Raw genomic sequence first — 288358 nt, forward strand, 5'->3', positions numbered from 1 at the left:
GATTGCAACACCGCCCCCTTGAGTGGAGTCGGGCCGGTCTCTTCTTACGATATTGTAATTAATATTTGTCAGTTTATGTTTCTGGTTTAGCTTAGTTTCGCTAGCCATAAACACATCGGGACATAGATCTTTCAACAATTGGAAAAGGTTAGCTCTACGTTCGACCCTAATCAGTGAATTTACATTCACAGCTAGGATCCTAAGGGGCCTGTCTGACAGCGCGCCCATTACGACCTAAGTTGCGTTAAGCTAGGCAGTTGAGTGTAGATATGATCTACCCTCACTGTCTGCTTCCTTATCTGGCTTTGAAGCCCTGTTAACTGTGCTTGAATGCTCAGTAACAAGGTCAAAACCTCTGATTCTGCCGCCGGTGATTTAGGCACGGAGGCCTGTTGGACAACCTTTGGTGGCTTTTGTGTCGCCTTTGGTATTGCTCTTTGCGCCATTTGGGCGAAAGAGATACTTGGGTTGACAATCGGAGCACGCCCTACTGGACGTTTTTCAACGACAGCCTGCTTCGCCGTTTTCTGCTGCTTCATTTGCTGAAACCTCGGACAGCCCCGATAATTAGCAGGGTGCCCGACGCTTCCGCAGACTGCGCATTTTAGCTGGGTCTTATCTTCGACCCGTTCCTCCCCGAGTTTACACTCCCCCTTATTGTGGTTCTCTCCACACTTTACACAGCGCGACTGCATTTCGCAGTTGGCTGCGGCATGGCCGAATCTTTGGCAGCGCACGCATTGAAGCATGTCACCGCGCCTTTTTAATTTGTCCCAAGTGACAACCTGGTAGTTGAGGACGGTGATACTCCTCAAACTATCCAGTTTGCTGTTGGGTGAGAGCTGTACTAAAAATATCGGCAGCTTCCGTTTCTCCCGCCTGGACAAAGCCGTTTGGAATGGCTTGACGCTGATGATCTCGAGATCATCACTCGCTTTGCGGCAGAGCTCATCATAGAGCGTCTGGGGTTCCGTGCAGGAATCTATGCCCTTTAGAAGGACCGTTTGGATTTTCTCCAACTTAGGGGTAAAACTGAAGTACTCAGTGGTGGCTTCTTTTAATAAAAATCTAATTTTCTTATGCTCTTCCACTGTGTTGCAGTGGATAGCATGTCTATTATTACTAAGTCTTTTAATAAAAAAATGGTCGCCTATGGCCGACTTACATAGCTTTATAGTGTCCTCTAGGTCCATCCTGAACACATTAATGGGTGGCACATTTTCCTTCCTTACTTTGGCTATCTGTGGCTGCTGCTGGTGTACTTTCCCTCGCTGCTGCTCCTGGGCCTGCGGCTGTTGGGTCTGCACCTGCTGCTTGCTTCCATTTGGCTTATTTGACTCTGATGGTTGTTGTTGTGTACTTTGCTGTACTGACTGATGTTGTTGTTGTTGTTGCTGTTGTGGCTGTTCTTGGTGCTGCTCTGGCACTTGTGCCGGCAGCTGTTGTTGTTGTTGTGCAACTTGAGCAAGCAATTGTTGTTGCCGTGTTGCTGCTGTTGTTGTTGTCGCTGGGGTTGTGGGACTTGCTTTTGCTGTTGTAGAAGCTGCTCTTGTTGTTGTTGTTCCGCTGCTTTGGCTGCTTTAGCGGCTTGTTTATTTGCGAGCTCTTGCTATTCTTTGGCTCTGCGGGCTTCTTGTTTCACTTTCATGCGCTCGAGCAGGGGCGCAACTTCTTGTCTGAGAGCATTCATTTTCCTCTCAAACTCATTTATTTGTATTTGGAGGGACTGCTCCTCCTCTTCATCTTCGTCTGATGACGGCTCTGGCGATGATAGACCAACGAACTTGTTGCTGTCACCCGAAACGTAATGCCCTTCTCCCTCCTCGGACATATAGTTAACATCATCATCTTTTGGCTTCTGATGTTTTTTAGCTGCCGCTTCAATATTTGACGTGCGCGCCGTTTCCTCCCCTTCAGCTGGCAGCTCCGCTGAAGGTTTTGTGGAACGACGCTTCACCAGGTTCGGCTTTGGTTTTAGCGGTTGCCGTCTCCTCTTCCCTCTTCCCATATCGGCTGTCGTTGCCGTTGGCTTGATTGCCGTTGGCTTCTTCTCCGGAGCTGGGGCACCTTTCGATGTCCCCGCTATATCATCCGATTGCATACGCTCTATGTCAAACGAATTTTATGCAATTTTTTTCGATTTAAAAAAAACTTCCAAATATACTCGCGGCCCAGCTGGGAATCGAACGCCGTTCCTTCAGATCTCGGGTCCGACGTCACTACCACAGAGCTATCGATGACTTGTTAGCCTTACTGGCTATTTTACTTGTTGTTTACTAACACACTTTCCGCTTGCGAATTAAAACACTGTGAAAGCCGATTTGCGCGTGCACACTCTTTCACAGTACAAGATCGACTGAGAAAAAGAACCACGCTTTTACCACTTGAACCGCGGACGCTTTAATTATTTTAAAAACAAATTCTAATAAGAAACTAAAAAAATGGGTTTAAAAATATTAAAACAAACAAAAAAAAAGTGAGCTATAAACTAATAAACGGAATTAATAAATGAGGGGAAGTGCTAATGTATAAGAAAAATACACTGACACATGTAAATAAAGAAAAAAAAAAACACTCAAACTGAGGGAAACTTTTTTTTATTTTTAATAATTACCGGAGACTATTTTCTATAAAGTAAAACATTTAACATTCAACCAAATCTAGTGCTAATGGAATAGGAATGTTAGTGAACAATGATACAACATCAAATGAAACAAGAATATTATCTTGTTCTAAAATAACTGGTGATACTGTTGATATAAACGATGAAGCGTTTTTAACATTGTATTTAGAGTTAATAGAGTCCTTCAACAACTGGGCTACAAGCTGTGGCCTAGGAGTTAATCAAAGTAAAACGGAACTGATGCTTTTTACAACTAAAACCAAAATCCCTGTCTTCCCTCTACCTCAGCTCAACGGCCAAATCTTATCACTTTCTTCTAGCGCCAAATATTTAGGTGTAATTTTGGACACTAAACTGAGCTGGAAGCTTAATATAGAAGAGCGGGTTAGAAAGGCGAGCATTGCTTTCTATGCCTGCAGTAAAACCTTTGGGAAAAAATGGGGTCTTAAATCAAAAATGATTCTATGGACTTACACAGCGGTTGTACGACCCATTCTTACCTACGGCGCCATTGTTTGGTGGCCTGCACTCAGTAAAGCTTATAACATCAACAAACTTAAGAAAATCCAGAGAACAGCAAGCGTAGGGACGACTGGAGCCCTCCGGTCGTGCCCCACGGAGGCTCTAAACGTTCTCTTGCACCTCTTACCCATAGACCTTCATATCAAATACCAGGTCTCTTGTAGCGTTTTAAGGCTAAAAGAAACAGGTAGTTGGAAGGCAAAATCTTTTGGTCACAGTGACACAACAAATTTAATACCATCGGATATGCTTCTGACACCCACGGACTACTGCACCCCTATTTTGAATACTGTAATGAATTGCAAGGTCAGCTTCCCGTCGAGATCAGACTGGGAAGAGGGCATTGTGACGAGAGGCTTCGACACCTGCATTTTCACTGATGGCTCAAAAATGGACTGTGGGGTCGGTTCGGGTGTCTACTATGAATCCCTCAATATCTCAAAATCCTTTCGACTACCAAACTTTGCCAGTGTATTCCAAGCGGAATTGCTGGCAATTAAAGAAGCTTGCAAATTAATTAGAGTATATCCAAATCAAAACCAAAATATAGCTATACTAACAGATAGTCAGGCAGCTATAAAAGCAATTGCTTCGGTCACGACATCCTCCAAATTGGTTCAGCAGTGCAGAGAGGAACTCTCATTGCTGAGTGAAAGCCTCACAATCACTCTCATCTGGATCCCAGGTCACAGTGGTTTTGAAGGCAATGAAAAGGCGGATGAACTGGCCAGGCAAGGATCAGCCCTTCATGAGTCACTAGCAGAAATAGTTAACATTCCCATAGGAGTCATGAAGGGCGATATCTTCTTAAAATACCTAACAAAAGCTAACAATAGGTGGCACAACTTGACTAGCTGCGTCATATCCAGAAAAATCTGGCCCACCTATAATAAATCCAAAACATATGACCTAATCTCTAGACCTAGAAAAGATATTAGCAGAATCGTTGCGGTGTGCACAGGACATTGGCCGATAGGGGAACATGCAGCAAAGTTGGGTATACCGCACAATACCTACTGTCGCAGCTGCTTGGACCAGCAAGAAAAAGAAACGGTCTACCATTTCCTATGTCAATGTCCCGCCCTTGCTAGGAATAGAGCACTCTCTCTGGGGAGCGAATTCTTTAATGTCATAGATAACATCTCAGAATCAAAGATCAAAGACTTGATCTCGTTCCTAAATGCAACAAAGTGGATTTAGGACTGCCTAACACTTGTTTTTCCCTTTTTTTTTAAAACCAATTAAAAATGTATTTCAAATAAATCCAATTATCACTCACAGGTTTCATAAGTTTTGGTATCAAAACGGCGCATCCTGCGCTAATTGGGTCAAGCAAACATAGTTTGCCTTGACCGCCATCTCTACCTACCTACCTAGAGTTAATAGTTACATTTTTTAAAATTTTAACCATATATTTGGATAACTCATAACATGGAACTTTTAAAGAAGAACAGATTGGCCTTAGAGGTACATTTGGTTTATGTATTTTAGGCAGACCATAAATTTTTGGACTATTGGCGACATAAGTCGTCATACATTTTTTCTCTGATTCATTTATAAAATTTTGTATAAATAAGTCTTTAACAAGTTTGTTACTACGACTTTGAATTTTGTTTGTTGGGTCATTCCTTAAAATAGAATAAGTATTCCCATCAGCCATCATTGTATTCATTTTATTAAAATAATCTGTTTTTAAGATAGCCACAGTTACATTACCCTTGTCAGCCGGAACAATATAAATTTCTGGATGTCTTCTCAAAAATTTTTTCGTATCAGTAAATATTTTATTCAAATATTTATCAAAAGGGGAAATAGATACACCTCGAAGATAATTTTGAAGTATTTGTGTAAAACATGACCGTGCAGGTTCTTGTTCACTTTGTTCCTTACTTTTAATTATTTCTTCCCCATCTGCAATAATTTTAAATAATGGAAAATTTTCTTTAGAAACTGGCAATGCAAATTTAGGTCCTAATGACAGAAGCCATTTTATATCCACAGGAAAATCTATTTGAGTTTTGTTCACAAACCAATTTTCGTGGAAATGTACTCGCATTTCTTGTCTAAGTTTACACTTGAGCAATTCAAGGTTTCTTTTTTGTGACAATTTTGTACTGTTATTAATTTTATTTTTTGTTTGCTCCTGACTACTAAAGAAATCAGTATATTCATTTATTAATAACTTAGCTGGCCATTATTTAAAAAACTCAAAATATTACCATTAAGGCATCTGTATATTTTCAAGGTTTTAAGAGAATTCTTCAAGCAAAGTGGTAACGCGCCTAGTCGAAATAACTCAACGTATAATCTTAGAGTTAATAATATGGCTTATGTTAATACTCCAATTGCACGTACAGCTCATTTTACTCATTTCTACACATTTACTGCCTCAAATTATTTTAACAAACTTCCATATTCAACCCGATTAATAAATAACAATAACATGTTTACTAAACATATTAGAGATTGGTTGTTTTCTTTCAACCACACAAATATTTTACCAATATTCAGAATCATAACATAAAAGGCGTCATAATAGGAATATTCTTTGTTTTTGTTTATACAAAGTTAGTTGTCTTTATATCCCTTTAGATCTTGCATTTTCTCCTTATTTTTCTTTTTATACAAATTTTATATACATACTTTAAATAATTATATTACCTACTATTCATATTAATTGAAATAAAAAATGTTTCTTATATTTTAACATATTATTCACTGATGTCACCCCACATCAGAATTCTTAAAACTTATACAAATTATATTGATGTGTCGTTCATCACTAATTTTGAACTTTCATGTTCACAAAACTACAGAACGATTACTAATTTAATTCACTTTATTTTTGAAATATATATTAATACTATGATTGATGTATACTCTTATTAAATTGAATTATTAAATAAATAAAAAAAAAAAAAAAAAAAAAAAACCTATCTTTAATTTTACTCTCTAAAACTATCAATAATCTCTGCTGGGATTTAATTTGCGATTGTTTCAACGAAATTTATATGTTAAGTAATTTTAAATGATATTTCTTTGAAGTTGAAGAAAGTTTCTTTTTTAAACCTTGTTCAAAATTTTCATTTTCAAAACCAAATATCGTTGAAACATTTTTTGTAGAGTTTTGGAGGAATTCCGGAATCAACCCAAATTCTCTACACTTAAGTAAGAAAATCAATGTATTTTTATTTTTAATATGACTCACCCCAACTCTGCTATATGTTTTTAAAATCATACATACTTCTAATCCATATTTAAATGATATGTAATTGTAGAAACTCATCTTTGAAAAATTGATTGTACGGCGTGCCTTCCGTAGTAATAAACTGTTATTCCTTTTTTCGTGACCTTTGTTAAATAACTTAACTTGTTTTTCTGTGTAGGCTATAGGTCGTTTTTGATAACTAATTATTTTTCGTCGACGTTTCAAGTGTGAATACACCACGGTTAACTATTTTTTTTTTTTTTCTTTTTACTTGAAAACGATTGCCACTGTACCACTATTTGCTTCTTTGAAATGCAATTTAAGTTTAACTTGAAGATTGCACTTTTTTTGATGGTCATTACTCTTTTGCCCTAGTTTGTCTTTCCTCTTTCTGGTTTTCTTTGCAGTTTGCAGATCAAAATTTAAATTTAAATTTCCCCTATTCTCTCTTTTCACAAAAATTATCTCTCTCTTCAAACATATGTGTGAGTGTGCAGACATAAACTTACTCCGAATGTTGCGAAGCGAATTCAAGTTAAGTGAGTTCTACAGGTTAAATTTTGTAATATTAACTTCATAAAATCTTATAAAAGTGAATATATCCTATTCTAAATACCTTAAACTAAATTTATTGCATCTTTCCCAAACTTTCATAAAAAAATTTCGACTCATTCAAACCCAACGGACAACAAAACTTAATCGTTTCCGGGGCGAATCTAGATCGACGCCATTACTTTTTCTTCTCTTCTTTCTTTTCTTCTATTTTTATACTTTTTCTCCTCGAAATCTGCAAACTGTCACTGATTCGCAGAATTTGACATTTCTCGAGTAATAAAAGTAAACAAAACCACATTTCGTGTTGTGATTTGGTTCCTTTTTTTAAAAAATTTAGTTTTCGTGTGTAAAATAAATAAAAAAAATTAATAAAAACATATATTAACCATTCTATAAACATAAACAACAAAATATATACATGGGAATAAGTGAATTGCTGTTATTACCCCTTAAAACAATTAGTGCAATCGGCATTGCATTACTCCCCAGTTGGTAAGTTCTATATTTTTCTAAAACATATTCTACCTAATAATTCTAACTAATTTTTATCTTCTCTATTTTCAGATACACATCACACACTCAGTATTAACCATCTTCCTACTTGGGTCAAAAAAAAAAGATAAGTGATTTTTTTGTCACTAGAGGATGTCCGTGAAGCTAACCTTTTTAAGGGTAGTTCCAAGACAGACTCTAGTGGCATATTTTCTCTAAAAAAAAATCAATTTTTAACCATTTCTTTTTCTTTCTTTTCAGGTGATCGCGCATAAGGATGTTCTTTCTGCTCGTAATGAAAATAAACCACAAAGATATAAGAATATAAGATATAAGAATTTAATTTTTTTTTTCTAAATCGATTGATCGCCTACGCAACAACCCGTAACAATATCTCTCGCAAAAGAAATCAGAAAGTATTCTCTTCTGGCTTCGAGACTCATTAAATCAATGAGAGTACACCGATCTTTATAAGGAGGCAAAGGCAAATTCCATTCTAGCTGCCGAGGCGAATATCTTGTGAATCTTTTTTGGATTTTTTTAATTCGATTCGAAGCGTTTTTATAATACGGGCACCAAGCAACACTACAATATTCCAGAACAGGACGAACGAAATTAACATAGAGAGATTTAAAGGTGTATGGACATTTAAAATCTTTAGAGTTTCTAGTGATAAATCCCAGAAGAGAGTTGCCTCTAGAAACAATATAGTCTACATGCATTTTGAACTCTAACTTAGAATCAAATATGACACCTAAATCCTTATGATTTTATACTCTCTGAAGCTCGTTGTCTGACAATTCATAATTAAAAATCAACGTAGAGAAGGATCTTGAAAAAGAGAGTATACTACATTTTTCGACATATAAGGAAAGGTCATTTAAAATACACCAATTATAAAAATTATTTAAGTCACTCTGTAATTGAGAAAAATCTACAAGAGATTTAATAACTTTATATATTTTTACGTCATCAGCAAAAATTAGACATGAAGAAAACGAAATATGGCTAGGCAAATCGTTAATATACAGTAAGAACAACAATGGGCCCAAATGACTGCCTTGGGGAACTCCCGAGACATTTAAAACCATCTTTGATACTTCTGGACCAATTTTCACATATTGAGCGCGATTAGTTAAATAACTCTCTATCCATTTCAATAATTTAGCATGAAAACCTAATGAATTAAGTTTTCGTAAGAGTATTGTGTGGTTGACTCTATCGAACGCTTTCGAAAAGTCAGTGTAGACAACATCTACTTGACTTCCATTTTCAACTGCATTCACACAGAAATTCGTTAATAACGTCAGATTTGTTGCAGTAGATTTCCCACTGACAAACCCATGTTGAAAAGGCGATATAAAATCTTTAACGGCTTCATATATTCTCTTTTTAACTAAAGATTCAAAAACTTTTGGAGTTAATTGAAGCTTAGCAATGGGCCTATAGTTTGCTACAGATTGCTTAGACCCCGATTTAAAAATCGGAGTTATATACGAGCTTTTCCAATAGTCAAGAAAGACACCTTCGCTTAGAGATAAATTGAAAATATAAACAAGAGGCTTGGATAGATTTGATTTGCAATTTTTCAAAAATAATGCAGGAATATTATCTGGGGGCAAACTAATACTGCTATCAAGACTACCTAGTTCTAAGAGAACTTCGTTCTCTGTTAGTTCTATGTGCCCCATATTTGTTATAGCGTTAATATTATCCATGACATTTTCAGAATTTAATGAACTGATCTTAAAATTTGATTGAAAAAATGATGCGAATAAATCACAAATTGTCTTTAAATCACAACTTTCAGTTTCATTATATTTCATACAAGTTGGAATACCATAAGTTTTTCGTTTAGAATTTATATATTGCCAAAAACACCTCGAATTCGTTTTTATCTTTGATTCAAGTGACCATAGATATTGACTATGTAAAAATTTTTTTAAAAATTCATACTCTCGACGCATACGGCAATAATCGATTCGACAACTAGAATTAAGTTTCCTTTTTTTTGCATATTCATCATTGCATTCTTTAAACGCGATAAACTCTTGCTATACCAAGGAGGTTTACAATTCTTCTTTATTCGTTTGACAGGTACATAACTAGAAATTATATATTTTAAAACTCCAAAAAAATTTTCATAGTTCTGAGTAACATTATGATTACATAAGAACGAACTCCAATTAATATTACTCAAATAATTATTAATGCTGCCATAATCAGCCTTATTGAAATCAAATCTGTAAATACTTAAATCTTTACTTTTACAATTAATCCTATAAAAAGAAATAAAATTAATAGAAAATTTTAAGGCACTATGGTGAACATCATTTTTTTCATTATTTAATAATGGAAATTCTTCTTTATATAAACGAACATCAAGTTCTTCATGAACAAAGACTAAATCTAAAATTCTATCAAGAGTGTTCACAACATTATTAATTTGAAAACAATTTAAAGCTGACATTGTGTCTAATACAACAATTTCGCTTTCACTTATTACATTAAACGGAAGTAATGCTTTATCATCGTCTGAATAAATCCACTTAATTCTTTTCAAATTAAAATCTCCTTAAACAACTATGTATGTTAGAATTTGAATTTAATTGACTTACTATTGTTTGAACATTATTTGCATGAGCAGTATAAATATCTAAGTCTGAATTTGGAGGAATATAAGACAGAAAAAAATATACATCAGTACAACAATTATTATTAGCATTTGAATATGGAAAATTGATTTGTATACATAATTGTTCGATCAAACTCTCTTACTTGAACTGCGGTTGGCCAAATTGAAGCTAGCATTAATAGATCGATGTAATTTTCCGGAACTGCAACTTTGAAGCTTATATTAGAAAGTTGCGATATGTCCTGATCTTTCTTAGTGAGCATAATACACTTAATCACATTTGGGGCAATTTTAAGTAAATCGGCTATAAATGAATGATTGATTCCACTGATGTTTTAATGTCTAGGTGAGACAAGTGCAACCACTTAATAATGGGGACAGAAACACCTTGTAGTAACGTTGAAGAGTTATTTCCAATTATACGTTTGCGAGAAAGCATCGTTATGCCATGATAAGGTTCAGGGGCCTGGGGAGGGATAATGACTTGCTCAGTAGCTGGATTTTTACTCGCATAGGTAGAATTGTTGCTTTTATTTTGCTCTTCAGAACTACTTTGAGTAATATTCAACGGTGGATTTGAAGAGCTTTGGGGACACTGACCTAATACAAAATTGGAATTATCTTTTTTTGCATTTTTTTTCGATTTATTTTTCTTTGCACCATTCACTGATTCTTTTGATAGCTCATATCTTTTTGATTCACTTAGATTAAATTGATCTTTAAGGTCTTTTAAATCAGAAGATATTTTATCGAGTTTATCAAACAGAACATTCGCTATTTGTGGTGAAACAATACAAGAGTTACATCGCCACATTATATTAGGATCTGCGACCAAAACTTTAAAGCTATTTTCAGATATCCCGGCACATTTTTTATGGTATTTATTTTTGCAATAATATTCGCATTGGATAAAGTTTGAATCCACAAACTCTAAACTACATAAATTACACACATTAGATGACATGTTTGGCAAAAGGCAAGGGAAATTTATAGCAAAATAATTTTAATACAAGAGCTAGACAAAAAGACGTCCGATCGAAGCGAAAGCTCACACAATTATTAAGAAAAATTTTCTCAACAAACCCTTTAATGCCCAGTGCCTTGAAAACAAATAACGGGGCCTGGACCATCTCCTGTGAAGAATCGCTCAATTTGCTACTAGATATTCACTTTCCAAGTAGCTCAAACATTATAAACAGAGTCGACCGATTAGGGCCAGCCACAAATTCGCCATACAAGAGAGAAGCTAAAGTGGGCCATCAACGCCTTCAAACCATACAAATCCGCTGGACCAGATGGTAAATTACCAGCCGAACTTCAAATGGCATCAGATATTCTAATTCCCATCTTAGAGATAATTCTGAATGGATGTGTATACTTGAAACACATCCCTGCCCTATGAAGAGAAGTTAAAGTTGTATTCATACCCAAAGCAGGCAAATTCTCTCATGTCAATCCCAAAGGCCTCCGACCTATCAGTTTATCATCATTCCTTTTTAAAACTCTAGAACGAATGATTTGTATCCACTTGCGTAATGTCATAGATCCCAATCTTGTATCTACAGCACAACACGCTTATTGTAAAGGGAAATCGGTTGAAACAGCACTACATACTGTAGTGCGCACTATTGAATATTCCATCCATCACAAAGAGTTCACCTTAGTTGCATTTCTTGATATCGAAGGCGCGTCCAACAACGTCAGCAACAAAGCAATTACAAATGCACTGGAGAACCTTAAAGTAGACAGCTCCCTGAGCGAGCTAATAGACCTTATGTTGAAAAGCAGAATCATAAACTCCACTCTAGGAGACTTCTCAGCAAGAAGATCTGTTACTAGAGGAGCACCACAAGTAGGGGTACTTTCCCCACTCCTGTGCAACTTAGTAGTCAACGGACTACTAGTCATTCTAGAACAAGATGGATTCAAAGTGATTGCATATGCTGACGGCGCGTTGTATGGAGAGCGTGATCAAAATGCAAAATTGAGAATAACGGTTTCTGCATTTTTGTTGTTGTTGTTGCAGAGTTGACATGATTGTCTATCAACCTGCAAGACTTTCAAGGTCGGAGAGGCAGTAGGCTACTAGAAAACTAGTGGTAAATGTTGTCTATTGGTAAATATAAAGAACTGTTGTGTTTTAATCGGTCAGTTAAAAGTTAAAAAAAAATAATATTCAGTGGGTTAATAAGAAGAAGAAAAAATGTCATCTATTAATCAAGGTTATTAGATAATGAAAAAGTTTTTTCATAAACAAAAATAATAAAACTCGCGGAAAAAAATAATAAAAAGTGCAAATAGCCATATAAAAAGTTTAAAACTGTTTTTTTTTTCTAATTTGCAACAGAGGCTTTTGAAACTGAGTACGTAGACTTATAGTATAGATATTCTTTTAGTAGAAACAAAAGCTAGAAGTGAAAGCTTTTGTTGCAGTTTGAAGTTTTTTAATTAATTCTATAAAGAAACGAGGTTTTGTAGGTTGAAAAAAAAATTGTTTTTTACAGATTCTTCAACAGAAATTGTTATTAAAAAAAAAGTTTTAGTGGATAAATATTTTAGTAGTAATGCCAAAGATTTCGAACAAAAATTACAAATTACGAAACCAAAAACTAGCATTAAAAAAAAATTGCACCAATTTTTTTAATATACCTATGTATGTGTTGTAAATAAAATACGTAAAAGTCTATTTCAAGAGCTTTAAATCCATGGGCTCATTAATTTGGAAACAAATACGAACACAATAGTTTCTTAAATAAAATTGTAAAAATAAATTCAGGGCAAATAAAGCTATGGTCTGCCAAATGATACGAGTTTTCCTGATTTTCTTATTTCTTTTTCTTATTATGTATTATTATTATTTATTTTATTTCTATTATAATTTGGTTTAACAATTTTGGTAGATATAAAAAAGTAATGACATGGCTTGGTTGCCGTCTGCAATATTGAACGTTTCTTAGTTAAATTTTAATTTTTAAAACGTAGATAAGTGGTTATTTCTAAGTATTTTCATAAAATAATATTAGTTTAATTTATTCCTTATTTCTATCTGCTCTGAGATTTTTTTCTCCTAAAAGCCCCTCTGCAAAAGCTCCAGCTGACATCAATTTTAATTTTCAAAAAAGTATGTACATACATAGGTTACTAACAACGAAGAAAAAATAACGAAAAAAAAAAAATAAAAAAAATAATAAAAAAATATTAACATTATTTTTATTATTTAACTCATAAATTGAATAGGTTACTTACTATCAAAATAGATTTTTAAAAATTGAAATTTGGCACAAGCCTACTTAAAAGTAGTAGTAATAGTAGTGCCTACTTATATGTTTTATACATAGTGCTTTTTTTATTTATTACGACCGCGACCGGGCTAAACTGGGCAAAAAAACGTTATCGGGGCTAAGCAATTTGCATGTTAAATGCAACAACACCTCGGGCTTAGCTAAATCGAGGGGCTAAGGTGTTCTTGCATTAAACTGCTTAGCCCCAACTGCAATTTTTTTTCCAACTAAGCCCAGTCCTAACATAAAAACACACATATTTAAAGAAAATTATGGACGAAACTGCTTATAAATTTAATTTTTAGCCCTTTTTACGAAAAAAAAATACGTACAACATTATTAAAACTTGTATAGTGAAAATCATTAGGGGGGCTTCAGCCCCCCAAGCCCCCCTCTGGCTACGTGCCTGGGTTTTATATAAATTGTATTTCGTTTTTGTTTATTATACACACATAAAGACCTTTGAGCACGCTCTCCATACAACCGGCCCCAGTGTGCGACGTCGCCATTGCTGTATCAGGAAAACATCTCCATACTATAAGAGAACTAATACAAACAGCTCTCAATAAGCTACTAGAATGGGCATCAAACTGTGGATTGGGGGTAAATCCTCAAAAAACAGAACTTGTCCTCTTTAAAAAGAAATATAAAATTCCACAACTAGACCCCCCTCTATTAATGGTGTTCCACTTACTTTCTCAAGCGAAGCCAAATATCTGGATCTTATTTTGGATAACAAATTGAACTGGAAAACCAACATAAAATAAAGAATAAGAAAAGCAACAGTGGCACTCTTCTCTTGCAAAAAAGCTATAGGGAACAAATGGGGACTGTCCCCTAAAATAACTCACTGGCTATACACTGCGGTCATCAGACCTATTCTCACTTACGGGGTAGCAGTTTGGAGGACTGCTATGGAAAAAGTAACATATCGCGATCGCAACAAGCTAAGAAAAGTCCAACGTTCAGCACTGCTATTCGTCTCGAAGCCATCTCTCAATGGACCAATAACTCTATTGGCCACACAAACATTCTGAATTCATTCGGATCAATCCACAATCGCTCCGACTACACCACCCCACAATTGGTTTTTGGCAATAATTATGAAGTCACCATCCCAAATAGATCAGAATGGGACAATGCCGAGTTTCTGAGAGATGATTCAATTCATTTCTACACAGACGGTTCTAAAACCAACGAAGGAATAGGTGGCGGGGTTTACTCAGAAAGACTTAATCTTATTCTCTCCTTCTGTCTCCCTAATCACTGCAGCGTGTTCCGAGCGGAAATAATGGCGATTAAAGAGGTATTGACTTGGCTCAAAGAAAACGTGATATCTACATCGGATATCCGCATCTTCTCCGACAGCCAGGCCGCCCTTAAATCGTTAGCTTCTGTTATCACAAACTCCGTAACTGCCCGCGACTGTCGATCATCTCTTATAGAGATGTCAGAACAGTTTAACATTCACCTCTTTTGGGTGCCGGGTCACAGAGATATTTTGGGAAACTGCGAAGCAGATGAACTCGCCAAAAATGGAACTCTAAAGGCCCCAACCCATAGAATCCGTTGCGTCCGTTCCGTCAATCCATCCGTTGAAGTTAAAGTTTGGGACAGAAAGGGGTGACCCATAGAATACGTCGTACGACGGATTGCTTTTTGAATGAATGTGCACTAAGGAAGTTCTGATACAAGAAATTTTTAACTATTATTGTTGTTTTTTTTTTTTAATAAAATAAAATGCGCGACTAGATTTCATGTAAGTACTTGCTCTTCAGTTAAAAACAATTTTTAATAACAGTGTTGAATTATCTAGTTAAGATTATTCATATGCGCAGGTAGCTTTCATTGAGTAGGGATAGATAGACTATGTGTGCCGTGCTGATCCTTTGTATACCACAATAAAAGAATGCATAGATTGGGTTTATGACTCACATCTGGAAGCAGCATGTTGTGTCTACAAGGGATGCGGCGCGTCATACAGTCGATATCCCTATTCAAATAGAGATAAGATAGGTTAAGAAATATTTGTATTAGATATAAGAAATAGCTGTAATGTAGATTAGTTTTACTTAAATAAAATAGTTCAGTTTTAGACACGACACAGAGCAGTCGTTTTCATTGTATTGAAATGGTGTTGGTTTCTTCATGGTGACCACAAAGTGATTAATTTGAATACGTGTATCGTGCTAAAGTAAATTCTTTTTAGTTGCTGTACTGTGGAATTTATATGGGAGGATATTCATAAGGAATATTCAATTGGTAAGTTCCAGACAGTTAAAAATTTAAAATTATTTACTTACCCTTCATTTGAAATCCAACTGAGGCAGAGATGGATGAAATTAGAAGTTTACAATCAAGACTTCAGTCATTCAAAGCTGCCTTAGAGGACTTCAAAGCTGGAGTCAAGACACCCGACTCACTCAAGGTGCCTAAAACCTTGGCCCAACAATCGTTTGTAGCTTACTACAAAAATTTTGGCGATGAGGGCGAACTCACAAAAGTCTATGTATCTTTATGTATACAACATAGCAATTTAATGAACAACACTTCAAATGGAGACTGTTCATTTAAAAATTTTAGAATTGGAAGAATTGATGAGAAATTTTCATTTGAAAAACCTTCCGTCACTTCTCCGCCTAAATTTTGTTTTGGTACACCAGAGGTGAACCTTTCGAATGTTCGAGAGGAAGGCTCCTCTTGGAACCGAACTGAAAAATGTTTCACTCAAAGTTCATACGCTTCTGACTATGACTTGGGGAATCGTAAATTTAAATTTGAAAAGGAAAAGACTCCTTTAATAAAAAACTCTTCCATTGACATTAGTTCTACTAAAGATTCGTGGCATGTAAACTTTACGTTTGGTAATCCAAAAGTTAGCCTATCGGAAGAAGTTCGAGAGGAATCTACCATAACGAATTCTATTAATGATAATGACTTTAACCTGAGAAGATGTAATAAGCTTCAAAATGAAGCAGAAAACAGGAGATTTTCATTCGAAACTCCATGTGCTAATAATCTACATATTGTAGAAGAGCACACAAAACGGATTCCCTTAGAGGAAACTCCAATTAAAAGGCCAGTTATAACGGGTCATAATTTTAAGAAGCCTATTATAAAGGCATCTGTAAATTCAATTTTGAATTGCATTATGGGATGTAAATCCTTTCATTCCGCACATCAATGCCCTAAATTTAATAATTTGAGTATGAGGGAAAAATGGAGAACAATTCTGATCTACAAATTGTGCTTTAAATGTTTAAAAGGTAAACATTCAAGTAAGGATTGTCACGAGCGTGGCTGTGAAATTTGTCTCGGCAATCACAGCACCTTACTCCATAAAAATAAGCTGATTTCTGAAAACACTAAAGTTGATGTGATCCTGAGTGATCATACGGTGAAAGAAAAAGCATTATATTTGGATGAGGTAAGTTCTTATGAAGGAGAACTTGACGTGAGTGGACTAGCAGTTACAAAAGATCCAACTCACAACAAATTATCTGACAAAAAGGTACATGATGTGATCCATGGTGGTTCAATGGTGGATGACAATACAATTATCAAAGAAGAAAGTGGAAGTGGGGTTCTTAGCAGCTCTAGAGTTATAGAAAACTCAATATTGTATAAAAAAATTGATTCTCATGAAGAGAAACGCGATGTGATCCTGAGTGATCAAAGGGTACAAAACTTAACACTTCGCAATGAATTAAGTTCTGGTAAAACAGAACTTGACATGACTTCTATTCCTTTACATTCCAATTTAGAAAATGATAGGATAGTAAGTGGTCCAGTAGTTTTTGAACCTGACATAAGAAGCAGAGAATTTAATGAAACACGTGGTGATTCTGCGGTAGTAGAAGATGAACCGAGCTTCAATACTAGTTCAAACAAAGGACTAAAATCAATTCGTAGTGATTCTGAAACGGCATTACATTTAAATATGACAAGTTCTAAATTAGAACAAAGAAAGATCCTGAGTGGTTCAGAATTCTACGAATATGTTCTAAACTGCAAATTTCTTAACAATAAGCAAGGAATCCTTTATGAATCGAAACAATTGGAGAAATCAAATTTAACAAAGATTAATCTCTATTTAAAAAGATATTTTAATAAATTTCTCTTTCCAGGTCCTATGAATCTAATGAATCAAAGCAGACATTTGGAATTTGTTTCGAAATTTAAAAGAAACAGATATTTCCAAACTTATTTAAAATTTAAAAGAACAAAATTCAATTGTCTTAAAAAGAGCATTTCATCCAGAATAAACTGCACTTTGTTGTTTATTTTTTATAAAAATTCACAAATTCCAAAATGGAAAATATATACCTATGCGTTGGGAAAGTGGCAGGGTATCAAAAAAGATCTTTGGCAAAATTGGCCGTTATCAAGAACTAGACGCAAGGACAAGCAATGGGATTTCGACAAATTCGATTTACGTTGTTCGTCCTTTTCCTAGAGAATACTTCCTATTAATTGTAGAAATCGTTAATTAAAATATTTTGTAACTATTGAACAAATTAATTATGCAAAATCTACTTTTTTTGTAAGTTTATAAAGAAAAGCATATCAATGACAAGAGTAGGTAATCAAACCTTTTATAACATAAGTACATTCTCACATTGTAATGTTCATTTATTGAGTCTAAATACAATTTAAATTTAAATCTATTAATTTTTCAATATGTACCTATGTCGTAACAAAAATTAATGTAAGAATTCAGATTAATTCACTTTAACCTTCAGTAAATTGGTTTTAAATATTTAAAAAGAAAACAGATTGGTTACATAATTATTCTTAAACTTCAAATAATTCGTATTAGTTTTGTTTTACTTCTTTAACCATTATTATAACAATATAAATGTATTCTTGTATGTAAATAATTGTAAGTTTCTCGAGTACCTACCTCATAAGCATATTCAAAACCAAAGGCAATGGCGTATTCAGAAGGCATCTACAAGGACAACGGACTTGGACAAAAAAAAATGGTTCGTGGTCGATTCGATTAATTTTGTGCATGATGGGAAACTGGAAGATACCTGCGATTACAAGGAAAGGAAGAATAACCACTCAAGTAATTCATGACCTTCGATCTTGCACCATAAAACTATTCTTGAACAACCGTATTCGGTATATATCAAGGTTTTGACGAAGCTCTAATCGAATGTTTAAATCCTACAACAAAATCTTCAACATGAAGCAAGCAACCTGGAGTTCATTAGTTAGCTGTTTACTAGTTTAGTGAAGTCAGAAAGAGAAACTGCTGAGACACACGGAGTCTAAATTTCTCGTAAGACAGCATCTGAAGACATCAAAATGCCCCCTTGAAATTAAATTATAATGGAATAGCAGAACGTCTCATATGCAGCTTGAAGATACTGGTAAACGCTTGACAAAACAAGATTGTTTGGAGGTTTAATTGTTTTGAATTTCACACGCTGAGATACCTTTGAGAAAGTAATGAAGCAATATCCAACATCATCAAAATAATTCGAATCCTACCAAAACACCACTGCCGAGTCCCCACAACGATATTGCTACAGGCCTGCACTCATCACTTAAATCGACACATTTGCAATGATGTCAATGGCGGGAGTATGTTGAATTATCTAGTTAAGATTATTCATATGCGCAGGTAGCTTTCATTGAGTAGGGATAGATAGACTATGTGTGCCGTGCTGATCCTTTGTATACCACAATAAAAGAATGCATAGATTGGGTTTATGACTCACATCTGGAAGCAGCATGTTGTGTCTACAAGGGATGCGGCGCGTCATACAGTCGATATCCCTATTCAAATAGAGATAAGATAGGTTAAGAAATATTTGTATTAGATATAAGAAATAGCTGTAATGTAGTTTAGTTTTACTTAAATAAAATAGTTCAGTTTTAGACACGACACAGAGCAGTCGTTTTCATTGTATTGAAATGGTGTTGGTTTCTTCAAACAGATTATCATTTGTAGATATGACTTTGGCATAGTAAAATTGAACTCTACAACAGAATTTTAGTATTTAATTGATATAATTTATTAGATATATCATTAAATGTTACTTTTATTACAATTAATTCACTAATGAATACTGAAAGTTCACAACTCATAAAATCGGAGAAGAAAAGAGCGCTGTTCATTTAGTTCTGAAATTCCCCGGTGTGCACTCTAAAACAGAAAATTGAACAGATCTATTGTTGACAACCATATGTCAAACCATACGACGGATGAAAAAGTAGAAAGTTGTGCAACTTCTTCCGTCGAAACCGTCCGTCTCCGTCCGATCCGTCGCTTATGGGTCGCTTCCCATAAGAACGTGTGTATTTTATCGGGCTGTCAGTCAAAAACTTCGACGGAACGGACGCAACGGATTCTATGGGTTGGGCCCTTTAGGCAGACGTTTATGAAAACACCCATACATTTAAGGCCTTAACCCATAGAATCCGTTGCGTCCGTTCCGTCAATCCATCCGTTGAAGTTGAAGTTTGGGACAGAAAGGGGTGACCCATAGAATACGTCGTACGACGGATTGCTTTTTGACAGCTCACTTCAAATTCTGAGGTGTGTTCGATATTTTATCGCTGAATGTGCACTAAGGAAGTTCTGATACAAGAAATTTTTAACTATTATTGTTGTTTTTTTTTTTTTAATAAAATAAAATGCGCGACTAGATTTCATGTAGGTACTTGCTCTTCAGTTAAAAACAATTTTTAATAACAGATTATCATTTGTAGATATGACTTTGGCATAGTAAAATTGAACTCTACAACAGAATTTTAGTATTTAATTGATATAATTTATTAGATATATCATTAAATGTTACTTTTATTACAATTAATTCACTAATGAATACTGAAAGTTCACAACTCATAAAATCGGAGAAGAAAAGAGCGCTGTTCATTTAGTTCTGAAATTCCCCGGTGTGCACTCTAAAACAGAAAATTGAACAGATCTATTGTTGACAACCATATGTCAAACCATACGACGGATGAAAAAGTAGAAAGTTGGGCAACTTCTTCCGTCGAAACCGTCCGTCTCCGTCCGATCCGTCGCTTATGGGTCGCTTCCCATAAGAACGTGTGTATTTTATCGGGCTGTCAGTCAAAAACTTCGACGGAACGGACGCAACGGATTCTATGGGTTGGGCCCTTTAGGCAGACGTTTATGAAAACACCCATACATTTAAGGCCCCAACCCATAGAATCCGTTGCGTCCGTTCCGTCAATCCATCCGTTGAAGTTGAAGTTTGGGACAGAAAGGGGTGACCCATAGAATACGTCGTACGACGGATTGCTTTTTGACAGCTCACTTCAAATTCCGAGGTGTGTTCGATATTTTATCGCTGAATGTGCACTAAGGAAGTTCTGATGCAAGAAATTTTTAACTATTATTGTTGTTCTTTTTTTTAATAAAATAAAATGTGCGACTAGATTTCATGTAGGTACTTGCTCTTCAGTTAAAAACAATTTTTAATAACAGATTATCATTTGTAGATATGACTTTGGCATAGTAAAATTGAACTCTTCAACAGAATTTTAGTATTTAATTGAAATAATTTATTAGATATATCATTAAATGTTACTTTTATTACAATTAATTCACTAATGAATACTAAAAGTTCACTACTCATAAAATCGGAGAAGAAAAGAGCGCAGTTCATTTAGTTCTGAAATTTCCCGGTGTGCACTCTAAAACAGAAAATTGAACAGATCTATTGTTGACAACCAATGTCAAACCATACGACGGATGAAAAAGTAGAAAGTTGGGCAACTTCTTCCGTCGAAACCGTCCGTCTCCGTCCGATCCGTCGCTTATGGGTCGCTTCCCATAAGAACTTGTGTATTTTATCGAGCTGTCAGTCAAAAACTTCGACGGAACGGACGCAACAGATTCTATGGGTTGGGCCCTTAATACCAATTTTACCCAACAAGGCAAGTATTGGTATACCAATCGCAACGTGCAAACTCATGCTGAAACAAGAAGCTATAGAGGCAACAAATACAAGATAGTCAAACATTATAACACGCCAAACGACCAAGCAGATCTGGCCTAGGCTAGATCCAAAACGTTCAAAAAATTAATTGCCTCTAAGCAGATTGCATATCAGCTCTGTAATAGGTGTCCTAACAGAACACTGCCTCATAGGTAAAAACGATATAAGACTTGGCGTAGTCTTTGCGACTTCTGTAGAAGTTGCCTTGATGAGGAAGAAGAAGAAACAAACCAACATCTTCTCTGCTCATGTCCTGCCCTTTCCAGTAGAATTAATTAATACGCTTTGCTCTGAAGGGTCTACCTTGGACAGATCCTTACAACTTACCACCTTACGATCAGCGGATTCAACTTTTAAACATGCAAACTTTGCAACAAAGGCGTGTCAATAGCGATATTATATTCTTTCATCAATTAATTAATGGCCAACTTGACGCTCCTGACTTATTAGGATGCCTTAGCTTTAACTATCCGGGAGGATCTCACCACCTACGAAGATTTGAACTCTTACATATTGACTTTCATAGAACAAACTATGGTATAAACGAGCCTCTTAACCGAATAAGCAAACTTTATAATTTAAACGATATTGACTTTAATATGAGCAAGATGATGATTAAAAACTTTATTTCGACCCAGTGCTCCACAGACGTGATTGTCAGCTAATGTTTTAATTAGATATTTAAACTGTAAATATGTTAGTATATCATTTTTAGCTAATATACTGTGATAGTTCTTAGAACTTTTTTTTTTGTAACAGAGCGGAGACACATCGATTCTATTTAATTCGAGTGTGCTGAATTCAGTGGTGGCAACCGTTTTAAAAAATTGGCTCAGGTTTTCGAGATATTTCGAAAATAAAATCTTAGGTCGGGACTATTAAAATACTGATAAATTCGAATAATTAAGTTTTTTTAAGCAGTTTTTAGTTTAGAGAAAAGCTATTCCTGTACCTATAAGCTATATGTTTAACACTATTCTAACCTAGATTGTTATGTTTCGGTCGCTTACAAAGCATTTTTTAAACAAAAACTTCACTTTTTCATGTTTTTTTTATTTTTTGGACTTTCAAAGCCTTTAATATGGATGCAATTTGAGTTTAACATTGATTCGGGATATTTTATATTATTTACATAGTATATAATTCCAAAAATGAATAAAATACTGCAAACCTGAAAAAGTCCACTAGTGAAAATCAGCCTATTAAGCTATGGAAATGTATTAAATAACACTGGTAAGCAAAATTAAACTTTTTTTTTTGCCACAAGAACCAAAATATACTTTTCTGAAAATGATAGGGGTGCTGAAATCCAATCCGAAGCCATAAATATTTATTTGGCTGCCTTTTTTTAATATTACAGTTATAAAAGGCAAAAAACGTTATTTTGACTGCTTTTATCCCGGCATGATGTAAGTATATAAGAAGGTTTTTTTTTTCTTCCAAAAACTGTTTAATTTATTTATTATCTGAGCTTAAGCTAAAAATCCAAAAACTAACTTAAAAATTAACTTAATCTTAAGTTCAAGTTTTGATACATTTCCGTAGCCTAGTAGGCTGATTTTCACCACTGAACTTTTTGATATTTGCAGTATATTATTGGAACTATATGCTATGCCAATAATAAAAAATATACCGAATCAATGTTAAACTCAAATTGCATCCATATTAAAGGACACTCGAATTAACTAGAATCGATGTGTCTCCGCTCTGTTGCAAAATCGAACTATCACAGTGTATTAATTGTATATTGTGCATGTGGAAAGTATTTAATTGTTTTTGTCCTACTAACTACTAACACATGCACTAATGATGAACCCTCTGATAGTAGTATACAGCTTGCTCTAAGCTGACTACACCCAAGAATATGAAGTGAAAAAAAAAAAAAAAAAAAATGACATCTTCAACCTTCACCGCTTCATTAAAAGCTCCAACTGGTTTAATTAGTGAGGAGTTTCCTTGCAAAATCATGGTATCACAACGGACCAATAAGTGGTCTAAGCGTGTCAGTCGTTTTCCTGACAGCCATTTCCACCTAACCTAACCTATCTTATACTTACCTTATCAGAACCCTGAAAAAAAGAAATAAACAAATATACCTACTTACCTGGATTTTTATAGAATCATCGTCATCAGATGTAAATATTTACCTAACCTAGTGCAATTCATCCCCCATGTTCCCTTAATGACTCCCCTTATATGTTTTTATTCCCAATCCCAGTGTTATCAAGTGTTCGTTGTGTTTATTTGTGATTGATTAAATATTATAAATTATTATTAAGTGCATACAAAAACAAAAAATTAGAGAAATCATATAGTTAAAAGGCATAAATAATTACAAAAAAAATAAAATACACGACTGGGGTCGCACGTACTTGCTCCTATGCTTAAAGTAACTTTAATGTTAAAGCTTTTTATTCAAGAAAATCAGGAAAAATTTGATATTTTCAAGAAATTTCATAGGCAGAGTAAAAAAATAAAATCTGTTTTTTAAATTAATTGAAAACCGTTTTAAATGATGTTTAAAAAAAAAACCAATGATGCCATTTTATTACTTGTATAAAAATGTATTTTTAGAAAAAAATTTTCGAAAATCGTAGGAGCCGTTTTTTTAAAAAAATAATTTTTTATATATAAAAAATTTCTAACATTTTTCAAAAAAAAGTTGGTAGGTATGCCATTTTGAAGAAATAATTAATTTACACATAAAAACTTAATTTCAAAATTTTTCATACATCCGTTTTCAAAAAATTGAATTTTCAAAAAAAAAATTTTGAAATATTTTTTAAAAATCCAAAAATTCGTTTTTTCAAAATTTTTTAAAATTTTAATATTACCTTTACTTAAACACTTTTGTATAAAAATTTTCATTGAAATCGGGTAAATTTTGTACGAGATACGAAAAAAACCGTTCTATGACAGGTACCCTTAATAACGGTACAAAAAATATTTTTTTATTTCAAAAGTTGGGTCTTAAGTGTAATACTACACACAAAAATTTTAATCAAAATCGTTAGAGCCGTTTTTGAAAAAATTAACTTTTCTATTTCCGTTATATGGCAGGTACCGTTAGTTTTGGTCATACAAAAAAAATTTCAATTTCCCCTCTAGGGAATCCTCAAAAACTGCTAACTACCAAGTTTGAAGAAAATCACTTCACTCGTTTAGGCTGCAGCTCCAGATAGAGACAGACACACAGACAGACAGACAGAATTGCCGGACCCACTTTTTTGGCATTCTCCATCATCGTAATGTCATGTAAAATTGTTATCTCGAGTTAGATTTTTTTACGAATCCTAAACTTGCCCTATAGTACCTATGTATATCGCAAGTAAAAAATAAAAAGAGAGAAGCAAACAGAAATTATTTTTTTTTTTATTAAAGTTGTTATAGAATTAAAACTTAATGTAATTAGGCTTGCAACAAAAAAAAAGAATTTAAATTAAATAAGAAAATAAAATACATAAGTGAATATTCATCCCCTCCCCTTAAATAATTAAAACAAAAGTTATCAAAAATCAAAACAAACATTTTTAAACAAAAAAAAAAACATAAAATAATTCACAGGTACACATATTCCAAAGCGGTGCACCTCCTTGGATCATACATACATGTAAGTGCTATTTTTGTATTTGTGTTTAGAATTTTTTATCTTTTGAATGGTTCATCATTGACAGAATCATTTTCTTTGATGAATGGCAAACTGAAATAGCGGCAAGAAAACAACTTGAAGTTCTAGTTCAAACTCTTCAGCTGCAAGTGAAAAAACTCAAAGAGAAAGTTTCCTTGCTTGACAAGAAAAATTCAGAGCCCACGCTTCAGTTAAGTCCAAAATATATTGAACCTGAATATCAAACTGATGAAGAAGAACTCTTGTTTGAAACTGAGAAAAAGCAAAATAAGCGTTTCACAAAGAAACGTAAACCAAACGGGAGTCCTGAGATCAGAAATCAGAAAAGCTCTAAAGTCGGAAATTATAAAAAATTGATTACAGAAACTAAAGAAGCGAACAATATGGTAGCTGATACAAAATCAAAATCTCACGCTAAAGGCAGCAAAAAAATTACACCACCACCAATTATGATCTCAGGATTTTCAATTTTTGGAGATCTTAAGAAAATAATAGAAAAATGTACTAAAAAAGCTTGCGAATACACATCGTATAACAAAGACAACTGGAAAGTCACAGTTGAAGAAGCCGACGAGTATAGATCTGACACCGAAGAACTGAGCAAACACCAAATACAATGGCACTCATATGAGAACAAAGCTACAAGGCCAATAAAAGTAGTAGCCAGAGGTCTTCATTTCTCGTGCTCTCCCGTGGAAGTAGTGGAAGATCTAGTACAAAAAGGCTTCCAAGCTCTTGATGCAGTCAATCTATTTAAGAATGAGACAATAAAAAACTCCTCTGGAGAATCGACAACAAGTAAGAGGTTACTACCTTTATTCATGCTAACTTTTGACAATAAACAAAGTGTCGAGGAGATTTATAAAGTAAGATCAATCTTGGGCATAGCTGTTAAAATTGAACCACTCCGAAAATCTAAAGTTGTTCCGCAGTGCAAACGTTGCCAAGCTTTTGGTCATGCCCAAAAATACTGCAACCGCGAGTTTGCTTGTGTAAAGTGCGATGGAAAACATGCAACTAAAAATTGTCCGATGAGCAAAGATCAGAAAGCAAAATGTGTGAACTGCCAGGGTAATCACCCGGCAAGCTATAGAGGCTGCCCAGTTGCCAAAAAATTCCAAGAGTTCAAAAGCAAAAATACATCTGCTAGAGACAAACCCAGAAACACAGTAAATACCGATTTAACTGCTGAAAACAATACTAAGAATGAACCGCCTAAAAAAGCTGTTCAAATAGACCGAGAGCCAGCGACCTAAAGTTTGCAGGTAATTGCTTAGTATTCACCCCTATGAAATATGTTTAAGGACATCCCCAGGCATGTTACTGCAAAAAAAAAAGTCTCGTGAGACGTGGCAAAAACGGTCTGCCAAGCACTTGAATGTGAAAAAAATTTTAAATTAAGAACTCGACCTTAAATCAAAAAAAAAATATTTAAAGAGAACGGCAACACTTACAAAACTAAACGATACCTTTTTTTAAAGGTAAAAAGTTATACTACTTTTTGGTTTTTATATAAATGTTTTTTGATGAATAGTTTTTGAAACAAAAAATTTCAAACACAAAATTTTGAAAAAAAATTCAAAAAAAGTTCAAACAGTTTTTTTTTTCATAAAATTTACCCAATAAAGTATTATTTTTTTTTTGTTTTAATTTCTCTTATATATTTTGAGTCAAACACCGAAAACTAAAAGTTAAAATCTCTTTTACTTTTCGAGAAAACTGAAAATTACCAAACCTTCTATTTTTTCACCAACGCCAAAATTACGGCTATTAATTATGTCTTTCAGAAAGGAAGTAAGATGTTCACGGGTTTTATTGCAGGAATCGTTCAATGGGTTATAAAAAAGATAAAACCGTGGAGTGCTATTAAATGAGAGGGTGGGAACTGGAGATAGGGGTGCAAAAGCCCCCTTTTTGGTTTTTTCAATATATCTCGTAAACAAAGCATAATTTTGAGATATTGTTCTTAATAAACTTTGTAGAGAATAAAATTTCCTATAATAATAATGTTTTTTAAAAATTTATAAAAAAAATTTCCTTAACAAAACAGTCAAAACAAACAAAAAAAAAATCAAACAAAATCAATTTTTTTAGTTTTTTTACTTTTTTGGTTGTGTCTCTTATTTGGGCTGAGATAGACATTAACATTGCTCTAATAAAACATAGAAGATTAAATTTTCTTTGAAATGCTGGTCTCATCAAATTTTTTCATTGAAAATTAACCAAAATATGGCCATTTGAACCTATCTTTTTTTCGCAGATTCAGTTTTTCTCAAGTAAAAAAGAAAAATTTGAGGGGAAAGTACTATAACTTAGCAACCAAGAATTGATAGCGGTTTTTTGTAGAAGGGTTAAATACAATCATTTTTTACTATGGGAGGGGGTGTCTATCTTCCCCCGTTTAGGCGGAAGGGGTTATTAAAAAAAAGAAAAATACTTAAAATCAAAAAAATTTATTAAAAAACAATGGTAACACTTACAGTTATGAACGATACTTTTTTCGAATGCTAAAATTATACACTAAATTTAAATTTTTAAGTTAAGTTATTTAAACCGACTATTTCGAAATAAACGATTTCAAAGTCAAAATTTTAGAAAAAAAAAGTTTAAAAAACACGTTGATTACTATTTTAAGAATGACTTTGGATTTCAATACGAAGTTTATCCATAAAGTAAACAGCTTCAATTGATTTCTTATCAAAAACTGAAAATCATTATGTTCCTATGCCTTCTTGTTTTCCTTAAAAAATTAAAAAATGCAAAAACTACTTTCTTTACCAGACTCATTCATTTATTTTGAAAACAATTGATTTAAATAACTTAACTTAAAAATTTAAATTAAGTTTATAATTTTAGCTTTTGAAAAAAGTATCGTTCATAACTGTAAGTGTTACCGTTGTTTTTTAATAAATTTTTTTTGATTTTAAGTATTTTTCTTTTTTTTAATAACCCCTTCCGCCTAAACGGGGGAAGATAGACACCCCCTCCCATAGTAAAAAATGATTGTATTTAATCCTTCTACAAAAAACCGCTATCAATTCTTGGTTGCTAAGTTATAGTACTTTCCCCTCAAATTTTTCTTTTTTACTTGAGAAAAACTGAATCTGCGAAAAAAAGATAGGTTCAAATGGCCATATTTTGGTTAATTTTCAATGAAAAAATTTGATGAGACCAGCATTTCAAAGAAAATTTAATCTTCTATGTTTTATTAGAGCAATGTTAATGTCTATCTCAGCCCAAATAAGAGACACAACCAATAAAGTAAAAAAACTAAAAAAATTGATTTTGTTTGATTTTTTTTTTGTTTGTTTTGACTGTTTTGTAAAGGAAATTTTTTTTATAAATTTTTAAAAAACATTATTATTATAGGAAATTTTATTCTCTACAAAATTTATTAAGAACAATATCTCAAAATTATGCTTTGTTTACGAGATATATTGAAAAAAACCAAAAAGGGGGCTTTTGCACCCCTATCTCCAGTTCCCACCCTCTCATTTAATAGCACTCCACGGTTTTATCTTTTTTATAACCCATTGAACGATTCCTGCAATAAAACCCGTGAACATCTTACTTCCTTTCTGAAAGACATAATTAATAGCCGTAATTTTGGCGTTGGTGAAAAAATAGAAGGTTTGGTAATTTTCAGTTTTCTCGAAAAGTAAAAGAGATTTTGACTTTTAGTTTTCGGTGTTTGACTCAAAATATATAAGAGAAATTAAAACAAAAAAAAAAATAATACTTTATTGGGTAAATTTTATGAAAAAAAAAACTGTTTGAACTTTTTTTGAATTTTTTTTCAAAATTTTGTGTTTGAAATTTTTTGTTTCAAAAACTATTCATCAAAAAACATTTATATAAAAACCAAAAAGTAGTATAACTTTTTACCTTTAAAAAAAGGTATCGTTTAGTTTTGTAAGTGTTGCCGTTCTCTTTAAATATTTTTTTTTTGATTTAAGGTCGAGTTCTTAATTTAAAATTTTTTTCACATTCAAGTGCTTGGCAGACCGTTTTTGCCACGTCTCACGAGACTTTTTTTTTTGCAGTAACATGCCTGGGGATGTCCTTAAACATATTTCATAGGGGTGAATACTAAGCAATTACCTGCAAACTTTAGGTCGCTGGCTCTTAGACTAAAAGTAAAAGCGATGAAAATAAAGCCTATTCTCAGATTCTAAAAAATGTGCGGAAGAATGAAGAGACTTCCATAAAAGAAATGCTACACCTCATTCTTCAAAGAATTGATAAACAGGATTTGAATATCAAACACTTAAGCGAAAAAGTCGCTCTTAAAAAACAATGATGGACAGAACATTTAAAATCGCTACATGGAATGCAAACGGTCTTTTACAACACTTATCCGAATTAAAAATCTTTTTAGATCTAGAACATATAGATATTTGCTTGGTGTCCGAAACTCACTTCTCCAATGGGCAAAGTCTAGATAATGTAATAGAAAACTATTCATGTTACCACGCTCCACATCCAGCTGACAACGCAAGAGGTGGATCGGCGATTCTTATAAAAGAATGCTTAAAACATTATGAAGAAGCTTACTAATGAAAATATGCAAGTAACAACTATTAGTATTGGTATGAAAAAGAAAGAGTTTAAGAAAGCAGCTATATACTGCCCACCAAGGCGCTCCCCGACAGAAGATGACTATACAGATCTATTAAATCTTCTTGGGCATAACTTTCTTGTTGGTGGAGACTTCAATGCGAAACACACCCATTGGGGTTCAAGACTTATATCAACAAAAGGCAAAAGACTTTTCCAAGCAGGCCGTAAATACAATTGCGAATTCTATTCCTCCAGGTCGCCTACTTACTGGCCTTCCGATACTAACAAAATACCAGACCTTATTGACTTTTTCGTAGCTAAAGGAATCAAACGAAATCACATTAGTGTCGAAGGTAATTATGACTTGTCATCAGATCATACTCCAGTGATTCTAACACTAAGTGAATCGGAAGTAATAGAAAAAAGTAATCCAAAGCTTGTAAATAAGAAAACAAACTGGAGTTATTTTAGAGAAAGGCTTTTAAGTTTTATAAATTTAAGATCTCTCATGGATACAATCGAGCAAATTGACCATGAAGTGGAACAATTTATTGCTGATGTGCAACAGGCCGCTGAAGAAAGTACTCCAACATTTTCTAATAGAAGACAAAATGAAATAAAATATCCTTTAGAGATGAGAGAGTTGATAATAGAGAAAAGAAGAGCTCGAAGAAAATGGCAAAATACTAGATTTCGAGATGATAAAACAACGTTTAACAGTATAAGCAACAATCTTAAAAAACGAATTTATAAATTCAAAAATGATTCACTCAGTACATTCCTAAAGAATTTAACGACTGATGCTTCAACCGATTTTTCGCTATGGAAAGCAGCCAAGCGCCTGAAAAGACCGCAGTTACTAAACTCTCCCTTGAAATCTCAAGATGGGACATGGATCGGTAACCCAAAAGAAAAAGCTAACCTTTTCGCGGAGCATCTTGCGAATGTTTTTAAGCCATACCCAACAAACGCGGCTGAAAATAGCTTACAGCTTGTTGATAAGATAGATGAAAGCGAAATACCAATTGTAAGATTAAAAGAAATAAAAAATATGTGTTTACATCAACTATCAAATAAAAAATCACCAGGTTACGATCTTATTACTGCTCAGGTTATGAAAGAAATGCCTTTGAAAGCCTTCATAAAACTCCAATATATAATAAATGCATGCCTTAAGCAACGGTATGTCCCACACCATTGGAAAATTGCTGAAGTTATTGTCATACCCAAGCAAGGTAAGCCACCTACAGAAGTAACGTCTTACAGACCAATATCGCTTATACCAATTATGGCAAAAGTTTTTGAAAAACTGCTTCTGAAGAGACTTAGCAAAATTATAGAAGAAAGAAGGTTAATCCCAAATCATCAGTTTGGCTTTAGAAATAAACATTCCACGATAGACCAAGTTCATAGAATAACGGATGTAATAGAAAAAGCATTAGAAGAAAAACAAGTCTGTTCAGCTATTTTCTTAGATGTTGCTCAAGCCTTTGACAAGGTTTGGCATGAGGGACTTGAGTACAAACAGCAAAGGGATCTTCCCAGACAGTACTATGAAATATTAAAATCGTACATCTCAGACCGATTGTTTAGAGTAAGGTACGATCAAGAATATTCGGAATTGAAGAAAATAGAAGCCGGTGTACCACAAGGAAGTGTCCTAGGTCCTACCCTGTATTTACTATACACAAGGGATATCCCAGTTGGGAATCACACCATAATGGCTACTTTTGCAGATGATACCGCAATTTTGGTACCCGACAAATGTGTCTCTAGGGGAGCAGTAAAGCTGCAATATGCCGTCGACACAGTCAGAGATTGGACCGAAAAATGGCGTATCAAACTCAATGAAACAAAATCTTCACATATAAACTTTACAAATAAAAAGATAAACAATATTCCAATATTCATTAATAATCAAGCTGTTTCTTACGCCAATACGGCCAAATACCTTGGAATGACTTTGGATGCAAAGCTAAAGTGAAAAGAGCACATCAAAAAGAAAAGAGAAGAACTAAACTTGAAATATAGAAAAATGTACTGGTTACTTGATAACAACTCTGATTTATCAACCCAAAACAAAATAATGCTGTATAATCAAGTACTAAAGCCTGTTTGGACCTATGGTATCCAATTATGGGGCTGTACAAAGAAAACAAATACCGAAATCATCCAAAAATTCCAAAACAAAGTCCTTCGTGGAATAGTTAATGCACCTTGGTACATAAGAAATAGCGATCTACATCGTGACTTACAAATAGAAACGGTTACAGAAGTTGTTAAAAAATACGCTGTATCCCATAATCAGAGACTGCAATGTCATACCAATTCTGAAATGGTGCCCGTCTTGAATACTAGAAACCATGTTCGGAGATTAAGAAGAACCAAGCCTCATGAGCTTATGGTCTGAAAAAACATGGGAAAGTATTAAAAGTTTAAACTTCCCCCAAAGTGATTTTACAAAGTTAAGAAAGAAAAATCTGATGTCGATCTCTCAAGATTGGTCCTGATAAAGAGGTGGTTTTAGTGGTTAAGAGTCCCACACTACTTGGTGTCGAGTACTGCCAAGTGTCTTTTAAAGATTTCCTCCCGTCAAAAAAAAAAAAAATTTTCTTTTATAAAATTGTCCGTTCTACAAAAAAGCTCTTAATAATTTTTTTTGATTTACTCCCGCGTTTCGAAGTTATTCAACTTTAAAATATAAAAAGTTATTTTTTCTCATATTTTTACTATTTTTGAAGAAATTAGGAAGTGTATAGTGTAGTATAGGAATTTGGATAGGAAACGGAAATGATTAGGAAAAGGAAACGGAATCTAAAGCAAAAATGAAAGGAAAAACACAAACAAGGTATCTATGCCACTGTCTAAGTGAAGGGTTGAAGTTTTGAAGTGACGCGTCATGACGGTTTGAAAACTAAATCTTAAACTAAACCCTTACAACTATCTAACCATAAATATGTTTTATATTGTTTATATTCTTATAACCAAATATAAAAATTTAAGAAAATTATATCTGAATATAACAATATAAGAAAACTATATCTCAATATAAAAAAAGATATAACCAAATTTTATATCAAACTAAACTAATCTAAACTATCCTTAAAATTGAAGTCCACAAACCTTCCAAAACACAATGCTTCACCAAGACAGCGGTTTGCCAAATCACATAAGGCATTGACAGATGTTGGTGTCAAAAGTTGGCCTTCCCACCCTTGCATCTATGATACGACCTTTTTGTTACCTCCATGGCCGGAGTCTGGAAGGTAGCCCCTAATGCAACTTCCAGTCGCAATTAAAAGTTATTCGGCATCTAAAACGTCATCCCTATTGTGGTGTCCATCTCGTTCATTTAAGGGGGGGTTTCCATAGCATTTTAATGGAAGATGGTTGACTAATTGTTGTATTACTTTTGCAGTTTATAAGATAATCTTATGAAACTTACTTTTTTGAAAAGGTAATATACGTACGAATATTTTTGCATCAATTAAATTTTAGAAACATTTCTTGTGCGATTTTTATAAGGGTCGAAAATGATTTTTTTCCTGCAAATTTAGATTGAATCAGAATTTTGGTTGGGGCACCGTTGTTTATAAACTTTTTATTTATTTTTTTTTTTGTTTTATAATGATCAAATGTGTTTTCATGCAGTACGCGAAACAGATTTTTTTTTTTTTTTTTTATTAGAAAAAAAGCTTCGTTAATTTGTTGTAATTTCATGTTATTTTACTCACTCTTCTTAGAATAACTTTACCGTTTATTAGTGTTTTTAGATGAAACAAAAAGAAAACAATAAAGGGAAATTAGGAGAATCCAAATTTAATTTGAAGTTAGTTTGAACGGTTAATTTGAAGGAAAGGTGTCAAAATGCACTTTTTTAGCATTTTAGTCGTGGAGCAAAGCGTGATTATTTTTTAAAATGTTTCTGTATTTTTTAATGAGAACTTAATAAAGTTGTTCATGCAACCCGTTTGCCAAAAAAAAATATTTTTTTTATTTACACACTAAAAATTTGATTTTAATAAACCAATATTTGCATTCTGTTTTTGAGGAAGGGGCAGTCAAAGCATCCACAATTTATTTTTATTATTTTTTTTCATTATATTTAAAATCAGTTTCAAAAAAAAAATAAATATTTTTGCTCACAGTATTTTTAATATAAATTGTTGAAAAAGTGTCTATTTTAGCTTTTTTTACTTTGAAAATTCCATTGATCACGCACACATGCAAATTTAGTTCAAAAGAATGCCACGCATAAGCTGGCGCTGATGAACTCTTTTTTTCTGTTCTTTTCTATTTATTGAAAAAAACTTGCTCTTGCGCTCTCATTTTCTCGTTATATTTTGTTTTTGTTTTTTGTGTTTACATAATACTTTTTTTTTTTTTGTTTCCTATTTCCTCACTCAGGCAGGCAGAAATCATTCATGAAATTATGAAGATGCTGCAGAGAGTAGGTAGATAGTAGATATTTTTTGCAAGATCATTATCTTTTGTTTTCAAAAAGGGTTGTTTTGTTCTTGTTGACTCTTGGGTTTTTTTCTAACAATTCATTTCGTGTTTATAATATCGCACCCGCGGTTGCGAGTTGACACTTTTGGTTTTTTTTTTTGGTGTAAGCGAAATTCTTTGCATTGTGTAATATTCACATCGCTCGTGCGGGGATATAGGTAAAGGATTAGATATTTGGTATGCATTTGTTTGTGTATAAAAATGTGTATTGACATTTGACATGTGCTTGTGCACAATGATTGATTTCTATATTTAGGTTGATTTCTGGGTTGTATTGTTTATTATACTACACTCGCGCGTGCGTGCGGGGTTATATAATATAAATATGTAGTTTTGTTTTTCATTGTCTTGTTTATATGTTGCGGATTCGGTTTTTTTTTGTAGGTTTGTAGGTATAATAGTTATATTTTCGCGGGGGAATGGGTAAAGGGTTATATACCTAAGTGTATTTGTGGTTAGAATGCACTTGATGGTATTTATAGAAATAGTTTTGAATAGGTGAAGATGCTCAGTATGTTTCCTTAGCAAAAAAAAAGTTTTTAAAATTACACCTACTGAGGAAACAAGCAAAAAAGTAGCTAATGCCTATCTGAATTTATAAATAAAATATCAGTTTGAAAAAATAGATCATTTTTTTTTCAAAGTGTTGAGCTTGAAAATTATTTTTGAAAACTTCCCTAAACTTTGATTACATAATTGAAAAATTAATTTCAAGGTTTAAAAAAAAGTAACTTATAAGTTATTAATGCTGCCTTATTTTTGTTTCCTAATAATGTAGTAAATAAAAAACAAAATCGATTCAGTTACGAACTGAGTTCATTACATTGGTGACTTTAAAAAAAATCTTTATTAAAAAGGTTTTGAAAGTAAATTGGATTGATATCGAGTCCATCCTCAAACAACATACACATAAGAACCTAAACATTCTATATATTGTAAGTAAATACATTTCCATGTCAGCCGGCACGCGCGTGTGCGAGACAAAAAATTTCTCAACGAAGAACAACTCAAAAGTGAGCAAGAACCTGAAAATCAATCCTTCTGCGCATCTACCTACTCATATTTTTATACAAACTACACAAAGGATACTGTCAAGTATATTATATCAATGCACCCATATAACACATCCTCTACCTGCTTCTCCGCTGAACAACTATAATTATTATTATAATGCAAAAAATTTCTCTGATACACAAAAAACTCAAATGCCATCCACAACAGCAACATGGAAACAAGTTTCTTTTTCATTTCAAAAATAAATAGGTATACACTCCAGAAATCTTTCATGAAAATATTGAATTTCAAACCAGTTTTCGTCCACAAACACCATATCCATATAAAGATCTATGTAGTATACCTACATCCATTTGCATGTCACCCCGCACGCGTGAGTGCGATGGCGATCTCACAAAGAGACAATGAATGAAGACCATAACTCCATAACCAACATCCTGAGAGTAAAAAACCAGAGAATTCGATGGCGAGAGAGCGAAACACATTCACTAATACACATAAATGCTTTTACATGAGATTTGACTTTGCTGAAAAAGGGAACCCAGTCTTAATACGTGCGATGCCGATGGGAGGCAGATCGGCACTCTCAAAACTGGTTTTAAAACTAGGTTCTGTATATTTTTACAAAACTGTAGGGAATTTTTCACCGACGCACTTTTAATGGACACTTTTATTTTAACAAATTTTATTATTTGTATGGCTTAATTCTACCAGAACCCAACGCGTTCCAAAAATATTTAATAAATTAATTTTGGAATAGAAGTGTTTTGAAAGTCATGCATAGCAATAGTTTTGTTTTGAAACTTAGCAAAAGAATTATGTTGCTTCATATCAGGAATAGTGTTGTTTAGATTCTCAAAGAATGTGAAGAATGTGGAATACATTCGTTTTGATTCAAACTGTAATATTTCTATAAAGTATAACTCTGGAACAAGTTGACTTTGAAAGTGCTCAACCACACTCAAAGAAAGAGGTTGAAAAATTGAGATAAACTGCGTTTCTAACTCATTTTTCACAAAAAGTGGAATAGATTGTTTTTGATTTTAGGGGATAAATCATTCTAATTATATGAATAAATTCACTTTACATACATTTATGTTGCAAATAAAGTGTATTCACATGTGAAATTAAAGGTTCTCTAAATGGTTATAATAATATCTTTTGCACAATTTTACACAGCAAAACATTATTGTTTTTATTTGTTTTTTTTATTAACAAACACTTATTTTCTCACTATTTAATTCTATAAAAGTTTTTGCAATTGTGTTAAAGAATGATTTAAAAGGGTTTTCGAATTTGAATTACACTGGCTTTAATTCTATCACACACCAGAATGGCTCGAATGACAGCGTTGGATTTATTTTTGACAGTTTTTTTTCCACGCTATCTACACTATAAAAGTGATATACACCGTATGGTTGAACTTTTGGCAGTTGTCAAAATCGACGGCAAAGCGTGATTGTGTTTCTGCTTTTAGGCTCTGTAATAACTTGTCTATTACCCCGTTTGTATGACCGATTTAGACCGTGTGTGAATTGCGTTAAATAGTTAACACTGTTTAAAATTTTTGAACTATTAAGGTTAATAAAAAAAAATTCCAGCTGTATGGATTATTGATTCTGCCATGATACTCGTTTTTAATAAAAAAAAAAAAAAAAAAAAACAAAACAAAACCATATGCAATAAAAATTTAACTCAAATTTAACCAGATCCCAGAGCCCAATAAATTTTTAACAGCTGAAAATTTTGTATTCAATTCAATAGTGTCAAAAATTTTACACGGTGTTAACTATTTAATGCAATTCACACACGGTCTTACCCTCCAAGCAAGAAAACCGAGCTCAGAAAAGACACCCCGACCTCAAAACGCGAAAAACGAGGTTGCACTCACACACGTGCAATTTTTTGTGTATGAACACAAAGTCGAACGAGAAATACTGGTGAAAATACCAATACATATGCAATCGGCTCCGCGGCGATTATAATTTCCATACTAATTTGAGCCGCTTTTGGACCAGTTTCGTAGTCGAGGCCGGACTCACGTAGGAGCCGATTCGGACCGAGATCGGACTCGTTTGCTTGAAGGGTAAAGATCGAATTGAATCTGAATTGAAATTTGGATCCGTATATGACTATACCAGAGGAATCGAATCTAAATAGAATCGAAAACACAATTTTTCTTTTAAGTATATTTGCAGTAAAATAGAAAAATCTTACCAAAAACAAAGTGCAAGTAAAACTAGATTTCATAATACATACATACTGTGAATGAAATTGACAGTTTAAAAAAGCAAAATGCAGATCTTTCCCTAAAAGTGCAACGGTTCGAGGCCAGATGCAATGTATTGGAGGAGGAAATTGAACTTCAAAACCGGGAAATTAAAGGGAAAAACCTAATTCTCACAATGCCAGTTAATATCGCTGACCCTCAAGAAAAGATCGAAGGAGTCACAAGTCCGCTGCTAGGAGAAGCGCAGCAAATGATGGATGTCGTCAAATTAAGCGAAAATAATTCAGTTATGAAGTATAAAATTGACACTGGCTCCAACAAAATTGCATCAAATATGTTGCGGAACTCTGCAAAGCTCAAAGGTACAGGTGTCTTCGTTCAACGTGATCTTTCAAAGCAACAACAACACAAACGCAGAATCCTTCTTGGCTACAGAAAAGTGATTAAAACAAAACAACCAACGGAAGCAGTTCAATTAAAAAACAATTCTTTGATAATATCCAACAAATCTTTTTATTTAAATTATAATAATGAACTTAAATACGAAAATGAAGACGGGGAGAACAAACTTCGAGAAATGTTTGGCGAACTAGATTTCCGAGCTGTCAAACGAATGGCGATGTCAAATAGACCAGCTGATACTTCCCAACCAGGGATGTCTTCTCTACCAAATTCTAGTACTAGTACTTTTTTACGAAATTGAAATTGTGAAGCCGTCAGCTCTTTAACTACTATTAATAATTGTAATATTTTGTCTTATAATGTTTCAGGTTTAACAAATAAACTATTGTTCGTAGATTTTTTTAATTATGTTCAAGATTTTGATCTATTTTTTTTGTATGAAACTCATGTAACTGAAGATAACATAAGTAAATTTTCAAATTATTTTAGAAATTTTAAATTAGTATGGAAAGCAGCAATAAAATATAATGTTAAAGGTCGTGCAAGTGGAGGTAGCCTCTTTGGTATTAAAATATCGCTTTTAAAGAACTACAGTTTTGAAGAATGCGAAGGAGTGACCGTTGTAAAACTCTTACGCGAATGTACTTAATTCCATTTTATATTAACTGCAATCATTGGAATTTGGAATGAAGATCAAGAACATCTGAACAACACCATGCTTCATCTTGCAGGAAAAAGTATCTTATTGATTGGTGATTTCAATGCGAGAATCGGCAACCTACAAATAAGCACCTCACAAACTATAAGAAATTCCATAGTAAATTCCGAAAACATATTTTCAAAGGATGTTGTTCGCAATTCACACGACACACAGTTTTTGGAGATGTTACCGTTGTATGATTGCCTAATTCTTAAAGGGTGTACGGACGTACACTGTCATCGACTATTGCGCGGTAAACAACAATTGGGTGAATTTGATAAAAAAATTTGAAGTACAGCACAAAAACTTTTTTGATCACATGCCAATTACGGTCGTCTGGTCTAATCAAAATGTTTCGCAAGAAAAAATTCTAAAACTTATCCCTAGATTGAAATGGAAGCAGGAGGATGCACAAAAGTATCAACAAAAATTAGATCAAAACCTTGCCTTGTTTAATGAATCCTATGAGCCCACAGATATACATTCAGACCAATTATTGTGTTGCATCAGAAATTCATCGCCATCGTTGAACCCTAATGTATTTCCAAGGTTTAAGCAAAAATGGTTTGACAAAGAATGCATGAAAGCCCGAAAGAAATCATTCTCTCTCCTAAATGCTCTACGGAACTCTAACTGTGTTATCCTTAAAAGTTGGTATTTTGAAGCAAATATCGAATACAAAAAGTTGTGCTTGGTAAAAAAAACCGAGTATGAGAAAAATCAGGCATGTAGACTTGGCGAAACAAAAAACTCTAAGGAATTTTGGAAAATTACGAGAGAGATAAATGACTGCTGAAGACCTATCAGTTCACTTTCAAAATCTCCTTTGTGGCAAATCTATCCTAATGGCCAGTTGTACAAATTGAGGGTTAACTCACGGATCAGCTGAACTCGAGTTAACTCTTGAACCAAGTTCAACTTTGAGTGGGTTGTACAGTTGTGGATCAAGTGAGAGTCAGCTGAACCACAGTCACTGTCAGATGTTATTATTTTATAAAGCACAAAGTTCTTAAAAATGTATCGTCCATCTATTAATTGTGATTTTGAAGAAAATACACAAAAATAAAGCATTATTTTAGTGAAAATAGTTTTTTGCCACTTCTAATGGTGGCCGGACCTTCATCAAGTTATCTGATCAGGAAGAGGAGGATTCTTGGGTGGTTGTTTTATTTGTTTCTTGTTATGTTTTTTTTTCTTTTTTGTAGAAAATTGTGTATTTATATATGAAAATTAATAAAGTATTAAAAAATACACATACAAGTGATAAAAGCTGTGTTATTATTTTATTTATTATTTAGCATCACAAACACATCCAAAACAAATAAAAAAAAAACACCCCAATTATTTGGGAAAACCATATTAATTTCCACCAGCTTTTAGCTGAACTGTCAAAAAACTCGGATTAAAGTGAGAAAGCAACACTTTTTCCCTTAAAAATCACCTGATCCATGGCTGAACCACTGCTAACCCACCAATATCGGTGGGTAACTTCTGATCGTGGTTCAGCAGTGGGTTAAGACCTGAACCTCGATTGTACAACACTGCAAATGAGTTGAACCGAGTTCAACCGTTGATCCGAGGATGAACCACGTTTGTACAACTGGCCCTAAACTATCATTATGCGGAACCTATGACAACTAATGAAATCTTAGATCAAGAAATATCGATTGCAGAAATTTATGCTGTTATCCAAAAAGCAAAGGATGGAAAAGCCCCAGGTGAAGATGGAGTCCCATATGAATTTTTTTAAAACGCTACCCCCAGTTTTTTCGCCCAGCTTAAAATATTATTCAACAAAGTTTTTCAAAATGAGGACATCCCAAGTTCATTTAAGAGATCAGTTATCTTCCCAATTCACAAAAAAGGAGCTTTGGACAAAGTCGAAAACTATCGAGGAATTTCATTTATGAATGCTCTAGCGAAATTATTTTGTGGAATCCTTGCCAATAGATTGGAATCGTGGGTTGACGCCAACAATATCCTCACTGAATTTCAAGCTGGCTTTAGGAAGAATTATTCAACTATTGATCACATTTTTTCACTCACTTCAATTGTCAAAGCTTGTCAAGCTAGGAACAAGAAGGTTTATGCATTCTTCGTAGACTTCAAATCAGCCTTTAACTTGGTGAAAAGGAATGCTCTCTTTTATAAGCTCTCCCATTTGGGCATATCTAGTAAATACATTCACGTCTTAAAAGAAATGTATCTCGATTCGCAAGCAGCTGTCTGGGATGGATCTCATTACTCAAAATGGTTCGCAACAGATAATGGTGTTAAGCAAGGGTGTCTACTCAGTGCACTCTTGTTCTCACTATTCATCAATGACATAGTAGCTTACCTTCCTGGAGGAATTAGGATTGCTGGTATATCAATAAATGTGCTGCTATATGCCGATGATTTGGTGTTACTAGCGGAATCGCCCGATGTTCTCCAACTAATGATTAACCGTCTTTCGGATTATTGCTGTAAATGGGAACTTCTTATTAACACCAACAAATCCAGTCATGTTATTCTCAAGATCTGCCAGGAGTCAAAACCGATATAATTGGTTCTTTAATGGTACAAATCTAGAAGTGGTTACGGAATACAATTACTTAGGAGTGAAACTTAACCCTAAACTTGACTTTAATGAACACTTAGTTCCAAAAACAAATTCTTGTCAAAGTATGTTGAACCTATCGTGGAGTAATGTGTTCTCTAACAAACGGATACCAATTTCGGCAAAATACAAGATCTTTGACACTGTTGTCAAGACTACACTTTGCTATGCTGCTCAAGTATGGGGTATAGACGAGTATGAACCGATTGAAAAATTCCACAGGAATTTCTTAAAAAAAAACTTTTTAATTTCCCTTTACAAACCCCAAGCTATGCACTTTACCTCGAAACGGGACTTCCCAAACTTTTCACTGGTACCATGAAGTCTCAGGCGAATTTTATTTTGAAAAGTTTTCGTCACCCAGATCAACGGCTGTCTAAAAAATTGCTCCTCTGCGAAGTAAGAAATGAGGATTGGTGGATGGCGAAATGGAAAAATATGGCAAGCAGTTTCGATGAGGCGGTTTCGATGGATACGAGTAATTTAACAAATTTAAGGGAGCAGTTGTATCGTATTATTGGGAAACATGAAAACTCTGTGCGTGATGCCTTTAAAACCAGCGCCCGTAATTCTTTAAGTAGAATAGTGTACTCCCAACTCAATATATGTTTAAAAGAATCAAATTACTTCCAAGACTCCTTAAGTTATAATGAAATTTCATTAATATTTAAAGTAAGATGCGAAATTTTAGGACTTAACGGAACACCTTACAATGGAAGTTTTAATCAATTCTGCACCCTATGTAACCTTAAGTCCAAAGAAGACTCTTTTCATTTCATGAGCATATGTCCCATTTTTGCAACGCAGCGATGTTCATACTTTGGAAAAAGAACCCTATCAATGGAGGAAACAATAAAGCTGCTGAACGGACCTGATTGGAAACCTCTCGCCTTATTCTTGAAAGATATTTACAAGTATAGAATGTTAATTATCACAGAATTTGAATAGTTACATTTATTAATTATTTTATAAAGAAAAGATACATTTATATATAAATTTGCTAACCGAGCTGACGGCAATGCCATAGCTTTAAATTCTTTAAATTGTTAACATGTATCTAAGGAACAAATCAATAAAATGAATTAATTACTTACTTAATTACTTACTTACTGTGAATTTGCAAATAAGAAGACAACAAAGATAGCTGACAATCACGCACAATTTCCACCATAAATTATATCTCGAGTATTGTGCTTTTAAGCCAAACGTTAGTGTCGAAGAAAAAAAAAACAGACAAAAAAACTTTTGACATTTAAATTTTGAGGAAAAGTGGCGTGTTTTATGCATGTATGCTTTTGTTTTCCTCAAAATTGATTTGATTTGATTGGTTGGTTTTTTCTTGTTCTTCTTTAAGAAACAGTTATGACAGAAAGAAAAAGACAAAGACAGATTGCTTAAAAGCCCAATTCACTTTGTTAGGTATATATGCATATTTTCGATTCGATTCAGCTACCCGAGTTGGATCGGATCGACAAATCCGGATTCAATTTCATACAGGTATATATTACCCCGTTTGTATGACCGATTTAAAGATCGAATTGAAACTGAATCGAAATTTCGATCCAGGTATATGGAAGTACCAGATCGAGGAATCGAATTGAAATAGAATCGAAAACACAATTTTTCTTTTAAATATATTTACAGTAAAATAGAAAAATCTAACCAAAAACAACGTGCAAGTAAAACTAGATATCATAATACATACATACAGTGAATTTTCAAATAAGAAGATAATCACACACAATTTCCACCATAAATTATATCTCGAGTATTCAATTCGTTAGGTATATATATCATATTTTCGATTCGATTCAGCTCTCCGAGTCGGATCGGATCGACAAATCCGGATTCAATTCGATTCAGGTATATATAGACCTAAATCCTGATTCAATTCAGGTTCAAATCGCATATTATAGCGAACAGTGGCGATAGATTTTCATGAGTAGATATGTGTTGTATGACTTCATTTCGGCCGTATATTTGATTTCGGATTTTTAATTAGATAAATAAATATAAATATGTTTTTAATCTTGTGAATTGTTGACAAAGTTAAGAACTAACATTTTAAAATCTCGTATTATCAAATTGAATTACAAATGTTTAAAGAGAATATTAATGAATCAATTTAGGAAGTCGTGTGAAATCGTATTTTATTTTAAATACATTGGTTAACTCAATATTGTTGCTGTTGAAGCGAAGAAAATTGTTTAAGACAAGGTACGAAGATGCGGAGTAGTTTGTGTATAAATAAATTTTTTTTTTTTTAGTTTAATAAGAATTGTTTAATTATATCCTCGTAATATGAAAGAACAAAATGGCGGATTAACTACGTTTTTCAAGGAATGTTTTTGTATTAAATTGGATGGTTTTTTTTACCAAATTTTTCAGTAGAAACTTGTTTGGTTCAATATTTCTCTTAATTTAGGTTTTACAATTTTTTAAGTTTTTAATTGGCACGTAGACGAGCATCTTAAAAACAAATGTGTATATTTATTTTATGATGGCATTTTGCATTGATACCAATACGAAACTTCTATCGAATTCCTTTCACAGAGAAAATATTAAAATTTCATGTCGAATTCGAATTTTTAGAATCGCCTAAAAAAAAATTGAATTTTTGGTGTTAAAAAGGAATTTGAAAACAGACCGAATTTTTTTGAGATTGTGTGTGTGTCATTTGACTACGATTATTACTCGAATGTCAAGCTGAAATCAAAACAATTTCTGCAAAATAAAACCAGAGATTTCTTTGATCATTAATTTTTTTATTATCTTCTTTTCGGAGAGGCGACCGTCGAGTTACTTAGGTTAGAGTTTAAAATTGGTGTCAAATGAAAGAAGATAAGTTGAAACTGAAAATAATAAAATTGGGCTGCAACCTTTTTAAAGAAAAAATTGTCACAACTAATACATTCATATCTTTGTTGTTTGGCCATATAAAAAAAATTTTAAAGTGCCAGACGAAAGTCTAGTACAAAAAATAAAATAATATGTTGTAAGTAAGTAATTAATTCATTTTATTGATTTGTTCCTAGATACATGTTAACAATTTAAAGAATTTAAAGCTATGGCATTGCCGTCAGCTCGGTTAGCAAATTTATAAATGTATCTTTTCTTTATAAAATAATTATAATAAATGTAACTATTCAAATTCTGTGATAATTAACATTCTATACTTGTAAATATCTTTCAAGAATAAGGCGAGAGGATTCCAATCAGGTCCGTTCAACAGCTTTATTGTTTCCTCCATTGATAGGGTTCTTTTTCCAAAGTATGAACATCGCTGCGTTGCAAAAATGGGACATATGCTCATGAAATGAAAAGAGTCTTCTTTGGACTTAAGGTTACATAGGGTGCAGAATTGATTAAAACTTCCATTGTAAGGTGTTCCGTTAAGTCCTAAAATTTCGCATCTTACTTTAAATATTAATGAAATTTCATTATAACTTAAGGAGTCTAGGAAGTAATTTGATTCTTTTAAACATATATTGAGTTGGGAGTACAATATTCTACTTAAAGAATTACGGGCGCTGGTTTTAAAGGCATCACGCACAGAGTTTTCATGTTTCCCAATAATACGATACAACTGCTCCCTTAAATTTGTTAAATTACTCGTATCCATCGAAACCGCCTCATCGAAACTGCTTGCCATATTTTTCCATTTCGCCATCCACCAATCCTCATTTCTTACTTCGTAGAGGAGCAATTTTTTAGACAGCCGTTGATCTGGGTGACGAAAACTTTTCAAAATAAAATTCGCCTGAGACTTCATGGTACCAGTGAAAAGTTTGGGAAGTCCCGTTTCGAGGTAAAGTGCATAGCTTGGGGTTTGTAAACGGAAATTAAAAAGTTTTTTTTTAAGAAATTCCTGTGGAATTTTTCAATCGGTTCATACTCGTCTATACCCCATACTTGAGCAGCATAGCAAAGTGTAGTCTTGACAACAGTGTCAAAGATCTTGTATTTTGCCGAAATTGGTATCCGTTTGTTAGAGAACACATTACTCCACGATAGGTTCAACATACTTTGACAAGAATTTGTTTTTGGAACTAAGTGTTCATTAAAGTCAAGTTTAGGGTTAAGTTTCACTCCTAAGTAATTGTATTCCGTAACCACTTCTAGATTTGTACCATTAAAGAACCAATTATATCGGTTTTGACTCCTGGCAGATCTTGAGAATAACATGACTGGATTTGTTGGTGTTAATAAGAAGTTCCCATTTACAGCAATAATCCGAAAGACGGTTAATCATTAGTTGGAGAACATCGGGCGATTCCGCTAGTAACACCAAATCATCGGCATATAGCAGCACATTTATTGATATACCAGCAATCCTAATTCCTCCAGGAAGGTAAGCTACTATGTCATTGATGAATAGTGAGAACAAGAGTGCACTGAGTAGACACCCTTGCTTAACACCATTATCTGTTGCGAACCATTTTGAGTAATGAGATCCATCCCAGACAGCTGCTTGCGAATCGAGATACATTTCTTTTAAGACGTGAATGTATTTACTAGATATGCCCAAATGGGAGAGCTTATAAAAGAGAGCATTCCTATTCACCAAGTCAAAGGCTGATTTGAAGTCTACGAAGAATGCATAAACCTTCTTGTTCCTAGCTTGACAAGCTTTGACAATTGAAGTGAGTGAAAAAATGTGATCAATAGTTGAATAATTCTTCCTAAAGCCAGCTTGAAATTCAGTGAGGATATTGTTGGCGTCAACCCACGATTCCAATCTATTGGCAAGGATTCCACAAAATAATTTCGCTAGAGCATTCATAAATGAAATTCCTCGATAGTTTTCGACTTTGTCCAAAGCTCCTTTTTTGTGAATTGGGAAGATAACTGATCTCTTAAATGAACTTGGGATGTCCTCATTTTGAAAAACTTGAATAATATTTTAAGCTGGGCGAAAAAACTGGGGGTAGCGTTTTTAAAAAATTCATATGGGACTCCATCTTCACCTGGGGCTTTTCCATCCTTTGCTTTTTGGATAACAGCATAAATTTCTGCAATCGATATTTCTTGATCTAAGATTTCATTAGTTGTCATAGGTTCCGCATAATGATAGTTTAGGATAGATTTGCCACAAAGGAGATTTTGAAAGTGAACTGATAGGTCTTCAGCAGTCATTTATCTCTCTCGTAATTTTCCAAAATTCCTTAGAGTTTTTTGTTTCGCCAAGTCTACATGCCTGATTTTTCTCATACTCGGTTTTTTTCACCAAGCACAACTTTTTGTATTCCATATTTGCTTCAAAATACCAACTTTCAAGGATATCACAGTTAGAGTTCCGTAGAAAATTTAGGAGAGAGAATGATTTCTTTCGGGCTTTCATGCATTCTTTGTCAAACCATTTTTGCTTAAACCTTGGAAATACATTAGGGTTCAACGATGGCGATGAATTTCTGATGCAACACAATAATTGGTCTGAATGTATATCTATGGACTCATAGGATTCATTAAACAAGGCAAGGTTTTGATCTAATTTTTGTTGATACTTTTGTGCATCCTCCTGCTTCCATTTCAATCTAGGGATAAGTTTTAGAATTTTTTCTTGTGAAACATTTTGATTAGACCAATATGTTGTATAAAGAAAGTAAGCCTACATATGTGGCAACGCTATTCAAATGAAAACAACACTGACAAAAATCTTCTTTGAACAAAAGAGTATAACTTTTTAAGCACTAGAAAGCTAAACTATACACCATATTTTAGACAATACCCTCTTCTATATAAAAAATGTCGGGTGCCACCTCGCAAATGCATATAAGTAGTCGGCAACCCTACTCAAATGCTAAAAAAACTCTAAAATCACTTGTTTTTAGGACAGAGTGTATAATATTTGATAGAGTTATAGGCCATCACATACATCAGATCTGTTCGTTGTTTTCCCGTTGAGTCATGTCAATCAACTGTCAAGAAAATCAGAGTTTCTCGGGTTTTATTTTGAAGGCCCAACTATAATAGAGGGACGGGAACGGAAGTTAATGTCAAAACCGAACGAACCGTTTCTTTTCGATTGTCAAATGCATCCGTTTACCCATAATTGTTTTAACAGAACGGAAGCATTATTATGTCAAGTTGTTTTTGGTTTCGAGAATTCATGTTTCATTTTCTTTCTGACTTACAAAATTTATGTAGAAATAAATAGAAAAAACATATTTTTAATTGATTAAGATTTATTTTGTATAGTAACACTGTGCTTGAAAATGGAACTTTTTTTCCGACAGACGGCGCACATATGTATCTCCTAAAGATAATTCGGCCATGCTGAACACGATGGCGTTCTTAGTTGTTTTTCTAGATTAGGTCAAATAAGACAGACTTTCGATTTTAAAAATTTGTCCATCAAGTCAGAAATAAACGGTACAAAACAGGAGGCAAGAGTACGATAACTTATGCGGTGAAAAATAATAACGGAATTTTGTAGAACAGTCAAATACAAGCATTTTTCACTATGGGAGGGGGGTCTATCTCCCCCCATTCAGGTGGGAGGGGCAATTTTCTAAAATATGACGAAAAATAAAAAAAAAATATTAAAAAACAACAGCAACACTTACAGTTATAAATGATACCTTTTCAAAAGCCAGAATTGCACACTTAATTCTAATTTTTAAATCAAGTTATTTCAATCAATGGTTTTTGAAATTTGTGAAAACAAAGTTTGGAAAAACACATTTAATACAATTTTTATCATGACTGTGACATTAAATATGAAATTAATAGATGAAATAAGCTGCCTTAATTAATTTCTAATCAAATACTGAAAACCATATGCTTCTATGCCTTCTAGTTTTTGATAAAATTAAATATAAGACAATTACCTTTTCATCAGATTTTCATTTCTTGGCTATTTTTGCCAATATCAATAATAACAGCTTTTTTACTTTAAAGTATCACGCCTGGCCCGCTTTGAAGGCTCTCAAGATTTTAACTCCAACAACTTTTCGCTAAGGCCATTAAATTGGTTCTAAGAATCTCGCGATATTTTTATAAAGAATACTTAAAAATAAATAAAAATGGTAGAAGTATGAAATTCAAGGCGTATCAAAGTGAGATGCCTAAGGGGGGCATGCTGCCCCCCTGCAACCCCCCTGCTTGGGCACACTATAAGATTTGGGGTGATGTCAAGGTTGGGTATGTACAAAATTTCTTTTCAATTCGAAAAAAACTTTTAAATTCTGAGAAAATTTGCCTACACCCAAACTCGCACCCACCTCAAACCCTTAAATAGTGAGCCCAAGCAGGGGGGTTGCAAGGGGGCATACTGCTTGTAAGCATTATGTTTATGAAAACACGAAAAAAAACTAAAAAAATACACATTTGATGAGAAGGAAGTTTTTTAATTTTCAGTTTTCTCAAAAACTAGAAGGCATAGAAGCATATGATTTTCAGAATTTGGTAAGAAATTAATTGAGGCAGATTATTTCATCGATTAATTTCATATTTAAATTCATAGTCTTGGTAAAAATAGTATTAAATGTGTTTTTTCAAACTTTTTTTTCACAAATTTTGATTTTGAAATCGATTATTTCGAAAACCATTGATTGAAATAACTTGATTTATAAATTAGAATTGGCTTTTGAAAAAGGTATCATTTATAACTGTAAGTGTTGCCGTTGTTTTTTAATATTTTTTTTTTATTTTTCGTCATATTTTAGAAAATTGCCCCTCCCGCCTAAACGAGGGGGGGATAGACCCCCCCCCCTCCCATAGTGAAAAAGGCTGGTATTTGACTGTTCTAAAAAAATCCGTTATTATTTTTTACTGCCTTAGTTATCGTACTCTTGCCTCTTGTTTTTTATCGTTTATTTCTGACTTGATGGAAAAATTTTTAAAATCGAAAATCTTTCTTATTTGACCTAATCTAGAAAAACTAAGAACGCCATCGTGTTCAGCATGGCCGAATTATCTTTAGCAGATATGTGCGCCATCTGTCAGTTTTTTGAACTAGCACAGTGTAATTTATTTTGGTGTACCAGAGAATTGAGCAATGATAAACAAAATCGTTATCCTATTTAGAGGCTTCGTTTCCAGCAATTTCACATTCTTGGCGGTGTTAGGCAGAAATTTACCTCACTAATCTTCAAGCGGACGTAAATTGAGAAAGGAAAGTGAGTTTACGTCCGAAAACAAAACTGAACGAAACCGAGCAATCCGCTATTATGGCTGTAACATGTGATTTGCATGTATTTGGGAATTTTCGTACGTCAAGGTACGCACTCTTCCGACTATTATAGTTGGGCCTTTACATCGAACACCTCAGAGCTTTAGTTTCTTCAGCTGTTTCTGTTTTGACATTTTTTTCTTTATTTAGTTTCTTATTTCATGAATTTCGTGAAAAATCTCATATTTACCACACAAATTTTGTATCCACAAACGAAAAATCACTTTTCGCACTCCAAACATTTTTTTTTTAATGACAACAGCTGATTATTTTGATAACTCTGAATTCCGCGCTCTGACAAAATACCCAGAGTTGTTAAGGGTGCGTTCAGAGCGAAAATCGAACACAGAAGAAATAACTCTGGTTGAAAAAGGAGCTACAAAAAACGCTTGACGACGAATTCGGAGCGACCCAGAGTGCCCTAGAGCTCACAACGAACAAACCTATCATGTTTTAGCTAAGACTATCTTCTATCTTAAAAATGTCGAGGACCACCTCGCAAATGCAGATAAGTAGTCGGCAACCCTACACAAATTCTAAAAAATACTAAAAGCACTTGTTTTTAGGCCAAAGTGTATAATATTTGGTATAGTTAAAGGCCATAACATACATAATGTTTTAGTTAAGACTCTCTTGTATTTAAAAAATGTCGGGTGCCACCTCGCAAATGCAGATAAGTACTCGGCAACACTACTCAAATGCTAAAAAACACTACAATTACTTGTTTTTAGGACAGAGTTTATAATATTTGATAGAGTTAAAGGCCATAACATACATCATGTTTTAGCCAAGACTCTCTTCTATCTAAAAAAATGTCGGGTGCCACCTCGCAAATGCAGATAAATAATCGGCAGCGCTGCTCAAATGCTAAGAAAACACTAAAATCACTTGTTTTAAGGCCAAAGTGTATAATATTTTAATAGAGTTAAAGGCCATAACATACATCATGTTTTAGCCAAGACTCTCTTCTATCTAAAAAATGTCGGGTGCCACCTCAAAAATGGAGATAAGTAGTCGGCAACCCTACACAAATGCTAAAAAACACTAAAATCACTTGTTTTTAGGCCAAAGTGTATAATTTTTGATAGAGTTATAAGAAAATGGTGGAAAGTGCCTGACGTTAAATAATACGTGTTGCAACATTATTCAAATATTTTCCTTAATTTCACTAACCAAATTTTTCTGAAAAGTAACTTGTAAATACACTTAGTTTGTGCGCTTTCAATTAAGTATAAAGTTTTTGTCAAGATACGCTATTTAAATTGAAAATCTTATTTAATCAATTCGGTGCAAAAACTCTTCACACAATACCTAAAAGCAAAATGTCAGGTGTCAATAAAGCTTCGCCACAAGATCGTGCCCTGAGATCAACAACTGTACAACAAAAATTGGCTTCTCCAGTGCAAACTACCACCGTAAATAAGTTGATTAAATCTCTTGAAACTAGACTTAATAAACAAATAAGTTATTCCACCTCAGAACTTAAATCACTTATAAAAAATGTAACCAATAATTGTACTTGAACTCAATGGCCGTATAGAAGAAGTCACTAAAAACTTATCCGCGCTGGCAGCCAGAGTTGACTCACTTGAAATTCAACTCGAAAATCAAAAATCTACAAAAATAATTGAAACTAATCAAAAGAACGTGGAAGTAGCCGAATTGCAGGTAGCTCTTGATCGAATGCACCGTGAACACATTGCTGCTGATGCTCTATTATATGGAGTACCACACTTTGCAAATGAAAATGTTAATGACATTTTTAACAGACTGTGAACTTCTATAAATTGTCCTGACCAAATTACTCCTAAACAGATTTTCCGGATAAAGCCAAAAAACAACACAAACGACACAGCAATAATAATTAAATTTAAAACAATTGGAGATAAAATTTCTTTATTTAAATCTATAAATGAATTATACAAAACATCAAAACAAACAATTTGTCTCCGTCACGTGGGAATGGATTCTGACAGCCGAATATACTTAAGACTGGGTTCCCTTTTTCTGCGAAGTCAGATCTCATGTAAAAGCATTTGTATGTATTAGTGAATATTTTTTGATCCCTCGCCATCGAATTCTCTGGTTTTTTCCTTTCAGGATGTTGGTTTTAAATTTTTCATTCATTGTCTCTTTATGAGATCGCCATCGCACTCACGCGTGCGGGGTGACATGCAAATGGATGTAGGTATACATGGATCTTTATATGGATATGGTGTTTGTGGACGAAAACTGGTTTGAAATTCTATATTTTCATGAAAGATTTCTAAAGTGTAAACCTATTTATTTTTGAAATGAAAAAGAAACTTGTTTTCATGTTGCTGTTGTGGATGGCAATTGAGTTTTCTGTGTATCAGAGAAATTTTTTGCATTATAATAATAATTATAATTATAATAATTATAGTTGTTCAGCGGAGAAGCAGGTAGAGGATATGTTATGTGGGTTAGGGTGGAGTGAAACTGCACTTTTTTTTTCAAAATTTATGTAAATAAGTACTATTTAAGTTTTTAAAGTTCGATGCTATTATTTGTTTTTAAAGAAAACCAGAAAACAGCATCCAAAAACATCTTGTCATTTTCGAGAAATTAACAAAAAACCAAAACTATTTTTGTCTAAGAAATTTCTTTATTTTTTGTTTTTACGTGCCTGGATCATGGGGGTTGGGAGTGCTCGCTGCCCATGGATTCTTGCAGTAAGGGCCTTACGTCAATAAAATCGCAATTTTTTAATGAAAATTGAACAACAAACAATAATGTACATGTTTTTCGAATCAAAAAAACTGAGTAAAACAGTAAAAATTCAAAAAACTCCATAAATTAACCTCTATGGTGTTTTCATTTTTTTCAAGTGACTTGTGAACCCTCTAAAACTTCTTTGATCGATCTGAAACTTTTTTAACGTTATTTAAGTTCCAAATGGCACCCATCCTGGCTATGTAGAACAAAAAGTAAGACAACTTTTTTTTTCACTCCACTCTAATGTGGGTGCTTTGATATAATATCCTTGACAGTATCCTTTGTGTAGTGTGTATAAAAATATGAGTAGATACGCAGAAGGATTGATTTTCAGGTTCTTGCTCACTTTTGAGTTGTTCTTCGTTGAGAAATTTTTTGTCTAGCACTCGCGCGTGCCGGCTGACATGAAAATGTATTTACACACAATATATAGAATGTTTAAGTTCTTATGTGTATGTTGTTTGAGGATGGACTCGAGATAAATCTTGTATGACAATATGATCATGGAGAATGCCGCAAAAAGTTTCTCCTGAACTTATTTTTTGAAACTTAGGCCGCATTCGGATTAGACTAAATATTTAGCCGAGAATAAATTTTGATAGCTTCTTCTTCATTCAAAAACAAAGAAGATACTGAATTGAAAATCCATTCCAAAACTATTTCTATAAAAATTCTCTGTGGTAACCTACAAAAAAAAAAAAAAAACCGAATCCACAACATATAACAAAAGGACATATTTATATTATATATAACCCCGTACGGGTGACGTGAAATAACGCCAAATGAAATAAAGCCAAATTCCAAAAATTTGGCAATATTTCGTTTTTGAAAACGAAATAAGACCAAATTCTTAATTTGGGTTTATTTCGTTTTAGAAAACGAAATAATACCAATTTGGCCTTATTTCAATTTAAATTTTTACGAATTAAAACAAAAAAAAAAAAAAAAAAAAAACAAATAATAAAATCTCTGGATAAAACCTGATATTTATTAAGAAGACAATCGAGAAATTAAAAAAAATTCCTTTTGTTCACCAACTCCCATTTTGTGGACATATATCGTTGTCGATGTTATATATGTATATAGTTAAAGTTAATGTTTTGTTCATTACATTATTATTATTTGTTCCCATTTATTCCAATAATTTAAATTCTGATTTAAAGAATGTTGATTTTTTTTAAATTTTAGTTCCAAGGTAGTTCAGAGTCTAAATTCTGTTATTAAAGGATATTTGTAAACTAAAACGAAATCCAAGTTGTCGATTTTAGATGTTGGGAACTGGGGATTGAACCCAACCCTCTGGCGTCAAAGTCCCAAGCCTTTCCATTGCCCCATGAGGTGGTACAATAAATAGATATATGTAAACTAAAACGAAATCCAAGTTGACGATCAGATATGGAGACTGAAAAAAAATTTTAAGGCATTACGAAGGGGTCAATTTGGGGAATCGAAAAATTCGCGCGAATTTTTCGATTCCCCAAATTGACCCCTTCGTAATGCCTTAAAATTTTTTTTCAGTCTCCATATCTGATCGTCAACTTGGATTTCGTTTTAGTTTACATATATCTATTTATTGTAGGTACTACCTCATGGGGCAATGGTTAGTGCTTGGGACTTTTACGCCAGAATTCTGGGTTTGATTCCCAGTTCCCACCATCTGTACTGTCTTTTACGGGGAATTGACAAAGCCTATAAAATTTCATTGTCATGAAAAATTGCATCTCTGTTTAGTTGTATGGACTAGGCGGTAAATTGTAATTCCTTTTCATTCTTACAAATTAATTACACAAGGCCTTGCTCTTTCATGGGATTTGGCATGTATGAAATTTCGTGAAAAAAAAATTTTTTTTTTATCCTTTTATTACCTTCTTCGTACAACTTATCCTTTTATTAAATTGAAATCTTAGTTTATAATTTATCCTTCCAGTACGATTTTTAACTCTGAACTATACCATACAACTCAAATGGAACTATTCGGGGTTATTTCCATTATTTTTTTGGTCTTATTTCTTTTTTAAATCGAAATAAAGCCAAATTGGTCTTCTTTCGTTTTGAAAACCGAAATAAGGCCAAATTTGAAATTTGGTGTTATTTCATTTGGCACTATTTCACGTCACCCCCCGTACGCACGCGCGAGTGTAGTATAATTAACAATACAACCCAGAAATCAACCTAAATATGGAAATCAATCACTGTGTACATGTCAAATGTCAATACACTTTTAAACACAAACAAGTGCATACTTACAAATGTACCCACATATCTAATCCTTTACCTATATCCCCGCACGAGCGATGTGAATATTACACAATGCAAAGAATTTCGCTGACACAAAAAAACCCAAAAATGTCATCTCTCACGCGCGAGTGCGATATTAGGTGTGTTTTTTATTACCACCGGTCTTAACTGGACAAAAAAAACGCAGTCGGGGCTAAGCAATTTACATGCTAAATGCAACAACACTTTCGCCCCTTGGGCTTAGTTGTTTAGCCCGGAGAATTCTCTGTGCTTAACTTTTTCAACAGATTTAAATCTGTGCTACCAAATTAACTTCTTCGTAAATTGTTTAGAATTTGTTTAAAAACTTCAAAATTGATGTTTGGAATGACAATTATTATTTTAAATATTTATTTAATAGTTAGTTAAACTTTTTTTCTTCAAAAACACAGAAGAAACCCCAAAAGCGAAAAATATGACAACTTATTTTTTTGTGTCAGCTGATTTCGGAACATTTAGTATGCAGTGCTGCCAATTTTTCTCGCTAAGCCCCGAGGCGTTTTTTTTAACCAGTTAAGACCGGTGGTAATAAAAAACACACCTATTATAAACACGAAATGAATTGTTAGGAAATACCCAAGAGTCAACAAGAACAAAACAACCCTTTTTGAAAAACAAAGATAATGGTCTTGCAAAAAATATCTACTATCTACCTACTCTCTGCAGCATCTTCATAATTTCATGAATGATTTCTGCCTGCCTGAGTGAGAAAACAGGAAACAAAAAATAGTATTATGTAAACACAAAAAAAAAAAAAAAAAAACAAAATATAACGGGAAAATCAGAGCGCAAGAGCAAGTTTTTTTTTTTCAATAAATAGAAAAGAACAGAAAGAAAGAGTTCATCAGCGCCAGCTTCCGCAGTGGCATTCTTCTGAACTAGGTTTGTATGTGTGCGTGATTAATGGAATTTTCAAAGTAAAAAAAGCTAAAGTAGACACTTTTTCAACAATTTATATTAAAAATACTGTGATCAAAAATATATACATATATATTTTTTGAAACTGATTTGAAATATAATGAAAAGAAAAATAATAAAAATAAATTGTAGATGCTATGACTGCCCCTCAAAAAAAGAAAGCAAATATTGGTTTATTAAAATCAAATTTTTAGTGGGTAAATAAAAAAAAATATTTTTTTTTTTAAACTGGCTGCATGAAAAACTTTATTAACTTCTCATTAAAAAATACAAAAATATTTTAAAAAATAATCACGTTTTGCCCCACGACTAAAATGCTAAAAAAGTGCATTTTGACACTTTTCCTTCAAATTAACCGTTCAAACTAACTTCAAATAAAATTTTAGTAATTATTTTGCATTCTCCTTATTCCACTTTATTATTTTCTTTTTGTTTCATCTAAAAACAACAATAAATGGTAAAGTTATTCTAAAAAGAGTGAGTAAAAAAGAAATGAAATTACAACAAATTGACGAAGCTTTTTTTCTAATAACAAAAAAAAATCTGTTACGCCTACTGCATGAAAACACATTTGATCATTATAAAACAAAAACAAAAAAAATAAAAAGTTTATAAACAACGGTGCCCCAACCAAAATTCTGATTCAATATAAATTTTCAGGAAAAAAAAATCAATTTCGACTCTTATTAAAATCGCCAAAGAAATGTTTCTAAAATTTAAATTTAACGTTTATTGCCTTTTCAAAAGAGTACGTTTCATAAGATTATCTTATAAACTGCAAAAGTTATACAACAATTAGTCAACCATCTTCCATTAAAATGCTATGGAAACCACCGTTAAATGAAAGCCTTACATTGCATAATCGTATAATTCTTCGGAAAGCTCTTCACTTAAAAAACTAAACCCAAACAACATCCGTAAGGGATGTGTGTATGTGCGACTGTCACAAAGTGAACAAGCTTTTCGAATCAATTACTTAACTGACTTTGATCAGCTGGTTGCGACTGCATGTAATAATGAGGATGAAAACAACTTTCGATCTACTTAAACTCTCCTCTATCATCGCTTTGGACACTTTAAGCTTGTCCCATCACCTTGTACCTATTGCAATGATAATAATGTTTACTTATATTTTTTATTTCTATTATTTTAGTTATTTTAATTATTTTTATTATTATATTTTTTATATCTTTCTTTTAAATTCAAAATATGTGATCTTTTTTTCGTATATCTCTTTTTTGCCTTCTGCTTTTACCCGTAATGGATGTGTGTATGTGCGACTGTCACAAAGTGAACAAGCTTTTCGAATCAATTACTTAACTGACTTTGATCAGCTGTTGCGACTGCATGTAATAATGAGGATGAAAACAACTTTCGATCTACTTAAACTCTCCTCTATCATCGCTTTGGACACTTTAAGCTTGTCCCATTACCTTGTACCTATTCGATGATAATAATGTTTACTTATATTTTTTATTTCTATTATTTTAGTTATTTTAATTATTTTTATTATTATATTTTTTATATCTTTCTTTTTAATTCAAAATATGTGATCTTTTTTTCGTAAATCTCTTTTTTGCCTATTGTTTTTGACTGCCTGGTTTATATTGGATTTGCTTTCTTTTCTATCATTCAAAGTCAGTTGCCTTTTGCCTTAGAGGAAGTTTTTTTTGTTTATTTGGGACATTGTATTGCTCTAATGAGTCAAAGTTCTGCTGTTAGCGATATTGTGAATACAAGCTTGCGCATTTTACTTAATATCTTTTGTAAACAATGCAATGGATTACGCGTATGTCATTTGAATGCTCAGAGCTTGCTCTGTAAGATAGATGAATTTAGAAATATATTTGTTGGTTCAGATGTGGATGTTGTTTGCGTCTCAAAAACTTGGTTCAACCCAGCGTTGAGAAGGATATCTATGACATGAATGGCTTTAGATTATTTCGTGGTGACAGACATAATAAAATAGGTTCTGGTACAGCAATATATGTTCGTTCAAGTATAAAATGTAAACTTGTCTTATCGTCTCCTATAGACAGTGTAACGCAGTATTTTCTTATCACAATTTTGGGTGAAAGAAAAACACTACTTGGTGTGTATTATCGACCAAATAGTCAAATAAATATATCTCCCTTTTACTCACTACTTGAAAATATATCTGCAAACTATTCAGATATAATCGTTTGTGGTGATTTTAATTGTAATGTCTTAAAAAAACAAAGTTGTGTCTTATTTTTGAATAACATGAAATCTCTAGCTTTAAATCTTGTAAACTCATTGACTCCAACCCATTTTACTAATACTAGTACTAGTACTAATACTAGTATTAATAGACTTATTTTTTGCAATACGACTGGAGATGTTTTCTTTAATCAAGCTTCTGCTCCCATGTTTTCTAAAAATTATTTAATATTTGCTACCTTTCCAATTTCGTTCTCTGTAGCCCCAAGATCAGTCACATATAGAAATTTAAAATCTTTAAACCCTGTTTTACTCGAAGTTGATCTGGAAAGTCTAAATTGGCAAGATTTCTATAATGATCCATCCTGTAAAGAACAAATAACTATATTTAATCATGCAATTCTTAACTTGTTCAATGCTCACGTTCCCATTAAGACTCAAAAATTTGCATTTAACTTGGTTTACTCCGGAGATTATTGATCTTACTAAGAAACGGGATTTACTATTTAGAAGGTGGAAACGATTTAGATTACCTGAAATTTATAATGATTTTCGCAGAATAAGAAATGTTGTGAATTTTAAAATCCGCAAAGCTAAGCGCGATTATTATTCAAAGCACCTTAATAATAGTTTACCATCTAAAACACTTTGGAAAAACATTCGAGGTATTGGAATTGGGGGCAAAAATGATTTTGATTTTTCTGATATTAATTTAGATGATCTCAACAACAAATTTGTACAATGCCCTGCGACAACATCACAAAACTTTTCAATTTTACTTCCTAGGACAGATGGTTTTGAATTCCACTGAGTGGAGCAATAAGATGTTTATAAGGCGATGCTAAGTATTAAATACAAATCGTCAGGTCTTGATGATATACATCCGTTATTTATTAAAACTATCCTACCTTATATTCTTCAAGAGCTTACCCATTTAATACTGTTTTTATGACATCCTGTTTTCCTGCAGCTTGGAAAACCGCCAAGTTTATACCAATACCAAAAACTAAAGGAAATTCTGATACGCTCCCTGAGTTTCGTCCTATTGCGATTTTACCATTTCTGTCTTAAATTTTTGAGAAAATTGTCCATATTCAAATATCGTCCCATCTTCAACGTTATGGTCAGGCTTTCGTAAACAACACAGTTGTACATCTGCACTGCTCAAAGTAACGGATGATTTAAGACTATCTATGGACAAAGATCATGTATCTTTTTTAGCTTTGCTAGATTTTTCCAAAGCTTTTGATTTGGTAAACCATTCAATACTTGTTTCGAAACTTTTGACACAATTTAATTTCTCTACCTCAGCCACCAATTAAATAAGTTCTTATTTATCAGGTAGAAATCAAGCTATTATGGTAGGTAATCGTTTGTCTAATTACAAATATACATCCATGGGCGTCCCACAAGGATCAATTTTGGGCCCTCTCCTTTTTTCAATGTTCATTAATGATCTCCCTGATAGTATTTTGTACTCTTCTGTACATATGTATGCAGATGATGTGCAGATGTATTTGAGTTGCGAAATAGGTCTTATTGAGGATGCTATCTTTAAATTTAATAACGACCTTGAAAGCCTCCTTCAGTGGTCAAAAAGTAACGATCTCTCTTTGAACCCAAAAAAGTCAAAGTGCATGCTCATATCTAAAAATGGCTTAGACCCAAGTGGTTTTTCACAAGTTTATCTTGGAAACTCAAAAATAGATTTTGTTGATAAGGCTAAGAACCTTGGTATTTGGTTAAGTAATAACTTAAAATGGGATCTCCATGTTCGTATTACTGTTGGAAAAATCTACGGATGCTTACGAAGCTTATACTTATCGCAATATTATACTCCAATCAAAACTAGGTTACTGTTAGTCAAATCGCTTATAGTACCAATCATAACATTCGGATCTGAAGTTACAATGTATTGCGATGCTGACTCTAGAAGAAAACTTAATGTAGCCTTTAATAATGTTACTCGATATGTGTATGGTTTGAAGCGTCATGATCATATTTCGCCTTACAAAAGTAATATTCTGGGATTAACACTTGATCAACATTTGAACTATTGCGCGATAAAATATCTTCATAAAATTATGACTTCAGGAAAACCTGAGTATTTATATGATAAATTAACGTTTTCTAATTTATCTCGGACATTTATAATAATTTCACCGCGTGCTTATTGTGTAACAATTGTGCGACAATTTTTTGTTCACACTGTTCGCTTATGGAACTCTCTTCCTCTTGGGGTGAGAAGGCATTGTTTTGGTGGTGGTTTTGATTTGGCTCTTTTCAATTACTTGGCTGGCAACAATAATAGGCGTTAGGGCTACTTAAAACATAAATTAATGAGAAGGCTTTGTTTTGGTGGTGGTTTTGATTTGGCTCTTTTCAATTACTTGGCTGGCAACAATAATAGGCGTTAGGGCTACTTAAAACATTAATTAAATTAAAAAAAAAAAAAAAAAATAAAGGACCATGGGCATTTTGGACCCAATTTCAACATTGCTCAACATTGATGAAACGCATGTCAAATGAAAGGTCTTGAGGAGTACTTTAATTTATTATATTTTTTACGATTTTCTTACAAACTAGAAGAGATAAAGCTTTTTGGTTTTCAGTGTTTGATAAATTGATATTGCAGTGAATAAAAAGTCATTTTAGAGCTTTTTTTCACAAAAAGTGAAAACAAATTACATAGTACTAAATATTTAGATTTTACCTTATTTTTTTATATTTTTTTATTTATAAATCATTTTTTTCGAAAACTATTTATAGAAATAACATTGTTTTAATACTGAATTAAAGGTGGGATGTCTAACTTTTGAAAAAGGTGAAACACTTTATAGTAAGTGTTGCCACTTTTTTTAAATATATTTTTTTTCAAACACCACTTTTGCGCTCGATTTCGACTTCACCCCGAAATAATAAATTAAAGTACTCCTCAAGACCTTTCATTTGACATGCGTTTCATCACTGTTGAGCAATGTTGAAATTGGGCCCGAAGTCCATACAAAAGTGCCCATGGTCCTTTTTTTTTACTTTAGTTGTTTTTCTTAAATTACACCGGCACACATAATAAAAAAAAGTGTCATGTACCAGGAACCAGACCTATCTTTCTATATGTTTTTGGGCACGCTGAATCCAAACACTTTATAGTAAGTGTTGCCACTTTTTTTAAATATATTTTTTTTCAAACACCACTTTTGCGCTCGATTTCGACTTCACCCCGAAATAATAAATTAAAGTACTCCTCAAAACCTTTCATTTGACATGCGTTTCATCACTGTTGAGCAATGTTGAAATTGGGCCCGAAGTCCATACAAAAGTGCCCATGGTCCTTTTTTTTACTTTAGTTGTTTTTCTTAAATTACACCGGCACACAAAATAAAAAAAAGTGTCATGTACCAGAAACCAGACCTATCTTTCTATATGTTTTTGGGCACGCTGAATCCAAATTTCAAGTCCGTTTGGCCTTATCACACTCCAGTTTTGAGTAAAATGCAAAAAACTCAAAAAAAGGAAGTTTTTTGCCTTTTTTGGGGTCTTTTTTACATTTTTCTCAAAACTGGAGGGTGACCGGGCAAAACGGACTTGAAATTCGGATTCAGAGGGTCCAAAAACATATAGAAAGATAGGTCTTGTTCCTGGTACATACAACTTTTTTTTTGGTTTGCTAGCACTGTCGCGAAATGTCGCTTTCATCCCCGGACCACAAAAAAAAAAGTTCCATGTACCAGGAACCAGACCTATCTTTCTTTATGTTTTTGGACCCGCTGAATTCGAATTTCAAGTTTGTTTTGCCCGAACACCCTTCAGTTTTGAGAAAAATGCAAAAAACTCCAAAAAAGTCATAAAAATCCAAACAAAATGCAGTCACAGCTCAAAACTGGAGGGTGACCGGGCAAAACGGACTTGAAATTCGGATTCAGCGTGCCTAAAAACATATAGAAAGATAGGTCTGGTTCCTGGTACATGACACTTTTTTTTATTTTGTGTGCCCGTGTTATTAAACTCTTATACTGTAAATTAGATCAACCAAATTGTTTATTTATTTAAATCAATTAAATTTAACTGTAACTACTTGTAAATTCACATTTACGTTATTTAAGATACTATTTTATTGTAATCCTTATAAGTGTTAGTTAAATCGATTAATAAAATATCAAATATCAAAATATCAAAGACCATAACATACATCATGTTTTAGTTAAGACTCTCTTCTATCTAAAAAAAAAAGTCGGGTGCCACCTGGCAAATGCAGGTACATAAGTACTCGGCAACCCAACTCAATTGCTAAAAAAACACTAAAATCACTTGTTTTTAGGCCAAAGTGTATAATATTTGATAGAGTTAAAGCACATAACATACCATTGTGGGCAGGAAGCATCGATAGGTTGCACAAAAATGTCGACAAAAACTGCAAGTTGGGTTGTATTTGCTGATGATTATACGTGCAAAATCCGTTGGAATTGAAATCCTAGCTGCTCCTTTTCAAAAGTTATTCATATTTTTGTATTTCTAATCGGGACAATTTGGAATAAAAATCTTGGGGAGAGTACGATAACTTAGGCGACAAGAATTGATAACGGTATTTTGTAGAGGAGTTTAATACAATAATTTTTTTTGTTGGGAAGGGGGGTCCATCTCCCCCCGTTTAGACGGGAGGGGAAATTTTCTAAAATATCACGTTAAATACAAAAAAAAATTATTAAAAAACAACGGCAACACTTACAGTTATAAATGATACCTTTTTCAAAATCCAGAATTGTACACTTGATTTTAGTTTTTAAATCAAATTATTGCAATTAATTGTTCTCGAAATACCTTCAAAATCAAAATTTGGGAAAAATGTTGAAAAAAAAACACATTAAATACGATTTTTACCAAGACTGTAAATTTAAATATGAAATAAATCAATGAAATAAACTTTCTCAAGCAATTTCTTATCAAATACTGAAAAGCATATGCTTCTATGCCTTATAGTTTCCGCGAAAATTGAAAATAAGAAAATTACCTTTTTATCAGATTTTCATTTTCTTAACTATTTTCGCCAATACACAGCTTTTTAACTAGAGATGCCGCGAACATTCGGCCACTATTCGGTATTTGGCCTATTCGGCCTATTTTTCTGGTATTCGGCCGAATATTTTAACTATTCGGCCGAATACCGAATACCAAATGGAGAAGAAAAAAGACTTAAATTATTATACCAAAATGTGTGTTTTATTAAAACATTGCAATTTTAGTACTCATAATCTACTAAAGGCAACACCGAAAAAAAAACCAATATCAATTTAACATTTTTTAAATATCAAATTAACATTTCTTAAATATCAGCCAAAAATGCTCTATAAAATGTGTTTAATGATATTTAAAATGTTAAAACAACATTTTTATTATCAGGATGATATTTAAATGTCACATTTTGGAAATTTTTTTTGATATTTTATTATCATTTTTTCATATCAATTTCTCATTCCAAATTATTGAAAAATATTAAATACAAAATTCTTAAAGTGTACTAATTTAAAGGCGCGTTGTGTTTTTTCGAAGTAAAATGTATGATTTACTGATAAAATTTGATCGGCACTAAGATTTTACTTCACATAGTTTGGGAGAAAATAACAAAACAATTATATCATATATAATAGAAAAAATAATATGATCATTATTTTGTAAAGAATAAGTAATGTTTTGAAAGAAAAGAAAGAAAATTCTTTTAATAATAAAAATAATAAAAAAGAAAAGGAAAGAAATAGGTTTCATTATAATAAACTAAAACGTAAAATCTAGTCAACATTGATATTTTAATTGTCAAAGTGAAATTTTCACTATCCACTTAAACTTAAAAAAATGTCAAAATGATATTTTAATTGTCAAAGTGAAATTTTCATTATCCCATCTGAAATTAAAAAATGTGAAAATGATATGATAAAATATCAAAATTGATATTTTAATTGTTGGACGACTTTTGTCACTGAAAAATGTTAATTTGATAGCTGCTGAATGAAAACTATTTGTTCCGCATTTGTTGGTAGTAAACGATTACGTTTATCTTCGTAGACTATTGCTGCTTCGAAAAATAGTCTTTCGCTGTAAACACTTGTCCCAGGAGAAGAAAGGTAGACTTTAGCAAATGTTGTCAAAATATGAAATTTTGTAGTATGTGTTGACCGGGTCCGCCGTTCGATCTTGGCGAACAGTCCTCATATATAATTCGATTTTGGATGTCTACCTTTGCAGTAGTAGGTAGTGTGTTCAGACATTTACATATCTAAAAAATAATTCAGTTATTTATCGTTACAATACGATGTTGTTGGGAATTTTTGAAGCCACATCTATTCTTGAGACAAAGTATAAAATTTTTGAAACTACCAACGTTTTTTTCTGAGTGTCCTTGGCCGAATATTCGGTATTCGGCCGAGGAGCGTGGCCGAATATTCGGTATTTGGCCAAATTAATGTTCGCGGCATCTCTATTTTTAACTTAAAAGTATCATGCCTGGCTCACTTCGTGAGTTCTTAGGATTTAAATTCTCTTTTTGGGTCCTCTGTCCCGCTAAGACAACTTCGTTGCTTCGCTTAGGCCATTTGAAATTGGTCCTAAGAATCTCAAGATTTTTTTATAAAAATGGTAAAGATATGAAGTTCAAGGCGTATCAAAGTGAGAAGGGTAAGGGGGGAGGGCAGCAACCCCCCAGCTTGGGCACACTACAGGATTGATTTGGGGTATGGTCAAGGTTGGGTATGTTTGTACAAAGTTTCTTTTAAATTCGAAAAAACTTTTAAATTCTGAAGAAAATTTGCCTTCACCCAAACTCGTACCCACCCCAAATCCTATAAAAGTGAGCTCAATCAGGGGGTTGCAAGGGGGCATATTGCTTGCAAGCATTATGTTTATGTAAACACGAAAACAGCTAAAAAATACAAATCTGATTAAAAGGTAGTTTTTTTTAATTTTCAATTTTCTTAAAAACTAGAATGCATAGAAGCATATGGTTTTCAGAATTTGATTATAAATTTTTTTGATTAGGATTTCCTAATAATAACTGTAAAGTAGTTATGTAAAGTAGTTAAAAAATTATTCCAAATAATATAGTAACGAGAAGGTATAAATCAATATGTATTTTTTTTTTTCAACTTTTTTCCCAAAGGAGACTGGGCATTTTGGCCCATTGGTGTAACACATTGTGACATACATCAAATGAAAGGTCATTCAGACCTTTCATTTGAAGTATGTCTCAATGTGTTACACAAATGAGCCACGTGCCATACAAAAGTGTTCTAAAACTGAAAAATGCATTGCGTCATGGGCGAAAACTGGTGATGGAATAGACCAATTAAACTTCCAACACAGTTATGTATGTAATGTTTTTGAATCAATTTAATCGAGCATCTAGTCAGTCTTTTCTGAATTTTATTACACACATTTTTGAACATAAAATGCATCACTGCACTTTCCTTGCACGAGATACAGACTTTTGCCCATACAAAACAATAATACACTCATCGAGACCTTTCATTTGATGTACAGTCATCGACTAGCTCTCGTGCTATACGCATCTATTGTCAACTCGACTGCTCTCGTTTCGCTTATTTTCCTTTTTCTTCAATCACCATTTAACCCATATCAATCAACCTTTTCCATCTCCCTTTCTCTCACTCACTCATAACGAAGGTTAAATTTACCGCTTGTGTAGTGTTTTTCCATTAAAAACCACATGGCCCCAGGGGCCAAAATGAAACATGGTCACCGTTATGGCGGACAATCTGATGTCTTGCTATCGGAGCCAATGTTTAAAAAAACTAAACAAAGTTCTGTTGTTTTAATGATTTCCCCGACCTCCCACAAAAAACCAATCCAAAAACCCAAGATTTATCATTATTTCCCCTTCAAACGAAAATCAACCACTGACGTCAGTTAACATTTTCGCCCTCACAAAAGCTATCAACGCGATAAGCACGGAATATGAACAAATTTCCCAATTAAGAGATGGCAAAATCATAATATTGACCAATAATCAAAAAGTTGCAGATAAATTCATATGCGTAAAAAATCTTTCCGGGCTATGTCCTGTTTCGTCCTGTTTCTATCACCTTGAATACGCAGCTTAACGCGTCAAGAGGCATAGTATATGCACCATGTCTGATCAACGTGCCTGAATCAGTAATCGTTTCCGAAATGAAATGTTAAAACGTGACGGAGATACATAAATTTACCAAAACTATCGAATCAATTCCCAAACCAACTGGCCTAACGTTATTTACATTTGACTCATTCCAGCCCCCAGAGACAGTGCAAATAGGTTTTCACAAGGCCAAAGTGATCGAATACTTCCCTAACCCCATGAGGTGTCGGAATTGTCAAATTCTCGGCCACACCTTAAAAAGATGTACTAACCCAAATCCAGCATGTCATATATGCAACCTACCTCCACACGCAAATTCTGCTTGTACTAGACAAATGTGTGCTAACTGTCAATCCCCACATCCATCTGATTCTAAAGACTGCCCAAAATATATTCAAATGAAAGAAATATTAAAAATAAAAACAAAAAAAAAAGTGTACTATGGCTGACGCCAAACGTTTGTATAAAGAATATAATTCTATCCAATCAATTTCAATTCAAAATTCATTTTCAAATGTAGCTCATGAAGCTAATGCACAATCTGTAAATTCAAACCCACCTCAACCTTCCCAAAACAATAACACATCTAACGCATCTAAAAGTGCAAACTTGCCTCAACATTCCCAAAATAATAGTACATCTGTCACTCACAATCCCTCCCAAACAACCATATCGAACAAAAACAACAAAACCTCATTCCAAACGGAATCAAAACAAAATCAACCAAGTACATCCCCCACATCTTCTCCCGATCCCATAATTAATGAAAACCACCCACAATTAAATTTAAACGAAAATAAATTTCAACTTAACCCACTTTCCATAAACTCTCAATTAAATAACCAAAGTTCAAATTTCAATGCAGAAACAAATATGTCAATTGACCTGAAACCATCTTAACAAACTCACCTATTTCTGAAACAACACAAACACTTCTTCAAACAAGTAACTATTTTATTCAAAACTCCGACGATGATGATGAATCTATATAAACAACATAATTCTAACCAAATACCTGACTCCGCTGCCTTGGGGTTGAATCAATCAGGCTCCCCAGGGAGCCTCGGTGCTTCAACTTCTGGACAGCGGAGTCATATAACATACCACCCTCAAAACACAAACAATAATAATTTAGAAACTCCAAACTACTTTAAACCTCTCCAGTGGAATATGCAAGGGTATATTAATAACTTCGATGAGCTCAATTTGCTGATTAAAGAAAGATCGCCATGTGCTTTATCTCTCCAAGAGACACATTGTGCGTATCAATCTATTCCAATAATTCCGAAATCTTATTCGGGTTATTTTAGCAACTCTCCTCAAAATATAACCGGTAAACAGGGCATAGCTCTTCTTATTAAGAAGAACATTCCCCATTTGCAAATAAATATCAACTCAAGCATCTTAACTCTTGCTGTGCAAGTAAAACTAGCAATAAAATTCACTATCATTTCTATATACATTTTACCTAAACAAACATTTTCTCGATCGCATCTTGAAAATATTGTTAATCAGATACATACACCTATACTGTTGTGTGGGGATGTAAACTCTTGGAGTGTCCTTTGGGGCTCCCCTGTTTCTAACCACCGTGGTAATGTAATCGAAGAATTCCTAGCGAATTCCGATTTAATGCTTTTAAACGAAGGATCCCCAACCCTCTTTTACACTCACAACACCTTCACCCATATCGACATATCATGCTGTTCACCCATCCTATACCCCTTAACATCTTGGAACATTTTGGAAGACCTTCATAATAGTGACCACTTTCGTATTTTAATACATATACAAATAAGCCCAAACAAGACTAGAACTGCACCTATCTTAAAGTTTAAAACCGATTTGGCTAACTGGGATCGTTACAAAATCCTAACGAACAACTACTTAAAGGCCATAGTTCCCTCCACAAATACAAACAAAGAAGCCGCCATATTACAAAAATCTATTCGTTATGCAGCCAATATTTCCATTCCTCAAAGTTCTCCAATTCCCACAAAAAAAATGGTTCCCTGGTGGACACCAGCTCTAAAAAATCTGAGGGATGAAAAAATGGGACTGTGGAGACGCTTCAAAAAGCACCCTATGCTCTCTAACCTTTTAGCGTACAAGAAATCAAATGCTCAAATTAGAAGAGAAATGAAAATAAGCAAAACTAAATCTTTAGCTGAATTCACGGCAACGATTAATCCTAACTCTCCCATCTCCAAAATCTGGCATAATATCCGCTGCCTTACTGGAAACAACATCCCACGCACCATAAAATGTCTTGAAACACCCAATGGTCCAATTTCTTCGGCATTGGACATAGGTAATTTTTTTGCATTTTCTTGGTCAGACCTATCAAATGACAAGAACTTTACAACATCTTTCAATAACTTGAAAGTTATAAGTCTTGATAATATGCCACCACAAGCGCCCGGCAACACATTAGCGAAACAAATTGAAGTAAAAATAACGTATATGGAATTAGAATGTTGCTTAAGTGTTTTAAAAGGTAAAATGTCAATGTCAAATCTAGACTTCTTGCGTTATATAATGAAATACTAGACACCAGCATCATCCCACAAACTTGGAAAACTGCCCATATCATGCCATAACCAAAACCAAATAAGCCCATAGACTCTATACATATCGATCATTATGTATCAAATGCACTGTCTTCCCGCAACCACGTGTCGATACTCTCATTGGATTTCATGAAAGCTTTCGACAGAATAGGTTTTCATTTAATATTGAACAAACTACTTAGCTGGGGGATTGGTCCAAGAATATATGGATTCATTAAATCGTTTCTTTTGAACAGAAAAATATCTGTTAAAATCAATAACTCTTTTTCTTCAATACATCCGCTTAACAATGGCATACCACAAGGATCACCTTTGTCGGTAGTGTTATTTTTGATTGCCTTTAATGACATTAGCCTTATTATCGCCAAATAGAATTATGTAAACTCAATGATTTAGAGAAATCAAAAAATATCTTTTCAAAAGCTTTAAATGACATTGTTGAGTGGTGTGATAATTCTGGAGCAAAGCTCTCTCTTAACAAATGTAAACTCTTACATATATTTCGTAAACTATCCTGTCCTAAACTTGATTTATCGATTAATAATATAGCTATAGAAAATGTTGTAAATTTTGATATTTTAGGATTAAGATTTAATTGTAAATTTAATTGGAAACCATACTGTATTAATCTTAAAAAGAGTCTAGCACCAAGAAGCAATATTATTAACTATTTATCAAAAGCAAAATTGAACATTCATTTAAACAAAACACTTTATGTAATATTACTAGATAACTAGTTTTAAGTAAAATAGATTATGGTCTTTATATTTATGGCAAATGTCCAAAAACTACGTTAAATCTTATTAAATCTGCATACCATCAGTGGGCAAGAAGAAGCATCAACGCCTATCGTACAACCAAAATTGACAACATTATGGTGGAAGCTGGCCTTCCCACATTGGAACAGCGACAATCAGATAGTCTTCTTAAGATCATTCCAAAACTCCTGTTCTCGTAGAACTCCATCATTGATAGCGACATTGATTCAACTGTCAACACTAAAATGGATAAGCGCATTCCATCCACATTCAGCATAGCTTTATCAAACGCCAAACAAATTGGTCTACCCTTCAAACGCGTTAAAAGTCATTCACCGACGCTTCCACCCTGGCAACTATCGGATAAATCTTTCGAACTAAAACTTACAGAGTACAATAAGGACCACACTAATAGAAGAGTTTATCATTCTATTTTTGAAGAAATAGTCGAAAACTTTAAACATGAGGGTTGGACTTTGTTTACAGACGGGTCAAAATCCGAGTATAACACTTCATTTACTGTCACCGAAGAAAATGGAAATTTAATAAAAACAGGTATTTTATGGGAATACACGTCAATCTTTACTACTGAAGCGTTCGCCATCCACGAAGCCGCAAAAACGATTCCACAACTCAGTTCCAAGTTAGTCATTTGCACCGACAGCCTTTCGGTTGTTCGTGCCGTTTCTAACCCAAATCACAACAGCAAACTGATTAACAACATACGTAACCTTCTAATAAGGAACCCGAACAAAATAAAACTCCTGTGGGTCCCAAGTCATATCGGCATATTAGGCAACGAGTACGCCGACAATGCCGCAAAGGCTTTCGATAAGTCACCCATTTTCACATTCGACGTATTTTCAAAAAAAGACCTTCAAAGATTCATCGACCAAACCATAAAAAAAAAAACAAAATTCTAAAATGGAGTCACGAAAACCATTACTCAAAATCAATATCGAACGTCTCACTCCCATCTGCCCACTCCGACTTCGATTAGGTCACACTATCTCAACCCACCAGCACATTTTAAGGAAAGAGAATTCACCAGTATGTCCAGTCTGTAACAACATCTTAAACATTTCGCATATACTTGGCCTCTCCAATTGCAGTATTTCTCAACAAATCAACTCCATTTTGCCTAATGACCAAGACATTTTTTCATTTTTAAACACCATTAGTATTCAAAATATTGTAGAGATTGAAAAATATATTATTTTAAACAAAATAACTATATAAGTTCAAATATTTATCTAGAGTGGAAAGCTCTTGAAGCTAGTGCTCTTTATTATTAACATGTAATTTATAATTTTATGTTAATAAATAATAATAATAATAATAATAATAATAATAATAATAATAATAATAATAATAATAATAATAATAATAATAATTTCATTTGATGTATGTCACAATGTGTTACACCGATGGGCCACGTCCCAGACAAAAGTGCCCAGTCTCCTTTTGACTTTGAAGTTGATTATTTCGAGAACAATTAATTGCAATAGTTTGATTTAAAAATTAGATTCAAGTGTACAATTCTGGCTTTTAAAAAAGGTATCATCCATAACTGTAAGTGTTGCCGTTGTTTTTTAATAATTTTTTTTTTTTTGTATTTAACGTGATATTTTAGAAAATTGACCCTCCCGCCTAAACGAGGGGAGATGGCCACCCCTTCCCATAGAAAATTATTGCATTAAAATAGAAAATTATTGCACAACTTGCAGTTTTTGTCGACATTTTTGTGCAACCTATCGATGCTTCCTGCCCACCGTGATACATCATGTTTTAGCTAAGACTGTCTTTTTTTAAATGGAATTATTCTTTTCTTACCTATTATAATTTTTGATTTTGGGGCCGATTTTCTTCGATAAATGTGTTATAAACATAGTGTTTTATAAATTTATTCTTATGATGAAAACAATAATGAACAAAAAAGTTGTTCACAAGTTTGCCAGAAAACTTATAGATTTTGTGATATTTGGGAAAACCCGCACCAGGTAAAATCTCTAAAAAAATGTGTTTTTTTGCTTTAGTCAAAAATGGGTACGAATTAAAAATTTATTTTTTAGTTTAAGTTTATTTCTAGTAACAACAATTATTTAAAAAGTTCTTCTTGATTTTTTGTGCTTGATAGAGCCCGTTTTTTGGATTTGATTGCAAATATTAATTGATGGAGGTTCTCCAATATGATTTACCAGATACAATCCAGGATATTTCACTGATTTAATTAGCTACTTCATTTTACGAACAAGATGACACTCCAGCCCATTAAGGACACGAATTTTAAGATTATAATAATAGTAATAATAATAGTTTCCGCATACCATTCTGGCTAAAGCCAAGAGTACAAGATTGGGCTCTATTAGTCCCTAACACTAGAATGAAGTAATTGAAAACGAGATTAGTTAAAAAACTTTTAAATATACTATTAATTGTTAATATTTCATATACTTATGATCTTACGTGTATCATTTGTACTAGTTTATATCAATTTTAATAAATTCACACAATTTTTTTTTAATGTATTTAAATTATTTTCACACTTCACTCCATTTGGTAAGTTATTAAAATAGTTAATGCCATCATAGAAGATTGAACTTTGGTACTACTTAACCTACAACGCTCTAGTCTGATGTTGGTAGCATTTCTCAAACTATAAGGGTGGACTGCTGAACTTCCACTAAGCCATCCGATAAATAATCCGGTAACATACCAATTCTTATTTTAAAAATAAAAATCATAGCGTCAAATGTCAATTTCTGTTTCACATTCATCCAACACAAGCATTCAAGTAAAACACGGATTTGAGTATATACAGCTGCGAGCAAAAAAATAGCAGCGATTTGAAAAATATTTAAAATAAAGCATTAAACATTTAAAGAGCTTTGACTTTGGAAATTTTTTTAAGTAAAACTTCTTAATAACGGTTCGACGTTGAACGGCATGAAGTCCAATAAATTGTATTTTTATAATCTAATTACACCTTATTATGACTTCATTTGAGTCGATACACATTTGTTTAAATTTAATTTTACAAAAAACACTACATTTAACGCAAAACGATATAAACAAACACGTAACTAACCTGAATGCATTTCAGAGCGTATGCACTCCATCATCAGCAATCGGGACTAAGCTTAGTTGAGTTGCAAAAACATTGAAAGCGGTACTTTTCTCTTTTCTTTTAATTTTGTCTTTGGCACATTAGATTAAGTAGGCAAGACTCAATATTGCCGTTGTCTAAATTTAGTGCATTTGTGTCTTTTTGTATGTAAAACGATTCAAATGCATCCAATCGTCTGTGGTCATTTACTTGTTTGAGTAGGGTTAAATTTTCGATGTTTATGTTGTTATGTTCATCATTTAAAATGTGTGACGCAATCGCAGATTTTTGTGGCTGATTGAGACGGACACAATTCATATGTTCTTTAAATCTTGTCTCTATGCTTCGTTTTGTTTGGCCATAATATTTACGTTTGCAATCACCGCATTCAATCATGTAAATCCCTGACTTACTCAATGTTGTTGTTTTGTCTTTTGTAGAACCAAGTAAATTCACTAATTTTTTGTCATTTTTATAGACCACATCCATTTCATGGTTATTAAAAACTTGTTTTAATTTATTTGTTATGGAAGGTTCAAAGGGCAACGCTACTCTTTTATTTTTATTTTTAACTACATACGCGAAAAGTGAAAAACTTCAACATGACAACCTTTTTCTCACAAGTAGTTAAAAATAAAAATAAAAGAGTAGCGTTGCCCTTTGAACCTTCCATAAATAAATTAAAACAAGTTTTTAATAACCATGAAATGGATGTGGTCTATAAAAATGACAAAAAATTAGTGAATTTACTTGGTTCTACAAAAGACAAAACAACAACATTGAGTAAGTCAGGGATTTACATGATTGAATGCGGTGATTGCAAACGTAAATATTATGGCCAAACAAAACGAAGCATAGAGACAAGATTTAAAGAACATATGAATTGTGTCCGTCTCAATCAGCCACAAAAATCTGCGATTGCGTCACACATTTTAAATGATGAACATAACAACATAAACATCGAAAATTTAACCCTACTCAAACAAGTAAATGACCACAGACGATTGGATGCATTTGAATCGTTTTACATACAAAAAGACACAAATGCACTAAATTTAGACAACGGCAATATTGAGTCTTGCCTACTTAATCTAATGTGCCAAAGACAAAATTAAAAGAAAAGAGAAAAGTACCGCTTTCAATGTTTTTGCAACTCAACTAAGCTTAGTCGCGATTGCTGATGATGGAGTGCATACGCTCTGAAATGCATTCAGGTTAGTTACGTGTTTGTTTATATCGTTTTGCGTTAAATGTAGTGTTTTTTGTAAAATTAAATTTAAACAAATGTGTATCGACTCAAATGAAGTCATAATAAGGTGTAATTAGATTATAAAAATACAAAACTTCTTAAGTTTCATTTAAATTTAAATTTTAGTGAAAATGGAATTTAATTTATTTCTATTAAGCTAAGAAATAATCCAAAAACAATATAAGCCTCAAATTTAAGCGAGCAAAATAATAGCAGTGATTTTCTTTTTCTATTAAATTTAAATAAAACAAGGGCGAAAAAAGTTCAATTAAACGGTATTTTATTAGAGAAAATGTAGTATTCGCTCCCATGACCGTTATTTTTAACTACCGCTTAGCAACGACCTTCCATGAAGTCGTAAAGTCCATGAGATCTTTGAGGTGCTATAGATCACCAAACCTGCTCAACAACGGTTCATAGCTCCCGTTATTTTAAGTTTTGGCTTAAGACTAACATCTCCTTTTATATCCCCCTAAAGTTTCTAGAAGTAGGATACTTCTGCTACTATGGACTTGGCCTCATAACTTGTATCAAAAGTACAATTATACAGCTCTGGCACCTGAATACTTTGCAAAACATTATGTTGCTATTACTCCGACACCAAATGAAGCTTAAATGGGTCTTCCAACAGGATAATAACCCAAAAAACACTAGCAGAGCAGCCAGGCAATGGTTTCAAGATACTAAAATTGAGGTCATTAAGTGACCTGCTCAGTCTTTCAGACCTCTATCCCTTCTAGAAACTTTAGGGGGATATAAAAGGAGATGTGTCTTAAGCCAAAACTTAAAATAACGGGAGCTATGAACCGTTGTTGAGCAGGTTTGGTGATCTATAGCACCTCAAAGATCTCATGGACTTTACGACTTCATGGAAGGTCGTTGCTAAGCGGTAGTTAAAAATAACGGTCATGGGAGCGAATACTACATTTTCTCTAATAAAATACCGTTTAATTGAACTTTTTTCGCCCTTGTTTTATTTAAATTTAATAGAAAAAGAAAATCACTATTATTTTGCTCGCTTAAATTTGAGGCTTATATTGTTTTTGGATTATTTCTTAGCTTAATAGAAATAAATTAAATTCCATTTTTACTAAAATTTGAATTTAAATGAAACTTAAGAAGTTTTACTTAAAAAAATTTCCAAAATCAAAGCTCTTTAAATGTTTAATGCTTTATTTAAAATATTTTTCAAATCGCTGCTATTTTTTTGCTCGCCACTGTACATTCATTCTTAAAATTATTCTCATACCCTTATTTTGTAGTCTTTGAAGTCTTTGTTTCACGTCTACATTCGAGCCATATATAAATGAGAATCGCAGCATTGAATGTAAAGCTCTTACGTAGTCTGCTTAGAAAATAAATTTAATTTGAGATTTTTTCAAATACATGACTAGCATGTTCTTTAAGATTTAAATTTCTCTCAATGACACAACCCAAGTACTTAATGCTTTCAACACAAATTAAAGATTCACTATCCATTTTCACATCAATATCATCATTCTTTCCAAACTTCATATATTTAGTCTTAGTTACATTCACTTTAAGCTTGTCGATTTAAAATCCTTATACCATCTAAATACATTTGGCTATTTCAACGATCCGGAGGTCTTCAACTTGGCCGCATGCAGCTCTCAACATTCACAGAATCTAATTTAATCCAACCTGAAAAACCTCATACATATATCCAACAATAATCCTGATTCCAAAACGCCTAAATCTACTAAATCTCAAACACCTAAAAATAATACAGATCCCAACTGGTCATTCAAAACAGGAATTTTCCCTAAGTTTTCAAGACCTATTATGAACTCTTTAATCAAACGCCCTATTGCTCTTAAACGGAAGTCCCCTCCGTCCCCATTAAAACCTCCTTCAAAAAGAGTTTCTTTTAATCTTTCTCCTTCTGGCCCTGACGTCAGACCTACTGTGATTACCTCTACCTCCAATCCAGCTTCCTCTTCTGAATATCTACCTCACTTCGTCCACTCTCACACATTGAATCCCTCTTCTCCCACCTCTGTTCCAAGTAAACAAACTTCTGACATCACATCCCATCCCAATACTCTAAACTGCAAGATCCCCCAATCGAATGGTTTTCTCAATCCCCTCATTCCACCGGTAGTGAAACTAACAAAACACTTATCGGATACTAGTATAGAAGGACGCTATGTTATGTCTCGTCTTAGGGATCAAAGGATATATAATAATGTGCGTCTCTTTCTAGCCTATCTCCATGATAAACCGGATTCTGTTGTCTTTGAAGGCAAAACCAACACCAATTTAAAAGTCTTGATTTCCCAAGAAGGTCTCCCCATAGAACGAAATGAATTAATGCACATTTACGTTCAATTCCACGAAGGTCTTTCAATTTCACCGTCTCAAGTGGCAAATGATTTATCGTCATTTGCGTCATTTATTGCCTCGAAAAGAGTTTCTCACTTACAAAAATCGCGGTCTGATTTTAAGAACTATTATCGTTCCTAACCCCGTTTCGTGTAACTCGGTGCCTATCTCTCTTAGTCTATATTACCAAAACGTAAGGGGACTAAGATCCAACATGTCAACAGAATAGAATGTGTTCAAAGAAGATTTATGAGATTTTGTTTACGTTTTCTTCCCTGGTCTAGTAGGATTGATTTGCCACCTTATTCACATAGACTTCAACTAATAAATCTTCCATCTCTTTTAAGTCATCGAGAGTACTTGCAATTCTGTTTTATGGTGGGAAATGTTGGCGGAACAGTTACGGCTTCATCGATTCTGTGTAGATTGAGTTTTAGTGCTAGTCGTTCTAGCTTAAGAAGGCAAATGCCTCTTTGTAATATTTTTAGTAGATCTAATTATGGGGCCAATAGTCCTCTCAATATTTTGATAAATATCTTCAATAAAAACTATTTCTTAATTCAATCAATAAATGTTAATGTAAAATCGCAAAATTTTAAGAATATGTTCTTCATCCATTACAATTAAATTTAAAAAATAGATTTAAGTATTTATAAGTATATTTAATGTACATAATGTTATAGAATAAGAGATTGCTGCGTTAGTATTTAACGTGTTGAATAAATAAATAAATAAATAAGTCTTTCAATTGAATCCTAATGATTTAATATTAGTTTTGGGTGATTTTAATCTTCCAAACTTAACCTGGACTTCATCGGAAGATGAGTTATACTTCGTGCCTCAAAATGTATCCTCAGACATTGAAGAACTGTTATCGGACTGCATGCTTGATTGTGGTCTTTTCCAAATAAATGGAGTTCCAAATTACATGGGAAGATTTCTTGATCTTATTTATTCTTCTGATCCCAATAATTGTGTTGTTTCTGAAAGCTCCCACCTTCTCTCAACCTTAGATCGTTTTCACCCTCCAATAACTGTTTGTTTTTCTTATGAAAATATTAACACCTATGAAGAAGCAATAGGGTCCTATTACAACTTCCGTAAAGCAAATTTTGTCAAACTAAACGATCTTTTAAGCCAAATTGATTTTGATTTCATTTCGATGGGACTTAAAATCGATTTAGCCACAAAAATGTTTTATTCCCTTGTTTCTTGGTGTATTGCTGAATCCGTTCCCCTGTCTCGCAAGAAAAACTTTACTTCGTCTCCACCTTGGTATAATAAAGAATTGTGCCAAATACGTAATAAACGTAATAAACTTTGGAAAATCTACTTAAGTGACAAATCAGTTACAAATCACTCCAATTACATTGTTGCGTATGATCGTTTCTCGCAATTAAATGAACTCCTTTATAATCGCTACCTCATCAACGTAGAAAATAATCTGGTGTCTGACCCTAAATGCTTCTTTAATTTCATAAACACAAAAAGAAAATCTGATGGACTCCCTTCGAGCTTTGTTTTCTGCGATTCCTCTTCTTCCGACCCCACAACAATATCAAACTATTTAGCTTCATTTTTCTCACAATCATATAGCAAAAACCCGTCTGAACCTAACAACACCTATTTTAGCTATTTAAAAGATAGTCCGCAAACATCGTTTGTATCTGTCAAAATAACTAGAGATTTAGTTATTGATAAAATAAATAAGCTAACTGATAATTATAGTTCCGGTCCCGATGGCGTACCTTCCATTCTCCTAAAAAAATGTGTGCGTATTATATCAAAACCACTTTCAGACCTTTTCCATTTATCCCTCGCGCAGTGTGTTTTTCCTGATGTTTGGAAAGACTCCTTTATTTTCCCAATTCATAAAAAAGGTCCCAAAAACGCGGTCATAAACTACAGACCAATAGCTAAACTATCGTGTATTCCCAAGCTCTTTGAAAGCTTAGTGTATGACTCAGTGATTTCCACTGTAAGTCTGTATTCTCACCCGTCCAACACGGTTTTCTTAAAGGAAGATCAACAACAACAAACCTCGTTGAATTTGTCTCCAAAACACTAAGCCATTTTTTTCACTCGGAGTTGAACATAACTTGAGAATTTTCAATACAAATATGATAAATTCTCAAGTTATGTTCAACTCCGAGTGAAAAAAATGGCCCTAAATGTTCTTGAAAATGGAAACGAAGTTGACACAGTCTACACGGACTTTGCGAAAGCCTTTGATAAAGTGTCACATAAAATCATTTGTCTTAAACTTGAAGCATTAGGATTTCCACCAAACTTTATTTCTTGGGTAACCTCATACTTGGAGAACCGCGTATATAGAGTTTTGTTTCGTTGCACAATATCTAAACCAATTTTCGCCACATCTGGAGTTCCTCAAGGTAGTCACCTTGGACCTCTTCTTTTTGTTCTTACAGTGAATGATGTGACCGCTATCTTAAAAGACTCTTCCCTTTTAATGTTTGCAGATGATATGAAAATTTTCAAGGAAATTTCAACTCCATCTGACTCTAATCTTCTCCAAAACGACCTTAATCGCTTTTTCAATTGGTGCAAACATAATTTTTTAGATTTGAACATCTTTAAATGCCTTAAAGTTACATACTCCCGAAAACGTACATTAAATTCCTCAAGAATTTACTACTTTTTAAATGAACCCATCCAAATAGCAGAATCCATGTGTGATCTGGGCGTCTTATGTGATAGAATGTTAAATTTTAACTCTCACATTGATCAGATAATTAACAAAGCCAACCGGTCCCTTGGTTTTATTAAACGTTGGTCTAAGGAGTTCAATAATCCGTATGTTACAAAATCCCTTTACATGACATTCGTAAGACCCACTCTTGAATATGCTTCCCAAGTTTGGTCACCTTTTTACAAATATCATTCAAATAGAATTGAAAACGTTCAAAGAAGATTTATTCGTTTCGCTTTACGTGCCCTTCCATGGGAAGATAGATTCAACTTACCCCCATACCATGACCGTCTGAATCTAATTGAATTGCAACCCTTAGTCCAGCGTCGCCAAATAGCCGACATACTCTTTGTCCATCAATTGCTTACAGGAAACATTGACTCATCTTCTCTTCTATGTGAAATCAACCTAAACACAAATCCCCGAAGTCTCCGCTCTCCACCCTTATTTTACCTTTCCCGTCATCGAACCAATTATGGCCACTTTGAACCTATGTCCAGAATGTTAAGGCACTCGAACGAAGCAATGCCCTCCTTTGACTTCCATTTAAGTAAATCGTCACTTAGAAAAAATCTCCGGAATATCCTGCTGCACTAATCATTCCCATCTTATGCCCCCGATATGAACACCTCCGCCCAAATCCCCTTATTTTTTAAGCCTGGTGTTTAATGTTTAAGTCTTTGGTTTTTGTTTCGTTTTTGTTGTTTCCCATAAAACAACATTAAGGTGGGCCTTAGGGCCCGGTCTTAATACAATAAAAACAACACAAAACAAGAACCAAAAAAAAAAAAAAAAAAAAAAAAAAAAAAAAAAAATGTTAAATTAGTCTAAGGTAGTTTAAGTTAGTTTTTAATTAGTTTTAAGTCATAGCTTGTACTAAGCTTAAATAAATAAATATTTTTAAATAAATAAATATTTTAAGCTTGTTCATTTTCAGCCATACATCAATTCTTTTTGAGTCATCATTCAATTTCTCACAAAAATCTTCACGATTTTTGCCTCAAATGTAAATTATGTCGAATTCCTTTCAATTTTTTGAATCGCTTCAAAAAAATCGAATTTTTGGTGTTAAAAAGGAACATGAAAACAGACCGATTTTTTTTTTGTGATTGTGTGCATGTCATTTGACAACAATTTTTACACGAACGTCAAGCTGAAATCAAAACAATTCCTGCAAAATAAAACCAGAGATTCGTTTGATCAATAATTTTGTTTATTTTCTTCGGTAATGTAAATTTAATTTAATCAAAATCAATAAGATATTGGAGATATTATTAAGATCTGAGTGAAGATGAAGTAGAAGGTTAATTATTTAGGCCGTTTGCTGTGGTTTTACAGAAAAAAAATTTCCTGAAGACAATCACGGGGAGAAAAGTCACAGTAATTTGACTTTTTCACAAGAAGTATGCTAGGAAAAAATATATTTTGACTGCACATTGTTTTTTTTTTTATTTATTTCATATTTTTCCGCAATAAAAATACGATATATGATTATAATTTATTCTTTATTTGAAGTTGGAGTTCTCAAATAAACGAACAACACGAAGAAATCTTTCAGCTTGACGTTTGAGATATGTCAAGTGTGTGCAGATCCGTGTAAATCTCTCAAAAAAGAGAGATTAAAAAAAATTCGAATTCTGCTTCGTTTGAAGTGAATTTTTTTTCTATGGAACATGATTTTCAGAAAATATTCGCTTCAAGATCGCCGAAAATTTGATTTTTGCATTGAAAGGAATTCAACATTAGACTATCATCCGCAAAAAGTTTCATACTGCAATATTTCAAAAATTTTTTAAAGTCATTTATATACAAAAGAAACAAAACACTCCCAAAACAGAACCTTGAGGCACTCCCAAATTGTTTCCTTTTGCATCTGATGTTACACCATTCACACTAGTTCTTTGACTTCTATTGGTAAGATAAGATTCAAACCATTTCCATTCACGATGACACACACGCTCTTTTCAAATGAACATAGAATGTCCACAATCAATCTTCCTTTTCCAGTTCCACACAACACAATTAACCGCCGTTTCACATGAGTGTCTACTTCTAAATCCAGATTATTCCTGTATTCCTGTAACAGATTATTACATTCTAAATAATTTTGAAATTGTTCTGCAACAAATTTTCTAATATTTTTTCACACAATGGCAACATATTGATAGGTCTGAATTCTTCACACTTGTTCGTATTATTCACTTTTTCAACAGGGATAATCAATGATTCTTTCCAACTTTCAGGAAATGTACCAGTCGACAAGGATGTATTTATTATTTTCATAAGTACCGGACCGATAATTTCAATCGACTGGAGAATCATATCTTTGTTTTGCTTACACATTAGACTGATTAAAAAATTTTTTTTTTTTGTTCAAAGTATTACCGAAAATATTGTTGGAAATGACGAAAAAAAATACTGTAAAAGTTTCAGCCCTTAACCCTCTACTGCATGAATTAATATTAGCCGACGAAAAAATTAAAAAAATGCTTTACATGGGTTCTTTCGGTTGTTTCAAAATGGTTTACACTAAAAAAATTTATTTAAATTAATTTGTTTATAAGCCAAATTTGGTTTCGTATGCATTAAGGGGTAAGAAATTTTACTAATTTTATTTATTCAGATTATGTAAAGAATAAAATTAAAAATATCAAGAGATAAATATTTATCATTCAAAAACAAAATAAAGTAAAATAAATACATTGCATTACAAAAGGTTAAGAATTAATTAAAATTTGGCTCATTTTAAGCCATGGAACCAAGAAAAGCAATTTGTTTTTTTTTTCGTTATATATATTTTTTCTGGTTCACATTCTTTCCACTGTCAAAGTAAATCTTGCTCCAACATTTTCATTCACTCCCAGATCTTACAAAAACTAAAAAGTAATAAAATGATTGAAAAATATTATAGGTGAGCCTCCCTCCCCCTTAATTTTTTGTGGTTACGCCCCTGGAAATGGGGTTAACATAAAAAAAATATCTCTAAATGCGAAGGGGCTCCATTTCTAAAGTAAAACATAGCTTCCAAGCAAAATAAAAGTGTAAAGGAACAAAATTTTTCAATAAAAAAATTTAACAAATTGTGTAGATTTAAAACCCCTTAATGCATACGAAGCCGAATATGGCTTCCGTACTTTTTGCCAGGCCAATAATTTTTTTTCAATAAAAATTGGTTCATAGCATACATAATAAGACAATCGATCAAAAATAAATTTTTAATTCCACTTTTCTTTCCAAACAAACGCAGTAATTAACACTTAAAGTATGAATATATTCTACACTTTCGATTTCAATGCACAGGACTGATCGACTCACCTGTGATCATAAAATACACCTTTATTTTGTGTCGAACACACGAAAAAACTATCTCTATGGGTTCTCAGAAACACAAAGAAGAGGATTGTATTGAATCTTTACCATTTTTTTTGTGACAGAGAAGAGAAAAGTGTATACAAATAGAGAAAACCATATTTGGCTTCGTATGCAGTAGAGGGTTAATATTAGCATTAATGTCGTTTTCTTTCACTCCAATGAGAGTACCCTTTTAGTACTTATTTTTGCACTTTTGAAGGTTTTGTGTTCGTTGACGCCACAAAAGTGTAAAAAAAAAGTACTCCGGAGTAATTTTAGTACTACGGAGTACCCCGGATTTACTCCACATTTTTAGTCAGATTTACACCGATTTGTTTGAAAAGTGAAAAATGCGAAAAGTTTTTCTTTCAAACTCTTTTGTCATTAACAAAAACAACCATTATGAATATATTTTTTATTGTATTATATTCCGCCAGATATGTTTCTTCCATTTTTTTTCGTTAATTCTTCAGTTTTTCCAAAATGAAATTGAAAACCGAATAAAAAAAATTTTCAGCCAGAGCTCTTCATCAATAAAAAAAAATCCTGTGCCAGATAAAAAAAAATCCCATTTTTTTTCTGCGATGATGGGATATTTTTATTTTTCAATTATCAAACTAAGGCTGAAAAAACCGACCAGAAGTATAATGAAAAATATACCAAAAGTAAAACTAAGTCCGCTTCTACGCGAAGACGCAAAGCGCGAGACGCACATAAGAGCAAGGGAGAAATAAAGTTCGAAAAAAAGGGAAGGAAGATTTTTTACCGTGAGTCTCCGGTAAAAAATTTGGTTACTCTTTTTGACGTTTCTCTTTGATATTGTTCTTTTTTTTTTTTGCTGTTCTGTTTTATTTTATTTCGTCGGTCTGCTTCATCGGTTGTGTATTATTTGCGTGTATAGTAACGTTTTTAATTTATTAAATTTTCGTTGCACATGGACCCCAGTGGAGTTGTTTTTTTTGGTATATTTTGGTGTTTTTTTTTTTTTTTTGGAATTAAAATACATAGTCTGCTTCTACACGAAGACGTAGACGCACAAGATGCATATAAGAGCAAAGGAGAAATCGATCTTTCTCTCTCTCCCTTGCTCTTATGTGCATCTTGTGCGACTACGTCTTCCTGTAGAAGTCGTCATACGAAAACAAGAACAAAATAAAACCAAAGAAAATAGCTGTCAAATTGTCAACGAAAATCTAAAGGAAATTCGAACATAATTTCTGCGCCTTGCATCTTCGTGTAGAAGCAGACTTATCAACGAACGCTTATTATGCTTCATCTGCTATCAATTTTAATTTTTTTTTTTTCAATTCATAAAATTTTTCCCTAGGCCTGTTATCACTATTTTTTTCAAGGAAATTATCCATTTTTGCCTTGTCACACACACAATTACAAACAAAAAAATTACTCTCATTATGTTTTTTCACTCTAGTTAAAATTTAGAGTACTCCTTAATAGAGTGAAAGAAAACGACATAAGTACCGCCGCATCGCAAATTTCTATTTCCCATATGATTAACATGGCAAAGATTGTGTTTTTGAGGTTGGAATTTTATAACTTTTTAATGGTTCATCAAAAAGGCTAGATATAATCATTTTCTTGTATAAAATTGAACATTTTTACTTGCGATATAGGTACTATAGGGCAAGTTTAGGATTCGTAAAAAAAATCGAACTCGAGATAACAATTTTACATGACATTACGATGATGGAGAATGCCAAAAAAGTGGGTCCGGCAATTCTGTCTGTCTGTCTGTCTGTCTGTCTGTCTGTCTGTCTGTCTGTCCGTCTGTCTCTATCTGGAGCTGCAGCCTAAACGAGTGAAGTGATTTTCTTCAAACTTGGTAGTTAGCAGTTTTTGGTGATTCCCTAGAGGGGAAATTGAAGTTTTTTTTTTATGACCAAAACTAACGGTACCTGCCATATAACGGAAATAGAAAAGGTAATTTTTTTCAAAAACGGCTCTAACGATTTTGATTAAAATTTTTGTGTGTAGTACTACACATAAGGGCCAACTTTTTAAATAAAAAAAATATTTTTTGTAGCGTTATTAACGGTACCTGTCATAGAACGGTTTTTTTCGTTTCTGAATATCTCGTACAAAATTAACCCGATTTAAATGAAAATTTTTATACAAAAGTGTGTAAGTAAAGATAATATTAAAATTTTAGAAAATTTTCAAAAAACCCATTTTTGGTTTTTTAAAAAATATTTCAAAATTTTTTTTTGAAAAATCAATTTTTTGAAAACGGATCAATGAAAAATTTTGAAATTTAGTTTTTATGTGTAAATTAATTATTTCTTCAAAATGGCATACCAATTTTTTTTTTGAAAAATGTTAAAAAAATTTTATATATAAAAAACTATTTTTTTAAAAAACGGCTCCTACAATTTTCAAAATTTTTTTTCTAAAAATACCTTTTTATACGAGAAATAAAATGGCATATTTGTTTTTTTTTTTAAGATATTTTAAAACGGAGTTTTATTAATTATAAAAACAGATTTAATTTTTTTATACTACTTATGAAATTTCTTCAAAATATCAAATTTTAAATTTCTTGAATAAAAAGCTTTAACATTATAGTTACTTTAAGCATAAGAGCAAGTACGTGCGACCCCAGTCGTGCAATTTATTTTGTTTATGTTTTGACTTTGTTGTGTGCCCTCGTGGTTTTTACATCTTATAATTTAAAAAAAATTAATAATATTTTTCATGGTAAAAACACAAAAAAAAGAAAATTTAAGCGAGAAACGAAAACCCAAAAATTCACACAGTTTACAGTTTTTTTTAAATTTTGTTGACAACTGACGTTTAAATGACTGTTCTAACTTGTTCTGACGTCTCATACGAAACTGTGCTGTCCTGTGACAGCAGAAACTAAACAAGAAAAGTTTTCTCTTAGACAAATCATAATTTAATTCATTTAAAAAATTCATAATATTATTATTATTGTTATTATTTATTAACAGAATAATTACAAATTTAAATTACAAAGTTAATATCTATAAAGAGCACAAGCTGCAGGGACTAGCGGCTCTTACTTAAAAGCTTAATATAATTTTTAGAGAAAAAATAATGGAAAATTATAATACTTAGTTAAGTTATTCATAAAGTTATATAGGTATGTATTTAAATTATAAAGTTTTTTTTATTAATTTAACAAATTCATTAATAATAGAGATATTTTCAAAAGATGGAGATTTTAAAATTGATATAATGGAGTTGTTTTTAAATAAGTTGTTAATAGTCGATGGCGGCAGTGTGCATTGTCCTAGTCCAAGGAGGTGATTTATGTCGATGACGGCGTTGCATATTGGGCAGTATGGAGGGTTTTCTTTCCGGAGTAGATGTTGGTGAGTGGAAGCTGTATGGCCTAATCGAAGTCTTACAAAGTTAGTAATCGAGGTCTTGGATGTTTTGGTTGGGTAAATAGGTTGGGAGCAGTCTGGGTTGATGCTGACGTAGTGGTGTGTGTAGGTTTGCCAGATGCTTACTTTTTTTTTTTTTTTGTATTTTGTAAAGTTTTAGTAAGATCTTTTCTGGTTAATGAATTAAAGAGATATGTTGGTGTTTTGTGGGCTGTACCCGCCGCTTTGTCGGCATATTCATTGCCATTTATATCAGAATGGCCGGGGACCCACATTATTTTCAATTTTTTTGGTGAACAAATAAGAAGATTCCTTATTTGATTTACAATTGAGACGTTGTAGTTGATGTTTAGCACAGCGTTTATAACTGATATGCTATCAGTTGCTATTATGTATTTCCCATGATTTGTACATGCATTTTTAGCAGCTTCTAGTATTGCCACTGCTTCAGCTGTGAAGATCGACGCTTGTTCGCAGAGTAGGCCCGTGCTTACAAGTGATCCGTTCTCACGAACAACAGCAAAAGAGACGCTTTCACATGTTTTGGAGCCGTCGGTAAATAGAAGTGTCCATCCTTTAGCTTTGAAGTTTGTGGAGATGTCGTTATAAAGGGCACGGTAGATGTTGGTGTCAGTATTGCTTTTTTGATTTGAAGTCAAATCCATGATAAAAGATGATAGCTTTATGAACCATGGAGGATGTGAGGGTATGTACTTTTTGTGATGTCTAAGTGGGAGGTTCAGTTCAACTGCGACGCCAACGATTTTTTCGATTGCTGATGGTATTCTCCTGGTTGTGCTTCGGCGTATTGAGGTTTTAAAGTACTGTTCAGCAACAGACCAACTAGAAAAGGAGAGTTTAGCAAAACATTTACCTCTAGTTGTTGTGATTTGTTCTTCGATTGTAGGTAGGCCAGCTTCCGCCAGTATGTTCTTGATTGGAGTGGTAGGAAAAGCATTAATACTCCTCCTGGCAGCGTGATGATAGGTCGGTTTTATGATTTTGAGAGTGGACTTTGGACAACTGCCGTGTATGCTTAAACCATAATCAATTTTACTAAGTAGAAGAGCTCGAACTACATTGCATAAAGTATTGATATGTTCACTACTTTTCTTACAAGCTAAATAACTAACTACATTTAACCTGTCAGCTAGGCTCTTTTTAAGTTCTATAACATGATCATTCCAAGAATATTTTTTATTAAAAGTAAGTCCTAAAATATTTAATTTGTCAACAGAGTTAATAGTTTTCTTACTTTAAGTGTTATTAATTTTGGGCAAGATAGTTTTCGACAAAAGTGTAAAATTTTACATTTTTCTAGTGATAGTCTGGCACCAGATGTATCAGACCATTCTAGAATTTCATTTAATAGATTAGTGAAAAGTAGTTTAGTTTTATCTAAATCATTGCATTTGCTAAGTACATAAAGGTCGTCAGCATAAATGCAATGATCCAGAAATTTGTGTTTGCTTAAAATATTTGATATCTCGAAAAACGGCCTTTGATTTTTTATAACTTATTAGGTTATCTTGATTGCAGTTCTTTTTGAATTTTTTCCAAGCGGAGATTTTTATAAGTCCAAGTCTAGTTAGTTCTGATGTCCACCAAGGTACAGAGCGTTTTTGTAGCTTAGGTTGAGATTGGGGGATTGTCATATTCGCGGAGTACCTAATTGCACTCTGGAGAACTGCTGCTTCCTTGTTTGGGTCTAGTGTTATGGGCTTATTGGCAAGATATTCAGTTACATTAAAGCCGAATTTTGGCCAGTTTGCTTGATCTGTTTTGAATTTAGGAGTTTGGAGGTGTTGTGTATTGTGTGTTCCAAGATCTATAATCGTGAGTAGTGGAAAATGGTCACTACTGTGAAGTTCATCCAGGGTAAAACAAGATGTTTTAGAAAGCAAGGAGTTAGAACAGCAACTAATGTCGATATGAGTTAACGTGTTATGCGTTGAAAAATGCGTAGGGGCTCAGTCATTAAGGATTGAGAGGTTAGAGCAAAGAATAAAGTCTTCTATAATAGAGCCTCTGGTGTTAGTTTTGGGTGACCCCCATAAGACGTTCCATGCGTTTACATCGCCGACTAAAAGTACCGGAGTATTTATTTGGGACAAAATATCTGTAAGATCTTTTTTGTTGAAGTTTTGATCAGGCAGAATATATATAGAAACAATCGTAATTTTTATTTCGCATTGCACTTCAATAGCAATAACCAGAAGATTAGAATTAATTTGAATTTTTTTATGAGATATGTTGTTTTTTATAAGTACAGCAATTCCTTGTTTATTTGTAGTGTTATTGGGGGAGTTAAAGAAATAACCTATATACGTTTTTGGAACGATTTGCATCGTAGTGCCAAAAGCGCAGTGAGTTTCTTGTAGGGATATAAAACAAGGAGAACGTTCCTTTATAAGGATGTTAAGCTCGTCAAAGTTGTTAGTATATCCGTTAATATTCCATTGAAGGATTTTTAAAAGATTTTTGCGTATAAGAGAATTATTTACCATTGTATTGTTGTGTGTTAAAATTGTGGTAAGTGGTATTATGTTGATGTTGACATTTTGGCCCCGCTGACCGCGTGTCGAGGTCCTGGGACCATCATCGTGGTCCGAGCATCTCGACACACGGTCAGCGGGGTTAGCATTTGCGGGTTGTTGTTTTTTAATTGGGTTCATTTTCATGATTATTATTAGAGGGTTGGAAGAAAATATTTTTTTTGTTCCAATAGAGTTTTGGTAATTGAAGAAATAGGTGATGATATAGTAGCGTCATCTGAATCAGAGTCAGAGACGTTCATTTTTTCTGTTTAGTTGTTATTTTTAAGAGTAATTGAGTTTGTGTTTTCGTTGTTTTTATTTACGGTTGAAGCGGGTTTAGAGATATAGTTATTAGAGGTTTTGTGGATTAAATTATTTGTGCTGTGTTTATCAGAAAGGTTATTTTGAACATTCGTTGATGATTTTGGTGGCAAATTTGATGTACTAAGGAGAGAAGAGGAAGAATGAGTTTTAAGAGAAGATGAAGAGGAGGATTGTACGTTAGAGTGAGAGGTAGATACGATTGTTTTGCGCTTTTCAAGTGAAATGGCATTATCTAAAGCAGAGATGTTACCTGTTTTTGCTTTTTCATTGAAGGAGGTTATGTTGAAATTTTCTTGGTTTGGTTTGAGGTTATAATATAAGAGTCTGGCTTCAGCCATACTGCATTTATTTCTTGTCTTTATTGTTAGAATGTCTTTATTTTTAATGTATTTGGGGCATTTATTGGATGAAGATGGATGTGGTTCTTCCGTTTGGGGGCAGTTTGCACACATAACACGTGTGCAGCTCTCAGGGGCATTATCATGTGGTTGGAGATTGCAAGTAGCACAAACTTCTTCTCTGGTGCACCATTTAATTGTATGACCAAGTATTTGACATTTGCGACAACGCATCGGGTTAGGGATGTATTCCTTAACCTTTTCTCTATAAAAGCCCATTTCGACAGTTGGAGGTGGTTTATACAAATCAAAGGTGAAAAGCATCAGTCCCGTGGGACGCTGCTTACCTTCAATATTTTTGGTAAACTTGTATACTGCTGTAATTCCTTGTGTAGCCATTTCATCAACAATTTCTTTTTCTGGCACATTAATAAGTATCGGAGCGAACACGATTCCTTTACAGGAGTTAAGACGATCGTGATATTTCACTGTAACTGGGCAATTATCAGTTATTTTAGTAACCGCCTTAAATTTATCAGCAATTCTTTTGTTTTTAGTGAGAATTAGTATGCTTCCATCACGAAGCTGAGAAATACTTTCATATTCTTTACTTATCGAATCTATAGATTTTTTCAGTACAAAAACATTTATGCTTGAAAGAGGATTCTTTTCATCGTTCGAGGTCATTAAGACAAACTTAGGGTTTTTAGTTATGGTGCGGGTAGGGAGTTGAGGGAATTCTTCAAAAGGAGGTAATTGTTTAAATCGTTTATTTGGTGGAGAGGTGTGGGGGGTGAGTAAAGGGGTTCATCCGGAGATAACCCCTTATACCTGTTCCCATGCATTTTAGCCCGTTGGGAGGGGCTCGGTAGGCGAGGGGTAAACACTATTCAGATAAGTATAGGTGAAATCACTGGTGAAAAAGAGAAAGGTAGAAATTTTACAAAAGCTGTATAACCGGTTTAGAGGAAGGTGATAATGCACTAAAATTGAAAAGTCGCTAGCTAGAAAGATGTTTACGCAACGAGTGCTAGAAGGAGACTGAAATTCATAATAAAAAAGATAAATACTAAGACAAATTGCACTAAATAAGTGCAAGATCATTAAATGATCTTATTGACTTTCACCTTCAACCCTATTATCCCTATTGGGAATTGGGAAATTGCTTTCCACGCCCATGGTTTAAAAAGACAAGGTATGATCATTAGAGCCGCCATCTTACAAAATGGGGTAATAAGGTTTTGACGTTTGGCATTTGGCAAAGTCAAAAGCAACAACAATTTCCAAGACAAATTTGTTTACAACAACAATTTCAATGGGCTGGGCTGTCAAAACCTTAAGTAGCCATAAGTTTTGACAGTTCTCGATACTGAGTTTTTTCTAATGATCATACCTTCTCTTTTTATACCATGTTCCACGCCATCTCCCACTAAGAGCGGAACACTCAAAATGATATTGTTTTTTTTTTTCGATATGACGTTCAAAGTAGTTGCCATAAGAAAAAAAACCTCGAAAAACATTTATTTTACGAATTAATTTGATATGAACGAGTATCAATGTTATGATTGTAAAATGATAATATGTGTTTATATCTTAATCAAGTTTAAAATATATCAAAAAGTATACTAATTCATGTGTAATTTATCTTCAAAAAGTGTAGTAAATCGCAAGCAAACAACAACAAATACTATAGATAATAACGAAACTATTTTGGTCTAATTTTGTTCAAAATTGTTGCAAATAAAAAAAAGTGCTAATCAATTTATATAATTTATGTTCACAAGTAATACTTGTGAAAAATAAAAATAAATAAAAGAATAATTTAATATTTATATATTTTGTATAGTATTTTTTTGTTTCATGCGATTTGCCCACACTTTTTGAATTTTTAAAGCAAACGTTTTTGAAAAGAATCAGAAAAAATTGCACGGGAATTTTTAATTTATAGATTTTCAAAAAGGACATACAAATTAAATGTGGAATCTTGGAACGTGTTTATCATAATAACATTTTGTAACTAATTGTTATTATTATTTAAATTAGTCTTACTGATTGCATTTTTCAAACCCAAAGTGAAAAATTCGAGCAATTCAATGTCAAAGTCGAAACGCGAAGCGGAAAAAAAATTTGCCCACGGGAGAATCAATTTTGAGGTGTGAAAATAAAAAATTCGAGCGAATCTTTCGTTTATATTTCCTTTTTTTTGTGTTTTTTTCCGTGAAAAAATTACTAATTTTTTTTTTTTTTAAATGACAGTTTTGCTTTTTACAGTTCTCACGAATCTGTTCTAACGTGTTCTAAACTGTTCTAGACATCTTAAATGAACCGCAAACTAGAACAGTTGAGAACAGAAAAACATCAATGAGCAATTCAAAACTGTTCTTTTCTGTCCGGAACTGTCCAGAAAAGCTTCGTTGAACACACATTCTTTTTTCTCTATTCCGGATATTGTTGTAGTATCAGAAATTTGGATTTATGAACAACATATTTATGAGATATCCGGTTATAAATTTTATTTAAATTCAAATGAAAATTACGCTGCTGGTGGTGTTGGTATTCACTAAAAACATCCTCGTAAAATCTTGGAATAAATGCTAATATGCTAATTTTTGTTTTCTATCTTTGTTTGGGTATTTTAAATCAAAAATCTAAAGAAAATCTCATGTCCACAAGTCCTAATTTTCTTCGTTTAAAGATTAGGTGTAGATTTAAAAAAAATTGAAAAAAAAACAAGACTCAGATTTTTGTGTCAGATCAGCATGAATAAGGTGCATTACTTTTCAGAGACGGTCTCATTGACTTGTTTGTTGGTTTTTTTGGAATAAATGTTACCTTTAATACCTTTAAATCATTTGGCTTATGTTAGTATACATATAAAAATCTAAAGTTTTCTTATTAAATATTTAAAATCTGTACCTTAACCTGAAAAATTAGGACTTGCGGGCATGAGATTTTTTTAGATTGTTGATATATGTTAGAAAATATCCAAACAAAGATAGAAACCAAAAAATTTGTTTATTAGCACTTATTCCAAGATTTTACAAGGATAATTTTTAGTGCATATCCTAAGTTTCAACCTTTATCAAAAAATATCATTTTTAATAGATACATACATATGTTTTCTTAATTATGAAAGTGGACTTGGTCACTCCTAAAAAAACGATCAAATCCAGCATACAAATAACACAGCCACACAAAAAATTATAAAAGTTCTGACCTGGGGTTGCGACCAGGTTTTTCTTATAGTTTTGGGGTCGCTGAAATCGAATCCGAAGTCCGTTTTGCTCCATTACGTCAGGTTTTCGAGATAACATCAAAAAATGTCACGAAAACAAAAATTTTTTTTCTCTGATCTGGATGTGCTAATATGTTAATCATATAGTTTTTGGATCGCTGAATCCAGAATCGAAGTCAATTTTGCCCTATCACGTCAGGTTTCTGAGATATCCTCAAAAAATGTCAAAAGCAAAAACACAAAATTTCTTATCTGGAGTTGCGACTAGATTTTTCATATAGTTTTTGGGTTGCTTAAACCGAATCCGAAGTCTATTTTGCCGTATCACGTCAGGTTTTTGAAATATCCTCAAAAAATGTCTAAACTAAAAAAAAAGTTCTTATCTGACATTTTTTTAAGGATATCTCAAAAACCTGACGTGATATGGCAAAATAGACTTCGGATTCGGTTTTAGCAACTCAAAAACTATATGAAAAACCTAGTCGCAACTCCAGATAAGAAATTTTGTTTTGTTGGTTTTGACATTTTTTTGATGATATCTCAGAAACCTGACGTGATAGGGCAAAATTGACTTCGAATCTGGATTCAGCGATCCAAAAACTATATGATTAACATATTCGCACATCCAGATCAGAGAAAAAAAATTTTTGTTTTCGTGACATTTTTTGAGGTTATCTCGAAAACCTGACGTGATGGGGCAAAACGGACTTCGGATTCGATTTCAGCGACCCCAAAACTATGAGAAAAACCTGGTCGCAAACCCAGGTCAGAACTTTTATATTTTTTTGTGTGGCTGTGTAATTATTATTTAAGGGGTAAAGTTTATTTGAAAGCAAAATGGCAGTAAATTAACTTCTTTATTGCTCCTTCAGTGATTTCAAAAAAGAAATACAATTAAATCTTTATACGAAAATCATTAAGTAAGTTTTTCTTTAAACAATGCAAAAACTTTCATAATAATAATCATATTTTTTTATTGAATTGCTTTTATTCTTAATGATAATGAATATGACCATAGCTTTTAAAGGTTTTTCGGTAGTAAGTTAACAACTGTTACAATAATAAGGGTTGACAGATGAAAAAGAGGTATAACTTTTTTCAGAGACGTCAGCATTAAGCAGGGCCGGATTAAGGGAAGGCACTCTCTCTTTTTTTACCTTGTATTATAAACAATTGGTCATATCTCAGGCATTAATGAACCGATTTAAAAAATTCAAAGATTTTATTCTCTTGCTAGACATCAATTATAATATTTACTCATTTTGTTTAAAATGACACTTACCGATACTTGCATCTTAGGCCAATCGTTTACGAACTAATTTTTTTTCCTACATGCTTTTTCGTCAGTGATGGTGCTTTTAGCAGGCTCTAGGCTAGTAGTTTAGTTTAAAGCACAGGTTCTGTTAATACCATAGCGCTAACAGAAATTTTGTAGTGAATTTTTTGTTTATTGGAGCCTATTAAAAGATGACACTTTGCCAATAAGCTAATTTATCAATCAGTTCGCTAAGTCCTGATTCTTTTTAGATTACATGCTTCGAACTAATGTTACTTTTTTGGATGTTGATGTATTGCGCAGCATTTTAACGGGATATTCTACGATATCTCGGATGTACTGGTAAGTTTTTTCCTCTTAGTAAAGTTTGTTTTATTCAATTTCATGAATTTTTGGAACAATGCTTTCTGCGTCCCATTTTGACAACTTTTGACAGTGCCGATTTAGGCTTATAGAAGAGATAAGACGTGCAAGTAAAACGTCAGCAAAACGTCAAAATTGATTCTCCCGTGGGCATATTTTTTCCGCTTCGCGTTTGGACTTTGGGATTAAATAGAGTTTGTTATAGTAACCCTAGCTCAATTTATTTGGTAAATAAATTCTTGTTGTTACTTAGTTCTAAAGAGTAGGCATTATGAAAAAAGAGTAAAAAAATTTAAAACACTGTTATTTCTCATTTTTATTTGAAATTCGCAAAAAAGCAACTTTGGTAAGCCTCCTTCTTTCCGGAACAAGATTTAATGGACCGATGTAAGTTCTTTTGCACTCCATACATCACCAAAAGTGAATTTTGTTCGGAAGCTGTCTAGTAAACTTTGTTCCAGAAAGAAGGAGGCTTACCAACGTGCTTTTTTGCGAATTTCATAGTTTTCAACATGCTTTCAAGAGGTTAACTAGTGCTTTTCTTGCTGAATAAGTCCCAAAATTGTGTTTCCTAAGTCTCCTGGGAACCGTTGCTTTCTGGTGAGGAATTCTTCTCTAGAGATTTCATTTCCAGCTCCATGATATTATGGTTCAATCTGAGATTCAAAGTAAACTACGCAAAAAAAAAATTGTCTTTTTTTTTGTGTAATTTTTTGTTTTGTACAGATTCATGGCTGATTCTACTCAGTACTCGTACTCTTGTGTTTCTTTATTACCTAAGACATAATTTGACGCAAACAAATTAGTTCTAAATTGATTTGTTTAAGAGGTAACGGGAATTTTAACTTGTAACAATAAATGCCCTAATTTCAATATTTATTTGCGAAATGTTTCCAATTTTTTTTTTTTAATCTGAGCCTTAACATGTTCAACAGTTGGATACATGCTTAATTAAAAGTATTTCTTTAAACTGTAATCCTACCACCCATATTATATGTGTTGTTATCGGAAGGTTAAAATTTTGTTTGAAAAGTGAAAAATGCGAAAAGTGTTTTTTTTTTCAAATTCTTTTGTTATTAACAAAATCAACCATTATGAAATATATTTTCTATTATATTATATTCCACCAGATATATTTCTTCCATTAATCTCGTTAATTCTTTACTTTTTCCAAAATGAAATTGAAAACCGAATAACGGATTTTTTCAGCCAGTGTTCTCCATCAATAAAAAAAGCTGTACCAGATAAAAAAAATCCTTTTTTTTTCTGTGCTGATGGGATATTTTTATTTTACAATTATAAAATCAAACTAAGGTTGTGTGTCAATTAAGCTGAAAAAAAACCGATGAGAAGCATAATGAAAAATATACCAAAAGTAAAACTTATCAACGAACGCTTATCATTCTTCATATGTAAATTAAAAAAGTTTTTAAAAAACAAAAAATTATTATTATTTCTTCATTTTTTTTCTCCGTTAAAAAATGTATAGTTGGAAACGAATGTGTGGTTTTCTAACAGAATCTGCGCACAACTTGACTGAAATATAGACTTTTGAGATAGTTTTGTATGGGAGAGTATGGTAGGAGTTTCATGAATACCCCTTATGCTCGAAATCAAAATATACCATGAAATCAAAATATAAATAAAATAATAGCCCCCTTAGAAGTTAAAAAAAAAATATTAACTAGGTAGGTACTGCGAATTTTTTTTTTTTTCAGTTCATCCAAATTTTTCCCTACGCCTGTTATCACTATTTTTTTTTTCAAGGAAATGAGCCATTTTTGTCTCATCACACACACAATTACAAAAAAGAAATTACTTTCATTATGTTCCATCACTCCAGAAAAAGGAGTAAAATTTAGAGTACTCCTAAATCGAGTGAAGGAAAACGACATAAGTGTAAGTGATTTTAGATTACCTTTGTAAAAATTAATATTAAAGTATTGAAAAAAATTACGCAGCGTTATGTTCAGGGTTGCGAGTTTATGAATTAAAAAAACACTAAGCCATAAGCTACTCTTTAATTTGTGAATTAAAAAATGTTTAATACATAAGCTTTTTTAGATTTGAGAATTGAACAATATTCAATTCATAAGCTTTTTTTGAATCTGGAATTCAAGAAGTATTTAATTCAGAAGCCTTTAAGAATTCCTGAATTAAAAACAACCTAATTCATAAGCTAGTTTTGAATTATGAATTGAAAAATATTTAATTCATAAGCTATTTTGGAATTGTGAATTGGAATAATTTTCAATTCGTAAGCTATTAGTGACTTAAGAATTAGAATAATTTTCAATTCATAAGCTATTTGTGACTTGTGAATTGGAATAATTTTTAATTCACAAGCTCTTAGAAAATTGATTTGTGAATTAAACTATGTTGAAATTCATAAGCTCTCTCCGGAAAAACGAAAAGATGTGTTTGATGTATAAAAATATCGGCGAGTATAGTACGCTAGATCTCAAAAAGGAGATTTTGTCCCAAAGCCGATGAAAGTGGTTTTGTAGTAATGCAAGGAGTCTCAGGGCTTGGTGGTACAAGGATAGAATTAACAAGTAGTGTCTTAGATTGTATGGGCAAGCTACCACCGTTTATCGTTTTTAAAAGTGGCGCTGTTCAATCCCGATGGATGGCAACTGCTTTCTTTTCAGGAATTCTTTATTCAGCTTTAAAAAAAGGAAGGAATAAACAAGTAGTGTCTTAGATTATTATGGACGTTTCGCTGTATTGCATTAAGATTTTGCAATATTTACTACTGTTAATACATAGTGCAATGCATGAATAACAAATTGATCTATATTTTTATTTTAAATATGAAATATTATTCGATATCATTCTTTGACAGATTACAGAGCATCATATTTTGCAATTAAAATATTCACATTATAGTAATAAATCATTCCTGGGAGCCCTAAAGAATTCTGATTTAGTTATTTCATTTATGTAATTCATAAATAATTGATTGAATTTTTGTTTGTTAAATAAACTCAATAAAAACTTAAATAAAAACATAATTGTTTCATATTTTTTATAATACGATTCACTGCCGTTTCTACTAGTACCAGCTTTTTCATAGGATTTTACTTTTTATCTTTCTCCAAATTTTGCTAGGTACACTTCGTCTTACGTTCATATGAGTTATGGATGTGGCAAAATTTCTAGAATACTAAGAAAAGAAGTAGATCCGAAAAGAAAGGAAGGTACTGGTAAAAACAGCAGTGAATCGACTATGGTATGGTGGTCTCCCACCGTGTGGGTAACTTGGTCTTCATGGACGAAACAATGGATGGGTATACTTACATTTTATTGAACAACCCGCACCAGAGTGTCAAATAATTAGGCTAAAATAGATGGTTTATCTTCAATAAATGTAACGACCTAAGGTACATCTCGGTCTTTTGGAGTGAATTTTTGCTCGAAAGATTTCAAAACCAGATTCAAACGCAACCCAGTCACTTGATTTGGATGCTATTGGCATCAGTAAGACTATTTTGTGAGAAAAGTTAGGAAGCAGTCAAAGGATTAGCTGAAACGAGTCTTATAGAAAGACTGAATAAGATTCGGTTCAAATGTTGCAAAAAACCTAGTAGTGAAACAAAGTAATGGGTGTATACTTAGTATACTTACTTTTGTGACTGAGTGTATATGCATAAATAATTTACAATAATTGTATAATTTTTTGTAGATTTCTTATATTCTACAATAATTATTATTGTAGAGTATACAAAATCTACAAAAAGCATCATTAAAATTTTCGCACCTCGTCGGATAGCCGATTTATTGTCGAAAAACCTTCTTTGTGACTTTTTTTCAAATGACGAAAAACACTCATATGAAATCTTGGTCTAAAGCTTCAAGTTAAGATTTTCTAAGCACCCCTACGTCATATCAAAAATTTAGCTTTCTCGGTTCATTTGCATTTTCAAATGTATGTACAATACATTATATTGACTGGACTGGATGATTTATGAAACGGAAACTTACAATATGTTTGTAGCATACATTACTTATCTTTTAGTAAGAGCTTATGAATTGATTTTTCTACAATTCATAATTCAATCAAAGTCCCTAAGAGCTTATGAATTGAATCTTTTCACAATTCACAAGTCAGAAAGAGCTTATGAATTAAAATTTTGTCGAATTTACAAACACAAACTAGCTTGTGAATTAAATTTTTGTTTAATTCATAATTCAAAACTAGCTTGTGGAAAATTTGTTGAATTCATAATTCAAAGCTAGCTTATGAATTGAATTTTTGTTCAATTGCTAATTAAAAACTAGCTTACGAGTTAATTTTTTGTTTAATTCAAGATTCAAAACTAGCTTGAGAATTAGATTTTTGTTTAAATCATTGAGTTCTAAGAGCTTGGGAATTGTCCGTTGTTGACTCTTGAATTGAATCAGAGCTTAAGCTAGGAAATAGCTTAAGCTTTTGCAACCCTGGTTATGTTATATTGCTTATGAGTGAAAACTTGGTCAAAGAGTTTAATTAAAACTTTAACTATAACATGCCAATAGCTGAGTGAGTTTCTGTCCCAATCTCTTTTGGTCTGGCAGCAGGAATGAAACAGCATTTTCTTGATGGGCATAAGAAGCGGTTCTATTGTGTTGAATAGCATACGATGTTTATAGCTTTGCAAAAATTGAACTCGTAAAACCAGTTAAAACTGATTCTGGAATACGAAACACGCAGAGAATCTCTCCATTCAAAAACTTGGTTGCAATATCTGCAGTAGTTTCTCGTAGGCCCCTAAGATCAACAAATTTCGTTAGCTACTAATAATAAAAATGTTTCCGTTCTTAGATCGTGGATCGTGGTCCAAGAAAATCCATGTAAAGGTGTTAAAATGGGCGTTCGACCACGAAAGTTTTTCTCATGGGCTGTAATCGAACTTGGTTTGATGCTTTTGACGATTTACAGACCTCGAAACTACGAAGGATTTTACTCGAGATGCTATATTCGGCAAAATAAAACTGCTGTCGAAGCCTATGTAATGCTTTATGTAAACCTCCATGCGAAGCCTTAGGTGGCCGATAAGCCAAGGTAAAACTAACCTTCACCTGCAATGGAATCCATATCTTCCATCCAAGTTCATCCTCTAAAGGATTTCCTATGCTGTGTTAACCTCCGCACGAACGAACTGATGGAAATACGACAATCTCTGGCTATATAGCACTATTACAACTTTTCAATTTCTCAAACTAAAGATAAAGTCGATGACAGTCATATTGATACAGTAAAACCCGCTTAAGAGAAACGGTATAATGTATATATAATAAACGGTACCTCTTTCACATAAGCTTGGTTTTCACTTGAAAGAGCCCCCGTTTAAGTGAAAAAATTCAATTATGTGAAGATTATTGCTAGAAACAATTGTAAATATAAATAAACATTTGTGACATAATCAGAAACTCAAATGTCATTTTCGTGATGAGAATGTAGAGAAGGTGAAAAATAAAAAAAGAAATGGATGCGTTCAGCAAATTTATCAACTGTTCGATTATTTTGTTTTTACTTAGCTGAAATAGGTTTCAGGTATGCGGGTTATTAACTTGTATATAGTTGTAAGTGCGAAAAACGTGCTTTTTTGTCAATTTTATTGTGTAGGTACATAAAGCGAATTTAATGTATTTAAAGAATTCGCGATGTATTTACAAAAAAATATTGGGCTTCGTTAGAAACCACTTATGAAAAATATGGACTCTATGATAGGGACTAGGTGGGATATTTTCTCCTAGCTGAGTTACATGTGATCGGGAAGAGCTATCATTAAAATGTATGATTCATATCCTAGCTAAGAATTTATCGAATAGATTAGATTAGATTAGATTAGAATAAGCAACCCTAGATGCTGCCTCAGCTGTTCCAAACCAAATGAAGTTAAACAATCAAAAAATAACTATAAATCAAAATCTTAAATTAATCAAACATAAAAAAATGGAAAACAACAAAAAAAAAATAATGAACTAGTCCATAAAAAAAATATACTTACTTACTTAGGATGACCAGCGCCGTAAGGCGGCTACAATCCACTGTGTAATAAAAAAAAAAAAATAAAAAAAGATAATGCCGAAAAATAGTATTTGAGTCAAAAATAAATCTAAATCGTTTGGTAGAAAATGTTATCATGAAATTGTCTGCTGGATGTGACGACGCGAAAACGGAAATATTTATACTCACTCGAAATAGAATTGAGTTGTTGTTGCAACAGACTTAACAAGGAAAAGATTCAACCCATTTACTGGACGTCCGCTCACAACTTCAAACTCACAATTTAAGTGTAAGAAAGGTCTGTCTAGAAATGAAAAATGATTAATTAAAGTTACGTGTGCAGAAGAAGAGCCCAATAGTCCCACGGGTAAGGAGAGCGCTTGTGGGTGTCGGCTCTCTGATGCTTTTCACACCCACATATCACAAGTATTCGACCTTGGTTGTTATGTACTCCATTTTTATAAGAATCTTTAATTCGAAGTTTAAAAGATTAGGTTTTACAACATGTTTACAAAACATTTCTCACAATTGGATTATAAATCTAATTAGAAAAAAATTACAACTTACAACTCTTAGATAAACCTCGTCTTGATTTTTACCTCGTCTCATTGCATGAATCGCAAAAAAAAAACCATTAAATTAGAAAACAAATGTAATGTTCTTTATTTTGAATTTTTTAACTGTCTTTTTACAATAGCCTTTTGCTTTAGTTCATATTCTATAGACTGATTTTACTTTCTCTTACCATTTATGTTTAATTTTTTCATTTAAATACCAGAATACCTCAAATATCTCAGCACCCTGCTAAGACGGCTACATTGTTCAATTCATGTTTATTATAAGAAAAATGTTTTCAGGATAAACAAAAATCATGCGGGAATCGGCTCAGGAAATTGGCCAAGATGTTTGGCATCAATGGATTTTGGATGCCATTGCCAAAATTCGTTCACAGAAACAACGGCCAAGTGTTCAAAGAATATGCCAAGCAATTGGCAGTCACCATAAATTTCATGAAGACATTGTAGCTGAAAAGCTTGAAGAAGCTGTCAATTCTGGTGCTGTAATAAAAGTTTATAACAAAGGCTTGCATTCTTATAAGGCACCGATGGCAAAAAGAAAAATCACAATAGAAAAAAATACAAATCTTTTTAAGATCGTAGCAAAAGCTGTTCACGACTTGGGGGAGTGTGAAGGATCGACATTTAAAAGCATAGAGAACTATGTACAAAAATTTAACAATATTGAACTGGGAACAGATACGGACTTCAAGCTTGTTATAAAAAACTCTATCAAAAAAGCAATAGATGCAGGTTTTTTAATTCAAGATGGTAAGCTTTACAAAAAAGGACGATCATTGACTACACCCCGCAAATCTGCAGCCACTGCCGAAAGCGTAATAGAAAGAATAAATCAAGTGAGTTCTTGAAAAAAAAAACACTTTAATTTTGCTTTCATTATGTATCATATCTCATTTGCAGGGGGACTCAATGTGTTCTCAATGTTGTGGTACCTCAGAACGAAATGGCAGCGGTATTCCGGAGCCACTTAGCTCATGTGATAATTGTGGAATGTCTCTGCATACTACTTGTGCTAATATTGCCGGTAAATGTAAATCACAATCACAGGTTCTTCTTTATATCTTATCTACAAAAGGCAACAAATGGCATTGCTACAAGTGTAAAGCTTGCGATTCTTGCAATGATCGTCACAAAGGCCCTTGTTTGCTCGATTGCTACCTTTGCCAGAAAAGTTTTCATTTAACTTGCCTAAATCCTGCGTCAGATAAAAAACCCAAGTGTCCATGGAGGTAATTACAAGTAAATTTAAAGTCTCTTTCTTTATTTGGCGTTTTGTTTTCATGTCTTGTGCAGGTGTGATCATTGCTCGGAGCATCAAATGAATGTCAAAAAAAGACCTAACAAAACAAATTCAATTGAAACTACTCCTCGAAGAAGTTTCTCAAAAACTTCTGATAGAACTGCAAAGAAATGGTTAGCAAAAAAGCATATAGCGTTTTAGAAATATATTCAAAATTCTTTTCTGATATTCTCAGGGCTTCAAGAACATCTATGATGATTATAAAAAAAGATGAGATAGATGACTGTAAAGGCACGCAAACAAAAGACAATTATACGTCTGATTGTGGTAGTGAAGGTAATAAAAGGAGTAATTTGCAATCCAATGCAAAAAGAAAACATTTACAGACTGTGTTTGGAGATTTGAAAAGTAAACCATCAACCACAACATCATCGTTTCAATATCATGACATCAAGAAAAATGACAAAATGTCTAAAGAAAAACAGAAATTTTTCAGACATTCTGCTTTTAATAGCGATCGGATGGTAAAATCTGGATTTAGTTATCAGCATTCACCTAAATCGAAAAATGCCTATTTGAGCAATTCTTTGCAACAAGAATTAGATATTAAGTTGAATCCAACTCATGGTGAAAGACAGCGAAAGCTTTCAGAAACATCTTCAACTTGTTCGTCGAGTGACAACGACGATGATGAAAATGATGGAGACAGTACTTCATCAGACTCTTGCTCATCTAGCAGTTCGACGGACTCAAGTGGAAGTAGCTGCGAAAGTTCTTCTTCTGGTGACGACGATGAAGATGATGATGAAACAGAAAAAAGTGATAGATCAGAAATGACAATGTCCCGAAGCAGTAAGAAAAGTTCTTCAAACACAACTGAAAAGTTAGATGAACTTAAGTGTAGTATATTTCAAAGTGATGATTCTAATGTTAAAGATGAGAATGTTTGGGGTTTTGCAGCTGTTGCTAAAAACGAAGTTGATATATTTGCCAAAGCAAACAATGTATCACCATCAAAAGAAATCAAAAAGAAGAACATTCAGCTTAAAGGATTGTTTGATGGGTTGTCGCACATATTTACTACTTCTAACTTTTCTCGTACAAATATCAAAGTTAAAGATGGTGGTGCTAAGGAAGCAGAAGCCTTCAGTTCTGAGACTACAAAAAGTCCAAAAGAAACTAAGAAATCATTTAAAAATTTTGAAAATGATGACAGTCTTTCCGCAAGCGTTCAAGAGAAAAGGAATGTTTGTAAGCAAAATGCGATGCCTAATCAAAACTTACAACTAACATCTACAATCAACAGTGATTCAGAAGTCGCTTCCAAGAACTTGTTTTTGGGGAGCTCTTCATTATCTTCAAATACCAACGATTTGAGTCAGAATGTTTATCTGGACAAAATTACAGTAAAAAAACGTATTACTCCCCTTGTATCGATGCCATTAGAAAAAAAGAATGCTTTTGTAAAACAGCCATCCAACGAAGAAGTTCCTTATCTGACACAAAAAACTGTACTAAATGCTGTAGAATGTTGTAATGAAGATAATCTCGAATTAGGCAAAGGATTTTTCGAAGTTAAAAATCAACTCGACTTTGCACAGTTAAGAGAAAAGAGTCAACAATTTAATATATTTGAAAATGACGAATCGAGTGAATTAAGTAATTCATATTGTCTTCCACATTTGGGTAAGAAACAGTTATAAACATTCATTTTATTATATTAAAAAATTGTTTTAAAAAATACAAGGTTAAAGTATAGCCTACATTGATTATTATATTACATTTACTGATTAAATTTATGAAGTAGTCATCGGCCTTCCTCAACTGGGAGCATCGTTTTCCCAGTTTATTTTTCTGGGGTACTCCGTTGGTGCTTTTTCTATAGCATTTTTTTTGACTAAAATTACTTTAAGTAAAAAAAACATCAAATAATGTAGTCATCGCTAAATAATAATGACATTGGTCCACGCGCTCCATAGAGTACAAGGTTTTATATTCTAGACGAAAAAATGGAATCGAAAATTAATTAAAATGTGGCATTCCCACAAGTATTTTCAAATAACCCCAAATTCATAGTGATTACTCTAGCTTGTGCTACTAAACCTCTGACCTAATTTTTTAAGTAGTCAAAGAACGTTTTTTAGCATTTTCTAACGGTAATATTTCAAGAACGAGAGTTGATCAATTGTTTCTTTCGGATTCAAGTTCAGCATACCGAAAACATTTGGAGAAGTATAATTTGTTTTTCGTTTTTTTTTTAAATTTATATACAAATGTATGCATATTAGAGTGTCCGTTATTTCCCAAAGTGATGTTTTCGGGGGAGTCACCTCCCAGATCGAAAGCTTAGGACCTAAATAAGGGGAATTTAGCAAAAAAAAAATGTTTGGAGGTCATTAATCTTGCCTCTAGGGTTATACTTTCCCCATAAGATTTGTATGGGAAATTTTTAACATTTTACACAAATTTTTTTTTCTCTCGAGTTAAGTCATCTATTTTTAAAATGTTTGTGGATTCTGGTTGGAAAATAGTTCCTTTAAAAGATCACATTCAAAATTTCCCGTTAAAAACTTTTTTCATAATTATTTCGGTTTTTGAAATTATTGGCTGTTTTCGTAGTTTTTGGTTTTACGTTTTATTTTATTCTTCTTAAAGTACACCACCTATCACAAAATTTTAAATGCAGTTTTATTGGTTTTTAATTCTTTTCAAATATTGTTTTTATATTTTTTATTTTTTTTTCGAACTACAAAAGATTTGTTTACAATATTTTAATTAAACTTTGTTTAACAATTATCCACCTAAAAAATGACATAAAAAAATTGCAAACAAAAAGGATAAAGTATTTAATAATATTTATTTATTATTTTTCATTTCTTCCTTTTTGATTCTTTTTATTATTTTAAATAATGTTTCTAACAATATGTTTGTGGTAGGTGATATCTGGTCCACAAATCATATATTTATTTATCTGAACACATTCATTCGGAAATAAAAGCTTTTAAAGTCGTTATAACTGTTTCTTCTACTCCAAGAATGGCCTTCCTTATACTTTTACACTCCTTTTCATCAGAATAGGTACACAACTTTTCAAAAGTTCATTAATCGTTTGTCCCCAATAGTGGTGCGTGATCTAACAAGGTTTTATTGTTTTTTGATAGTTTAAGATGTTAGGAAAAGCAACGGCTAAAATTATTTCAAAATGGACCATAACTTTCCCATTGTTTTTCTTGTAAAGTATATTTTGAGGAAAAATTAACTTATTTTTTTCGTCATCAGAATAGGTACACCCTTTTTATCTCTAATGTTTTTTGTGGATTTCGGTCAAATTTACCATTAAAACAAATAACTGGAATTTCCTAAGTGTAATTTAATAATAATACTACCATTTTGAAAAAAAATCGGTTGATTAAAATCGCTAAATTTTGGCGAAAACATCTTGAGAAATAAAACAAACAATGAAGATTATTTACAATTGACTTAAAATTAACTTATGTCTAAGATTCATTGATAGATACAAAATTTTGTTGGCACAAAGGGGGCCTAACCTTATACAATGACTAAGTTATAAAATATAAATAAATATTATACATGGATAAACTTAATTTAAAGTCTGCTGACTAGGTTGTCCTCGGGGTGTTCAGACCCGGATGTCCAGTTGTGGGGTTGTTTGAGTTGGGTTGGTGCGTTAGCCACGGTAGTAAGCCGACTGGGTGTCGGCGTAAAAGTTAACTTCTTCGCTGTCCATTGAAATTATGTTCTCAGCCAGTATATCCAAAGCGCAAAGGTACCTAGGTTCCGGATGTCGTTGTTGGGACGTTAAGAATGGTAACAATTATTTGCAAATGAATATTCAAGAAACTTTTCCTTAATTCTCTAGTATTTGTGAACCAGCATACTGATTTTTTCAATAGGACCACGGCTCCTACCACAAAAAATGCTCTGTTAAATATTGGGAAGAAGTGCAAATTAAGGAAGTTTCTCAGTATCTGCCATAGAAAACAACCCTTAACCTTGAAGAAATGAAAATAATAAATAAATATTATTAAATACTTTACCCTTTTTGTTTGCAATTTTTTTGATGTCATTTTTTAGGTGGATAATTGTTTAACAAAATTCAATTAAAATATTGTAAACAAATCTTTTGTAGATCGAGAAAAATAAATTTAAACATATAAAAATAGCAAAAATTTCAAATAAAAATTTAAATTTTTGATTTATACACACATTTTTTAATTCAATATTTGAAAAAAATTAAAAACCAATAGAACTGCATTTAAAATTGTGTGATAGGTTGTGTACTTTAAGAAGAATTAAATAAAACTTAAAAGCAAAAACTACGAAAACAGCTAATAATTTCAAAAACCGAAATAATATATGAAAAAAGTTTTTAACGGGAAATTTTGAATGTGATCTTTTAAAGGAACTATTTTCCAACCAGAATCCACAAACATTTTAAAAATAGATCACGGTGGGCAGGAAGCATCGATAGTTTTGACAAAAATGTCGACAAAAACTGCAAACTGGGTTGAATTTGTTGATGATAATAGGTGCAAAATCCGTTGGAATTGAAATCCTAACTGCTCCTTTTCAAAAAATATTCATATTTTTATATTTCAAATCGGGACAACTTGGAATAAAAATCAAAAGTTCTTTTCTAAGAAGATATGTATTTAATAGTTTTTTATACTCAATACATTGTAAATTATATGTACATACATATGTGCCCTTAATTATTAAAGTAGACTAAGTCACTCCTAAAAATGGCCTCAAATCTAGCCTTAAAATAATTATAATTTAAGGGGTAAAGTTTATTTGAAAGCGAAATTGCAGTAAATAAATTTCTTTATTGCTCCTCTAGTGATTTCATAAAAGAAATATAATTAAATCGTTATAAGAAAATTGTTTTTTAAGTTTTTCTTTAAACAATGTCGATGCTTCCTGCCCACCGTGAGATGATTTAACTTGAGAGAAAAAAAATTTTATGTAAAAGTTAAAAATTTCCCATACAAATTTGTATGGGGAAAGTATGACCTAGAGGCACGGGTTAATGACCTCCAAAAAAATTTGTTTTGCTAAATTCCCCTTATTTAGGTCCTAAACTAAATGTATATGTACATATGTGTTTTGGAATGTCAATTTTCCATTATGTTTTAGGGTGCGCCTTATATTGGGTAAAAAAAATTTTTGTTAATTTTAACCGTCCCAACCCGCCATTTTGTTCTTTGTCTTGGAAAAAAAATTGTCAATCTTATATATAATTCTCCTGTGCTTTTGTTTGTGACCCTACTCCTTCTAAACGACTTGATAGATTTTTCTGAAATTTGGTGGGTGTGATAAGGTCCATCCGAGACAGGTTTTGTTTTATAATTGGACCCGGTAGGTGGCGCTATTGTCAAGGTACAGTACATTCTCGATTAACGCAACTAATTAAAACAAGGGTGGTTGCAATGACCGAGGTTGTTGCAATGACCGAGTAAATAATTTTTAGGTTCAATATGAGATGAAAAGCGAAAATATCAGAAACGCAACACTAACAAATATATTTAATGCAACAAATTTCTGTCCAATAAAATATAATTGATATGAAACGAAACGAATGGAAGTTAATTCATTACGATAAGTACGTAATTATGAATGTTTAGTTCTTTATCCAAATTTAATTATTTTATTTCGAAAAAATGGGATATTTTTGTTTGGATTTTTTAGTTTGTTAGATTTTAAAAATTGACATATCTAGCAATTTTTGAACAATCAACATTTTTTCAATAAGGGTTAAATTTTGGTCAGTTCATTGTATTTTTGTATTGAAAGTTGCACTTATCGAGTCAATTTTTGTACAAGAGTTGCGATTACTGCGTCAACAATGATAAAAATTGGGGTGTTGCGAAAATCGAGGAGTTGCGTGAATCGAGAGTTGCGTTAATCGAGAACGTACTGTATATGCAAATTCCGTATTTGGGGTCAAATGACTGAACAGATTTTTGTGTATGCGATAAGGTCTATCCGAGACAGGTTTTGTGCTATAATTGGACCCGGTAGGTGGCGCTGTTGTCAAGTTTAATTCAAATTCCGTATTTGGAGTCGAATGACTGGATATTTTTTGTGAAATTTTGTGTGTGTGATAAGGTTTGCCCCAGACAGGTTTTGTGTTATAATTGGACCCTGTAGGTTGCGCTGTAGTCAAGTTATAGGCAAATTCCATGTTTGGGGAATGATTGGACAGATTTTTGTGAAATTGTTTGTGAATGATAAGGTTCATTCGAGTCAGATTTTGTTTAATAATTGGACCCAGTAGGTGCCGCTGTTGTTAAGTTATAGGAAAATTGCATATTTTGAACGATCGACTTGTGAAATTTTGTGTGTGTGATAAGGTTCATTGTACACATCGTCGCCCTAGTATTGAAGTGCCGTATACGCCATTTTTACATTTTTGGGAAATCGCACTTAAATGTTCGGAAGATAATTGCGAAAGAACTAACAGCTGGTATTTTTTGATATTTTAGTATGATATATAATTAAAATTTGTCTTTTATATATGTACATGTTATTGGACATCTGCAATTCGTTTAGTTTTCAAAATATTTAAATTTTTGTCCAAAATGAGTTTGCCGTATACGCCATGAAAATCAGAAGTTTCTTTTATTCATATACACGTACGTCAAAAAAATACATAACGTACGTCAAAACAATTCTCAAAATTTTCTTGCATTGCATGAAAAATTTGACGTAAATGCCAAAATTTCTTGTTTTTGTCAAAACAATAGTGAATATCTCGGCAACGAAAAAAGATAGAAAAAAACGGATAGCAGATTTGAAAAGAGCAACTTCGAAAACATACGACTGCATACCTAGTTCAAAAAATGCAATTTGGCGTATACGGCACTCCAATACTAGGGCGACAACATGTTTTGTTTCATAATTGGACCCGGTAGGTTGCGCTGTTGTAAAATCTTAAGAAAATTGCATATTTTAAACGAACGACTTGACAAATCTTTGTAAAATTTTATGTGTGTGATATGGACCCGGTAAGTATCGCTGTTATCAAGTTATAGTGAAATTCCATATTTGGAGTTTGAAAGACTGTATAGATTTTTGTGAATTTTTGTGTATGTGATAAGGTTCATTCGAGACAATTTTTTTTTCATAAATGGACCCGGAAGGTGACGCTGATGTCAAGATATAAGCAAATTCAATATTTGGGGTTTAAAATCATTCAACTGTCTTAAGTTGGACTTGACTTTATGTTATTTGGCTTTTAAGATGAAATTATAATCTAAAGCACACTGGTAACGGGCAATGAAACGGGAGAATGTGTCATAATTGTCGTGTATGCAGCTGGATTTCATCGATTTATTAGGTAGGTGTTATCATATCAAAAAAAAAAAAAAACACCAAAACCAATTTTGACTGCCCAATTCATCAGTTTTATTGTTAAAATTTAACATAGGAACACATTATTAAAAAGACCCCGCGCATTTTGTATGGGAAGTGGCCCTCGGTGAAATTGTCTGAAATTTTAGTGTGTTGTTCTCTTGAAGCTCCTGATCAAAATATAGGCAGAAAGTCGAAAAATGGACAGTTTTTAAGATAACGGTTTTTTTTCCGATGACTATTTCAAACCTTTTATTATGATAGTAACTCTCTATATGTGTTTGCGTTATTTTTTAGTGGAATTCATAGGTTTAGGCTCGCTGAAACCGAATCCGAAGTCTATTTTGCCCCATCACTTCGGGTTTTCATAATAACGGGCTTCAAGAGAACAACATACTAAAATTTCAGATAATTTCACCGAGGGCCACTTCCCATACAAAATGTGCGGGGTCCTTTGTAAAGAGTCGTATTTTTTAAGTGTATGGAGTCGTTAAATTAAATAAAAAGATTCTAACTTTCATTTCAAAATAATCCAACTTAATAAAATTTAAACTTACTAAGTATACAAATTTTGATTGTAGCCACGAGGCGTAGATGATTATCAAGAAAAAAGATTTTGGGTTAAGCCTTCTATTTTTACATTTTACATTTTGATAGAAAAAGGAAATAAAAGAAATTAGAAGAAATTAATGAAATTTGAAAAAATGTGTGACGTAACGTAATGTCAAATAAATTGAAAATTCAGAAAATTCGTATTTTCTAAAAGCCCAATTTTTGAAGTGCCGAATTTTTCGGATGCCTTTTTGAAATATTTATGGAAAAAAGTTTGGAAGAGTTGAAAACGAATTGTGCTACTTTTTGTGGTGCACTTCAGAAGTGAGCATTTTGCAATCTTACTTACATAAGTTCTAAAGTGAAAGTTTAAAAGTAAACTAATTTTTCTAACTAAAATACCACTGAAAACTTACAAAAATGTGTTAAGAACCTTACATATTTCGAATTCCAAACAAACAAAAATTCAATCTGCAGTCGAATCAATCTGCATTGAAAAAAATTTGCTATTTTTCCGGAGGATTCCGGAAGACTCTATCTGAAACTCTTTTTGAGACGGATTCACATACATTTTCACACACACTACAATATACAATTGCAAAACGTCAAACCCAACTATAATTTGGGACAAAACAAAATTTAATAAACCAGAGCCTTTAAGCCTGAACTACATAGAAACACAAAGTGAAAAAAGTAAAAATAATACAGTAAAATAAGGAGAAAAAAGGGGTAAATCTCGGAATGAATGTTAGTAGAAATTTTTTTTGCTCAATATCTTCCTTTTACCATTCTATAACATATCTCAAAAGTCTAGAAAAATCTCATGTCCGCTTGTCCTTGTCCGATTTCAAGGTCAAATCGCGAAATGGAGATTTTCAAAATTAGCAAAAATAGGCTATGGTATTATATACACATATGATACATGATTTCAAGGTATTTTTTAATACTGATTCCAAAAAACCTAAAATCAAGACAATCTGACGTCTCTGGAAAAAGTTATACCTGTTTTTCATCTGTCAACTCATATTATTATAACAGTTGCAAACTTACTGCCGAAAAACCCTTAAAAGTTATGGTGGATGAACCAAATTTTGCATGAAGATTTTAGAATCCATCATTATTAAAAATCAAAACAATCCATTACAAAAAATATATATACCTACGAAATAATGGTATTTTTTGATGGAGCGGCAAATTTTAGGATATGCACTAAAGAAGATTCTTGTTCATCTAAGGAATAATTGCTAATGGGCTAATTTTTTCATTTTGATCTTTGTTTGGATATTCTATAACTACCCTCCAAAATCTAAAAAAATCTCATGTCCGCAAGTCTTAATTTTCTTGGTTTGAAAATAAGGTGCAGATTTTAAAAGATTGAAAAACTTCACTTCAGATATTTGTGTCAGATCAACATGAATAAGGTGCATTACTTTTCAGGGATGGTCAGGTTGACTTGTTTGTGAGTTTTGTTGGAATAAGTGTTAAAAAATACCTTTAAATCATGTCGCTTATGTTGGTATACATATACAAATTTAAACTTTTCTTATTAATTTTTTAAAATCTGCACCTTATTTTCAAACCAAGAAAATTAGGATTTGGGGACATGAGATTTTTTTAGATTTTTGAGGGTAGTTAAAGAATATCCAAACAAAGATTAAAATGAAAAAATTAGCCCATTAGCAATTTTTCCTTAGATGAACAAGAATCTTCTTTAGTGCATATCCTAAAATTTGCCGCTCCATCAAAAAATACCATTATTTCGTAGGTATATATATTTTTTGTAATGGATTGTTTTGATTTTTAATAATGATGGATTCTAAAATCTTCATGCAAAATTTGGTTCATCTACCATAACTTTTAAGGGTTTTTCGGCAGTAAGTTTGCAACTGTTATAATAATATGAGTTGACAGATGAAAAACAGGTATAACTTTTTCCAGAGACGTCAGATTGTCTTGATTTTAGGTTTTTTGGAATCAGTAAAAAATACCTTGAAATCATGTATCATATGTGTATATAATACCCATAGCCGTAGCTAGGATTTCATTTCGGGGGGGGTTAGCTCAGACCAAACAAAATTTTTTTTTAGAAATCACAATACTTTGTATCAACTATATGTAGCTGCAGTCGATTCTAAATCCCGCTAAATCAAATAGTCATTTGAACTGTGCAGAAGCGAAACATTTGCCAATATCCTTTTTAAGTATTTTTTTGGAGAGGAATTCGTAGTTAAAAGTTTAAAAAAGCCCTGCTTACGGTAAACGAATTTAAAAATGGCCGAATATTCAGCGGCATCTCTAGTTTTTTAGGTACAAAGAGTGATAAGTTGGTTGATATAAATTGCGAGCGTAAGCGAGCAAGAAAATTTTTTTTAAGAAACAAATTTTAACCATTCTAAGGCTTTATAAAAAAATTATTTCGTACAATTTAATACATAAAACATTGAAAAATTGAATTTTTCTTGCACTGAAATTTTGTAGCAGAAAATTGACAGGTACATTCTATCTATTGAGTTCTAAATGAAATTAGCAATACTTAAAAACCAAAATTTTAAATAATCCAAGTTGTTTCACATGAGCTAATTACACTGGTCAACAAGGTTTTTGTTACAGAAACCAGGGTATACTTTTCTATAAGCTGAGCTCGAATCCGAAATCAGAAAAATTCTATCACATCACGTTTTGGAGATATTCCCGTTAGAAAATCGAAAATGCCGATTTTTACCAGTTTTCAAAGTTATTTTTTAACGTTAACTTATTTTTTTTAAATTAAATTTATAACAGTTTCTAAAAGAATTGTGTCCAAATTTGAAAGTGATTGGTACAGAACTTTTCGATATTTGCTATTAAAAGCAAATAAATATGAGATGCCCCACACTTTGATTTCAAGTTATGATTTCTCGAGGAAGAAAATAGATATTTAAAAGATTTAAACGGATTTAGAGAGACAAAACTTAATTCTTTTAGAAACTGTTACAAATTCAATTTAAAAAAAATAAGTAAACGCTAAAAAATAACCCTGAAAACTGGTAAAAAGCGGTATTTTCGATTTTCTAACGGGAATATCTCAAAAACGTGATGTGATCGAATTTTTCTGACTTCGGTTTCGAATCACACAAAAAACCTATAGAAGAGTATACCCTGGTTTCTGTAACAAAAAAGAAGTTTAATTTTGTTGACCAGTGTTATACTTCACTTTGAAATTTAACAATAAACTGAAATTGTTTAATTTTATAATTTGAAACAAAAGAATAATGAAATGTTGTAAATACAGTGCTTTGCAAAAGTATAATCGCACCATATAAAAATGCTATTTATATAAAACCGAGTATTGCAGCGACACCCTACTATTTTTTTATCAAAAAACAAGAATATTGAGAAGAACAAAATGTCCCGTTTCTTTCTCTTATAATTTTTAGAAATAAAAACAAGTTTTTCTTCCATTGCAAAAGTATAATCGCATTTTTTTTATTTTGAGTATGGCCAACAAGGTTTTTGTTACAGAAACCAAGATATACTTTTCTAAAGGTTTTTTATGTGCTGAGCTCGAATCCGAACTCAGAAAAATTCTATCACATTGCGTTTTTGAGATATTCCCGTTAGAAAATCGAAAATCCCGCTTTTTACCAGTTTTCGAGGTTATTTCCTAGCGTTGGTAGGTACCACAGTCTCTGAATAAACCGATACATTTATTTTCGCTTACATACTGGATTTAAGGTTATCATAGAACAAAAGTGGGTAATAAGCAACTGAAGATATCTCGGACAGTAGAAAAGATGTCTGAAAGATTTAAATAGATTTAAGGGTAATATTTCAAAAACGAGATGTGATCGAATAAGTCCGTCTTTGGATTCGAGTTCGGCCACCGAAACCTTTTGAAAAAGCATAGTTTAGTCTCGGCACCAAAAACCCTGCATAAGTACTTGTGGTATTTAAAGGGTTCTTAAAAGAGCATTTTAAGGTGTTAACATAGTGCTTAAAGAAATGGTCAAAGAGATAAAAACTCTTTGTAATGGACCAAAAAATTTTTGTTTTCCTTTTTACAAACTTCATCGACAGCTTCTGCAACGATGCAAAATTGGTAGTGATTTTAAAGGAGATTTTCATATAGGTAATCAAATCACTAAAATACAAAAACAAATCATTTAGTGCTGCACATATTAGACTTGAATATGTTTATAATATAGGTATCTTTTGATTTTCTGAAAAAAAATTTCGGGGGGGGTTAAACACCCAAAACCCCCCCCTAAATACGGCTATGATAATACCATAGCCTATTTTTGCTAATTTTGAAAATCTCCATTTCGCGATTTGACCTTGAAATCGCGACAAGCGGACATGAGATTTTTCTAGACTTTTGAGATATGTTATAGAATGGCAAAAGGAAGATATTGAGCAAAAAAAATTTCTACTAACGTTCATTCCGAGGTTAAACCCTTATTTGACTGGATTAAAAAAGTTTCTAATTTTTCAAATAATTTAAATTTTTAAATGTCACATCAATAACATTGTTTTTGTTATTTTGTACTTTAATTTACTTTCTATACTCTGTTTGACTTTGTGTTTCGATGCAGTTCTAGCTTTATTGGATAAAAATAAAGAAATGTAAAACATGAAATCTTTTCAAAATAGTAAAAAATATTTTGTTTGATCTGTCACTAGGACACACATAAATTTACAAAAAAAAATTCCTACTAATTGAATTTCCTAAAAAGCCAAAATATTTGTGCTACACATATCAACCGAACCGAGTGAACCGTTTTTTTTTTTTTGTGTAGGAAAAGTTTTACACATTACAGTGCTAAAATTTGAAAACAAATACTTGGAAAGGCGGAACGAAGTCCGCCTCTAAGTGGATCGACTAGTACAAAATTCCGGTCATGGGGTGATTTTTTTTTTTTTTTTTAGTTTATTGTACGAATTTTTTTTTTTGGATTGCACAGTCATAATCCACAAGTTTTTTTTTATCAAAATGTTTTGGTTCCCAAGATACAGAGGGTCAAGTGGGGACTATTTCACAAGAAAAAAAAATGATGGTTTTCTTAGTAATTTTCATACTCTTATATCTAGCTCATTTTTTAAGATATCTTCTCGAAATAAATTTTTTCCATAAGATAATGATATCTAAAATATATTTTTAGGACAAAAATTACAAAATTATATTTCTAAATAATTCTAAAACCCGTTTTTCTATAACCCTTTTTAAAAATTTCACTTAACTTTGAAAAAGGCTTTTAAAAAAATGCTTACATATGCAAGCTTTCTAAGTAGTCTAGAATGAAAGCTTAATATTTTGTGTGTAATATTTTTAAGCTTTTGGATCCGACCGAATCCGACCCCGTTTTTTGGAGCACCATCTTTGTAAATTTAACCCTTAAGGTAGTATTTTTTCTAATCTGCAAGGGGGAGGCTTGGTGTTATTTGGCTAGCTAAAAGTGGCATGGGGTAGTTAAAAGCAAAAATGTAACTACTGGATGGATACATAATGTAAATCAGATTGATATAAAATTAAAGAAAGAATGAGTAAAAACAATTCATTTTTAAGTTTTTTTTAGGAGTAAAGCAGTTTCAGATCGATCAACAAATGAAAGAACATATGAAATATTATATACATACATATGTATTTTTTAACAAAAACTTGATTATAAAGTAGCAATCTTACTTAAGTTTAATTTAAAAAAAAATATTAAATTTCAATTTATAAAGTCCAGTATCCTGCTGAAGCGAAACGAAAATTTGTATACAAAAACAGCAGAAAGAAAAATTTTGTTATGCTTTTCGTTTCAGAGCACAACAGCTTGGCAAATGACATTCTTACCTGTACTTGAATACTTGGAGAGTTTTCAATAATTTTTTACTAATATTTCTGACTAGTATATTACAAGACTGTAGTAACTCAAAAAAAAAAAAATTCTCGCTGAATCAGCGAAAAACTGGGGGGTCATTCCGTAATTTTGAAAACGATAATCGAATCGATGATAATCGTTTTATAGTTTGAGAATCTTTAAAGCTATTTTAAGTCAATTCTGATTCAATATTTCCTAAATAGTTTATATAAACAAAAGTTTTCGTATCCTAAGAAGTCGTATTAGTCTAGGAGATTTAGTAGTTGACTCTTGCTCGAGTGTCACAGGTTCGATTCCGGAAATTGAAATTGTTTTTTTTTTTTTATTTTCTCAATAATCGTCAATAAATAAACGATAGCTAAAATGGTCTCGTTTTTGGAGAATTTATTCGTTTTTGGATGCAATATTTGATTTTTTTTAAAGTGTTAATTGATTTATTCCAATCACCGATTAATTTGCAAACTCCACAACCAAAAAAAAATATTAATGATTAATTTCTACAAATAACCATAATGTTAGAGTAAATTATTTTAATATGTGCATCGAAAAACTATTCGTTTTTTAATACAAGATATAGGCGGAATGTACATATGTTGAACGGCGGCGGCCGTTGTTTAAATTAAAAGTTTCTTATACTAAAACGAACTCTTCTTTGGATAGGCGAAAGTTTTGAAAAAATCTGTGAGAATTATTATCAAAATGGTCATGTACACTTACATATGCGTTGGAAGAGACAAAGGATTTGATTTGTCTCTAATTTGCCTTCTTTATCGTATCGTACCTATATAATTTTTGAAAATTCATTTTCCAAAATTAGTGCGTTTAAACGTCGAAAAATTTTGCTATAGCTGGATCAATATGAATTTTTTTAATGACCCAAAAGTCAAAACTTACATACATATGTTACACATATTAAAATAATTTACTCTAACATTATGGTTATTTGTAGAAATTAATCATAAATGTTTTTTTTTTGGTTGTGGAATTTGCAAATTAACCGGTGATTGGAATAAATCAATAAACACTTTAAAAAAATCAAATATTGCATCCAAAAACGAATAAATTCTCCAAAAACGAGACCATTTTAGCTATCGTTTATTTATTGACGATTATTGAGAAAATAAAAAAAAAAAAACAATTTCAACTTCTGGATTCGAACCTCGGACACAAGAGTAAGAGGCAACTACTAAATCACCTAGACTAATACGACTTCTCAGGATAAGAAAACTTTTGTTTATATAAACTATTTAGGAAATATTGAATCAGAATTGACTTAAAATAGCTTTAAAGATTCTCAAACTATAAAACGATTATCATCGATTCGATTATCGTTTTCAAAATTACGGAATGACCCCCCTGTTTAATTTACAAACTGTTCAAAATTATGAAAAAATAATTTTTGTATCAAGTTCCTTTATATAATTTTGAGTTAACCAGTGCGATTTGTTCAGGTCAAATTTCTTGGTCCAAAAAAAATTTGCGCCTTTTGAATTTTTATTTCAAGTTTTTTGTCTTCAAAATTATTTTCTAGTTTTAATTTACTGACTTTATTTAATTTTGACTTTCGCTATTGACTTTGTAGACTTAGAAACATTTTCGTTTCGCTTTAGCAGCGTAATAAGTAAGCTTAAAATAAGAAAAAAACAAATTGGTGGTTTCGAACTAAAATTTGCCTTACAAAAAAATTGATATTTTAATTATTTCTCGTTTCATTAAATAAAATGTATTTTTTTTCGGTTGTTTGAAAAATTTAGACTTATGTAGGTTAGATTACTACTAATCCAGTTTTTATGTTTAAAAAATTGCTTTAAAAAATAGGTACGTAATACAATTTCATTCATTTTTAATCTATTTTTTTTATTCATAAGACTTTTTTTTACAAGTTATCAGTATTTTAAAAGACTGTTAAACAAAGTAAACGCTTTTTTTAAATTAATAAATGAGACAACAATGTAAATTAATAATTTTCTGCGTAGTAAAATAAGGATTTGGTAATTTTTGCATGCTAACTGATATTTTAGGTAAAAAAAATTAAAGAACTTAAAAGTTTTTGTAATTTGTTTACTGAATTCAATTCTGTAAATTTCAAGATGCAATATAGCGAAAACTGTTTTAAAATCCGTTCATTAGATCAGAAGTTACAGCCCCATAACCACTTTTTCACAGTTTCGATCCACTGTGCGCCGGGTCAGCTGGTAAATTTATAAAAATTGAATAATATTTAGAAACCGCTACCGGCAATTAAATATTCAGGATGCTCCATTTTGTAGTGAATTTGTGGAACTTATTACAAAAACATGACTTATATTTTGTTTAAACATTTTTTATTATTTATACAAGGTAATTCACCAGCAATTAGCCAAAAAGCCATAGCGTGTAGATTTGGTTGAGATAAGACAACCGTTTTGGAGGGTAGGGGCGTAGTTTATTCCTCTCTGTTTAGCCTGGAGGGCAAATTTTCTAGGAACTTGACTAAGATTGGAAAAAAAAATATTTAAAATCGACAGTTATATTTACAATAACGTCCTATACCTTTTTGGAGAGCCAATAAATTTTTCTTTTTTTATGTTTTCAAATAAAGCTCTTTTAAGGAATAGTTTTTGAAAAATTAATTTTCAAACTCAAAATTTTGAAAAAAAAAATTTAAACAAAATTTTCAAACTGATTTTTCTCAAAATTTTTTGTAATTAAGTATTTATTTAATTTTCAAGATTCAATACTTTTATTAATTTTAAATCAAAAAGAGAAAATCGGAAGCGTGAACTTTTTGTTGTTCTCTAGTACAGGAAAAATAGGCATTTAAAAGAAAAAAAAATTGCTACACTCATGAAACTTGGCAAAAAGTTTGCTTTTGGGATAAGAACCAAGTACAAAAGTCTATAAAAAAAAGTTGGGTGGAAGGGTGTTTTTTCGCGGACAAGAGGGAGGGGGTGAAGGTCAAAAATATACTGAAAAAAATTGTTTGTCGAATATCATCATATGACACATGTTTTCAAGGTATTTTTTGATGCTGATTCAAAACTGTTCTATAAAGTCAATTTTTTTTTAAATTGCTCCTCCCGTTGACGAAGGGAATAGAACCCCCCTCCCATACGATGTTTTTTTTTGTCTTGACCTAACCTACACGCTTTAGCTTTTTGGTACATTACTCCTGAATCACCCTTTATATCATGTGTTTTCCACTTCAGTTTCTCATAAACTATGCAAGAAAAAAGTTGTTTTGGACTATTTTGCAAAAACTGTTACTGAAATATTAAAATAAGGTATGAACAAAATTAAAAAAAAAAAAAAGGTGCCTAGACCATATTTAAGATTAAGGGGTTATATCTAGTTGTAAGTGCAAAAAAACCTTCTTTTTTGTAGATTTTTTGTGAAGAGGCATTTAATTATATAAATATAAAGAATACATATCCATATAGAAAATTTAATGTATTAAAATAATTCGCTGTGTATTTAAAAAAATATTGGGTTCCGTTATTTTTGTAGTAGATCTCCTAGACGACCTCAAAAAAAAGATATCTGGCGGTGAGCAAGATATCTTTGATCCAAGTCACTTAAAATTAAAAAAACCAAAAGATTCATTTTCAGGATAGACCAATGCAGGTAATGAACGAAGGAATAGTCAAAATTTTGATTTTTGACAAAATGGTGGCTTCTCAAAGAAAAAAATCGTTGTTTTTCACGAAAATTTACACTTTAAAGTGGCTTAAAAAATTGAATTATTGTCAAAAACCTTTTTCCTTCGTTCATTACCTGAAAAAAGTATCTAAGAAAATTGTGTAAAAATTTCAAGCCGATTACTTCAGCCGTTTCGGAGAAATTTTGCTCACCGCCAGACACATTTTTTTTGGAGGTCTTCTAGGAGATCTACTACAAAAATAACGGAACCCAATATTTTTTTAAATTAACAGAATTATTTTAATACATTAAATTTGCTATATGGATATCAGTGGCGAGGCGTGAATGATTTCAAATGGTAAGTCGAATAAAAATTAGTGACCAAGAAATTCAATTCCAAATTTTTAATATATTTCTGCGTTTCAAGCCATGAAATTAAGCAATTCAAACCAATTGTCAAAAACATAAGATATATGTATATATATTTTTTTAAATAAAGTTTCCATTAAAAAGTGTGCAAAGTTCTACGTTTTTCTTTCATAAAACTCTGCAAGAACTTTTTCTTAAAAGTCAAGTCTACTTTTAGTAATTCGAATTTAGAAGAAGTTTTTTTCTACCTATAAATATAAGTGCTAGATCAATGCTAGATCTTCTATGCATGAAATCGCCTTAGATATATAAAGATCTCTCGACGCCGCCGACAGAAGCAACAATTATCTAGGTGTATACAAAACTTTAAGTAAGAGCGTCCTTTAACTACAATTTTGTTATCTTCATAAAACTAAACTGATTAAAATTATTTGAATCCTCTAAGAAAAAATAATACCTATAAAGTTACAAAATAGAGCTTGAACAAAACCATACTTTTCTAAAGGATTTTCCCGAAGTGAAAATTGCATTGGACCGATACGTTTTTGAAATACTTGAATATTAACTGGTAGAAAACGTTATTTTTCGGTACTTTTTTAGAAAACTAATTCTTGAATGTCAAAAAGTCATACTCGTATTTTATTGTATAAAATATATTTACTATATCTTTTCAAAGATTATTGCAAATAAAAACTAATATTTCAAAATCTTAGAGGTTAGCAAATGACAATTTGTAACTTCTGAATTCAGAACACTAAATTAAAAAAAATCGCATAGCAAAGTTCTTGCTCTCGACTTTTTTGTTAGTCGAACAATCATATTAAATTCATAATCAAAACAACAATTCTTACTATCTAAAAACTTTTCACAATTTTTGCATCATCTAAATTTTTATTATTTTCAAAATTTCACTGCGTTCTGCTTGGGACTTGCTGAATTCAATTGGGGCAGTTGTGCCACTTTATGGAAATTGCATTTATTTTATGCACTTTCTGCCAACAAAAATGCCTTATGACATTAAATATAACATCCACGCATATTTCTTATCATAGTGGAAACCTTTGACACAGCAGCCCAGTGGAGAGATACATAAAAATTCAGATAATAAGTCGAAAAGGAGCGTGTTATTTTCTTGTTCTATACCTTTTATATGTTCCTAACTGATTTTCTTCAAATAAAACTTACCTCACCCACAACCTGCGCAACATAATTTGGCTCATCAGCTCAGCGATTGCAAGATACACACAAATTCCCCAAATAAGTCGGAGGAAACCGTCTTATTCTACCTTTTTTTTCTTCCTATGAAAAATGAAACTTACCTCAAGCAGACACTGAGACTGACATGCGCACTGAGCATTCATTAACCCAGAGCGAAAATTATGAGAGATACATAAAACTTCACCAAAAAGTAAGACGAAGAATATCGTCTTATTTTCTTCCATAAGAAAGCGTGTATTAAACAGAGAGGTCACAAGGGCAGTAATAAGTAAATGAAAAAAGAGGAAAAAAAAAACAAATTTGTTCTATTGTTTATAAGACGGCATTTTTCGGGTTACCTTTTTTTTGCTCTAGTTTTGTGTTTGTTTATGGAATGAGTTGAAAAGCAGATAGGTGTGTAGAGTAGAACTGAAAGAAGAGTATTTGAAATAATGTTGACAGCGTGTGCAGATGTTGATTGAAATTATATTCATGTTGCCAGAAGTTAATGTTGTTGAGTTTGAGAATTTCAAAAGGTAAGACGGAAATAATCGAGTTATATGAACCCTTCGCCACTGATGGATATGTATTCTTTATGTTTATATAATTAAATGCCTCTTCACAAAAAATCCACAAAAAAGAAGGTTTTTTTGCACTTACAACTAGATATAACCCCTTAAATGTCAATCTTTCATTAGCAAATTAGTTTTTTGCAATAAGTGTTCTGTGGACTTCACAAACTGTGCAGAAACTTTCCAAATTTCTCGTTTTTCTCAAAATTTTGTCCGGAAGACTCTTAAAAACATTAAAAAATGAGAAAAATAAGGCCTGGTTGAAATATAGTCTTTCGAAAAGTGATGAGACACTTAGAGTGTACCAAGAACTGCAAATGAACCTTGTGACCTATTCAGACTTTCTGTACTCAGAATCTATTTCAAAAACTGAATGCGAGTTTAAAATTAACCCCCTTATTTTTTGGAGATACGTTAATAATAAACGAAAATCATTCCCAAGTAGATTGCATCTTCACAGATTTTCGATCATTTTGTTATTTGGATTTCGTCTTACCTTAAAGATAGATATTACAGTGTTATGTTTAGAAGAAACCGTTCTTGTCAATTTAAAGTTAATTCTGGAGTTCCCCAAGGGAGTCACCTTGGCCCTTTACTGTTAATTTTATTTATAAATGATATTAAAACACTCAAAGACATTAATTTATGCTGATGATGTAAAAATATTTAGAAAAATTAATTCCATTACGGATTGTGAACAACTACAATATGATCTAAATACATTTTGGGAATGGTGCAACAAAAATCGGTTGATTTTAAATATAGACAAGTGTAAGACAATGGGCCGTATTCATAGTTGTCTAAGCTATCTAAGCTCCTCCTAAGCTATTACTTTAAAAGTCCAGAGTTTAACCTATTCATATAAAAATTTAGACCAATGTTTAGGACTAAACCTGTGGTCTAACTTTAAACACAAGAAATGCTGTGTTTAAGCAGTTACTTATTAGAGCAAACCTCAAAAAAGATTATTTTCTGCAGTGAAAAGTCAACAAATATAAATAAATTTAATTCTCATCAAATAAAAAGCAATGGATATAGCAATACAAGAAGGATGTTGAAACATTTGCCCTTCGAGCTAAGCGATAAGGACTTTTACCAAAGATATCGTTTGGACAAAGAAATAAATTTACTAAATATTGATGAACTTCATAGTATGCGAGGATTGCCTGTTTCTGGAAGCTTACAAGCCTTAACAGCTTTGAGATTCTTTGGCAAAAATGTTCACAAGAGTGATATAGGTAAGAAAGACAGATTTCTTTGCAGAGATGCATATGAACATCTTATTTTTTTTAGCTGATCTTCACTCTCTTTTCTTTTTTGGTACCTACTAAATATTTATACTCCTCTTTTTTTATTGCTTTAACAATTTAAATTTATTTATTTTTCTGTTTAATAATTTTGTGTATGATTTTGTTTCTGGGGAAAGTGATAGTTAAAATAAAATAAATTATAGTTAATCATCTTTTTAACAAATAATATTTTAATATTTTAAACTCAATCCCCCCTATTATGTCTGGCAAACTTCACAAGTCACAAAAACTTCACAAGGTGATCATAACTCGATTTTGTGAGGATTTGTTTATCACAAACTTCTCACTAGCAAAAATCCAACTTGTGAGTTTTGTGACCTCCTTAATAGCCCAGTCATTTTAGTCATTTTTAAGCCCAATCTGCGGAAAAATTCCTACTGGGCTGAATTTTGGTATACAGCTTAATGACGGCTTTGTTATGAAGATGTGAAAAATCGACATTGATATCGTGTCCGCGTTAAGAGTTATAGGGGTCAAAAAGTCACAAAAACTGGTTTTTCACAATTTTCAGCAAAACGGTAAGTCTTATCAAAAAATTTTCAATGCAAGAATTGTAGACCAGATTATTACTTTTTTTCCTAAGACCCACCGTTTCTTAGGTATAACGATTCAAAAAGTTGAAGTTTAGTTGTAATCGTCATAATCCTATTCCTGAAAAAAAAACTCCTAACTGAAAAGTTCCTGAAATTTCATTATTTTTTTAGCTTGAATTTCGTTCCTCAACTGTTAAGAATATGGGGAAACCAAAAAAAAAAATGGAAATTTTCGCAATTTTTCCGATTGGGGCCCTTCTCCCGAAACTATTTCTCTGGGAATTTTTGTTTAGAATATGTCTGAAAATATACAGGGTGTGCAATAGAGAATGGACAACCCTAAAACGGCTTATAGCTACACTTATGATTGTTCTAAAAACAGATAGAAAAAAGTTCTATCGCAACCAGTTCATAAAATATGGACTTTTTTTCGTTCAGTGTATTTTAAATTTTATCATCTTATGTTTTCGTTCACTACAACCACGAATGAATGAATTTTATTTATTTCTTTTTTTTTATAATTTTCTACAATAATTGGATGAGTACATAAATACTTTAAAAATTTCATAGCTATTGCACATTTTCGTAAAAAAAAATTTTGAAATCTGTTTTTTGATGCAAAATGTAAAAAAAGTGTTTTATGAAAAATTTTAAACACCTGTGGTATAAAATAAATCTATAGAAACCTAGGTGGCCATCTTTCTTAAAAATATTCTTCTTATACCAGAATATTTTTAAGAAAGTTGGCCACCTAGGTTTCTATAGATTTATTTTATACCACGGGTGTTTAAAATTTTTCATAAAACACTTTTTTTACATTTTGCATCAAAAAACAGATTTCAAAATTTTTTTTACGAAAATGTGCAATAGCTATGAAATTTTTAAAGTGTTTATGTACTCATCCAATTATTGTAGAAAATTATAAAAAAAAAGAAATAAATAAAATTCATTCATTCGTGGTTGTAGTGAACGAAAACATAAGATGATAAAATTTAAAATACACTGAACGAAAAAAAGTCCATATTTTATGAACTGGTTGCGATAGAACTTTTTTCTATCTGTTTTTAGAACAATCATAAGTGTAGCTATAAGCCGTTTTAGGGTTGTCCATTCTCTATTGCACACCCTGTATATTTTCAGACATATTCTAAACAAAAATTCCCAGAGAAATGGTTTCGGGAGAAGGGCCCCAATCGGAAAAATGGCGAAAATTTCCATTTTTTTTTTGGTTTCCCCATATTCTTAACAGTTGAGGAACGAAATTCAAGCTAAAAAAATAATGAAATTTCAGGAACTTTTCAGTTAGGAGTTTTTTTTCAGGAATAGGATTATGACGATTACAACTAAACTTCAACTTTTTGAATCGTTATACCTAAGAAACGGTGGGTCTTAGGAAAAAAAGTGTCATGACACTTTTTATATATAATAATCTGGTCTACAATTCTTGCATTGAAAATTTTTTGATAAGACTTACCGTTTTGCTGAAAATTGTGAAAAACCAGTTTTTGTGACCTTTTGACCCCTATAACTCTTAACGCGGACACGATATCAATGTCGATTTTTCACATCTTCATAACAAAGCCGTCATTAAGCTGTATACCAAAATTCAGCCCAGTAGGAATTTTTCCGCAGATAAAACCTAAAATTACTGGACTATTAACCCCTTGTAACCCAACATCGTAAATTTTAAAATTAATAATGTAAATCGAAAGTGCTTTAGCTATAATAAAACACGTATTTTTTTAAAAATTCAATAAATTCATTATTTGCTTGGTTATTTCGAAATTTACGCATTAAAAAAAAGTTTATATAATTAATTTTTGTATATAAATGCAAAAATTCAAACAAAAAGCTATCTAATATTTATTTTTAGGCGCATTCCTAACATCAAAAAATAAAACCCGGTTAGTTTATGCACGAAAAAAATTTTTTCTGAATTTCGTAGTTTTTACATAAATTTGATTGTTTTCCAAAAAAGCCGAACTTTCAACATTAACTGCCAACTAAAAACTATTGGTGCTATTTATTAGAAATATTTATTATTTCGATAAAGCAATTCTTAAAGATTATGTAAGAAGCCTTAAAAGAATAAAAATATGTTTTTTACAGCTTTTGGGCAATCCTTTTCGGTTTGTTACAGAAATGTCACATGTGGCTACAAGGTGTTAAGAGCAGGGGTGGAATCGTGTAAGATGATTTTTGATAGTTGACTGTCAAATTCAAGAAAATTCGTCTGTGTAAGATGATAGTCAAAAGTGACTATCATATTTTTTTGACTTTTTCAGCTGACACCTATTTAGGTGTCAATTTGATACAATTCAACATTTGTAGCATATTTTTTTCATGATTTTCGTGGTGCTTTTACTTTGTTTGGGAAAAATGAATATTTTTGTGCCTGTGCAATTATTTTAAGACTACAAAATTAAAATAAAGTAACTGAATATGAAATAGAAAATAGAAGAGTTAGACTTGAGGAACAAATTAAATTATATTTTACATCCCCGACTCAAAGTATTGTGATATCACACCTTTTTACACAAAAAAAATAATTTGAAATAATATTTAGTGCTTTTTATAGACTCGTACAAAATTTTCGAATAACATAAGATACTTTTTATGAGTATAATACACATTTTGGATCTGCCATCTGAATTCAAAGTTTATACAATATTTTGTGGGATTCTTTGTAAGCGATCCTTTTCGAGTTGTGTTTGCTGGATAGATATTAAAGTTATAAATTATTATTTTAAGCGTTTTAAAAAATATTAACTTACGTTTTTAATAATTGTCTTCTCAATTATTGTAGCTATGGAAGTGAAAAACTGAAACTCTGCATTTTTTTTTTTTTTAATTTAATGACGTTTGACAGATGTCAAACCGAAGTGATATCAACTAAACCAAAATTAAAAATGATCTAAAGACGATCACCTTACACAGATAAAAAATAGTTGACTATCAAATTTGATAGTAAAAAATATGATAGTCAAATATCATTTTAGCCGATTCCACCCCAGGTCACAAATTCGAAAGTTTATGTTATACAAAAACCTCACAAAATCAATTTCAGCTCACCTTTTGGGGTTCTTGTGACTTGTGAGGCTTGCCAGAATAGAGGGGAATTTCATTACAATCAATGTTTGTTTCTTTTTACTTGCTCAATAGGGCAAGTATTGGTTTCGTGTCAAAAAAATAATTCCAGGTTTTAATCAAAACTAACATTACGATGATGGAGAAGTGGTTTTTTTTTTGTTTTTTAATATCTCGCTTAGAACGTATACCTCCCATAGAAAATTGTCGAGTTATTGCAATTTTCTCGAAAACGGCTGTAACGATTTTGATTGAATTTAACACACGTAATGCTGTACGTAGTTCTAACATAACAGCGTTTTTAGTTTTTCTCAAAAAATGAGGATAGTGAAAATATGACATTAACTTTTTTTGAATCGTGGATGTCGGCTCCTCCCGTACATCTTAATTAGTTATTGCAATTTTCTCGTAAATGGCTCAAACCACAGATAATATAGTTACATAGATATCGCACGCAGAGGAAAAAAAATGACCATTTTTCAATTCCATGGGACGTACCACTACAACCCAGTTCGATCAAACTAGAGTGAATCATACTTAGACTTTATGTTGCTTCTTATTTGTATTGTATTGTCAAGTTGCTTGTTGTGTTTTCTTTTTTTTTTAACTTCTTGGTCTGTTCGTCTTTTTTGTTGTTTTTTCTTTAAATTGTGTGGATTTTTTTTTATTTCTTTAGTGGAGTAACTAAAGCTCAAAAAATGGCAATATTAGGGAACCCGGCCGAACAGCTTAGATTTTGATGATCTTTTTTTTCAAACGTCGCACATAAGGGTATTTACCAATTTTAGGCGGACAAAATTATTTTTCCGGTTTATCTTCATCAACAAGGTATTTAGTACTGGTACTGGAATAAAGTGTTTTAAGTGTTGATTTCAATGAAAACATTTTTCTTCCTAAACCACTTTTTGATCAAACAAAAAAGTGTCAAGAATGGATCCCAATGGTTTGTTAAAACGCTTATAAATGGAGTTCTATCAATGGTATCGCCAAGATAAAGGTCTTAAAATTTAAGAAAAATCATAAGGATTCAGGTTCTGTAATTCAAAAAGTTGAATCTTTAAAAAAACTTAAAATATGGATGCTGAATACAAGGTAACCATTTTTCAAAACCTAAAACCTTTAAGAAGGGCAAATATGTCGAAGTTGCACTTAGTTGCACCTATTTTTTACAGATTCAATTAGATAAAAGTTTAACCTTTAGAAAACATAAAATTTTATCACACAATAATGTGAAATTGTATAACTTATCTCCTTACCAACACAGAAATTTACTTTTTTTACGATTAATTTATATTAAGATTCAACATATCACTTTTTTATTTATAAAGTAATACAACATTTAGATACAACATCTAGTAGACAGTTTCGTATCTCCTTATCAATATTCCATAAAAACTTTTTTCTAAATCCACTTAAAAAAAAAGTACTTACTTAAGCACAGACGGTAAATTACAAAAAAAAATAATTTTTTCTTTGGGCTGAAAACTTTGAACTCTAGACCGGTGCTGTTAGTCACCTGAAGTGATAATCAATTTTAAAACTATAAGAAAACGCTAAGCAAGTTATCTACTTTTAGTAGGATGTTGATTTTTTACGTTTGGATCAGTTTAAAATTTCGTGTTTTGTCCGCCTAAATTGACTAAATACCCCTATGTGCGTCGGTAATTAACAATACTTTAAAGTCTATAGATTAAAAATTGCCGGTGTTGCCGTTTTGATTTTTTAAATTTAATTGAAGATTTTTGTGAACAAAATTAAATTTCATAAATTAAGTGATGCCAAAAGATTGTCTAAGAAAGTGGGCAATTTTCTTATTGATTGACTTCAAGCACAAAAAAAAAATATTCGAACACAACGGCAACACCTACAATATTTAAATATACATTTTAAGAAAGCTAGAAGCTCTTTCATATTTGTAAAATTAAAATTAAGTAAATTGAATGAGGGGCTTTTGAAAGAATGGTAATTGAACTCAAATTTTTGAAAAAAAAAAATTATTGGAAAAATCTTAACATGTCGTTTTTAAAACTTTTTCGTAATATAAAATGCATTTATTTTTCAATTTTTTTTGGTCACATTTCTTATGATTTGAAATTATAAAAGGAAATGTCAATATGTATTACAGTTTATGAAAAAAAATTAAAAAGTATTTCATTTTCGAAGAACTTTTTTTAATAGAAATTTGGAAAAAAAAAATTTAACTTATTTTTTTTTTTTAAGTTCAACATTTAAATATAAAGTTAGTTTTTTTTTCATGCAATAGCCCTTATTGTTGAAATTTAAATAGCAAAAGTTTAAAGTTCGTATTTGCCATAGTCTTTGAGATAATCAATTATTTCAATGCAAAAATTCGAATCCGTAACAAAAGTGTGAAAACAAAAAGTATTCACGACTTTTAGTATTAGGTAGGAAAGTATGCGCGACATAACTTCTAAAAATGGAAAACTATTATTTTGACCGGGTTTTGAGCTGGCAACAGTAACAAAGAGAAATGAGAATTTATGAATATAAAGATGGGGGATGTTTATTTCTGATTGGTCAAGAAAGAATACATAGATGAACTATTTATTCGATGAGGTTGGGGTCTCAGAAAAAAAAGAGAATACATATAGAATATCTATATATTCTCTTTTTTTCTGCTATTTTTTTTTTTAATTGTAGATTATTCAAAGGACTACAACAGTATTTTATTTTGTTGGAATCATCTGATAAATTTTTTTTGCATAGTTTTGCCTGAGATCTAGTGGGACATGTTTTTTTTGTTGGTACCGCAAATCTCCGCACATTGTTCGATTCAAATCAAATACGATAGTGGTGTCATACGCTTTATAAGTGCTGCAAAGAAAAATAGAAAAAAAAAGTGTGTGTAGCCCCCCTTTTTTTTGAAATTGTTATTTTTGAAAGTTGTTCCAGGTTGTTCCCGATTTGTTCCGGATTGTTCCAAATTTTTTTTGAAAAATTTTCAAAAATGGAGGTTTTAGAGCCAAAAAACCGTTTTTGACCTAGCCCTTCTTTTTTCGAAAATTGAAATTTTGAAAGTTGTTCCGGGTTTAAAAAGTTGTTCCGAAAATTGTTCCAAATTTTTGGACCTCTAAGTTCAATATTTCGAAAGTTAGGGGCCAAAAACCAAAAAATTCTAGCCCCCTTTTTTCGATTTTTTAGGTTTTTATATTTTTTTAGCTTTAAAAAAGTGTTCTAAACATTGTTCCAAGAAATTGAGGTCCTAAGGTTTGTATTTTTAAAGATATCGCTTTGGAAACTTTTTTTCAAAAAACTAAAAAAACAACTTTTCCAACTATTATTTTCCAAATTTTTTTTCTGAAATCCAATATTTAACCATACATACATATTTGGAGTGAGTTTCAGTGTTCTACAGTAAGAGTATCAACTCGAAAATGCACTTTCAAAATAAATCGTGATGTTTTCACATTTTCAAAAATTTCCATAGGCCGCTCTTTTTCGAAAAATAAAATTTCAAAAGTTGTTCCAAGTTGAACATTAATATTTCTTAAGCCAAACCAAAAATCGTTAAGAAAAACAAACAACTAGGCATTTAAACTAAAAAAAAAAACGATTTTAGTAAACTCTTGCCCCAATTTTGCTCCCCTTTTGAAAATTTTAAGATCCAAAAATTAAAACAAATAAGTCTTCTGATTTTCTTTAACGTATTAAAATATAATATGTTTCAAAGATATATCAACCCTCCAAAATTATTAAAAAAAACCCCACCACCCCCCAAATTCAAAAACCGAAAATCTAAAAACACACACACATGTATTATTATGAAAACCAAAATGTTCCCAACTTTTATCAAAAAATAATGAAAAATATAGATTTTAGAGCAAAAAAACTATTTTTACGATATTAGAAAAAAGTTCTTATTGCGAACCCTAAAAATTTTCAAAAATTAAAATTAAAATAAAACAATACTGTTACAATATGGTCCTTTCAAATTAATTCCAGTTAAAACATAAGAAAAAAAAATGTATATAAGTTTCTTTCGAAAACGTGCTCCCCAGACCCCCTTTTGACCAAAACTGAGAATATCAAATGGAATACTTATAAAAAACCCCACGTTAAAAAAACACTATGCGAGTTTCATACCATAAAACTTAAAATTAGATACTTTAAAAAATAAAAAAAATTTGTACGATATAACAAAAAAAAATTCTGGCTCCCCCCTTTTCGAATTTAAAAAATCCAAAACTTGTTCCAGGTTGTTCTAGGGCTCTTCTAAATTATTCCAGACTTTCGCTTCTTAATATTGATTTTTAGTATGAAAAATTTCAAAAAAATGCTCCCCCATCCCCCCTTTTGACAAATCCAAAATCTAAAAGTTGTTCCAAGTGCACAATCACTCAAATCCAATTGTTCCAAAGTTTCATTCAAAAATATTCAAAACTGAGCATTTTAAGCAAAAATTTCATTTAATATGGGAAAATAATGTTAAACTTGTTCTGGCTCCCCTTTTTCGAATTTCAAAAATCCAAAACTTGTTCCAGGTTGTTCTAGGGCTCTTCTAAATTGTTCCAGACTTTCGCTTCTTAATATCGATTTTTAGTATGAAAAATTTCAAAAAATGCTCCCCCATCCCCCTTTTGACAAATACAAAATCTAAAAGTTGTTCCAAGTGCACAATCACTCAAATCCAATTGTTCCAAAGTTTCATTCAAAAATATTCAAAACTGAGCATTTTAAGCAAAAATTTCATTTAATATGGGAAAAACATGTTAAACTTGTTCTGGCTCCCCTTTTCGAATTTCAAAAATCCAAAACTTGTTCCAGGTTGTTCTAGGGCTCTTCTAAATTGTTCCAGACTTTCGCTTCTTAATATTGATTTTTAGTATGAAAAATTTCAAAAATTTGGCGGCCTCTTTGGTATAAAAAAGTACGTATACGCCACACTTTTTTTAGCATTTTTTTTTTGAAATTTTTGATACTAAAAATCAATATTAAGAAGCGAAAGTCTGGAACAATTTAGAAGAGCCCTAGCACAACCTGGAACAAGTTTTGGTTTTTTGAAATTCGAAAAAGGGGAGCCAGAACAAGTTTAACATGATTTTCCCATATCATCGAGATATTTTAACGCTAAAAATCATTTTCCTTTTCTAAGGCACACAAAAACAATTAAAAATAAAATAATGAAGATTAAATTAAAAGTGGTGGGTTTGACAAGAAATGTTTTTTTATAGAATTTAGTAAAAAAAAATAACGTGCTTATAATGGGGCCGCCGATAATTATCGGCGGCCCCATTATAAAGCACGTTAGTGCTGGGCCGCCCTACATTTTTATTGATGCAGTTTTTTTTTGTCTGTTCTGGCCCAACTCGTCCTCACCCACTGAATCCCAACTCGTCCTCGCCCAACCCAATGACAACGGGCAGCAAAATAGTCAGGTTTTTAACGAGGACCAACGAGAATGGATCCTTGTAAAAATACAGGAATATGACCCCAACCGCCCAAAAATTTGGGGTTCCGCCACCTGAAAAAGAAACTAAGAAGAAAAACAAGTAACAGTGAGTGCAAGAAAATAAGAATGAGACCAAAACTAAACTACATATAGAAGACAAAGCTGAAATTAAAACAAAGAAACAGAAAATGAAACTATGTGATTGTCCGTTATTTATTAAACCATATTTTTTTTGTGCGTCAATGTTAAATTACTTTATAAATTAATACTCATTTTTTTTAATTAATTTTCTAATATAATTATAAAGTGTGAGTGAGAAAGATCGGGTTCCTTAAGGGTCAGCGCGGAAAAAATTTTTTTGTTATTTTGTTTTCCTATAAAGAGCTCTCTAGGGGTAGGGAATCCTGGAACGTGTTGAGGGTAACCTAACTAAAAGTACCGAAAGGGTTTTTTATGTGAAACCAAAATCCTTAAGTTTACACATAATCGTTTGCACGAACTTAAAATTGTGTCATAAATTCCTCTAAGTTTAACAAAACTTAGGGGCAAGAAATAGTAGAACATAAGGATTTTATGTTCTACATAAGAAATTTTAATTGAGCAAAAAGCCATAACATCCCTTAAAAAATTATTTTTTCTATAAAATTAACATCGATTATTAATTTAACCCCTTGTAACCCAACATCGTACATTTGAAAATTAATAATGTCAATCGATTGGCCTTTACCTATAATAAAACACGTATTTTTTAAAAATTCAATAAATTCATTATTTACTCAGTTATTTCGATTTTAAGGGAGTAAAAAAATAATTTTAACAAATTTTTTTTCATATACAAATTCAAAAATTCAAACAAAAAACTATCTAATATTTATTTTTAGGTACTTTCCTCAATTCAAAAATTAAAATCCAGTTGGTTTATCCAGAAAAACTATTTTTTCTGAACTTGGTAGTTTTTACACAAATTTGCTCATTTTCAAAAAAAGCCCAAATTTCAATATTAACTTCCAATTAAAAATTATTGGTTCCATTTATTAGAAATATGGCGTACTATTTCGATAGAGCATTACTAAAAGATTATGTTAGAAGCTTCAAACGGAAAAAATATAGTTTTTACAGCTTTTGTACGATCTTTTTCGGTTTGTTACAGAAATGTCACATGGGGCTTCAAGGGGTTAAGAACGGTTAAATCACTTTTAAACATGTTTACGATGGTAAAATTCGCTGCATAAACCCTTATAGAAGTATTTATCAATTTTCAGTCACTTATTGTCACACACAAACACTTTTATAATAAAAAATCCTTCACATGAATAAATTTTGTTTATAAAATCAAACACACATTTTTTACCACTTTCACTTTATTTAACTATTTTCAGCGATAAAAAACCACAAAATACCAAAATTGTTTAAAAGTTTCAGCTTAATTGCTCAAAAAAAATTAAAACTAACTGACGTTTGTATCGATTTGACATTTGAATTTGAAGTTCTCAGCTATTTCTCGCATGAAAGTAAAACATTACTAGGTTGAGCATAAATATTTTTAGAAGCTTAGAATAAAATAAGTAAAAGATAAACGCTATGTTCGACCTAGCTAAGATTCAAATTTATGATCCGTATGAGCAAATGGGCCTTATTTATTTTGTTATTTTTTTCTTAAAATTGTTTAATCTTTCAATTCATTATTCAATTTTCATCACGCTAATTGCCGATAAAAATCAATTTGTTTGGTGTTTTGTTTTTAGTTTCGCGTCAATGAAACTATGACTTTTTGAAGAGAATTTCCAGAGGTGCCAATGGTAGCTGAGTTGTGGTAAGGGGGGTATGATCTGAAACCGATCATCCAACATCTTGGGGGAATCCAAACATGGCCTCGGATTTCCATGGTTGGGAGGGAATAGGCCACACTGCACCAACATCCGCAGTGCCCTTGAGATGATGATAGTCCGTCTGCTGTCACATCTGTCAAAAATGGCCGAGAACAAAAATCGAAAAAAGCGATTTTTGTTCTCGGCCTGATTTATGTTTTTGTTTGCAGGTGAGGTTAAGTTTCGGGGGCAAGATCCCCCCCATTCGGCAAACTTATGCCTTGCATCGCGAGCAGGCCACGTCCCTTGAAACTAAACATTCCTTCCTTCCCTTTCCAAAAACTTCCTTTCCTAACCGACCTACCTACACCTCCTCCGCTCCTCTTGCCTCGCAACAGAAACTATAAATGAAACTCTCAATATAGTTATATGACAATTTAAATGTATTTTGGTGTTTTTATATAAAAATATCGGAAAATATACCAACTTATCGATATATCGCTATATTTTGTACATCTCTATTAAAATCTTGAATCTGACGCATGTCAAATTATTGCGATGCGGTGCGTCGTCGCATTTGTCTAGATACCTCGAATGCAATTTGAACCTCCGACGAATGCGGAAAATCTCCGCTCCGAAGGAATACCTCGCTAGGGCAGAATATTTTTTTTAATTGCTCAGATATTAATTTTTAAATGTATTCATTTTTTCTTAATGATAATTTTTAATGTATTAAAACATTTTTAAAAAATCGATTTTTTAAAGGAAATTTTTGAAAAAAAAACTTTATTACTGAAAGAAAAAAATCAAAATATTTCGAATCCTCATAGTTTTAAATTTTGTATGTATACAACTGTCGGAAAAAGTATTTTGACAAAATGAACATTTTTCTAACTGATGAGAATAATCTGTAACGGTTAAACATAAAATAAGGAAGTTGACGGTTATTTATTAAGTATATTATGCTGAATCTTACGATGGTCAATGTCAGTCATATAGTTGGTATTATGCTTCGTGGCTGCATTTTTTGTATAAAAAGTATTTATTTTTGAGGGAAAAAAGTATTTTGACAAACGTTCTTTTCCAACGTTGGTAAGGTAAGGCAATGCATTTTACGTGTTTCAAGCACGTATACAACTGACATACTTGTTAAGGCCCCGATTCTTCTGTTGTAAGTCATAACTTCTGTGTGTCTGTTAAAAAATCTGTGGAGAACTGAATTTATCGGGACACTAAAAATTACCAAATATACAAACACAAAAATATAATTAAGTTAAGTTCTGCCGTTTTGCCCAATTTTTTATAAATCGGGGCCTTAACAAGTCTGTCAGTTGTATACGTGCTTGAGCACGTAAAATGCGTTGCCTTACCTTACCAACGTTGGAAAAGAACGTTTGTCAAAATACTTTTTTCCCTCAAAAATTAATACTTTTTATACAAAAAATGCAGCCACGAAGCATAATACCAACTATATGACTGACATTGACCATCGTGAGATTCACCATAATATACTTACAGCCCTATTTATAAACTCAGGCTACCAAGCCTAAACTTTTCCTTCAATTAGCGGAACATTCCATCAAATCATTCTATCGTTTTTTGGAGACAAGTGGAACTAAAGATAAGAGAGGCTTCAAATAACCAGTTTTACTGTATTCCGATTTCGATAGTTATAAATAAAGTCAAAAAAGTGGCTTAGTGAAAAAAAACATTTGTTTTAATAGGTAAATGTGCAATGCAGGTTTCATTAACACAAACTCCTGATCCCAACAGCGACTAAATTGGGAAAAACTTTAAAATTGTGGGTTTAAATTTTTTTTTGCAATCTTATCAAAATTTTTGGGTTGTTTCGCAAAACGGACTTCACATTCAGATTCAGCATACCAAAATACATTTAGAAAGATTTGTCTGCCGAAAATAGCTGCTTATTTTTTTTTGCCTTATTTTTTTTTTGTTTGTTTTTTTGAATGACTTTTTCAGATTGAAATTGCTATAAAAATCGAATACGGACGTCTTCGGGTGAGATTTTTTTTGAAAACTATTGCTGAGATTTAACACTATCTAACGAAACCTATCCGCCAACAGAGGCAAACAGAGGAAGTAATTAAAACTTTATGTGAACATAAAAAGTCACTAAAATGGAATGTTTTTTGTCAAAAAAATCGTATTCAATTCTTTTTCGCTAAACTAATGTACCATATTGTTTGTCAATTTATTTTAAGCCTATTTACAAAAAAAGTTGGTTCAAAACTTGAAATTATACGGTAAATAGATCATTTTGAAACTACGTGTATTTTTATCAGTTTTCACTATTTTTCAAGTTTGAGCGATTATTTCCAGGCCCACAATTTTTTTTTTTGAAAAACAGTTTTCATTTTCTGATTCTTCAACTAATTTACTGTTAGAAACACGTGCAGTATCAAAATAAATCGTACTTCCGAAAGTTGGGTTTTTTCCGCCTTTTCCCCACTGTGCAACGCTGTGGTCTGATGTTGGTAGCATTTCTCAAACTATAAGGCTGAACTGCGGACACTTCCACTAATCCGTCCGATAAATCATCCGGTAACATACCATTTCGTATTTTAAAAATAAAAATCATAGCGTCAAACGTCAATTTCTGCTTCACATTCATCCAACACAAGCATTCAAGTAAAACACGAATTGGAGTATATACATTCATTCTTAGGATTATTATCATACCTTTATTTTGCAGTCTTTGAAGTCTTAGTTTCACGTCTGCATTCGAACCATATAATAAGGTTGAACAATAATTAAAGTGTGGCAAAATTATCGCGTTATAAATGAGAATCGCAGCATTGAATGTTAAGTGTTTACGTATTCTGCTTAAAAAATAAATTTTCTTTGAGATTTTTGCACATACATGACTAGCATGTTCTTTTAGATTCAACTTTCTATCTATGACACAACCCAAATACTTAATGCTTTCAACACAAATTAAAGACTCACTATCCATTTTCACATCAATATTTTCATTCATTCCAAACTTCATATATTTAGTTTTCATTACATTCACTTTAAGCTTGTTCATTTTCAGCCATACATCAATTCTTTTTAAGTCATCATTCAATTTCTCACACATATCTTCACTATTTTTACCACAAATATAAATCAGACTATCATCCGCAAAAAGTTTCATGCTGCAATATTTCAAACATTTTTTGAAGTCATTTATATACAAAAGAAACAAGAACACTCCCAAAACAGAACCTTGCGGCACTCCCAATTTGTTTACTTTTGCATCCGATGTCACATCATTCTCACTAGTTCTTTGACTTCTATTGGTAAGATAAGATTCAAACCATTTCCATTCACGATGACATACACCATATAAACGTAATTTGCTCAGTAATATTTGCCTATCAATCGTTTCAAACGCTCTTTTCAAATCAAGAAACACAGCCACTATCGAATGTCCACAGTCAATCTTCCTCTTCCAGTTCCACACAACACAATTAATCGCTGTTTCACATGAGTGTCCACTTCTAAATCCAGATTGTTCCTGTATAAACAGATTATTACATTCTAAAATAATTTTGAAACTGTTCTGCAACAAATTTTTCTAATATTTTTTCACACAATGGCAACATATTTATTGGTCTGAATTCTTCACACTTGTTCGTATTATTCACTTTTTCAACAGGGATAATCAATGATTCTTTCCAACTTTCAGGAAATGTACCAGTCAACAGGGATGTATTTATTATTTTCATAAGTACCGGACCGATAATTTCAATCGACTGAAGAATCATATCTTTTTTTAGTCTACACATATCTTTCTTGTTATTTAATTTATTTATTAAAGTGTAAAGAGATCTTTCATTATAAAAACTGAAAGTAATAAGAGAATTTATATTTATATCAGGTGGGACAAAGGGAATATATGGTATCGAGGCATTTATTTCAAGAATACTATCAACAAAGTAATAATTAAACTTGTTCGCTATTTCATTGGATTGCATTGCAATTTCATCACCAAAACGTACAAAATCAATGTTGTTTGATTTTTTATTCTGCAAAACCATATTTTTCAAAATTTTCCACATTTCAATTTGATTACCCTCCTTAGCAGGAAATGATGTAGTCACTCTTTGCACTTCGAATTTCATTTTTATATTTATTACGTAGATTCTTGTACCTCAACCAATTTTCACTTGTTTTGTTTAAAACCGCTATTTTATAAGCTCTAATTTTTTTCACTTTTTAATCTCTGTAGTTCTAAATTAAACCATTCACTGTCTTCAGATTGGGGACTTAGCTTTGTAACCGTTAACATTTCACAACATTTTTTAAGTTTTTCACTGAAAGTATATGACAAATCATTCAAGTCATTTTTTAAAAATACATTCTGAAAACATTCTTCGTTAAGACATGAATCAAAACGTTCTTTTGTGTATCGTAAAACCTTATACTCGCTTCTTTTAATTTCCGGTTTCTTTTTAATTTGCAGTTCAATAGTTATAGTTTCATGATCCGTAATTTTATCAACTGCATGTATCGCATATTTAACTCTTGACTACAGATCATTATTTGTAATAACGTAGTCTATTAAAGTAGAGGCCTTGAACAGTTAGAATTTCTAACATTTTTTCTCCGTAACGATCTTTCGTCAGAAGGTCAATATTGAAATCACCCACCATTAAAACATTATCATCACTCTTAATTGAACGTAAACACCAATCCGAAAAAAATGTAAGAAAGTCTGTTTTTGAAGTACTAGGGGATCTATAAAACACTGCTACCATCCATTTCTCATCATTTATCCACATCAACATTTGTATACACCACACACTTGAAAAGTTTAAAATGTCTATAACTTGTGAACGAAGTCCTTTTTTAATATAAATAAGCACACCTCCTGTGTATCTTGAGTGTGAATAACAAGCCACTTTTTTGTACCCAACAATACCAATTTCCGATTCATCAATTTCACTAGTTATGATAACTGTGTACTAAAAGTTCCAATTCACTTTTATTCGCCAGTAAACTTTGAATATTCAAATAATAAAATGTTAAATTTTTTGTTGAAATTGGTTTTGTTTGCTACAAAGATCTACTCTGCAACACTTTAAGCTTACGCTTATATACTTCACACTCATTATCAAACGCACTGTGATTTGTTTTCAAATTTAATTTAAGTTCTTCATTCATTCGTACGCAATTCACACATTTCAAACATTCAGCCTTGCAATCAGAAAAGATATGACATCCACCACAATTAGCACACAACTTACTCTCAGCTTTGCAATCCTTACTGTTATGATTAAATCCTTAACAAAAAATGATTCTTTCACTAAACATTTATCCCATCCAACACTTAGTTTACCAGCTTTCATTACTTCATTAAAACTCTTGCTATCCAATTCAATCACTGCTGTATAAGAATTTTTATTTGGTTTTTTCAACATGGCTTTACACACTAAGTTAACATCTTTCAAAATTTCATTCCCGACACTTGTATTGAAGATGTTCCTGGGTTAACACTAGATTTCACTTCCGATTTGGTTTTCTCTGCATTCTGGTGCTCCTTTGGTTTTATAATTATGGTACTCTTATTTACAGCACTAGCATATGATTTTTTATCACTGTTTAAATTTTCATTAATTGTTTTTTTAATTGTTGATATAATTTTATTCTCACTGTTATCTTTTGAGTCACTGTTCAATACTTTTTCAAATTTGACACCAAGTTGATCGAAATTAGCTTTTATTTTTTTTATGTGTTCTTCAATGTGTCTAAGAGAGACAAGCTTATCGCGGCACAATTCACACAATATTACCAAATATGGTTTGGGTTCAATTGTTTTGGCAATATCATATTCGGCTAAGTTTATGCATTTGGGATGGTACATAGATCCACACCCCCCTCTGCATGAAACTAACACTGCCTCTGTTTTATTGCCCCTGTTAGTTTTTTTGCATTCTGCACACACACCACTTGAATTCATGTTTATTTATTTTCTTTGTTTTGATGATTTTTTTTTTCTTTGTTCAATTGTCACTCAAACTAGGTTCGATGTTTGATTAAAAATTCGGCAATTTTAATAATTTATGAAATTTATTTTATTAATATTTTCACAATTTAATTCAAATACATAACACATTCACATTGGGTTTATCTTATGCAGAATCAAAAAATCTACAGATAAAACCCAATGTATTGTATATTTTCACTGTACTTTTCTTTAAATTTGCTTTATTTTAAGCACACAAAATATACACGTCCGTTCGCGATTGATTACACGATTGATATTGTCGAACCAATTTCGCATTTTGTTTGGTCTGGAATACGTAAACTCCTGTTGACATTTTGATTGTAGGTGACTTTTACCTACCAAACCTTGATTGGGTTAAAATTGATGACGATAAATGCTTCGAGTTCAACTAAAATTTCATTAATTGATGGTATGTCGCGACATACCATGTCGACATGTCGTCATGTGGACTATCCAGTTTAACGGAGTGACTAATAGTTTAGGAAGAACACTAGACTTAGTATTTTTCTGTGATACCGTTAGCGCCGAAATTCAGTCATTGCCTCGACTGTGAAGCTAACTGACGAAGATCGACATCATCCCGCATTAGATATTGCGCTTATTCTAAACTTATCTTCTCCTCACCATAACTCTATAAACGAACTCGAATTTAATTTTAGTAAACGTAATTATATAGAACTTTTTAATTTATTATGTACCATTGACTGGAATCAATTATTTTCTAATTGCAATATTAATGATATGTGTAACCTTTTTTATGTTCCACCATGGTTTGATTTGCATCTTAAAAATTTAAAAAATAAAAGAAACAAAGCCTGGGTAAAATATAATAGGGTAATTCCATGAAAAAGTGGACAAGAATTTTGAACAAATTATGCAGTTTTTTTTACTTTTTGTAATAGCAAATTACTATTTACAAACGCTAACACTTTATGCAAGTTGCAAGAAAAGATTCTTTGTTGTATTGTCTTGTGGATAAAAAATAAATTCAAGGAGAATAAATAATCTTAAAGCATTTTTAAAGCATAAGCTGCCAACTACGGAAGAATTTCACTTGAAAATGACGGAAAAACAAGCCCACAGAAAATTGGATGAATCTAACAGTGACCATGACAATATGCCCTTGTGATTGCTAAAATAAATTAACATTTAAGCAAGCTTCGTTACACAATATTCGATTTAAAAAAAACTTGAGTGAAAATGCATCTTTTCTTTACTTTTGGATCCACAAATCGCAGGTAACATGAGTTACCAAAATAATGTAGCGTGAGTTACCTAAACATTTTAAAATTTTTCCTCGAAATATCGAATAAATGTTTGGTTTTGTCACTAATATTAAAAGTTTGTAATTTTTTTATGTATGGAATCTCATTTAAAACAAATTAAGATTCTTAATTTCGCAGAAAAACTTCATACTGTGGGACTCTTAAATCTCGTGTCCGATTTTTGTAACGTGAGTTACCATCATACTTTTATTTATCCCAAGCAAATACTAAAATTAAAGAAAATTTTTTTTGTTAATTATGAAAGTAATGGTTATGCTCCGTTCATGGATAGTAAATTCGTATCAATTTATATTAAAATTAACAAAAAAAAAAAATATTTATGTATCGGAAATTTTTGTGAATGTAACGTGAGTTACCATGGAATTGCCCAATAGTACAAGAACCGATGAAGATATTGAAACATTCTTAATTATAAAGCAATTATTTGCAGAACACTCAAATTCTTTATACGAAAATACATCTCTAAAATTGAACGTGATCTAAAATCAAATCCTGATAATTTTTGGAAATTTGTTAATTGTAAGAAAAAAACTAGCGGCTACCCAAACTCTATGAAAAATTCATCGTCAACTAGTCATGAACCCGAGGTTATCTCAAATATGTTTGCAAGCTTCTCTAAAGAAACTTTCAAAAATTCAAATTCAGAGAACTCTTCTTACTTTTCTTCGGCTGAGGTGAATTTCCCTCACTTAAATTCTATTAATTTTGATATAAACGAAGATACCGTTGCACAAAGTATAATAAAACTGGATGAGTGTTTCAGTCCAGGCCCTGATGGTGTGCCATCCTCTATTTAAAAAAAATGTGTTTCTTATTTGTCAAATCCGTTATGTGTTCTCTTTAATAAGTCTTTAGAAAGTTCTCTTTGAAAAGTGCATTCATTATTCCTGTGCACAAGAAAGGTCCTAAAAACGAAATAATGAACTACCGATCTATAGCTAAATTATCTGCGATACCAAAACTGTTTGAGTCAATTGTATGTAATGTACTTACCTTTCACTGTACGTCAATTATTTGTGATCACTGATCAAGAACATGGATTCGTCATAAAAAGTCTACCGTTACTTATTTATTTAACTTCACGTCCTTTTGTTTAGATGTTTTTGAAAAACGTGGGCAAGTCGATTGTGTATTCACTGACTTTAGTAAAGCCTTTGACAGGCTATGTCATAAAACATTAATCTTAAAATTAAGCAATCTTGGATTTAATAATAGTTTTTTTTTTTTAATTGGATAGCCTCGTATCTAAAAAATAAGCTTTATAGGGTAGTATTTCGTTATATGTATGTGTTCCAACCAGTTTATTGTCAATTCATATGTGCCTCAGGGCAGGCATTTAGGTCCAATTTTACTGTTACAAGAAGACTTAATTTTACTTAGGGAATGGTGCAGTAAAAATCGTCTTGTTCTTAATGTCCACAAGTGTAAAACTATGAGTTTTACACGCAAAAAAGTCCTGTTTGTTTTTAATTATTCGTTTGATTCATGTCACTTAAGTAAAGTCCCCGTGTTTTCAGACTTAGGAGTTATTCTTGATCCTGAACTAACATTTATAGATCATTTAAACTACATTATCAAAAAAGGTAATAAAATACTAGGATTTATAAAGAGATTTGGTCGCGATTTTCGCGACCCTTAAGTGCTAAAATTGCTCTTTATTTCTTTTTTAAGACCAATACTTGAATATAGCTGTGTAGTGTGGTCACCTTACTATACCACTCATATAACAAGACTTGAAGCAATTCAGAGAAGGTTTTCGCGTTTCTGTCTTCGTTTTCTTACTTGGTCACATGATAATTTACTTCCCCCTTACTCTCAAAGACTCAGATTAATTAATCTTCCTTCACTTACTGACCATAGAAAGTATTTGCAGTTTTGTTTATTATTGGGTCAATATCATCCCCATCGGTTAAACTTCAGTTACAGTCGAACAAGTATAAGGTTACGCCAACCATTGTACCATTAGTAGATCGAACTATGGTGCAAATAGCCCCTTCAATCAATTGATAATAATATTCAATAAACTTTACTTTTGTATCGAGTCTGTAAATGACAATTTTAAATGCATTAAGTTAAAACTATGTTTTTCAATAGCTTAGGCTACGGCCACGTCTTGAGCGGCTGAGCGTCAATCCTAAGCGACGAGGTGGCCACGTCGCACGTGGGAGTCCCAGGCTTGATTCCCAGAAGTGCCTATTTTAGTAAATGGTGAAAATTATGGTTTCTTTTGAAGAAAATAATATAAAATATTAATTTTTTTCGTTAAAATAAAAAAAAAAAAAAAAAAAATAGGCCCCGACAGGAATCGAACCTGGGACTCGAATCTTTGTCTGTCTAAGAAGCTATAGCCTAAACGAATGGATCAGTTCTCTTCAAACTAGTTATGTAGCAGTTTTTGGAGATTGTGCAGATGATTGTATGAAATTAATTTTTTTAGAACCTTATCTAACCATACCTGTGATGCACCAATCCTGGAAAAGTATAGTTTTCTCAAAAACTCTTTTAACGATTAAAATAAAAAAAACTAAGTGTGGGTTTTTGGACAAGGCCTATCTTTTAACAATAAAAGATTTTTTCGAAAGTCATTATTAACGGTACCTGTCATAGAACCGTTTTTTTAAACTCTGAATTTCTCTCAAACGACTTATTAAATTTTATTTAATTTTTTTACTCAAAAGCATTTATATAGTCTAAGTATAAATAAAAAATAAAATTTTGAAGAAATGCATTTTTGCATTTTTGAAAAAATGTTGAATTCAAATTTTCCAAAACAGGTCATTAGATTCTTTTGAAATTTAGGCTTTAGACTTTGAACTATATTAACTAAAATATGGCATACCAACTTTATTTATTTAGAATTATAAAATAAAAAAAATAGGCACTTCTGGGAATCGAACCTGGGACTTCCGCGTGCGAGCCGAATACTCATCGACAGTTTTGCACTTGTAGGGTTTTGAAATTGCCGCTCAGGACGTGGCCACCTCGTCGCTCAGGATTGACGCTCAGCCGCTCAGGACGTGGCCGTAGTCTTAGAGTTATTAATTTTGATTTAAGTATTATGTATATATGTATAATAGGGTGGGTCAAAAAAATCGAAATTTTTTTTTTTTTGATTTGGTACTCCGAAAAATCGATTGCTAGACCCCTCTAGAATATACACACCAAATATGAACTCTTTATATTAATGGGAAGGTCCTCCGCTTTGCAATTTTCCATTTTTACATCAAGCTTCTACTAAAAAAAAATTACTTTTTTATTAATTGACTTTTTAGCAAATTTCTTTTCATATTCTTGTAGGAAATTGAATGCTCTACAAAAAAGGCCTTATACACTTTTTTCGTTTATCTAACCGTTGAATAGATATTTGAGGTCCAAAAATCGAGAAAATCTTTAAAAATTCGTTTTTTGTTCTTAATTTTGTAACAAATTGAAAAATTATAATGATCAAACGCGCAAGACATATTCTTGTTGGAAATTGATTGCTCCACAAAAAAGGTCTTAATAACTTTTTTCATTAATCTAACCATTCTAAAGATATTCGAGGTCAAAGTTAAAAAAAAATATAAAAACATTTTATATTTTAAAAAAAATTCTAATTCACTAAAACTTCATTATTTTCAAATATTTTCAAATTATCTTCTAAACGGTTAAAGCAATCAATTTCATTCCAAGAAATTTTTTGTAGAACGTTTAAGCTCCTACAAGAATATATCTTGCTAATTTGAAAATAATGAAGTTTCAGTGAATTAGAATTTTTTTTAAATATAAAATGTTTTTATATTTTTTTTTTAACTTTGACCTCGAATATCTTTAGAATGGTTAGATTAATGAAAAAAGTTATTAAGACCTTTTTTGTGGAGCAATCAATTTCCAACAAGAATATGTCTTGCGCGTTTGATCATTATAATTTTTCAATTTGTTACAAAATGAAGAACAAAAAACGAATTTTTAAAGATTTTCTCGATTTTTGGACCTCAAATATCTATACAACGGTTAGATAAACGAAAAAAGTGTATAATACCTTTTTTGTAGAGAGGTTCAATTTCCTACAAGAATATGAAAAGAAATTTGCTAAAAAGTCAATTAATAAAAAAATAATTTTTTTTTAGTAGAAGCTTGATGTAAAAATGGAAAATTGCAAAGCGGAGGACCTTCCCATTAATATAAAGAGCTCATATTTGGTGTGTATATTCTAGAGGGGTCTAGCAATCGATTTTTCGGAGTACCAATTCAAAAAAAAGAATTTCGATTTTTTTTGACCCACCCTAATGTATAAGTATATTCACGTTAGTATTTAACGAATTGAAATAAATAAAATAACAAGTGTAATACTTACAAGTTATGAATAATACCCTTTTCAAGTAAATCGATTTCAAAGCCAACATTTGGAAAAAAAAGTTTTAATACTATTTTTGTCAAGACTGCTGAATTCAGTACAAAATTGACTGATAAATTAAACTTGATCCCTTATCAAAGACTGAAAAACATTATGTTCTTATGCCTTCTAAATTTTGAGAAATTGAAAAATTTAGTCAGATGACTAAAATGATAGTTTCCAAGAAATATAATGTTTATATGTTAATTTTAAGCTATTTCTATAATTTTAAGCTATACTTAATGAATACATGATATGTTTAAAAAAATCACAAAAATAAAAAAAAATACTTTTTCCTCGTTATTACGCTCACTTCACTTATATTAACTTTAAAAATTGACACTTAAACGTTGTTAATTAAAATGCCAGTTATTCTTAAATCTTAAACTTCTTACTTTAACACCAAATTTTGAAACACCATGTAAAGTATTTTTACCTGCTCTTATCGCACTTGGATAAAAGCTTCCACGTCACCTAGCACTTGGCGCGGAACCCTCAAAATGTTATAGATTTTTTGGGTTTAAAGTTCAATGTAATTTTCATGAGAAAAAAAATACATCTAAAAACATTATTAAGTTTAAATCGTATATTTCATCAAAGGATAAATAAGCAAAAGTTATTCAAAATTTACTGAGTAAAAAATGTAATGAAATAAAGTGTAATCAAATTTTCAAACAAACATTTTTTGAAAAAAAAAAAAAAATAAATATTTATTTATTTTTTAACTTCGATTTTTTGTTATATTTTTCTTTTGCAATTTTTTAAGATTATTAAGAGCCGTTTGCTGATTCGAAACTTATAGTACAGGTAAAATAGTACATAAAATCAAGAAATAAAAAAAAAAAATGTTACAATCATGAAACTTGGCAAAAAGTTTGCTTTTGGGATAAGAACCAAGTACAAAAAAAGTTGGGTGGAAGGGTGCTTTTTCGTGGACAAGAGGGAGGTGATGGTCAAAAATATACTGAAAAAAATTGTTTGTCGAATATCATCATATGACACATGTGTTCAAGGTATTTTTTGATGTCGAATCTAATGACATAAAAATAAAGTCAATACGATTGCTCTAAGAAAAGTAATTGCCGATTAAAAACAAGGGTGCTTGTTTTTTGACTTCAAGAAGTAAAATATTACCGAAACCCATGCGAAAAACATGCTGTGTTTTTTTAATGGGTTAAGTTGTGTGTGAGGAAGGTATCATAACAGCTGACTTAAATTTTATTAATTTTTAAAACTTGGTGTAAATGTTTTGGTTGGTATAAGAATTAAAGTGTAAAAAAATATCTTGAGTGAAAGAGTGTTTTTTTAAAGAAATGATGAAATTCGGAATTGGTACCACAAAAACTAGGAAAAAATTGTTACACCAATGAAAATTGGTAAAAATGTTTCCTTTACAACAGAAACCAAGAACCCCAACAGTCTTTACAAATGTTTTAGGTCAAAGGGTGTTTTTTTGGGAAATAGGGAAAAATCCGCGATAAGTCCGATAAAATCAATGGTATAAATAATGGTACCCTTAAAAAAATCATTAAATATGTTCTCTTTCCCATGGGAATTACGAATAATGTAAGTCTATAAATTTTTTTTATGTGAAAGGGTTTTTTTTAGAAGTAAAGAAAATATTGGTATATTTGAAAAATTGTGTAATACTTGAGTAATATTAGTGGTACCCTATTGAAATTTAGTAATTATATTACTTTTAAGATAAGAAACAAGAATCTAAAGTGTCTATAAAAATATCATGGTTGCCAGGGTGTTTTTTTTTTTTGAGTGAAAACAAAAATGATGGGTCAACCTAATGAAATTTGGTAAGAACATTGATTTTGGGAGATAAAGCAAGAATAAAGAGTTTTCATAAAAAAAAAATTTGTTGAAAGGGTGTTTTTTTTTCAAAGAGACAGTAAAATCTGTAATTGGTTACGAAAAGCCAATGATTCCTGTAAAACGTCTAAGAACTTTAATTTGACATCAAAACCAAAAATAAAATGAATCATTGGCTTTTTGGGACCAATTACAGATTTTACTGTCTCTTCGAAAAAACACCCTTTCACCTAATTTTTTTTTTATGAAAACTCTTCATTCTTGCTTTCTATCCCAAATTCAATGTTTTCACCAAATTTCATTAGGGTGACCCATCTTTTTTGTTTCCACTCAAAAAAAACACCCTTTTAACCATGATGTTTTTATAGACACTTTAGATTCTTGTTTCTTATCTCAAAAGTAACATAATTGCTGAATTTCAATAGGGTACCACTTATATTTCTCTAGTAATACACACTTTTTCAAATATACCCATATTTTCTCTGAACCTAAAAAAAACACCCTTTCACACGAAAAAAATTTATAGATTTGTTTTATTCGTAATTCCTATGGGAAAGAGAACATATTTAATGAATTTCGTAAGGGTACCTTTTATACCATTGATTTTATCGGACTTATCGTGGATTTTTCCTTTTTCCAAAAGAAAACTATTTGTATAGACTTTTTGGGTTCTTGGTTTCTGTTATAAATGAAACATTTTTGCCAATTTTCATTGGTGTAACAATTTTTTCCCAGTTTTTTTGGTACTAATTCCGAATTTCATCATTTCTTAAAAAAAACACCCTTTCATTTAAGATAATTTTTTACACTTTATAGATTCTTAGTTCTTATACCAACCAAAACATTTACACCAAGTTTTAAAAATTAATAAAATTTAAGTCAGCTGTTATGATACCTTCCTTACACACAACTTAACCCAAAATCAAAATCAAAAAAACACCCTTTCGCCAAAAATAATTTTAAGAACTTTATGAATCCGTTGTCCCTGCTTTATCTAAAACGTTCATCCCCGATTTCATCAGTGTAGCATGTTTTTCACATGGCTTTCGGTTATATTTTACTTGTTGAAGTCAAAAAACAATCACCCTTGTTTTTAATCGGCAATAACTTTTCTTAGAGCAATCGTATTGACTTTATTTTTATGTCATTAGATTCGGCATCAAAAAATAACTTGAAAACATGTCGTCGCACAATGGGACGAAAGGGGGTTGAGCGTCTCAAAAATGGTTTTCACGAATTTCGCAATTCCAAAAATCTAATGATGGGGTTATTATATAGAAATAGAGCTCTTTGCGATACAGTAATATTTTCCACATAATATTTATTCTAGGTACTTAAAACAACCTTCAAACACCGCATTTTGTTATTTTATATTTTGCTATTTTTAAAAAGAGACATTTTGAACTCAGATATTTCGTTAGTTTTTTAATAAACTTTATTAATGTTATACATTTTAGAAAAGCTTGTAATCTCTTCTTTCCAAAACTATAAGATTTTTTTTTATTTAATGGAACAATTAATTTAAAAAAAAAAATTGAGTGTGGTGAACTTTTTTTTCATTATTTCGTTTTCAACTAGAGTTTTCTATGTTGGCTCCGGCTGCCTCCGCTGAGTTAATGACTGTTTTGCATTCTATTTTTGTTGTAGATTAAGAAACCAAAATAAAAACTTTCCCATTGTCATCCTTTTTCGTTTTACAAGCGAAATTGAATAATGAGAGAATTTATTTTTTATTTATTTTAAGCTTTAAAAATCTATTACTTTTGCAATTTTCAATTTAAAAAGTTCAAATTTGGCACAATAAAAATTCATATTCTTGGCTTTTTAAATAAATATAATTTTGTGTTAAAAATTAAAAAATAACGGTATAATTAATTGAAGAAACTTATGGACGTATACGCACCAAATTCACTCGTTTTCATTCATTGATTTGATATATTTCATTTAGCAGACCAAACGGTAAACAAATCGTAAGATCCTGATTCTGATTTTCAAAGTGATTGAGAGAAATAAAAAAAAAAAAACTAAAAATAATTCTTCTTTGGTATTTTTTCGTTAATTATTATTATTGTCTGGTCATGGTCAAAAGTTGTTGTTGTTTTGAATTTTTTTAAGGTATTGTTTCTTAGAAACTCTAGTTTTTTGGTCATTAATTTTTCTATAGTTATTTATTTTTTTTTTATTATGAATTACATTTTTTATTTGTATTTTATGAACTCAATTTTCAAAACATCAACAACAACACGATTAAACTATTATTTATGTCATCTTACTCACAATACTTTATTAGTATTTAATATTTTTTTGCAAAAAACTCAACTGATTTATGACAACAAGAATTTTTTTAGATTATAAGTTTCATGGAAAATGTTTTATTTCATTTTCAGATTTAAGAAGTAAAAAGTAACAATGGCAACCGTGCCGTACGAGTTTTTATCTTTTTCGATTGCTTCATTGAAAAAAAAAAAATTAATTTAAATAATATTACAGTACGTTCTCGATTAACGCAACTCTCGATTCACGCAACTCCTCGATTTTCGCAACACCCCAATTTTTATCATTGTTGACGCAGTAATCGCAACTCTTGTACAAAAATTGACTCGATAAGTGCAACTTTCAATACAAAAATACAATGAACTGACCAAAATTTAACCCTTATTGAAAAAATGTTGATTGTTCAATTTTTAAAATCTAACAAACTAAAAAATCCAAACAAAAATATCCCATTTTTTCGAAATAAAATAATTAAATTTGGATAAAGAACTAAACATTCATAATTACGTACTTATCGTAATGAATTAACTTCCATTTGTTTCGTTTCATATCAATTATATTTTATTGGACAGAAATTTGTTGCATTAAATATATTTGTTAGTGTTGCGTTTCTGATATTTTCGCTTTTCATCTCATATTGAACCTAAAAATTATTTACTCGGTCATTGCAACAACCTCGGTCATTACAACCACCCTTGTTTTAATTAGTTGCGTTAATCGAGAATGTACCGTATTATATAATAATATAATAATAATATTTTTTTTAACTTTGAACACATTTTCTTATCTATAAAATTTATGAACCGTAAACAAAAATTATATACATTAATTCCTTACATATTCAAGATTATATGTCCCAAATTTCATTAAAATATTCAAAGAAACAAAAAAGTTAGAGATTTTTGAGACGTTCAACTATGTTTCGTCCCATAGTGCGTCGCCCTAGTATTGAAGTGCCGTATACGCCATTTTCACATTTGTAGGAAATCGCATTTAAATGTTCGGAAGATAATTGCAAAAGAACTAACCGCTGGTATTTTTTAATATTTTAGTATGATATATAATTAAAATGTGTCTTTTATACACATGTTATTGGACATCTGCAATTCATTTAGTTTTCAAAATATTTAAATTTTTGTCCAAAATGAGTTTGCCGTACACGCCATGAAAATCAGAAGTTTCTTTTATTCATATACACGTACGTCAAAGAAAACATAACGAACGTCAAAACAATTCTCAAAATGTTCTTACATTGCATGAAAAATTTGACGTAAATGCCAAAATTTCTTGTTTTTGTCAAAACAATAGTGAATATCTCGGCAACAAAAAAAGATAGAAAAAAACGGATAGCAGATTTGAAAAGAGCAACTTCGAAAACATACGACTGCATACCTAGTTCAAAAAATGCAATTTGGCGTATACGGCACTCCAATAATAGGGCGACGATGTGTCTTATGATGATATTCGACAAACAATTTTGTTCAGTATATTTTTGACCTTCAACCCTCTTGTCCGCGAAAAAACACCCTTCCACCCAACTTTTTTTATAGACTTTTTTTGTACTTGGTTCTTATCCCAAAAGCAAACTTTTTGCCAAGTTTCATGAGTGTAACAATTTTTTTTTTTAATGCCTATTTTACCTGTAGTATTAAGCATTTAAGTTCAACATAAATCCTTATGTGACAGTGACGCATAGTTGAAAGTAGAGAAAAAAAGTTTATGTTCAACATAAATTATTTAAGTTTCGTTTTAGCAAATGGCCCTAAGATACTTTACACTACAAGAGCAAGTACGTACGATCTAGTCGCTCATTTTATAAACACCATTTGGGGTGTATTTGTTTCAAAAATAAAAAAAATCTAAAATTACCATTTCAGAAACTCAAATGCCTCCAGGTATTACAGAAAATGATGTCAAAATGTATAGTCTTATTAGAGAAAAGTCAGCAAAAGCCGTAGCTGAAACAGTCAATCAAACTGGACGTATTAATTTAGCTATCCCTGACTTAAATCCAATATCATTAAGTCCACCTTCTTTTGCTTTGGCAGCGCAAGAACGTTGTCCAGCAGCAATTGAATTCGGAAAATGGGAAATACAAACATGGTACTCCAGTCGATTTCCTCAAGAATATGCAAGGTAATATCAACAACTATCTAACTATCTAAATAATATGTTACAAATAACACGGTGTAACACTCAAAATATACGCAGGCGGAGACCTATCAGGTTTTGTAGAGCTAAACGCACTGAATACGAAACGGTATTTGAAAATCCCCTAACACCCCCAAAATCTGGAGTTACGGGCAAAAAACGGTTTTTTGGACCTTCACCCATTGAAAAAATTCTAGCTTCGACAATTTTTTACCCATTTTCGATTTTCTTACAGTTTCTGTTATAAGATAAATATACCTTTTTAACAATGTATAAAACATGTAACTCGGTTAAACCACTTAGAATTTATAAGATGTCAAAGTTCAAAAATTCAATTTTTTTTTGTTATTTGCCCAACTTCGGCATCAATTTAAAGTATATGTTTTCAAAACAACATGCTATTTAAAAAATATATTCTAAAACTATATCTATTTCCCAATTGATCGAGGTATTTTTTATGAAAATCACTTCAAAATTGGCTTAGAAAAAAAAAAAAATTTTCGATTTCAACCCAGATACAGAAATTCGAACTTTTAGGTATAGAACAAAAATGTTGTTTCGGCACGTAGTAGGATAAGTTGGGCGCCAGGATTTGATGAAAGATTTTTGTAGAGGAGCTCAATACAAACATTTTTTTCTTTGGGAGGGGGGTCTATCTCCCCCCGTTTAGGTGGGAGGGGCATTTTTCTAAAAAAAATTATCAAAATAAAAAAAAATTATTAAAAAACAACGGCAACACTTACAGTAATAAATGATACCATTTCCAAAAGGCAAAATTGTGCATTTGATTCTAATTTTTAAATCAATATAATATTACCAATAGTTTTTGAAATAATCGATTTCAAAGTTAAAAATAGGGGAAAAAAAAGTTTTTAAACTCATTTTATACTATTTTTGTCCAGACTGTGAATTTTAGTAAATAAAATACTTAGACAGAAAACTGCCTCAATTAATTCCTTATCGAACAGTGAAAACTATATGTTTCTATGTCTTCTAGTTTTTGAGAAAATTGAAAAATAAAAACAAAAAATATTTTGAAAAAAGAAAAATCTGATAAAATAATTTTTCAATTTTCTCAAAAACTATAAGACATAGAAACATATAGTTTTCACTGTTCTTTAAGGAATCAATTGAGGTAGTTTTCTGTGGGAGAAATTTTTTTACTAAAATTCACAGTCTGGACAAAAATAGTATAAAATGAGTTTAAAAGTTTTTTTTCAACTATTTTTAACTTTGAAATCGATTATTTCAAAAACTATTGGTAATATTATATTGATTTAAAAATTAGAATCAAATGCACAATTTTGCCTTTTGGAAATGGTATCATTTATTACTGTAAGTGTTGCCGTTGTTTTTTAATAATTTTTTTTTTATTTTGATAATTTTTTTTAGAAAAATGCCCCCCCCCCCACCTAAACGGGGGGAGATAGACCCCCCTCCCAAAGAAAAAAATGTTTGTATTGAGCTCCTCTACAAAAATCTTTCATCAAATCCTGGCGCCCAACTTATCCTACTACGTGCCGAAACAAAATTTTTGTTCTATACCTAAAATTTCGAATTTCTGTATCTGGGTTGAAATCGAAAAATTTTTTTTTCTAAGCCAATTTTGAAGTGATTTTCATAAAAAATACCTCGATCAATTGGGAAATAGATATAGTTTTAGAATATATTTTTTAAATAGCATGTTGTTTTGAAAACATATACTTTAAATTGATGCCGAAGTTGGGCAAATGACAAAAAAAATTGAATTTTTGAACTTTGACATCTTATAAATTCTAAGTGGTTTAACCGAGTTACATGTTTTATGCATTGTTGAAAAGGTATATTTATCATGTATATTGGTTTTTGATCATATATATTTAACTTTTGATAATTTATAATTGGGCTTGATGATCGATATGAAAAAATGCAATCAATTAAAAAATTAATTCATTCTTTTTCCCAACGTTTCTCCGGGTGAACCTTGTGTTCATTCTTCTTTCTCTATCTAATATTTTGACGTTTTCAAAATCTGCATTGTGTTGATGATCTAGCATATGTTGTGAGATTGCTGTAGCTGTCTTCTTTTTCCTTATGTCAGCTTCATGTTCTGACAATCTCACTCCCAATGCGCGTTTTGTTGTTTGTTATATTGGAACAACATAACATCATGGATGGATCATCAACACAATGCAGATTTTGAAAACGTCAAAATATTAGATAGAGAAAGAAGAATGAAAACAAGGTTCACCCTAGAAAGTCTTCGTATCCAACAAAAAATGAGTGTAACGATGAACCACAAAGAGGACATTGATGACATAAGCGCTGTCTACAGTGTTGCCATATCATAACCAAATCTTAATTTATATTCTTTAAGTTTGCATTTGCCAATAAGAAGTGTTTTATTTTCTGTAAAGTTTTAAAAGTTTATTTTTAATTTTATTTTATATAAATTGTTCTTCAATGTAATTTATTAACAACAAAAGTAAGTGCAAAAGTAATCAAATTGTTTAAATTATTTAAATGTACAAATTATTATTAGTTTTTCATTCATCAAACATTTCATTGTTAATTGTTTCTTTAAGAACTAATAAATCCAAACCCCCTGATGAAGCCGGAAAAAACCGGAGAAACGTTGGGAAAAAGAATGAATTAGTTTTTTAATTGATTGCATTTTTTCATATCGATCATCAAGCCCAATTATAAATTATCAACAGGTATATTTATCTTCTATCAGAAACTGTAAAAAAATCGAAAATGGGTCAAAAATTGTCGAAGCTAGAATTTTTTCAATGGGTGAAGGCCCAAAAAACCGTTTTTTTGCCCGTAACTCCAGATTTTGGGGGTGTTAGAGGATTTTCAAATACCGTTTCATATTCAGTGCGACTAGCTCTACAAAACCTGATAGGTCTCTGCCCGCGTATAATTTAAAACCTCATTTTTGTAACACCGTGTAATTAAAATAAATATTTCTTCTTGCAGGCTTCCCAAACTATTTCTTTGTGAATTTTGTTTAAAATATACAAAAAGTAAGGCAGTGTTAGCACGTCACCAGGACAAATGCTACTGGAGACATCCACCTGGAACAGAAATTTATCGGAATGATGATATTTCTGTATTTGAAGTTGATGGAAATATAAACAAAATTTACTGCCAAAACCTTTGTTTACTGGCAAAATTGTTTTTGGACCATAAAACGTTGTATTACGATGTAGAACCATTTTTATTTTACATCCTTACCAAAAATGACAAAAAGGGTTGTCATTTGATTGGATATTTTTCCAAAGAAAAACACTGCATGCAAAAATACAATATTTCATGCATTATGACCATGCCGCAATATCAAAGACAAGGCTTTGGAAGATTTCTGATCGACTTTAGTTATCTTTTAAGTCGCGAAGAAGGCCAACTCGGTACACCAGAAAAACCCCTATCCGATTTAGGTCGACTGTCTTATCATGCGTATTGGAAGTCTGTGGTTTTGGAGTACCTTTATAATTATCGTCATAAAGAGAAAATCACTTTTAGACATCTTGCAAATAAAACCGGTTTGTTTTTACCAGACATTGCATTAGCTTTTCAACTTCTTAACTTTGTTAAGCTAGGCCGTAAAAAAGGTGATATTCGTTATAAAATATACATTCAAATAAATTGGGCTAAAGTAATACAGCATAACGAAAAAGTAATGAAATCAACAACAAGAATACCAATCGAACCCGAATGTTTGCGATGGACCCCATTACTATCAAATGTACCAACTTCGATAGCAATGAAAAAGTTTAGTTGTTCAGGTTCTGACAATGATAATGATGAGGTATGTATGTCAGGCATAGCGAAAAAAAAATTGCCAGCCGCAAAAGAGACAAGCCCTTTGCCAAAATCAATATTAAATTGTACCAAGGGAATGAAAGTCACCACCAAGCAATTGGATGAAAAGAATACAATTGAAGCTATCTCGCCGATTTCAAGTTTGAATGACCAGAATCAAAACTCCAATAAACGTAAAAAACTTCTGGTAAAAAATGAAACACCAAGAGCAGGTTCCGACTTCATAGAAATAATCGAAATGACATCTTCTGGTAGGCGACGAGCACGACCTTTGAAATATTTTGAAACAACATTTGGTAGTGGAGCCAGAAATCAATCTGGAATTGACACTGAAAAAAAGACTAATTTCAAAAACACCTTTCTCAATGGCAATCTTAAGGAAAAAAACAGCTTTAAACGCAAAAGAAGTAAGACTCCTGATTATCCAGCTTCGTCGGCAGCAGTGGAACACAAAAAAAGTCGCTTTAGTTTAAGAACTAGATCTGAAACTGACAAAAAACGGAAATATATTTCGACATTATTACGAAAACGTCACGAAAGATTAGTTTCTACACGTAAAAAAAGGTGGAGGGGTTTGATTAATCAAAGTGAAGAATCTAGGTCAAGTAGATCATTGCGTATGGCAAATCGCAAACCACCTACATTTTTCACAAAGAGTTTGTCTGAATCAAACACCAATGAAGGCGAACAAATTGATTATGATGTTAATAAAAAAACAAAAAGCTCAATTAAACGCGAGGCTGAAGTCAGCCAAGAAATTGGTGCAATTGCGGAGAGCAAGAAGCGGTTTAATAAAAATAAAAAAATGTGTAGCTCTTCGGTCAATTTAGACGGAGCGTGTTCCAGCGATGAACATATTAAGACAGTCCAGATTCCGAACCCAGATAACATTTCGAATGAAGCAGGAAATTGTGGTATGTTTTCAAAGACAATCGCACCAGAATTTAATATAAAATTATCTACAAAACATGAAAAAGAAAGAAAAGTAGCGGATTCAAACGAAAATTTATTGCAAGAGGAAAAAAAGATGATAAATGTTGCGCCCAAACTACGAGGCAAACGAACTGTAACACAGCAACATGGAGACGTTTCGATTTGTTCCGACAGTTGTACAACTGATGATAGTAAAAGTGAGGATTTTAAGTTTATACTTGAAGATGCATATAAATCAGAGCAACAAAATGTTGAACCGATTGTAAATGAATCATCAACTGAAAAATTGTCTCCAGAAAAACAACACTTGGAAATTAAAGAAGACAATGATAAGGTTTTAGATGCAGTAGCGAAAAAAACAAAGAAAAATCTGCTGTGCGAAAATTTTTGCGATAGTTCATCGGTTGAATTAGCAGTTTTACAAGTTGAACAAAGAAAAGAAAATTCAATTCCCCAAAGTAATATTTTAATTGAAGAAAATAAAAATATTAGTGAAAAAATAGACAGTTGCATTCGTCCTATACAAACCGTACTTACAGGTATTGCACATGAACGCGCTGCTGGGACACAGAATAAAGATGAGAACGTAACTGCAAACTTGCCTGAAAAGATGGACATTATAAAAACCAAAGTACAGCCAAGCGAGTGTGAAAAACTCGAAAGACCAAGAATTATTATTGATAATAAAGCGGAAATAAGCGATAAGAAGGTAAAAAGTGTGGACATTTCCCTAAATAGTTGCACCATCCCAAAAAACTTGGAAGGCCAAACACAACTTTACTTGCCGGATAGCGATAAATCCCTCATCAATAATTCAGGAGAAATTAAAGAAAAAGCTGAAAATAATTCAGAGGAACAAGCTCAAACCCATTTACCTCCATCATCGGTCATATTAAGAACATTAGATAAAGATAGCTATGATAATAAACAGAATCAAATTTTGATTGAGAGTAAATCAAACCGAAAATCACAATCAAAAAGTAATGAAAGTGATCAGTTGCAAACCGGTTCAATAATTCGTGATGAATCGCACCAAAAAGAAACGTGTGCAAATCAGAACCATAAACAACAACAAACACAACAACAAACACAACAACAACAAACACAACAAATACAACATCAAATACAACAACAACAACAACAACAAACACAACAGCAACAAACAAAGCAACAACAAACACAGCAACAACAAACACAACAACAACAAACACAACAACAACAAACACAACAACATCAAACACAGCAACAACAAACACAACAACAGCCAACACAACAAACTCAACAACAACAAACTCAGCAACAACAAACACAACAACAACAAACACAACAACAACAAACTCAACAACAACAAACCCAGCAACAACAACAAACAAATCATCAACAAGCTCAACAGCAACAAACCAAACAACAACAAACACAACAACAAATACAACAACAAAAGCAACACCAACAACAAACACTACAACAGCAACAACAAAAACAACATCATCAACAACAACAACAGCAAAAAGTACAAGTTCAAGTACAACAGCAACAACAACAATGTCAACACCAACAACTAAAACAGCAACAACAATTAACACAACAACAAACACAAAAACAACAACAATTATCACAACAACAGCAAACACCACAACAACAACTTACACCACTACAACTACAAACACAGATACTTCCCCAGCAACAACAGCAGCAAATTCATACTCAAATAGCTAAACAGAGTGTGTTTCAGTCTAATAATACATCAAAAAATAATTCTTCACAAAATTCGGAAGCTCTTGTTATACAACGCCAACTGGAAGATACTATTCCACAAATCGACCTTACTGCTTCGAAATTTTCGAGTGAAAACAAAAAAATAATAGATCGAGAGGAAAGTCGACGGACAACAAATTTTCAGTTGCAATGCATAAATAAAGCAAACTCAAAACTTAAAATACCACAATTTGACAATTCCAGTGACACGTCAAAAAATAGAGATTCTCCAGAGATTGAAAAGAAATTGAATATTGATCGCATAAAGCCTGAATCCAAAAAGTCAACCGATCTGATCAAAGTAGAAAAAATACAACAAACACCATCATCATCTCCGAATAGTTTGACGACTTCTTATAACACTGTTCTTTCTTCGCAAAGTAGCAAAAGCGGCAATAACGTTACCATGAATAAAAACTCGAATGTTATTAGGACCCCAACTACGGTAAAGCAGGAAACGAGCAATTATGGGGGAATACATATACCTTTTACGTCAGCAACTTCGTCTTTGACTTTAAGCTCCATGGCTTGTTCACCGTCGCAACATGAAAAATTTCCATCAAATAGTAAAGGTATTGAACAAAAACAATCCCACACCACCGTTGACCTAAATAAAATAGCCCCTCAATTCACGATGAACCAAATGCCCAACTATCATGCTTCACCACATCCGCAGTACTGGCAATGGGACTATTATCCAGGATACAACTTGTCGCACTTGGAAGCGAGTGCCGTCCAGAAAACACAAAATAAGTACAAGGACTTAGCCACTTCAATGGCTTATGGTCATACTTTTTCACAAAATCTTTATCAAAACACTTTGGCCATGCAACAACAACAGCAGACGCATCAAATACAACAAGCTATAGCAGTACAAAAAGAAAAACAAAGAGTTGATAGAAAGAACGGCAGTTCGAACACAGAAAAACAACTTTCAAATAGTTCTACACATAGCAGTAGTTCCAAGAAGGAAGATAAACAACTTGCAAAAGAATCTACAAGCAATAACTGTACTTTGAGCAAACAACAACAGAGCAGCTATGATAGCAGCCAACAATACAATCAACAACAGACAAAGATATCGAATGGGAGTGTGAGTAACACCAAAAACAGCATCAAATCAATAGAAAACGCACACAAACATTCAAATAACATATCTCAACATACCGGAGTTTCCATACAGCAACATAATCAATCCACAAGTACAATCAACCAAAGCACATTAAATTTAATGAATCAACAACAGCAACAACAACATATTTCACAAAAAGTAGGACATGATCAAGATTTGACACAAAATTCTGCCTTAAACCTGGAAAACATGAAACAAAGTTCTTCCACAACGGAAATATCATCAATGGTTGTGTATACCCCGGATTCTACTAACAATTCTGTTCATGGCTTGCAGCACCACTATGATCAGTGTGAAATTGATGTAGCACAGCTGGGTCTTGAATCTCCTACGAGTATAGCCAGTGATATAGCATCCCAAAATTCTGTAGAGAATGTTCGTCCGCCTAGTGTGCAAATACAGCATCAACAGCAACAATTTTCCGATTGTTCAATGCAACAAACGCAAACGAATTCATCATCGCTTCATATGACAATTCATCAGGCGAATCAGCAGAATAATATGAACATTGAAACAACCAGTCCCCCACAAAATATTGGTTTAATGGGCATCGCAGGAAATATGTCGAATCAGCAGCAAAATCAAAACAGGAAGATATCACAACAGGTGCGTTCTTTTTTTATTAAATTAATATTTTAAAAGTTTCTCGCAAAGGACAAACTTTGGTGCCTTTTTTTAACCATAGTTAATAAACTTTAGGGTGGTTTGCATTAAGCAAAACACAAAATTAGAACTGTAGAGATACCTATTAGTCGGAGGGGCGACCGTCGAGTTACTTAGCTCATAAGGTTAGAGGTTAAAATTAGTGTCAAATGAAAGATAAGTTGTTACTAAAAATAAAAAAATAGGGTTGCCACTTCTAAAATGGGAACTTCCATGTGGCAACCCTATTTGAAAGGAAAAATTGTCACATAACTAATACATTCATATCTTTGTTATTTGGCCAGATAAATTTTTTTTTTTAAATGCCAAACGAAAATCAAAATATTAAAAAAAAAAATAATAAAATAATATAAAGAACGTAACCCTACAAATGTGGCAACCCCATTTAAATGAATACAAAACTGACAAAAATCTTCTTTGAACGAAACAGTATAACTTTTTATGCACTAGAAAGCTAAACTATACGCCATATTTTAGATAATACTCTCTTCTATCTAAAAAATGTCAGGTGCCACCTCGCAAATGCAGGCAAGTACTCGGCAACCCTATCCAAATGCTAAAAAACGCAAAAATCACTTGTTTTTTGGCCAAAGTGTAAAATATTTGATAGAGTTAAAGGCTATAAAATACATCATGTTTAGCTTAGACTGTCTTCTATCTAAAAAATGTCGGGTGCCACCTCGCAAATGCACAGAAGTACTCGGCAACCCTACTCAAATGCTAAAAAACGCAAAAATCACTTGTTTTTTGGCCAAAGTGTAAAATATTTGATAAAGTTAAAGGCTATAAAATACATCATGTTTAGCTTAGACTGTCTTCTATCTAAAAAATGTCGGGTGCCACCTCGCAAATGCAGACAAGTACTCGGCAAACCTATCCAAATGCTAAAAAAACGCAAAAATCACTTGTTTTTTGGCCAAAGTGTATAATATTTGATAGAGTAAAAGGCTATAAAATACATCATGTTTAGCTTAGACTCTCTTCTATCTAAAAAACGTCGGGTGCCACCTCGCAAATGCAGACAAGTACTCGGCAACCCTACTCAAATGCTAAAAAACGCAAAAATCAATTGTTTTTTGGCCAAAGTGTATAATATTTGATAGAGTTAAAGGCTATAAAATATATCATGTTTAGCTTAGACTGTCTTCTATCTAAAAAATGTCGGGTGCCACCTCCCAAATGCAGACAAGTACTCGGCAACCCTATCTAAATGCTAAAAAACGCAAAAATCACCTCTTTTTTTGGCCAAAGTATACAATATTTGATAGAGTGATTTTAGTGTTTTTTAGCATTTGAGTAGGGTTGCCGAGTACTTGTCTGCATTTGCGAGGTGGCACCCGACATTTTGTAAATAGAAGACAGTCTAAGCTAAACATGATGTATTTTATAGCCTTTAACTCTATCAAATATTATACACTTTGGCCAAAAAAACAAGTGATTTTTGCGTTTTTTAGCATTTGGATAGGGTTGCCAAGTACTTGTCTGCATTTGCGAGGTGGCACCCGACGTTTTTTAGATAGAAGAGAGTCTAAGCTAAACATGATGTATTTTATAGCCTTTAACTTTATCAAATATTTTACACTTTGGCCAAAACACAAGTGATTTTTGCGTTTTTTAGCATTTGAGTAGGGTTGCCGAGTACTTCTGTGCATTTGCGAGGTGGCACCCGACATTTTTTAGATAGAAGACAGTCTAAGCTAAACATGATGTATTTTATAGCCTTTAACTCTATCAAATATTTTACACTTTGGCCAAAAAACAAGTGATTTTTGCGTTTTTTAGCATTTGGATAGGGTTGCCGAGTACTTCTGTGCATTTGCGAGGTGGCACCCGACATTTTTTAGATAGAAGACAGTCTAAGCTAAACATGATGTATATTATAGCCTTTAACTCTATCAAATATTTTACACTTTGGCCAAAAAACAAGTGATTTTTGCGTCTTTTAGCATTTGAGTGTAGGGTTGCCGAGTACTTCTGTGCATTTGCGAGGTGGCACCCGACATTTTTTAGATAGAAGACAGTTTAAGCTAAACATGATGTATTTTATAGCCTTTAACTCTATCAAATATTATACACTTTGGCTAAAAAACAAGTGATTTTTGCGTTTTTTAGCATTTGAGAAGGGTTGCCGAGTACTTGTCTGCATTTGCGAGGTGGCAGCCGACGTTTTTTTAGATAGAAGACAGTCTAAGCTAAACATGATGTATTTTATAGATTTTAACTTTATCAAATATTTTACACTTTGGCCAAAAAACAAGTGATTTTTGCGTTTTTTAGCATTTGAGTAGGGTTGCCGAGTACTTCTGTGCATTTGCGAGGTGGCACCCGACATTTTTTAGATAGAAGACAGTCTAAGCTAAACATGATGTATTTTATAGCCTTTAACTCTATCAAATATTTTACACTTTGGCCAAAAAACAAGTGATTTTTGCGTTTTTTAGCATTTGAGTAGGGTTGCCGAGTACTTCTGTGCATTTGAGAGGTGGCACCCGACATTTTTTAGATAGAAGACAGTCTAAGCTAAACATGATGTATTTTATAGCCTTTAACTCTATCAAATATTTTACACTTTGGCCAAAAAACAAGTGATTTTTGCGTTTTTTAGCATTTGAGTGTAGGGTTGCCGAGTACTTCTGTGCATTTGCGAGGTGGCACCCGACATTTTTTAGATAGAAGACAGTTTAAGCTAAACATGATGTATTTTATAGCCTTTAACTCTATCAAATATTATACACTTTGGCTAAAAAACAAGTGATTTTTGCGTTTTTTAGCATTTGGTAAGGGTTGCCGAGTACTTGTCTGCATTTGCGAGGTGGCACCCGACGTTTTTTAGATAGAAGACAGTCTAAGCTAAACATGATGTATTTTATAGCCTTTAACTCTATCAAATATTATACACTTTGGCTAAAAAACAAGTGATTTTTGCGTTTTTTAGCATTTGAGAAGGGTTGCCGAGTACTTGTCTGCATTTGCGAGGTGGCACCCGACGTTTTTTAGATAGAAGACAGTCTAAGCTAAACATGATGTATTTTATAGCCTTTAACTTTATCAAATATTTTACACTTTGGCCAAAAAACAAGTGATTTTTGCGTTTTTTAGCATTTGAGTAGGGTTGCCGAGTACTTCTGTGCATTTGCGAGGTGGCACCCGACATTTTTTAGATAGAAGACAGTCTAAGCTAAACATGATGTATTTTATAGCCTTTAGCTCTATCAAATATTATACACTTTGGCCAAAAAACAAGTGATTTTTGCGTTTTTTAGCATTTGGATAGGGTTGCCGAGTACTTGTCTGCATTTGCGAGGTGGCACCCGACGTTTTTTAGATAGAAGAGAGTCTAAGCTACACATGATGTATTTTAAAGCTGAAACACAATCACGCTTTAAGGCGTCGCTTCGTTGCGTTACGTTGAGAAATCCTCAAAGCGCGCTTCTGTCACTTTGACTTTGAACAGCTGATTGCAACATAAAATCTGCTGTCAAATAAAAAAAAACACAGTCACTCACAAAATTATTGGGCCAAGTCTTTATCTTGATTTAATTGTGGAAAAATGAAAAAGGATATTAATGTGTTTAAAAAATGCATATAAATTTGTTTATTCTTTAATCCTATAGTTATAAAAACAAGTCCAATCAAAATATATTGTTTTTAACAATAAAACTCAGTCTAAAACATCATTAAATTTTTTTTTGTTTTTAATACATAAATTGTTTTGATTTAAAATATCTCGATTAGTTTATTTATTTGATCATATATTATACGTTATATTAATTGATGTTTGGGCTTAAATATGAATTAATTTTTTATTTAATTAATTGCATCTACAAAACGGATCATTTAAGCCCAAACATCAATTAATATATCTCGATGTCGTTTTTTTGTGCAAAATCTATATTGAGAAATTAAAAAACACACATAGTCTTGCAATAATTTATTTTTTTATTCACGTTTGGCGCAATAATAATGTGGGTGACTGTAACTATTTCTGTTAAATGTCAGAAAGCGAGCAAAAGTTCAGTCTGGTTGAACTTTTGCTCGCTTTCTTACGTTTCCTAACGTTTGTCAAAAAAAGCGTATGTAAGAAAAGCGTCATTGTGTGAGGATACACATATTTCCTATAGTTGAACTTTTCGCAGTTGTCAAAATCGACGGCAAAGCGTGATTGTGTTTCAGCTTTTATAGCCTTTAACTCTATCAAATATTTTACACTTTGGCCAAAAAACAAGTGATTTTTGCGTTTTTTAGCATTTGAGTAGGGTTGCCGAGTACTTCTGTGCATTTGCGAGGTGGCACCCGACATTTTTTAGATAGAAGAGAGTATTATCTAAAATATGGTGTATAGTTTAGCTTTCTAGTGCATTAAAAGTTATACTGTTTTGTTCAAAGAAGATTTTGGTCAGTGTTGTTTTCATTTGGATGGGGTTGCCACATTTGTAGGGTTACGTTCTTTATATTATTTTATTATTTTTTTTAATATTCTGACTTTCGTTTGATATTTCAAAAATTTTTTTGTCTGGCCAAACAACAAAGATATGAATGTATTAGTTATGTGACAATTTTTCCTTTAAAATAGGGTTGCCACATGGAAGTTCCCATTTTAGAAGTGGCAACCCTATTTTATTATTTTCAGTATCAACTTATCTTTCATTTGACACTAATTTTAACCTCTAACCTTATGAGCTAAGTAACTCGACGGTCGCCGCTTGGACTATATATGTTAATTTAAAATAATAATTCGATTCAGGTTTCTGTAACTGAAACTCAGTTATCAAAAAAATTCAATATCAGTTATCACAGCGGTTGCTATTGTTTTTGTTTGTTTGTTTCTTTATTTACTCGCTTAACATTAATTGTGCTCGTTTGTTTAATTGTGTCGTTTGTATAAAACGTGGATGTTCCCATCCCAAGAATGATTTTTTTAATTAGAGATGCAGTTAAGTGTGTGGTGTTTGGTAAAATAAGTAGTATATTATTTTTTTTTTTTGTAATTATGGAAATAATTTTTAATCAAGTTATAATTTTTATAAACCAACAATTTCGAGTCTTCTTTGAGAGTTTTTTTGTTGAACTTTTAATAAGTTTGATGCACTTGAAAAAGAAAACTGGAAATTTAATCGTAACGAATATATTTTTTTTATTAAAAAGTTTTGTTTTTGTTTGCTTATCATTAACTAGCATTAAAAGTGAAAAAGTACAAAAATGAAAATTTCAAACTTATTTTGTGTTGGTTTTCCGGATTAAAAAAAAAAAACTTACAAACAAACAAAAAGCTTAGATTTTGGTTTAAAGGAAATTTGGTATACTCTTTTTTACAAACCAATCGCTAGCGAGAAAAAAATATGTATACTTTTGCAAAAAGATGCCATGTACTTGAGCCTATTAATTTAATTTGAATAAGGGGTTTGGTTTGGTTTGGATGATTTTATTTTCGTTTTAATCTTATTTGGATTTTTTTTTAATTTAACAGAATTCTCGATGATCATGCTATTTTCTCGATCTTTTTTTTTTTTTTTGTTAGAATATTCGGAGTCGACTTGGAAGTTTCGCTTCAGCAGCCTTTAATGCTACAATTACAATAGTAAAAATATTTTTTTCTCATTATTGAAATTGTTTTAAAAAAAGAGCAAACGAATTGTTTCAAACTAAAATGTAAGCCTTTCGTATCAATTTTCAGTTAAATTTTTTCGGAAGTTTTTTCAATAATTTTAAGCATTTTGCCCGGTTTAAAGTCATTTTTCTTGTTTATATTGCTATTTTTTCTGCTTAAACGTTATTTACTACCGTGAAAATTTCATCGAAATCGTTAAAGCAGTTATCCCGGAATGAGATAAGAAGATTTTGAGTGATGATTCTTGGGTATATTCTAAGAAAAAAACTGTTCTACACTAACTCTCTATCTGCAAAGTTAATACCCTTTAGCGATGATCTATGAAAACGCTTACTTTGGTATGCCTTTACTCATGTTAATGTTAATAACTCCGTTAATACTTATGATAAAAACTTCATTAATGTCTTGATTTTTAGAAGAAATACTATTCTTTGTACCTGCATTTGGCTTTTTTTATGAATAGGAGTGAAAAGCGTTACTTATTTGAAATCGAAAGCACTTCGTGTGGAACAAGAAAAATGTATTCTCTGAACCATCATTAAAAAAGGGACAATAGATAGAATAAATTGATATTTCCAATAAAATCCAAAAAACGGTCTCTATTAAGCACACAAAATCAAGGACCACACTTTAAGTAATTGTTGTAAACAGAAATAAACTTAAACTACAAAAATAAATTTTTAATTCGTACCAATTTTTGACTAAAGCAAAAAAACACATTTTTTAGAGATTTTACCTAGTGCAGGTTTTCCTAAATATCATAAAATCTATGAGTTTTCTGGCAAACTTCTGAACAACATTTTTGTTTTCTTCATAAGAATAAATTTATAAAACACTATCAGGCTTATTTATTAGATTTTTGTCTACTTATACACTGCATAACTTTTTTCAAATTGTTGGAAATATGCTTAATTTAATAAAAATAATAATCACATTATTCGCGGGAAAGGCAATTTACTCTTGTGTATAAGTTTGACAGCTTAAAGACAACAATAAACAAGGGTTTTGATCACGTTTTCCAAATTTAAACAGTTGTATAAAGTTATACAAACTTTATAAATAAGGGGGTATGTTTATAACACATGAATCGAAGAAAGTTGGCCCAAAGTCAAAAATTATCATGGGTAAGAAAAAAATAATTCCATTTAAAAATTAACAATAAATTAAATATTAAAAAAAAAATATTAACATTTTTAAATTAGGTACAAAGAATAGCATTTCTTCTAAAAATCAAGACATTAATGAGGTTTTTATCATAAGTATTAACGGAGTTATTGACATTAACATGAGTAAAGGCATACCAAAGTAAGAGTTTTCTTAATTCATCGCTAAAGGGTATCAACTTTGCCGATAGTATCGACTTTGAAACAGTATTTTGCTTCCTCCGCTCATAATTGATTTTTTTTTTATAACTCTTTCACTAAACATTGCCTAATAATAAGAAATAATTAATTAATCAAAATATTCCCCTTCGTTTAGGAGGGAGGTGCAATTTAAAAAAAAATTGACTTATTTTGGAAAAAAATTTAAAAATAATTAAGTACTAATTCAGTTTTCAAATGCTATTATTTATTTTTAAGCTAAAACAGAAAACCGGATTCAAAAATATCTTGTCATTTTTGAGAAATTAACAAAAAACCAAAGCTACTTTTTTCTAAAAAAAACATTTTTATTTTCTGTTTTTACGTGGCTGGACTTGTTGATAAATTAATTTATGAAAAATTATCCGTTCGTCAATTATTTTTTAAACAATCAGATTTAAATAAGGATACAATAAAGTGATACAGTATTGAATTAACCCTGAATTGATCAACTTTTTCCATTGATAACACCCGAAAACTTACTAAGTTATAAAATATAAATATACACGGTTCAACAATGCATTGAAATTATTAAAATTCACTTATGAAAATGATCCGGAATTTCATCGAAAAATCATCTTGACTGATGAGGCCCATTTCCACCTCGGAGGCTAGGTCAACACGCAAAACTGTCGCATCTGGGGCTCGGAAAACCCAAAAGTTATTGTTGAAAAGCCTCTCCATCCTCAACGCGTGACTGTTTGGTGCGGTTTATGGTCCGGCGGAGTCATTGGACCTTACTTTTTCGAAAATGAGGCTGGAGCAACAGTTACGGTCAATGGATTACGGTCAATGGATGATTAATGATTTTGTATGGCCGGAATTGGATGAAAATGATCTGGACAACGTTTACTTTTTAGATCGATCTTTTACGGGAAAAGTTTCCGTACCGTGTTATCTCTCGAAGAGGTGATCACAATTGGCCATCGAGATCTTGTGATTTAACACATTGCGACTTCTTCCTTTGGGGCCACGTGAAAGATAAGGTCTACGCCGACAGCCCAGCGTTTATTCAAGACCTCAAAGATGGAATTCGTAAGGCTATCGAGGACATAGGGCAGCGATTTGGTTATTTAAAATTTCATGAAAAGGATATGGTCCTGTAAGCGTGGGCGCTATTATTATTTCCTCTTTATAATGAAATAAACATCCGATCATTTATCTCAAAAAATGTCATTTTTCTTTGAATATAAAAATAACACCTCTTATTGAAAAACCCTTTACATGGATAAACATAATTTAAAAAGTCTGCTGACTAGGTTGTCCTCGGGGTGTTCAGACCCGGATGTTCAGTTGTGGGGTTGGTTGAATTGGGTTGGGTTGGTTTGGTTGGCGTTTAGCCACGATAGTATGCCGACTGGGGGTCGGCGTAAAAGTTAACTGCTTCTTCGTTGTCCATTGAAATTATGTGCTCATCCAGTATATCCAAAGCGCAAAGGTACCTAGATTCCGGATGTCGTTGTTTGGCTGTCATTCTTCTTATCAGCTGATTGGGGTGGTTGGCGATATTTCCTACAAGTATCTTCGCCGATTGCAGTAGATACTTGTCCAGTGGTATGATTTTTGCTTCCTCGTAGAGTCGCTTGTTGCTGTAGTATTTTTGTGGCTGTCGATCGAAGTATTTGATTGATTGATGTATGGGGTGCAAGATGTACTGCGACCTGTAAGATCTATTGTACCCCCCTTTTAAGCTAAATGAGTTAGTACCTCCTTTTATAGCTCCTCCTCTAACCTAATTCCTTTCATGAAATTGATTATTTGGGGTATTTTCAAAGAGTTCAATTTATCCTCTTCGACTTGGTAGCGACCCATGTGTTTAAATCTTTGGTGTATTAGTGCATTGCAACTACCCAGGATGTGGTCTGGTGTTTCTTCTTTTTCGCTACAGAATCTACATGTTGCACTATTTACTAAGCCCAAAATATGTAGGTGCCTTCTTAACTTACAGTGGCCCGTGAGGAGCCCAGTGATTAACCTGAGATTGTTCCTACTTAGACTGATACATGATTTGAAACGCTCTCGGTTGTAGTTCCCGAGGAGCATTTTCGCTTGTCTCAGTTTTGGTAGTTCTGCCCAGTTTTTTGCTCTCCTGGACTCCTCGTCTAGTTTTATTTTATTTTTAATGACATTTTCTCCTATTCCGCAATACGGTTCGGGTCCCTTTAAAGGGGAATTTGCTCCCGTTTTTACTAAGGAGTCCGCCTCCTCGTTACCCTGGACACCAACGTGCTTAGATACCCAGTGGAGAGTGACTTTGTTTATTTTGCCAAGTTCGTTAAGTTTTCCTATACACTCCAATACTAGCTTGGAGTTGATTTCGTAGGATTTAAGTGCTTTTAGGGCAGCTTGACTATCAGACATAATGACAATGTTTTTAATTCGAGGTTTATTTCTGCACATTTTAAAATGGCATTTACCTCAGCTTGAAAGATACTTGGGGATGGACCCATAGGCACGGAGAGTTTGGTACTAGGCGCAAAGACGCCTGCCCCTGTACCTTCCGCTGTTCTCGACCCGTCTGTGTACCATTTGATGGTATTTTCTTTAAAAGAGTAGTTGATAGATTCGCCTACCCAATCTGTTTTACTACTGAGATGTATATTGTATATTGTAGTTTTTCACAAAGTTATAGTTTGTGATCATTGCATCTCTTGGAAAGTCAAGGAAGTTTTCTTCTGAGGATCTGGACAGGAATTCTCTTTCTCTGTTGCCTATGCATTTTCCAGCCCCAGTTCCTTCCTTGGCAAATCTCATGATAGCTCCCTTAGCAGCACTTTCAATAATAAGGTGAAGTGGAGTTAAATCAAGAATAACCTCCATTGCTGCTGTAGGGCATGTTCTCATAGCTTCGGTGATGCAGACACATGCGAGTCTTTGCACTTTATCTAGTGATTTCCTAGTTGTTGCAAGATCGGTTCTTTTGTGCCAAGCCACCGCACCATAGGTAATTATAGGTCTTACCATCATAGTGTACATCCATCATAGGATGTATGGTTTGCAGCCCCATGTATAAGGGCCAACTTTCTGTTAAACGATTTTTGTTGCAAATAATTCGAACAAGATGTTTTTGAGCAATCAATAATGGTCTAAAAGTATTTGCACCCCAGCTAGATAACCCGTACTGTAGTTTAGAATGTGCAAGACCATAATAAATTGAAGTTAGAACCTTTCTAGAGCAGAATGGTTTTAAAAGATACATTTTTCTCGTTATGAGCATCATATGATTTTTGATGTTGTTACTATGGTCTTTCCAATTAAGGTTAGAATCAATTGTAACACCCAGATATTTGAAACTATTCACTGAATCAATTTTGAAACAAGAATCGGAACAAGAATATTTTTGTTGGAAATTAGATTTACCACAATCGTGAATTGGAAATGTGAATTGTCTACAGCTTGGAGCATGAAAAAATAAATTATAGTTACAAACACGATGACCAGTTGTTTTAAAATTCATGAACTTAGTTTTTTCACTTATAATTAACTTGTGGTTAAAAAACCAAGTTCTTAGTACTTCAAGATCCGCTTCAATTTGCAAGACACAATTTAATTCCGAATTTGACTGGTAGGTAAATGATATATCGTCTGCAAATGCCGTCGAAAGGCCATTCAATCGCAGCTCAAAAATTGAGTTTATATACACAAGGAAAAACAAAGGACCGAGTACAGATCCCTGTGGAACTCCAATTTTTAAAAATCGGGCTTCACTATGTGTACCGTTAACAACAACTTTTTGAACTCTTTCATTCAAATAGGATTTTAACCATTGAAAAATTACTCCTCTTAATCCTGCATTATACAACTTATTTAATAATAACTCATGGTCAACCATATCGAATGCTTTCGTCATATCGATGAAAATAGCCATTGTAGATTATTTTTATTTAAGCTGCTATAAAGTTGACTACATAGCCTAAGAATGGCATCTTCAGTTGATTTACCAGAACGGAAACCAAATTGATTTTCGTTGAAAAATTTGTTTTTTATCTAGGTAAGAAGTAATTCTTTTGATGATTAATTTTTCAAATATTTTTGAAAAAGTTGGAAGAATAGAGATAGGTCGGTAGTTAAGCATATTTTTTCGATCACCCTTTTTAAAGAGGGGAATAACTTCCGCACACTTAAACTGAGTTGGAAAACAACCTTGTTCAACACTTAAGTTAAATATGTAACTTAAAACATCAGAGACATAAAATGCAATTTTTTTAAGTAAGTTACTAGATATTCCAAGAGTTTTGGTTTTTCAGAGATAAAATAGTTTTGTAGGTTTCAAAAGAAGAGATGGGACTAAAAGCAAAGCTATTAGGTTGTATGTAGTCAGCATCCAGGCGATTGTGAATAAAACAGTTACAGTTACCAGTAGAACTAATGGATGGCTTTAATGTATTCGATATTTCTGTAAAATATTCATTAAATTTGTTCGAAATACAGTTTAAATCTGTTAGAGAAACATCATTGACTACAATAGATTCTATAACGTTAGGTTTCCTTGTTTTTCCTAAAATGCTGTCAACAGCTTTCCATTCTTCTTTTATATTACCCTTCGATTTTTCGAATAAGTTAGAATAGTACTTTTCACGAGTTACTTCAATATTTGAGCTGACACTTTTACACAGTTTAAGATAATACTTTTTTAGATTTTCATTATTTGAATGTTTTTTAAGCTTTAAACTAATTTTGCTCTTTTGCTTAATCTGCTTAAGGCCTTAAGAAGACTTATATTCATCCAAGGTTTAAGAAATTTATTTTTATTTGATTTTTTAATGGATACTTGAGTACATGACTCTAAATGTTTTTGCAGTATTGAGTTAAAAAAAGCAAAACAAGTGGATGGGTCCTTTCCCGAATAAACCCCTTCCCAAAATTCATGTTTCAAAATATCCTGCAGTAATAAGTAATCGGTGATATAATGCTCTTTTGTTTGTGTTTCTGAAGTATAACTCAGATTATTTACTAACTCATTGAATAAAATTATAGATTTATGATCAGTTATGTTCAGGTCAAGAACACTACCAAAAAATTTAAATTGATTGTTGACTTTAAAACGAGAAAAAATGTGGTCAATGCAAGTACTTGTAGATTCTGTTACGCGGGTTAGCTCATTTATAATACCCTTTAATCCATTCGAAGCCATGAGAAACAAATAATTTTCAGTATCTTTGTCTGCCACATTTAAGATGTCAATATTTATATCTCCAATTAAAATTAAATTACAAGTTTTGTTTATACAAAGAATTTTACTGAGTTCTTCTATGAACAAACTTTTACTAAACCCGTGCAATCTATATAAACACAACATTGTATAGTTTTCTTTTTTAAAGCAAAACGACAACCTTACAACGTCAGCGCTACATATTTCAATTTTTGAGAATTGATGTACAAAACTCTCATCAATATAAACTGCAACACCACCTGACGAATAAGATTCATTACAACAACTAAATAACGCATAACCCGGTATATTATAGAGACTCATTTCACTCTCATAAACCCAAATCTCTGTTAAAACAATTATAGAAGGCAATTTTTTAAGTGACTCAATGTGAGCTAAGAAATTAGAGAAATTTTTTCTGAGACTACGGATGTTTTGGTGTATACAAAAACAATTATCAATAAAACTACGAAAAACTGGAACTTCACAAATATTTTGAACTGAAGAAATAATAGGATTTACAATATTCATACTTTATCAAAATCAGAAATATAATTAATTCTTACTGAATTATCACCCTCATTCTTCCTTATGAAAATATTCCCATTCCTAGTCCAAACGTATTTGACTCCTTTCGTAGTTTTTAGTGCTAGCGCAGTATTAAGAAGTTGACGCCTCTGTTGTGTTAAACAATCGTTGATGTATACATTCTCGCTTTTACCGTGTGCTCCAAAAATTTTAGTTGTTAGTTTTTCCCTTTTCTCTCGTTTAGTTTTCATAATTTTCTCTTTCAAGTGATGAGAAATAAATTTGACATGCAGAATATTGGTGCTCTTCAAATCGCCTTTCGCAAGAGAATTACCTTTTTTAATTTTTTTCACAAAACTTTGATCGATGTCAGTCTCATTTACATTTATATTTAACGCATCGCGAAAAATACCAACAGCAAAATCTATGTGTGACATGTCTTTGTTTATAGTTGGAACATTATATACTTCAATGCTGTTTGAGAGAAGTTGTTGTTCTAGGCAGTCTACCTTTTGTTCCAGTGTGACGATTTTTTGTTGACCTTCATTAATTTTAGCAATCATTTCATCGACCTGAAGCTTGTGGTAGTTCTTGATTTGCACCATTTCAGCATAAAGCATCTCTAAGGTTATAGCGACAGGTAGTTTGCCGATCGGTGAATTGTTGTTGCTAAAATCAGTGTAGAAAATTGTTGAATAAGTGGTGGTGGTGATGGGGGCAGGTAATGTAGCAGAAGAAGAAGCATCAACGTTACACAGTTTGGTGTGGATAGCAGCGGCGGTGGTAGTGGCGGGGGTAGTGATGGAGGCAGCAAAGAAATCGGTGGCAGCGGTAGTAGTGGTGGATGTGGTGACAGCGATGGTAGCGGTGGTAGTAGTTGGGAGTTTATTCGGTAAAGAGTCTAATGCAATTGATGATGGTGTAGGTGTTGTATGTTTTGATAGCGATGCAGTTGAAGAGTATATGTTTGGAGAGGCGCCAGAAATAGATCTCCTCCTCTCACTTGCACATCTAGGGCATCTCCAAATTGCCTTTATACTTTTTAAATATTCAATTTCGTTTGCTGTAACATTTACACACTTTCCATGGAAAAAACTATTGCAGCTAATGGACTCTATTTTAAGCTCTGTTCTGTCGACCTTTTTTTACAAATTCCGCTCGACATTTTAATTGTTCCGTACGTAAATGATGACTTGTTAGATTGTTTAAAGAAAAAAAGAAAATATGATTGACTTAAACAAACTGAGAAGTACCCCACAACGTCACACTGGAAACTGATATTTTTGTTTGTTTTTGCTTTTAGATATCTTCCACTTTAATATGATACCAAAAATATTACAGAATGGTATCACACAAGGTCCATTAAAAAAACAGAAATAGAAAACAACTGTCTTTTTACTTACATTTAAAATAAATTATTTTTACAATAAATTAAAGCTTCAAAAACAATAAATACATTTTTTAAAATAAAGTACACACCTGCAGTTTAAACTTCCATAAAAAGAATTTTATAAAAAACAATAGGAAACAAAAAAATAATCAAATTATTATTAATTTTTCACACAAAATAACTGAACCACATTAAAAGTTTACAATAAATGACTTTCAACTGATGCTGTGGCGGGAGCGTATCGGAATCCCGCTTTTTAAAATCCCGTTTTTCGAAAATCCAGAAAAAAAAGTTTCAAAATCCTGTTTACTAAAATACCGCTTTTTTAAATCCCGTTTTCTGAAATCCCGCATTTTAAAATCCCGTCAAATCCCGATTTTTTTTTACAAAATACATGCTTAATTCACAATAGACAAAAAATTAGTAAAACTGATTTTTTGCGTTGTAAAGCCCACACAATATGTACCTTCAACACATTATGAAAACGGTAAAATGATTAAAGCCTTAAATTGAGTTCACAAATAAAAGAAATTTCATTTATTTAAATATCAAAATTGTTGAAATGCATAAGTTGAAATATATTTAAATGAAATTTCTTTTGATTATGTAATGTAGTGTGTATACTCAATTTAAGGTGTTGTGATCATTTTATGTTATTATTAATCTATTAATCCAGTCAAATAAGGGTTTAACCTCGGAATGAATGTTAGTAGAAATTTTTTTTGCTCAATATCTTCCTTTTGCCATTCTATAACATATCTCAAAAGTCTAGAAAAATCTCATGTCCGCTTGTTGCGATTTCAAGGTCAAATCGCGAAATGGAGATTTTCAAAACTAGCAAAAATAGGTTATGGTATTATATACACATACGATACATGATTTCAAAGTATTTTTTAATGCTGATTCCAAAAAATCTAAAATCAAGACAATCTGACGTCTCTGGAAAAAGTTATACCTGTTTTTCATCTGTCAACTCATATTATTATAACAGTTGCAAACTTACTGCCGAAAAACCCTTAAAAGTTATGGTAGATGAACCAAATTTTGCATGAAAATTTAAGAATCCATCATTATTAAAAATCAAAACAATCCATTACAAAAAATATATATAACTACAAAATAATGGTATTTTTTGATGGAGGGGCAAATTTAAGGATATGCACTAAAGAAGATTCTTGTTCATCTTAGGAATAAGTGCTAATAGGCTAATTTTTTCATTTTAATCTTTGTTTGGATATTCTTTAACTACCCTCAAAAATCTAAAAAAAATCTCATGTTCGCAAGTCCTAATTTTCTTGGTTTGAAAATAAGGTGCAGATTTTAGAAAATTAATAAGAAAAGTTTAAATTTTTATATGTATACCAACATAAGCGACATGATTTAAAGGTATTTTTTAACACTTATTCCAACAAAACTCACAAACAAGTCAACCTGACCATCCCTGAAAAGTAATGCACCTTATTCATGTTGATCTGACACAAATATCTGAAGTGTAGTTTTTCAATTTTTTTAAAACTGCACCTTATCTTCAAACCAAGAAAATTGGGACTTTCGGACATGAGATTTTTTTAGATTTTTGAGGGTAGTTAAAGAATATCCAAACAAAGATTAAAATGAAAAAATTAGCCTATTAGCACTTATTCCTAAGATGAACAAGAATCTTCTTTAGTGCATATCCTAAAATTTGCCCCTCCATCAAAAAATACCATTATTTCGTAGGTATATATATTTTTTGTAATGGATTGTTTTGATTTTTAATAATGATGGATTCTTAAATTTTCATGCAAAATTTGGTTCATCTACCATAACTTTTAAGGGTTTTTCGGCAGTAAGTTTGCAACTGTTATAATAATATGAGTTGACAGATGAAACACAGGTATAACTTTTTCCAGAGACGTCAGATTGTCTTGATTTTAGACTTTTTGGAATCAGCATTAAAAAATACCTTGAAATCATGTATCATATGTGTATATAATACCATAGCCTATTTTTGCTAATTTTGAAAATCTCCATTTCGCGATTTGACCTTGAAATCGCGACAAGCGGACATGAGATTTTTCTAGACTTTTGAGATATATTATAGAATGGCAAAAGGAAGATATTGAGCAAAAAAAATTTCTACTAACATTCATTCCGAGATTTACCCCTTTCGCGCGATTTTTTAAAATAAAACAACTAGTTTTGCTTGCAAAATCGGGATGATAAAAAACGGGATTATAAAAATCGGGATTTTAAAAAGCGGGATTATAAAAAGCGGGATAATGAAAAACGGGGTTTTAAAAGCGGGATTTTAAATAACGGGAATATAAAAAACGGGATATCGAACCCAACCCTGCTGTGGCTTAGTGCATGCATAATAAAAAAAAATTACGGGCAATTTTTCCAATAAAAACAATAAAATTGTTTTATTTTAATGAAAAACAATAAAATAATATCTACCCAAGCAGTTCATAATAAAAAAAAAAACTTTAAATCATATTCTTTGTTTGTTAAAGGTTTCAAGAGAATCATTTTTTCCTAGATAACTTTTGAATTTTTTTCCTCCGTTTTTGCCTCATCTTGTCATCGATTTATCTTTGGGATGTACATTATTATTTGTTATTCAAATTTCATTTAAAAAATTGCGATTTTATTGGCTTAAGGCCCCTAAAGCTAGAATTCATGGGCGGCGAGCGCTCCAGACACAGTAAGAAAAATTCTCAGGTAAGTTTTCAGGTGTTATCAATGAAAAAAGTTGATCAATTCAGGATTAATCCAATACTGAATCACTTTATTGCATCCTTATTAAAGTCTGAATGTTTAAAAAATAATTGACGAATGGTTAATGTTTCATAAATCTGGTGTAACCGTTGATTTCTAATATTTTTTTTTCCAAAATAAGTCAATTTTTAAGGTAGTGCATAGATTTTAACGCAGGCCTGGCATGGGGAGCGAACCAAGAAATTTCGTAACGAAAAATTATTACACCCCATACATAGGTTAACGTGTAAAGTATGTGTGTATATGTATATGATACGATTGTACGAAGCTTGCATGGGAGCAAGCAAGCAGCTGTTTGTGTAAAGGTACATAAACACATCATAATTGCATAAATTGATAAAAAATGCAATACAATAGCTTCACCCCGGCAGTCCTCGAGTGCCACAAGTCTTTTTTTTTTAATTGCCCCTCCCCGCTAAACGAGAGCGAATAGACCCCCCCTCCCATACGATTTTTTTCTTGTCTCGACCTAACGTACACGCTTTAGCTTTTTGGCACATTACTCTTGAATCACCCTGTATACAGTTCTTTAGTCAATCGTGCAAAGTGCTTCAAGTAAAAGATAATAAATTTGAAATTTTCCAATATTGAAATAAAATGTTAGGTAAGTTTTGCCGTGAATAGATTTGGCAAGAGTACAATAACTAAGGCGGTGCAACGGAATTTTGTAGAACAGTCAAATATAAGTATGTTCACAATGTTGGACAATGTACAAAAAGTATGAGAGTAAGTTAACGGCAGCTGAGATGAAGATGCTTCGTATGACAGCAGGAGTAACAAAGCTTGATAGAATTAGAAGTACGAAGATCCGAGGAAGCCTTCATGTTAAAAACACCATCTCCCAAAAAATTGAACACGACCGACTTAGTTGGTATTGCCATGTTCAAAGGAGAGATCCTGAGAACCCCGTCAAAAAAGCAATATCATACAACGTTCCAACACGAAATAAAAAGAAAGGTAGGCCTAAAAACTCCTGGTACAAGCAAATGCAAAAACACCAGCATTCAGTTGGCCTTAGAAATAGAACAATACAAAACCGGGAGGCTTGCCGCCGATTTCTGAGGTCAACCCGGCGAACCCCACAAGCGGATCACTAGTGTGAAGCAGTAACGTGGGATAGTTATGATCCCCTCGACATCGAGATCATAACAACGCCGAGAAAAAGGAAGAAGAAGAAGAGTCAAATATAAGTATAGGAATTTTGTAGCGACCTCTTCAAATAGTATATAGTGGAGTAACTAAAGCTCAAAAATTGGCAATATTAGGGAACCCGGCCGAACAGCTTAGATTTTGATGATCTTTTTTTTCAAACGTCGGTAATTAAAAATACTTAAAAGTCTATAGATTAAAAATTGCCGGTGTTGCCGTTTTGATTTTTTAAATTTAATTGAAGATTTTTGTGAACAAAAACAAATTTTTTTCAAAAATTTTTCTTAAATTTCATAAATTAATTGATGCCAAAAGATTGTCTAAGAAATTCAAGGAAAAAAAATATATGGGAGTGAGGGACAATCTTCCATAGTTCAAGCGATAGATGCAATTTTCTTATTAATTGACTTCAAACACAAAAAAAAATATTTGAACACAACGGCAACACCTACAATATTCAAATATACATTTCTTAAAAGCTAGAAGCTTAGTCATGTATGTAAAATTAAAATTAAGTTAATTGAATTAACGGCTTTTGAAAGAATGGTAATTGAACTCAGATCTTGAAAAAAAAAAATTATTGAAAAAATTTTAGCATGTCGTTTTTTAAACTTTTTCGTAATATAAAATGCATTTTTTTCAAATATTTCTGGCCGCATTTATTATGATTTCAAATTATAAAAGGAAATGTCAATATGTATTACGGTTTAAGAAAAAAATTAAAAAGTATTTCATTTTCGAAGAACTTTTTTTAAAAAAAGTTTTGAAAAAAACTGTAACTTATTTTTTTTTTTAAAGTTCAACATCTAAACATAAAATTATTTTTTATTCATTTGATAATCCTTACTGTTGAAAGTTAAATAGCAAAAATTTAAAGTTCCTATTTACCACAGTCTTTGAGAAAATTAATTATTTCAATGCAAAAATTCAGTTTTAATAAAAAAAAACTATTGAAATTGAAGTAATTTTTCATTTTTTTTTTCAAAAGTGTGATATATTTTACCTTTTTTGCTTCGAAATTCAACTGATAATATTTATGGCCAAAAATTTTTTTTAAATAAATTTATATTTTATTAGAAAAAGTTTGGAAAAAAGTCATTTTAAATTTTTCTAATAACATTTTTTTTTTTTAATTCTGAGTTTGAGGACCATTTTTTCAAAAAGTCTGGATTAAATTTAGTGGATTTAAATTTAAGAGATAAGAATGAGCTTCTGGCTTTTTAAAAATGTATTTTAAAATATTGTAGGTGTTGCCGTTGTTTTCAAAATATTTTTTTTTGTGTTTGAGGTCAGAATGTTAGAGAATTGCATTTATCGCTTAAACGATGGAAGATTGTCCCTTACTGCCTTTTATATATTTTCCTTAAATTACCTAGAGAATCTTTTGCTATCATTTGTTTTATGAAATTTAAGCAAAAAAAATTTGCTTTAGTTACTCTACTAATATATGTATACTAGATTGGGTCAAAAAAATCTAAATTAATTTTTTTGATTTTGTACTCCGAAAAATCGATTGCTCGACATCTCTAGAATATACACACCAAATATGAACTTTTTATATTAATTGGAAGGTCCTCCGCTTCGCAATTTTCCATTTTTTCATCAAGCTTCTACTTAAAAAAAATTATTTTTTTATTAATTGACTTTTTATCAAATTTCTTTACATATTCTTGTAGGAAATTGAACGCTCTACAAAAAAGACCTATTAAAATACTATTAAAAATTTTCCAGATCACTGAAAATTTGTTATTTTCAAATTAGCAAGATGTATTCTTGTAGGAGCTTAAACGTTCTACCAAAAATTCCTTGGCATCAAGTTGATTGCTTTAACCGTTTAGAAGATATTCATATTCATATTTCGTGTGTATATTCTAGAGGTGTCTAGCAATCGATTTTTCGGAGTACAAAATCAAAAAAATAATTTCGATTTTTTTGATCCACCCTAATATACAGGATGATTCAGGAGTAATGTGCCAAAAAGCTAGAGCGTGTAGGTTAGGTCGAGAAAAGAAAAAAATCGTATGGGAGGGGGGTCTATCCCCCTCGTTTAGCGGGGAGGTGCAATTTAAAAAAAAATTGACTTATTTTGGAAACAAAATTATTTAAAGTCAACGGTTATACCTACAATAACGTGCTATACCTTTTTGTAAAGCCAAAACCCTATTCTTTTACAAAAAAAACTAAACAAAGCCATTTTATGGCACAATTTTTGAAAAATTAGTTTTTAAAATCAAAATTTTGAAAAAAAAAATTGGGAAAAAAAATTTCAAACTAATTTTTTTCAAAATTTTATGTAATTAAGTACTACTTGATTACACAAGCAGCTGCCCTGCCAGTATTAAAAAGCTATACACGCTAGTACTAATTTAGTTTTCAAAATTCGATGCTCTTATTTGTTTTTAAGCAAAAACAGAAAATCGGATTCAAAAATATCTTGGGACATAAACAAAAAACCAAAACTACTTTTTTCTAAAAAACCTCTTTATTTTCTGTTTTTACGTGGCTGGACTTGTTGATAAATTAATTTGTGAAACATTAACCATTTGTCATTCAGATTTAAATAAAGATACAATAAAGTGATACAGTGTTGGATTAACCCTGAATTGATCAACTTTTTTCATTGTTAACACCTGAAAACTTACCTTGGAAACTAGGTTTGGGGTGCTCGCCGCCCATGGATTCTAGCTGTAGGGGCCTTAAGGCAACGTTTTTATCAGATAGAGTAAGTTGTGTACCTCCAGGAAAAACATTAGATACCTCGCCTAGGCAGGCGCCGAGGTCAATAGCTTTTATTATCTAAAAAGTACGTTGCCTGGACCGCTTTGCGGATTCTCAGGATTTAAACTTTACTTTAGGGTTCTCTGCCCCGCTCACGCAACTTCGTTGCTCCGCTTAGGGTTTCTAAAGTCGTCTGGCAGGCGCCAATGTGAACAGTTTTTTAGGTAAACAGTACCTTGCCTGGCCCGCTTCGCGGGTTCTCAGTATTTAAACTTTACTTTTTGGGTCCTCTGTCCCGCTCACGCAACTTTGTTGCCCCGCTTAGGGTATGTAAAGTCGCCAGGCAGGCGCCTTTACATACCCTTAATGCCTTAAGGCAATAAACTACTTTTTTTTATCAGATAGAGTAAGTTGTGTACCTCCAGGAAAAAACATTAGATACCGCGCCAGGCAGGCGCCAAGGTCCATAGCTTTTATTATCTAAAAAGTACTTTGCCTGGACCGCTTCGCGGATTCTCAGGATTTAAACTTTACTTTTTGGGTTCTCTGCCCCGCTCACGCAACTTTGTTGCTCCGCTTAGGGTATGTAAAGTCGTCTGGCAGGCGCCAATGTGAACAATTTTTTAGGTAAACAGTACCTTGCCTGGCCCGCTTCGCGGGTTCTCAGTATTTAAACTCTACTTTTTGGGTCCTCTGTCCCGCTCACACAACTTTGTTGCTCAGCTTAGGGTATGTAAAGTCGCCAGGCAGGCGCTAATGTCAAAAGCGTTTTAATTAAAAGTCCCCTTCGCAAGAAAAGGAACTAAACCCCCCATTGACAATAAAATCATTTAAACAGGCGCAATAAAATTTCTTTTTTAAAAAAATTTCAATTTTCTCAAAAACTAGACGGCATAGGAACATATATGGTTTGCAGCGTTTGATTAGAAATCATTTTAGGCAGTTTATTTTATAAGAAAATTTTGTACTGAAATCCACCGTCCACCCCTCCCATATAAAAAAATGCTTGTATTTCTCTCCTCTACAAGAATCCGTTACTAATTTTCACCGCCTTAGTTATCGTTCTATCCCCATAGATTTATGTGTGTATTTATATTTATAGTGAGTGTATATTCCATGTTTTTGTTTGTGTTTTCTGTACCTAACCACCGGGAGGCAAATGTCATTCTTGGTTGTGTTTTATTTTTCTTAGACATCGGATTTTTTGTCACTTCCTTGATATGTCGGTCATAAATGCTATCATCATTTTCAATGAAAGATCGATTGAAAACGATAGATCGTTATCGTTAAAGGAATTCAGAATTGCAGTGGCAACAGGACTTGTTGGGGAAAATACAAACGCATCCTACGGACACAGTACTTCCAAATCTAAGTCCATAAATACAAATCGTTTCAAACTAAAAGTATCGTTGGAGAAGAGGTTTTATCAGTGCACACATTACCAACATAAAGTACCTCGGGCCGATGTGCATTTTGCAATTCTGCATCACAAAAAAAGAACCACATCGTTCAAAATGGTGTTGCTCAGTTTGTAAAGTGGCATTATGTTTGTCAAAAGGAAAAAATTGTTTTGCCAAGTTTCATGAAAAAAAAAAAATATTGTATAGTTTTCTGATAACTTTTGTTTCATTTTACAAGTTTTATTCCTATCATTTTCAGAAAAAAAAATCACTTAAAGCCCAGTGGTTAATATGTTATGTATGTGAAACCACCAACAAAAACGTGGAATGTAAAGTCGTATTTTTTTTTTATATTCATACAGCTTAAGTTAATGCCAATTATCATTATTTCATTTTTTTTTTATTTTAAAATAAGAAATGAAAATGACTTGGGTAACAAAGGTTTAACTCTGCATATCTGTCGTTTTTCTGTTGTAATTTCTATCGTATAGAGAGAGGTAGTCCTTACATAAACCAATACCACCAGAGCAAACCTGGAAACTTCAGGGCAGCGGTGGTATCATTGGGTTGCACAGTGGGTACCCTCCCATACAAAGTGCGGTCAAAAACATAATGACCATTTTGTTTTTAATGAAACGCCTGTATTATCATTTTATATGATTTATTATTGCAAAAAAATGCATCAAGTCCTTTTTTTTTTAATTTTTGTTATTTTGAAGAAAATAAAGAAAGGTAAAAAAAAAATATGAAAAAAAAAATTTAAAAAAAAAAAGCTTAATGCCGGAAGTGAAACCTGACTGTCAGTCGAGCACCTTACCCTTACCCTCTAGTTCAGTCTTTTGTAAAAATAATAGTACCAAAAAGGAATTTTTTTAGTTTTACGTTGTAATTTTTTTTCTCCGTGTATCGTCATTTAAACTCGTATTACTCGAAAAGGGGAAAAAACTGCGCTATTATTTCGAAAGGTAGGACAGTATTCTTCATTTGAGAACTTAAATTGTAGAGGGCACCCGAAGGCAAACCAAATAAATCTCCAATTTACTGGAAATTATGCTAAATAAAAATGATTAAAATTGCTTCGCTAACGAGCCCCATTACAATAAGCCTTAATGATATTTAACAATATAATTTATGTTTTTAGAAAGAAATAACCTTCTCGTTTAATATCCATAACAATTTAATACTGTTCACAATTTTTTAACACCCGCTATCACTATCGCAAGTTCACACCTTATAACTGTAGCCATAAGAAAATTGTACCTTTTTTTTATAAAAGGGGTAACCGTCAAACTTATTTTGGTTTTGGTTCGATGGGAGATTGTAGAACGTTGTTTAATCATTGGACTTTAAAAAACTGACATTTACTTTTTTTATTTTTGACCTATGGCGGTACCCACTGTGCATTGTAAACTTAAATTAGCTCTAATTATTTAACTAAGCCTGTACAAAACTCGATTTTTGTTGTACAAAACTCGTAGATAATTTTAGAATATTTTTTTTTTAATTTTGATACAATTTTAAAAAATGTCCGGGCTGAGGAAACGTTTCCCCAGCCCGGTACTTTCAATTGGCTATAACTTTCGTTGGAAGCTTCTACAAAACTCGAATTTAGTTGTACAAAACTGTACAAAACTTGTACAAAAGTTTTGCATACTTTTTTTTTTTTTTATTTTGAGAAATGTCCGGGCTGGGGAAACGTTTCCCCAGGCCGGTACTTTCAATTGGCTTTAACTTTCGTTGTAAGCTTGTACAAAACTCGGCTTTGGTTGTACAAAACTGTACAAAACTTTTGCATACATTTTTTTTAATTTTGCGATAGGCCAGGGGTGGGGAAATGCACGTCTAGTGCGATATGAGAAAAAAAAATATCTTCAAATTTTAAGTGGAGTTTTCTAAATATGGTTATTGGGGTTTTTTTAGTTTTATAATAAGAAATGTGTCTATAAACCGAATCAAGAAAAAAATTGACATTTTTAGGTTAAACTGCGTAAATAAAAAATTGTGACTTTTTCACAATATGGCTCGATTGTAAAAATTTCAAACTTTTCCAATAAAATTAGGCAGTTACTTGGGTTGGAAGAGCTTAGTGAAGGAGAAAATGCGAAATTTAAAGAAATTTCGAGGCTTTTTGTGTCAGTTCTGGTGGACATACCCAAACCTGGTAATGGCACAACAAATGATGTCAATACTAGTCGACGTTCTTTTTCGAATCCAAAGTTGATTTTCGAAATAACCCGTATAGATAAGAATCTCATTTTTAAATTTGCATTCATTTTGACAACACTTCTCGCTGCTGGTCGAGAAATAAATATGGACACGTTCGAAGAACTAGTTCTTGCAACAAAAAATCTTTATCTTTCGAAGTACAGCTGGTACTGTATGCCTAGCAGTGTATGTAAACTTTTACTCCATGCAAAAAACATAATAAGGTTTTTTGATTTACCTATACCTAGGTGTTTTTTCGATAGAAGCGTTGGAAGCAAGGTACAAAAAAATAAGGAAAGTTAAGTAAGTTAAGTAAAAAAGAGTCCGATCTTGAAATCAATTACCGACTTGATTAACCATTTGCTTAAAACGTCAGATCTCTAAATTTAAAGCATCAGATCTAGTGCTGGATTTCAATTCTCAAAAAGTGACCCAAATATAAATTTTACTTGGTTAAAAATAGTCAAATTGCAGAAATTCCCATGCAGTTAGATCTTAGTAATATGCATAATTCATCCGAAAGTAATGGTGATTACCTTATGTATAGAAGTATAAAATTATTTAACTATTTATTAACCCTAGAAAGATAATCTACGTCTGCGAGACGTATGGCGTTGAATACACAATACCTTTTGTAAATTGCTGGGTATTTTTACAATAGAACTATACTGTTAATTTATTGACTTAAAAGAATCTGAATAATGAGTAAAAATGCATGTATAGGATAAAAAAAACACATTGATATATTTAAAAACGATTTAAGAAACATACCTACGTCTCTCAGACGTATAAATATGATTATCTTTCTAGGGTTAAGCTATTAAAATAATGTAATCTAGATAGCAAAACATAAGCAAACAATTATAAATAAAAATTAAAATAAAAACAAGTTCGCTGCTCAGCTCTTTTAAATAAATTATCCTAGATTTATATGTTTTAGGCCCAATTTATTGACTCTCCATTCAACTTAAATCTCCATTAAAAATGGGAAGTTTAAATTTAAAAACAAAATTCGTTTAATTCAGTCTCTTTTAAGGATTTTTTTGAAGTTTCACATCATTAATTAATTGAGCATTAAATTTTAAAGCCCTTTTAGTTAAAACGCCAAATTCGACCTTTTAAGAGGGATTTTTAGAGCAAATTGAGGTTTTAAACAGGATTTCTATTTATTCACTCTCCATTAGAGTCAAATGTCATTTCTTTATTGTTTAATTATATTAATTTATTCGAAAAACGTCAAATGAGCTAAAGAATTATTAAAACATATTAAAACAACAAAACAATTATGAATAAAGTCCAGACGCGAATTTTTTTGTAGGTACATACATAATGTAAATGTATTTATTCCATAAATAAGTTATGCATATATAAAACGACTGCAACTCATCAGAAATTCTTTCATTGATATTTAGAGGGGAGAGACAACACTTCATTTTAGATTTTTAATAGAAAAAAATTCAAAGAAAATGCATTTCTTAGCTCAGAAAGGCACATATAGAACTAGATCTCCTAGATTTATCTCTCCACTTAAAACAAAACACTACTAGTAAAACCAATCAGGGTTGAGGTGCTGCATTATATAATCATCTCAGAACATTTCAGAACACTTTTGTATATCGCGACTCTTGTCTGTGGGATTTCGTCTTGCATTTTCAGCTCCAAAAAAATTACGCGCCTTAGTTTTTATGTTTTTTCACATTGTTTATAATTAAAATCTTCAAATTCAATTTGACAAAATCGTTGCTTTTGACAGTTTGAATTGAAAAAAATAAAAATTCCCTAGGATAATTTTAACAGAGTTTTAAATTTAACGTTTCCATTAAAAGTAAAGGCTTTAACTAAAGAAGAGTGAATTAAATGAAATTTTAATGATGTTTACTTAAAGGCATCAATAGTTTAAAATCGCTTTTAACTAAAACGATAGATTTCAAAATTTAATGGAAGCTCAATAAATTGCCCCTTAGTGTATTAATTTCTTTGTTTTTAGGTTGCAATCACAGATATAAGTGCTAAAATACTATTTCAAGAAAACAGTCGACTCCCTCTAAGTCGAATTTCTCTCTAACTCGAACTTTTTTTGCCATATTTTTGCATTCCCCTCAATTTTTCATACAAAAACCATCCTCTAAGTCGAACTCCCTCTAAGTCGAAATTTCCTCTAACTCGAACTAATTTTTAAGATTCGAGTTTTTTTTTTTGCTGAAACAAACATTTTAAAAAATCACACTCGCGCAGTTCGTATTGTTTTGTTGTTCATACGAGTGTGTTTCTACATAGAAAAAATCAAGCATACACACTCGCAATCGCAAACTTTGACTCTTTTTGTCGCGTTGTTCATCAGTGCGCCTGTGCTCTTATTAACCTAATCTAAACAATGTTCACGGCAACAAAAAAAAAAGTAGACATATATGGACTGTAAGCATTGTCCATTTTAATTGAAATATTGCAAACAGTGATTGAAAGACAGAAGATGTACCAGATGAGGTTAAAAACAGCCTTTTTAAAATAGAGCAATTTTATAATCGAGTGAATACTCCAGCAAATAGGAATGCAAGCCTATTACCGATGTCGTGTCGTTTTTTGACAGCTCTCGTTTTCTTTGCCTTTTTCGACGCTATCTATACGTAGAAGATTTTTAAACTATGAAAAAGGAATATATATCTGTCAACATCTAATGAAATAGAAAAATTGCAGAATTCTAGTCAACAACAAAGACGGGCTAGTGCAAAAATGTTTTATATCACAGTAAAGTAGTGCTAAATGACAAAATAAGCGGAGAAAGATGTTCACGTAAATGATGTTTAATGATTTTAAACAGTGAACTGAAGTGCTTGAAATCTGAGTTTAGATCAGCAAATTTATTATAGTATTTTCCTGTGCAGATTTATCCCTCCTCCATTTGTATTTTTTTGATTTCAATACATCCTGAACAATTTTAGTTTATTTTCAATGTGAACATATATGGACTGTAAGCATTGTCCATTTTAATTGAAATATTGCAAACAGTGATTGAAAGACAGAAGATGTACCAGATGAGGTTAAAAACAGCCTTTTTAAAATAGAGTAATTTTATAATCGAGTGAATACTCCAGCAAATAGGAATGCAAGCCTATTACCGATGTCGTGTCGTTTTTTGACAGCTCTCGTTTTATTTGCCTTTTTCGACGCTATCTATACGTAGAAGATTTTTAAACTATGAAAAAGGAATAGATATCTGTCAACATCTAATGAAATAGAAAAATTGCAGAATTCTAGTCAACAACAAAGACGGGCTAGTGCAAAACTGTTTTATATCACAGTAAAGTAGTGCTAAATGACAAAATAAGCGGAGAAAGATGTTCACGTAAATGATGTTTAATGATTTTAAACAGTGAACTGAAGTGCTTGAAATCTGAGTTTAGATCAGCAAATTTATTATAGTATTTTCCTGTGCAGATTTGTCCCTCCTCCATTTGTATTTTTTTGATTTCAATACATCCTGAACAATTTTAGTTTATTTTCAATGTTGTATCGGTCTAAAAAAAAAAATACGTTTGTATATACAGGGTGTCCGGTAGAAAATGGATAAGCCTAAAATGGCTGTTAGGTGCACTTTTGACTGTTCTGAAACCGAATAGAAAAAGTTTCTATCGCAACCAGTTTAGAAAATATTAGCTTTTTTTCGTTCAGTGTACTTTAATTTTCATCATCTTACGTTTTCTTTAACCACAACCACGAATGAATGAATTTTATCAATTTCTTATTTTTATAATTTTCTACAATAATTGGCTCACTACATAAGAAGTTAAAAGTTTTTAAAACTGTTGCATCTTTTCTTAAAAAAAATTTTGAAATTAGTTTTTCGATGCAATATGTAAAAAAAAATATTTTATGAAAATTTTCAAACACCTGCGGTATAAAAAAAATCCATAGGAACGTAGGTGGCCAACTTTTTTAAAAATATGCGCGTCCAAAGGGGATTGCAGAATGGTAAAAGTTTTTATCAAATCTAGAGTTACTAGGAAGTTATTGGTACCAAAGTGCAAAAAAAGCCTATTATTTTAATAAATTATTTTAACTGTAAACTCTTAAGTTTTTCACATTGCTGCCACAAATGCATGGACTCCATCAATTTTTTTTAATCAGTCATATTTTACAATAATTCTTCTTACACATAACTATTAAAAAAGTGTTATAACCGTTGAAAAATGGCTATACAAAAATAATTTAACTTTTTTTTTAATGCAGAGTACAAAAAAAATATTAGTTTGCTAATTTGCTAATAACCAGTCTAAAAGATAAAATAAGAATTGGCTCACAATATTAACTGGAAATTAAATTAAAGACATTCACCATATCCTCTAGGCTATATATAAGCTGTTTAGGATTTGATTTTGGGTTGCTAGATTTGCTCTTGGATTGGTGGATTTGCTTTTCTTAATTTTTTTAATTCACAAACCTAAACAGTTAACACGCACGATACTAGAGACTATGAGAAAACAGCGGAAGCTTCCCTGGGTGTCTACTTGTATTTGTAATTATTCAATGTTTAAACGAGCTAAAATTGTTTATATATTCCTAGAATGCACCCCACTTCAAAATTAAAACTATTATATTTTTAAAAATAAAAGACTTTAGTGTCCAAGAATGCGATTACTTTTATTTATTTCGTTGCTGCTTTCGATCTGAAATGTATTTAGTACTTTTTTTTCTCTCCTTACTGCAGAAACCGTGGTCACTGGGGTGCAATAGCACTCCATATGTGTTAGTGTTATATATTTTTTTTTTGGAAAAGTGTACACTTTTTTTTATTTTTTGAAACTGTAACATTGTAAATTAGTGAATGAAAGCAGGGAAGAACGCGAGACAAGAATTCTAGAATTGCTTGCAGTACTTGCCAAAGGCACATTTGCCTAGAACACCGCAGCGAAGTATGCAGTAGGTGTCTATATACATATAATGAAAAAGAGGATTGAAAATATACTGCAAAGTCTTAAAAATCCAATTTTTTTAAATTATACTTATGTATATACTTATGTTATGCTAGAGTGTGTAGGTTAGGTCGACACAAGAAAAAAATCGTATGGGAGGGGGGGGTCTATTCCCCCTCGTTAGCGGGGAGGGGCAATTTAAAAAAAGTTGACTTATTTTGGAAACAAATTTATTTAAAATCAACGGTTATACCTACAATAACGTGCTATACCTTTTTGTAAATCTAAAACCCTATTTTCTCACAAAAAATAAACAAAGCCATTTTATGGCACAATTTTTGAAAAATTAGTTTCTAAAATCAAAATTTGGAAAAAAAAATTTCAAAATTTCCAATAAGTGTGAATTTATTAATGTGTTGTTTATTAAATGTTAATTTATTTAAAATAATGTAAATTTCAAAATTCATTCAAAAAAGTAAGTGCAATAGACCAAATAATTAATAATTTAAATAATTAAAATATAAAATTTTTTTTTCAATTGATTGTACATAATAACAATAGGCATAATACTAAAACCACAATTTTTATAATTTGTTTTTGAAGATAATAAATACTAACCCCTGAAGAAGCTGGAAAATACTAGCGAAACGTTGGGTAAAATATGAATTAATTTTTTATTTAATTAATTGCATCCACAAAAATGATCATTTAAGCCCAAACATCAATAAATTTCAAACTAATTTTTTTCAAAATTTTATGTAATTAATTACTTATTTAGTTTTCAAAATTCGATACCACAACAAGTCCAGCCACGTAAAAACAGAAAATAAAGTGGTTTTTTAGAAAAAAGTAGCTTTGGTTTTTTGTTAATTTCTCAAAACATGATAAGATATTTTTGAATCCGGTTTTCTGTTTTTATTTAAAAATAAATAAGACCATTGAATTTTGAAAACTAAAGTAATACTTAATTACGTAAAATTTTGAAAAAAATTGGTTTGAAATTTGTTTTCCAGTTTTTTTTCAAAATTTTGATTTTAAAAATTAATTTTTCAAAAGCTGTGCCATAAAATGGCTTTATTTAAAAAAAATTGTAAAAGACTAGGGTTTTGGGTTTACAACAAGGTACCTATAACACGTTATTGTAGGTGTAACCGTTGATTAAATTTTTTTTTTCCAAAATAAGTCAATTTTATTTTAAAATGACCCACCCCGCTAAACGAAGGGGAATAGACCCCCCTCCCATAGGATTTTTTTCTTGTCTCGACCTAACCTACACCTTCTAGCTTTTTGGCACATTATTCCTGAATCACCCTGTATATCACCTTTCGGAAACAAGAACAAAATTGCAAATTATAAGCTTGAAAAGCTTTAATTTCCAAGATAAACGGAATCAACCTCTGGTCACACCGCTCAAATGGACTCTTTTTATTTTACTTTTTTTAATTACTAAGGCTGTGAATTAAATTCCATATTTGGTTAATTTAGTTAGTAAATACATTTTTTCAAATAAAATAAATAAACTTTATAACATTTTGTTATTATTTCCTAGTATTTTCAAGCCAAAAGTACTGGGGTGCAAATGCGCCCCATATGTGTTAATGTCAAAAACCCTTATGCATTCTAGGGATATGTATATATATATATAAAATTGGTATCTCGGAAACTGCTCTAAAGATTTCGGTTTGTTCTTCTAAGCGAATTAAACATTTTGGAACAACTTTTAGAAAAATCCGCCCATTGCCACGCCTATTTTTCTCATATATAATTTTTTTAGGTAACTATGTACTTTAAAGACTTCGATGAAATTTTCAGGATTTGTTTCTCTAGGCGAGTAAAATATTTTGGATGAACTTTCAGAAAAAAAAAATATATGATTTGCGGTCATCTACACTGCTTGCCCAGTCTGCATCCACAAAGCCTTTGATTTTGTCAGATGATTTCTTGAAAATCAAACTTGCACCACTAGTCGTAACTGATGTATCGTATCAGATGTTTTATTGCAGTAAAGTGTTCTTGATGCGGATCAACATTAAACTGTGACAATTTGCTGATAGTATGCATTATGTCGGGTCTTGTAGATACGGCTTAGTACATCAATGCTGCCAGTCGATCGTGTACTGTGAAAGAGTGTAGACGTATTCGACTTTCATAGTAAATTTTAAATCGGTATCGGATTTAACAAGTACTTAGTTAGCCAGTAAGGCTTTCAAGTCATCAATAGCCCAGTGGTAGCGACGTCGGACCGGAGAGCTGAAGGAACGGCGTTCGATTCCCAGCTGGGTCCAAGTTTATTTGGAGGTTTTTTTTTTTTAAACAAATAAATATCAGTCGCTTGAATTAAAGCTTATGAAATCGGGCGATATAGCGGGGACATCGGAAGGTGCCCCAGCTACAGCACAAACAAAAAATCAACGGCAATCAAGCCAACGGCAAGTGGGCCAACGGCAACAACAGCCGATATGGGGCATAAGAGGAGAGGCAACTTTGGGAAGCCGAACCAAAATAACCTGCCGAAGCGTCGTTCCGAAAACCCTTCAGCTGAGCTGCCAGCTGAAGAGGAGGAAACGGCGCGTACAGCGAAGTTTCAAGCGGCAGCTAAAATCCATCAACAGATGAAGTCACATCAGGAAGATGATGTAAATTACATGTCCGAGGGGGGAGAAGGGCATTTCATTTCTGGTGACAGCAACAATCTGCCTGGTCTGACATCGTCAGAGCCGTCATCAGACGAAGACGAAGTGGACGAGCAGACCCTCCAAACCAAAATTGATGAATTTGCCAAAGCAGCGGAACAAAAACAACAACAAGAGCAGCTTCGACTGCAGCAAAAAGAAGACCCTCAACCCCAGCGACAACAACAACAGCAGCAACAACAACAGTTGCCTGTACAAGTTGCACAAAAAAAACAACACTTTCCAGTGCAGCAACAACAACAACAACAAACACCAAAACAGCAAAACACACAGCAACAACAACAAGCTGCAGAGGCAGACAAGCCTAGTGAAAGCAAGCAGCAGAGCGGACTCATCAGCAGCAGGCCCAGGAGCAGCAGCAGAGAGGACACCAGCAGCAGCCACAGACAAACAAAATAAGGAATGAGAATGTGCCACCTATAAATGTTTTTAAAATGGAGCTAGAAGACACCATAAAATTATGTAAGTCGGCCATAGGCGAAAGCTTTTTTATCAAACGTATAAGTAGTAATAGACATGCTATCCACTGCAATACAGTGGATACTTGTTAAAAGAAGCCACCACTGAGTACTTCAGTTTTACCCCTAAGTTGGAGAAAATCCAAACGGTCCTTCTTAAGGGCATAGATTCCTGCACGGAACCCCAGGCGCTCTATGATGAGCTCTAAAGCGAGTGGTGATCTCGAGATCATCAGCGTCAAGCCATTCCAAACAGCTTTGTCCAGACGGGAGAAAAGGAAACAGCCGATATTTTTAGTGCAGCTCTCGCCCAACAGCAAACTGGATAGTTTGAGGAATATCACCGTCCTCAACTACCAGGTTGTCAATTGGGATAAATTAAAAAGGGGCGGTGACATGCTTCAATGCGTGCGCTGCCAAAGGTTCGGCCATGCCGCAGCTAACTGCAAAATGCAGTCGCGCTGTGTAAAGTGTGGAGAGAACCACAATGAGGGGGAGTGCAAACTCGGGGAGGAACGGGTCGAAGATAAGGCCCAGCTAAAATGCGCAGTCTGCGGAAGCGTCGGGCACTTTGCTAATTATCGGGGCTGTCCGAGGTTTCAGCAAATGAAGCAACAAAAAACGACGAAGCAGGCTGTCGTAGAAAAACGTCCAGAAGGGCGTGCTCCTATCGTCAACCCGAGCATCTCGTTCGCCCAAATGGCGCAAAGAGCAATGCCGAAAGCGACTCAAAAGCCACCAAAGGTTGCCCAACAAGCCTCCGTGCCTAAAGCACCGGCGGCAGAATCAGAGGTTTTGACCTTGTTACTGAGCATTCAAGCACAGTAAACAGGGCTTCAAAGCCAGATAAGGGAGCAGACAGTGAGGGTAGATCATATCTACTCTTTTCTGCCTAGCTTAACGCAACCTAGGTCGTAATGGCCGCGCTGTCAGGCAGGCCCCTTATAATCCTAGCTGTGAATGTGATTAGGGTCGAACGTAGAGCTAACCTTTTCCAATTGTTGAAAGATCTAAGTCCCGATGTGTTTATGGCTAGCGAAATTAAGCTAAACCAGAAACATAAACTGACAAATAATAATTACAACATCGTAAGAAGAGACCGGCCCTACTCCATTCAAGGGGGTGTTGTTGCAATCTTCATACGTAAAGGCATTAGTTATAAGGTAATATACAATAGTGAAGTGCGAAAATTTCGATCGCTTGAGGTGTGCATTGTATGCATTCCTCTCCAACATGGAAAGCGGGTGTATGCAGTCGCAGCTTATGCGCCAGAAGCACCTCAACCTGCTGACTTTACGGCAGAACTCGAAAAACTTTTTCAAGTGCTACGATTGAATTTGGAGGAAAACTATATCCTCATGGCCGGTGATTTGAACGCCAAACACCAAGATTGGGGAAATCAAATACAGAATCAGCGAGGTAATCATCTGTATAATTGGATGAGTCAAAACAATATTGAATATAGGGTTGATGTGCTGGCTACTGAAAGGCCATCGTTTCCAAGAAGCGGTTCTTTTCTGGATTTATTGCTTCTAGACTCGAGACTGACATTAACAGACTCTGTGGGCCAACACCCAAGAAACTGCCTTCGTACAATTGAGTACGACAGCGACCACTGCGGACTCGCCGCCGCAATACAGCTTCCGAACGAAATTTTAGAACTGGAGGAGTTTGTACCGGAGCATTCTTACAATTACGGTAAGATGCGCTGGCCACGCTTCACCAACGCCTTAGCAAGAGAACTGCGTTCAGTAACATTCTGTCGAACAGTGAGATCGATGGTCATCTCCAACAGATGGACGATACCATCTTACAAACGATGAACAGAACGATACCTTAATAAAAAGGACGTGACTAAAATAACGTTTACCGAAACGCGACTATTGACGCACTCCACAGACAAAAAAGCGGACTATTGACAAGACTTAAACGTTTATACCGGCGATTTACCGACCCACACGATCTGGAGATTAGAACACTGAAGTCGTCGATCAAAAACATCAACCAGTTGATCAAAGAAAATTATAGGTTGTCTATTAATTTGTAAATTAATTTGGACAAAATAATTCGGGCCGTCAATTTTAGCGACCCGAGTATGTTTCCGCAGAGCCATCTTTGACGACGACCTCCTTATAATCGAAGACCCGCAAGAAAAAGTGGAGGCGGTGGGTGCTGCCTTCCAGCAAGTGTACAAGGTAAATGCTAGCATTAACCCGAACCATGACCTGGAAAACAGGGCCCTCCTTCATCACTTCTATCTACGTAATGATATTACGCAATGGCGATCTGAGAATCGCGGTTTTACCGGGTTTAATGAAGACCACTTGGCAAACGCCATCATCGCCGAGCATGCTGGGGCTTGTAGTGTTCGCTCTATTTAGTAAAAGACGACCTTTCAAGATGAGTTCAGTTTATTGACTATCATAATCTACATACTACTGTAATAGATAAGTGCGAAAATTTCGATCGCTTGAGGTGTGCATTGTATGCATTCCTCTCCAACATGGAAAGCGGGTGTATGCAGTCGCAGCTTATGCGCCAGAAGCACCTCAACCTGCTGACTTTACGGCAGAACTCGAAAAACTTTTTCAAGTGCTACGATTGAATTTGGAGGAAAACTATATCCTCATGGCCGGTGATTTGAACGCCAAACACCAAGATTGGGGAAATCAAATACAAAATCAGCGAGGTAATCATCTGTATAATTGGATGAGTCAAAACAATATTGAATATAGGGTTGATGTGCTGGCTACTGAAAGGCCATCGTTTCCAAGAAGCGGTTCTTTTCTGGATTTATTGCTTCTAGACTCGAGACTGACATTAACAGACTCTGTGGGCCAACACCCAAGAAACTGCCTTCGTACAATTGAGTACGACAGCGACCACTGCGGACTCGCCGCCGCAATACAGCTTCCGAACGAAATTTTAGAACTGGAGGAGTTTGTACCGGAGCATTCTTACAATTACGGTAAGATGCGCTGGCCACGCTTCACCAACGCCTTAGCAAGAGAACTGCGTTCAGTAACATTTCGTCGAACAGTGAGATCGATGGTCATCTCCAACAGATGGACGATACCATCTTACAAACGATGAACAGAACGATACCTTAATAAAAAGGACGTGACTAAAATAACGTTTACCGAAACGCGACTATTGACGCACTCCACAGACAAAAAAGCGGACTATTGACAAGACTTAAACGTTTATACCGGCGATTTACCGACCCACACGATCTGGAGATTAGAACACTGAAGTCGTCGATCAAAAACATCAACCAGTTGATCAAAGAAAATTATAGGTTGTCTATTAATTTGTAAATTAATTTGGACAAAATAATTCGGGCCGTCAATTTTAGCGACCCGAGTATGTTTCCGCAGAGCCATCTTTGACGACGACCTCCTTATAATCGAAGATCCGCAAGAAAAAGTGGAGGCGGTGGGTGCTGCCTTCCAGCAAGTGTACAAGGTAAATGCTAGCATTAACCCGAACCATGACCTGGAAAACAGGGCCCTCCTTCATCACTTCTATCTACGTAATGATATTACGCAATGGCGATCTGAGAATCGCGGTTTTACCGGGTTTAATGAAGACCACTTGGCAAACGCCATCATCGCCGAGCATGCTGGGGCTTGTAGTGTTCGCTCTATTTAGTAAAAGACGACCTTTCAAGATGAGTTCAGTTTATTGACTATCATAATCTACATACTACTGTAATAGATAATAATCTATAGACAATATGGTTATATAATGAGTGAGGGAGTCAGATATACACTCCACATCTCCCTTTTTACTTTAAACAACATTATTATTATAAATACGTTATGTAAATCTACTAAGTTAAAGTTATAAATTCATATATTCATTAATTCATTAAATGATTATTTTCTAAATTTATAAGTGGTTAAGAATTCATTATTGCATTTACAAAATCATTTATAAATATGATAAATCTTATTTCACAGGATAGGTCCATCGCTCGGGTTGTCTTACCATCCTTCCTGCTCTTGTCGTATAGTTACCTGTAGATGTTGTAGGTGGACATGGTTTTGTCGTGTAGTTACCTGTAGATGTTGTAGGTGGACATGGTTTTGGAGCCTGCGATATAATTTCAGTATGCACCTTTATCGCCCCCCGCGAAGATTTTGAATTGGAAGCTCGAAGCTCTCCTTCAACTACTTCTTCTGGTTTATAAGGAACATCATTTCTATGTGCATTATTTAGATGGAAAATGTTTCTTCTGTAGACTCCTGTGTTAGTTTGAACATAAAAAGACCGAGGAGTATCGGCCTTGGATTGAATACGACCCCATTGTTGGATATCGCGAACCCATACTACGTCACCAATTTCAAAGGTTCTGGTGTCACAAACTCCATGTCGTCTATTATAGTTGGTAGCTTGTTGTTGTCTTCGTTGTGTTTCGGCCTTTGTAATTTTGTCAATATCAACAGGTTTTGGCTCAAAACGATCGCTTGTCATCGGAACTATTGATCGAATCTTACGACCCATTAAAAGTTCCGCTGGACTTGATCCGTTTGCAAGTGGTGTAGCCCTGTACTCTAATAGAGCTAACTGAGGATCTTCTTGATTTTTCTTTAAAAGCGTCTTCATTATTTTTACAGCTGACTCAATGAACCCGTTGCTTTGAGGAAATCGAGGGCTTGATGTTATATGCTTGAATCCCCAAGATTGTGCAAATTGACGAAATTCTGATGTTTGCACCGTGGCAAACTGAGGGCCATTGTCCGTTCGTACTATTTCTGGTATACCAAAGCGAGCAAAAATCGATTTCAGGTGCTTAATGACGCATCGTGATGTTTGACTTTCCAATTGTACTATTTCTGGAAATCTGGAAAAATAATCGCTTATTACTAGAAACGTCTTACCATAACAAACGCAGAGATCCATCGCAATCGTATGCCAAGGGCGCTCTGGCATAGTGGAACTAATGAGCGTTTCGTGTCTAGGAACCAGATTTTGGACACAAGTGGAACAACGCTGAACAAATTCTTTCATATCTTTTGATGATCCAGGCCACCACACTGACTGACGCATTCTGGTTTTACATTTAACTATGCCCAAGTGTCCCGTGTGCATCGTTGTTAGCATTTCTCTTCGCATAGTTGGTGGAATCACTATTCGATTACCATGCATCAGTAATTCGCCATTGATTGCTAGAGATTGGCGATCGTTGTAGTATACTCTTCCTTCAGGCGATATTTTAGAACGATGAGGCCACCCACTCTGGCAAAATTCCATGATTTCTTTGATGATCGGATCATCTTTTTGAGCCTTTCGAATAATATTTAATTTATCGGTTGACGCTGGCAGGTCTTCAATGATACAGTTGATGAATGTTTCTATTTCATCACCATCTTCCTGTTCTGTTTCTTGAATGGGATGACGGGATAGTGCATCAGCCGCAATAAGATCCTTTCCAGGTGTAAAAATAATATTGAAAGTGAGGCCCATCATTTTCATCCGAAACCGCTGAATTCTAAGTGTTAGGTCGTCGAGATTTTTCGTCGTAAAAATGGGAATCAACGGCTTGTGGTCCGTTTCTATTGTAAAATGGATTCCATAGATGTAGTCCCGAAATTTCTCGCATGCCCATTTAATGCCTAAAGCTTCTTTTTCAATTTGTGCATACTTCTTTTCGCTGTCAGACATGGTTCGAGACGCGTATGCTACGGGCTTAAGAACATCGTCCACGTCTGTCTGAAGAAGAACGGCACCCAGTCCGAAAGATGATGCATCGGAGGACACAATTGTCTTGTGTGTTGGATCGTATGCCTTTAATACAGGAGCTGACGTTAATGCTCGCTTTAATTGCATAAAAGCTTCTTCTTGTATCGGAGTCCAAAGAAAATCTATGTGGGATTTCAAAAGCTCATTTAAGGGATAGCTTACTGAAGATAGATATGGAACGAACTTACCCAGGTAATTGACTAATCCTAGGAACTGTCGCAGTTCCTTAACATTTCTTGGATGTGGGAACTCTTCAATTGCCTGGATTTTCGAGGGGCCTGGATGTATACCCTCTTCATTAATCTTATGTCCGAGAAAAGTGATTGAAGTCACTCCAATTTTACATTTGGATTTGTTTAAAGTCACTCCACTCTGCTCCAGTCTCTTCAATACAGCACGTAAATTTTGGTCATGTTCCTGCATGTTCTTCCCTTTAACCAAAATGTCGTCCATTTGGCAGATGACTCCATCAAGCCCTTCGAGAATTTGCTGCATTTGTTTTTGGTACAACTCCGGCGCCGTACAAATACCAAAGGGAAGCCGTTGAAAGCAAAACCTACCAAATGGGGTGAGGAAAGTTGTAAGGGTCTGTGATTTGGGAGACAACCTTATCTGCCAAAATCCATAATTAGCGTCTAACTTAGAGAAAAACTTGGAACCTTCTAGCTGTGCTAATGAATAATCAGCCACTGGCATTGGATGAATGCCCCGTTGAATTTCTAAGTTGAGCTTTGCGAGATCCACACAAGGACGTATGTCACCGTCGGATTTCGTGACAATCACCATGGGCGCACACCAATCTGTTGGCTCATCAACACGCCTAATCACCCCTAACTCTAGCATTTCGTCCAGTTTTGCCCTGAGTTTTGCCTTCAGTGGTATGGGTACTCGTCTTGCTGTAGTTATTGCAAATGGCTTTGCGTTGGGTTTTAATTGAATTTCATACTCGGTGTCCAAACAACCGAGTTTGTTAAACAACTTTGGATTTTCTTTTTCAATTATCACAGAGGATTTTTTATTTTCAGGTGCAGTTGTATTAAAAGCATTAATCCGCTCTATGATTCTTAAATTTTGACAAGATTTTAAACTCAAAAGTGGTGATTTTAAATTATTCACAATATAAATATCGGATTTGCCATAGTGTTGGCCATATTTTAGATCAGATTTCATTATACCCGCGACTTCGAGACGTTCGCCAGATGGACCACATAACTTTTTGGTTGATTTGCTAATTTTCGCGCGAGGAAATTTGGTTTTAAAATCATGTAGTGGTAAAACGTCAACCGGTGCACCCGTATCTAACATGAAATTAATTTGCTCTCCATTAACCGTAACCTCAGCTGTCCATCTCTGAACATTCAAATCTTCGTCTGTCACCGTTCCAATAAACAGAGGTTCGTCTTCCTCTTCCACATTAAAAACGTTGTTGCTGCTTTTTGTTTTCATTTTGCATACACTGCTGAAATGGTTCCATTTCTTACAGGAACGACATTGTTTGCCTTTTGCGGGACAATTTTGCTTACCATGTTGTCTTTGTCCACCGCACCATGCACATTGCGCTTCCTTCATTTTCTTTTCGTCTCGTGTCTTCCGATAAATGTTTTGTGTGGGTGACGTTTTTTGTTTCTGTGAGCGAGAATTTCTAACATGTAGGGTGTTAACGTTAGTTGCAGTAGATAAATCTACTTGTTGCCTTCTCACTGCATCGTGTTGCCTTACCGTTTGTATGGCCTTTTCTAACGTTAGCTCTGCTTCTAACTGCAGTCGTTCTGACAAACGTTTGTCCCGCACACCTACCACTAGTCGATCCCGTAACATTTCATCGCGAAGAGTACCATAATTGCAATTTTCTAACAGCAGATAGAGAGCCGTTATGAAATCTTCAATGCTCTCTCCATCTAATTGACTTCGAGAATTGAACTTATCTCGTTCATATATCACGTTGTGCTTCATGACAAAGAAATTTTCAAAGGCATTTAAAACGGGGTTAAATTTCCCTTGATCCGCGACAGACAGATTAAACGAAAGAAATATGTCGTCCGCTTGATCACCCATGAGGTACACTAGGGTGTTCACCTGTTCGACCTCGTCTCTATTATTTAGCCCCGAAGCTATTCTGAATCGATCAAATCGTCGTTTCCATCGCGGCCAATCTGTTGGGCAAAACGAAAAATGCTCCGGTGCTTGAACCGTAAAATTATTCGTGGATAAGGCTTGCCCGTCATTAGCCATTTTGTCTTTAATTTAAGCGAACGACCGAATGCTAAAATACTGACTTCGTATACCGACACCGCTGCCACCATGTAGTGTTCGCTCTATTTAGTAAAAGACGACCTTTCAAGATGAGTTCAGTTTATTGACTATCATAATCTACATACTACTGTAATAGATAATAATCTATAGACAATATGGTTATATAATGAGTGAGGGAGTCAGATATACACTCCACAGGGCTAACACCCTGTTAGTTACGAAGGTAGAGCTCAAGCTCATCTTCGATTCATTAAAGAAAAAGAAATCAGCAGGAGTCGATGGTATATCCAATATTGTACTACGACATCTACCGCAAGAAGCTATTGACATTTTTGCCACTCTGTTCAACAACGCTCTGAATAATGCATATTATCCAAAGCGTTGGAAAACAGCAGTGGTACATCCTCTACCGAAAAAGGGAAAGGACAACTCCAATCCGGCAAATCTCCGGTCGATAAGTCTCCTTCCAAGTATCAGCAAGGTATTTGAAAAAGTTATCAATAGGGCTCTGTCTCAGTGGGCTGAGGACAACAATATCATACCGGATAATCAATTCGGGTTTAAGGCAGGACATGACACTATTCATGCCGCGTCTAAACTTGTATCTGATATTCAGTGGAACAAATCTAAAAAAACAGTGCACGGGTGCCTGTCTTGTTGATTTGGAAAAGGCTTTCGACACCGTTTGGTTAGAAGGTCTCTACCTTAAATTAACAAGACTTGGTATAAGTAAACCACTTTTATATATGCTTTATGACATGCTCAATGGTAGAACGTTTGTTGTCAAAAGTGGCAATGTAACTTCTACTGGAGTTTTTAATATTAAAAATGGTCTTTAGCAGGGAGCGGTGAACTCACCGATTCTCTTTAGTATTTACACCAGCGATCTGATAGGAAGTCTAACTCAGGCAATTGCGTATGCCGACGATCTAATTTCGTACAGAACAGCTCCAAAATTTGAGGTCATCAGAATTCTCTTGCAACGTGACTTTGACAAAATTCAGCGATATTGTGATGACTGGAAGTTGAAAATTAATTTTCAGAAATCAGAAACGATTCTATTTAGGACTCCCTTTGCTAGGGCCTCAGGGGATACGCGATGGAACTGGCGGAAGCTGGCGATCGCTGGACCACACGGACATCCACTGCCAAGTAAAAGTGTAGTAAAGTACCTTGGCATCTGGCTAGATCAATATCTATATTTCAATAGACATATGGATGCTGCTCTGGCCAGGGCTAGGGGAGCCTTTGCCCTGACGAAACGGCTGTTTTATAGCAGTCGGCTTTACACCAGGGTTAAGCTGATTTGCTATGTACATGTACCCTCATCCGGCCTATGATTGTCTATGGATGCCCTGTGTGGTTCAACGTTGCTTTATCTCAAATGGAAAAGTTTCGGGTGTTTGAGAGGCAGTGTCTTAGACGTTGCCTTGGTCTGCACAGAACACCTGAATCTGATTACACGCATTACTATTCCAATGAGGTGTTATACAATAGGGCCAACATAAATAGAATTGATAACTTTATGCTGAAGCTTGTTCGTGGCCACGTTTCAAGAGCGATGGCCTCTTCAAATAGCTACATTTTTGGGGCTAACTACCCTAACGACTAATACTTCAAGAGTGTGTGTTTAAGCGGCTATATTCCGCCTGAGGCATTCCTCTATTTAGATAGTCCTGGGCTTGTACAGGATAGATTGGCAGTTCCGCTAATCTACCACGTCGGGCGAAGAACCGTGGACAGGCGACTGCTGTATGACAGGGACATCCTCGCACTAGGCGGAGAAGGGCGTCTTCGGTTCAGTAGGACTGTGTCCGATCGGGACCGAAGAGATAGGGTAAAGCAGGAGAAACAGTTTTGGTGGCTTAGTAATGGTATTCATGTATAGGTAAAAGTGGTCTTCGTTTTGTATGCCTTGGCCGGCTTACATAGTTTTAGGTGTTTAGTTTTAAGTAGGGACAGTCGGGGTGGCACAAAAAAAAAAAAAAAAAAAAAAAACAAAAAAAAGTACAAAAAAAAAAAACAAAAAAAAAAAAAAAAATAAAAAAAAAAATACAAAAATACAAAAAAAAACAAAAATTGCTTGCTGTGGCTGTTCTAATTTTTTAAGTAGTTTTGAGTAGTTTTAAGTAGTTTGAGTAGTTTTAATTAGTTTGTAAGTTTTAAAATAAAAAAAAATGTTTTTTTAAATTATTTCTTGGTAAAAATAAATACCATTAAAATATTAGTATTAAAATAGTTATAAGGCCGAAAGGCATTAGAATTAAGAAAAATGAAGTATAACTTAGAGTGCCCGTATAGGGCCAGTAAGTTAGTTGTAAGTAATTGATAAGTAGGCTAGTTTTTATGAATTTTTGTCTAGCTTTAAGATAGTTTTAAGTTGATGAATAATAAAAATGAATTTAAAATGAAAAATGACATCAATGCTCCCACTATGGATTGATATTGAGTCGGGTCTTCTTTCTTGCATAATGAGCTTGCACATTTCATTAATTTTGTACCAGGATCAAGTGGAGTATAAGTTGGTTTGCACGTTTTCATTTTATGTTTTCTAAAAAAATCGGAAATGTATCGCTGCTGATGAATTGCTATATATAGAAGTGACACCGATAGTTTCTAGCGCCACTCGATTTTATTTTTTTCGGCAATCGGATGTACTAAAAAACCCCCAGAGAGAATGGAGCTTGTCCTAGAAAATTATGTTTCAAAAAACTTGTGTAAAAAAAAGGAAATTTAACTAATATAAACATAAGGAAACAAATTTCAAATAAAAATAAATCGTATCGACACGTCGACATCCTATAAAATAGAGAAAAAAATAAGGAAATTTTACTCACACATAAAACATAAAACAAATATCAAACAAAAATAAATTGTATCGACACATCGACATCCTATAAATGAAAAAAGAAAATAAGGAAATTTTACTCATACATACAAAATTACACAAATATCAAACAAAAATATTTAAAAGTTAGTTGACATTATAAATGTATCCATAGTAAATCGAAACTAAAAACAAGAAATTTATTTTTTAACGACGAGAATTTGAACAAAATTAAATATTATTGTTGTATATCCTAGGCACGTTATATAGCTTATAGGGCATGAAAGTTACCCTTATTTCAAAAGCCTTATTAGCGAAGGTGACAAGGTGATTGCTCTTTAATTTTGCTCTCTGATTTATATTATATTTTTTTTTTTGGCAATATATTATGAAATGCGTAACTACTAGAGCCGTTTTTTGCTGAATCGAAACTTAAGCATTTAATTACAACATAAATCCTTATGTGACAGTTTACGCAGAAGAAAAAGTAGAGCATACAATTTTATGTTCAACATAAATTATTTAAGGTTCGTTTCAGCAAATGGCCTTTAAAGAAAAAAAGACAAGCGTTAATAAAAACTCAACGTAATATTGTAAATCAGGTACATAAGTTGATTTGGCTCAAGCTTTTTGTTTATTTTTGATTCCACGGAGGGGAAATTGAAATTTTTTAACGGTACAAACTAGAGATGCTTCGAAAAATGATTCGGTTGAATACCGATCATTCGACCACACTTATACATTTACTTACTATTAGGCTAACCTACACCTGATAACTTTACTTCATGATAAATACATTTGACGAAGAAGGAAGTTATCGTTTGCACCAAAGAGTTCTGATTAAGAAGTTTTATTCACCAAAACTTATCATTATTAAATTTTATTTTCTTCGGGCCTTGCCAATAATCAAATCTGAGGCTCACTTAAATATTTAACTAAATTATACATATTTCACCCTACCAATAAACAATTTAATACTCAGGTACAAGGCTAACGCTCGGCTAAATTTAATAGTTGAGTTTCATAACGAGCGTTAGCTTTTAACCTGAGTTGTTTTTATACACTAGCCCAAAAAGTTAAAGGAACAAAGCAAAATTCCTGATAGTTCCAAAATAAGTACCTATTCAATTTGATTTCTTCTACTAAGATAGATTTGTACAAAAAAAAAAATTTCAGAATCGTTGGAACCTTATAAATAAATTTAAAAATAATTCAAAAATAAAATTGGTATCAATTTATTAGTTTGGCAGAAAATCAGATTTGAAAAAAAAACGGTTATACGGTAGATTAATAACCATTTTTTTAAATTTTCATGATTGCCCAAGAACTATTTTATAATTTTTTTAAACAAAATCACTGGTACCGTTTTCGAGAAAATTAAACATTTCCGAAATTGGTATATGACATGTATCGTTATTTTTGGTAAAAAAAATTAGTTCTAAAAACCCTTCTCCAAAAAATGCTTCATACCAAGTTTGATGTTAATCGGTAGATCCGTTTAGCTGTAGACAGACAGACTGACAGATTAAACAATAAATTACACGACTGGGGTCGCACGTACTTGCTCTTATGCTTAAAGTAACTATAATGTGAAAGCTTTTTATTCAAGAAATTTAAAATTTGATATTTTGAAGAAATTTCATAAGTAGTATAAAAAAATTAATTCTGTTTTTATAATTAATTAAACTCCGTTTTAAATTATCTTAAAAAAAAAAAACAAATATGCCATTTTATTTCTTGTATAAAAAGGTATTTTTAGAAAAAAAATTTCGAAAATTGTAGGAGCCGTTTTTTAAAAAAATAATTTTTTATGTATAAAATTTTTTTAACATTTTTCAAAAAAAAAGTTGGTATGCCATTTGAAGAAATAATTAATGTACACATAAACACTAAATTTCAAAATTTTTCATTGATCCGTTTTCAAAAAATTGATTTTTCAAAAAAAATTTTGAAATATTTTTTAAAAATCCAAAAATGCGTTTTTTGAAAATTTTCTAAAATTTTAATATTATCTTTACTTACACACGTTTGTATAAAAATTTTCATTTAAATCGGGTTAATGTTGTACGAAATATTCAGAAACGAAAAAAACCGTTCTATGACAGGTACCGTTAATAACGGTACAAAAAATATTTTTTTTATTTAAAAATTTGGCTCTTATGTGTAGTACTACACACAAAAATTTTAATCAAAATCGTTAGAGCCGTTTTTGAAAAAAATTAACTTTTCTATTTCCGTTATATGGCAGGTACCGTTAGTTTTGGTCATAAAAAAAAAAATTTCAATTTCCCCTCTAGGGAATCACCAAAAACTGCTAACTACCAAGTTTGAAGAAAATCACTTCACTCGTTTAGGCTGCAGCTCCAGATAGAGACAGACACACAGACAGACAGACAGAACTGCCGGACCCACTTTTTTGGCATTCTCCATCATCGTAATGTCATGTAAAATTGTTATCTCGAGTTCGATTTTTTTTACGAATCCTAAACTTGCCCTATAGTACCTATATCGCAAGTAAAAAATCTACTATTAGTAGACTACCACTCCCAATGGAAGAGGGCTACAGTAATGCCATGTCTGATTGTTATCTCAACTTTTTTTTTGTACGAATGCATAGCTTGAGTATATAGTATCATGAAAAATAAAAAGCATATAAAAGCTACATTCTTCTAGTTTTAGGATATTAGAACCAAATATTTTATTCAAAATGGAGAAATAGGAAAATCATTGGAACTATTCAAAAACCACATTTTCTTACATTTGCGATCAAAATAGGCCTTTTTACAGTTTTTTTTTTCAAATACCTACATTCAAATTCTTTTGAGTTAATTTGAACATTTTATTATTAAATATCGTTTAAATTTTAGATAAAAAAATTAAAAAAAAAAAATTAAAAATAAAGAAAAGTATCCAAAAATGGTACGAAATGATTTTTTTTTCAAAATTTAACATTTTATAAAAACTTTAAATTTTCATTTACAGCTGCAAATTTGAACAAAGTTCTTGTTCGCATACATAAATCATTAAAAGCAAATAATCGGGGTAGTTTCGTATTGTATAATTATGTATTAAAATACTTTAAAATAATGTGTAATATGGCCATATTGTATGAATTTGATCTTTACCTACTCTTGCATTATGCGGTTTAAGAAAATAGTAAGTACAAAAAGCACCCTAATCAAAATTAAATAAACTCTCAATGTCTGAAGAAAATCTTCTTGTCGTTAATAAAAACAGAACAACAAAATCCTTTCAAATATACATAAGAAAATATAACAAAAATTAAAAATAAATTCAATTTGAATATTACAGAAACAAAAATAAACAAACACACTACTAACACAAAACGAAACTAATACAATAATATTGTAGTTGTGTGTGGTTACCTAGTAACCAAAAGTCCTTTTCAGGAATTTTTCGGCCATCGAATACACAATCCTAAAACGATTGTGGCGCCACTCCTGTAACTATTGTGGCTCCACCCCTCAAATAAAGCGGATGTTTTTTCCGGTTTCACTTCTATATATAATTACACGGTGTAACACTCAAAAAATACGCGGGCGGAGACCTATCAGGTTTTGTAGAGCTAGTCGCACTGAATACGAAACGGTATTTGAAAATCCCCTAACACCCCCAAAATCTGGAGTTACGGGCAAAAAACGGTTTTTTGGACCTTCACCCATTGAAAAAATTCTAGCTTCGACAATTTTTTACCCATTTTCGATTTTTTTACAGTTTCTGATAGAAGATAAATATACCTTTTTAACAATGTATAAAACGTGTAACTCGGTTAAACCACTTAGAATTTATAAGATGTCAAAGTTCAAAAATTCAATTTTTTTTGTCATTTGCCCAACTTCGGCATCAATTTAAAGTATATGTTTTCAAAACAACATGCTATTTAAAAAATATATTCTAAAACTATATCTATTTCCCAATCGATCGAGGTATTTTTTATGAAAATCACTTCAAAATTAGCTTAGAAAAAAAAATTTTTCGATTTCAACCCAGATACAGAAATTCGAACTTTTAGGTATAGAACAAAAATGTTGTTTCGGCACGTAGTAAGATAAGTTGGGCGCCAGGATTTGATTAAAGGTTTTTGTAGAGGAGCTCAATACAAACATTTTTTTTCTTTGGGAGGGGGGTCTATCTCCCCCCGTTTAGGTGGGAGGGGCATTTTTCTAATAAAAATTATCAAAATAAAAAAAAATTATTAAAAAACAACGGCAACACTTACAGTAATAAATGATACCATTTCCAAAAGGCAAAATTGTGCATTTGGTTCTAATTTCTAAATCAATATAATATTACCAATAGTTTTTGAAATAATCGATTTCAAAGTTAAAAATAGGCGAACAAAATTTGTAAAAACTCATTTTATACTATTTTTGTCCAGACTGTGAATTTTAGTAAATAAATTACTTAGACAGAAAACTGCCTCAATTAATTCCTTATCGAACAGTGAAAACTATATGTTTCTATGTCTTCTAGTTTTTGAGAAAATTGAAAAATTATTTTATCAGATTTTTCTTTTTTCAAAATATTTTTTGTTTTTATTTGTTTTTATTTTTCAATTTTCTCAAAAACTAGAAGACATAGAAACATATAGTTTTCACTGTTCGATAAGGAATTAATTGAGGCAGTTTTCTGTCTAAGTAATTTATTTACTAAAATTCACAGTCTGGACAAAAATAGTATAAAATGAGTTTTTACAAATTTTTTTTCGCCTATTTTTAACTTTGAAATCGATTATTTCAAAAACTATTGGTAATATTATATTGATTTAGAAATTAGAACCAAATGCACAATTTTGCCTTTTGGAAATGGTATCATTTATTACTGTAAGTGTTGCCGTTGTTTTTTAATAATTTTTTTTTATTTTGATAATTTTTTTTAGAAAAATGCCCCTCCCACCTAAACGGGGGGAGATAGACCCCCCTCCCAAAGAAAAAAAATGTTTGTATTGAGCTCCTCTACAAAAACCTTTAATCAAATCCTGGCGCCCAACTTATCTTACTACGTGCCGAAACAACATTTTTGTTCTATACCTAAAAGTTCGAATTTCTGTATCTGGGTTGAAATCGAAAAATTTTTTTTTCTAAGCTAATTTTGAAGTGATTTTCATAAAAAATACCTCGATCGATTGGGAAATAGATATAGTTTTAGAATATATTTTTTAAATAGCATGTTGTTTTGAAAACATATACTTTAAATTGATGCCGAAGTTGGGCAAATGACAAAAAAAAATGAATTTTTGAACTTTGACATCTTATAAATTCTAAGTGGTTTAACCGAGTTACATGTTTTATACATTGTTAAAAAGGTATATTTATCTTCTATCAGAAACTGTAAAAAAATCGAAAATGGGTAAAAAATTGTCGAAGCTAGAATTTTTTCAATGGGTGAAGGTCCAAAAAACCGTTTTTTGCCCGTAACTCCAGATTTTGGGGGTGTTAGGGGATTTTCAAATACCGTTTCGTATTCAGTGCGACTAGCTCTACAAAACCTGATAGGTCTCCGCCCGCGTATATTTTAAAACCTCATTTTTGTAACACCGTGTTATTCAATGCTTTAGTTCATCTTTATCTGCTACACAATATTGTATATTACCTTGCAAGACCGCCCCCTTGAGTGGAGTTGGGCCGGTTTCTTCTTACGATGTTGTAATTAATATTTGTCAGTTTCTGGTTTAGCTTAGTTTCGCTAGCCATAAACACATCGTGACATAGATCTTTCAACAATTCTAAAAGGTTAGCTCTACGCTCGACCCTAATCAGTGATTTTACATTCGCAGCTAGGATGCCAAGGGGCCTGTCTAACAGCTCAGGGTCGGACTGAGGCATGGGGGCCCGGTAGGTAAAATGATAAAAGGGGTCCGCCACGCCACAGCTCCACGGAATTAAAAAAAAAGTTACCTACAATAGATACCAAAAAATTTTTAATTTTTGTTTTGGCTCGGAAAAGGAAAGAATGCTTTTTTAAAGATTTGTAATGCTTGCATATATTTTTCCAACACATCTTTCTATTGACTTTTATAACTTTAAAAATTACATCTTAAAATTTAATAAATAGAGTATGGGAACAGAGCCCCAAGAGGAGTAGGTTGAGCTGCTGGGGCACCGGTGCAAAACTTTAGTATAGGGCATTTCTTGTCTTTATTATTCCTTCTAAGAAAATTTATGGAATTTATTTATTTTTAATAGTTGAAAATTCTTCACAAAGAGTTGAAAATTTTATTAAAAAGCGGAACTTTTCAAATTTTTGAATTTGCAACTGCAAATAGGCAATACCCCTCAGTGATAGACCCGAATATAGCGATAACTTTATTTTAACAAAAAATAAAATATACATACATAATTAGGTACCTAATACATCTCACTTCCAAATTTAAAAAACGTTATGATTTTAAAATCGACTTGGTTACAGGTGAACTGTTTCTTATCCAATTCCAAGTTTAGAAGTTAGATGTATGTTTTATTACTACCTACATATTATTTTTTTTTTTTGTTGCTAAAATAGAGTTTTGCTTGATTCGAGACAATTACTAAGGGCCCGTTAGTTTTAGACTTATAGACAAAAGAATTAATTAAAATAATCTTATATTAATTTAAAAAAAAAATGTTTATGAGACTTGTTCTTTCCTTTTAAAAACTTTTTTTTTTATTTCCAAAGTTCTGAATTTTAGCTCAGATTGATTGCATTCATTCAGAAATTCAGAATTTTTTTTGAAACTGGAAACATTCGCTCTCATTTTCCGTATGAATATTATTGGTGAAAAAAAAAACATGTTGCAGACATCCAAAAGGATACCCTTTTATTTATTTTGGGGCCCCTGTGTGGAAAAGCTCACAAAAGATCGCCTGTGATTTTGGAATAAAAATAATTTAAGTTAGTATTTGGAATTTAAAAAAACCCATTTAATTTGTACAGGGGTCCAATAACGCTAGGTACAAGCAAGACCCGAGGACAAGTACGGTACGCGAAAAACCCTTTAATTTGTATCCTGTTTCTGGTGAAAATAAGGAAACTGAGTGCATATCATAAGTATCTGTTTGTTTCGTTGTTTATTTCTTACATCCTGTTTCTTCCCTAAATCTAGCGTGGGGCCCTGGCATATGTACATGGGGGCCCCAGGGCACTACAAGGGTATTTCCAATTGTACACCCCTGGCGCCCCAAATATTTTAACTTCTTATGTAATTATAAATATAACTTTGAAAAAGTTAGAGTAAGGGCCTGCATTTGTTAAATAGGCCCCTTTTCTTTGTTTGAAATTTGTATTTGTACTTGGTTTTTACAAGTTCTTTCTGTATTTTTATTTTGTAACTATGGCTGATGGCCCGGGTGGCAATCGCCAAGTCAGTTATATGGCCAGTCCGACCCTGTAACAGCTCGCCCATTACGACCTAGGTTGCGTTAAGCTAGGACGTTGAGAGTAGATATGAGCCCTTTTAACTGTGTTCGAGTGCTCAGTAACAAGGTCAAAACCTCTGATTCTGCCCCCGGTGCTTTAGACACGGAGGCCTGTTGTGCAACCTTTGGTGGCTTCTGTGTCGCCTTTGGCATTGCTCTTTGCGCCATTTAGGCGAAAGAGATGCTTGGATTTACGATAGGAGCTCGTCCTTCTGGACGTTTTTCAACGACGGCCTGCTTCGCCGTTTTCTGCTGCATCATTTGCTGAAACCTCGGACAGCCCCGATAACTCGCAGGGTGCCCGACGCTTCAGCAGACTGCGCATTTTAGCTGGGCCTTGTCTTCGACCAGTTCCCTCCGACTGGACAGAGCCGTTTGGAATGGCTTGACGCTGATGATCTCGAGATCACCACTCGCTTTGCGGCAGAGCTCATCAAAGAGCGCCTGGGGTTCCGTGCATAAATCTATACCCTTTAGAAGGACCGTTTGGATTTTCGCCAACTTAGGATCAAAACTGAAGTACTCTGGTGGTGGCTTCTTTGAGTAAATAACTAATTTTTTTATGATCTTCCACTGTATTGGAGTGGATAGCAGGTCTACTTTTACTAAGTCTTTTTATATAAAAATTTCACCTATGGCCGACTTACATAGCCTGCCTTACTCCTGGGCCTGCTGCTGTTGGGTCCGCACCTGCTGCTTGCTTCCACTGGGCTTATTTTCCTCAGCTGCTTGTTGTTGTTGCTAATTTTTTTGGTTAAAAATTATAATTTGTTTTATTTTAGTTCAAAAACAACAAATAATGCCCAAACTAAAATGCTCTCTGAGCTGTTAAGTTGGTTCGATAGTAAGTCTTGTATAAAAAGCAAATTGACATTTAAGAAAAAAGCTCCATTACTAAATTAACTGCGATTTACCACTGCAAAATTTATTAAAACTCTTAAAATATAGATGAAAAATAAAAAAAAAGTTTTACTAAAAGCGGGACTCGAACCCCAGAACTCTCTGGCTTTTTTCGATTCCACTCGGAATATGTGATGACAGTTTGTCGTAGATCGGGACGTAGCTCTCCGTGCGGAGATTTATTACGATGGAATTTGCGATAGGGTTAAATATTTTTCTCAAAAATAGAAAACTCGAGACTAAGTTAGTGTAAGCGTTAAATTGTTTATTGGTAGAATTTTGTAAAAGCTCATCATTTTGTTTTAACCTTCTGGTTTATAATAGTCGACATTAGCGTTTGATTACTACACTGTGTTACAAAAATCCGGTTTCAAAATATACGCGGGCGGAGACCAGTGGCGTATCGAGGGGGGGAGGGCTCAGGGGGCGTCTTTTCTCAAAGATATTGAAATAGAAATTTTTAATATCTCAAAATCTTAATGGTCAACATAACTAATGATTTCTTTATATAGAAATGCGAATGTTCAGGCACCGAACAAAAATGTTGTTTTGGGACGTAGTACGATTAACTTGGGCGCCAGGATTTGATAACAATTTTTTGTAGAGGAGTTCAATACAATCATTTTTTACTATGGGAGGGGGGTCTATCTTCCCCCCTTTAGGAGGGAGGGGTAATTATTAAAGAACAACGGCAACACTTACAGTTATAAATGATACCATTTCCGAAAGGCAGAATTGTACATTTAATTCCAAATTTTTAAATCAATATATTTCAACCAATTGTTTTTGAAATAATCGATTTCAAAGTTAAAAATAGATGAAATTTTTTTTTAAATAAAAAATTTACTCATGCAGAAAACTGCCTCAATTGATTCCTTATCGAACAGTGAAAACTATATGTTTCTATGCCTTCTAGGTTTTGAGAAAATTGAAAAATAAATGGGTAGATTTGACGAAGCTAGAATTTTTTTAATGGGTGAAGGTCCAAAAAACCGTTTTTTGCCCCTAACTTCAGATTTTGGGGGTGTTAGGGACCTTTTAAATACCGTTTCGCAATCAGTGCGACTAGCTCTACAAAACGTGATAGGTCTCCGCTCGCGTATATTTTGAGTACACAGTGTTATTACATTACATTACATATTAATCTAATCCGAAGATAAATCTACGAACTAGACACTCACAGCAGCCTCGGAAACTTAGTCCACTTGGCTGATACAGCACAAGACATACAACAGAGAAAGAGAAAGAATAGAAAGAACAACAGAAACACATAACTACGTGGCAAAGAGGGGGAGACAACGTTGACAATAATTGTCTCGTCTCATGTTATTGCACAGGTGGCTTCAGTTAAGCTGGCGATTTAGAAAAAACTTCTGAGCCGACCGTTGGGCTTGAACCCACGATGCCTGGCTCTGCAGTCATCTACCTATTCCATCTGCCATGGCCACCTGCTCAGTGTTATTAGTAAGGCTCATAGAGAGCAAATTTTAAGAGTGATAGAAATAGTCTTATTCACTGTAAGTGAATCTATGTCTTAATATGTATAATAGTCCGGTCAATTTAGACATCCAAGGTTACATTAATTCCCAGCAAGCTGAAAATTGGTAGGATTGTTGGAAACACCATCATAAATTAAATCTAAAAAGTCCTCATCGATCCGAGGTCTGGAAAAAAATTTACGGAGGTCAAAGGTCACAAAAATTGGTTTTTCACGATTTTCAGCAAAACGGTAAGTCTTATCAAAAAATTTTCAATGCAAGAATTGTAGACCAGATTATTATATATAAAAAGTGTCATGTCACTTTTTTTCCTAAGACCCACCGTTTCTTAGGTATAACGATTCAAAAAGTTGAAGTTGAGTTGTAATCGTCATAATCAGGCCTATTCTGAAAAAAACTTCTAACTGAAAAGTTTCGAAAATTCATTATTTTTTTTAGGTTGAATTTCGTTCTTCAATGGTTAAGAATATGGAAAATCAAAAAAAAAAAAATGGAAATTTTCGCCATTTTTTCCGATTGGGGCCCTTCTCCCGAAACCATTTCCCTAGAAATTTTTGTTTAGATTATGTCTGAATATATACAGGGTGTGCAATAGAGATTGGACAACCCTATAACGGCTGATAGTTACACTTATGACTGTTCTAAAAACAGATAGAAAAAAGTTCTATCGCAACCAGTTCATAAAATATTGGCTTTTTTTCGTTCAGTGTATTTTAAATTTTATCATCTTATGTTTTCGTTCACTACAACCATGAATGAGTGAATTTTATTTATTTCTTTTTTATCATTTTCTTCAATAATAGTATGAGTACATAAAAGCTTTAAAAACTGCATTGCTATTGCACATTTTCGTAAAAAAAATTTTGAAATCTGTTTTTTGATGCTGAATGTAAAAAAAGTATTTTATGAAAAATTTTAAACACCTGTGGTATAAAATAAATCTATAGAAACCTAAGTGGCCAACTTTCTTAAAAATATTCTCGTCTAAGGGGAATATTTTTAAGAAAGTTGGCCACTTAGGTTTCTATAGATTTATTTTATACCACAGGTGTTTAAAATTTTTCATAAAATACTTTTTTTACATTTTGCATCGAAAAACAGATTTCAAATTTTTTTTAAGGAAAATGTGCAATAGCTTTGAATTTTTTAAAGTGTTTATGTACTCACCCAATTGGTGTAGAAAATTATAAAAAAAGAAATTAAAAAAAATGAATTCATTCGTGGTTGCAGTGAACGAAAACATAAGATGATAAAATTTAAAATACACTGAACGAAAAAAAGCTAATATTTTATGAACTGGTTGCGATAGAATTTTTTTCTATCTGTTTTTAGAACAATCATAAGTGTAGCTATCAGCCGTTTTAGGGTTGTCCATTCTCTATTGCACACCCTGTATATGTTCAGACATATTCTAAACAAAAATTCCCAGGAAAATGGTTTCGGGAGAAGGGCCCCAATCGGAAAAAATGGCTAAAATTTCCATTTTTTTTTTTTTGATTTTCCATATTCTTAACCATTGAAGAACGAAATTCAACCTAAAAAAAATAATGAATTTTCGAAACTTTTCAGTTAGAAGTTTTTTTCAGAATAGGCCTGATTATGACGATTACAACTCAACTTCAACTTTTTGAATCGTTATACCTAAGAAACGGTGGGTCTTAGGAAAAAAAGTGTCATGACACTTTTTATATACAATAATCTGGTCTGCAATTCTTCCATTGAAAATTTTTTGACAAGACTTACCGTTTTGCTGAAAATCGTGAAAAACCAGTTTTTGTGACCTTTGACTTTCCACGCCTCGGATCGATGAGGACTTTTTAGATTTAATTTATGATGGTGTTTCCAACAATCCTACCAATTTTCAGCTTGCTGGGAATTAATGTAACCTCACCCCCTTATTTTAGTCTAATTTGACCGGACTATAATGTCACCAAAAATTAAAAACATAAAAACTACAGGTATATTTACTAGATTTTTGTATACTTTAACACTGCTTAGCTTTTTTTTCAAATTGAGGGAAATATGCTTTATTTAATAAAAATAAATATCACACTATTCAAAGTTAAGACAATCTATACTTAGACACAAGTTTTACAGCTATAAGACAACTACAAACATATTTTTTCAGCACATTTTCCAAATTTAAGCAATTGTTTAAAGTTAAGCAACGTTTATAAATAATAGCCTACAAACATTATCCAAGCTTATGATAAAAATATCTATTTATAGGTACGAAATGCAAATACTGGTGCCCAACGCTCATCAACTCCAAAGGTAAGCCGATCCAATAACAATACAAATAACCATCAGAGACAAAGCAGTAGAAACACTCCACCTAGAATAAACACCGCATCAAGTAATAACAACGCTGTGCAGCAGCAGCTTTCAAGTCCAAATCAAGCTATGCAACAAATAAGCCAGCAACAGCAAAATCATCAAAATATTCAGCATATGCAGCAGTATGGTCATTTGGCTGGTTCCATTGTGCCTCATGTACATCATCACCAAGGAATGCACCAATCTTCGGAATATTTGTCAATTTCTCAAATGGGTCAAAACTATTCAGGTAATTCGCCCAATACATACAACAGCGTTTCAATGCCAACAGTTATACAGCATCGAATGACTGGAAGCCATGCACTAGCTAGTCCACATCAGCGCCTTGGACCATCACCGTCATCTTGCGCTGTTTCCTCCTCATCCGTGAACAATTTTTATGTAGGAGGTAATTCAACTGCACAAACAACAGTTCCGATGGCAACATCATCAATGTCGTCCACACCAGCTATGCAAATTAACACATCATCAGCTCCTGGAACAGTGCAAAGTATATCGTCAGTGGGTCAGACTACTCAAGGTCAAGGAAATGCAGTGGGAGCCTCAACACTAGGAGGTGGATCATTATTAGTTGGTAATTTATCTAGTCTTTCAAAACTACAACAACTAACAAATGATTTGGAAGTTCAAACAAGCAATACATCTCCAGCGGGGCAGGTCAACTTAACACCACCACCAAACAACCATCATCCTCATAGCACAATGACTCCGCCACCATCACATCTTGTGAACCAAAACAGGAATCTTACTACACCACCAACCACTCTGCAACCCCAAATACCAGCTCTACAGTACCACAAATATTACCCAGGTAATATGAATGGGGCTCCTACAATATCATCCCTGTCAGAAAATCGTCCAATTCGTAATGCCACTTCAGCACCGGTGCAACATATGTCAACAAGTGGCCGTGCTTCGACTGTAGCACTTAATCCAAATCTTATGTCGCCCTATGGAGCATTGAATGGTTACAGGATGACGACTCAACAAACGGCTGGCTACATAACAAATACTGCTGCCGCTACAAGTTTCATCAATAGCCCTGGCTCTCAGATTCCCGTTCAAATGGGTGTTATGAATATGCAATCGCAATACCAAGACGCAAGTGCTATACAAAGAGCCGCTCAACAAGGTTCCATGTATCCTACTTATAGCCCATATATACCGCTTAACGGGACAATGAGAAGATAGGACCGAAAAATTGTTTAGGGTCGAGATAAATGATAACCTAAAAAAATTTTTTTACATATGTATTTTTGTTGTTTTTTTTTTATTTATTTAATTTATTCCCATACTAAAGCCTGGTACGCTACTCGCGCTAAATTTTAGCTGAGATAAAATTCTCATACAAGTTATCGATAATTTGTATGGGATCCATTTTAGCTGAGATAAAATTTTTCGATAATTTGTATGGGAGCTAAAATTTAGCGCGAGCAGCGTACCAGGCTTAAGCGTTGAAAATATAACTACACTGTATAAGTGAAAATCTGTATTAGTTTTCTTACTTATTAATTATGGGTCAATTTATATTTTACGCACAAAAATTGTAATTATAATAAAGTAAATAACATAACAGTACTAATTGTTTATATGTACTTTTTTTCTAATTCTTATTTGAAAACAAAACTATTCATACTATCTCGATCCGACTTGGTAACAAAACTGTTTCATTAATTCACTTAAGATGAAAGATAATATAATACGTAAAGAATATGAAATAAATTGTTATTAATAAAACTTATTTTAATTTTTACTTAATGACCTTAGTTGTGTAAGACACTTATTGGTTTTGAATTATTTAAAAATTCCATATTTGTTCTTTTCCAGCATTGCGTTTTCCAACAGATGGCACTGGTGCAAAATATAATATAAAAATAATAAAAATGTAAAAAAAAAATAAATACAAAAACTGACAGTTTGGATAATAGTATAGATACAACTCAGTGAAAAAGAGTAGGGATATAAAACAAATGCTGTACAATTTCTATTCGAGTATCTGCTATTCGGTGTACTAGAAGTCATATAGAAACTGCCAAACTTGAAATTTAAGAGTGGGTGTCCCCGAATGACGAACTCAGACTTCATGTAAATGAGTTTGTGTGTATTAGTGACCTTTCTTCGCCATACATCTCTCACGTTCAACGTCATCTCAACTCAGTTCTCTCTCGGTATCTTTATTTGCATTCTCTTTCCCTTTCTAGAGAACCAAAGTCATAAAATTAAAGTCTATTTAGGTAGAAAAAACAAATCAGCATCAAGGAAATAGCAAAAAAAAGGGTTGCAAGCCTTGCAAGTGTATATTGCGGTTTTGCTTTGCGCAACCGAATTCACTTGTGTTTTCGTTTTCCGTTGGTTTTACTCTATGTGCAAGAGTCATGGTAGGTATATTTATGAAAAAAAAAATGGTATGATATTCAGTGTTGAATTTTTCTATCTTTCTGCGCATCTATGTACCTACATCACTTGGTATTCTATATAACTTTTGCAAGTATTCGTAGGCGCAGGAATCTGATCGACTTTTTTTTTCTTTGTTATAGTATTCAGTGATGATATTTATTTTAGTAGTTTAAAAACAAATTTTTTCAACATTTTTTTTTTGGCAAATAAAACGTTTATTTTTTAAAACTATTAGGTACATTTTTGTTTATTTATTTGAATGTTTTTAACTTTTTCTTTCGAATTTGTACATAGATTTATATATTATATTATTAATTGATATTATTGTTATTCATATACAGGGTGTCCCAAAAGTAATGGATCAAACGAAATATGCAGATAGGCCAACTTTAGGGCTCTCAGAATTTGGTAACTTGTTCATCCCAAATCCTTACGGTTTTCAATTTAATGCAGTTTTTGTGAATTATCGAAAAATCTCGACTTTGCAACAGTATTTTGCTTCCTCCGGTCATAATTGATTTTTGTTTTTTACAATTCTTTCACTAAAACATTGCCTAATAATAAGAAATAATTATTTAATCAAAATATTTTTTATTTCATACGCCATTTTGCTGCAAATTATGTAACAGTTCCATGTTTTATAAAAACTCAATTTCTTACTCACAGAAAAAGACAATTTCATCTATAAAGTAAAATTCGAAAATTTAGATTTTTGTATTATAATGCGAATAACATTACAGACTGCCTGTCTTTCCAAATTTTGTTTTCATAGAAAAAAATATATCCATACAGTTGCTCAGAAGAATACCTAACATGCAACATCATAAATTTATGAAAGAGATAAATAAACCAGTTAAAAAAAAAAAAAAAAACAAGAATACAAAAAACAAACTCGTTTATCCTATTCCATATACTTACCACGCAACACCAGATACCATACATTGCAAACGTGCGAGAGATCCATTTCTTGTATCCTCTCATTTTCGCGAAAAAAATACAACAACACTTTGCATGCACTTAGCCTGGCGCCAATCCTATTTTATGGAAAAACCTATGTACAAACAATATGTAGAATGCAGATACCTAAGTTCATCTTATTCTTTATACCACCAAACAACCACTCGACAGAGCGAGTGCGAGAGATCATGTAGAAACAAAAAAAAAGATAATAAAGAGAGAGATACAACTAGCGCCAGCGGAATTTGTTTGAACTACAAATTCCAATACATACGCATTCCATGAATTTCTGAGGAAAAAAATGGAAAGTAGACTCTTTTTCAAAAAATAATTGTAAGAAAACTATTATAGCAATTCTTGTTTTCTAACTTGATATTGATAGAAAAAATAATGAAAAAAAATAAAAAAAATATAACAAAAAATCTTAAAATTCTGGTTTCATAGTACAGTTTATTGTTTTTGGGACTATTTAAAAAGCGATTGGAGGGTTACAAAATAATATTTTTCAACAAAATATAGCTTTACTCCATAGTCCATAAACTAAGCTTTAAAATAAAATCAAAATCATACTTTGAAAAACAAAGAAATTAAACCACTTTTTTAAAAAAAAAGTTAAGAAAAAATGACTTTTTAACATTTTTTTGTTGTTTAAGACCTTAAAACTTAATATAAATTTCTTAAACTAATCAATGTGTTAGTATTTGAGTTGAAGTACTTATTTCTTTTTATTTCGATGAATTTTAACAATAATTGCAGAAGTTACACATGTTCAAACATTGTAACATAAGGAAAAATAGCTTCAGTTTCGATTAATTTTTTTCTATGAAAAATACATTTTTAGTTTTTCAAAAAAGTTTTACTCCGTAGTTTGATTCAACCTCAATCGAAAATAGAAATAAAAAAAATAAAAATTTTAATCTAACTAAGAAACAAACCAATGTCTTTCAGGTCGTTCTAAAAGAACGAAAATTTTATCATGTTTTGTTCTCTCTTAATTACAAGTGCACAAATTTGGAAATTGTGGGGATGAAGATATTTAGCCTTGTTTATTATCTAAAAAGTAAAATTTATTTCATTCAATTATCTTTAAAAATGTAAAAGTTATTCACCGATTTGTAAACGATAACCCGATTTTTACGTGGTCCACTCAGCCTTAAGTGCAACTGCATATATTTCTTCATTTTTTTATATTGGTTCTTTTTCAAATTTTTAAACTATTCTTATAGCTTCATTAGGAAGGAAGGCTGGTAACTTTGGTCTGGAGAACAGTCTTGAAAACGCCAAAACTTCATTTAAGGAAATTTATTATTTAGAGTGACTTTTTTTCAGTGAAAGGTAAACTAAACTAAAGTGAAAGTTAATATTCACCCTAGTAACTCGAGTGCAGCTAGTATTTTCTGTTTTATGGCTAAGAAGTGATTATTTTGGTTTTGATAATCTGTGGCAATTTTGTGTGGCAGCGGAAACAAAAGCTTGTAAGTACGAAGCAAATTTTAAGAAAATTATATTGCATAATTTTTGGATTATTGAATTTTATATAATCGAAAAGCTCATCAAGTTATGGTAGGTTCCTAATCAGCATGGAATACACGATACAATCATCGTACGCGATTTATATAATCTCAAAAACTGAATCATGGGTGCATTAAAAGCCCAACAACGGTACAACCCTCATCAAATCAATCGCACACTACCTTTTGTTTTGCATCATCAGCATTCGACCGTGCAATATGGGTACAGGGGATACTTTGGTTTTAGTGGACACCAGAGATCCAAATGAGTATGTTCGAACCTATTCGAACAATTTCAATTTTTTTAAATGATCGTTCGTGCTCGACAGGGTTGGGGTAATTTTAGTTTAATTCGGAGGTTATCAGATAATTTTTTTTAAGTATTTTGACGTCGAATTACATCACCGTAAAATTTTGCAAAACTTCTTATGCAATCTGAAAACGCCGTATTTTATCGTTTTAAGTATATTTAATACATTTTTCAAAGATAATATTTTTCTCAAAGATATTGGAAATTGAAATTTTGGATATCTCAAAATCTTAGTGGTCAACATAACTAATGGATTATTTAAGCAAATTCAAGTTGGCGCTTCTGATTTGGATTAAAGAAGCAACATATTACGAACAAAATATGTATTTCGAATTAAACATCAAAAAGAATTTCATTGAAAATTAGTTTTTGAAACTATCGCGTTCTGCATTTCCATTTTGGGTATTCACTTGCCGAAAGAGAAATTAGGTATTTTGTATTTCTTCACTCATTTAGATTTTCTGATGGAATTCAATTCACTTTGTTTCTGTTCGTGAAATTGGTGCCCTTTTCAATGAATCTGCAATTTTTGGACAAAATATTATTTAATACAAAATACACAATACACATGAGGCATGAAATATCATATCTCATCACTGCCTCTGTGTTTGCAGGAATTGCGCTCTGCTTCTGTGTTTGCAACCTCATTCACATTACACTTAACCTAAATCAATTTTATTTTAAAATTTGCAATAAAATCGCCCATGTTCTGCATTTCACTTTCATATTTGATTTGTCTCGAAAAATGTTCGAAGCAATTCCTAATTTTTCGAAATCAATCGAAATGAAGAATATATGATATTTCATTTCACGTGAAATCGAAAAGTTGATTTCAATTCACTTTCGGTCGAATTGCGAAACATGGGCGTTTATATCGAAAATAGTGATATGAGTCTAGCTCAAAAACTATAGACGTGATAGGAACAAATCTGTTAAGACAAAGTTCAAACGAAATAAACTGTTTTTTTAAGGATGACTCAACACCTTGCTGTTTTTGTAAAATGTTTGGCATACAAGAACTTTGAAAAAAAAACAGACAAAAAAAACAGAAGCTGTCGAGAGCAGTAAAATGCTACTATACCACTTTCAGTACCGCAGCACAGCGCTTCAGTCTCGATCAGCGATGCCAACTGAGGCATAATTATGCCTTTTAGGCATAATTTTGTAAGCTAAGGCATTGACGCTTATTTTTTGCCAAAAAGGCATTTTTTCCATTCCACTCTTGATTTATATTTTTAAAGTTTCTTTGAAAAATTTTGATAAAAAAACTAAAAATTAATAAATTAGCTATCTATCTTTTAAATAATGCTTGTTCGAAATTTTATTTATACAGTACCTATTCGTTTTTACCATTTAACTCTTGGTTGTGTTAAATTTTTCGAAGAACTTTGTTCACAATAATGTCCACAATTTTACTAGAAAAGAAACTGCAAAAAGCGATTTTGTTGCCATAAAAAGGTCTAAAACGCTTGCAAATAGACAATTATTTCTTTTTCGTGAAAAAAAAACTGGTCGATAATTTCTTCGAATTATGTAAATCAATGTCTTAGCTCCCTTGAAAAATTCCTTTCGAAGAAAATCAGCCTTATTTTGACATTCGCTTTCGTGCGAAAGTTGTTCGGTTTCGAAAGATTCGCATTTTCAGTTTCGAACGATTCGAAAGTTCATTTATCTTTTGAAAATCAAGCAAATTTTGACTTTCTAATCATTCGAATCAAATGTCATTTATTTGACGTTAAAATTTTTGTGTCGAATAAAAACGAAAACACATGTAAGTTCAGATATTTTTGTTGAAAAATAACGAAAATAAATTTACTTTTATTTGTTGGCGTATTACTTTTGAGGTTTGCTTCCAAAACAGATGTCACTTTTTGTATGCAGCTTGACACAACACGTACTCAAAGACACTAAGTTGCCGTTTCTTGATAAATAAGTAGCCTTAATGTATAAATTAATTAATTAAACATTTCGTTTTGAGTGCTTGCACTTTTTGTATATAATTTTTCAAATATAAACTAGGAATAGGAAATCTAAATTCAGGCATAATTTATTTGAAGAGGCATAATTTTTTTTCAAGTGAGGTATAATTTTCCAGCCCCCTCAAAATTTTTTTCTGGATACGCCACTGCTCGTAAATCATCATAAACAAAAATACTCACAATTCAAACCATAGAAATTGTTTGAACTCATGAGTATCTATACTCGGTCTTACATACCCACGCACAAAATTACTCGTAAACAGTTCGACTGTTCATAAACACTAGACTTTACTCGAATGATCGAACGTGATCGAAATATCATGAACAGATTGAACAATGAAAACAACCACTTCCAATATTGAGAGTGCTGCTAAGGGAGCTATCATGAGATTTGCCAGGGAAGGAACTGGGGCTGGAAAATGCGTAGGCAACAGGGAAAGAGAATTCCTGTCCAGATCCTCAGAAGAAAACTTCCTTGACTTTCCAAGAGATGCCATAGTCACAAACTATAACTTTGTGAAAAACTATAATATACATCTCAGTAGTAAAAAAGATTGGATAGGTGAATCTATCAACTACTCATTCAAAGAAAATACCATCAATGGTATACAGACGGGTCGAGGACAGCGGAAGGTACAGGGGCAGGCGTCTTTGGGCCTAGTACCAAACTCTCTGTTCCAATGGCTCAATCCCCAAGTATCTTTCAAGCCGAGGTAAATTTTCAATTTTGTTTTATTGAACATACTATATACAATTGACTTAATAGCCTTTTCACACCAAGTCAAAAACGCGGTTTTTGCGAAAAATCTATATCAAAAACACAAGTTTTTCCATACATTTTTCATAAACCACAAGTTTTCGTAAAACACAAGTTTTTGATTAAACTTGCCAAAAACCTGAAAATGAAAACATTCAACTCCAAACGAAATAACCAAATAAACCTTTTCAGGAATTCAGCAACAATCCAGCAGACAAAAAAAAAAAGAACTGACAGCAGACAAAAAAAAAACAGAACTGACAAGCAAAGATAACTAATTGTTTTGCAAATGCGGTTTGTTTTTTTTTTTTTGATAATATGAATCAAATTTCTTTTTTTATTTCTTTCATTAATTATAGAAAATGGCAGAGCAGAAAAAATAGACAAAAAAAATGTGTGGGACCGAAGATGAAGAGTTCCTATTGGAACTTTGGGCTGAAAAGGAGCCATAGCTCAATGGCCATATTTACATCAAAATGTCTAAAGAATTTGAGGGGTGGCCAATATATTATTCTCCGGAAGAAATTAAAATGAAACTACACAATTTAACGACCAAATAAATAAAATTATATTTAAATTACCAGAGTTCATTTTATTTCATTAATTTTGTGATCTCAAGCTGATTTAAACAACAAATATTAAATCCCATCGAAAACTTGACATTTGGATGTCAAAAAAAACCTTTAAATTTGTGGTGTGAACGCTTTTCAGGTTTTTGAAAACTTTTTGCCATAAACCGCGTTTTTGGGTTTGGTGTGAAAAGGCTATAAGGTTAACTTATTTCTAATAAGATACATTGATTGATATAAAATTTGTTGGCACATATGGGGCCTAGCCTTATACAATGGATACAAGATAAAACATAAATAAGTACATGAATAGGTTTAATTTTACAAGTCTGCTGACTAGGTTATCCTCGGGGTGTTCCGTCCCGGTTGTCCAGTTGTGGTATTGATTATGGTGGGTTGGGTCTTGGGTGGTATGGCATTTAGCCGCGGTAGTAGACCGACTGCGTATCGGCGTAAAAGTAAACTACTTCCTCGTTGTCGTTTGGGATAATTTGCTCATCCAGAATATCCAAAGCACTAAGGGCTCAGTTATAGCTATCAGTAAAATCGATCAGTAAAAATTTTGTTTTGCTATTTTGAATACTTTAATCTTATATTTTGTGGAAAATTTTGATGAAATACATTGAAAACATATTTCCACTATTTTTTTCAAAAAGAATCAATGCATTTTGTGTTAATTTTTATTCACGAATCCATTTTATAAATTTTACTGATGAAATTTCATTTTACTGAACAGCTGACTGCCAAATGTCAAAAAAAATTCCATTTCGTTTTACTGATGGCGTTCCATTTTTTTACTGTTCCGGTGCCATCATTAAAAAAATTAATGATGAAATCAACAGTAAAAAAATTGCTTGAAGCGCGAATGTCAAATAAACATTTAATTTAATGACGTAAATTTACTGATTGCTATAAACACTCATCAGTAAAAGATTTCAGATTCCTGTGGTCCGTTCTTTTATTGAACAATGTTAACTATTGTTGTTATGTCAAAAAAATCGTTGTATTTGTTTTTGTTACATTTTGTTACAAAATGTTAACTTTGATTTAGGAACGACTAAATGTTACATTTTGTTGATCTGTCAAAAGAAAAATTTTTGAGATTAATTTTATGAATGAATAAACAAGAAAAAATTAATTTGGTACTGAAATAATTCTTTTTAATTGAATTCTAAGCAAATTGAAAAAAAAAATATGCATTCAATAATTTCAAATATGGAAACAAACAAGAAATTCTCTTCTCACATCATCCCCTCTCTTCCCCATTTAGTTGTGTTTGACAGATTAACATTGAAACTCAAGTCCAGGAGCTGAGTTGGAAAGAGTAACAAAATGTAACTATTTGACACTTCAACACTGGATTTAGGAACGATGTTGTGACGTCACGATGTTACACTTTGTAAATTTTTTCTCATTTAGGAACGATGAAAGTTAACTATTGTTAACAATAGTTAACATCGTCGAATAAAAGAACGCATCACTGATGTTTCTATTTTTACTGATGGATTTTACTGATAGCTATAACTGAGGCCTAAGGTATCTGGGTTCGGGATGTCGTTGTTGGGTTCTCACGCTTCTCATCAGCTGATTGGGGTGGTTGGCGATGCTTCCGACAAGTTTCTTTGCAGATTGCAGCAGATACTTTTCCAACGTCATGATGTTTGCTTCCTCGTAGAATCGCTCGTTGCTGTAGTATTTTTCCCCCAAGGGAAGACAGCCTTAACGAGGCTTGAGGGTTAAGTACGTATTCTGTTTTTACAGATGCCGAAACCAATAGTCTTCATAGGAGTTTTGCTCATTGACCCCCCGTGGTGCTCCTGGACAAACTACTATACAAGTGCCGAGCCCTTTTCAGGGCTCTCACACGGAGAAAAATGAATCTAGTATTTTATACTCCATATGACTAGTAAGGAAATGAAAGTAAAAAGCCCTAGATTTTAAGTAAAATTTACCTTACGTATTGAACATTTCTTGGTTCCGTAAAGTAATTTGTACAAGAAAATTATGGTGAACAAAATAAAGTAGTATATACCTTACGAGTAGCAATATCTTTACGTAGAGTAAAATAAACCTTCATCCGAAAAAGTGTATGACTCTTTTCACTTTAAGATTCTAGTAAAACATATTTTACAAATTTAACTTTTCTGTGAATAAGTTTTACCTTACACTAAGGTAATAATAGGTGTGTTTTTTATTACAACCGGTCTTAACTAGACAAAAAAAAACGCAGTCTGGGCTAAGCAATTTACATGTTAAATACAACAACACCTTAGCCCCTTGGGCTTAGTTGTTTAGCCCGGAGATTTCTCTGGGCTTAACTTTTTGAAGAGTTTTAAATCTGTGCTACCAAACAAATTTTTCATAAATTGTTTAGAATTTGTTTAAAAACGTGAAAACTCACGTTTGGAAGGACAAAATGTATTAAAATAGTTTTGCTAGCATACATTTTTGTATCTCTTTGTAAAACATACATGGAAAATACAAGAAAATGACGAAAGCGAAAAATATGACTACTCTAAATTTTTGTTGTGTCTGCTGTTTTCGGAACATTCAATATACAGTGCTGCCAAGATTTCAGGTTAAGCCCCGATTCGTTTTTTTTTGTCCAGTTAAGACCGGTGCACAGTGGGTCCCGCCATAGGTCAAAAATAAAAAAAGTAAATGTCAATTTTTTAAAATCCAATGATTAAACAACGTTCTACAATCTCCCTTCGAACCAAAACCAAAAAAAATTTGACGGTTACCCTTTTTTTCATTTCTTAATAGCCATTCAAAGTCGGTATATAAAAAAAGGTACAATTTTTTAATCGCTGCAGTTATAAGGTGTGAACTTGCGATAGTGATAGCGGGTGTTAAAAATTGTGAACAGTATTAAATTGTTATTGATATTAAACGAGAAGGTTAATACTTTCTAAAAACATAAATTATATTGTTAAATAACATTAAGGCTAATTGTAATGGGGCTCGTTAGCGAAGCAATTTTAACCATTTTTATTTAGCTCAATTTTCATTAAATTAGAGATTTAGTTGGTTTGCCTTCGAGAGCCCTCTTCAATTTAAGTTCTCAAATGAAGAATACCATCCTACCTTTCGAAATAATAGCGCCGTTTTTTCCCCTTTTTTCCCCTTTTCGAGTAATACGAGTTTAAATGACGATACACGGAGAAAAAAAAATTACAACGTAAAACTAAAAAAATTCCTTTTTGGCACTATTATTTTTATAAAAGACTGAACTAGAGGGTAAGGGTAAAGTGCTCGACTGACAGGCAGGTCCATTTCCGGCATTAACCATTTTTTTTATATTTTCAAAAAAAAAAAAATTTTTACCTTTTTTTATTTTTCTTGAAAATAACCAAAATTTTAAAAAACTGACTTGATGCATTTTTTTGCAATAATAAATCATATAAAATGATAATAAAGGTGTTTCATTAAAAAAAAAATGGTCATTATATTTTTGACCGCACTTTGTATGGGAGGTGACCCACTGTGCGGTGGTAATAAAAAACACACCTAATATTACCTAATTCTAGGAATTTTCCCCTATACATAGTAATAACTCTTAATTGCTGTCATTGAAAAGTCTGCCATTTTGTCTTCCATGTGTTTTGGAAATTTTTTTTGTCAAAGCTTTTAGGTGTCCGGGTGCGGAATAATTAATAAAGAAATAAAATCTGTGTTTTTCTTTTGGAAGTGAAATGGTTTCATTACTTTTTGTGTTCCTTTATGCGTTGTTATTGGCTCCGTATTTACGGATAGCATATTTTTTTCTTGTGTTAGAATAATATATAGGTATCCATATGAATTAACATCATTCAATCTAATTAATTCATGAAGAATTAGATAAAAATTGGATCAAATAAAGTCAATTCCATTTTTATTGATGATGATGATATTTTCCTAAATAAAATTGTTTGTTTGCACCTTACAAAATTATAATAAACTAGGTAATTTATTTAATTATTGAAAAACATAACAGGGTCATACGTTACTTACTTCTAAATAGCTTTGAGGATTAAGTACGTGTTACCTAGTTATGCTTTTCAATAATTACAAAATTCAACATTTTTATTTTAATTTTTGTAAGATAAATGCATACAATTTTATTTAGAAAAATGTCATCAATAAAAATGAAATTGACTTTATTTGATCCAATCTGGAACTAAATTATATACCTTCCATAGAGAAGTTCAATTTACTTTAAAAATCAGTATTTTCAGCCTTATAGTAAGGTAAAATATGTACCTAACTTTCTAGTAATTTCTATTAGAAAGGCTTTAAGAAAGGCAAAAAAAGGCTTTACTGTAAAGTTAATCCTAAGCTATAAATTTACTAGAAAAGTAAGGTAAATTCCATTTTATTGGGGAGTCATCCCTATTTAAACTTTACATTAAAGTTAAATATACCAGAAATAAGGTAGTTCATACCTTATTTTTTCTCCGTGCAGCCTTAAAAGGTAGTGACTAACCAATGAGACAAATATAACCTTTCATTTTGCTATGGTCCTTAATTACGTATAGTTTTTGGTCTGTAATTTCATTATTACGGACTATTAAACGCTATGTATTTTGTGTGCTAATGCGTTCCCACTGCGCTGCAAGCTATGTGAATGTCAGGTTAGCCCATAAGGGTATTTAAGTTATTCTTGTGTACTGAGCCTTTCCAAAGCAGTGCATAAAAGTTAAACCTAAAAAGCTAAACCTTAGTTCTGGTGAACAAAAGACTAAAAATTAGTAAAATAGGAAGTGGAAATAAGGTCCTAATAAACTAATGAGCCAACTCAGCATATGAGTACTGCGGGGTATTGTACAGCCCCTGTGTAGCTTATGTCGTTTTCTATTGACTTTTGAGATTTTTGTGTAAAATTCTCAGATTTTCCACTGCAAATAGAATATGAAATCTAGTTTTGTAATTGTGTGTGAAATCTGTGCGTATAAAAAAAATAAAACAACAACAAATGTTCAGACAAATGTCAAACAGAGGAGTGTGTGTGAAAGTGGGTGTGTTTGTATGCGTGAATCTTGATAAAAATCCAGAATCAGATTCTTGAATCTCAGATTCATTTTTTTGTCATTTTTTTGAATCTCAAGACGCAAATAGATCATGAAATCTGAGATTTGTCCACTATTTCCCCTCTTCACCCCCCCTTTCAGCTGTCAAATTCACAAATCTCATTCTGAGATTCGTCAATAGAAAACGACATTAGGCTACACAGATTACAATACATTGGGATGGCCCTTCGGGAGCATCGCAGTGGTTGTGGTTATTCGAATGCGAAACAAATGGCAGCTTAGTCTCCTGTTGGACTAGTTGCAAGAAGTGTTGATAGGCTTCGGCTCTCAACAAGGGTAAGGAGTCATGCACCAGAATGATTTTTTAATTTGCTACCAGAATGTTGAGTTTGCATTCTGGGGCTCTGGTCTTGGCCCGAGTAGACCTCGATGTGGGTAGGCCCACCGCGTGATAAGCCTTAATTGGCAGGTACACATATAAAGCTTATCCTGTAGTATTTTTGTCGCTGTCGATCGAAGTAAAGTCCGGTGCAGATCCTCAGGATTTTCCTCTCAAAAATTTGAAGTTCCTTCATGACTGTCTCGGAAATGGTATACCATACCGGAAAGCTATAGGCGATGACAGGTCGAAGAAGCTGCTTGGCTTAATCCGTTTCTTCTCTTCATCAGGGGGTGAAGGCGTCCTCCTGTTCGTCTAAAGCACAGTAATTCCGATTTTGATGCGTTGATCCGGATACCCCATTTACTGCAGAACTCATACAGTTTTCCAATGTGAGCTTCAACTTTCCTGGGAGCTATCGTTGTCGAGACGGACTTGTAGTATGTGAGCGAATCGTCAGCGTAGCAAGCGGCTGGACTGTATTCAGTGCCTACGTTCTGTAACTCTCGCATCGAGAAATTTCTCGCATGAAACACGCAAATCGGAACAAAAATAATGTGAATCGACACAAAAATCATTTTCTCACATTCGTTTGTTTCTATAAACAAAATTTTCTCGCCTTGAAACATTTCTGAATGAAAATGCTTGACAGACTGGAAAAATGTGAATAAAACTGTGTCTGTAAGAAAATAATCGAGAAAATTTCTCGATTGAACTGCCAAAATTTCTCACAAGCAAAAAGGATGCGAGAAATTAAGATATTTGAAAAAAAAATTGATAATCTTTCATTAAATGTGAGATGTGTTAAAAGTAAAAGTGTTCACGGTAATTTATTTTTGTATCACTTAAATTTTTAAAATAAAAAAAAGAATATTAAAGAAAAAAAAAAAAAGAAAAAATTACCTGCCCTAACTGCGACTTGAACTTGGTACCCTCCACTCGCTGACCTAATGCTCTACCTTCGGACTACCGAGCCTTGAGATATTTGTTGTAAAACTATGTCTATATGACCTTTGATGGCCAAAGGTACAAATATTTCCCCTTTTTTTGACAGTTTCCAATAATTCCAATGGAATAAAAAATTTACAGGGTTGCTTCTCACATCGAGATACAGACACAGGTTATTTTTCCAAATAGAGAAACGTATGGAATTTTTGTTTTAAAATTTTTCGATGCGAGAAGTTCTCGACTAAGTTACAGAACGTAGGCACAGGATACTATAGAGGAAGGGGCTAAGTTTTGAGCCTTGGGCAACTCCAGCTCTTGTACGAAGAAGTTCATAGAAGAAAGAAAACAATAAATTATTTTTATTAGTGCTACAGGAAAGGGTGTTTTCATAAACGTCGGAAATCTGCGTTAGCACAATCGTCTTTCTGCTTTGCTGCATTAATGAACACACCAATTCTGCAGAATGTTTGCAGGCCTGCGTTGGTACAATTTTCAGCAGTAACTGAGTGTTCATAAACGTCAGAGAAAAAAAATATAAAAAAAGACCACAGAATGAGTTTAGTTTAATAAGCAAAAAAATATTTACTTTTCAGTAATATTGTTTTCAATAACACGGAAAATTTGTAAACCGTTTTACATTAGGGTGGCTCAAAAAAAAATACATACTTTCTTCTAAAAAAAATAATAAAAACAACGAGTGGTTCACATTTGAAATATATTATCGATGGGAAAATTTTGTTTAATTAGGGTGTTCAAGAAAGTTTTTTTTGCGTTTGACAAAAAAATGATTTTTTGTTTATTGCACGGAAAGTTTATTAAGGGCGTTTTTTGCTATAGTAATATTAAATTCATGTCAAATTAAATAAATGGATTTTTTTTACCTTCTTTGTTTTGCTTCTTTAAGTTCACATTAAATTAGAAACGCATCTTTTTTTAGAACATTTATTTATTTTTGTCCTATATATTTCGAGGTCTTACTTGCCTCATCTTCAGAGTCATTTAAATTATTATTTCAAAAGATGAACCATTTTCTAAAAAGTTTTTTCCACATTTTAGAAAATGGTTCATCTTTTTGAATAATAATTTCAATGACCCTGAAGATGAGGCAAGTAAGACCTCGAAATATATAGGACAAAAATAAATAAATTTTCTAAAAAAAGATGCGTTTTTAATTTAATGTGAACTTAAAGAAGCAAAACAATAAAGGTAAAAAATAAAATAATTAAAAAGTTCAACATAAAAAACAAATAAAATATAAATTGAATTTGGTTGAATTCCAAGCGTAAATGTAAAATATACAATTTTTCTGAGCGCCCTAATTCGAAAATACCTACCCTAATTCTACAATTTATTTCATAAACTATGTTTTACAAACTTTCTCTGCAGTAAAAATTAATTTTTTTTTAATAAATTAAAAAAAAAAAATTGAACCACCCTAATGGAAAGTTTTTTTCTTCGATAATTTTGTCAAAACAATATCCACGTTGATAACATTTAACGAAGATAACATTTCTTAGAGCCACCCTAATACGAAAAAATCAATAGGTATAAACTCATTATCTAAAAAACCACGATTTAGAAATTTTCTGTTTCATTAAAATCTAAACTTTTCGAAAAATGAAAAAAGAAACTTTTTTGCACACTCTTATTAATATGTTTTACTTTTAATTTTTTTTTTACAATATTTACATTTATCAACAATAAAAAAATTTATAGATTTCAAGGCAGCATTTGATTATATAGACCGTAAAGCTTTGTTATATAAACTGCAAAAAGCCGGAAATTCAGAGAAACTCCTAAAAATTATTAAAGATCTGTATGAAAACACTGAATCAGCTGTTTGGGATGGGGAAAAACTATCGGAATGGTTCAAGACTTCATTAGGTGTTAAACAAGGCTGCTTATTAAGTCCACTTTTCTTTGCGTTATATATTAACGACATCCATAACTTCATCGGAGGTGGATTAAGCATAAACGGTATGCAGATAAGACTACTCATGTATGCCGACTGTTGCAGCCTTCAAAAGACCACATATTGCAAGAGTCAGTAGCAATGATGACTATCGAAGGAAGAGGGCACGATTGTGTTAAGAATATGAAATTCTGATTATTCTTATTTAAAAACTGTAATTATTTTTAGAGTTTTTAGTTTTTATCAATTGCATTGGAATATAAACAGAAGTAAGTACTATACAGTCCATTAAAAGTAATTCGTTTGGTCTTATATATTAAAATAAATCTTCATACGCATATGTTTATTCCAAAACACGGTCCATCGAGCCGGATTTGTAACCAGCGTAAAATGTTCCTTATACATTACAAATTTAAGGATGGATTGACTTAAACAAGAAAACATATTTTGAAGTTCGAACTTATAACATTTTTTTTTTTTCGTTCATTCATTAGACGAAAAAAGAAGGAAATTATGAGCGATCATGAATGTGATTTTATGGAGGATGAATGCGTAATTCAACAAAACGAGAGCAGGAATAAAAAGTCAAGTTCATAGCGCCGAGGTAAGCAAATATAAAATACATTATCGAAAGAGTCGGTTCGTATTTCATGGCTCTGACGAAATATAATTTGAAATTTAACTGTGTGAAATTTTACAATCTTTTTTGTAAATTATTTTGCTCTAACTTGAGCTTTAATATAAAAGAAACGAAAGTTAGAAAATTAAACTTTAGCGATAAAACGTTTTAAATGAAAAATGCGTTCGTATTGTGCGGTTATTTCGTATGGAATGATTTTATTTTCTTATTCTTTTTCTTCTTCTTCTTCTTTTTTGAATTTGAAATAAAATATGGCCGGATGGGCGGGAAGTTTGAATTTTATACCAATTATTTTTAGTTCACAATAGTGAAATTTTTAACAATGTAAATTTAAAAATAAAACTCAAAGTTTAATTCATTATTTTGTATAATTCAAAATTCAATATATTTTTTAAAAAAGGTTCGTTTGTCGAAACACCGGCCACGTTGAAAGGCTGTAGTCTTCAAGATTTTTCATCGGGAAGGGGGGCCAGTTGTACGATTGGGCGTCTAAGCACGCCGTTGGACGTTTTAACGTCGGCGACCCTGACCTTGCCGTCCTGCCCTTCGACGACCCCTATAACTCGTCCTGTTTTCCACCGCTGAGGTGGTGAGTTGTCCTCGTGGAAGGACGAGTTTGCCCACGACAAGATTGGGCTGCTCCAGTACCCACTTGGATCGCGCTTGTAGGCCAAGATACTCCTTGGACCACTTCAGCCAGAACTACTGCTTGAGCCAGCATAGAAGCTGCCATCTTCTCAAGCAGCCCGTTTGCCGTTCCGGCACTGGTTCTGGGGGCAGCTATCGTAAGCTGCTGCCGATTAGAAGATGCGCTGGGGTTAGGGCTTCTCCGTCGTTGGGGTCGGCGCTTAGCGGCCCGATTGGCCTTGAATTGAGGATTGCCTCGACCTCGATCACCACGGTGAGCAGCTCTTCGGTTGTGAGGAGTGCGTTGGCCACGGTACGCTGTAACAGCGTTTTCGCCGCTTTGACCGCCGCCTCCCATAGGCCTCCGAAATGCGGTGCCCTGGGCGGTATCAAGGCGAAGCTGAAGCCTTCCTCTGCGCGTACCGTTGAACGGCTTCTGCGCCTCTCTCCATCTCCTCTTGAATCTCCCTCAAGATCGTCCGACCTCAGACAAAGTTCGTCCCGTTGTCGCAATAAATCGTCTTCGGAATCCCTCGGCGACAGATAAACCTTTTGAGGGCGAGAATAAAACATTCAGACGACAAATTAGAAGCTAATTCAATATGTACACTGTACAGCTTTGGAGGCGAAACAAACAAAAACGCAAATATAAGCTTTATTCGGCGGCCGGCCACGAATTTTAAGAGTGGTATTTACTGGGCCACAGAAATCTACTCCACATGCTAAAAACGGTCGTTGCGATCGCAATCGATCCGCTGGTAGATTACCCATGATTTGGGTAAGTAATTTCGGTTTGTACTTAAAACAATTAATACATTGTCGCACAACCTTTTGGCAAGCTTCTTTGGCATTTATTAGCCAAATCTTTTCTCGAAGCAATGCCACCATAGCTTGAGGTCCAGCATGGAAATTTTTTCGGTGCAAATACGTTAAGTACGTTTTTACAAATGGTGAATTTTTCGTTAACAAAAGTGGGAATTTTGCATCATATTCAATTGGGGCGTTCAAAAGACGACCACCTACACGAATCAGCGAAAATGAAAATTCGTTGTCTTGAAATTCATGAATAAACGGATTAAGTTTTTGAATACTATTTTGAAGAGTTATTTTCCTACGAAGTTTTTCAATTTCTTCTGGAAATTCATAACTTTGTTTAGTTTAGTTCGAGGTTTTTCTACTGCTAATAGAACCATATTTGTTTTACGTTTTTCCAAAGCTTCATCTTCTGGAGACAACTCAAAATGCGAATTGACCGGCCACGATGATTGTTCGTTCAATAAGAACTGTGGACCTTCGAACCAAATTGGCGCATCGATTTCTTCAACATTACAGCCTCTTGACAGAATGTCTGCTGGATTTTGTTTTGTTGGTACATGTGTCCATGATACTTTTTGTGTCCACTCTTGGGACTCGATTTTGTTTTCAAAGGGGCCACCCTAGACTTTGCAGTTAATAGCGTCGACTTGATACCGGCCGTGCTTCGGATGTAAATACAACAACCGTAAGCTCTCGTCGAAGCGTCGGCAAACCCATGAACTTGAATTTTTGCGTTCGAATGAGTTTCGACAAATCTTGGTACTTTTATCTCGCCAAGTTGAGATAAATTAGCTTTAAAATTTTGCCAACTGGTATCAAAGCGCAATGGAATCGACTCATCCCAATCAATTTTTGCTATCCAAAGCTCTTGTAATAAGATTTTTGCTTTGGTTACTATGGGGCATAACAAACCAAGAGGATCGAAAAGACGTGCGGAAACTGATAGTATGTTTCTCTAAGTAGCTCGTAGATCATGGAAATTATTGTCCAAATTGAAGCTAAATGTATCTTCTTTAGGGTGCCAACAAATTCCCAGAGTTTTTGTGTAGTCTGAATCGTTAAAATTTATTGATTTTTCAGAACTCCCAGTATATTTAGATACTCTGGATGATTTGAGAACCATTTGGCTAATTGAAACCCTCCTTTTGTAAGGATATCTTGAATCTCGAATTTCATTATTTTAAGTGTTTCGAGATTATCGGCACCAGTTAAGAGATCATCAACGTAAAAATCTCTTCGAATAACATCTGACCCCGTAGGGAAAGAAGACTCGTTAGCATCGCCCAACATCTTTAAACACCGTATCGCCAAAAATGGCGCCGGAGATGTACCATACGTTACAGTGTTTAATCGAAAGATTTGCAGTTGTTGTGACGGATGCTGCCTCCACACTATGAGCTGGTATTTCGTGTGCTCTTCAGCAACAAGAACTTGCCGGTACATTTTCGTACGAAAACGGAGCAACGTCGAAAATAGCTCCTCTTGAATGGTTGGCCCAACCATCAAGGTGTCATTCAGTGCCAGTTGAGACGATGTTCGACTTGAGGCGTCGAAAACAACTCTCAACTTTGTACTTGTGCTTTGCGGTCGCAAAACACACTGATGTGGAATGAAATAGTGCGGGCCCTTTGGGATTTCATTATTTGTTGGTGACATATGACCCAACGCAATGTATTCTTTCATGAAATCCATATAATACATGCCTCTCAAAATGCTATCTTTGGATAGCTTTCGCTCAAGTGCGAGAAATCTGCGTTTGGCAGTTTCGAATGATGCTCCAAGCGAGTTTGAGGATAATTTGAATGGAAGTTTTACCTCAAAACGACCTTTCGGCAAAAGTTTTGTATTTTCAACAAAGTGCTTTTCACACAATTGTTGTTCTGGAGTGAAATATTTTTTCGTTTCTCCAGGAATTTCTTCCAATAACCAAAGCTTTGGTATCTTTTCGTCTAAATCTGATAAATCTTCAGACTGACATACCAGATTGCAATGCTTGGTATTTTTATTTGTACCCTTCGGGTATTTCCCAGATATTATCCAACCAAGAAGTGTCTTTTGAATAGTTGGAAATTCAGGACCTTGTTTAATTTGACCAACTGACAACAATTCAAAAAATGTGTCTGCTAAATAAGTAGGTCAATTTTTTGTGGCTTATTGAAATACGGATCAGCTAGTTGAATGTTGGATGGAATATTCCAATCCGAAGTATTTATTGCTTGATCCGGCTGATATGACGATATTGAGTTCATTACCCAATAATCAGCAGAAAACGAATGATCTTTAAATCTTGATTTAACTTCTTCGTGTACTTTTTTATTTACCGTAGTACTTGCCTTTCCAATGCCAAGCAGATTCAAAGGTTTTTCTTTTTTTCGAAGTTTTAACCTTTAGCTAATTCTTCTGTGATGAAGTTTAATTGAGAGCCAGAATCAAGTAATTCTTTGATATAGAAAGCTTAGAACAAGCTTTTAACTACAATCAGAGGCTCATCATAAGTGCATGTTAGTGGTTAGTAGACAAAAAATACAACCTCCCACATGCACAATATAAAACAAAATAATTACGAACAAATTTACAAGTTATAAAATTATAAGTACAAAAAATCCAACATGTTTAATTTATTTAAAACATTGATTAACAGTCACGATTGTGGAGCACTGGTTCGAAACAATGTTTTAAACCCATTTTCGTCAAATTAAAGTCTAAGGATGAATGGTTCAAGTTAAAAAGTTTACTCATGCGACTAAGAGGCTCATTAATACCATAGTTTGTTCTATAAAAGTCGATATGCAAAGGTTCAAATCTTCTTTATTTGCACGATTGCAGTGGCAAGAATAACTTTATCACTCGAAACAGAAGCATGCATAGCTTGAAAACTTGTTGATGCTTGTGTCGGTGGACAATTAAAAGTTGATTCGTACTGGTGCAGTAATGTGCGATGTGATCGATTGCAAACGCTGCACCGACTCATTTTGCATTTAGAAACTGTGTGTCCTTTTCGAAGGCAGTTAATGCAAATGGGAACACCTTTAGCATATTCGAATCTTTGCTGGACAGGCAATAAAGTAAAATTTTGACACGAAGTTATGTAATGGTCGTTTGATTTGCAATATATGCATTTCGATTTATTTTGTTGCGAGTTTACACAAGCAAATGAAGATCTTTGATTTTTAAAACGACTTGAATCTTGATTAGGTTTGGATTGCTTATCGGAAGACTTGAATTTTGAACTTGAAGCTTCTTCAGCAGAAAAATGCTGATATCTTTTATTAAGAGCTTCTTCACAATCTTTCCATAAAGGAAGAGTGTTGAAATCTAATTGTTCTTCCCATTTTGACTTTGTTATTGCATCCACCTTTGACATAACTAAATGTATAATGATCGCGTTTGTTATATTCTTTTCATCTCCCAATGAAAGAAGTGAATCATAAATTGCAGAAACTGTATCGATCATGCTTCGCAATGAAGACTAGATGGTTTAGAAATTTCTTTTAATTCGAAAAGTGTTGACACATTGTCGAAAAAGATTAAACAATTATTGTCGTAGACTTTCTTTAAACTCGCTAATGCTTTCGGATAGTTTTGTTCTGTAATTTGGAAAGCCTTAACTGTTCCTAAAGCTGCACCTGATAAACAGGAAATTAAATGGTTGAACTTTTCAATATCCGGAAGCATTGGATCGTTGTCTACTAAACTTTCGAAAAGGCTGATGAAATTTTTATACTCAGAGTATTTGCCGCTGAATTTAGGCAAACACATTTTTGGAAGTCGTGAATGGTGTGGGTTGCTAAAAGAATAGTCAACTGCACTCGACTTTCGTCTTTTATTGACATGTGAAATTAGTAGTGCTTTTGCACCAACACAAATATCTTCCAATTCACCGCGGGAATTGTCAGTACGATCAATTGATTCTATTTCCGACTGACAATTCATTAATTCGTCAATATAATTTAAAATATCTAATCGACATTCTAATTCGATTGGATTAAACGATAAAGTTTTTTCTTCAAGGCCCGTTTTAATTCGAATTATATTGTTTTTAATTTGTAATCGTTGATGAACTAAATGTTCGAGATCTACGTTTTTCTTAGGTGATTGCTGCCGTTTCTTGCCCGTCATTATTAATTTATTTTATTTACTTTCGAAAAAAAATAATTTATTTCTGAATTAGTTTATCCAGAAACTATTCAGTTCGCACTTCAGTTTTTGATTTTAAAAATTGGAAAATCGTTAGAAAATTAGTTTATTCTATACGAAATTCCTCGAAAAATAAATAAATTTCAAAAAACTATTTTTGTGCGAATTGCCGAAAGTTGTTTACTTCAAATCGAAATTGTTTGAAATGAGAAAAAAAAAATAAAATATTTTTTATAAATATATTGCTGAACACACTCTTCGTATAATAAATTTGAAAATTATTTTGTGTCACTGAACACAACCACTGTTGACAGCTGAGAGCTTAACGAAAGAGAGTACCAACTGAACGAACTGTCAAACGAGTGAAATGTCAAAACAAATTGTAAACAAATTTCACTTACACGAGTTGAATTTACACAAATTCTTTTATTTAATTAAATGAAATTAATATTCGCAAATTTAATTGTTTAATTAATAAATCGCGTTTTCGATTTTATGAACGTAAAGTTCCAAACAATTTATATGAAGATAGTGTAGTGTGTTTTCGCAAACTATAATCGACATGTACGACGGTCGGTGACAGCGGCGGCGGCGGCGCAACAGTAGATAGAGAAAACAATTGACTTTGGTCTTTAATTAATTAAATTGATATTAAATGTGAATTTTTAGTTTAAATATCACTTTTATATATTTATTAGCAATAAAATTTTTAAATAAAATAAAAAATCGCACTTTTGTTTGTTTCACCAAAATATAATATGTATATGTATATATGTGTTGTGTATATAGCAAAGATGACAAAAACTGAAAGTTTTGTTGTTGTTTTAATTATTAAAACAACAATGTTGCAATTTTTTGTAATTAATTTAATCAGTTAAATTTTTAATAAACTATTAAACAAAATTGTTGCAATTGTTTGCAATAAATTAAATTTTAGAACTTTCAATTTTTGTGTATACCTCAGTTTCTGTGTCGACTTCCCTTGGGCTTTTGTCCGCTGACATTGGGGTGACTTTGGAGCTCCTTTTGGTATTGTTGTTGCTCTTTGCATGTGATGTTTGCAGCAATGGATCCTTTTGGGGGTGGTTTTGCTAGACACAATTTGATGTTTTTTTTTCACACACGCACGACTTTGCGATTCCACCGATTTTATTATTAATTTTAATTGTTTTTTAATGAATTAACTCGCGTCGTGTATACTTTTTAAAGTTAGTTTATATAAGTATATGTATACATATAACGATATCACTTCGCGAATTAATTTAAAAATTGGAACAAATTATTAGATTAAATTTGTCACTGCTCGGACGCCATAAAATTTATAATCTTTTTTGTAAATAATTTTGCTCTTACTTGAGCTTTAATATAAAAGAAACGAAAGTTAGAAAATTAAACTTTAGCGATAAAACGTTTTAAATGAAAAATGCGTGCGTATTGTGCGGATATTTCGTATGGAATGATTTTATTTTCTTATTCTTTTTCTTCTTCTTCTTCTTTTTTGAATTTGAAATAAAATATGGCCGGATGGGCGGGAAGTTTGAATTTTATACCAATTATTTTTAGTTCACAATAGTGAAATTTTTAACAATGTAATGTTTAATTCATTATTTTGTATAATTCAAAATTCAATATATTTTTTAAAAAAGGTACGTTTTTCGAAACACTGTGCAATATGAGAATTTTAACACTGAGCATTTGAACACTGAGCATTGAGTATTATGATTTATGAGCATGCATTGAGCATAATGAGCATATAAGAGCAATTTTTACTATTAATGTGATGTGCATAGTTGACAAAATTTTAAGTGCAAAATATGTTGAAGGAAAAATCAATTTTATTTCGAGTGACAGAGTGCGTTCGCTCAGATATGTTTGATTTTTTTTTTGTGCATCACATTGGTAGGTCATTCGAAAATTAGAGCAATTTCTATTTTGTATGTTTTTCTTTTAAGGAGCGACAGGATCTTTTGTAAGAATAACACGCGAGCAGCAAGCTGAGATTGATGCTGCATCTGCAATAGAGGAAGAAGATGCTCATATTCAAGCATTATCATCCTCAAATCGCAGTATTGAAGCATCTAAAAATCTTATCCCTCAATCCATGCGGCTGTACCGCGAAACATTGCGGCGTGCTGCAACAAGTCACACAGATCAAGAAATTGCTCAGTGGTCATCTGAAGAGGCAATTATCCGTCTCGATCGAGTTGAAGAGGTTTGGAAAAAGTTCGAAGCCGATTGGCCAATACTTGGTCAACAACAGATTTCTGAAGAGCAATTGTCAATATGTAGTGCGTTTTTAGCTGAAGCTGAAGAGCAATATTTGGCTTATAAATTAAAGCTGCGGAGACAGATTTCGTTAGTTGGGTCGTCGGTGATAGAACGAGGGTCAACCTTTCCTAATCATTTTGGTACAACACCTATTCAAATGCAAGTATCAGAGCCACCACGAATATCTGAATTCTCTGGTCTAGAATGTGATTGGGCTAATTCACAATTCAAATTTTTCTGAATCACAGAAAATGCGTTATCTGTTAGGAGCATTACAAGGTCGAGCAGAGCAAATTTATAAGAATTGGCCAATAGGAGATTTAAGTACATGCAATCAACTATGGGCTGAATTGTGCAAACAGTACGGCAATGAGTACAATACAATTCGCGCACATTTAAAAACGTTGTCAGCACTCAAACCACTACAACATCCGACGTATGACACTATGCGAAAGATGCTTGATTCAGCAAGAAATGCCTTCCGTCAACTGCAGTTGTTACTAAGTTCGGAAGTTGTAGCTGAGCATATGTTACTCTACCAAATTGAGAAATTACTTGATGCTGATAGTCACATGCAATGGTCGGTGCATCGATCAACAGATGAATTACCAACGCTTGCTGGAATGTTTCGCTTTCTTGAAGTACGAGCTAGTGTGTTGTCTCAGATGACATCAACAGATTTCAAATATTCCACTCAAACAAGTATCTATCAAAGAAACAGTGCATCCAAAAGCTCATCAAACAGTAACATAAAAATAACTGGTCGAAGCAACGAAGCTTTTCCAAACTGCGATCTTTGTTTAGGTCAAAGACATTGGCCATTCCACTGTTCTAAATTCAAGAATTTGTCAGTGACTGACAGATTAAAATACATTGAAAGGCATAGACGATGTATGAATTGCTTTAGCTTTAGCCATCAATCTGAAAAATGTCCAGAAAGACCTTGTCCAAGATGTAAGACCAAACACAACAGTCCTCTTTGTTCAATAAATTTCAATATTGGTTCACCGGTTGAGACACTTCACGGTTTGCAGCGAGATGTTGATAGACAAAGAGTAGTAGAAAAACCAGCCAGCAGTGCAAACACATGATAATAATTAGCAATTATTATCTGATTTAGGGCGTAGTGTCCTCGGCACGCCCACTCATATTCCAGTGAAAAATGACAAAGAAGAAGGAATATGGACTGCAATGTTAGCTACATCTATCGTATGCATTAAATTAGGCGATCATATGTCTCCACCACTGCGTGCATTATGTGATACTGGTGCACAAGCAAAGCTGATTAGCGACAAAATTATTCAATCACTCAAATGGCCAACTGAGCAATGTAACGTTCGAATGCATAGAGTTGGCGGAAAATCTGAGAATGCATACACACGAAAATTGACATGTCAGTTGCTATCTAGGATAAATGATACACCATTAGCAACTATAGACCTAATGATTGGACCTAACTTGTCGGAGCTGTGGTTACCGAATGAACGAATACCAGGAAATGTCATTCCTTCAAAAATTGTATCGAATTTGGCAGACCCTGGTGCATGTGTACCTGGTACAATAGATATTTTGCTCGGTGCTGGTGTATGGGCACTTGTTTTACGTGACGGAAGCTTCCTAAATTCACTTGGGATTGTATTTCAGCCCTCAAGATAAGGATGGCTAATGCATGGTGGAAGTATTAGTACAAACTGTGGATTAATCAATGTAGTTGGGGTAGTGGAGAAGAATGAGCCACATCTGGATCGTCTATTACAACGTTTTTGGGAATCTGAAGAAATTGACAAAGCGCGTGTAAGAACAGCTGAACAGCAACGTTGTGAAGACATTTTTCTGCAGATACATTGCCGCCTCCCTGGAGGTTCTTTTCAAGTGAATATTCCTTTGCGCGATGGAACTGAACATTTAGGTTCATCAAGAGCTATAGCATTGCATAGATTCCGGCAATTAGAACGTCGTTTTATGCGCGATCCAGCATTGAAGGAAAAATACTTTGTGGCTATCAAAGGAGCTTTTAAAAGCTGGTCAAATGAAGTTGGCGAATCGATTACCAAATCAATTGTGTTATTATATTCCCCATCATCCAGTGTAAAAAAAGTTTCGAATAGTAAATGACACTTCATGCAAAACTGATCATGGAATTTCACTAAATGATGCTCAGCTGGTTGGGGAAAATTGCAAGATAACTTGGCTGAATTGATTATGCGCTTCAGGTGTCACCAAGTTGCCATCACTGCTGACATTAAAAAAATGTATCTACAAGTACACAGCAACCCAGATCAATGGGACCTTCAAAGAATATTTTGGAGACCAGATGCAAACAGTGCAATCAAAGAATATTGGCTTACCGTAGTTACTTTTGGAATGTCCTCAGCCCCACATTGTGCAGTACGAGCAATGATTCAGGGTGCCAGAGAAGCTCGAGCACAATATCCAATGGGTGCAGAAGCCGTAGAACATGATTTTTACATGGATGACTGCCTTTCAGGTGCAGAAACAGATGAAGAAGCTCACTTGTTGAGCCAAGAAATTGATGCTGTGTTGCGATCATGTGGTTTTGTTTTAGATAAATGGCGGTCCAATAGACCAAATGTGGTCCTAAGTAATGCAACAGAAGCTCTTATCTGAGTGAATTTGAAGATACGACAGTTCTGGGATTACGTTGGCTTCCAGCAACAGATCATCTTATGTTCAAATTCCAGCTGCAGCCAGTTCTAGAAGTTAAGGAGGCTACGAAGCGAAAACTACTTAGTCGCATTGCTCAAATTTTCGATCCAAACGGATCGAAGATATTAATGCAAAAGATCTGGAGTGCAAAAATTGGATGGGATTCACTTGTACCAGAAAGTATCTATAGAGAGTGGCGACGATTCGAACAGCACTTGCCACTCGTCCTGAAATCCGATTGCCGCGATGGCTAGGAATCAGTTCTGATCGAAACATATCGTTGCATGGATTTGCTGATGCATCTATCCTAGCATTTGGAGCCTCGCTTTATGTGCGAATAGAAACCATCGAATGCACAATTATTACATCAAAATCTAGAGTGGCGCCTCTAAAAACAGTAACTATTCCCCGGTTAGAATTATGTGCAGCATTGATGCTTAGTGAGTTACTAAATACATTCAAGACAACAACAAAACTCTCACATGTGAAGACGACTTTATGGTCAGACTCGCAAGTTGTATTACCTTGGCTTAAGAAAGACTTTTCAACACTTAATATCTATGTAAATAACCGAGTGCAAAAGATTCAGCAATTATCGACAGCCGCAGATTGGCGATATATCCCTTCAACTGAAAACACAGCGGATCAGTTGAGTCGTGGAGTTACGCCGGTTGAGCTGCGTGACTCTAAGCTTTGGTGGCATGGCCCTGCATGGTTACTTCAACAGCTTTTCGCTGGCCAAACTCTCAACCAAAGACGATATCCGAGACAGATATGGAAATAGCAAAAGAAAAAAGACTTGGTTATAATGTAAAACGTTTCAGAACATATCGCAAATTGTTAACAGCAATGAATGTGACCTTGCGCAGTTTTAATTTGCTGGTACGTGCTTCTAAAATGTATGAATTTTGTCGTCTCACAGCATGGGTACTTTGTTTTACCCAAAACGCACGTTTAAAGGTTGAAAGTCGTCGAAAAGGTGCATTGTCAAATGAAGAAATTAAGATTGCTAAAGAATTTTGGGTTCATGAGGAACAACTTTTATACTACCCTAAAGAAATTAAAACATTACAAGACGCAGACACCAAAAGTGTCGATAATTCAAGTCCAATCGCCAACTGCTCACCTTGGCTTGATAAAAAGGGGTTACTACGTTTACGTGGTCGATTAGGCCAAGCACCGATTCTCTGCATGGGGGGCCAAACGAAACAATTGCGTATGTGCGACGCCGATTCTGGATTACAAATCTTAGCCGTGCCGTACGAAAACATATTTGGCAATGCGTGACTTGCACACGGTACAGGCACCAAGCAACTACACAAATGATGAGTGAATTACTAGCAGACCGAGTTACTCCATCCAGAGCGTTTAGTCATTATGGGGTCGACTATGCTGGAACTTTCTTGTTGAAAGCGCGTGGAGGGCGATGTAATATTATTGAGAAAAAGTATGTTGCAGTGTTTGTGTGCATGGTTACAAAAGCAGTACATTTGTAATTGGTAGAAAGTCTCTCAACGGTTGATTTCATTTAGGCCTTTTTGAGATTTACCAGTATTCGTGGTGCTTGTTTAAGATTATGGAGTGACAATGGAAAGAACTTTGTTGGTGCAGCGGTTGAACTTAGGAAAATGTTACGTAGCTGGAATGAAATGAATATGGCAAAAACATTACAGAATTATGGCACTGAGTGGCGTTTCATTACGCCTGCAGCACCACATCAACTTTGAAATTGGTTATTTCAAAAACTATTTATTAAAATAACTTGATTTAATAATAAGAATTTAGTATAAAACGTTGGCTTTTGGAAAAGGTATCACTCATAACTGTAAGTGTTGCCATCTTTTTAAATATTGTTTTCTTAACTTTAAGTAATTTTTTAGAAAATTGCCCCTCCCTCTTAAACGGGGGGAAATTGACCCCCTCTCCTTTAGTAAAAAATGCTTGTATTTACCGCCTCTACAAGATTTCATTACAATTCTTCACCTTATGAGTTATCGTACTTTTGCCCAAAAATGACCCCCAATAAACCTCTTTTGGTTAAAAATATGAAAGAATATTAACAAAATCGTTGTATAATTTCATTTTGTATATATTTGATATAAATTCTACAAAAAAAAATCATCGAAAAGTTATAATCTGTGAGCGTTATTAATTAAATCCCGCTAAATGTGCGTATTGTCACACTGTGCGACGGCTTGGTGCGTAATGTTAGACTTAAAGTAGCATCATCAAATTCGAAAGATAAGTCTGAGAATAAAGAATTACCTTTCGTGATTCTCGAGCGTCCGGTACAAAAACTATGCCGATTGCCAATTGAAATGGAAAGTGAAGCAGAGCATTCACGGGGGGAGTGTGTTGCGGTCTTCAAAAGACCACATATTACAAGAGTCAGTAGCAATGATGACTATCGAAGGAAGAGGGCACGATTGTGTTAAGAATATGAAATTCTGATTATTCTTATTTAAAAACTGTTATTATTTTTAGAGTTTTTAGTTTTTTTTTTCTTTACTTTCAATTTTTGTCAATTTTTTATTATTAATTAAAAAACTTTCAAACTAAACAAAACTATAAAAAATATATCTCTAATAATAATTGAATTGGATTGTTGGACATAAACGAAGAATATCAATTGCATTGAAATATAAACAGAAGTAAGTATTATACAGTCCATTAAAAGTAATTCGTCGAATTACTAGCAGACCGAGTTACTCCATCCAGAGCGTTTAGTCATTTTGGGGTCGACTATGCTGGAACTTTCTTGTTGAAAGCGCGTGGAGGGCGATGTAATATTGTTGGAACAAAAAACACTTTATAGCCAAACACTGTTCAAAATACTTTCAAGTTTTCATTGAAGTTTAATTATATTATTTCTAAAATTGTATGAATTATTTTTTCATTCTTCGTTTAACTTTCATTCAAACAGTTTCTTAATTTATAATAAATTTTCATATTGTTCTTTAAACTTTTCTTTTATTTAAGCGTAACTCTGATAGGTTATGGGCACAGAATAGAAGAACATTAAGATTATTTATTTGAATTTTGAATTGTAGTTTTTTTTCTTTTTGTATCTGAGTTCTATTCGAATTGAAAATTTATCAAAGCAAAACTATGAAATCTGGAAGATTCAAATTGAAGCCATCCTTGTGAAGAATGAATCCTGGGGATATGTAAGCGGAGAAATACCAAAACCTGAAGTCGATGAAAAAGATGTAAAAACTCAAGATGCTTTGAACGTTTGGATGATTGAAGACCGAAAGGCGAAATCTGATTTGATTTTAGCGATCAATCCTTCGGAGCTTAGTCAAATACGTGGATGTTCCACTTCAAACGAAATTTGGAAAAAGCTCGAATCCATATATGCATCTAAGGGTCCTGCTCGTAAAGCTACGTTATTGAAAAGACTTATCCAAAACAAGATGACCGAAGGAGAAGACATAAGGGAGTACCTTTCAACATTCTTTGACACAGTTGATAAATTGCAGAATATGGAAGTCGTTATAAATGACGATTTATTGGCTGTGATGTTATTGTATAGTCTTCCTGATTCTTTTGAAAATTTCAGATGTGCAATTGAATCAAGAGACAATCTTCCAGACATCGAAACTCTAAAAGTCAAAATTACCGAAGAACATGATGCGAGAATAAGAAAGAACATGGACAAATCATCTGGAGCAATGTTTGTGAAGCACAACTCAATCTCATTTAGAAACAAGTCTAATGAAGGTTTTAACAAAACCAAGAATGGTCATCATAAAGTTACAAATCAGAGCTTCAAATACAACTGCAATTATTGTGAGAAAAAAGGACACAAGGCTGTCGATTGTTTCAAGAAGAAGTCTTCGAACTTGAAGAAAGAAGAAGACGCTACTTATTATGCAAACTGTTGCATTGAAGATACTGAAGAAAGATGGTGTCTCGCTGACTAACACGCTCCATGTTCCAAATCTGCGAACAAATTTGGTTTCCATCGCCAAAATAGTAGATAAGGGCGATCAGGTAGTTTTTACTAAAGATAAAGCTGTAATTCAAGATTCGACCGGGAAGGTAAAAATAGAAGCAGATCGAAGTGGAGATTTGTTTTATATTCGTCCAGAGCATCAAGAAAGTAGACTTGCATCAACCTCAAAAGATGAGAACGATAACCTCTGGCACAAGAATCTGGGTCATTTGAATAAAAATGACATGTCAACAATGGCAAAGATGGGATTGATTCCAGAACTGAAAGTTGATCTGAATCCATGTGAAACGTGCATTGTAGCCAAGCTAACTCGTACACCTTTTCGTGATAGAACCACACAATCAAAAGGCTTGCTCGATATCGTATATAGTGACGTTTGTGGACCAATGAGGACCGAATCTAAGGCTGGCTCACGTTACTTTGTGACATTCATAGACGATTTTAGTCGATACTGCATGATTTATTTTATTCATAATAAAAACGAAGTATTTTCAAAATTTAAAGATTTTAAAAATTTTGCAGAGACTCAAACTGGGAGAAAAATTAAAGCTTTGCAGTCGGATAATGGAAGCGAGTACTGCAACTCGGAAATGGAAATTTTCCTTAAAGATTCCGGAATACAACGTCGATTAACAACTGTCTACACCCCAGAACAAAACGGTGTAGCTGAGAGGAAGAACAGAACTCTAGTTGAAGCAGCCCGCTGTATGTTGAGAGATTCAGGTCTTCCACCTTCCTTTTGGGCTGAAGCTATTGCTACTGCTAATCACATACGTAATCGGTGTGTCACGAAAAGTTTGGAGGGGGATATACCGTACAAGAAATGGTCAGGTAAATTACCTAAATTAAATTATCTTCATCCATTTGGTAGCAAGGCTTACATCCTCAACAAAACACCAACAAAAGGCAAGTTCGATGACAGAGGTTGATCGAGAACAATAGCAAAGAAAAAAAATAAAACGATCCTTTAAACGTTATAATAATTATAATTGATTTTATTACAAGTTCAATTCCCTATTGTAATGATCAAGACAAATGTAACTAACTTGACGATGTGTTCAGCTTGGTGGTCGATAATTCTAATGCGCCACAATAAAGCATTAATTTGCATATTACAAAAAGTACATTGCATGATTACAAAAAATACAACAATTATGCTCCGGTACAAGGGATTAACTTTTGAGAAAAACAAGATCATAAAACAAGGGATTAACTTTGCGAAAAAACAAGATCATAAAACTGTAGGGTATTGTATGATATGTTTGATAGTTAAAGTATTTTAAACAAAAAATAAGCAAAAATGAAACATTATAGAATTATGATTTTAAGAAATTAAATAATATGACAAAAATAACATATTTAATGCAAACAAAAATAACTATTCCTGAACACGCCGCCCCCCCCCTGAAGGATTTCAGGATATTGGTAATATTGCAAGTTTGGTTATTGGGCGTTTAAAAATGCCATTCTGGGTTCGCACTGACACAACTCGTACAAGGTTGTCCTCTCCTGGATGAAGTACTTCAATTCGACCGAGGGCCCATTTTGATGGTGGCATATTTGCTTCTTTAACAACCACTAAGTCGCCAACTTCAAAATTTTTAGTTTTCTTCTGCCACTTCGGACGCTTTTGAAGTGATGTGAGGTATTCGCAGTGCCAACGTCGCCAAAAACCTTGAAGCATATTTTGGACCAGTTCCCATCTTCCAAGTCGGTTCACTGAGACTTTTAGATAGCTTGGTTCGGGAATTGCGGTGTATGGCATACCTATTAAAAAATGAGAAGGAGTAAGAGGGTTTAAGTCAGAATCAGATATAGCACATAGTGGTCTAGAATTCAATAAGGCTTCAACTTGAGAGAGCAAAGTAGTCATTTCTTCAAAGGTTAAAATATGGTTCCCTATAACTCTACGAAGATGCTGTTTCACACTCTTTACCCCCGCTTCCCAAAGCCCACCAAAGTGCGGGCTGTGAGGTGGAATAAATTCCCATCTGATGCTATCAGCCGCTAACGTTTTTACAATTTTAGAATTATTACTCTCGGACCGAATTAACTTGTACCATTCTGATAGATTGTTAGCAGCTCCCCGAAAGTTAGTACCATTGTCGGAGTAGATGATACTGCACTTTCCTCTTCTAGCAATAAATCGCCTTAACGCAGCTATAAAGGCATCAGTAGACAAGTCGCTCACGACTTCTAATTGCAGCGCCTTTGTCGCCATGCACACGAAAAGCGCGAAGTAGCCCTTTACAAATTTAGGATTTCTTCCTTTGGCTAAACGAAGAGTGAATGGCCCCGCATAGTCACAACCTGTTTGATCAAAGGCAAAGGATGGGGAAAGTCGAGATAATGGTAAATTTCCCATTAGCTGCTGGGAAGTGGCTTGTCGTTGACGAAAACACTTCATGCAATCATGAACGACCTTCCTTATAAGATTTCTGCTTCCAATAATCCAAAATTGCTGTCGCACCATTGAAAAATGTTCGGATACACCCGCATGAAGATATCTTATATGAGCATCATGAAGAATAAGTTTAGAAACAGGGTGATCCTTTGGCAATATAATGGGGTGTTTTAGGTTAAACGTGACATCGACGGCTTTTGAGATTCTGCCCCCCACACGAAGAAGCCCAACATTGTCTACAAAAGGAGCCAAAGATGATAGTTTTGAGCGTTCGGAAACACAGTTTTCTTTTTTCAAAGCTTTAATGTCGTCTTCAAATTCTCTCTGAGCCCATTTAAGACATTTTTGCTTAGCATAAAGCAATTCTGAAGAACGAAGATATCCATGAATACGTTCCTCTGCAGGAAGTTGACCATTTTTTGCACGCCGCACAAAAACCGCTATAATTCGAATCGCACGATCCCAGGAAGAAACACGCTTGCCTAATAGATCTATAGGATCTTCTGGAGTACACGATATATTGGCCACCACAATTTCCTTTTTACCTTCAGGCACCTCCTCTAAGTCGGAGCTCTCCGCAAGAATCGGCCAAGACGAATAACTTCTCGAAATCCAATTGGGCCCCTTCCACCAAATTCCTAATTCCAATAATTTTTTAGGCTCAACCCCTCGTGATGCGCAATCCGCCGGGTTCTCCTCAGAGCGAATGTAGTTCCAATTTGAACGGGGTAGAACGTCAAGAATCTCGGAAGTTCTATTAGCAACGAAGGTGTTCCACCGACACGGGGAGAAGAGGATAACCAGGCTAATACAATTTGAGAATCACAAAAGGCAAATGTTTGAACAGGCTTTAGGTCTAACGCATTCCGAACCAAATGAACCAAACGACCTAGCAGCAATGCTCCACATAGCTCAAGACGCGGTATGGTAAGTTGTTTCATGGGAGTGACGCGAGTTTTTGCAGCAACCAATCGAACCTCAATTTTTCCGCATTCAGAAACGCTTCTAGCGTACACAACCGCGGAATATGCCTTCTCGGATGCATCTGAAAAGCCTATCAATTCAAAACTTTTAGAATCCAAGGTACACCTTCGCAAAATCTCAACCCTTTCAAATAAGAATAGTTCCTCTCGGTAGGAAATCCATTTATTGGCTATCTCAGTAGGCAGCGGATCATCCCATCCGATTTTCGTTGGATGTGCCCATAACTCTTGAAACAACATTTTAAACAAAATGGTGGCAGGAGCCAGAAAACCCAAGGGATCAAAGATTTTTGAAATCTCTGATAACAGCATCCTCTTAGTGGGCTTCAACGATGAATCTTTTTCTATGGAGATTTTGTAAGTGAGAATGTCACGATGGGGATTCCAAATTAGGCCAAGCACCTTTGTCCAATTTTTTGAGGCATCAAAATCGAAAGAGATTGATGATTCGGACCCTGTCGCCTGCAAAACTGGCCAACAGTTAGAACTCCATTTACTCAATTCTAAGCCTCCACATGACATCAAATTTATTAATTCATTTTTTAGCTCTAGAATTTCAGTTACGGTACTTGACCCTGTCATAATATCGTCCACATAAAAATCATGTAAAACAGCGTGAGAAGCAATTGGAAATTGATCTTTATAGTCCAAGGCGAGCTGTTTCAAAACACGCATTGACAAAAAAGGAGCAGGAGAAGTTCCGTAAGTGACGGTACGCAGGCGGTAGTGTCCAATTGGTTCATTCGGATTCTCTCGCCACACAATACGTTGATCGCGATGACATTCGTCAATCCAAATTTGCCTGAACATCTTCACAATGTCGGCACAAAAAACGTATCTATGAACCCTAAACCGTAGACAGACATTTATGAGATTACGCTGGAGTGGAGGTCCTGGGTAGAGCATATCATTCAGGCTAACACCCTTACTATCTTTATGAGACCCATCAAAAACAACCCGTAGTTTATTTGTTACCACAGCATGATGTGGCAAATAGTAAACCTTCCCAGATGAAGGTTCAATCTCATTTTCTGGAATCCTTTCCATGTGGCCTAACTCAAGATAAGTTCTCATAAAACGACAATATTCAGATTGAAGATTTGGCTGACGAGAAAAACGACGTTCCATGGAAAACAATCTAGACAAGGCCCCGGAGAGAGTGTTGCTAAAGACGATTTCCTTTTGGCGGAAAGGAAGTTTAACAATATATTTGTTATCAGGCGCACGAGAGAAAGTTTTAATGAAATGTGTGTCCCCAAGTTCGTCTGTATCCAATGAACCTATTATTTGAGTCACTTCCTCTATCTCCCAAAACCTTCTCAGCGAAAAGTCAACATCCAACCCAACACGTAAGGAAACAATTTTTTGATCTGGAATGCTGCCCGTTACAACCCACCCAAAAATGGTATTATGAGCAACTATTTTACCATTCTCATCAGTCCGACGACCATCACTCAAAATGCTCCAAGCCTTATCAGAACCCAATAAAATATCGATTGGTCCAGGTAAGTTAAAGCTTGGGTCAGCCAAACTTAAATTTTTCAAAATCGAAGCACTGTCGTATTCGAAACGTAAAAACGGGGTATTCGAAGTTATTTGCTTCAAAATGTAAGCTTCAATGTCAATTGCATTTGATTCGAAACGAGAACGCAAGGTTATATTCACGACCCCTTGAGTAACACCAGCATCTAACGAAGATATACCGGAAACGGGAAGTCTCGCATGACGACGACGTAACCCTAATTTTTTGACTAATCTTTCCGTAACAAAAGATGCTTGCGAACCGGTATCAAGTAATACGCGACAAAACTGGCTGTTACCTAACGAATCAATGACCTTCACGACTACAGTAGGCAAAATTCCAGATGGACGGAATTCATTTTGTGAATAATTACTAACGATTGCAAAAGAGCTGGGCGACGCGGGTGGTTCAGTATTTGGATTGTTGTTGGTTGCTTCTCCAGAAGACGCCTGATCCTGATGAACGAGAACGTGATGGCGGACACGACAATGAGGACACCGGGTTTTAGAACGACATCTCGAAGACGAATGATTACTACCTAAACAATTGTAGCATAGTTTTTGATCTCTAGCATAGCTACGACGCGATGGAATAGATAATGCGAGAAATTGGGGACACTGTGGCAAGAAATGTGTTTCTTTGCACATTTTGCATTGGGGGTTACTAATTGCGAACTTTTTATATTGTTCGAAGAGCTGCCAGAACGCGAAGAGTTTCTACTTCCACTAGTTTTCGTTTCAATTGCTTTTGATGAACATGCTTCTAAAGCATCACATCTTTTTTCTAAAAACTCTATAAGTTCACTAATAGTCGATTTCTCGCAATTATCTTTATGCAACGACCAGGCCTTTCGCGTTTCTAAGTCCGTTCGACTTAACAAAAGATATATTAACCACGGATCTCTAGTCTCGGATTGCAATGCTTTCAAACCTCGAATCACTTCATCAGCCTTGTCGGATAAACGACGCAAATGTCCACTATCTGGGGTAGATACCGATGGCATTTTCAAGAAACTTTCGATGTAAGCGTTTATAATACATAAAGGTTTGTTATAACGACGCTTTAGTTTTTCCCAGGCTGGTAAATAATTATCATCAGTAATTTCGATACCGTTTAAGAGTTTCGCAGCATCCTTTTCTAGAAACGATTTTAAATAACGCATTTTTTGCGCACCCGAGAGTCTTTTCGAACAATCAATGCTTCCGAGAAACAGATCCCGAAACTCGGGCCAATCACGGTAATCGCCGCTAAAAGATGGTATTTTAAATTTGGGTAGCTCAACATCGGAACGCTTAGAAGTTGAGCACTCATTTCAAAAAAGTTTCTAAAACCGCATTCGATTTATTTGCTGAATCATCTGTATTTTCACTACGCGGGGGCGGAGGAGGTGGAATCGAAGGAGAATTTTTCTTAATTGCTTTTACATAAGCACTTTTTGCATCTAAATATTTATTTTCGGTAGTTTCAAAGTCTATTTCGGGATCCACGTATCCCTCTTCCGCAGAGTATTGATAGAGTTCAGTTTGGTTTAAGCAAAAAGATCTCCATACCTCCTCTAATCGTTCTAAACGCGTTTCTAAAATACTAATGTCTTCGACGTCGACATCTAAAATATATGAATGTGCTCGCGTTATAGCACCCTTCAAATGTCCTCGTGACTGGTTTAATACATTCATTACGGTAAGGTCAAACACGTGGGTATACAATATTTCAATAATTTTTACCCCAAAGGCGACACAATTTAATTTTTTTCTCTAAATTAGCTCAAAAACAACGAGACAGCCCTCAACAGCAACACAGCCCTCAACAGCAACACTGCCTAGCTCAGCACTTTGTTCAAGAAGTCAAAAAACAGCAGCAGCAAATGACCAAAATGACCAAAAATATAATTATATATGCGATACAGATTACCTTGACCCAACGTGTACGTATTTCACAAAGTTAGGTAGTTTACTTAGGTCCAAAGTAGTCTCGAAATATGTAGCAATCACCAAAAAACTGCACCAAAGTGTACCGATAGCAGCTAGGTATAGGTGAGTAGCTTGTGTCCAAAGGTTTCGTTTCCCAAATGTATGTAGCGACCACCAAAATTATTCAAATTAACTTGTTCAATTTAATTAACTTTTAATCAAAATTTATATCCGGTAACTATGAAGGACCAACTTTGATCGAGAACAATAGCAAAGAAAAAAAATAAAACGATTCTTTAAACGTTATAATAATTATAATTGATTTTATTACAAGTTCAATTCCCTATTGTAATGATCAAGACAAATGTAACTAACTTGACGATGTGTTCAGCTTGGTGGTCGATCTACAATAATTCTAATGCGCCACAATAAAGCATTAATTTGCATATTACAAAAAGTACATTGCATGATTACAAAAAATACAACAATTATGCTCCGGTACAAGGGATTAACTTTTGAGAAAAACAAGATCATAAAACAAGGGATTAACTTTGCGAAAAAACAAGATCATAAAACTGTAGGGTATTGTATGATATGTTTGATAGTTAAAGTATTTTAAACAAAAAATAAGCAAAAATGAAACATTATAGAATTATGATTTTAAGAAATTAAATAATATGACAAAAATAACATATTTAATGCAAACAAAAATAACTATTCTTGAACAGAGGGTTTGAAGGTATATTCGTGGGTTATCCTGATACTCAGAAAGGTTACAGAGTTTGGATCCCATCCCAGAAGAAAATACATGTGTCAAGAGATGTCAAATTTCTAGAACAATTTCAGAATAAAGACAAATTTGAAGATTTTATTAATGATGATACCATATTATGTAAAAACCCTCATACTGACCATTCGAAAAGCGATTCTAACTTTTCAGAATATCTTCATCAACCTGCTGAAACGAAAATAGATGAAACTCATTTAAACATCGAAAATGAACCGGAATTGAACTACCAACCAGATGAAATCATCACTCCAACGAAACCTAAATATGCACCAGGAAGACCATCAAAACTTAAAACAGGAAAACCTGGACGTCCAAAGAAAGTTCAGAAAGAAATCCCAATCAATCAAAAAGACAGAACACGAAGAAGATTTAACGAAAGAAGATGAACTAATTGCCATGAATGTTTCCGAAATACCATTGTCACAAGCTTTATCCGGAGATGACCAACATGATTGGGAAGATGCCATTTATACCGAAATTCTAAATTTAATCAAAAATGACACCTGGGCTATCGTTAACAAACCTAAAGATTCCAGAACAATTGGATGTAGAATGGTTTTGTGCAACAAGTGGAATGTTGACGGATCACTTGAAAGAAGAAAAGCAAGACTTGTGGCTAAGGGCTTCACACAAAAGCCGGGAGTAGATTTTCACGATACATTTGCTCCTGTTACCAGGCTTAGTTCTTTAAGGCTTATGGCTATTGCAGCAAAACGAAAGCAGAAGAAGATATGCTAAAAAGAATAGTGAATAATGAAAATGACAAGCATCTACAAATTAAAGCTACCAATATGTTGAACCAATTAAGAACGAAAGGTGAAAAGGTATGTAAACTCCAAAAGGCCTTATACGGATTACGACAAGCTGGGCGTCAATGGCTGCGTTATTTAAAAGGCACATCGCATTATGGACTGATTTTCAAGGGTGATAAAACCGAACATTTGACATGCTTTGTAGATGCAGACTGGGGGAACTGTCCAATTGATCGACGGTCCTATACAGGATCAACTTTCATCATGTGTGGAGCAGCAGTTTCTTGGGAATCTCGAAAGCAAAGAACAGTTGCATTGTCTTCGACTGAGGCGGAATACATGGCGGTAAGCGATGCTAGTAGAGAAGCAGTTTTTCTCCTCAAATTTCTCAAGGAACTCGGCCTCGAAGATGGACTTAAAATCAATATGTTCAATGACAATCAAAGCGCAGGTAAATTAGCAGAAAATCCTGTTTTTCACGCGCGATCTAAGCACATTGATATAAGATATCACTACGTAAGAAATGTTTTGAAGAATTGGCCTATATTGCTGCAACATTTACCAACAGAAGAGATGGTCGCAGATGTCCTCACCAAACCTCTACCAAAATTCAATCACAATAGATGTTTGCAAGGACTTGGACTTAATCTTATACCGGCTACAAATTGAGAGGGGATGTTGGAACAAAAAACACTTTATAGCCAAACACTGTTCAAAATACTTTCAAGTTTTCATTGAAGTTTAATTATATTATTTCTAAAATTGTATGAATTATTTTTTCATTCTTCGTTTAACTTTCATTCAAACAGTTTCTTAATTTATAATAAATTTTCATATTGTTCCTTAAACTTTTCTTTTATTTAAGCGTAACTCTGATAAATATTATTGAGAAAAAGTATGTTGCAGTGTTTGTGTACATGGTTACAAAAGCAGTACATTTGTAATTGGTAGAAAGTCTCTCAACGGTTGATTTCATTTAGGCCTTTTTGAGATTTACCAGTATTCGTGGTGCTTGTTTAAGATTATGGAGTGACAATGGAAAGAACTTTGTTGGTGCAGCGGTTGAACTTAGGAAAATGTTACGTGGCTGGAATGAAATGAATATGGCAAAAACATTACAGAATTATGGCACTGAGTGGCGTTTCATTACGCCTGCAGCACCACATCAACTTTGAAATTGGTTATTTCAAAAACTATTTATTAAAATAACTTGATTTAATAATAAGAATTTAGTATAAAACGTTGGCTTTTGGAAAAGGTATCACTCATAACTGTAAGTGTTGCCATCTTTTTAAATATTGTTTTCTTAACTTTAAGTAATTTTTTAGAAAATTGCCCCTCCCTCTTAAACGGGGGGAAATTGACCCCCTCTCCTTTAGTAAAAAATGCTTGTATTTACCGCCTCTACAAGATTTCATTACAATTCTTCACCTTATGAGTTATCGTACTTTTGCCCAAAAATGACCCCCAATAAACCTCTTTTGGTTAAAAATATGAAAGAATATTAACAAAATCGTTGTATAATTTCATTTTGTAAATATTTGATATAAATTCTATAAAAAAAAATCATCGAAAAGTTATAATCTGTGAGCGTTATTAATTAAATCCCGCTAAATGTGCGAATTGTCACACTGTGCGACGCACTATGGAAAATATCGGCCATTTGCTGTTCAAAAATCCATAACTTTTATGATTGTAGAGGCACAGACTTGAAATTTTGCACGTATACAGGGTGTCCCACAGTCACCGCCCCAAACGAAAACCATGGATTCCTGAGGTCATTTTAAGTCGAAAAACTTAAGAGGTAATTTTCTCGTTTTCGTCCCGTTTTCGAGTTACCACGGTTTTTATGATTTATGTTCTCTTTTCCCTTATCTAGCTTTATCTTTGCCAAACTACGTTTGATTTGAAAATTTTTTTTACAACCAATCAAGAATTTATTACAGTTTTAGTTTGTCTCAAAACTTTTTTTTTTGCGGACAACCGTTTCTTCACAATTTGGCATCAAACACAATTTTCTTCGTTTTTTAAGTTGTTTTTTACACTTTCATATCATTTAAGTCAAAAAAACACGTTAATGAGTATTAATTTTTTGTGCTTTTTATTAAAGCCCAGTTTATTTTCATAAAAAAAATAAGTTTTATTTCATAAAAAAGGCTACTGAAAGTAATTAAAAAAAAATAAACAAACTGAGTGAATTAAAAAACAAATAATTTTTAAATAAAAAATTAATTTAAATGAATTAAAAACTTTTTCTGAGCTATTGTGGTTAAGAAAAGAACAAATAAATAAAGCTCAGAAAAAGTTTTAATTCATTTAAATAAATTTTTTATTTAAAAATTATTTTTTTTTTAATTCACTCAGTTTGTTTATTTTTTTTTAATTACTTTCAGTAGCCTTTTTTATGAAATAAAACTTATTTTTTTTATGAAAATAAACTGGGCTTTAATAAAAAGCACAAAAAATTAATACTCATTAACGTGTTTTTTTGACTTAAATGATATGAAAGTGTAAAAAACAACTTAAAAAACGAAGAAAATTGTGTTTGATGCCAAATTGTGGAGAAACGGTTGTCCGCAGAAAAAAAAGTTTTGAGACAAACTAAAACTGTAATAAATTCTTGATTGGTTGTAAAAAAAATTTTTCAAATCAAACGTAGTTTGGCAAAGATAAAGCTAGATAAGGGAAAAGAGAACAAAAATCATAAAAACCGTGGTAACTCGAAAACGGGACGAAAACGAGAAAATTACCTCTTAAGTTTTTCGACTTAAAATGACCTCAGGAATCCATGGTTTTCGTTTGGGGCGGTGACTGTGGGACACCCTGTATAGTTGAATATACAACAATTCATTGTGCAGAATATCAAACATAAAAATGTATCAATCGCAGTTCTGTGCTACTTTCGAAAAACGATTTTGTGAAAAATCGACTTTAATATTTTAGTATTTGAGTAAATTTGGCATTTTTTAAGAACCAAAATATACTTTTCTAGTAGTTTTGGATGTGCTGAACTCGAATCTGAAGTCAGAAATTTTTGATTGGCGTCCGTTTTTGAAATAATTACCGTTATAAAATGCAAAAAAAAGGTTTTTTTTGAACGGTTATATTTCAAGAACGGAGGCTAATAGAATTTTTTTGATTGTGGATTCGAGTTCAGCAACCCAAAAACCTCTAGAAAAGTATATTTTGGTTCTTGTGGCAAAAATTCTGTGACCAGTGACTTAAACTTCTGATTAAATTTAGTTTCTCTTTGGCTTATTAACTGAAATTTAAGATATCTCGAGCAATAAAAGAGATATCAGGAAAATTTAAACAGTTTTTGAAAGAAGAATATCTGTTCTTACAATCACCGTTTTAAATTTGTTTATAATGAATTACAGTACATAAAAACAGAACTTCGAAAACAGCCAAAATTGGGTTTTTTTAGCATTTTAAACGGTAATATTTCAAAAAACGAAGGCCAATAAAATTTTTCTGACTTCAGATTCGAGTTCAGCACATCAAAAACCTCTAGAAAAGTATATCTAAGTTCTTGTGGCAAACAAAAAGTTCAATTTTGTTGACCAGTGTAATTTTTTTTTTGGTGTTGCAAATTTTATCAGTTTTATATACGTTGTAGGTCTTGGTGTGGTTAAAAATTATTAAAGTATGTGAATAATTTCGTCAAATATAAACTGCAAACTGGGGTGCTGAATCCGAATCTGAAGTCAGAAAAATTTGATTGACCTTCGTTTTTGAAATATTACGGTTATAAAATGATAAAAAATGTCATTTTGGCTGTTTTCGAGGTTCTGTATTTATGTGGGGTATTGTTTATTGTAAACAAATTTGTAAGAGATATTATAAGAACAGGTATTCTTCTTTAAAAAAACTGTTTAAATTTTCCCGATATCTCTTTTATTGCTCGAAATATCTTAAGTTTCAGTTAGTAAGCCAAAGAGAAACTATATTAAATCTAAAGTTTAAGTCACTGGTCACAGAATTTTTGCCACATAAACCAAATTATACTTTTCTAGAGGTTTTTGGGCTGCTGAACTCGAATTCGCTATCAAAAAAATTCTATTAGCCTCCGTTCTTGAAATACAACCGTTCTAAAAAAAACCTTTTTTTGCATATTATAACGGTAATATTTAAAAAACGGAGGCCAATACAATATTTCTGACTTCAGATTCGAGTTCAGCATACCAAAAACCTATAGAAAAGTATATTTTGGTTCTTGTTAGAAAAACCTTGTTGACCAGTGTTATTATCAATGTAATTTCTACAATAATGCCTTTGCGATACTTGATTGCAAAATTCTTCATTACTTCAAGAATCGCAAAAACTAGCAGCTGAATTTTACAAATAATATAGATAAATACCTAGCGTATGAACTGAAATGAATTTTAGAACAAAGCTCAATAAAGCAAACTTTAAAAGTCTCGTTGAACTTTAAAAAGGAGTTTTTTTTTTAATATTTCCTTGTTTGAAATTATTCCATCAAAACAATCTCGAAATACAATAACAATACCTGATTTGAAACCCATAACTAATACGCTTTGTAAAAAAAATCACAATATAGGACTTTCCTTGGCACTAATACTCGTAATCGAGCTTTGAAAACATGCATAAAATGACAAAAAATCGATCTGATTCCCGATATGTCGTTTTCGAACTCAATTTTCAAGCTTTAAATATATTCTAGGTAAAAAAAAAACTACTGAATAATGAAGAATAACTTATTAGATATAAAATAAAGCCAAAATATCATTATATATTCAACATTGCTAAAAATGATTTTTATCAGCTCTTGTATGAGCATTTTCCATAGTGCGACGGCTTGGTGCGTAATGTTAGACTTAAAGTAGCATCATCAAATTCGAAAGATAAGTCTGAGAATAAAGAATTACCTTTCGTGATTCTCGAGCGTCCGGTACAAAAACTATGCCGATTGCCAATTGAAATGGAAAGTGAAGCAGAGCCTTCACGGGGGGAGTGTGTTGCGGTCTTCAAAAGACCACATATTACAAGAGTCAGTAGCAATGATGACTATCGAAGGAAGAGGGCACGATTGTGTTAAGAATATGAAATTCTGATTATTCTTATTTAAAAACTGTTATTATTTTTAGAGTTTTTAGTTTTTTTTTTCTTTACTTTCAATTTTTGTCAATTTTTTATTATTAATTAAAAAGCTTTCAAACTAAACAAAACTATAAAAAATATATCTCTAATAATAATTGAATAATTGATTGTTGGACATAAACGAAGAATATCAATTGCATTGAAATATAAACAGAAGTAAGTATTATACAGTCCATTAAAAGTAATTCGTTTGGTCTTATATATTAAAATATTTCTTCATATGCATATGTATATTCCAAAACACCGACGATATTGTGTTGCTCGCTGAGAGCCCACAAGTACTCCAGGCAATGATCGACAGAATTGCAAAATACACAACACGATGGATCTATTCATCAATCTTGAAAAGTCGAAAGTTATCGTCTTTAGAAAGAAAGGTGGAAGACTAAGCTCTCAAGAAAGCTGGAAGTTAAACGGGCAACCTATTGAACTTGTCAACAAGTATTACCTTGGCTTATGGCCAACTCCTGGATTATGCTTGACAGAACATTTTAAGGAAAGGTCAAAGATGGCACGACAGAGTCTAAATTTCACATGGAGCAATTTCATTACGAATAAAGATGCCAGACTCTCCTAAAAATAGAAATTTTTAACGCTGTATCTAAAGCTATACTAGGATATCAATATGGAGCTGAAGTATGGGAATTTGTGAAACATGACGAAGTAGAAAAAGTTCAAAGATATTTCTTTAAAAAAGTACTTGTTCTACCAAACTTTACACTGAATTACATGCTCATCTTAGAGTGCCAAATGAAGCCAATATTCGAACACACGATGTGCAGTCATATGAACTATCTGGGAAAAGTCCTAAATAGTTATGGCAACAATAGGCTCCCCAAGTTCCTGGCAAATATAATAATTGAAAAGCGGATATATTGGTTCCAGAGTTGGGAAACCAATATTAGACAGGCTAACTATATTGAAAACCTACAAGACTTTGTTTCCAACAGAAATCTCTTCAATAGTACTGTTGGCGAAATAGCAGAAAAAATTGTTAGTGATGACAAGAACCAAGCACTACAAAGAGCACAACTTACACGATCTCATGGCTTATACCATCTACTTAACTTTGAGGTTGGTATGGAGTATGTTTTCGATGATAAAAAGTTCGCTATGATCAGATTGATCTTCAAAGCAGAGCAGGCCTAATAAACCTAAACGGTCCGACAAGGATGACGAGAGAAAATTCAAACTGTTCCCTCTGCAACATGCAGGAAGAAGAATCACTTCTGCATTTTATTGGAATCCTCCCGATCCTGAAAAGTATCCGCCGAAGTACCTGTGAATCCCCACTCTGAACGAAAGCATGGTAGTTAGTTTACTAAACGGAGAAATGAATTGGATTCCATAATTAAATTACCTTAAATCTGCGACAAGATATAGATATGAATCTGAATTTAATTATTTAATTTACCCCTTCGGGTAGGGGAAAAGAAATAATATACCCGAGGTAGGCATGCCTGTCGTAAGAGGTGACTAAAATCCACCCTCCGTATACTGAGAATGACGTATACAAAAATATGGAATGAATAAAACAGAAAGATATAATACCCCAGGTGGCAATTCAGATTCTCTGGAAAATCCACCCTCTTCGGAGGTCGGCTCTAAGGATTCTGGGCAGAGCCAATTATTCCAATTCGAACACTTAATAAATCCGTTTTCAAGAAAACCCATTATAACGCGATCACCACCACCAACATCGAGTGCAACCGGGCAAAAGAGTCTGCCCAAACTGCCAGAGCGTGCAAAAGAAGACTCAGAGAAAAAAGATAGTCTTGAAAAAGACAATAACGATCTTCGTCAAAGACTCCACGAAACATTGAAACTCTATAAAGAGTTGAAAGAAGAAATCAATTTTCTAAGAATTGAAAATGAGGCCTTAAAGAAAGCCCATCAAGAAATCGATCTTCTCCGCAAGGAAAATGATATGTTAAAAAAGCTCAAACACTTAAAGAAATAAAAACAACTCCACAGCAAGTGGAAGAAGAAGAGTGAAACGGAAAGATCCTCCAAAAATCCAAAAAGACGTACCAAAAAACGTAAAGTTTTCTCCTCACTAGAGGGTGCTTCTTCTTCCGAGACAGAAGTAGTAAATGCACCAAAAGATACAAGTATCAAAGAAAAACCGGTTGAAATAAGGCCACCGCCACCGATTAATGTTGTCGGAGTTGCGGAGTTCAATAAATTACAAACCATTTTAAAGGCGTTACCGCCAACGAATTTCAAAGTTATCTCGCTTAATAACAACAAGTGGAAAGTTTGTGTAAAAGACTCCGAAAATTATCGTCTCCTTTCGCGAAGACTGAACGAAGAAAAAGTAGAGTGGTACACATACGAAAACAAGTCGGAAAGACCCCTACGCATCGTGGTGAGGGGCTTACACTCTTCATGTCAAAAAAACGACATCATTAATCATGGTATAAAAAAAGAAGGTATGATCATTAGAAAAAACTCAGTATCGAGAACTGTCAAATGAAAGAAAAAAAGATGGCTACTTAGTGTTTTGACAGCCCAGCCCATTGAAATTGTTGTTGTAAACAAATTTGTCTTGGAAATTGTTGTTGCTTTTGACTTTGCCAAATGCCAAACGTCAAAACACTATTACCCCATTTTGTAAGATGGCGGCTCTAATGATCATACCTTGTCTTTTTATACCATGATCATTAATGATCTTAAAGAAAAGAATTACAAGATCATAGATGCGGAAAACATAATAAAGAAAGAAAGGCAATAAAAAGATAAAGAAACAGTCGTGGTACAACGTGGTCTTCCACTATTTATACTCACGTTCGATTAAACAGAAAAACTAGAGGAAATCTACAAAATCAAAAAAATACTTACCCTCGTAGTTAAGATCGAACCTCTAAAAAAACATACAAAACAAGTCCCTCAGCAAGAGTCCAGCGAAGTGCATAAATTGCAACGGAAGTCACCCGGCAAGTTATAGAGGCTGTGAAGTAGCTAAAGAGCTACAAAAACGCCCAGAAAAAATTCATGCCCAAAGAAAACCAACAAAGAACCAAACTTCTAAGACCCCTAAAAGGGTAAACACAACAAAACCCGCCGCTGGTAAAGAAAATCAAACGCCAACAACATCAAACACGTCTCCAAAGAAACTTAATGGAAACTCATACGCTGAAATGGCGGCTTCACCCGTAATCAAAAATAATTCCGAACCTGTCGCGTTTTCTCAATGCTTGGCTATAATTTTTTCAAAATTTGAGGATCAGTTAAAACTTAACAAATTTATGTCTGAAAGGCTTTCTAAACTCGAAGATTTTATTTTATCCAACACTATTCAAAATATAAATGATGGAAAAGCTTAAAATTATAACATGGAACGCCAACGGATTATGGTAAAGACTTGGAGAACTAGAAATGGTAATGCGGGAAAAAGATATTGACATTTGTTTGATATCAGAAACCCATGTTAAAAAAGAATCAAATTTCAATATAAATGGTTTTCTAGATTACCACGCAATTCATCCGTCGAACAAAGCAAGAGGCGGAGCATCATTATATATAAAAGATTGTATTAAACACTCGATAGGTTTTAAGATTGAGCTTGAATCGATGCAACTTATAAGTGTGCAAGTTGAAACTAAGCATGATGTACTTAACATCTCATCTACATACTGCCCTCCGCGGTACAAAATTGATAAAAATGAATTTTCAAACTTGCTAAAACTACTAAGACCAACTTTTATTATCGGCGGCGACTTAAATGCAAAGCATACGTTTTGGGGTTCTAGATGCATATCTCAAAAAGGCCGAGCGTTATACGAAGCCGGTGTTAAGAATAATTGCGACTTCCATTCTACTGGAAAACCAACTTATTGGCCGCCAGATACCTCGAAAATACCTGACCTGATTGATTTCTTTATAGTCAGGGGAATACCGTCAAATCGAATTGAAATAACGGAATGCTTTGATCTTTTCTCTGACCACTCTCCCGTTATTCTCACTATGAGCGAAAGTCTTGTTAAAGTTGAAATACCACCTAGGCTAACAAACGGTAAAACTAACTGGGAAGGCTTTAAGAAAGATATTGAGGATAATGTTGAATTAAGGGTATCACTACAAACACCTCTTGAGCTTGAAGCAGCGGTAGATAGTTTTGTAAATATTATCCAAAAAGCCGCATGGAACAATACCCCTTGCCAAAGAGAAATTTCAGGGTACAAAGATGCTAAATATCCCCAAGAGATAAAAGACGTTCTTAAAGAAAAGCGAAAAGCGCGCAAAAAATGGCAACAAACTCGTGCTCCTCAACACAAATCTAATTTAAATCACTTAAGTAATTTACTTAAAAAGATGATATCAGATTTCAAGAACCGCGAAGCTAAAAATTACCTTGAAAATTTGACGGCAGGTAAAGAATCTAACTACTCTCTATGGAAAGCTATAAAAGCCACGAAAAAACCTAAGATTCCAGCACCTCCGATTATGAAAGACCAAAATGAATGGGCAAGAAGCGACAAAGAGAAAGCAAACGTTTTCGCTGATTACCTAGAGGACACATTCAAACCGTTCAATGGGCAAGCATTGAATGATAGTATAAATATGAATTTAACGTCAAGTGAAAGCTTAATCACAAGAAATGTTACACTCGCCGAATTAAACAGAGAAATCAAGAAGCTAAAGTCAAAAAAAGCACCTGGATACGACTTAATTACTGCGGAAATTCTTAAAATGCTCCCACGGAAAGGTTTAATAAACCTCCTCTATATAATAAATTCCACTTTAAGGTTAGAATATATTCCAAATCAATGGAAAGTTGCAGAAGTAATAATGGTCTTGAAACCTTGCAAACCATCACGCGAAAAGAAATTATACCGACCCATTTCACTGCTTCCAGTAGTATCGAAGGTTTTTGAGAGAATATTTTTGCAGCGACTTCAGCCAATAATAGAAGAAAAAAGGCTTATACCTGAACACCAGTTCGGTTTTAGAAACAAGCACTCGACGATAGATCAAGTGCATAGAATCACCGATGTCATTGAGAGAGCTCTCGAAGAAAAGAAAATTTGTTCAGCGGTCTTTTTAGATGTGTCTCTAGCTTTTGACAAAGTATGGCACGAGGGCCTCAAATTCAATTTAAGACAAGTCCTACCTGAAGGGCTCTTTACCATTCTTAGAGAATATCTAGAGAACAGAATTTTCCGCGTTAGACACGGAAATGATTACTCAGACTTTAGGGAAATAGTGGCTGGGGTGCCACAAGGTAGTGTTTTGGGTCCCATTTTGTACTTACTATTAACACGCGATATACCTCAAACAGAAAACACAATTGTAGCTACTTTTGCTGATGATACCGCAATACTTGCAGTAGGCAAAACAATCAACGAGTCGACAAGTAAATTGCAAAATGCCCTTAATAATGTCAATGAATGGACAAAAACGTGGCGAATAGCGCTTAACGAATTTAAGTCAGTCCACGTGGACTTTACATATACGAAAATAAATAGACTACCTGTTTTTTATTAATACTACTGAAGTCCCATTTGCAAATGAGGCAAAATATCTCGGGATCTCGCGAAATTAAAATGGAAACCGCATGTTAAAAATAAATGTGATCAATTAAATATGAAATTGAGAGAAATGTACTGGTTGCTAGGACAACATTCTAGACTAAGTATCGAAAACAATAATAAATTATTAAGATCATTTGTAAATGCGCCGTGGTATATAAGAAACGAAGATCTTCACAGGGATCTTGGAATCCCCACGGTTCGCGAAGAAATAAAAACGTTTGCCCAAAAACATCGAAAACGGTTAGTCGAACATACTAATAGAACAATACTAGAAATTCTCGACGAGACAAACTTAGTACGACGTTTGCGAAGGACTAAACCTTCCGATTTGGTACAGTGAAATTTTTTAATTTAATTCCTTTATCTCAAAATATCGGCATTGATTAATATAAATTTAAATGTTTTAAAGATTTTATTTGTTTAACTTCCTATAAAATGTTTTTTTGATACCAAAATTTAAACCATTACTTAAATGATTTAATTTAAAACAAATGTTATTTATTTATTTTTAAATATCATCAGTAGGAACTTTCATCGGAAAGTTACCTACAACACGTAACTTAACTTCGAGAAAGATAAATTGCTAGATAAGTTCCATCTGAACTTAGTTGCAATCGGGAGGAGGAGGTGGTTTTAGTGGTTAAGAGTCCCACATATCTATGAGCACGCGTTTTCCGGTCCTCATAGAATCTTTTGAAGATTTCAACACCTACCCACGGACAAAAAGAAAAAAAAATTTAACCTAATATTAAAGTGAAATAAGAGCTGTATAAAATATTAAACCCAGGGTTTTAGAAACCAATTTTTAACTAAGGCCGTGTGTGAATTGCGTTAAATAGTTAAATTCGTGTAAATTTTTTTACACTATTGAGGTGAATAAAAAATTTTCAGCTGTTAAAAATTTATTGGGCTCCGGGACCCGGTTAAATTTGAGCTAAATTTAGTTTGCAGATGGTTTTGTTTTGTTTTTTTTTTTTTATTAAAAAGGAGTATCATGGCAGAAAAAAGGCAGACAAAATTTTAAACAATAAATTCTTTTTTTGAAATTATTTTGTTCACCTCAATAGTGTCAAAAATTTGACACGGATTTAACTATTTAACGCAGTGCACCCACGGCCTAAGTTATTTGATCGCGACAGACGACTTAAAAGGCATTGTTGAATATATATTTTTGTTTTTAATATTAACAAATGATTTATTATTTTTTAAATATTTATTATAATTTACATTTACTAAGCAAATATTGTACATAAAACTTAAAAAAATTGTAGATTTGTATTACACAAAACTGAAAGATGAATAAACAACACTACTTCTACTATCCTACTCAAATGCTTTACTCGACATCCAGAAAACATGCGACGGTAACTTGATAATTGTTTAAAGCTGAGGTGATGTCTTGGTGGAACTTCATGAGCAGATGCAGTGTGGAGTGCTTCTCCCGAAAGCCGAACTGCATGTCTGGAATAATGTTGAAATCGCTGCAAAACTTCTTGGGCTTCCTCAGTGTCAGCTCTTCCAAGAGCTTACTTAGGTTGTTGAGAAGAGAAATTGGCCTGTAATTAGATATAATGTTCCTCGCACCTTTCTTAGGAATTGCCACGATTCTTGCAGTTTTCAATTTCTGCGGGAAGTAGCTGTTGTTGATGCAGTTGTTGAGGATAATGGTTAAGAAGATTAATATTGTCTGCGGGAGCCTCTTAATGACGAAGTTGGAAATGCCATCCGGTCCGGCTGATTTCTTAGGTTTGGATAGGCTAATTATTTCGGCAATATCTTTTGGGGTACTCAGGTTTGGGCTGTCAACTGGATCACTTGCGGAATTGATGTTACTGAATGTTGCTACATCGATGTTAGGTACTAAGGTCCTTTGGATGGATGCTTCCATTTTCTGTAAGAAGACTGGGTCTGTCGAAGGGTTCAGTGTGAAGTTACCTTCGAAGTTACCCCCTCGTCGGGTCTCCACTCTGACGTTGGTGAGGGGGCTTACACTCGAACCTCAAGCGGGCTAGTCACGGTTTCAAGCTCTCGAGCAGTTTCCCAACTACCAGCTAGGGTTTGGGCAAACTATGAAATATGGAAGATTTAACAAAAATGAACAAAACCATAGCGGGGATATACGCTAAACGGGCGGTGGAAGTCACGGCTGTCGGCTTCGGCTTTGCCTCACGGTGTCAATATCGAGAGGAGAAGTCGCCAGTGACAAAATTTTTTCATATATACTTTTTATTAATTATTTTCCTGCTTATGTATCTAAATCATTTTCTTTTTTCTTTTTCTTTTTTCCTTTTTTGTTTTCTTTTCTTTTTACTTCCAAGATACATCCAAACATTATAAGCAGCGCGTAGAATTTAAAATGAACAACTCAAGCAAACATGAGCTAACAGAAGAGGAAGAGTATAATCTCCTCCACCCTTTTGCGAAACTCAACATGGAAGATGAAGCTAGCGCGATTGACGTCGAAGATGACGTCAGTGAGTTCTCCTCAATTGCGAGCTCCAACTTATCGAACTCGTCCAGACGGAGCAGAATCTCCAACTGCAAAAGGACGATCCATAGGCTGGGCAAACTGGACTGGGGCCAGATGTCCGATAAAGAAAGGATCAGGCTACACAACGCTCGTGCCTTTATGGATAGGGAGAGCTTGGGAAAAGCTAGTCTTACTCCAAACCCCCCCTCTTCTAAAGGTCCGAGTAAGAAGACCGAGATGGGACCTCCTACTCCCCATGTTTCAAAACAAGGGAAGGGGAAAATCCATCGACGTCGATTGCTAAGGATTCGGTATTGACAGACGAGCAATCGTTCAAAAAGAACAAAGTGGATCAGATCGTGCGGACATCTCATCAGCCAAAACAATCGTAGCACCTAGTGGTACGATCAATAGTGTCAAAAATTTTACACGGCTTTAACTATTTAACGCAATTCACACACGGCCTAAGACGAAGAAGAAATTTAAGACCTCCCGGGCTAGCGCAAAAGGCCACCAAGTCGCTATAGCTGATTATTGTAAGCCCACACGCAAGCTGACTGAGGATGAATGGCATCTCCCTGAACTAAGAATCCTGGAAGAAGTCAATGAGGCTATCGTCAAGAGCTGGACAGTTCCACTTTTCGGTAACCTTACGACTGTCCATGGTTTAAGGGTGATGAACTGTGAGAACGACGTGACTCTCGAATGGCTTCGGGAGTTCTTACAGAAAACATCAGCTCCATGGCAAGGCGCCGAATTGCGTCTCATCGACGTAAAGGAGAAAAAAGATCTCAACAGACCTCTTGGAAGGCTGTTGGTCAACGGCTTGAGAGATACATCCTATCTCTGAATAGTGATCTCTTGAGCAAAGAGTGGGAAGTGGTCAAGAGTGAAAGAACGAATGATGGCACCGAAGTGGTGGTGAGATTGAGTCAAATCTTTACCACTCCTGAGGAAGGCTGACTTCAAGGTACGCGTTGGTATCACTAGGTGCAAACTTAGGTTGATTCGCAACGATAGAAAACAGGTTAGTAAAGCGATGAACTTAAACTTTATTATATAAATGGAATTGAAAATCTTACAAATCAATCTTTATAATAGTAAAGCCGCAACTGCAAACCTTGTCTACCTCATGGAGAGTAGACAATACGACGTAGCCCTGATACAGGAACCCTGGGATGTAAGAGGGAATATCAAGGGTCTACATTCTAAGGAACTTCTGCTGTACAAGTCAAATCTTGACAGCCAAAATAGTAACCCTAGAACATGCATAGTAGCTAAGAAACAGTTTAATCTTTTTCTTCTAACTACTTATAGCAACATTGACCAGACTACGGTAAAATTGGAGCGCGATGGGCTCCCAATGCTCATCCTCTCGTCCACTTACATGCCGTGTGACAGTACAGAAGGTCCACCAGCAGATATCACTAAAACGTTGCAACGCGTTGGTATCTTTTGCAAGTAAGAATAAATTTGATATTATTTTAGGTTGTGATTCTAACTCACACCATGTGCAATGGGGAAGAACTGATACGAATACCAGGGGCGAGTCCCTTTTTGAATATATTATTGAGCTAATAGAGGCAACACCCCTACCTTTGTTACAAAAACACGGGAAGAGGTTCTTGATATTACCTTGACGAGTAATTCAGATACTTGCCATATAGAAAAATGGATGGTTTTAGATGAAATCTCTTTTTCCGACCATCGCCTAATAGAATTCTATGTCCCTGGTGGTGCCCGGTACAATAAGCCCTTTAGGAATAATAGGCGTACCGATTGGCATGTCTTCAATAGGGAAATAGTAAAGAACATTAGTCACTTAAACATTGACAATAACCTAAACACAAATGGTCTAGATCAATTGACAGAGGAATTCACAAGAATTCTACGCGATGCATTGGACAAAAGCTGTCCTCTCATTACCGCGGCAAAGAAAAACAACAAACCACCCTGGTGGACTGTTGAGCTCACCAACATAAGAAAAGAAACAAAAAAACTTTTCAACCTCGCTAAACGCACAAGAGCAGAAAGTGACTGGGAATCTTATGTCGTTTTCTATTGACTTTTGAGATTTTTGTGTAAAATTCTCAGATTTTCCACTGCAAATAGAATATGAAATCTAGTTTTGTAATTGTGTGCGAAATCTGTGCGTATAAAAAAAATAAAACAACAACAAAGGTTCAGACAAATGTCAAACAGAGGAGTGTGTGTGAAAGTGCGTGTGTTTGTATGCGTGAATCTTGATAAAAATCCAGAATCAGATTCTTGAATCTCAGATTCATTTTTTTGTCATTTTTTTGAATCTCAGGACGCAAATAGATCATGAAATCTGAGATTTTACCACTATTTCCCCTCTTTACCCCCCCTTTCAGCTGTCAGATTCACAATTCTCATTCTGAGATTCGTCAATAGAAAACGACATTACAAAACCAGTCAGAGAAAGTTCAAGACAGAAACTCAACGAGACAAACGAAGCTCTTGGAGAAACTTCTGTAGTACTATCGAATGTACAAACCATTCGGCGAGACTAAGGAAAATACTCTCCAAGACGAATACTTCTATAGGGTCCCTAAAAGGGCCTGATAAATAATCGATGGGCTGAATCCTGTTAAGACAGTCTAAAACTCCTGGTGCAAGCCCACTTCCCAGGTTGTAATTCTGAATTCGAAAATGATTCTACAAACTCTTTGCACTCAATATGTGAAATTCCCAGAGAAATTATTACGAAAGAAACATTGATCTGGGCCATCAACTCCTTCTCTCCTTATAAATCTCCAGGCCTAGACGACGTCTTCCCCTTGATGCTGCAAAAAAGTAGTGAATTCATTATTCCATACCTGATCACAATATTCCAAAATAGCCTACAATTGGGATATGTCCCTTAAACATGGCGTGAAGTCAAAGTTGTCTTTATACCAAAAGCTGGTTACACAGAACCCAAAGTCTTCACACCTATCAGTCTAACTTCTTTTACACTCAAAACACTTGAAAGATTAATCGATATACATATCCGCATTTATTTAAGACCGGATGCTATATCACCCTTTCAGCATGCATACACAAAAGGTAGAAGTGTAGAGACAGCTTTACACTTTGCAGTCAGAACAATAGAAAAGTCACTTGTGGTTAAAGAATATACCCTCGCAGCATTTCTAGACATAGAAGGAGCATTCAATAATGTTCATAATAGTGCAATTGAAAAAGCATTCACTGATCTTAAAATAGAAGACACGGTCATAAAATGGATCGTGTGCATGTTGAAAAACAGACAAATCAATAGTGAATTAGGTGGGTCACATATAAAAATGTACGTATTTACAGGAACCCCACAAGGTGGTATTCTATCACCTCTTCTTTGGATTTTGGTGATGAATGAGATTCTCATCAAACTGAATAACAGCGGTGTCAGGGTTATAGCCTACGCAGACGATCTAGCTCTTCTAGTGACAGGTAAATACCTAACCACTGTAAGCGAACAATTACAAAGCGCATTATCCAAGGTCAGTAACTGGAACAGGAGATGCGGTCTTAAAGTAAACCCCCTTAAAACAGAACTGGTCCTTTTCACAAACCGAAGAAAAATTCCTCGTTTTGTAGTGCCAAAAATTGATGGCACCCCACTTAAGATTTCGGATAAAGAGAAATATCTCGGAATGATCTTGGATAAGAAACTTAACTGGGGTCCAAACTGTTGTATCTCCTCCTATACCTACCAGAGGAAATCGTCGTGCGTTGAACTCAGCACACTTCAATTGTGTTGTACTCTTTGATTGCCAATTCGATATCATATTACGGATATTGTTTTGGGTCAATCAAAGTGCAATCATACAATAGTTGAATTGTGCTGACTCTTTTAACGTGCCGACGATTATCCACTGCGAATGTTTGGGCTTGCGGTCACCAAAATGACACGACAAGATTGGTCTTGATCAAACATTCAATGAAGTCGGTCGCTTTGCTTTCTTTACAGTTAGAACACTTTAACATTGGCGCAGCCGGTAGTTAGACTATTCCTGTTAAACAAAAAAAAAAAGTGATAGAAGAAAAATGTATTCAATACTTAATATTAAACAAACACTTTTAAATGTTGCTTTAATGTATAAACTAATCTTTCTCGTGGCAAACATACCGAACGTCTCAACATCCCACACAACAACAACATCAGCTCCTTATCAAATAGAAAACATTACTTTAACTCCGGCACTATTTGAAGGCATTGGGAATGCTGTCTTTTTTAACAACAAATGGACCATATTCACGAAAATAAAACCCATGGATTTTTCTGAGGTTCTCGATTTTGTAAACAAGTGTGACGCGAAGATCAAAAAGCTGTGCGTTCCTTTACAATCAAAATTTAAAATAAATTGCAACATGAGAACGAACGAGTTGGAAGCTATCATTTACAACCTTCGGCAAAACAACATGCGACTAAAACATATGGTCTCTCACCAAAGAAATAAGAGAGCTATAGAAACAATTGGACATTTCTTCCATTGGGCTTTTGGAACTATGGACAAGGAGGATTCCGATAAGATTTATGACCATCTAAGCAACTTGGATACCAACGAAAATGAAACGCTAAATTTGATTAAGAAACAGATAACGGTGGCAAATTCCAATTTTGATAGGCTCAGTAAACCTATTAAAACACTAGCAGAAGAGGTGAAAAAAATTGGGAATAGTTTCGAAAACTTCACCACGGATATGGAAAATTTCGCGACGGCTACAATCAAAGAGTTAGCTGCGACGAAATTGAAAGTGGAGATTAACGAAATGATCTCATTAGTTACTTCTAAACTACTTGAAGTCCAAAGTCGCCAAACAACTGAGCTATCAATTTTTAACGATTTGTACCAAAATAAGCTTCATCCTTTTATTTTGGATGCAAACAATATATCATCAGTGCTGAAGAATTCTAAGTATGAAAGAATGATTCTTAATCCAGCCGCGTTGTTCCAAGTTGTTCGGCTGTTGGCCTATCCACAAGGAGACTCAATCGTTTTAAAGATTACTGTTCCGCTACCTGAAGCCACCATGTTTTCCTTGTTCAAGGTATACCCAGTGCGAACAAAACTCGACAACCATTGGGACTTGGTTTTGGACGTTAAGACTGAATACATCGCAGAAGCAGACGATCATACCTTATTTGTCACCATGTCGCGTACAGAGTTCATGCAATGTACCAGAGCCCGTTCAATTCGTCAATAACGATAAAGGTATGTCAACACCAAAAACCTATACATACCAGTGGAAGCTCCGAATGCCTAGTAGAGCTGTTGCAACATTCTGCTACCTCAAAAACGAACTGCAACTACGTCGTTTCACCAACTACAAAGGGGGTAATCACGAAGATGTCAACGAAGAACCAATGGCTTTTCAATGTAAGAGAATCGATTGCTCTCAATTTTAATTGCGATGGGGAACTGTACGCTCCAGAGCTCAAAGGATTCGGAATTCTGCACATTCTACATCCTTGCGAAATAAATACGAAGGAATTGCGTATACCATACGAGCAGGTTTGGAGTTCAAAGCTTAAGATCCATCAACCGAGAGTGAACCATTCGGATCTTATTGAACTACTAAGGGAAAGATATTCCAATCTTACAGTGAGGACCTTTTCGAAACCATTACCACTATCCTTAGGTAGTCATAGCGATATGATTGCGAGTTTGAAGGAGGGGAAGAAGTCGTTAGAAGACCTACAAGAGGAAGCAAATCAGGTCGAAAACGGAAAGCGTGTAAACAGTCAGCGATTGGAAGTCGACGCCCATCGATATTCTCTTTTGTCCATCGGTGTTCTCATATTAGCACTCGTATTGTTTAAATGGTACCTCTCAAGAAGTTCGTCTGAAAACACCGCCAACATACCGAGCCATATAACAACAAATGTAACAAACGTTGTCCCAGAAATATCCCATGCCGTCAAGATAGATGCGGTCGAGATGGATGCCCTGCCAGATCGTACAGCTGCAACGAGGAAATCGATACGAGGAGTAACGTTTGCCCGAGTTTAAAAAACTTATTTGTAATGTATAATGTAGTAAGAAAAAGAGAAAACAAAATAATTAATAAATAACAATTAAATAAAGAATTGTAAAAATGAGATCAAATAAAAAGATAAAAATCTTAAAACTGTTAATTACACTTTTATACAAATATAACGTTTTGTTCTATATACCCAAAAATATAAATAAAAACATACTGTCCATTAACTCAGAAAAATATATTGCTTACATAAAAAAAAAAGGGTTATTTATATATATAAAAGAAAAATTATAATACAATATATTAGAATGAATTAAAAACAAAAACAAAATTGAACCTATTTGTAAATATAATGCTGTTAATAATAATGTTCTTAAATAAAAATATAATAACGTTCCTAAATAAAAAAAAAAATAATAATGAAAAAATTGTAATGTAATAAAAAACAAACAAAGTAATTCTTAGAATATAAAACTATATTTGTTAAGTATTTTTAAGAAATTGTTCAATAAAAATAGTTTAATCTTGTCGATTGTCATCGGGTTGATCGTGAGTTCTTTCTCCGGGTGGGGAGGGATGTTGTATCTCCTCCTATACCTACCAGAGGAAATCGTCGTGCGTTGAACTCAGCACACTTCAATTGTGTTGTACTCTTTGATTGCCAATTCGATATCATATTACGGATATTGTTTTGGGTCAATCAAAGTGCAATCATACAATAGTTGAATTGTGCTGACTCTTTTAACGTGCCGACGATTATCCACTGCGAATGTTTGGGCTTGCGGTCACCAAAATGACACGACAAGATTGGTCTTGATCAAACATTCAATGAAGTCGGTCGCTTTGCTTTCTTTACAGTTAGAACACTTTAACAAAACATTTAAGAATGATATAAGAAAGCCACGTTTGCACTTTACTCATGTAATAGAATTCTTAGCAGAAACTGGGGACCAAATCCTAAAATAATCATGTGGATGTATACCGCTATTGTCAGATCCATTTTGACTTATCGCAGCTAAGTCTGGTGGCAAGCTCTGGAGAAATCCACGAACTTGAAGACCCTAACCAAAGTACAAAGAACAGCATGCATTAGCACTACGGGGGTGATGAGGTCCACTCCACCCGCAGGTTTGGAAGCAATCCTTAATCTCGCTCCCTTAGATCTATTTGTACAAAAATTAGCAGCAAACAGTGCCCTACGACCAGAGCCGGTTTTAGGGGGGGGGCAGCCTGGGCCGTCGCCCTGGGGCGCAAGAATTGAGGGGCGCCGCAGGCGCCCCGAACTTTTACAAAAGTTATATAAATAACGAAGTCTTCCAATCGATGTTTTATTTTTTTTTACGTTCACAAAGGCGCCCCAATTTGTTTCTATTTTACATTTTCAACGGCGCTCGTATTGTTTGTCCTAAACTTTTTGAAGAATGAAGGCGCCCCCCAAATTTTGGGTTAATTTATTTGGCTTCCGGAAGGACAATGGTGTCCAAAATCTTCGTTCATCTTTGAAGAACAAGGCGCCCCAATTTCTTTTGAAAGACTAAAGCAATCCTAATATTCCTCCTACCAATTTAATTTTTGCAAAGGTGCCCCTATAATAATGAATAAGGAAAGAGAAGGGAGACGGACAGAATCCCGAAATTAAAAATCCAGAAAGCCCATAATCCAGAAAACCCTATCCCCCCTCCAGGGCACTCTAAGTCATTTCAATTAACTGTGAAAAAAATCAGAGTTTCTCGGGTTTTCATTTTACATCGAACACCTCAGAGCTTTAGTTTCATCAGCGAACATCGAACACAGAGGAAATAACTCTGGTTGAAAAAGGAGCTACAAAAAACGATTGCAACGAATTCGGAGCGACCCAGAGTGCCCTAGAGCTCACAACGAACAAACCTTATACTTATAAAGGTATGTTGTTTTCAATTGGCAGTCCGGAAGCGCCTGGAATCATTAAGAAGCGTGCTGCAAGTTTTTTATTCTCCTAGTGAAAAAACAAAAACAAAATATTTGATTTTTCACCAATACAGATATTAATTTTTAGAATTGGGTGGAAGCGATTCAAAGTTTTTTATTGGATTTCAGAATGAGTGAATCATTGAGTGATTCCAATCGAAAACGACATTAATGTACCTAGTTGAAAAAGTTTTTGAAAAAATATTGTTCAAATAAAACCAACTGTACCTAATCTTTAAATGTGTTTAAACAAAAAAGTCAGAGATAAAGGTAGTCTTGTCAATTGAGCCTAAATGACATGAATAATAATTTTTTTTTTTAAGTTAACCTTTTTAAGTTAATACACTGCACATTTTTAATAAATGCATTAACAAGTATATGAGAGGTAAGACATAATCTGCTATTGCTTTTTTTCGTGATTTTAAAAAATTGTTTTTAGATGAATTTTTTTTTAGAGGCGCCACTTGCAATCTTGCCCAGGGGCGCCGGTAGTGCTTAAACCGGCACTGCCTACGACTCAGTCAAACCAACATTTGGAATACTAGTCAAAACGGCCATACTACGATCCTTTCTAACTACGTTGGCAACAACGTAAGTACAGATTACATGACCCCTTACTTAGACTTCAACAAGTCTTTTAATGTCAGTTTCCCTAAAAGACAAGATTGGGAAAACAGTGTACCTTTCTCAAATGAGTCGACTATCGCCATTTTTACTGATGGCTCGAAAATGAACACTGGGGTTGGTGTAGGTTTCTACTCAGAAAACCTCAACCTTGCCAGTTCTTTCAGACTCCCCAAATACAGCAGTGTCTTCCAAGCCGAGATATTGGCAGTGGAAAATGCTGCTAAACAAATATATATGATGGGGATATTACCTGCTGACATCACCTTTTTCATTAGCCAAGCGACAATAAAAGCGATTTCTGCCACCTTAATCAAGTCAAAGCTTGTTTCTTGCTGTCGCGAAGAGCTTAGGGTTCTTGGTATGCAGCATAATGTAAGACTCTGCTGGGTTCCCGGCCACAGTGATGTGTTCGGCAACGAAAAAGCGGATGAGCTTGCAAGGGAAGTCTCAGTTCTTGATCCCTCTCTCATAGACCATAACATCAGAATCCCACAATGTGAAATAAAACGAAATATCGTCAACAATATTTTACAAAAAACCAATGAAAGATGGAACCTCCTAGATACCTGCGGTCACACCAGGAAACTATGGCCGAATTTCGACGAGAAAAAATCAAATAAGATCTTACTACTTAGTAAACCTTCCTTAAGATCCCTAATTGGCGTCTTAACGGGACATAACCTACTAGGATACCACAAAAAGAAAATAGGGCTTAGTACGGATGATCTATGCAGAGACTGCGGCAATGAGGACGAACAGGAAAACACTGTTCACTTCCTCTGTTACTGCCCAGCACTCTGTCGCACTAGGAAAAAATTCTTAGGAAACTACTTTTTTAATGAATTAGAAGAACTATCGAAACTCTCAGGCAATAGCCTACTGAACTTTGTCAAGTTCTCCAAATGGCTCGAACAACCATAGCATTCATAGGTTAACACTTTTTCATGAAGTTACAATACTTCAGGGTATCACAAGGAATCTAAATTCATCCAAGTGTGACGGTAACAAATTCAACTGTCAGCCCATAAAACCTAACCTAACCTATCCTACCTTCAAAGTGGGCTGCAAATGCTACTGCTTTTTCCTGAAATGTTGTTGCTTCTCCATTGTTGGTAATAATAACTTCCGGCATTGGTGACTGCTGACAATTCGGTTGATATTCTTTAAGGCATCAGGTCCGGGCTTTATTGACTGCAGTCTCTTCTGGAACTGTGTGTTGTTGAAGTGTTGAATGGAGTTACGGAGCATGATGTAAGCCGAGGTAAATGACATTGTAAAATGTGCAGAAATAAACCTCGAATTAAATCACCGGAACAAAAACATTGCCATTATGTCTGATAGTCAAGCCTGCCCTAAAAGCACTTAAATCCTACGAAATTAACTCCAAGCTAGTATTGGAGTGTATAGGTAAACTTAACGAACTTTGCAAAATACCTGGGCACGTTGGTGTCCAAGGGAACGAGGAGTCGGACTCTTTAGCAAAAATGGGTGCAAGTCCCCTTTAATGGGACCCGAAACGTATTGCGGAATAGGAGAAAATGTTATTAAAAATAAAAGTCCCTCAAGCAGCCAACCCTCAAAACATAAATAAAAAAAATATTCAAGGTAAGGTACATATAAGGCGTAAAACTTGGAAGTGGTTGTTTTCATTGTTCAAACTGTTGATGTTGTTTCGATCACGTTCGATCATTTCGAGTATAGTCTAGTTAAGTGTTTTTCAAAGTGTGGGTCGCAACCCCCTGGGGGGTCACGTAAAGTTCCTAAGGGGGTCGCGGCCGCAAGCCAAATATTGATACAAAAAAATAAATAATGCTAAATAAAAACAAAAGACAAAAAAAACTTCTCAGTGCGACGAATGTGTTTGTATGTGTTTTTAATAAATAATGTTGAAATTTTGGATTGATCTTTGATACTTAAACGAATTAATCGAAGGGTACTAACCACCGCAAAGCTTCGTTTGCCAGCCCAGAATACTATCCATTCTTAGCATGCCACCTGCAGCTAAATCTAAAAGGATTTTTTTCAGTTTTACAGACAATAGATTAGCAAGTTCGAATTATTCAAAAAAGGATTTAAATTCCATCTCAGTTCCATTTTATCTTTCAGAGTCTTGAAATTAACTTGTTTCATTTTCAAATTTAATAAACTCTGTATTTTGAGAGGAATATGGTAGCTAACAAAAATTGATTCGCAGGGTAAAGAATTTGTTTGCTTGTAGAGGCACGGACCATAACCGATGTTTTCCGAGAAATCCTCTGATTTTGTCTTTTGCAGTTATAATGTTTTTCTCTCTTCTATGGCTCTTATTAAGGATGCATTTAATTCTGCATGCAGTGTCTTCGATACAAGAACTTGTCGATGAAGAAAGCATTGTGTTTATGAAGTGTTTGGCATTTTGAGTTTAAATTTTGTAATTAGTCCTTTTTGTTGCCAGTCAAAGCTTTGCCATCATTGCCACAAAAAGCAAAACAGTTTGTCCAATCCATTTCGTATTTTTTTAAAATATGTGGTACAAACACTGGCCATTAGTGTTAGCAGGAAGAGCTTTAAAAAATAAATTATCAAACACGGGAAAAAATCTGGAGTTTTGAACGGGTACATTGAATACATGACACATTATAGTGTAAGGAGGTCGTCAAAATATTTATCCTCTCACGGGGGTCCCGAACTCAAAAAGTTTGAAAAACACTGGTCTAGTGCCTATGAACAGTCGATCTGCTTACGAGTAATTTGGTTCATGGGTATTGAGGATCGAGTATTATACTCATGAGTTCAAACAATTTGTATGGTTTGAATTGTGAGTTCTTTTTTTGTTTATGAGTAGTATGATTTACGAGTATAGAGAGAAAACAATCGAGCACGAACGATCATTTTAAAAAACTGAAATTTTTCGAACATACTCATTTTGTTCTTTGGTCACTATCACTACTACTAGGTCGAAGAGGAAAAATTTCACTCTATGAAAATACCCCAAATACTTAATTTCCTGAAAGGAATTAGGTTAGAGGAGGAGCTATAAAATCATAGAGGAAGGAATACCTAGAGAACCGAGTCGGGGGTACGAGTAAAACACCCGCAAATTTCATTTGAGGTGAATAGAAGAGAACTCCCTTATTTTACTATTTTTTCCTATCCATGAATACGTGTGAGTTGTGGATGGCGAAAAAAAGATGGCGGTTGTACCTAAAAAAAAAAAACAAAATCGACGGCTGACAGTTCTCATTTTCTGATTTTTACTTTGGTTGCAAAATTTAAGTTTTTTCGAGTTTTCACGGTAAATTCTTTTATATAAAAGGTGAAAAAGATTTGTGAAAATAAAATCAATTATACTAAAGAATTCTCAAAATTCAAAAACGTGGAGTAACGAAAAATTGCCAACAAGGCCAACAGGAAGCTATTGAATGATGTCAAGGCAATGTGAAGTCGTCAGGATTTGTTGGATCCTATATTTTCTGATATGAAATTAGAAACGAAGTACTTTGGTGTGAAATTCACTGCGACGAAAACATGCTTATCAGGGGGCCAATTCTGGTTCTGTGAACACGTGAATCGAAAAAAAAACTTTCATTTTCGCTTTCACACATTCTTTTCACTTTTTCGATTCATTTGAAATGAAAAAGCGATTCTCGTCCTGCGAATGAAAACATCGTGTTGAATTCAAAAACTTTCACATTGGTGAATATTTTTTTCTACTGGGATTGTGATTTTGAACTGTTTCAAATGTCAAAACGAAAAATAATATTTTTAAATTCTTGTTTCAATTTGGTTGTTATTTCTTAACATTTATTAAAATGCCTTCAATTTATATAAGACTTCTAATTCAAACAAATCGGAGGAATACGCAAAGGTTCGATACATAAATATGTGCTATATTATCATATAAATAGATTTACTCTCTTTTAGAAATAACATGAGAATAATCAGAAGAAATTTAAGAGACAACGAAAATCCTTTCGAGATGATAACGGAGGAACATTTCATACAACTATACCGCTTTCCAAAACATTTATGCAGAGTTCTAATAGATGAAATAATCCCATTTCTTGAATCATCATCAAGGATACATGCACTTCCAGCGCACACTAAAGTGCTATGTGCATTGCGTTTTTTTGCTCAAGGATCCTTCCAGCGAGCTGTTGGTCAGGATTACTTATCTTCATTATCTCAAACATCAGTTTCTAGATGCATTACAGAGGTTGCAATTGCATTAAATTGCATTGCAAACCGACACGTAAAATTCCCAAGAGCTGCGCAATTTTTGGAGATAAAAAGGAAGTTTTTTGACATAGCAGGTTTCCCGGGTGTTATAGGGTTAATCGACGGTACACACATCAAAATTGCAGCACCAAGAAAAGAAATAGAACACGTTTATTACTGCAGAAAAGGTGGACATTCGAAAAATGTCCAAATCATATGTGGTGCAGATCATTTGATTTTTAGTGCTAATGCTCGATTTGGTGGAACTTCTCACGATTCCTATATTTGGAGATGTTCAAAAACAAAAACCACCTTGGAAAGGTTATATTCTTCAGGTGAAAGGAACTTTTATTTGCTAGGGGACAGTGGGTATCCTTTGCAGCCGTGGTTGATGACACCGATCCTTGAATCTAATTCAAATGGTGAAGAGGCGTTCAACAAGGCACACAAAATAACAAGGAGTATTGTCGAAAGGTGTATAGGTATTTTAAAAAGCAGATTCCGCTGCTTGGCAGCGGGAAGGGTGTTATATTACGCTCCTGGAAAAGCAGGCGTCATTATTAACGCATGTATTGTTTTACATAACATGTTAATAAAAGCAAGAATTCCCCTGAATGAAGACCTTATAATTGAAGCTGAATCTCAAGATGAAAGGGAAATAGCTATAAGGGGAAATTTTAATGTGCGCAATGTTTTAGCCGAAGCACGAAATATTCGACAGCAAATTGTACGAAATAATTTCACTAGGTAAAAATTAAAAAAAATAAAAATAAAAATTTCAAATTCAAACAAAAAATTTATCTTTTATTGCATTTAACAAATTAGCCAAAGTGTTTTGGAGGTTTTCTAAGGCTATAATCTTCCTTTCCTCTAGTTTCAACCGTTTTTCTTTTATATCTAAATTTTTTTCTTCAATTTTTAGGAGTTTATCATTTGATAAAGGTAACGATTCTCGCTTCCGCTTTTGCCTGTTTGTTACCGCAGTTACTGATGGCCTTGAAGTTACTGTTTCCGAAACACCTGCAATTGCCTGCTCTTCTTGATGGTTGCCGGTAGAAGTCGATGGTCCTACATTTTCATTTTGTTCTTCATCAAGTAAATTTTGCAATGTAGACCTTACCTATTATTTGAAAACAAAATTCATATATTAACATTTTAAAAGTTTTTGAACTGAACAATGTAATGTTCTTACGAAGTCCTCCGTTTCAATGCCTATTTCTAAAACAGGTTCATCCCCTTCAACATTTTTGTCTGTCATTATAGCAATTACCCGTTGCTCTAAGTCACTGAGCTCTTTGATTTTGGTGATTCCGTTGATCCCACTGCGGTTTTGGGCTTCTTTAATATCTGCATATTTTTTCTTGCTGTTTCTTCTACACAAAAAATGTAAAATTCATTCAAATGACCACAAAACCAGCTCAGTTACTTACTTTAAGTCGCCCCAAGTCTTCCTCCACTGTTCATAGGTTTTGTTAGCTCCCCCCAAAGCATTGAGATCATTTGCCAATGATTTCCAGGTATTGTCCCTTTGACGAGCTCCATCTACCGAAACAAATCTATGAAAATCATTAAAACGCGATATCATTTTTTAAAATAATTTTCTTACTTGTCGTGTGCAATTTCCACATTTTGTTCCAAAAAACTTATTAAAAAATCTTTTTGGGCTTGCGTGACGCTCTTTCCTTTATTTTTTTTCAAAAAATTATCCATTTAAAATGTTTAAAAGTTTCGATTTCAAACATTCACAATCGAATAATTTAGTGAAAGAAAAATAATCATATGAATATTTTTGATGTTTGTTTTCATTTTTTCACAGAACGAGAATCAAATTTATAAATGAACAAGTGAAAAGCTTTTCGATTCACTTATTCATAGAACCAGAATTGGCCCCCAGGAGTAAATTGTCAACAAGGTACATGTAAAAACTCAGACCTAGAATTCATATTCATCTTACTAATCAATTTATTATAGCTCATTCAATTTCTAACTACAATTGTACCACCATCAAGGAGCAATACAAGTGTTAAACGTCATATGCAATTAATGATCAACGAGACCCTGGAACAGGCTAAACTTTGGAAGTCAAGTGGATCTGGATAAGAGTGTGTACGTGTAATTCATGAACTTTGCGAAGAATATTTTTCTCAAAGATATTGGAAATTGAAATTTTTGATATCTCAAAATCTTAGTGGTCAACATAACTATGTAATGGATTATTTAAGCAAATTCAAGTTGGCGCTTCTGATTTGGATTAAAGAAGCAACATACATGTTACGAACAAAATATATATTTCGGATTAAACATCAAAAAGAAGGGTTGGTGATGAATGACCAAAACCCATAATCCCAAAGAGAAAATCCCCAAAGCCAAAATCCCCAAGACAGACCTGGGTATAGACAAAATCTCCAGGAAAAAATCTCCAAAAAAAAAAATCTCCGAGCGAAAATCCCAAAATTTCAGATGAGCAAGTTGTGTATCAAGCAATCAAATCGCGCGCGCGATTTGATTGCTTGATACACAACTTGCGCATCTTCATTTTGCAAAGACATATTTTTACTCATATTTAATTGTAATCGCGCGCGCGATTTGATTGCTTGATACACAACTTGCGCATCTTCATTTTGCAAAGACATATTTTTACTCATATTTAATTGTAAGCTGTGATAACTTGCCTCAAAAGATTATGCTTAGTTCTACTTGCTGTATCCTTCCAGTATATAAGAATCATTGTTAAGGCACACGAATGGTAGGTAAAAAAACGAAGGTTTCAGTCACGGTTGTTTACATAATTTATTTTTTCTGTTCCATTTTAAAAAAGGAACCTTTATGATTTTAAAATTGTCGTGTTTAGTTCTGATTTAACTTTAACTTACAGTGCTTTTTATCATTCAATAACGTTTTTGTTTTTGCTTATTGGAGATTTTTGGGGATTTGGAGAAAATGGGAGAAAAAATTATTTATTGGAGATTTTGTCCATTGGATGCCTTTCCCCATGGAGATTTTGTCCATGGGGTCAAAAATTTTCTGGAGATTTTATCCGATTGAGATTTTTTTTTGGAGATAGTGTAGGTTTCCCCAAAAAGAATTCATTGAAAATTAGTTTTTGAAACTATCACGTTCTGCATTTTGGGTATTCATTTGCCGAAAGAGAAATTAGGTATTTTGTATTTCTTCACTCATTTAGATTTTCTGATGGAATTCAATTCACTTTGTTTCTGTTCGTGAAATTGGTGCCTTTTTCAATGAATCTGCAATTTTTGGACAAAATATTCTTTAATACAAATTACATAATACACATGAGGCATGAAATATCATATCTCATCACTGCCTCTGTGTTTGCAGGAATTGCGGGAATTGCGCTCTGCTTCTGTGTTTGCAACCTCATTCGCATTACACTTAACCTAAATCAATTTTATTTTAAAATTTGCAATAAAATCGCCCATGTTCTGCATTTCACTTTCATATTTGATTTGTCTTGAAAAATGTTTCGTCATTTTTTTTTTTTCTTTTAAATTCTGCTTTTTTTTCCATTAAATTGCCAATAAAATTGCATCCATGCTTAAAGGAGCAGTAATTTCACTTTAAAAACAAAATATAAATTGACGATCAGTTTTGACAGTTCGAAGCAATTTCTAATTTTTCGAAATCAATCGAAATGAAGAATATATGATATTTCATTTCACGTGAAATCGAAAAGTTGATTTCAATTCGCTAACAAAGACGCTCAGACAAAGTTCAAACGAAATAAACTGTTTTTTAAGGATAACTCAACACCTTGCTGTTTTTTTAAAATGTTTGGCATACAAGAACTTTGAAAAAAAAAAAACTACTTGGAAATTGAAGGAGGAGACAGTAGTACGAAGCTGTCGAGAGCAGTAAAATGCTACTATACCACTTTCAGTACCGCAGCACAGCGCTTCAGTCTCGATCAGCGATGCGATTTAGATAGTTTTTGAGTTTTGAAATGGTTTATAAATTCAGGGTCGATTATGCCAACGTTCGTGGGCTAAGATCTAATTTCTGTGACGTGTACATTTATACTGTACAATACAGAACAGCTTTTTTGGCACTGAGCGAAACACAAATAGGTGAAAATACGGATTATTCTGAATCTAACCTATTTGGGTACTTGGTGCCGTTATTCTTTTCCCACCATGGTCTCGCCGTTTATATTAGAAACGATGACGCATACCAACTCCAACCACAATACGGTCCATCTATAAACACAAGTTTTAATTTCATGTGGTTTAAATTTACGGTAAATAAGCACATCATTCATACGTGTTTTATTTATAGAAGCCCCCAATCTGGACAGTAATTTTACTTCTAACGAACTTGATGCTCTGTCCGACTCCATTCAAAGGATTGTTTCCCTTTATCCTCGCACTGAAATACGTTATTACGGGCGATTTCAATCTACACAATTCTTCGTGGCTTCGCTATTCTGGCCAGACAACACCCGAAGGCAGGTATACCGAGATCTTTGCTGAGTTAAACCATTTAACTCAGCTTGTCGACGAGCCGACTCGAATATCGGACGTTAATGGTCGAGCTGAAAACACTCTAGACTTGTTTCTTACCTCTGACCCTGATAAATACACTGTAAGTGTATTATCGCCTCTAGGCACATCAGACCATTGTGTCATATCTGCAAATTTCTCGTGCCAAATAAACCCAGTTAAAGAAAAAGCACCAATGAGAACAGTCTGGCAATACGAGAAAGCCAACTGGGAGGGTCTCAACGATTTCTTTATGCTATGCTTCCTCGATAGTGACGTTGATTCCTGTACAGATATGATCACTAATATAATTCTCTCCGGAATGAGAACAGGGTTAAAACTATCAAACCAAAAGAGAATGCATGGTTTGATTCGAGCTGTAAAGAGGTTATCAGAGTTAAAGAGGTAAGCTTTCGATGTTACAAAGCCAACCCCACTGAGGAAAACCGAAAAAAGTTCAAACAAGCTAGAAAGGCCAGCAACGCCCATATTTGACGAACCAAATTTTTACATGATCAAGAATTACGGCAAAAAATACTACAATGTCCCAAAGGTAGTAAAATTTTTTGGTCATTTTTAAAAAATATACGCAATACTACTTCGTCGTCGGTTCCAACGTTCGTCTTCAATGACACTCCTTTTGTTAGCTCTGTCGACAAAGCTAACCTTTTTGCAAGGCAGTTCGCTGCCAACTCAACACTGTCTGATAGTGTCATGACTCCGCCAGTACTTGAGCGCGTAAACGGATTCATGGGAGGAATCTTCTTTCGCACTCGTACAGTAGCAAGAGTTCTTAAGGATCTTGAAATACACAAATCCGCTGGCCCGGATGGTATCCCCCCCCCCCCCCACATCGTTCTGAAGAGGTGTTCTTCCACGCTGGCAAAACCACTGCGTAAGCTTTTCCATCAGTCCTATTCTACTGGTTTCTTCCCGAGTGGATGGAAAACAGCATTTGTCCAGCCCGTCCTTAAAAAAGGCAAATCTTCCTCACCCTCAAACTACCTTCCGATCGCACTTACGTCCCTTCTTTCCAAGGTCATGGAAACGTTGATTAATTTTCAACTTAAGAAATATCTTGAGGAACGGATTGGCAACGCTGGTCTGTTTGGTAGTGGTTGACAAAGTTTGTGAGCGGTGAAAAATTCGAAAAATTAAATATAAGGAAATTGTGAAATCAGTTGAGAAGTGGTTTATTTGAAGCATAAGAACGGTGCCCAAAACCGAGAATAAAAACATTTAAACTTCAGGTATTTATAACCTAAACATTTAAGTTTTTATGTAAAAAAAAAAGAACAAATCTCAATTAAAGCCTGAAAGCAAAACGTCAAAGCAAAAAAATAGAAAAAAAAAGTTATAATAAAATAAAAAATAAGAGAGCGGATATAAAGCTTTCAACAAATAAATTGATAATATATCCTGAAAGTATGCAACATTAACTGCATCTTCGTAATACATCTATCAGCTTATAACAAGTAAAAAAAGAAAAACAAACAATCAAAGAGAATTATAAGGGTGTATTTCATACAAAATACAAAAAATGAGTTTTATACACCAAAATTTTCGTAAAATTAAAAAAAAAATAGAAAAAAATTAATGGCGACGGCACAGGTAAAAAAGACATACAACTTTCATGATTTCACATACATGTATTAATATAATAAGGTTCTATGCTATTCAAATTGCAACATAGAACCTTTTTACTGATTTTTTCAAATAAAAAAAAACATTAATTTAAGTTACATAGAACTTTTTTACTCAAATTTTTCAAAATGAAATCTTATGGAAATGATCTTTTTTCTAACTAAAGTAAAAATAAAAGATCTTTTGATGTTTTTGCTGGTATTGAACAACAGGGATCTAGTCGGCTAACTTAATAGTCAATAAATGACAGTCAAAAACGACGATTTTGCTCAATAATTCGTCGTTTTTGACTATCAACTATCGACTTTCAAGTTAGCGGACGGGCTTTTGCTTAACAGCAAGGAATTTTTGTATCTCGTTCTGTACTCTTTAAACCAAAATATGTACTATCCAACCTTAACTTTTGCAATAATTCATAACCTAGATATTCTTACACCATAATTAAATTAAAATAATGTTTTTTGTGTGCCAAGAATTGGAAGTGATTTTTTGAAAACTTTTTTTTTCATAATCGAGGTTGGGAATTTCATAGTTCGTATTAATAAACCAAAAGTTAAAGAAACACTTAGATTCCTTAACTTTAAATAAAAGAAGTCACCTTAGTACCCTAAAAACAAAAAATTAACTAATTTTTAGTGGTATTTGGAAAATTGAGTATTTTTTTTTAAAACGTCTAGATTTTACTATACTAACCGTAGTGAACTCTTCGTTATTCATCTTTACAATTATATTAGTTTATTTCTATTAATACTTTCATCGAATAAAACTTTTTTTTTTAACTTGAAGCAAATTTACTTACGTTATACATGGAGACAAATAAGCAACTTAGAATCAAGATGATACTCCTCTAAAATCTAATCCTCTTAAATTAATAAGATTTCTAATAAAAATAAGTAAAATTTGTTTAAACATTTTTAAAATCAAAGTGAACTTCATTTTAATAAGAATTTTCTTCTTAAGAAAATTTAAGTGTAGATACCTGCTAAGATTGAAATGATTTTTCATTAATTTTATGTACTTATTAAAATTAAAAGATTAAACAAACTTTAAATTTTATTTGGCATACATTTTACACCGTAGATGATTGTTTTAAGACGACTGTCTTTCTGGCAAAAAAGCATGCAAAAATCCGATTGATTTAATACTAAATGTTCTTAGCATGTCTTTTTTCTGTTTACCTAATTCAACAAAAGTAGGAATTGTTGTTTTCTATAAATGCAACAACGTGATTTGTGGTATTTTTTTCTGTTATTTAAAATAGATTTTGACTGTTTTGTGCAAAACTTGAATAAAATTAAATTAAATCAAAGCCTATATCACGATGAAGTCACTTTTTTCATATAAAATGCATTTATTACATGTAAGCTCTTTATAACTATAAGGTTCTATGTTGAACATAGAACCTTTTTCAATTTTTTTTACAAATTTTTTCATAAAATGGTTCTATGTCATTTTTTAAAAATGCTCATAGAATCCTTTTTTGTGGTGAAATTAATATTTTTTCATGAATTTATGATTTTTTTAGGGTCCTTTATAAGATTGCATCAATGCTTTACTGCTATGTAACTATGTATTTTAAACAAAAACCAGCCTTAAAAAACTTTGAGATCGATTTTCTCAAAACTAAGGTGAGTTGACATACAACCCTATAATTCTCAGCCAGCGACATATATATTTAAGTTTCAATATAATTCACACCTTTTTTTTCCATAATATAATATTATATATACAAAATATGTCATCCGCCGGAAACCAAGAAGGAAAAGAAGAAGTTAGCAATTCCGAGCTTAAAGACATGATTGCGCTTATATATAAGAGTGTTGGGGATTCAAAAGAAGAAATAAGATCCGAAATTAAACAAGTAGGAAATTCTCTTGAACAACTTGGGTCAAAGATTGACACAATTAACAGCAAAGTCACTGAAATTGATGATAAAGTCAACAAACACGAAGAAAAAATCAGTATCTTAGAAGTTCAACTACGAAGGAAAAATGTAATCCTTTTCAATTTAGAAGAAATAGAAAAGTCAACAAGTGAGCTTGAATATAAGGTTTTAGACATTTTGAAAGAGATCTTCAGAATTGAAATTTCTTTAAAAGATTTAGACTTTATATACCGCCTTGGAGTTAAAACCATAAATAAGGCTCGACCAATCAAAATTGGATTTTTGTCGTACAGAATAAAAAGTAGAATCGTAGATGAAAAAAATAAACTAAAAGAATACAATACAAAAAATAACACAAAACTAACGCTTTA

General features: G+C 33.2%; 6 protein-coding genes across 8 annotated transcripts; 3 read left to right on the forward strand and 3 right to left on the reverse strand.

Moving 5' to 3' along the window:
* Nucleotides 1-42866: 42866 nt before the first annotated feature.
* Nucleotides 42867-217144, forward strand: LOC129905215 (uncharacterized). 3 transcript variants are annotated; one of them, XM_055980638.1, is made up of 9 exons: nt 42867-43157; nt 99643-100278; nt 100343-100671; nt 100736-100855; nt 100918-102368; nt 150002-150260; nt 153237-158508; nt 213766-214447; nt 214499-217144. In XM_055980638.1, the coding sequence occupies exons 2-9, from the start codon at nt 99736-99738 to the stop codon at nt 215062-215064; spliced, it is 9222 nt and encodes a 3073-aa protein (XP_055836613.1). In that variant the 5' UTR covers nt 42867-43157; nt 99643-99735; the 3' UTR covers nt 215065-217144. The 3 variants fall into 3 exon arrangements, with proteins under 3 accessions (XP_055836613.1, XP_055836611.1, XP_055836612.1); XM_055980636.1 differs by having other exon boundaries at nt 213766-217144; XM_055980637.1 differs by having other exon boundaries at nt 99722-100278; nt 213766-217144.
* Nucleotides 87606-88685, reverse strand: LOC129906964 (uncharacterized). The gene has a single exon (XM_055982963.1). It carries the CDS (start codon nt 88683-88685, stop codon nt 87606-87608), a length of 1080 nt encoding a protein of 359 aa, XP_055838938.1.
* Nucleotides 217145-240754: 23610 nt separating the features above from the next.
* LOC129906972 (uncharacterized) lies at nt 240755-241204 on the forward strand. The gene has a single exon (XM_055982973.1). It carries the CDS (start codon nt 240755-240757, stop codon nt 241202-241204), a length of 450 nt encoding a protein of 149 aa, XP_055838948.1.
* A 5662-nt stretch (nt 241205-246866) lies between these two features.
* On the reverse strand, nt 246867-251785 carry LOC129906979 (uncharacterized). Its single transcript, XM_055982985.1, has 5 exons — nt 251288-251785; nt 248980-251240; nt 247536-248923; nt 247210-247481; nt 246867-246890 (listed from the first exon to the last, which is right to left on the reverse strand). Exons 1-5 carry the CDS (start codon nt 251783-251785, stop codon nt 246867-246869), a joined length of 4443 nt encoding a protein of 1480 aa, XP_055838960.1.
* A 25825-nt stretch (nt 251786-277610) lies between these two features.
* On the forward strand, nt 277611-280668 carry LOC129906992 (putative nuclease HARBI1; the record flags this gene model as incomplete). The annotated part of the gene is made up of 2 exons (XM_055983009.1): nt 277611-279609; nt 279666-280668. Coding segments are annotated over exons 1-2 (1059 nt in total), but the record flags the coding sequence as incomplete, so codon positions are not given.
* A 53-nt stretch (nt 280669-280721) lies between these two features.
* LOC129905231 (uncharacterized) lies at nt 280722-281669 on the reverse strand. The gene is made up of 4 exons (XM_055980677.1): nt 281566-281669; nt 281390-281515; nt 281152-281332; nt 280722-281079 (listed from the first exon to the last, which is right to left on the reverse strand). Exons 1-4 carry the CDS (start codon nt 281667-281669, stop codon nt 280744-280746), a joined length of 747 nt encoding a protein of 248 aa, XP_055836652.1. The 3' UTR covers nt 280722-280743.
* Between the last annotated feature and the right edge of the window lie 6689 nt (nt 281670-288358).

Source organism: Episyrphus balteatus, chromosome 1 (assembly GCF_945859705.1).
Source record: "Episyrphus balteatus chromosome 1, idEpiBalt1.1, whole genome shotgun sequence".
NCBI lineage: Eukaryota > Metazoa > Arthropoda > Insecta > Diptera > Syrphidae > Episyrphus > Episyrphus balteatus.

Coding starts and splice junctions, on each gene's coding strand:
- LOC129906964 (XM_055982963.1), bottom strand. CDS start 88,685: ATGACCTCGAACGATGAAAAGAATCCTCTTTCAAGCATAAATGTTTTT.
- LOC129905215 (XM_055980636.1), top strand. CDS start 99,736: ATGCGGGAATCGGCTCAGGAAATTGGCCAAGATGTTTGGCATCAATGG. Junction 150,261..153,236: donor TTTCCTCAAGAATATGCAAG/GTAATATCAACA, acceptor TTCTTCTTGCAG/GCTTCCCAAACTATTTCTTT. Junction 158,509..213,765: donor ACAGGAAGATATCACAACAG/GTGCGTTCTTTT, acceptor ATCTATTTATAG/GTACGAAATGCAAATACTGG.
- LOC129906972 (XM_055982973.1), top strand. CDS start 240,755: ATGCATGGTGGAAGTATTAGTACAAACTGTGGATTAATCAATGTAGTT.
- LOC129906979 (XM_055982985.1), bottom strand. CDS start 251,785: ATGCGTTATTTAAAATCGTTTCTAGAAAAGGATGCTGCGAAACTCTTA. Junction 247,482..247,535: donor ATTGAATTCTAGACCACTAT/GTGCTATATCTG, acceptor ATTTTTTAATAG/GTATGCCATACACCGCAATT. Junction 246,891..247,209: donor ATCCAGGAGAGGACAACCTT/GTACGAGTTGTG, acceptor TTTTCTCAAAAG/TTAATCCCTTGTACCGGAGC.
- LOC129905231 (XM_055980677.1), bottom strand. CDS start 281,669: ATGGATAATTTTTTGAAAAAAAATAAAGGAAAGAGCGTCACGCAAGCC. Junction 281,516..281,565: donor GTGGAAATTGCACACGACAA/GTAAGAAAATTA, acceptor TGATTTTCATAG/ATTTGTTTCGGTAGATGGAG. Junction 281,080..281,151: donor GCATTGAAACGGAGGACTTC/GTAAGAACATTA, acceptor TTCAAATAATAG/GTAAGGTCTACATTGCAAAA.